Source organism: Squalius cephalus (assembly GCF_949319135.1).
Source record: "Squalius cephalus genome assembly, chromosome: 8".
Lineage (NCBI taxonomy): Eukaryota > Metazoa > Chordata > Actinopteri > Cypriniformes > Leuciscidae > Squalius > Squalius cephalus.
The window spans coordinates 36,683,735-36,972,092 of record NC_137129.1 but is presented as its reverse complement, the minus strand read 5'-3'; the positions used below and the strand labels follow the sequence as shown (position 1 = coordinate 36,972,092).

At 39.2% G+C, this 288,358-nt stretch overlaps 7 protein-coding genes, 2 long non-coding RNA genes and 1 pseudogene across 12 annotated transcripts; 3 read left to right on the top strand and 7 right to left on the bottom strand.

Annotated features, from left to right (window-relative positions):
• Positions 1–31,481: 31,481 nt before the first annotated feature.
• On the top strand, positions 31,482–82,118 carry LOC307162922 (CMP-N-acetylneuraminate-beta-galactosamide-alpha-2,3-sialyltransferase 1-like). 2 transcript variants are annotated; one of them, XM_079878676.1, is made up of 7 exons: positions 31,482–31,633; positions 78,384–78,673; positions 79,217–79,410; positions 79,995–80,174; positions 80,251–80,296; positions 80,397–80,516; positions 81,647–82,118. In XM_079878676.1, exons 2-7 carry the CDS (start codon positions 78,404–78,406, stop codon positions 81,809–81,811), a joined length of 975 nt encoding a protein of 324 aa, XP_079734802.1. In that variant the 5' UTR covers positions 31,482–31,633; positions 78,384–78,403; the 3' UTR covers positions 81,812–82,118. The 2 variants fall into 2 exon arrangements, with proteins under 2 accessions (XP_079734802.1, XP_079734801.1); XM_079878675.1 differs by lacking the exon at positions 31,482–31,633 and adding an exon at positions 77,463–77,709 and having other exon boundaries at positions 81,647–82,088.
• On the bottom strand, positions 41,615–48,643 carry LOC307163330 (CMP-N-acetylneuraminate-beta-galactosamide-alpha-2,3-sialyltransferase 2-like; the record flags this gene model as incomplete). Its single annotated transcript, XM_079879365.1, has 6 exons — positions 41,615–41,801; positions 41,906–42,031; positions 43,695–43,740; positions 44,855–45,034; positions 46,095–46,285; positions 48,611–48,643. 6 exons carry the CDS (start codon positions 48,641–48,643, stop codon positions 41,634–41,636), a joined length of 744 nt encoding a protein of 247 aa, XP_079735491.1. The 3' UTR covers positions 41,615–41,633.
• On the bottom strand, positions 68,676–75,728 carry LOC307163329 (CMP-N-acetylneuraminate-beta-galactosamide-alpha-2,3-sialyltransferase 2-like; the record flags this gene model as incomplete). Its single annotated transcript, XM_079879364.1, has 6 exons — positions 68,676–68,868; positions 68,945–69,070; positions 69,715–69,760; positions 70,862–71,041; positions 71,728–71,918; positions 75,450–75,728. The coding sequence occupies 6 exons, from the start codon at positions 75,726–75,728 to the stop codon at positions 68,701–68,703; spliced, it is 990 nt and encodes a 329-aa protein (XP_079735490.1). The 3' UTR covers positions 68,676–68,700.
• Positions 82,119–87,899: 5,781 nt separating the features above from the next.
• Positions 87,900–236,518, top strand: LOC307163328 (CMP-N-acetylneuraminate-beta-galactosamide-alpha-2,3-sialyltransferase 1-like; the record flags this gene model as incomplete). Its single annotated transcript, XM_079879363.1, has 10 exons — positions 87,900–88,105; positions 220,470–220,655; positions 220,725–220,770; positions 220,871–220,990; positions 229,926–230,189; positions 230,746–230,939; positions 231,230–231,409; positions 233,032–233,077; positions 236,054–236,173; positions 236,245–236,518. 10 exons carry the CDS (start codon positions 87,900–87,902, stop codon positions 236,407–236,409), a joined length of 1,527 nt encoding a protein of 508 aa, XP_079735489.1. The 3' UTR covers positions 236,410–236,518.
• LOC307162926 lies at positions 140,003–143,753 on the bottom strand. The gene is made up of 3 exons (XR_013821993.1): positions 143,457–143,753; positions 142,725–142,758; positions 140,003–140,978 (listed from the first exon to the last, which is right to left on the bottom strand). It is a non-coding gene; the product is annotated as an uncharacterized lncRNA (long non-coding RNA).
• On the bottom strand, positions 161,540–163,148 carry LOC307162925. Its single transcript, XR_013821992.1, has 5 exons — positions 162,979–163,148; positions 162,590–162,670; positions 162,318–162,366; positions 161,948–162,052; positions 161,540–161,597 (listed from the first exon to the last, which is right to left on the bottom strand). It is a non-coding gene; the product is annotated as an uncharacterized lncRNA (long non-coding RNA).
• Positions 182,723–199,797, bottom strand: LOC307162965 (CMP-N-acetylneuraminate-beta-galactosamide-alpha-2,3-sialyltransferase 2-like; the record flags this gene model as incomplete). Its single annotated transcript, XM_079878748.1, has 6 exons — positions 182,723–182,908; positions 187,775–187,900; positions 189,528–189,573; positions 190,878–191,057; positions 191,760–191,953; positions 199,360–199,797. The coding sequence occupies 6 exons, from the start codon at positions 199,795–199,797 to the stop codon at positions 182,741–182,743; spliced, it is 1,152 nt and encodes a 383-aa protein (XP_079734874.1). The 3' UTR covers positions 182,723–182,740.
• Positions 236,519–260,135: 23,617 nt separating the features above from the next.
• LOC307163327 (CMP-N-acetylneuraminate-beta-galactosamide-alpha-2,3-sialyltransferase 1-like) lies at positions 260,136–270,036 on the bottom strand (annotated as a pseudogene). The gene is made up of 5 exons (XR_013824073.1): positions 270,030–270,036; positions 269,588–269,721; positions 261,000–261,192; positions 260,735–260,914; positions 260,136–260,262 (listed from the first exon to the last, which is right to left on the bottom strand). The product of XR_013824073.1 is annotated as a CMP-N-acetylneuraminate-beta-galactosamide-alpha-2,3-sialyltransferase 1-like (transcript).
• On the top strand, positions 263,018–266,486 carry LOC307162924 (uncharacterized protein). The gene is made up of 7 exons (XM_079878680.1): positions 263,018–263,059; positions 263,220–263,332; positions 263,425–263,466; positions 263,662–264,902; positions 264,997–265,156; positions 265,451–265,548; positions 266,254–266,486. The coding sequence occupies exons 4-7, from the start codon at positions 264,720–264,722 to the stop codon at positions 266,320–266,322; spliced, it is 510 nt and encodes a 169-aa protein (XP_079734806.1). The 5' UTR covers positions 263,018–263,059; positions 263,220–263,332; positions 263,425–263,466; positions 263,662–264,719; the 3' UTR covers positions 266,323–266,486.
• A 1,215-nt stretch (positions 270,037–271,251) lies between the features above and the next one.
• Positions 271,252–280,335, bottom strand: LOC307162921 (CMP-N-acetylneuraminate-beta-galactosamide-alpha-2,3-sialyltransferase 1-like). 2 transcript variants are annotated; one of them, XM_079878673.1, is made up of 7 exons: positions 280,209–280,335; positions 275,690–275,999; positions 274,120–274,313; positions 273,855–274,034; positions 273,692–273,737; positions 272,918–273,037; positions 271,252–271,804 (listed from the first exon to the last, which is right to left on the bottom strand). In XM_079878673.1, the coding sequence occupies exons 2-7, from the start codon at positions 275,960–275,962 to the stop codon at positions 271,640–271,642; spliced, it is 978 nt and encodes a 325-aa protein (XP_079734799.1). In that variant the 5' UTR covers positions 275,963–275,999; positions 280,209–280,335; the 3' UTR covers positions 271,252–271,639. The 2 variants fall into 2 exon arrangements, with proteins under 2 accessions (XP_079734799.1, XP_079734800.1); XM_079878674.1 differs by lacking the exon at positions 280,209–280,335 and adding an exon at positions 278,483–278,568.
• Positions 280,336–288,358: the final 8,023 nt, after the last annotated feature.

The following is a 288,358-nucleotide window of genomic DNA, read 5'->3' as shown; positions in this document are numbered from 1 at the left end:
TTGATTGGTTTGTAAACGGACGTGCGTCTGACATCAGCGTGTTGTCAATTCGGCGGGTAACTTTGACAACAATGAATGAACACATTGTTGCAACTATATTGTTATTATAAACACATTACTACCTACAGCATCAACTATACATGAGGCTAGTTCAAATTCGCCAAATGAACGTCCTTAAAGGTCCCGTTCTTCGTGATCCCATGTTTCAAACTTTAGTTAGTGTGTAATGTTGTTGTTAGAGTATAAATAATATCTGTAAAATTATAAAGCTCAAAGTTCAATGACAAGCGAGATATTTTATTTAACAGAAGTCGCCTACAGTGAACGGCCGGATTGGACTACATCCCTCTACTTAGTTCTTTAATGACGTCAATAGAACAGTTTTTTGACTAACCTCCACCCACAGGAATACAAAAAAAAGGGGGTCGTGGTCTTGTTGCGCTCCCACGGAGAAGAGGAAGAGTTGCGTTTGTAGAGTGTGTTTGTCGCCATGTCGTCGAGACGCTGTTATTTTCATCCCGGAGTCCAATCACCTTTGTTTGGCCTTCCCAATGGGCAACGTGCGCTAAGCTGTTGTCGAATCACAACACAGGAACCGCTGGCACAATCAGAACTCGTTACGTATTTCTGAAGGAGGGACTTCATAGAACAAGGAAGTTATCAGCCCGTTTTTTTGGACAGTGAAAACAGCGGTATACAGATAAGTAAATTGTGTGAAAAATACAGTGTTTTTTTACACGCGAAACATGAACACATGTTATATTGCACACTGTAAACACAATCAAAGCTTCAAAAACACACGAAAATTGGGACCTTTAATTGTCATGCGAACATTGAATATTCCTCTCCGAAAATACTGGGAAAGTGTCTGCATTTTTTAGTAGTCTCAAATTTCGTCTGTTTGGTCCTGACCGTGGTCCGGGGGAGGTTTCACATCTGTAATTTTGATTCGGATCAAACTGAAAAGTCAGAAAATCCGGACCAAACAAGGTAGGTGTGAAAGGGCCCTTAGTGAACCAGGACATTTTTTTTTTTTTTTTTGTCCAGATCAAACGAACCAAGCAAACCAAACTACAAGTGTGAACAACCTTAGTGTGAAGAGCATTTTAATAGTCTAAAGAACATTCCACTGTAACAAGTCTTTTGTGCGATGGAAATGTTCCACGGCTGATAAAGGTTCTTCATGGAACCAGTAAAGAAACTTTATTTTTAAGAGTGAAGGTCGTTTTTTTAGAAGAAATGAAACTGATCAAAGACAAACTGAGGAAATGAAATAAAAAGTAAAGTTTGTGAAATATGACAAACAAAACAGTTTTATCTAAATAGGTCTTGATATGTTGTCCTTTAGCAGACAAACCAATTAACTTAAAGTGTTGGTAAATCAAACAACTGGTAATATGACATTTAATGCAAATGCAATTAACTGTCTTTCAGCGTGATTATTTCATCAGTGTGCGGTGAAATTCCATCGGGAAAAGGTGATCACATAGTTTGGCTCCAGGCTGAAAATATCTCATTAAACCTGTGCATCTGAAATGGAATCTGTCAAATCAATGTCATGTTATGACAGCTATAGAAAAATCATTACTGGTGATGGTCTGAACACGATAAAAACCGCACGCGTGACCACACGCTCTAGCTGAAAGACATTCAAACGCACACGTACTTATTCTTGGCTTGAAATTATGTGTTGAAGTGTTTCTTCTTTGTACGGGAAGTTTGTGTCCAAAAAAAGTAGACACAAGTGGGAGAGAATTTCTTGCAGATAGCAGTATCTCATTCTTGTTACGGTGAATAACCAGAGGATGTGATTAAAATCAGACCGCAGAGGCTCCAACAACCTGTCCATACACAAGGTTAAAGGGATCTCTACAACTGTTCCTGTCACGCACACACTCACTGCGAGTGTAGGTTGCTGAGAAGGAGTGCAGTAGATATTGATTGGTGATATGGATCATCTCTCTGCACTCCTGCGTGACTCCTGCTCTCTTTCTACCACTCAGTCTATCATAACTCAGCATGTCTCCATCAGAATGTTGCTTTCTGTCTGCCAATGACACCCTGAGCGTGCAGAGGTTATCCAAACAGAAGCCCACCTTTCGCTCGGGACCTCCCTGAATCAAGCACACTGCAAAATATTATTTTATTAATATTATTATCAATATTTTTGTCCTGTTTTCCAATACAAAAAATCTAAACATCCTTAAAACAAGACACTTTAGAAGCAAAAGTGTGTGGAAGGTTATTTATTTTTTTGAGATTATATAAGTACCATTTTAATAGAGATCTCTGATTTGGATGCTCTGTCTTCATATGTTTGCTGCAACTCAAATAGAGCACAATGCAGATAATCGACACACTGGTCGAAAAATTTTTTTTTGTTTTGTCGCGCCACGATTGATCGTGCCCGGTGTGAATAGCTCCATATATAGGGATCTATTGTTTCAATTCAAGAGCATCATCGGGTCAAATGGCCTTAAGCCTGTCAGGCACAAAGTGGGGCACCTTTCTGGAATTTCCATGATGTCCTAAAATAATTCAATGCAATTAAAAAGGAACTTTTTGTACTGTGTATCTGTATGATTATTAGGACATAAAAAATACACAGCACACACAAATATTGAGTAAAATAAACTATAAAATAAACTATTTTATTCAGTAGAATTTATTAATGAATTATTATGTAAAGCTATTCAGTAATTAATTATCTTATTTTGCCACAGTGTATTCTGGGAATTTTCTGCATATTAAATATAGAATTTGAATTTCATAATTACATAGACTTTTCATGTTTTTTTTTTTTTACCATACTGGCAAATAGTTTTCTTTCTAAGCATCAAAAAGAATTGAAGGTTTATTAAACAATTTTTTACTTGACTTTCCAATGGAGTGAAACTTATGTATAAAAAATAACAGTAGCCACATTCAAACATGCATACCCCAATATGATGGTTTAACATACTGGAGCATGTGTGCTAATCACTAAATCAATCATCTCATATTCTATATTTGAACATATTTTAAACTGTTTCGACATTGTACGGCAATATGTTTCGGAAGCATCAACTTCATCATTGCAATGATATGCAGCAAACTGAGTTTGTGCGTGTGTGTATTCTGCACACTGCGGCTTGAAGTTGCAGGTTATAAATGCCAAGGCTTCCCTCACTGACAGATCCCACACAATGACCTTTCGCCAGACTTACACAACAACTCAAGAGCCTGTTATTCCTCATGTATACACAACCACACATATACACAGAGGCGGTTTGGATGTTAGAACAGCACTCCCAGTCGCTGAAGACTTTACTGGACGTAAGCGTCAACTCTAATAGAGGTCGTGGCATCACTTTGGTGCTGGCAGAAACCTGCAAACTCCATTATTATTGAGGCCTTTCATCACGGCCATGCTGTGCAATACTGAGAGTGAAAAGGCAGAGAACACTAACCTGCTCATTTGCCCCTATGTCTTTTATATTCTCCTAGTCTCGTGTAGCCAGACCTTCAGACTGATGGCAGAAGATCTGGACTCCATAGCAACTTTCCGAAGAGGCTGCTTTCTACAGAGCTAATAGGTGGAGCTTAGGTCTAGCTCCTCCTCGCTATAGACGTCCAGAGTGGAGGATCGAATGTAATTTGGGCCTAATGAGTGGAGCTAGAATATCCAACCACACCCTAACTCTACCCACAACTCTATCCCTCCACCCCATTAGACATCCAGAGAGGTGGTGCTGGACGTCATTTGACTCTGCAGTGAGTACCACTTGGCTTTCACTGGCCAAGGACCACCCCAAGAGGACATCTGACCGACATGTAAAGAAAATAATCACAGTTTGTTTTGTTGAGCATCATGCTTAGGGGAGTGAAAATATAAAGTCGTCCCTACAATAACAGACCGGCGTGTGTATTTTAAAGAGTCGATGCAGTGAACCATTCTTTAAAAATCCAGCGTTTAGTTGATCCTGATAAGCGCTCATTGTCACAGTAGTAAACACCACGGCTTTCTTCTTCCATGAGGGGGTTTGAAGTCGCGACGGCTTTGCGGATCGTTAAAGAACGCAACGCAGAAATTCTGTAGAATTCAACCAATCCGATGACAACTTCGAAACTCCTGAAGTGTTTCCAATTATGCGTGCCATATGCATCAGACGAGAGATATCGCATGGAAATTGATGCTACAGTCGGTCAGGGCTTACATTGTGTGAGAGGAATCAAATGCCAAGCAGAGTACCTTATGAGCACCTCCCAAGCTTCCGATCATTTTTAAACATGTTGACCAGCGTAGCCAGATCATACACAACCACGTCATATATGCTAGATATATGAATATTATTATAGCCCAGTGGCTGCAACCCTACAGCGTGTGCATACACTGACACACACACACACATGTAGGCAACACTATCTAGTTGTTTTTGTTGAAGGGAATGGCTGTGCTGTTCTCTGATTTTCACCAAATCATTTGCAAAGTCTTTTATTTTCTTTCTTTTATCTATTCGAAGCTATAACAGCAACATTGAAAGCTCCAGTCTCAGTGTTAAGAATAGAATGTTCAAAAGAACAGTATTTATTTGAAATAAAAGGTACACATTTTATCAGTTGCATTCCTTGGAAATTTAACTGCAGCAACACCATGGTCATGGGTCATGGTGTTGCAACAGTAGCTCCATGTTCTACTGTTTGACCTACAGGAATGGCATATTAACAGGGATGTCAAATCCTGCTCCTGGAGGGCCACTGTCCTGCAGAGTTCAGCTGCAACCCCAGTTAAACACACCTGAACAGCTAAACAAGGTTTTACTACTAGAAACTTCCAGGCAGATGTGTTAAGGAGCTAATCTCTACACCCCTGGCATGTAAGATGCAATATTGGCCAGACTTCACAAAAACCTGACAATGCAAGTCTATGGAAGCAAAGTCTGTGAGCCTTCATCCTGATTCCTCTCCTACCGTCTCTGTACCTCCCCTCTATTCCCTCCCTCCGTTCGATGGGCATCGATTACCCAGAGCCTGACGCCCGGGTCCCATCGAGGAGTAAGCGGATACCGCTCTTTACCTCCTACAAGCTTGCATGCGCCCCTGCAGGGACAGGTCGAGGTAAATGAATAGTGTTCTCGCACGTAGTAGATATCACTAATGTATCTGTTATTGATAGAGTGAGACAACATGAGTAGCTTCGCCTTTACTTAATACAAAACATAAATCTGGCAGGACAGTGCCAAGGAGCTCAGACAGAGGGCGGGATATCTCGGGCAACGTCGCTAGATTGTAGCAGCTTTCCTTTATAAAGGTGATATAAAAACTACTTTAACATTATACAACTAAGGCTCAGAATGTTGTTAATGTACTACCTTAAAGTTAGCTGAGATTTGTGTGGTTGGACATTTGTTTATGACTTATTTTTTTGCCAAAAGGGGCATTGGGCCCTATTTTAGCATTCTAAGTGCATGGTCTAAAGCGCATGGTGCAAGTGCACTTAGGGCGTGTCCGAATCCACTTTTGCTAGTTTAATGACGTGAAAAATGGTCGGCGCACCCAGTGCATGGTCTAAAAGGGTTGTCCCAATTCTCTTAATGAGTAATGGGTGTTTTTTGGGCAATAAACCAATCAGAGTGTCATTTCCCATTCCCGTTAAAAGCCAGTTGCGAAAAAGCCATTCACTATTTACATGGCGGACTTTGATAGTGGAAAGACTGAATGCGTCTCCGGAGAGGAAACGGATCTGCTCGTGCACGAGGTAAAAGTGCGCAAGTAGACCATCTGCGGGACAAGTCGGATTCCACCATATCTTTATGTACACAATATTAATCTTTTACATTGTAATCCTTTTATTTTTAATATTTGGCATGTTTGTGTGCTGCTGGGCATCCCTGTGTGTGTAGTAAGCATGAGTGTATGCGTGTTGTGGACCCGCCTATAGGCACATATTACTAATGAGCCCTAATATTACTAATTACTAATGCAGTTTTTTTCAGTTGCCTCAAAATAGCAACGCGCCAACAATGCACCCAAACACACCTCGTTTTCAGACCAGCACACCCATGGGCGCACAAATAGGTGCAAATGCATTTGCTATTTAAACAACGTGAAAAAGACGTGAGCAGGATGTGAAAATGATAACTGCGTCGGGCTGAAATTAGCAAAAAAACACTTGTGTCGCTTGGTGCCGCATTGCACCAGGTTTATGATAGGGCCCATTGAGTGTACTTGAATGACAACAGAATATGACAAAGAATTGATTTTGTGTTCCTGTAGCTCAACCGCTAGAGCATGGGATTCATAATGCCAAGGTCATGAGCTTGATTCCCTGCACAAGGGCTGATAAAATGTACACCTTGAATGCACGATAATACACAAAATAATGACAAAATGTTCATTTATGAGTGATCTGTTCTTTTAAACACTTTCACATCTGTTATTCCATTTGAAATCTTCTAGTATCCTCTCTGTATACTTTTACAAAACACTGATCACAACGTTTGGATTAACACTTACAAAAGCCTATATGAAATTTAATTATTGCCTTAGTTTAGAGCAACCGCTCCAGTCTTTCATCCTACTAAACAAGCAGTAAACTGTACTGTATGTGTGCATATACTTTTTGATTGTTTCCTGAAGCCATGTTGATTGGCTCATATCTCACCTGTAGCGACAAGACCAGCTTTTACTGAGAATAAAGGGGGCGTCACACACACACACACACACACACACACACACACACACACACACACACACACACACACACACACACACACACACACAACTGCTCTCACTCAACGGCCAGGAAAATTACTGACCACCACAAAACGGCAATAAAATCAATCTCAAGGTTTCACTCCATTACATTTCAAATTGATCTCTCTTCAGATATTTTCTCTCTCCTCGCCTTCCCTTCCCTCCCTCTCTTTTTTCTCTTTCACATCTTGTGATACAGGATATAATGACATATAAATGGCCTCATACCAGATTGACAAATAACCAGGGGAAAGTAAAAATGATAGATTTTTACAATTGTTTTCACATTCTTCACAGTCTTCGTAATTATTTTTAAATAAATATTTTACGAATGTTTTCAATATTATTCATATAATTTAATTTTCATCTTACCTTGACAAGCTTCACACATGCTTGTTTGTAAACAAAAGTGAAAAAAAAAAAAAAAGAAACAAAAAATAGAAATGAAAAACCTGTTCCTGGGAGAGTTGCATAATTGTCCACATTTCCATATGGAAGCTATTGTTATTTCAAAATAACACCCCTCAGGGGTTGGAACATGTGAATGAGCACAGCAGGATAAGCAAGCATGTGATTACCGTCAATTTATGTGGCAGTTTTAGACTTCACAAAAATGTCTATAGTGTTTTTATCAAAGGAGACTTATTCGGTTACACATGTGGAGGCAGATGGACTGTATTATCGGAAACTCTCAACAAGATAGAAACTCAAATCCATGTTGAACGTTTCCTCTTCAATAATGCACGCGTTACCCCTCAGAGATGTCATCGGATTGTGCGCTGGTAGATATCAGGGTCATCTTTTTGCTGTCATGGTATTCTTCCTCCAACAGCGTCTGTCTGCAGTAATCAAAGACGAGAAACATTATGTGAGCGGTTTTGGCGAGCGCAGGATTCATGTCTTGTTTTGACACCACATTGCCTTGTGCTCCGCTAAGAAGAGACTGTCTTCTTCATTAGCTTGTTACATTTTTTTAAGCTGTAACTGCATTTGCAAATCACAATTTTAGCTCAAAATAACAGTTAATGAGCTCATACAAATTAACTACTAAACGATCAAATTTAAATTCAAATCAAAGTGACCACCCACTTGGTCTCTTTGGTTCCAAAAGTATTTTTCTCATTCAACTTTGAGATTAAAAAAAAAGAAAAAAAATCAATAAACAGATCTAAGCCATTAAGCAAAGCAACCAGAGATGAATCATAAAAGTACAAACACTGATCTGATGCAAAAATATGAATATGAATATCTGGGGGGGGGGAAGGGTGCAGGAAAGTTAATGTCTTTAAAGAGAGACATTTTTTGTCCGTTTTACTCGGATATACATCGCCACGCTGTATCTTAAAGAGTCTATCGATGAATGTGTGTAGAATCCAGGGAAAACTTTATTTTAAATTCAAAACCAAGAAACTCAGTAATCTAGGCAGATCAGCATTTAACTTAGACTGACTGCAAAAACACAACTATACACCATTTTACCTGAACTGATACCAGAACAAGGAGGGCAACTTTAACATTTCTGTGAGATGCTGCCAAGTAACCTCTGCTGAGATGAAGACACAAATCTCCATAATGTATGTTCTCATCATCTCAAGAAGAGTGTGAACACCTGCATCCAAACAACAAGAAGACAGCAAACAGATAAAGGGTGTGATTTACATAGCAATTAAATACAGCTGTTGGCAGTTATGTATAAGTGCAGGCCTATATGAGCATTAAATCAAAACGCATGTATTTTCACTTTGCATTTACATGTGAGACAAAGATAACAGCTGTTGTTTTATGTCATCTTTGTTAAGTGATGTTAAAAATTCTCAAGTCAAATATCACAATAAAAAAAGTCTGAGACTAATTTATTCTCCCGTGCGTATTCCACTAGCCAACTCAGACTTTAGTTGGGGATGCCAAGCCTATACTGACTGTTTTTGCAAAACTCTTGCCCACTACAGAGCTCTGTCAGTCACAATGACAGAGAAGTGACATGCTGTAATAAACATCTGCCTCTGACATTTTTCTCACATTCCCTGTATCTCATGAGCTCATCAAAATAAGAACAGCAGTACAACTGCATAAACTGTTGTAACAGGTTGAATTAAAATGCATTTCATGATGAAACTTTACCCTGAATGTGTGTGATGTCTATTTGTCCCTTCAAGGTTGCTGTAGAAAGTACGTCTTGCAAACATAGCCATCCTAAACATCAAAAAACCTTTCAAGTGATCGATTTAGAACACTCTCATCTATAGGAAGCAACTCCATTTGTGAAACACAAATATGTTAACATGTTGCTAATATAATGCACAATATTCATCAGAAATGTGCAATAATCATTTTTACACCAAACAATTATTCAACACATTTCAGTATTGAATAAAACGTTTGGGTTCAGAAGTCTCTTATGCTCGCCAAGGCTGCAATTATTTGATCAAAAGTACAGTAAAAACAGTAATATTGTAAAATATTATTAAAAATCAAAATACCTGTTTTCTATTTTAATAGCCTATATTATAAAATATAATTTATTCCTGTGATGCAAAGCTGAATTTTCAGCACCAGTCTTCAGTGTCACATTATCCTCCAGAAATCATTCTAATATGCTGATTTGCTGCTCAAAAAACATTTCATATTATCATCAGTGTTAAAAACAGTTGAGCTACTTGATATTCTTGTGGAAACCAGATAGCCTTTTCCCCAGGATTCTTTGATGAATAGAAATCTCAAAAGAATAGCATGTATTTGAAATTGAAAGCTTGTTATAAACATATTTACTGTCACTTTTCATCAATAATGCATCCTTGCTGAAAAAAGTATAAATAAAATATATTTATTTAAAATTAATATTTCTCTCATCAGCCATATTGGATTTATCTTTTACATTGCAATGCATTCTGTGATTGCCCAAATAGGCTATATTTCAGTCTATAATGCCAATGTTGGCATTTCGTTATGTTTCAGAACGAATAATTTATGTTCGTAATATGCAATAGGCCTAAGTGAGTGTAAGATTACATTACAGTTTTTGTTTTTTTTCTCAATCGCGTTGGCACATTTGGAACCATTTTAACATTCTCTGAACTGTACGCTGAATACAGTGAATGCAATTTAAACTGTTTAAATGAACATCAGAACTAAAAAATGTAGTGACTCGTGCTTGGTTATGGTGTCAATAAATTGGCCAATGACATCAAAATAAAAATGTTTTGTCAAAGTGTGATCCACGCTGGTCAAAATGTTTAAATGTCTTTTCAGCATGGTAATATTTAAATACAAATTTAATGTTTTTTTTTTTTTTGTTTTTTTTTTTTTTTTGGCGTTAAGAGTTTGGCCGTTTCAACTGTGAATCAACTCAGCAGTTTTGATCAACAAGTCATTTGCATTTAGTTATTGTGCAGATTGTAGACTCTTCTGCACACAATCAATGTGCTTAAATCAATAAGAAATTCCAATCGGATGTGAACAAGAAACTATTGTTCAGAGACCTAAACTTGTTTTGAGAAAAAAAAAAAAAAAAAAACTCTTTCGATAATTGAGCGATAGCGATTGAGCCAAAAGCGACTGTTGCAGGACAGCAGGAAAATACGTGATTACACAACCATTGCACTTGATGTTTGCTTTGCGTTTTCCGAGGAGAAGTTTCGGATAAGAAAAAAAAAAAAAAAACAGTCCCTTCTTGCCGCAGTGAATAAGGTGAAATACTCCGAGTCCACGGGCTGATGCTGCTCTCTACAGGCACTGAATGGTATTTTCTACACCCTCCCATGAGCAAACCTTCTCTGATTATACAAAATGTTAATCATCCGTTGTTGGCCTGAACTTCTGTCACTCGCTCAGGAACTACATTCTGCATTAGATCATTTAGGAGAATTACAATGAATATGCAAATAAACATTTTTAAACGATGCTTAAGTGCTTTACCTACTGTTACCACGAATAGAATTTGTAGGCTACTCTGACTGGGCTGCGTTTCCAAAAAGCATCGAACGCCTAAATTGATCATGGAGACCATTGGTGGCAGTTGTTCTACGATCAACTGCTTACGATGCTTTTGGGTGAAGCAGGCAGCATTGAAAGTTTTCGAAGTCCTCCTCAGTAGTGTTTAGTAGTGTCTCACAGGACTCATATGAGACATTAAACACACAACTGTTCTTTGGTGTCGTCGTGCTGTTCTTAAAAAAAGAAAGCGGCTGCTGCCATCTAGTGGATTTACAATGACATTGCTCTCTGTTAGTTAGTACTGGCATCAAAAAGAGACAGAAGCCAGTAAATGAGGAAAAGATTAGCCCCCAATCAATCGGAAATAAATGTATAATCATATATTACAAAAATAAATTTGACTACATTTTTCTTGAGCAGCAAATCAGCATATTAAAATGATTTCTGAAGGATCATGTGACACTCAAGACTGGTGCTGATGCTGAAAAATAAGCTTAGCATCACATGAAAAAATTACATTTTTAAACATTAAAATAAGCAAAATAGCAAAATAAACTGGTCTGATTAGGGGGTGTTTCTTACAACCAGTGGGTGGGACTTTGTTCCTTGACAGTGACATTGGCCCTGTCCCAAATTGCACACTTCCTGTGCACTTGTGGTCTTGTAGACTTACAAGGGCCTCCCTCGCACCCTTTTTCAACAGTTCTAGTGACCCTTCTGACCTCTGAAGCCCCTCTGCTCACCCCGAGTTCTCAATGAAACCACCGGCCCGAAGCTCTAAAAGTAATGAATTATTGTGATAGCTGTAAGTTGGTAATGTAGTAATTAAATAGGCTCTATGCACGATCGCTTACTCGTTTTGTCTCAGCCCGCCCATCCGGTGCTGCGTTGGAAGCCGTTTTTGCATTCGGTGGAGAAAATGGCAAATTAATCTCGCTGTTTACAAGAACTTCCAGCGGTTAACGTCAATGATGTTTACAATATTGTGAGGCAGTTAGCTGTCACACCTAAGAGTAAGAAAGAGAAGGGCTTTAAATTATACATTTCGAGCTACATCAACATGTTTGAGGGTGAGTATGAGTATGGTTTGGCATCAAAGATGCAAAAAAGCTTAAAAGTGAAATATTTGAGTGTTTACGCCCCAAAGGCACCTCCTCGCTCATGAGTGTATATGAGCGATAATTTGTCATACAAAGAAATTATGAAGATATGTAAAAACAAGAGAGAACCAATGAAATATGAATCAAACTTGAAGGGTTATTCAAATATAACAAATATTTGACCACTACTGTAGTAAATATAGGTGCATAGTGGTGTGCCATTTGGGACACAACTTTGGAATATCCACCTTATATTTGCCTCAAAAATATTTTGAAATAGCTCAGGCCTGAGTGAGTGAGTGAGTGAGTGAGTGTGTTCTGAACTTTCAGTCTGATGTTTGCTGCAGCTGGTGGCTCCCAGCGACTAAACACACACACACACACACACACACACACACACACACACACACACACCTAGAAACAGTTCACTGTACAAAGTGATTAACTGAAGGCCATATTCTGACTTAATTGTATTGTATTTATTTACCCATAGTTCTATGGCTGATTTGTAATTGTTCCTCTAAAAAACGGTTAGTTCCAGTCCTTGATTCTGTTTGGTCAATAGCATAAACTGTAAGGTCAATGCTGTGCTTTATTCATGAGAAAACCTGACTTCTTCACCCAACGTTCTATGTATCACACTACACAACACCCATAGCAACCACTCTTCTCATTGATATTGTTCATTGAAGCGTATAGAGTAAAGTATAGTGTTTTATTCACGATAAAACCTGACCGCTCACCTAACGTTCTATGTACACAACACCCCTAGCAACCACTCTCAGCAACGTAAACATAATGTTCAACCTCTAATTGATATTGTTCATTAAAGCTTAAGTAGAGTATTGTGAGAGAGATCGATAGGCGAGTGTACCTGCATTTACAGTAGATATAGCATTTTCCTTCAGGTCACTCTGTTTGAATGTCCGCTGCGAGATCTTGTCCTTTTACGGTTTTTCCATGCCCTAGTCATTTGTTTGCATCTTGTGCCGCGTTCCAGGCAACCTGTAACCCGTGTTTTTCCAACTCGTAACTGGGAGTACATCGTTCCAGGCAACCTGTAACCCGTGTTTTTCCAACCTTATACCCGTGAAAGTGCACTGGAACGGCAGTAAAACCCGTAACTTCCCACCCGTGAACTAGATCGATGTACTCCCAGTTACGAGTTGGAAAAACACCGGTTACAGGTTGCCTGGAACGCGGCAGTTTTCCGTGTTCAAAAAAAGTTTCAGTCTTTCAATATAAAAGTCTTCTCTACTGACTGACTCGCTCATAAAGATCAGTCTTTGACAGTCAGGAAAAGATATCAGAGAGTAGCAAGTTAAGCAATGAGGTTTCTTTACAAAGATAAATTAAGAAATTAGGTTTGCTATGTTATGTTATTGCGAATATTATTGTTACTTGTTCATCATTGTTTCAGTGTTTTATTCGCTGACTTTAGCTAGCTTCATTGCACGAAGAACAACATAGTGACGAAACGTGTTTGTCCGTTAAGGGCTACTGTAGTTCATGTCATCGCATTTCAATATAAGGTGACCCGCAGTGTTTGTAGATAGAAATGGCTCCTTCTAAGGAAATAAAAACATAACGGTTCATTAAGTAAGGTCTTTACACACCACTGAAAACATAGTTACGTATATGATATTGCATTTCTGTCAACAGATCCTCCTAAATATTATACAATGCACCTTTAAGTCACGGCTGAAGGGGGTTCCATTAAATTGCATTGGATATAAGGCTTGTTCGACTTCATGCACCTCTGCGCAGACCGATCGGCGGCTGACTTAAAGCAGTGCATGCCGGTTAGAAATTTTGTCCGACTTGATTCAGCGCCGACACCACGTGACTGTGACGTATGCCATCAAAGTAGGCTACCGCGCGAGAGCGATTCGAGAGTAGCCGGAGAACTCAGCCAGCGCAGCTTCTCAAGAAAGAGCGGCTGCACTGGGCTGCACGAGGGCTGATGACGACACAGTTCCACGATTGGCCGGATTCACTGCATGACAACGATCACGTGTGTTTCGTGTTTATTCGAACACCTTTAGTTCCTCTAAAGCTCTCAAATCAGTTTATTATAACAGTGAACACTCTTTTCATGTCGTTGCGATGTTATTGTGTCATGTTTATCAAATTAAAACTGATTAAAAAACGTAGACTCCACTTCATTGATAGTAGCTTATGTTGAACTTTATTCTGTTTGAACAAGACGCTGTATGAAGCAGTACATAAAGTATTGAATGAAAATGTCTCTGAAACATCTATTATTTGGCAAATATTGCATTTATTTCACTTCAGCTGTGGTAAAGTATGCAAACACCACGTGAGCGGTCACCAGGGGAACCAGAAAGTGTCCGACTTCACGTCTCCGTTTGCAGCTCCTCCCCGCCAGCACGCGGCTACTCTCGCCGATCGGTTACATCCAGCCGCAGCCGATGTCGAACACACCTTAAGTCACAGATACTCAACAGGCGGCCCGCGGGCCTCATCCGGCCCATCGGCATTAATTTTATGGCCCGCGTCATGCAAAAGATGAACGCACTTTTTTTATAATTTGAGCTCAAAAGTATACGCGAATATTAGACAGTTTGATTTTTATCTATGTATATTGCGAACGGTCGATAATCCGTTGGTAGATTAATAAAAAATAACATTCATCATCGTCATTGTGATGTGTGTGAAATGTTTAGTGAGACTTTAGCTACTTGATATCTCCGAAATGTACCATTAACTTGCTAAGCGCAACAATAGCAAAACAAACGGTAAAACTGTCAGGCAACTTGTGTGTGCGGCACGCTATGCATAGCTCGTGCATTCAGAGCTGCGCACTTTCACAGCTGATTCGGGTGACGTTAGAGCTGATCCGCGCATCTCTACTGCAATGTGTAATTGGCCGATGATCCTCATAAAAACAAAACTTATTTTCAAAGTGTCAATGGGTTATAAACAGTAGCAAAAAGCGCTCCCATTACAATTACGAGCTGTCAGCACGGCAGTGATGAGTTCGCGACACACTTGCAAAACCTCCAGTTATAACCGGCAGTTTTGTTCGGAACGGGGCACGGCTCGCATGAAAAACTGATCAAAGCTGCTTTTGAGCGAATTCTGACAAACTTAAAAGTTGCGACCCTGTATAATGTCATCTAAAGAAAACATATAATAAATAATTGAACATTTGATGTAGGCTAATTGCCTATATATATTATAGGCCTAATCAATAATTGTTAAATATTGAAAATATAAAGATAATATATGAAGAGCTCTTTTCCAAAACGCGATAAACGCCATTTTTAAAGAAAGGTTTGTGCTTTCTGTTTGAGGTCTCCGTGAAAGTTTGAAAGTCTTTTAGTGCCGCTCACGTCCGTAATGGAGAACTGTCACGTAACATTGTTTTTTCCTCATAAATGCAAACACGAAAAATAAAAGACAAAATACTTTTTTAAAAATACAAACAAAAAAAGCGTTTATAGCGTTTTGGGGGGGGGGAAATGATGGATTTATTGCGTTTTGAAAAAAAAAAAAAAAATGAACTCTGTTTGAATATGAACTCTTTTTTTTTTTTTTTTTTTGCTTAATATTAATAATTAATATTGCTAGAAAACTGTTAATCCACTTTTTGTTCCATATTTTTTATTTCCATGTTCAGTATTAGCCTACTTTAAATAGGACAAAGACTAGCAAGACTTACCTAGCAAGGTTTTTTAATACTCTGAGTATGAACTCATTAATATCGCAAGAAAATTATTATCCAAATAAAATTTTATTTTAATTTTATGTTCAGTATTACAGTATTCAGTTGGCTATTCAGTAGAAAGACTAGCAAGACTTACCTAGCAAGATAGGTAATAAACTGAATTTCTAGTAAAAACTGTAAATATTGTCATAAATAAAGTTTTACGATGCAAGTTGTAATTTGTGGCCCTTCACATTTAATATGGTTTAAATGTGGCCCCCTTGGCATCTGAACTTGAGTACCCCTGCCTTAAGTCATGGCTGAAGGAGTTGCAGAACGCCTTTCAATGCCCTTCACGAGATAGCAGCCTCTCATACCCTATAGCTGACATATAATAGCCAGAAGGTTATATAACCCAGCGTTTCCCAACCGGGGTGCCTTCTGACGAGGGCAGGGGTGCCGTGTAAAAACTCCATCAAACATTTAAAAATTGCTAAAATGTGTAAAAAATGTAAAAAAAAAAAAAAAAAAAAAAAAAAAATTACCATCAATCTCGGATCGTCGGAGGTCTCTAATAACAACAACTAATGGGCACAAATTTATAATAAAAATGCAAATCATAAGATTTCGGCGTTGAATTGGGGAGGTTGCGCTTGCGCGTGATTTTATTCCCGTGCCGCATTCCCAGTGCGTCCACATAAGCTGCCTATTTTTCATTGTTGCGCTTACGGTCAAATACACACGAAAACATTGTCACAACGTACGTCTTGCCGCGGATTCACATAAACACATCGGTTATGTCCGTGCTGCTGTCAACGGTAACGCATGCGATTAATGTTTTTCAGTTTAACGCGTTAAAAATATTTAACGCAATTAAAGCAGCATCCGTTTTTTTTTTTTTTTTTTTTTTGTCATCCTTTGGCTAGCGTTACATTATTTAAGTAAGGGATAATGTATAGAGAGGCGGTCGTTATAGCGAATAACAACCCCGACAGGCTGAACAGGACCCCGACGCGAAGCGGAATATATAACGACCGCCTCTCTATACATTATCCCGCTTATTACATGGCTACCTACAAAATAAAGAAATTATTTGACACGAATTATTGATTTAAAAAGGAGTTTATTGATTTAAAAACGAATGTATTGCTTCCGCCAAAGAAAATAGTCCGTTCCGCGTCCATAGCAACGCGCTGTTTTTCATGGCAACGGTCTGTTATACCTCGCAGCGGTCTGTTATCAAGAAATAACAGACCGCATTCTACATTAGAATTCAGCCAAGCCATGTAATAAATGCTTTTATTACATGGCTTGGCTGAATTCCAATGTAGAATGCGGTCTGTTATTTCTTTATAACAGACCGCTGCGGAGTATAACAGACCGTTGCCATGAAAAACAGCGCGTTGCTATGGACGCGGAACGGACTATTTTCTTTGGCGGAAGCAATACAATCGTTTTTAAATCAATAAACTCCTTTTTAAATCAATAATTCGTGTCAAATTATTTATTTATTTTGTAGGTAGCCATGTAATAAGCGGGATAATGTATAGAGAGGCGGTCGTTATAACGAATAACAAGCCCTTCAGGCTGTCAAGACCCCTCCGCTTCGCGTCGGGGTCTCGTTCAGCCTGTCGGGCTTGTTATTCGCTATAACAACCGCCTCTCTATACATTATCCCTTACTTAAACCATGCAAGCGAGAAAATACAAAAGAGAATGCGCTGTCTGTGATGCTGACACACACGACGCACAGAACGATGCACGCCAGAATCGACTTCTCTTTCGCGCTTTCGCTTTGAGTACCTATCCTCATGAGAGCACCTATCCTCATGAGAGCAGTCTTAAATTAGTTAAATAAAGTCTTAAATGAACGTTAACAGTTGTGAGAAAATGGGACGCGTGTGGGATCCACATGTGCAGCAGTGTCATCAGAATCAAATAAGACTTAATTCATAAAAAGAGGCCATTAAACAATTGTTTGAAATATACTGTCTTTATGTTGTTTCTACATTAATTTGGAGATTAACTGTGAAATTATGACATAAAATATATTAAAAACAAGCTATCTTGTGCAATTCTAACAAAATTATCCCAATATAAAAACACAAATACATGAGTGAGCAAACATTTAGGTGAGATTTGCAATGGTAATTGAGCAATGTTTATATATGAATAAAAGCCTTAATTAAATATGTCATCATGTAAAGTGATCTCTTCAGAAGAAATTAATGATTTCCTAGACTTTAAATGGATGGACAAAAAAACTTGTTAATATTAAAAATATCTATACGACAGTAGGCCTATACGGCAGTTCTTCCCTGTGGTATTGAAAATGTATACATTTCAAGGTATAGTCTCAAAGTAGTATCGTGATTCGTGACAACACTAGTGTAGGGTGCCACACATTTTTAAAAATGTTCACATGGTGCCTTGACTGAAAAAAGGTTGGGAAACACTGATATAACCTGATGTCAATTATGATGTAACACTCATAACCTTCAAGCAATTAAATATGTAAGCAATAACAAGAGGCTGTGCTGAATCGTGAATAAGTCACGGCTGAAGTGAAGCGTCAAAGTGTCAGTTGCGTAGCTGTCAATGGAGGGACAGATATCTTCATAAAAAAAAAATCTTCATTTGTGTTCCGAAAATGAACGAAAGTCTTACTGGTTTGGAACTACATAAGGGTAAATAATGACAGATTTTTCAAGTTTTAGTTAACTAAGCCTTTAAGGCTAAACCTCAAGTGTCATAACACCATCAAATGAAGTTCTGATAGAACTGTAGTGTAGAAGTTGTTTTGCTTAAAACTTTTAGGTTTACAAAAGCCAGTTACAATAAAATCAGCTGAGTGGGAGAGAACTACATGGTGAAGAAGAGACAATGAGAGCTACGCAAATAAATAGATAGCCCTCAGGGCCAAATTAACATAAGGGCTAGACGGGGCAGATGCCCCACGGCATGAGCAAGAAGGGGGCCCGTGATTGGCAATAATAGACCTAGATTGACTAGCACCTAAACTTTGATGACACCTGTCTGAATTGCACTTTCAGGTGGATATTGATAGTTTGTTCATCAGTAAATTGGCAAAACTGCAACCGCGGCATTCCTGTATTGCTGCACAAAAGACCTATTCACTGGCTCCACACGTCATTCATGCAAACAAAATTATCTGGTAGCTTTAGACACGCTATGAGACATGACACTCCCTTGTCTTGTTACAAAACTATAGCATGCGTGACACTACTTTGATGCTCCTCCAAAAACTTAAATAATGTGGACAGACCTGAATGGTCTTTTTTTCTTCTGAAATGTGTTGTGTAGCCTACTGAAATTGTGCAATTTCAAATAAGAAAATAAAGTGTACTTTTCAACAAGTCATGTCTAAAATGCACAGCTTCAGAGTTTAACAGAGAACTGAAGATTATATGCATGCAAAACACCACAATATAGGCTACTGAAAAAATATATATATATTTCTGCCTGTGCATTAAACATGTATCCTTGAGAATATCACAGTTAGGACTTGGACAGGATTATTTCTTCATTTCTGCATTCAGTGTCTTAAGTGCCACATGATCTTTCACAAAAAGGCCTATGCTGATCTTGTGCTCATTTCTTATTATTATCAATGTTGAACACAGTTGTGCTGCTTAATATTTTTGAGAAAACGGTAATCTTAGGATTCTATGATGAATAGAAAGTCAAAAGAACAGCATTTAAAGGAAATAGAAATATGATGTAACAATGTATGTCTTTATTGTCAATTTTGATCATTACAAAGCATCCTATTAATCTTCAGAAAAACAAACAAAATCTTGCTGAACGAACACTGTTGAACAAAGGTATATATAACAAAATATGTATATACTGTGCTTGAAGTGGAAAAAATAAAAAAAGTGTTGGCGGTACTTACGTGGAGGGGGGGGGGGGGGGGGGTGTTATGGTATGATTGAACATACAATCAAACGGTTCTACAATACCTATCAAGTCAAACCCTGAATATTGAAAACTAACCAGATTATATTCATTATTAATTTAAAATTTATTTGCATTATGTTCATCTAATGTCACATCCACAATAATACGTTTTAAGTTTTTTTAAAAATGTAAAAACATTTTCTAAAGTGTCTTCACGTTCTGTTTTCGCTGGAGGTACGTACTGGCCTACTTCGAGCACTGTGTATATCTCAATACAGGTGAATGTCAGTAAATGGTCGTGTAACTGAAACTCCTCGTCCTTCTCACCACCCTCTGTATATACTGATCAGCTCCCTTTTCTGAAGTTCTAAGATGGTCTGGGTCTCAATCCCTCCACTGTGTTGACCAGTGCGTCTGAAATTCTTGGGCATGTTTTCGAAATAGTGGTGCCAAGTGCCTTTACTGTTTGCGCCAAAGCCAAACACACTGACCTAAGCACAGAAAAACATATCAGCAGAAGTACCTGACATTAGTGTACAGCACACAGACCACAGACAGTAAGCCACACAAGCTCTGTGAATGCTAAAAGCTTTACCTCATCACAGATGTGCAGGGCGAACATCAGCACAAGGAAACCCGTGGATGGATAAGATCTTTTAGACTTAATGTGCAGCCATGTAGTGTGCACATAATGCATGAAAGCAGGGTGTATAACCATCACCTGAAAGAATGAGAGGACCGTTAGCAAAGAACAAAAAGGAACTTTGATGTTGTAGCCTTTAAGCTACTTCAGAATCTACAATGGGGTCTAAAAGTCTGACAAGATCTGGGACTCAAAACCAGATAATGAACAATTCATTTTAGGATTTAAACCGATTTTAAACAAAGAAGTTACAATAGCTATGTTTTCGTCCAAAGTTGCAAATTAACTTTAACTGACCATTCGCAAAGACCCGACCCCTTTAGTAACTGTTGCTATGTCCGACAAGCCACACGCTCTTGCACCAAACCATGTTCTCACGCAGTGAAAAATACATTGCGGAGGAGAGAGGACACTGACAACGCGCTGACAGACAGGACAGAGCAGGTTACTTTTGATATGAAACAAAGTCTCACCTTTCAAATTTGGTCATTATTTAAAGAAATTTAAACAATAAATACTGTTTTGTGGCTCTTTAATTTGTCTGACAGATCGCTGTATGCCTCAGTTAAAGCTGCTCATGAACCGATCATCTCTTCCTTCTAGTTAATTTATAGCATCAAATAAACATGAATGAACATAAGAAGGAATGTTGTTTTAACCGCAGAAAGACGTCAGTACACCGTTTTTCAAGTTCAAATCCTCCAATGTTAATCTACTAACTCTCCTGACTGCTTTGTTGGACAAAAATGCTGGATTCGGCGGATTATGATTGGTCAAATCGCATGTCAATCAAACTCCCTGCAAAGGGTGCACCTCATTCCATTTCCATTACATGCAAACAAAAGTCTCAGGTAGCTTTTTGCATAAAACATTTGCGAATAAAGCAGCGTATCCATCTCATGTGTTCAAAAGAACAAAATTGTCCCTTTGGTGCAAAATATCTAATAAATGGAAGTTGTGGCAATGTGGCTTTTTTCCCCTACATCATAAATGAGTTGTGTCTCAGAGCACGCAGTCAAAACGCAATAAACACTGTCATGTTATCTTGCGTTCGAACGCCTGGTGTTTGGGAATCCAATCATGAGAGATGCTTCTGGGAGGGAATTAAACCAAGTCATTCTGATGACAAACTTTGGCTCAGTCATTTCAGAATGAGCAAACCAACATTTAAGATGCTATGCAATGAATTTGGTCCACTGGTTAGTCCAGTTATCCCATCACATCCTCTGTTGAGGCAAAGTCACGTGAGCTTTTTGTTGTAAATCGAGGTATTTATGTGTTTCCATCATAGTTTATGTCTTCTTACAGGATAAAAATGTATCTGCTTCAATTGAGTGCATAGAATTTTTATGCGCATTTGTAGAATTTATGCATATTTTGGCTTTTCCATCCAGCATTCTTTCATGAGATATCACATATGTGCATAAAAATAGCAGTGTTGAAATAGGATTGGAGTGGCCTCCAGGAGCAGGATTGAAGACCTATGGTGACACTAAAGGGTTTCCATGGCATACATTGTGCACTTATCTCAAGCCTAAAGTAGTCTGTGTGCCATAACATTAATCTCCACAGCAGTCTCTCAGGTGGAGTTTGTAGAGACAAAGCATACAACTATAATGACTACAACTATAATATAAGTTATAATGAACTATCAATTCAAAATTCTTTATAATAACTCTTTTCTGTTGAATGGTTTATTGTTTTCGTTGGTTTATTATTAACATAAAATTTAGATACTGTGTGATCTTACTTTGTCCTTGTTGGCTTGCAGCTTGTCTATAACCTTAAATCGTGTTCTGTTGAGTAATACAGAAACAGAAAAAAGGGTCAAAACAATCCAAGAAACAATTGATGACAAAATAAAAGTACATATGTCCAGTGTTGGGGTAACTCATTACAAGTAACTTAATCAGATTACTTTTTCAAGTAACTAGTAAAATAACACATTACTTTTCAAATTAACAAAATATCATAGTTACTCTTTCAAATAAGTAACACAAGTGCCCTTGTGCTCATGTTGAGACAAATAATCGAGGTGCAGAGAGAGAGAGAGAGAGAGTGTGTGTGTGTGTGTGTGTGTGTGTAAACATGATGGTTATTGTAGTTCTAGACTGAATATGAGTGCATTTATTCATCTCACTTGCACAAAAAAAAATCAATATTCCTCAAAATGAATAAAAAAAATGCAGAATCAGAATACTATGCAAACCTCTTATAACTAAATATGTTAAATAAACATACATTTTTATGCATTTACCAATGTACTTGCTTCTGACCTTCAATAATTCAGTTAAACCATAAGCAAAAATGACTATAGATTTTTTTTTTATTGGTAAAGTAGCCTAAGTGTTAAACTTTTTTTCTCCTATTCTTCCGTTCCGTAGACTCCACTTCATTGATAGTAAACAGTTCTGCCGCCTGATATATTTGATGAATAAAAGGTTAAAAAGAACTGCATTTATTCAAAAAAAAAAAAAAAAAATTTCTAATAATATAAATCTTCTTTACTATCACTTTTTATCAATTTAACACATCCTTGCTGAATAAAAGTATTGATTTATTTCAAAAAAAGAAAGAAAAAAAATTACTGACCCCAAATTACTGACCAGTAGTGTATATTGTTGTTACAAAAGATTTCTATTTTTAAAACATTTGCTTCTTTTTTTATTTTTATTTTTTTACTTTTTATTCATCAAATTATCCTAAAAAGTATCACAGGTTATGAAAAAATATTAAGCAGCAGAACTGTTCCCAACTTTGATAATGAATCATCATATTAGAATGATTTCTAAAGGATAATGTGATAGTAATGGTCCTGAAAGTTCAGCTTTGCATCACAGAAATAAATGATAATTTAAAGTATAATGAATTGAAAACCAATTATTTTAAATTGTAATAATATATCACAATATTAATTTTTTTTCTGTATTTTTGATCAAATAAATGCAGGCTTGATGAGCAGAAGAAACTTCTTTGAAAAACATTAAAAATAGTAATGTTTCCAAACTTTTGGCCTGTAGTGTGTGTGTGTGTGTGTGTGTGTGTGTGTGTGTGTGTGTGTGTGTGTGTGTGTATATACATACTATATATATATACATAGTATACATACATAGTATATATATATACCATGAACACAATGATGGAGTGAAATGGGCTGTGATGCATGGGGCGCCAGGTAAAATCTTGCCTAGGGCAGCAAATTGGTCAGGGCCGGCCCTGTACTTAATAATGAGCATTAGACCATAAACTAACTTTTTTTTTTTTTTTTACATCATACCCTCATTGGGGGCTGAGCCCCCCTAAAATGAAAATCCTAGAATCTCCCCTGAGTTGCAGAACGCCTTTCAATGCCCTTCACGAGACAGCAGCCTCTCATACCCTATAGCTGACATATAATAGCCAGAAGGTTATATAACCCAGCGTTTCCCAACCGGGGTGCCTTCTGGCGAGGGCAGGGGTGCCGTGTAAAAACTCCATCAAACATTTAAAAATTGCTAAAATGTGTAAAAAAAAAAAAAAAAAAAAAAAAAAAAATTTACCATCAAACTCGGATCGTCGGAGGTCTCTAATAACAACAACTAATGGGCACACATTTATAATAAAAATGCAAATCATAAGATTTCGGCGTTGAATTGGGGAGGTTGCGCTTGCGCGTGATTTTATTCCCGTGCCGCATTCCCAGTGCGTCCATTAAAGATGCCTATTTTTCATTGTTGCGCTTACGGTCAAATACACACGAAAACATTGTCACAAGTTAACGTACGTCTTGCCGCGGATTCACATAAACACATCGGTTATGTCCGCACTGTAAAAAAAAATATGCCTCTCCAACATAAAAATTTCTAGTGACCCGTTGCACCTAAAATTTTTAGTTGGCCCAATTTAAGTTGCAGAAACCAACTTCTTTGTGTTGTGCTGACTACCCCTGCATGTAGACTGAGCTTGAAATAGAATGTTGTGTCAATTAAATATTTTCTGTTGACTAAACATAGCTTGTTGGGCCAACAAGCAGACTCAAATTGAAATAAAATGTTGTATTAATTAAATATTTCATGTTGGCCAAAAAGTCTATTTTTCATTAATGTTGGTCAAAAAATCTATTTTTCGTTATTTCAAATAAATTACACACTATGCTCTGATAAAGTACATTTTATGTATTTATTTAAATCCATATGAACTTGTCTGTCATGCTAATAAAATAGCATGGCATATCACTCTTAGTCAATAGCTGTACTGGAAAAACAAATATCTGCTTTACAAAATGAAACTCAGTAACTTACACTTACAGTGTTAAAATGTATTCCGTTAGTAATGTGCATATTTCACACTTTCAAAAGTGTTATTTTAACTCCAAAATGGAGGGAGTCATATATACATTTCAGGAGTGTTAAATTTGACTCAAATTGAGTTTGTATTTATGAGATGTGCTTTTTGACAAAAGGAATCTTTTCAGAAATAAAAGCAAAGCATTTAACCTATTGATAACAATGAATGCACATCAAAACAATCCAGAAAGTTAAAATGTAACCTTAGTCTGGGATCATAGTAGAATTCTGTTCATTGTAAAGTTAAAAATAAAGGCAAAATGCAAACAGTTGTTTTAACAAACTAGTTTTTATTAACAAACAAGTCCCTTTACATCATAGGTTAACTTTTAAAATAAATGAAGGCAAAATATAGACATTTCTGCCATCAGAATTATGTGAAAGCTGCTCATCAAATGGTCTGTATCTCTGTAATACTTCAAGTCCTGTACATGTCAGTGAATGTAAGTCCTGTGTCAGTGAAGTTGAAAAAATACCTTCGACTTTGCAACAGTACAGCAACAACATTCAACAGATGAAAAACAGTTGCAGGATACGAGTGGATCAGTTGTGTCCAATTGCTAACAGTAAAGTTCAGTGCATAGTTGTTTCACAGAGAAGGAAAGGCTGTGCAGATCCAACTTTCTCGAAAAATCCTGTAGTGCTGGTTCCCTAGAGTAGACAACACAAAACCAGGGGCCGTATTCACAAAGAATTTTAAGGCTAAAAGTAGCTCCTAACTGGCGAATTTAGGAGCAACTCCTAAAAATAATGGGCGTGTCACTCCTAACTTTAGGACTCCTAATTTTTTTCACTAAGAGTAATTCACGAAGCATTTTAGCCCTAAAAGTAGCACCTAAGTCTGGGACAGCTTAAAAGAAGTCGAGAGGACTCCTAACTCACTAAGACCTATTCACAAACCGCTTTTTGTGGCATTTCACGTTGCGATGTTTTGAAATGCGTATGCGGCGCTACAGGAGCTTCCAATCGCGAGGAACAATTCTGCATTGTAGGCATAACTAGGAATGCAATAACGCCACCAACAACAACCAAAACTAGGCTACTTATTGCATGTAAACTAATTGTAACGTATCATTGTGAATCAAATTAAAACGTTCTTCTCTTTGCAAACGTAGGCAGAGGCATATAGTGACAGATTAATTCAATAATGTTGCAAAGATATTGCATCAATCCATATGTTTCATTAGGCTAATAGGTTATTTGTTTTGCCTTACTCTTTATTCATTTAGGCTATTTATTCAGTTATTCATCATCTTCCGTCCTTCGCACTGCTTGTGTAGCGCACGCATTCTCAGACCTGTCACCTGTCACTCATCATCGTAGGGGAGGTGTTTGGAATCATTCCCGCGTTACAATCATCAGCCAATCAAGGTGGTCACTTCAGTCAAGCTCGTGCATGAGTAATGACGTCATCCATAGCAACGAAGACTCACTCTTAGTTTAGGAGTTGTCATTTTTCTTTACTAAGAGTAGGTCTGAAAGGCGTTGTGAATAACTTTTAAGAGAAAACTCCTAGCTAAAATCTTTTAGTGCGATTTAGGAGTACTCCTAGTGGTAAGATAAAATGCTTTGTGAATACGGCCCCAAACCATTTACAATTAATATTTGTGTTTTATAAATACAGCAAGTTTATGGTGGAAAAAGTTCAATCATCTTAGACTTTCGTGACTCAAACAATAAACTATTTTGGTTAGATTAAGACTTGAATTTACTGATTTCCAAGTAAATTAAAGACTTAATTCATCCAAAAATATAAATTCTGTCATTAATTGTTCACCCTTATGTTGTTCCAAACCAGTAAGAGCTCATCTTTGGAACACTTAATGATGATATTTTAAAATTTCTGTTCCTTCATCGACAGCCTATTCAACTATCACTTCCAAAGCCACAGAAAGGTATAAAGGAAATCATAAGTAATCATGTGACTCAAGTGGTTTAACCTAAAAAAAAATTTATGAAGCAACAAGAGTGCTTTGTTTGCACGAAAAAACAACAACAAAAACTTAACTTTATTTACAAATTATTAATCTTCGATGCACGCTCACTTAACAACATCTGCTTTCGCATCAACAACATGCACAACTCGTAATGTTCTCATGAACGCATGTTGGAAATTTATATTTTCTAAATTAAGTGGTAAATGTTTTGTTGCTGCAAACACAGCACTCGCGTAGTTTAATAAAATGTATATTAAACCACTGGAGTCGCATGGAGTACTTTAATGATGTACCTTTACACCTTTATGGGGCTTGAACGTGGTATTTGCGTAGACTGTCAATGGAGGGACAGGAAGCTCTCAGATTTCATTAAAAATATCCTCATTTGTGTTGTAAAGATGAAAGAAAGTCTTACATGTTTGGAACGAGATGAGGGTAAGTAATGACATAATTTCCATTTGTAGGTGAACTAACCCTTTAGGAATAAATTTAGACACGCACCTTAAGAAATCTCACTAAATAGTCAGCTGACGGAAGAATCTTTGTTCCCTTCTTGTAGCTTTGTGATGTTGGAGGCAGGTGATGGGCAGAGATTTCCCAATCAGTTGAGTCTAAAATTAAAAAAGCAAGACAACATCTACCTGTCAAATCATGAAAACAATTGGTTTGAAAACTAATTTTATTTAAGGAAAAGTAACTTTTGTAAAGTAATTTGACTGGACAAATTCAAAATGACTTATGAAACACAAAAAAAATCTAGTTATACCAAATAGCAACAAAGCTTTTTTTAAATGTTTATGCACATGATTATCTCAAATGTTATCTGTAAAATCTGACCCTCACCAGGTTCTAGTCTGCACAGCCTTTGAAGACCAAGCCTGGTTAGCCAACCACTTGGTGCAGCATGGAAATGCTCCTAGCAAACACAAATAGCAAATACATTTAAACATGAAAGCATATCCAAACATCAACCAAAATTGAATCTGATAAATACATTTTCATAAACATTTAATCTTAAAGAATTACTTACACATTCTAAGAAAATTTGTTTTTCAGTTAACGTTAGGTTTCAGTTAAGTTAAGTTAGGTGTGCTGGCAAACGAAAGTAAAATATGGTTTGAGGATAAATACATTATGATATTTGCACATCACAAATATTGTCATAAAACAAAATAACATTATAAAATACATATTGTAAATGAGTTAAAACACTTACTCTGTGTTTTCACCGTTAAAAGCAAACTCCGTGTCTGCACTGCGTCACGAGTCAAAGAAGATGCAGGGCCTAACGTTAGTCTGTGAGAAAGGTTTAGGCGCACACATCACATAAATATCGTTATAAAACAATATAATGGCATGAAATACATGTTGTAAATTAGGTTAAAAACACTTATTTTCGGTGTTTTCCCTGTTAACGTTACAAGCAAACCTTCTCGTCGTCAGCTCCGTATTGAGTCAAAGATGTCGCCTTTGAGAAAGGTTTCAGCTCGTTTAAGCACACAGAGCATTTAAATTTCTCTATAAATCAATATGTTATAAAATACATATTGTAAATTAGATAAAACACTTACTTTCGTCGTTTCTCTGTTTAAAAGCAACCTCACCCTGGTCTGCTCCGCATCGCGCGTCAACGAAAATGCCTTTCTGAGAACGATTTAGCCATTTACAGCACATACATATTGTAATAAAACAATATAATGTTATAAAATGCATATATAAATGCGATAAAACACTAAATATCTGCGTTTTCCCTCCTCGTATGCCTTGCATCGTGAGTCAAAGAAAATGGCGTCTGTGAAAAAAGTTTCGTCGCGCTTCTTTGCGCATGCTCAGACGATTGACGCTGTTCCCTCTTGCTCGGCCAACATAATATTTTTTGTGCAACGTTAAAAGTTCTGTGAACACAATTATTTATTTTCTCTTGATGAACATTTTGTAGTACAGTCATGGAAATCATGCAATCATTGACCAAACATATTTTTTCTTTTTTGACACAACTATTATGTTGAGCCAACATGTATTTCCTCATTTGTACAACTTTTCGCATCAATCATTTTTTACAGTGCGTGCTGCTGTCAACGGTGACGCATGCGATTAATGTTTTTCAGTTTAACGCGTTAAAAATATTTAACGCAATTAAAGCAGCATCCGGTTTTTTTTTTGTCATCCTTTGGCTAGCGTTACATTATATAAATGCTTTTAAACCATGCAAGCGAGAAAATACAAAAGAGAATGCGCTGTCTGTGATGCTGACACACACGACGCACAGAACGATGCACGCCAGAATCGACTTCTCTTTCGCGCTTTCGCTTTGAGTACCTATCCTCATGAGAGCACCTATCCTCATGAGAGCAGTCTTAAATTAGTTAAATAAAGTCTTAAATGAACGTTAACAGTTGTGAGAAAATGGGACGCGTGTGGGATCCACATGTGCAGCAGTGTCATCAGAATCAAATAAGACTTAATTCATAAAAAGAGGCCATTAAACAATTATTTGAAATATACTGTCTTTATGTTGTTTCTACATTAATTTGGAGATTAACTGTGAAATTATGACATAAAATATATTAAAAACAAGCTATCTTGTGTAATTCTAACAAAATTATCCCAATATAAAAACACAAATACACTGAGTGAGCAAACATTTAGGTGAGATTTGCAATGGTAATTGAGCAATGTTTATATATGAATAAAAGCCTTAATTAAATATGTCATCATGTAAAGTGATCTCTTCAGAAGAAATTAATGATTTCCTAGACTTTAAATGGATGGACAAAAAAAAAACTTGTTAATATTAAAAATATCTATATGACAGTAGGCCTATACGGCAGTTCTTCCCTGTGGTATTGAAAATACATTTCAAGGTATAGTCTCAAAGTAGTATCGTGATTCGTGACAACACTAGTGTAGGGTGCCACACATTTTTAAAAATGTTCACATGGTGCCTTGACTGAAAAAAGGTTGGGAAACACTGATATAACCTGATGTCAATTATGATGTAACACTCATAACCTTCAAGCAATTAAATATGTAAGCAATAACAAGAGGCTGTGCTGAATCGTGAATAAGTCACAGCTGAAGTGAAGCGTCAAAGTGTCAGTTGCGTAGCTGTCAATGGAGGGACAGATATCTTCATAAAAAAAAAAATCTTCATTTGTGTTCCGAAAATGAACGAAAGTCTTACTGGTTTGGAACTACATAAGGGTAAATAATGACAGATTTTTCAAGTTTTAGTTAACTAAGCCTTTAAGGCTAAACCTCAAGTGTCATAACACCATCAAATGAAGTTCTGATAGAACTGTAGTGTAGAAGTTGTTTTGCTTAAAACTTTTAGGTTTACAAAAGCCAGTTACAATAATATCAGCTGAGTGGGAGAGAACTACATGGTGAAGAAGAGACAATGAGAGCTACGCAAATAAATAGATAGCCCTCAGGGCCAAATTAACATAAGGGCTAGACGGGGCAGATGCCCCACGGCATGAGCAAGAAGGGGGCCCGTGATTGGCAATAGACCTAGATTGACTAGCACCTAAACTTTGATGACACCTGTCTGAATTGCACTTTCAGGTGGATATTGATAGTTTGTTCATCAGTAAATTGGCAAAACTGCAACCGCGGCATTCCTGTATTGCTGCACAAAAGACCTATTCACTGGCTCCACACGTCATTCATGCAAACAAAATTATCTGGTAGCTTTAGACACGCTATGAGACATGACACTCCCTTGTCTTGTTACAAAACTATAGCATGCGTGACACTACTTTGATGCTCCTCCAAAAACTTAAATAATGTGGACAGATCTGAATGGTCTTTTTTTCTTCTGAAATGTGTTGTGTAGCCTACTGAAATTTTGCAATTTCAAATAAGAAAATAAAGTGTACTTTTCAACAAGTCATGTCTAAAATGCACAGCTTCAGAGTTTAACAGAGAACTGAAGATTATATGCATGCAAAACACCACAATATAGGCTACTGAAAAAATATATATATTTCTGCCTGTGCATTAAACATGTATCCTTGAGAATATCACAGTTAGGACTTGGACAGGATTATTTCTTCATTTCTGCATTCAGTGTCTTAAGTGCCACATGATCTTTCACAAAAAGGCCTATGCTGATCTTGTGCTCATTTCTTATTATTATCAATGTTGAACACAGTTGTGCTGCTTAATATTTTTGAGAAAACAGTAATCTTAGGATTCTATGATGAATAGAAAGTCAAAAGAACAGCATTTAAAGGAAATAGAAATATGATGTAACAATGTATGTCTTTATTGTCAATTTTGATCATTACAAAGCATCCTATTAATCTTCAGAAAAACAAACAAAATCTTGTTGAACGAACACTTTTGAACAAAGGTATATATAACAAAATATGTATATACTGTGCTTGAAGTGGAAAAAATAAAAAAAGTGTTGGCGGTACTTACGTGGAGGGGGGGGGGGGGGGGGGGGTGTTATGGTATGATTGAACATACAATCAAACGGTTCTACAATACCTATCAAGTCAAACCCTGAATATTGAAAACTAACCAGATTATATTCATTATTAATTTAACATTTATTTGCATTATGTTCATCTAATGTCACATCCACAATAATACGTTTTAATTTTTTTTTTAAATGTAAAAACATTTTCTAAAGTGTCTTCACGTTCTGTTTTCGCTGGAGGTACGTACTGGCCTACTTCGAGCACTGTGTATATCTCAATACAGGTGAATGTCAGTAAATGGTCGTGTAACTGAAACTCCTCGTCCTTCTCACCACCCTCTGTATATACTGATCAGCTCCCTTTTCTGAAGTTCTAAGATGGTCTGGGTTTCAATCCCTCCACTGTGTTGACCAGTGCGTCTGAAATTCTTGGGCATGTTTTCGAAATAGTGGTGCCAAGTGCCTTTACTGTTTGCGCCAAAGCCAAACACACTGACCTAAGCACAGAAAAACATATCAGCAGAAGTACCTGACATTAGTGTACAGCACACAAACCACAGACAGTAAGCCACACAAGCTCTGTGAATGCTAAAAGCTTTACCTCATCACAGATGTGCAGGGCGAACATCAGCACAAGTGTACTAAAATGAGGGCCAGTCATTAATCTGTTCTAAAGTCATATGTTTACAGTCATAAATATATTTATATAGTTCGATGTATATGTGATATTTAATTCCCTGTTGCTTTGTAGTTAGGCAGTAAGTTACTCGCCTATTGTTAGGACCCGACGGTGCTAAGGACCCTGATGCTGACGCAGTTTAGTTTGAGGTACGACTACGAGCGCTATTATTACTATATGCGCAAAACGGACCTAACGCGATGGGAACGCCAGTTCATCCGCGATCGATAAAGAGCAATCACATGTGTGCGTGCATCAAAGAGTAAGTTAATCTTTCATTATACTGTGTTATTTACACTGTGAATGTGCGTAAATATGTCGTTAAAGACGTGATTAACACATACGCAGTAGCACACGTGTCTGTAAGATATTCCTATTATACAATCGCTGTATAGACATATTTCCAGTGTTAATGTCATACGAAATACAGATTGTATTCATTTGCATATTGATGTTTTATCAGTGTGTATATTTATACTGTTTTATTCTTGTTTCTCTTTTTTAGAACCACACTCAATTAAATACTGTTCAAGTTTGAAATGAGTGGTGTGTGCATCTGGCTCCTCCTAAACAGACATCACTTATTTGTTCTGATCGGACAATCTTTGGTGGTTGCCACCGGGTATTAATTAGCCCTAAGAGCTTAACAATTCTTTACAACAAGGAAATCCGTGGATGGATAAGATCTTTTAGACTTAATGTGCAGCCACGTAGTGTGCACATAATGCATGAAAGCAGTGTGTATAACCATCACCTGAAAGAATGAGAGGACCGTTAGCAAAGAACAAAAAGGAACTTTGATGTTGTAGCCTTTAAGCTACTTCAGAATCTACAATGGGGTCTAAAAGTCTGACAAGATCTGGGACTCAAAACCAGATAATGAACAATTCATTTTAGGATTTAAACCGATTTTAAACAAAGAAGTTACAATAGCTATGTTTTCGTCCAAAGTTGCAAATTAACTTTAACTGACCATTCGCAAAGACCCGCCCCCTTTAGTAACTGTTGCTATGTCCGACAAGCCACACGCTCTTGCACCAAACCATGTTCTCACGCAGTGAAAAATACATTGCGGAGGAGAGAGGACACTGACAACGCGCTGACAGACAGGACAGAGCAGGTTACTTTTGATATGAAACAAAGTCTCACCTTTCAAATTTGGTCATTATTTAAAGAAATTTAAACAATAAATACTGTTTTGTGGCTCTTTAATTTGTCTGACAGATCGCTGTATGCCTCAGTTAAAGCTGCTCATGAACCGATCATCTCTTCCTTCTAATTTATAGCATCAAATAAACATGAATGAACATAAGAAGGAATGTTGTTTTAACCGCGGAAAGACGTCAGTACACCGTTTTTCAAGTTCAAATCCTCCAATGTTAATCTACTAACTCTCCTGACTGCTTTGTTGGACAAAAATGCTGGATTCGGCGGATTATGATTGGTCAAATCGCATGTCAATCAAACTTCCCTGCAAAGGGTGCACCTCATTCCATTTCCATTCCATTACATGCAAACAAAAGTCTCAGGTAGCTTTTTGCATAAAACATTTGCGAATAAAGCAGCGTATCCATCTCATGTGTTCAAAAGAACAAAATTGTCCCTTTGGTGCAAAATATCTAATAAATGGAAGTTGTGGCAATGTGTCTTTTTTCCCCTACATCATAAATGAGTTGTGTCTCAGAGCACGCAGAGCACTGTCATGTTATCTTGCGTTCGAACGCCTGGTGTTTGGGAATCCAATCATGAGAGATGCTTCTGGGAGGGAATTAAACCAAGTCATTTCAGAATGACCAAACCAACATTTAAGATGCTATGCAATGAATTTGGTCCACTGGTTAGTCCAGTTATCCCATCACATCCTCTGTTGAGGCAAAGTCACGTGAGCTTTTTGTTGCAAATCGAGGTATTTATGTGTTTCCATCATAGTTTATGTCTTCTTACAGGATAAAAATGTATCTGCTTCAATTGAGTGCATAGAATTTTTATGCGCATTTGTAGAATTTATGCATATTTTGGCTTTTCCATCCAGCATTCTTTCATGAGATATCACATATGTGCATAAAAATAGCAGTGTTGAAATAGGATTGGAGTGGCCTCCAGGAGCAGGATTGAAGACCTATGGTGACACTAAAGGGTTTCCATGGCATACATTGTGCACTTATCTCAAGCCTAAAGTAGTCTGTGTGCCATAACATTAATCTCCACAGCAGTCTCTCAGGTGGAGTTTGTAGAGACAAAGCATACAACTATAATGACCAATTTTATCAATTCAAAATTCTTTATAATAACTCTTTTCTGTTGAATGGTTTATTGTTTTCGTTGGTTTATTATTAACATAAAATTTAGATACTGTGTGATCTTACTTTGTCCTTGTTGGCTTGCAGCTTGTCTATAACCTTAAATCGTGTTCTGTTGAGTAATACAGAAACAGAAAAAAGGGTCAAAACAATCCAAGAAACAATTGATGACAAAATAAAAGTACATATGTCCAGTGTTGGGGTAACTCATTACAAGTAACTTAATCAGATTACTTTTTCAAGTAACTAGTAAAATAACACATTACTTTTAAAATTAACAAAATATCATAGTTACTCTTTCAAATAAGTAACACAAGTGCCCTTGTGCTCATGTTGAGACAAATAATCGAGGTGCAGTGTGTGTGTGTGTGTGTGTGTGTGTGTAAACATGATGGTTATTGTAGTTCTACTGAATATGAGTGCATTTATTCATCTCACTTGCACAAAAAAAATCAATATTCCTCAAAATGAATAAAAAAAAATGCAGAATCAGAATACTATGCAAACCTCTTATAACTAAATATGTTAAATAAACATACATTTTTATGCATTTACCAATGTACTTGCTTCTGACCTTCAATAATTCAGTTAAACCATAAGCAAAAATGACTAGATTTTTTTTTTATTGGTAAAGTAGCCTAAGTGTTAAACTTTTTTTCTCCTATTCTTCCGTTCCGTAGACTCCCCTTCATTGATAGTAGCTTATGTTGAACTTTATTCTTGTTCAAACAGACACTGTATGAAGTAGTACATAAAGTATTGAATGAAAATGTCTCTGAAACATCTATTATTTGGCAAATATTGCATTTATTTCACTTCAGCTGTGGTAAAGTATGCAAACACCACGTGAGCGGTCACCACCAGGGCTGGACTGGGACAGAAAATCGGCCCTGGCATTTTGGCCCAGACTGGCCCACTACATATGATCATAAACACCACCCATCTTTGAACGCCTTTGAATATGTTTTTGTTCAACTCCTATTCAGTAAAACCACTAATGCCATGTAATGAGTGAGTATAAATGAGTGAGAGTTAACAGATGAAATAAGTACAAAATTGTCACAGGAATTTTGGTAAAACTGTGGTGGGTGGACCTCTGTCCTTCTAGAGGGGGTTTGGGGGCATGCTCCCCCTAAGAAAATTTTGTGCATTTTAATGTTGAATTCATCAATCTGGTGCAGTTTGAGGGTTCAAAATTAAAAGCTCCAACCCATATTCAGTGTGCAAATATAACAAAGAAAAAATCAAACCTCTTTTAGTAACAGTGTCTGTCTATATTACACTACTACATAATAATAGTTATAATATTAATCTCATGACAGTAGCCTAATAGCCATATATTGTAAAACAAATGCACTGAAAAATAAAGAAAACTTTCATAATTAGTTTTGTACTAATTTCTATACTTGAAAAAGATAAGCACATGATCTTTTATTTTGACGGAAACTGCATCGAGCTTTTATTTTGGCGGAAAACATGGATAAAAACGCGTCTCATTAAACTTCTAGTAAATTGCTGTAATCGTCAACTATGCAGATGTGGAAATAATCTGTAACTGGGTTATGGGTTCCTACACTCATAGCCAAAGTGTTTTGAAAGTAGTTCTGCTTACCGCGGACTCTACACTTTCTCATCTCTCTCCTGATCCTCCTCATCAGCCACTGGAGCTGATGAAGGTCCTGCTGCTGCAGAAAACATATATATCTTGACACATTTTACAGCATCTGCTTGAAGGGCCTGTATCTATTTTTCACGCTATTTCTCTGCACATTCCTTTGCGTTTCTTCTCCATCTCTCAGACTATTATTTTGACAGATACACACTTGACACTGCACGTTCGCTCAGAGCCCAGAGGGGGGAGGTGTTTAAAGATGTGATTGGGCCAGCCCAGTGTTAATCAAGAAAACAACCAATGGGCCGCTGATCTACGCGTTTCATGGGCCGGTCTGTTAGTGGAAAAAAAAAACAACGCTTACTTTTTAGCGCAATTTTCCACCGGACAAATTGCGATTGTTAACTCATGATTTCTGTTCTGTGCGTACCAATCTTGCACTTCTATCTACTCCTCAACCAGACCACCTAGAGACTTCGGGTTTTCGGCATTATGTTAAGGAAGGTCTAATCTCGGGAACGCACAAAAAAAATCCAGGAAAAGATTTACTATCTCTTAGTGTTGTGATCCCATGAGGTGAGAAAATTGCGCTAAAACACTCACTGAATTTTTATTACTTGTTTTTGACCAATGCATTACACCGGCACTAACCCAGCGCCGTCAATTAAACAAAACAAAACGAATGGGCCGCCGATGTACGAGTTGTATGGGCCGTTAAAAAAAAAAAAAGTATGAGATGTATCGGCCCAAAAGCACGTCGGCCCACCGGGCATTTGCCCGGTATGCCAGATTACCAGTCCAGCCCTGGTCACCACGGGAACCAGAAAGCGTCTCCGTTTGCAGCTCCTCCCCGCCTGCACGCGGCTACTCTCGCCGATCGGTTACATCCAGCCGGTGCCGATGTTCGGTTTCTCATCCAATACCACGTTTCGCTGCGTTCACCTTCAACCCTTATCAGTGTGATAGTTGTTTTTTATTCCTACAAAAATGAAGCGATTAACACCCATGAAAACATACTTTAGAAAACGATCATGATTTATTTTAATTTACTTTTTAAACTTTAAAACATATTATTTTGTATTTCAGCATTACATTATGCTGCCATGCACAGAAATTAAAGACACACATCATTGTCTGAAAGCACTAGATGGCCCAGAGAGAGAAACATCATGTGGAGTTATTTTGTTTTGTATTAATAAATATAGTTTTGTATTAAGTAATAATGAATCAGTAGGAGTGTACATACATATATTATAGTAGAGTAAAGGGATTTGTGATTTTCTTTTAAGTACTTGATTTATAGAAGTGGCAAATTGATAATTCATGTTGTTATTTTTAATAAATAGAAATAAATATAGAACAGATTAATCATATTGCCAATAGACAGTTACATTAATACACGTTTAGCTGGTTAGTTAAATGATTTGAAATTAAATAGATTTTCACGGGGTGACTTGATGAATAATAACCAACCATATTGTTGATTACAAAGGCTAAAAAGCTTAAAAAATAAAATAATTTATATTTCATTGTAGATGGATTTAGTTACCTAACTTTCCTGGTAGCTTTGTCTGAGAAAATGATTCATAAATCAACCTATCAGTTGACCCTATGTTTACTTTCTTCACTGACAGACAAAAATAAAAAGCCTATATCAGTCAAAGCTCAGCTTTAGGAGGGGAAAAGACAGAGCAAGAGAAAAACAAAGAGAAAAAGAGTGTGATGCTGATGAGGTGAGAAAAAACAGCTGTCCGCACATGGTTTTAAAGCTATTGTCATCCAATTTTTTTGGCCTTCAAAACATCTTAAAATGCACATATGTAGATCAGAGAAATCAAAATTTTATCGGGGGAGCATGCCCCCGAACCCCCCTAAATACCTCGCATTCGGTTCCTCAGTGATTATAATACTGTGCCATATGCATGTTACTGGATGAATTAATTAAACTACTTAATAATGAGCATTAGACCATAAACTAATTTTTTTTTTTTTTTTTACATCATACCCTCATTGGGGGCTGAGCCCCCCTATGAAAATCCTAGAATCGCCCCTGAGTTGCAGAACGCCTTTCAATGCCCTTCACGAGACAGCAGCCTCTCATACCCTATAGCTGACATATAATAGCCAGAAGGTTATATAACCCAGCGTTTCCCAACCGGGGTGCCTTCTGGCGAGGGCAGGGGTGCCGTGTAAAAACTCCATCAAACATTTAAAAATTGCTAAAATGTGTAAAAAAAAAAATTACCATCAAACTCGGATCGTCGGAGGTCTCTAATAACAACAACTAATGGGCACACATTTATAATAAAAATGCAAATCATAAGATTTCGGCGTTGAATTGGGGAGGTTGCGCTTGCGCGTGATTTTATTCCCGTGCCGCATTCCCAGTGCGTCCATTAAAGATGCCTATTTTTCATTGTTGCGCTTACGGTTAAATACACACGAAAACATTGTCACAAGTTAACGTACGTCTTGCCGCGGATTCACATAAACACATCGGTTATGTCCGTGCTGCTGTCAACGGTAACGCAATTAAAGCAGCATCCGTTTTTTTTTTTTTTTTTTTTTTTTCCATCCTTTGGCTAGCGTTACATTATATAAATGCGTTTAAACCATGCAAGCGAGAAAATACATAAGAGAATGCGCTGTCTGTGATGCTGACACACACGACGCACAGAACGATGCACGCCAGAATCGACTTCTTTCGCGCTTTCGCTTTGAGTACCTATCCTCATGAGAGCAGTCTTAAATTAGTTAAATAAAGTCTTAAATGAACGTTAACAGTTGTGAGAAAATGGGACGCGTGTGGGATCCACATGTGCAGCAGTGTCATCAGAATCAAATAAGACTTAATTCATAAAAAGAGGCCATTAAACAATTATTTGAAATATACTGTCTTTGTTGTTTCTACATTAATTTGGAGATTAACTGTGAAATTATGACATAAAATATATTAAAAACAAGCTATCTTGTGCAATTCTAACAAAATTATCCCAATATAAAAACACAAATACACTGAGTGAGCAAACATTTAGGTGAGATTTGCAATGGTAATTGAGCAATGTTTATATACAGCGGCGGTTTCTTCATTAGGGCGATCGGGCGACGCACCACCAAGTGTGAAAGGGACTTTCAATCACTATCTCATTCAACCACAGAATTACGCTAGCAGCAGTCACTCACTGTTGTTCTGCCTCTGGATATAGTCCAATCAGCGCCGAGTCACGTTCTGTGGAGTACCGCCTCTTTTTGGGCGATTTCACTCTGGCTGAGAATCGCCCAGAGTCTTCCCATAGACTTTACATTCTAAGATTTTTTTTTTCGAACTGCAGGCACTGCAATGCATTCTCTATGGGTTCCGGGAGGGCTCGCACTAACGTGCTTTCGTCATCATACGTAACCCTAACTTGTGCAGCGATTGGTGGAAACAAATGTACCTCTATTAGTATTTAGCCATAAGCTGAAGTGACATCCAATAATTTCCTCAGTGCATAACTTACATTTCACGGACATATTCTCCATCTGTAAATGTTAGAAAGTCCAGTTTGCTGTCATGAGTGGGCGAGCTTTCTGCAAGCTATACTTCCGTGAACAAGCGCCCCCGCGTGCATGTGCGCCGAACAGACGGAGCGCAATAGAATAGGAGCGCAATTATTCTGACTAAAATATACATTAGCACTAAATTATAAATATATTTAGCTAAAACATTTGTTGTTGAATATTTGTTGTTGTTGGTGAACATAAATGTGCTAGAGAATTTCAAACCTACATGTGTATTTTTATGATATTAGCTTTTTTTTTTTTTTTTTTTGTTTAGTAAATTTAACTACTTCTTTAAAAACCATTATTTTGTTTTTAGATTGTAATGTTGCAATGTTAGAATGTAATGTGATTTGACCCCTTTTTTGGATAGACTGCAGATAGACAGCAAGGTTACACTATGTTTGTTTTTATAACCTTCAATATAAACATTGTTTGTAGGACAATATCGATCAGGATATTAAATATTTAAAAAAAAAATTAAATACAGGTTTTTTTTTTTATTCAAATAGAAAAATAATAATTAAATACTCAGATTATACCATACATCGCCATTTAGCCCAAAAATTCAGATTTATTTGGCAATTGGCTATTTCCCAACCCTACCGGCTGAAGTTTTAGCTAAACTTTAGGCTAATGATAGCTACATTATTATCACTGTTAAATTGTTATTTAACAATAAGCCTACATTCAGTCCTGAATTAAAAATTCAGTTTGTTGTGCCCCTCCAAAATTTTTTAGCACCAGCCGCCACTGTTTATATATGAATAAAAGCCTTAATTAAATATGTCATCATGTAAAGTGATCTCTTCAGAAGAAATTAATGATTTCCTAGACTTTAAATGGATGGACAAAAAAAAAATTGTTAATATTAAAAATATCTATATGACAGTAGGCCTATACGGCAGTTCTTCCCTGTGGTATTGAAAATGTATACATTTCAAGGTATAGTCTCAAAGTAGTATCGTGATTCGTGACAACACTAGTGTAGGGTGCCACACATTTTTAAAAATGTTCACATGGTGCCTTGACTGAAAAAAGGTTGGGAAACACTGATATAACCTGATGTCAATTATGATGTAACACTCATAACCTTCAAGCAATTAAATATGTAAGCAATAACAAGAGGCTGTGCTGAATCGTGAATAAGTCACGGCTGAAGTGAAGCGTCAAAGTGTCAGTTGCGTAGCTGTCAATGGAGGGACAGATATCTTCATAAAAAAACAAATCTTCATTTGTGTTCCGAAAATGAACGAAAGTCTTACTGGTTTGGAACTACATAAGGGTAAATAATGACAGATTTTTCAAGTTTTAGTTAACTAAGCCTTTAAGGCTAAACCTCAAGTGTCATAACACCATCAAATGAAGTTCTGATAGAACTGTAGTGTAGAAGTTGTTTTGCTTAAAAATTTTAGGTTTACAAAAGCCAGTTACCATAATATCAGCTGAGTGGGAGAGAACTACATGGTGAAGAAGAGACAATGAGAGCTGTGCGCAAATAAATAGATAGCCCTCAGGGCCAAATTAACATAAGGGCTAGACGGGGCAGATGCCCCACGGCATGAGCAAGAAGGGGGCCCGTGATTGGCAATAATAGACCTAGATTGACTAGCACCTAAACTTTGATGACACCTGTCTGAATTGCACTTTCAGGTGGATATTGATAGTTTGTTCATCAGTAAATTGGCAAAACTGCAACCGCGGCATTCCTGTATTGCTGCACAAAAGACCTATTCACTGGCTCCACACGTCATTCATGCAAACAAAATTATCTGGTAGCTTTTGACACGCTATGACATGACACTCCCTTGTTACAAAACTATAGCATGCGTGACACTGCTTTGATGCTCCTCCAAAAACAATTAAATAATGTGGACAGACCTGAATGGTCTTTTTTTCTTCTGAAATGTATTGTGTAGCCTACTGAAATTTTGCAATTTCAAATAAGAAAATAAAGTGTACTTTTCAACAAGTCATGTCTAAAATGCACAGCTTTAGAGTTTAACAGAGAACTGAAGATTATATGCATGCAAAACACCACGATGTAGGCTACTGAAAAAAATATATATATTTCTGCCTGTGCATTAAACATGTATCCTTGAGAATATCACAGTTAGGACTTGGACAGGATTATTTCTTCATTTCTGCATTCAGTGTCTTAAGTGCCACATGATCTTTCACAAAAAGGCCTATGCTGATCTTGTGCTCATTTCTTATTATTATCAATGTTGAACACAGTTGTGCTGCTTAATATTTTTGAGAAAACGGTAATCTTAGGATTCTATGATGAATAGAAAGTCAAAAGAACAGCATTTAAAGGAAATAGAAATATGATAATGTATGTCTTTATTGTCAATTTTGATCATTACAAAGCATCCTATTAATCTTCAGAAAAACAAAACAAAATCTTGTTGAACGAACACTTTTGAACAAAGGTATATATAACAAAATATGTATATACTGTGCTTGAAGTGGAAAAAATAAAAAAAGTGTTGGCGGTACTTACGTGAAGGGGGGGGGGGGGGTGTTATGGTATGATTGAACATACAATCAAACGGTTCTACAATACCTATCAAGTCAAACCCTGAATATTGAAAACTAACCAGATTATATTCATTGTCACATCCACAATAATGTTACATCCACAATAATACGTTTTAATTTTTTTTTAAAATGTAAAAACATTTTCTAAAGTGTCTTCACATTCTGTTTTCGCTGGAGGTGCGTACCGGCCTACATCGAGCACTGTGTATATCTCAATACAGGTGAATGTCAGTAAATGGTCGTGTAACTGAAACTCCTCGTCCTTCTCACCACCCTCTGTATATACTGATCAGCTCCCTTTTCTGAAGTTCTAAGATGGTCTGGGTCTCAATCCCTCCACTGTGTTTACCAGTGCATCTGAAATTCTTGGGCATGTTTTCGAAATAGTGGTGCCAAGTGCCTTTACTGTTTGCGCCAAAGCCAAACACACTGACCTAAGCACAGAAAAACACATCAGCAGAAGTACCTGACATTAGTGTACAGCACACAAACCACAGACAGTAAGCCACACAAGCTCTGTGAATGCTAAAAGCTTTACCTCATCACAGATGTGCAGGGCGAACATCAGCACAAGGAAACCCGTGGATGGATAAGATCTTTTAGACTTAATGTGCAGCCACGTAGTGTGCACATAATGCATGAAAGCAGTGTGTATAACCATCACCTGAAAGAATGAGAGGACCGTTAGCAAAGAACAAAAAGGAACTTTGATGTTGTAGCCTTTACAAACTACTTCAGAATCTACAATGGGGTCTAAAAGTCTGACAAGATCTGGGACTCAAAACCAGATAATGAACAATTCATTTTAGGATTTAAACCGATTTTAAACAAAGAAGTTGCAATAGCTATGTTTTCGTCCAAAGTTGCAAATTAACTTTAACTGACCATTCGCAAAGACCCGCCCCCTTTAGTAACTGTTGCTATGTCCGACAAGCCACACGCTCTTGCACCAAACCATGTTCTCACGCAGTGAAAAATACATTGCGGAGGAGAGAGGACACTGACAACGCGCTGACAGACAGGACAGAGCAGGTTACTTTTGATATGAAACAAAGTCTCACCTTTCAAATTTGGTCATTATTTAAAGAAATTTAAACAATAAATACTGTTTTGTGGCTCTTTAATGTGTCTGACAGATCGCTGTATGCCTCAGTTAAAGCTGCTCATGAACCGATCATCTCTTCCTTCTAGTTAATTTATAGCATCAAATAAACATGAATGAACATAAGAAGGAATGTTGTTTTTAACCACGGAATGACGTCAGTACACACCGTTTTTCAAGTTCAAATCCTCCAATGTTAATCTACTAACTCTCCTGACTGCTTTGTTGGACAAAAATGCTGGATTCGGCGGATTATGATTGGTCAAATCGCCTGTCAATCAAACTCCCTGCAAAGGGTGCACCTCATTCCATTTCCATTCCATTACATGCAAACAAAAGTCTCAGGTAGCTTTTTGCATAAAACATTTGCGAATAAAGCAGCGTATCCATCTCATGTGTTCAAAAGAACAAAATTGTCCCTTTGGTGCAAAATATCTAATAAATGGAAGTTGCGGCAATGTGGCTTTTTTCCCCTACATCATAAATGAGTTGTGTCTCAGAGCACGCAGTCAAAACGCAATAAACACTGTCATGTTATCTTGCGTTCGAACGCCTGGTGTTTGGGAATCCAATCATGAGAGATGCTTCTGGGAGGGAATTAAACCAAGTCATTCTGATGACAAACTTTGGCTCAGTCATATGAGCAAACCAACATTTAAGATGCTATGCAATGAATTTGGTCAACTGGTTAGTCCAGTTATCCCATCACATCCTCTGTTGAGGCAAAGTCACGTGAGCTTTTTGTTGCAAATCGAGGTATTTATGTGTTTCCATCATAGTTTATGTCTTCTTACAGGATAAAAATGTATCTGCTTCAATTGAGTGCATAGAATTTTTATGCGCATTTGTAGAATTTATGCATATTTTGGCTTTTCCGTCCAGCATTCTTTCATGCGATATCACATATGTGCATAAAAATAGCAGTGTTGAAATAGGGTTGGAGTGAAACTCTGCAGGAGAGTGGCCTCCAGGAGCAGGATTGAAGACCTATGGTGACACTAAAGGGTTTCCATGGCATACATTGTGCACTTATCTCAAGCCTAAAGTAGTCTGTGTGCCATAACATTAATCTCCACAGCAATCTCTCAGGTGGAGTTTGTAGAGACAAAGCATACAACTATAATGACCAATTCAAAATTCTTTATATGAACTCTTTTCTGTTGAATGGTTTATCGTTTTCGTTGGTTTATTATTAACATAAAATTTAGATACTGTGTGATCTTACTTTGTCCTTGTTGGCTTGCAGCTTGTCTATAACCTTAAATCGTGTTCTGTTGAGTAATACAGAAACAGAAAAAAGGGTCAAAACAATCCAAGAAATAATTGATGACAAAATAAAAGTACATATGTCCAGTGTTGGGGTAACTCATTACAAGTAACTTGAGTTACACAATCAGATTACTTTTTCAAGTAACTAGTAAAATAACACATTACTTTTAAAATTAACAAAATATCATAGTTACTCTTTCAAATAAGTAACACAAGTGCCCTTGTGCTCATGTTGAGACAAATAATCGAGGTGCAGAGTGTGTGTGTGTGTGTGTGTGTGTGTGTGTGTGTGTGTGTGTAAACAGGATGGTTATTGTAGTTCTAGACTGAATATGAGTGCATTTATTCATCTCACTTGCACAAAAAAAATCAACATTCCTGAAAAAAAATGCAGAATCAGAATACTATGCAAACCTCTTATAACTAAATATGTTAAATAAACATACATTTTTATGCATTTACCAATGTACTTGCTTCTGACCTTCAATAATTCAGTTAAACCATAAGCAAAAATGACTATAGATTTTTTTTTTTATTGGTAAAGTAAGTGTTAAACTTTTTTTCTCCTATTCTTCCGTTATCCAGAACAGCAGCAGCTAAAAGGTTTGTTTGTTTGCTTTCCTCTACTGTACACACGTGAATTTGCATTTCCTTAAGCATGAGGTTTATTTCACTTTTGGTGTGAAAGGGCCTTTATATTTGCCCAAAAATATGACTTTTTTTTTTGTTCTAAAAAAAACAAGCACACCCCATGTGAAAAAAGTAACGCAAAAGTAACGTAACGCATTACTTTTCTAAAAAAAGTAACTAACGCAATTAGTTACTTTTTAAGGAAGTAACGCAATATTGTAATGCATTACTTTTCAAAGTAGCTTTCCCCAACACTCCATATGTCATTGAAGATATAAAGACTAACCAATCATCATATTTTACCTCCAAATCAAAAGATATCTGAAATTACATTTTGCTTATATAGAAAATATTTTTTGTGTGTGTGTGTGTGGTGTGTGTGTATATGTTCCCAAAAAAATGTATTTCTATAATATGTAAATTATTATATATATTTTGCAATTCAATGTGACTTTTTTTACAATATATATTTAACCATTATCTCACCGTTTAATAGTTCCATCAGTAAGAGCACTGGTGACCCACTGGATATCCAGTGTTTTGAAGGGCAACAACACCAGGTTGGTGGTGTTGTCCAGATGAATGGCACTTTCTGGGTACAAGCAGCGGTGGGTGGTCCTGGACCCAACATCTTTCTCATAACCTTCAACTGGTGCCTTATTCATTCTGATAGAGACAGAAATGATAATATTAAAGTAATATTAAAATCATAATCAAAGTGGACCTATGTCCGTTTTAAAATTCTTGATTCAGTTTTTCAGCTCACAAGCATGACGCGCAGCGCTACTCATGCTGAGAGAGAGATAAGACAGTAGTTCTACCAGAAAGACTCGGGAGAATTATTTCAATAAACCATACATTTATTGACAGCTCAGCAAGCTGATAATATACAAAGTCATTTGGCGTAGGCCCCGTCCGTAGTGCATAATCCGAGGGTATCGGATCTGCAATTCCTGCCTGAAGACGAAGGCAGGGGCGCAGCCGACCCCCCCGGGAGGTATGGACAGGACCATCCTGGTGGTGGTGGGGAGGATGGGGGTAATCGTCGCTTCAGTATCTGCGAACTCAAACATGTGTAAGTACCGAGCTTTTATACAATAAGCCTACGAATATGATTGGATAGAAGTGAAGGCAATAGGTGACATAGTAAATGAGTCTTCCCGACAGAACTTATGCTAAAGCTTTCATATCTGCACGATTAATCTTTAAAAGACTGTGATCTCCATTTAAACACCCACACAATCTGCTTCCATTTCGTGTCTATTAAACCTTTTGACAAAATCATATCGCAACATTCAAATCTGTGTTGGCGCTGCCGCTGACCCAGAGAGTTGTCATGAAACAGCAGTCATTTCCTCATATCATTATTTCTGTGATACAATAGTTAAAATTATCATAGAAGTACTGAGATAAAAGTTTAAATGTAAACAGTGATGTCTACGATATATAGCGATAGAGTAAATCAGCTTTTGATAAAAACTTGGTGCTTAAAATAACGCATTTAACTATTACATTGTTTCGCCACAAGCGACTGTTAAAAAATGAATTTGTTATTGAATCATTTATTAAAGAGAATGTAGTAGCCTACTGTATGATGCTTCTAAAATAAGTCAGAAAAATGTGATGAATTGTTGTTGTAAATATGACTCATCTTATACATCATGTAAATGTATGATTTAACTTTTTCCAATGGTCTAGTGTAAAAAAAAAAGAAAAAAGATTTTACCTCATTACAAAATCATGACTGTCTATAAGAGGACCATAGAATGATCCTATAAGGTTCCCAGAGTTCCCCACCACAGCACAGGTTCGGCAGCGAGATGGACCAGCGTCTCTGTAGTGTTCCTCTCCAGGAATGACAGAGAACAGCTGCTGAATCACTTGAGAATAACTAGCTTTGCTCTTAGACTGTAGAGACTGTGGGTGGATTAAAAACAAATCTAATGTCACAGTGATGCAGGAAAGTGCACTTCTACGATCAGCATGAAATTATAATCAAATAAAAAATCAATATAAAGAAGATTACATTTGAAAATCACTAAGAACAATTTCTATAAACTAGCACTGATTAGTTAAAAGACATTAAAACTTTACAAAATATTTATATATAAAAAAAATGCTGTTTTTGAACTTTCTGTTAATCAAAGAATCCTAAATAAAATGCATCAAGTTTCCACAAAAATATTAACCAACACAACTATTTTCATAATAATAAGAAATGTTTCTTGAGCATCAAATCAGCATATTAGAATGATTTCTAATGGATCATGTGACACTGAAGACTGAAGTAATGATTTTACATTTAAATATATTAAAATATAGAACAGTTATTTTAAATGTTATATTGTTTCACAATGTTAATGTTTTGCTGTATTTTTGATTAAATTAACAAACATTAAAAAAAATTACAGACCCCAAACACACATTATATCATTAGAAAACCCATTCTCCATTGTTCTAATTCTACAGTCAATTTTTAAAGAATTCACTCCCATTCAAGTCATCATTGTGAATATGAACAGAATTGTCCACACCTCAGAAAGTTAGATTAAAACTTCAGAAAAAGAACAGCATTGCAATTCAAAGAATTTCAAAGCAGTCACACAAGAGTATCTTTTCTTTAGACCAACACAACAACAAACTGAGTCAGAACTGGTATTTCATGTTGTTGATTAGATCCACTATGAAGGTGTTGGAGTGCTATGAAGTCAAATATGTGGGGGTTTTTTGTTATGTTTTTTTTTTTTTTTTTTAAATTATAGAATGCGAGGCCAAGAGCCATGGGAGCGGAACGAGGCCGGTGGAGCAAATGCAAGGGTACTATACGGTTATCCGGACCACATGTGATGACCTACCCCAACCCCGCCCCCAAACCTACCCGTCACTGGGGTTATGACCAACCAAGAGCGGTTGTGGTCACTGTGGTCAGGTGTGGTCCGGATAACCGAATAGTACCAAGTACACAAGTCAACAAAATAGGGTAAGATGAGCCACCCCCTGTCTCTTGGCAACTGTACACTTTTATTGTCATGTGACCATATATTTCGGAACCACCCACCACTTCTGCCAGACTGTGAAAATGAAAAGCACATGGGAAGGCACTAAGGCTTGCTACAATTGTCGGTGTTATGTGTGTTACACGGTGTTCAGTCGCAACACCGGTTTCATCACTTTAATTTTTTTTTTTTTTTTTTCATTTAAAGCGTTAAGTTTTAACGCAATTAACGCAGTATCCGTTTTTTTCTGTCACCCGTTGACTAGCGTTGTATGAACAGACTCTTTAGGCGCTTTCAATTGGGACATGTCCCTTTTTCGCAGAAGCGGTGTGGCGTAACGAAACACTCCATTTACATTTACCCTTGCAGTCTTGGTCTCAAGCAGAGTGATGGCCTCCTGATCACAACGTGAGCGTGACTTCCTGTAGAAGCCAGATCTGAGAGAAATGAGCTTTGGCTTACTGAAAAGCAATGGGATGTCTCCGAATCCACTTTGGGTCTACATTGGCTTTGCCAAGCAGACACACTTGGTTACAAAGCTCGTCTGAAGGAACCACAAGTTCCTACAATGAGGTATGTCTATCAGGTCGTAGCTAGTCAGTATGACCCACTAGGCTACATTATCCCCTTCACAACTAGAGCCAAAGTACTGATACAAAGACTGTGGGATAAAAAACGAGAGTGGGATGACCCATTGCTACCAAGTGACCTCTTGCAAGCCTGGCGTGAATGAAGGAGGGAACGGGAGACGTAACGTCGACGTGACGACGTAATTGGGATCACTTCAGGGAGCCCTATCAACTTCGAGTGTCTACAGAACGAGCCAATGAACGTTGGCGTGCGTGAATCGCGTCACGCGCCCCCGCCCTGCAGCGCGGGTATAAATAGGAAGCGGGCGCACGCACACATTGTTTTTCGCTGAGGAGCCGAGATTTGTGACGGCCATGCAGCGATGGTCAGCAACGGTGGCGACGGGACATTACGACTCCCGTTCCCTCCTTCAGGGAACGAGGGTTACATCAGTAACCGAGACGTTCCCTTTCAGTCGCTCACGTTCGACGTAACGTCGACGTGACGATGTAATTGGGATCCCATGGAAAACGCCACGGTTGCTGCCACATCCAGCGCCCTACGCAAGACTCTCAGACCCCCAACTGCTGGGGCGGAAGACCTGCGTAGAGGGAGTTCAACTGCTGTTCCATTATACCCCACACAGTGAACTCTTAATAACACTGGGAAAGCGTACCTTTCCAGGGGAAAGAACGCAGCGGAGCCACATCCTGCCCGAAGGGAGGTAACATGTGGAGAATACACATATGGACTGGCCGAAGGGGCAGTGCAACATATGGAATGTCACTGGGGTGGCTCCACCCGAAGGGGGAGACACACCGGACAGTGACGGCAGAGCAGACTCTGCCAAGGGAAGACACGGGCTCACCGCAGGGAGCTGGTCGTGGAAGAATACACATATGGGATCGCCGCAGGGATCGCACATATGGAACCCAGCCTAGCACAAGTTACACAAGCATACGAGCACTAGGCCTGGCGTCGGACGCTCCGCAACGTCCGACTGCCGAAGGGGTGCGGAGGAACTCACAGGGTTCGCCAAATGGGGAACTCGACTGGAGTAAAAAGCGCACATTTCCGTTCCTAGGAAGGGAGTGGCGCAGCAAGCCGACACTAGAGCGGGAACTTCGGTGTTACCGGCTAGTAGAAGCGAGCACACAGGAAGAAACCGGCTCAACACGTAAGCTATAAAACCTAGCGAACGTGTTAGGTGTCGCCCAGCCCGCAGATCTACAGATGTCTGTCAGCGAGGCACCGTGTGCCAGCGCCCAGGAAGAAGCGACACTCCTAGTGGAGTGGGCTTTCAACCCAGGCGGGCAGGGCACGCCTTGGGCTTCGTAAGCCAAGGCGATGGCATCCACTATTCAGTGTGCCATCCTCTGCTTGGAGACAGCCTTCCCTTTCTGCTGGCCTCCGTAACAGACGAAGAGCTGATCTGAGGTCCTGAGGCTTTGCGTTCTGTCCACGTACAGACGCAGAGCGCGAACGGGACAGAGAAAAGCCAGGGCTGGGTCTGCCTCCTCCGAAGGCAGCGCTTGCAGGTTCACTACCTGGTCCCGGAAGGGAGTGGTAGGAACCTTGGGCACGTATCCGGGCCGGGGTCTCAGGATGACGTGAAAGTTATCCGGGCCGAATTCTAGGCACGATTCGTCGACCGAAAATGCATGCAGGTCCCCTACCCTCTTGATAGAGGCCAATGCAACCAGGAGTACTGTCTTACAGGACAGGATTTTTAACTCAGCTGATTGCAGAGGCTCAAAGGGTGGCTTCAACGCATAGAGGCGCCTCGTAGAGGGGGCTCTAGCGGAAGTGATGGTGTCAACTACCGCAGGGGGTAGGTCACCTAGAACCTCCGTGTCCCGTCCAGGGACCAGACATGGAGTTTCCAGAGGTCTGGACGCGGGTGCCATAAGGTGCCCCGTCTCTGAGAGAGCAGGTCTTCTCTCAGAGGAATAGGCCAGGGAGGGGCTGTCGCGAGGAGCACTAGTTCCGGGAACCAGGTCCGGTTGGGCCAATACGGCGCAACTAACAAGACCTGCTCCTCGTCCTCCCTGACTTTGCACAAGGTCTGTGCAAGAAGGCTCACTGGGGGAAACGCATATTTGCGAAGGCCCCGGGGCCAGCTGTGTGCCAGAGCATCCGTGCCGAGGGTCCCCTCGGTCAGGGAATAGAACAACTGGCAGTGAGACGTGTCCGGGGCGGCAAACAGATCTACCTGTGCGGTCCCGAAGCGCCTGAAAATCAGCTGGACCACCTGGGGATGGAGTCGCCATTCTCCCGGTAGCACCTGCTGCCGTGAAAGCTCGTCGGCTGCACGGTTGAGCAGGCCCGGAATGTACACTGCACGAAGCGACCTCAGATGCTTCTGACTCCAGAGGAGGAGATGGCGGGCGAGTTGTGACATGCGGCGGGAGTGTAGACCACCCTGACGGTTGATGTACGCAACGGTCGCAGTGCTGTCCGTGCGGACCTGTACGTGCTTGCCTAGTAGCAGCGTATTGAAACGGCTCAGTGCAAGACATACTGCTAACAACTCGAGGCAGTTGATGTGCCAATGCAGTTGAGGCCCCGTCCACAGACCTGAAGCTGCATGCCCGTTGTACGTGGCCCCCCAGCCGGTGGTAGAGGCATCCGTGGAGACCACAGAGTGCCTGGACACTTGTTCCAGGGGAACACCTGCCCGCAGGAACGAAGGGTCGACCACAAGCTGAGAGTTTGGCGACAGTGCGGAGTCACTTGGACCCGGCACGAGCCGCTCTGCCACGCCCATCTCGGGACTCGATCGTGGAGCCAGTGTTGGAGCGGCCTCATATGAAGCAATCCGAGCGGCGTAACCGCGGCTGCAAATGCCATATGCCCCAGGAGCCTCTGAAACAGTTTCAGTGGTGCCGCTGTTCTGCGTCTGAGCGTGCTAACGCAGTTCAACACTGACTGGACACGGGCCTCGGTGAGGCACGCTGTCATGCTGATCGAGTCCAACTCCATACCGAGAAAAGAGATCCTCTGCCCGGGGGTGAGTTTGCTCTTTTCCCAGTTGACCCGAAGCCCTAGGTGGCTGAGGTGACTGAGCACCATGTCCCTGTGTTCGCACAACTGCTCTCTCGACTGGGCCAGAATAAGCCAGTCGTCGAGGTAGTTGAGGATGCGCATGGGAGCAATGGCCGCCTCCGCGACTTTCGTGAAGACGCGGGGCGACAGGGCCAGCCCGAAGGGTAAGAAAGAGGGGCTCGGGAGTGACAAGGCATGGCGGCATCGTCGACTGCCAAGCGCGCCCTCTTGGGGCCCAGAGGTTTCAGAAATTGCTCTTTTTTTGAAAATGTGGGTACCACTGACCCGCCATCTCCTGAAGAGCAACTTGCTCCACCTCCGGGCCGCCCGTCTCAGGGTCGTTTGCACCGTCGCTTGCCTCCTGGTTTGGCAGCGGCCTGGACGGGCGGGGTCGGCTTCCTACGGCTTGCTCCGCGCTGAGGCCTGGATGGTTGCTGCTGCTGCTGGGGCTTAGCGGGAGCGGAGGACGCCGCAGAAGGCCAACCTCGGCGACGAGTAGACGGAGGGTCTGCGGCCGGCGGACGGGTGGGAGCAGCAGCGGTCCGCCGGGGCAGGATGTGTCGGATGGCCTCCGTCTGCTTCTGTGCGGCCGAGAACTGTTGGGCAAAGCTCTCGACCGCGTCGCCGAACAACCCAACCTGGGAAAGAGGGGCATCCAGGAACCGATATTTATCGGTGTCCCTCATATCCGCCAGGTTGAGCCAAAGGTGGCGCTCCTGGACCACCAAGGTGGACATCGTCTGACCGACTGAACGTGCGGTTTCCTTCGTTGCCCGGAGGGCGAGGTCGGTTGCCACACGGAGCTCACAGAGGAGCTCTGGGTCAGAACCACCCTCGTTCATGTCCATGAGCGCCTGGGCCTGGTGGACCTGCAAGAGCGCCATGGCATGGAGGACGGAAGCAGCCTGTCCACAGGCCTTGTAAGCCTTCGCCGTTAGACCGGACGAAAACTTACAGGCCTTGGACGGGAGGCGTGGATTACCCCGCCAAGAGGAAGCGGACGCCGGACACAGCTGCATCGCGACGGCCCGCTCCACTGGGGGGATATCCACATACCCCTTAGCTGCCCCGCCGTCGAGGGTGGCGAGGGGGGAGGAGCCACTAGAACGGCTTCGAGCACTATACGGTGCCTTCCACGTCCGAGACAGCTCCTCATGCACTTCCGGAAAGAAAGGTACCGGGGCGGCGCACTGAGAACCAGCACGGCCCGCCCCGAGAAACCAATCGTCCAACCGAGAAGGTTCGGGACGTGGTGGAGGGTTCCACGCAAGCCCAACCTTCTCGGCGGCCCGGGAAAGCATAGCCGCCCATTCTGGATCCGTCTCGGACAACGCTACACGCCCCGAGGGGGGCAACGCAGCCGAGTCTTCATCTCCAGAGGACTGAAGCTCCCCCTCCGATGCTGCAATCGACATCTGATCGTCAGCTGGAGCCCCAAAGGAAACGGTTGGTCGTTCCAGAGAAGGACCAAGACGTTCACTAAGGAGCCCCAATGGCGACAGCACTTGTGAGGCGTGAGGGGCCCACGGAGGATGACTCGACGGGGAAGCCCTCACGGTAATCCTCATATCACCCTGGTCATGCACCGAAGTAGGTCTATTCTGCGGGGCAGAATAGACACTAGATCGGGGCATAGGCGAGGGGACTGCACCTCCCTTGAGGTAATCGAGTCTCGATCTAAGCGCTGCGATAGTCATATTCCCGCAATGGGAACATGAGCTATCCACAAAAGCTGCCTCAGCGTGTTGAATGCCCAAACACGAGAGGCAACTGCTGGCGCCAGGGAACGACGGCATCCAGAAACGCACAAGCGGAATGACATCTTGAAAAAGACGCAGGGTCACGCTTGTGTTGCTCTTTTAGTAAAAACAAAAAAGGTTGAAAAATACTCTCTCAGTGCTGAGGCACCCAGGGGTAGCCGCGGTGTGAATAAACACACAAGGAAACGCCCACCGAACCGACACACACACACACACACACACACACACACACACAGAACAATAGTGCTGTGAAAACAGCAGTTGTGAGCTGCAATGCTCGCGGCCACCGCTGATCGCGCCGTCACACCAACACTGTAGGCAGAGAGTAGATCTCTTTGTAGACAGAAGTCCCACGAAAGCTCGGCTCTGAAGTGAAAGACAATGTGTGCGTGCGCCCGCTTCCTGTTTATACCCGCGCTGCGGGGCGGGGGCGCGTGACGCAATTCACGCACGCCAACGTTCATTGGCTCGTTCTGTAGACACTCGAAGTTGATAGGGCTCCCTGAAGTGATCCCAATTACGTCGTCACGTCGACGTTACGTCGAACGTGAGCGACTGAAAGGGAACTAAGCTTGGCATCACATGAAAAAATTACATTTTTAAACATTAAAATAAGCAAGAAAGTTGATGGCCGCACACTGAATCCAGTGCAGACTGAAGAAGTCAAGCAAAACATTTTTTATTTTATGAGTTGCATCATGCAAAAAGTGCTGGTGAATTAAAAACAGGTAAACTGGTGTGATTAGGGGGCGTTTCTTACAACCAGTGGGTGGGACTTTGTTCCTTGACAGTGACATTGGCCCTGTCCCAAATTGCACACTTCCTGTGCACTTGTGGTCTTGTAGATTTACAAGGGCTTCTCTCATGCCCTTTTTCAACAGTTCTGGTGACCCTTCTGACCTCTGAAGCCCCTCTGCTCACCCCGAGTTCTCAATGAAACCATTGGCCCTATGCTCTAAAAGTAATGAATTATTGTGATAGCTGTAAGTTGGTAATGTAGTAATTAAATAGGCTCTATGCACGATCGCTTACGTGTTTTGTCTCAGCCTGCCCAGTTACATCCGGTGCTGCGTCGGAAGCCGTTTTTGCATTCGGTGGAGATAATGGCAAATTACACTCACTGTTTACAAGAACTTCCAGCAGTTAACGTCAATGATGTTTACAATATTGTGAGGCAGTTAGCTGTCACACCTAAGAGTAAGAAAGAGAAGGGCTTTAAATTATATATTTCAAGCTACATCAACAAGTTTGAGGGTGAGTAAGAGTAGGGTTTGGCATCAAAGATGCAATATTTTTTTAAATATTTGAGTGTATATGCCCCAAAGGCACCTTCCCGCTCATGAGTGTATACACCCACCCCCCAGGCACTTCCCCCCTCATGAGTGTATATGCCCCCCCCAGGCACCTCCCCACTCATGAGTGTGTACGCCCCCCAGGCACCGCCCCCCTCAAGTACCGCGAGAGCAATTCAAAAGCATAAGGAGCCGCCTGCTCTCTATTCGCTCTCGCGGTATTTTGATGTCATTCACCCATCGGTTTGTGCAGCGCCAGTTCAAGTCGAACAAGCCTTGTATATGCCCCCCCCCCCAGGCTCCTCCCTCTTTCATCAGTGTATACACCCCCCAGGCATCTCTCCCTTCATGAGTGTGTACACCCCCCCAGGCTCCTCCCCCTTTCATCAGTGTATACGCCCCCCAGGCATCTCTCCCTTCATGAGTGTATACGTCCCCCCCAGACTCCTCCCCCTTTCATGAGTGTATACGCTCCCCAGGCATCTCTCCCTTCATGAGTGTATACGCCCCCCCCAGACTCCTCCCCCTTTCATGAGTGTATACGCCCCCAGGCATCTCCCCCTTCATTAGTGTATAGGCCCCCCCTAGGCTCCTACCCCTTTCATGACTGTATAAACCCCACAGGCATCTCCCCCTTCATTAGTGTATAGCCCCCCCCCCCAGGCACCGCCCCCCTCATGAGTGTGTACACCCCCCAGGCACCTCCCCCTTCATGAGTGTGTACGCCCCCAAAGCATCTCCCCCTTCATGAGAGTGTACGCCCCCCTAGGCACCTCCCTCTTCATGAGTGTGTACGCCCCCACAGGCTCCTCCCCCTTTCATGAGTGTGTACACTCCCCAGGCATCTCCCCCTTCATGAGTGTGTACACACCCCCCAGGCACCTACCCCTTCATGAGTGTGTACGCACCCCCCAGGCACCAACCCCTTCATGAGTGTATATACCCCCCAGTCATCTCCCCCTTAATGAGTGTATATGCCCCCCAGGTACCTCTCCCTTCATGAGTGTATACGCCCCCAAGCTCCTCCCTCTTTAATGAGTGTGTATGCCCCCCAGGTACCTCCCCCTTCATGAGTGTGTACGCCCCCCAGGCATCTCCTCCTTTCATGAGTGTATACTTTCAAAAGCATTTCTCAGAAACCCCTTACTGCACCTTTAACTGAAAAAACAAAGTGTGAAATTTTGGACACTTCATGTACTCAACAGTCAAAACTTTCCTTACATTGCAGAGAGACTGGTGCTGAAAGACAAAATAACCTTATAAAATTCATACACTATATGGTTTTTATATGTGATAACGCAATGAAACATGCCAAATTGTGCAGACATAATTTTTGTCCATACATAATTTGTCATACAAAGAAATTATGAAGATATGTAAAAACAAGAAAGAACCAATGAAATATGAATCAAACTTGAAGGGTTATTCAAATATAACAAATAATTAGCCACTACTGTAGTAAATATAGGTTCATAGTGGTTTGCCTTATATTTGCCTCAAAAATATTTAGAAATAGCTCAGGGGCCTGTTCTTCGTACGTCGCTAACTCAGTTAGCTGGATTTGATTGTTGGCGATTTGGCATGATCTTGGATTGTTTGGTTCTTTGACGCTCATCCTGGACTTGCTGTCATAGCAACAGGTGTGCAAGCTTAAACCTGCTCGGGAGCAGGCTTATTTCATGTAAACAGGATTAGATCCCGGCTTCATAAGCGGAGCTGATACGGGAAGTCCAGCGCAGCGCGATAGTGCACTTTCTGAGATTATGATATATTTTTTTTCTCGTGACTCGTGAGATTGTCGTTTACATTATTAATTTGTTGGAAACGCACATTTATTTTCGACTTGTCGGAATCGGGCTTTAACTACAGCACAAACTGTCTGCATTGCCCTAAGATTATTTGCGAGTGGCTCTTTCCTTTACACTATTGGAGATGCGGAGAACTTGATGGAAAGTGCAGTCTGTCGTGTCATTCGGAGTTAACCTGACGCTTTTAGGTTTAAAAAACAGTTTTAGTTTTTTTTGTGGCATTTCCAAGCCACTTAAGACCCAATGTTGTAAAGCATTTTTTTTTAAAGCAGTTTTTTTTTTTTAGGCTATCATAATTATGACCGCCGCTAAGCTAAGAGCGAAAGCGGTCATATAGGGATTGTCAAAGTTTTTTTTTTTTTTTTTTTGTCATCTACTGAATTTTTCATCAACGATACCAGGGACACCGAAACACCGGGGAACATGAAATTTGGTGGGCATGTAGCCCCACTAGACTTTTACGGAAAAATTTCGTTTGGTCCCCGGGGGTATGTTTTTATGGTATGTTGCTCTTAAGGGCCCACATCAACCTAGCCCATAATCACTCATTTGTGATTTGTGCCCCTCCCATAAAAAATGAAAATGCAATATTATTCTGCTTTAATCGCCCCTATCTTCAGTTGAGATGTTCAGAACTGCACCATATTTCATGTGTATGATTAACTTGACATCCTCTGGGGGTATGCTAAGTTTCGTAGAATTTCATCCATGGGGGGGTATAAAATAAATTCATTTATGTGCACATTTAGTGACTGTACACTCTTTGGCCTGTAGATGGTGGTGTTGGGTTTCTGGTTTAGGATGATACTGTCACTAAGGTTGCCAACTGTCCCGAATTAGGCGGGACGTCCCGTATTTTGGGCCTAATTTATTTGTCCCGTGCGTGACCTCCCGTGTCCCGTTTTTTGACAAGCTGATAAACCACTGACTGATACAACAGCAACAGCAGCAGTGCTGACCACGACACTTGAGAATGATCACCGACACCTGTCATCATCCAATCACAGCTTTTTTTAATCACTGTTTTGAGACAAATCATTGTTTGATTTGCGAATATTCTCTGCCGTCTGGTCGCTTCCGCTTCAAGCCGGACTCGTCTCGCGCTAACGGTAATTTCCTTTCACTGTCCACGTTTTGATTTCGGCTAATCAATTTTGGCGAATGCAAACAACGTGATTATTGTTCATGAGTCTAACATCCAGCCACGCAAGAAAACATGTAATCTACCTGAGGGAATAATATGCTCAAAAAACATTTCTGATTATTATTAATGTTTTAAAGCTTTTAGAAAGTACATAGAAAGCTTTTGTAACATTATCTTAACTGTCACTTTTGATTAATGTAATGCATCCTTGCTGAATAAAAGTAGGCAAATACTTTATTTTTTTTCCCAAAAAATAATCTTACTAACCCCAAACTTTTGAACTGTAAGCCTAGTGTATAATGTTAAAAAAGCTTTCTATTTTAGATAAATGCTGTTATTTTGAACTATGGTTTGTTTGTAATGTGACTTTTTTCATGTATGACATTAAAATTATTTTTAGAATTAAATACATAAATAGGTTAAGCAATACAAATGTGTTTATGTCTGATAACCTTTTAAACACAAACTTAACTGACACTGAAATGACGTACACTGTGTGATACAGTACAAATATTTTGAGTGTCCCTCGTTTTCCTATAAATAACCACGATTGTCCCGCATTTTCCTTTTCTGAAGTTGGCAACCCTAACTGTCACACAGGGCTGGACTGGTAATCTGGCATACCGGGCAAATGCCCGGTGGGCCGACGTGCTTTTGGGCCGATACATCTCATACTTTTTTTTTTTTTTTAACGGCCCATAAAACTCGTACATCGGCGGCCCATTCGTTTTGTTTTGTTTAATTGACGGCGCTGGGTTAGTGCTGGTGTAATGCATTGGTCAAAAACAAGTAATAAAAATTCAGTGAGTGTTTTAGCGCAATTTTCTCACCTCATGGGATCACAACACTAAGAGATAGTAAATCTTTTCCTGGATTTTTTTTGTGCGTTCCCGAGATTAGACCTTCCTTAACATAATGCCGAAAACCCGAAGTCTCTAGGTGGTCTGGTTGAGGAGTAGATAGAAGTGCAAGATTGGTACGCACAGAACAGAAATCATGAGTTAACAATCGCAATTTGTCCGGTGGAAAATTGCGCTAAAAAGTAAGCGTTGTTTTTTTTTTCCACTAACAGACCGGCCCATGAAACGCGTAGATCAGCGGCCCATTGGTTGTTTTCTTGATTGACACTGGGCTGGCCCAATCACATCTTTAAACACCTCCCCCCTCTGGGCTCTGAGCGAACGTGCAGTGTCAAGTGTGTATCTGTCAAAATAATAGTCTGAGAGATGGAGAAGAAACGCAAAGGAATGTGCAGAGAAATAGCGTGAAAAATAGATACAGGCCCTTCAAGCAGATGCTGTAAAATGTGTCAAGATATATATGTTTTCTGCAGCAGCAGGACCTTCATCAGCTCCAGTGGCTGATGAGGAGGATCAGGAGAGAGATGAGAAAGTGTAGAGTCCGCGGTAAGCAGAACTACTTTCAAAACACTTTGGCTATGAGTGTAGGAACCCATAACCCAGTTACAGATTATTTCCACATCTGCATAGTTGACGATTACAGCAATTTACTAGAAGTTTAATGAGACGCGTTTTTATCCATGTTTTCCGCCAAAATAAAAGCTCCATGCAGTTTCCGTCAAAATAAAAGATCATGTGCTTATCTTTTTCAAGTATAGAAATTAGTACAAAACTAATTATGAAAGTTTTCTTTATTTTTCAGTGCATTTGTTTTACAATATATGGCTATTAGGCTACTGTCATGAGATTAATATTATAACTATTATTATGTAGTAGTGTAATATAGACAGACACTGTTACTAAAAGAGGTTTGATTTTTTCTTTGTTATATTTGCACACTGAATATGGGTTGGAGCTTTTAATTTTGAACCCTCAAACTGCACCAGATTGATGAATTCAACATTAAAATGCACAAAATTTTCTTAGGGGGAGCATGCCCCCAAACCCCCTCTAGAAGGACAGAGGTCCACCCACCACAGTTTTACCAAAATTCCTGTGACAATTTTGTACTTATTTAATCTGTTAACTCTCACTCATTTATACTCACTCATTACATGGCATTAGTGGTTTTACTGAATAGGAGTTGAACAAAAACATATTCAAAGGCGTTCAAAGATGGGTGGTGTTTATGATCATATGTAGTGGGCCAGTCTGGGCCAAAATGCCAGGGCCGATTTTCTGTCCCAGTCCAGCCCTGCTGTCACACACACACATGCAGGAATACAAACAAACGCAAGCATGCACACACACTGACATCCACACGCACAGACACACACCCATACACACACATACAAATCCACATGCACAGACACACACACACGCGCACACACATGTACGCTACGCACGCATACATACACGCACAGACACACAGACACACACACAAAAACACACACATACACACACACACACACAGACAGACATGCACATACTACTACTTTTTTTAGGTATATATATAAACACGCAATACAGCCAAATTGCTCCACGTCATTTATTTTTGTGGAAAGCCAGTGCAGGCCTGAGCGGCGGTCATATTTTGTACCGCCATGCGGTACATCTAGTTTTTTATGAAGATCATACAATCATGACCATGCCGATTACAGTATATGTCACTCAGACTTCACTAACGTGATTGGTACCATAGACTATAGGCTAGACCATAGACTGCCATCAAGGCCTCAATGAAGGGGATTATGTGAACAGAAAGGGGGTTCACAATGTAAATGTGCAGCCCAGTTACTATTGTGATTCTTAATATTCCAGATTAGTAATATTATATCAAATAAAAAAAGGCAGTTGACTAAAATCTTCCATATCACAAATGTGAAAGCAAAATGGCCAGGATCTGTGAATTTTCAGAGATTGAGGAGAAAAACTGAGCGCGCTCTTTGGCCACACTGAGCAGCCAATAGCAGCGTTGCTGATCAATGTTTCTACTATCGTAGCCTATCCCCTTTTAAACTTCGCATGAACGCGCAATTATCTCAGATAACTCAATCCAGCTATATTAATCATATCCGGCAGGTGTGTTCGAAGAACCTAATTAGCCAGATCATGATTAGCACGCCACGATGATATCATCTTGGATGTGTAATTTACGAAGAACGGGCCCCTAGTCTGAGTGGTCTACTAGATAATACTGAGTGTGAGTGAGTGTGTGTGTGTGTGTGTGTGTGTGTGTGTGTGTGTGTGTGTGTGTGTGTGTGTGTGTGTCAGGGTTGCCAACTCTCACGCATAGCCTTGCCTAATCAGTCTGTGTGCCGAGAGTACAGACTTCAACTATAGTTGCGAACGTTGTCTGACGTGCGTTATGTGGGCTAGCTAAATTGCTCAATAAAAATAGGCTCATTGTACAAATTTTGTCAAATCGGGCAAGTGGCATTTTAAAATTCCCCAAATTATGAAAGGTTGCCCAGATTGTGTTGAGTCTGCCACAGTCAAATGCGGATGCTGAGCGAACCTTTTCAGTTGGCCTAAACAAGACTGACACCAGGAACAGACTGTCACTTGATGGCACCCTGTGAGTGATGGGAAGTTCGGATCATTTTACTGACTCGCTTGTTCTACCTCGTTCATTAAAATGAACGAATCTTTTTTCGAGTCATTTCGTTCATTTAAGGGGCTTTAAATGTTATACTTTTAACAGCCAAATTCCACGAACACATCCACCTATGCAGTCTTTACCATATTCTGAATTAAGAAATCATTATAATGCAGTCAAAAATAATTTACAGGGAACATAAATAATTACTTTACCTTCCGAGTCTTTCGTTCATTTGTCACGTGACAGACGCAATGAACGTTCATGAACGGATCAAACCCTGCTTCAGATACGAGCCTCCTGCAGAGGTGGTGAAGCAGGCCAACTCTGCCACTGTGGCACAACAGGCCTAATGTGTGAAACTTGTGTGTTGTGGTTTTCTGGGGAGGTGGAGTAACTATTATGTGTCCCATTTGTTTTGAGATTTCTTATTGTTTTGATGTTGTTGTTTTACATGTTTGTTATTTAATCACCTATCTTAATTTTTTTATATCAATCGATCAATCAATCAATTAATTGTACATTCTGAAAACACTTTTCCATTCTATTAGTTTTTTTTTTGTTTTTTTTTTTCCCCATAAATCAGGGTTAATACTAAGTAAACAAGGATTGACATTTTTAAAATTAGGGTTAGGGTGCCAAAAATGTTGGCACCTGAAGTTTTACAGAGTCTCACTCCAGCCAAAGTCCCAAAGTTGGCAACCCTGGTGTGTAAACAGGTTTTCGCAGTTGTAATCAGGTTTTTGCAGTTGTAAACAGGTTTTTGCAGTTGTAAACTTTCCCGACTGGTAGCTGAAGAACTTCTGAAATTTCAGTCTGATGTTTGCTGCAGCTGGTGGCTCCCAGCGACTAAACACACACGCACACGCACACGCACACACACACACCCACCCCTTTCGTTTCGTTTTTTCATCATTGTATCATATAACAGTAACACCTAGAAACAGTTCACTGTACAAAGTGATTAACTGAAGGCCTTAATTTGTGACTAAATTGTATTGTATTTATTTACCCATAGTTCTATGGCTGATTTGAACTCAATTGTTCCTCTTTAAAAAACGATTAGTTCCAGTCCTTGATTCTGTTTGGTCAATAGCATAAACTGTAAGGTCAATAGCTGTGTTTTATTCATGAGAAAACCTGACTGCTTCACCCAACGTTCTATGTATCACACTACACAACACCCATAGCAACCACTCTTCTCACTGATATTGTTCATTGAAGCTTATTCACCTTATTCCGCCCTGCCCACTTTTAATACTTCGCGCTTCCGCATTTTGTCATCCGACTTCCGCTAAACTGACACTGCACATCCGGTAGCTATTTCAGTCGTTAAAAGATTGTTTATAGTTAGCCAAAACTTTATCAAAATGACAAATAACGTTAATACCGTAAATGTTTTAAATTGGGAGCACGCGGAGAAAACTTCGTACGACTATCACATTGTCTCATCCATCGTCATTGTTTACGTGGCCAGAGGTAACGTTAACCTATGGGAATATTTAACTACGTCCTGTCAGAAGGAGTTGATGGAGCAGCAATGAAAAATTATTTGTAAATAATAAGGAATGAGAATATTTAGGGTTAAGGATAGGAGATTCGGTAATTGGTTAAATATGAACGATTAAATAAGTTGTATAAATCAGTTGTAAGAAGTGTTTGTTGTTTTCAGGAAGCTAGAGACACCTTCTACTGACCTTCATGTAGATACATTTCACCATTTAAATTTCATAAACCAAGATGGTATTCATTTGCAAACTTGACGTGACTTATTCCTTCTAACTAGAAGACTTAATTCATTTAAGTTTTAAGGGGAATCTACAGAGCTCACATTATATTGTTTTATAATAAATGACTGACAGGTAACATCTACTCACATTGTACAGGTTTATAAAATAACTATTCATAACAGGTAACATCTGCTCACACTGTAAAGGTTTATAAAAATAACTTCATAACAGGTAACACCTGGTCACATTGTAAAGGTTTATAAAAATAACTATTCACAACAGGTAAAATCTGGTCACATTGTAAAGGTTTATAAAAAAAACTATTCATAACAGGTGACATCTGGTCACATTGTAAAGGTTTATAAAAATAACTTCATAACAGGTAACATCTGGGCACATTGTAAAGGTTTATAAAAATAACTTCATAACAGGTAACATCTGGGCACATTGTAAAGGTTTATAAAAATAACTTCATAACAGGTAACATCTGGGCACATTGTAAAGGTTTATAAAAATAACTATTCATAACAGGTAACATTTGACAAGATTCACAAGGACAAGTTTCACATTCCTTTCATAGAGGAGATCGGTAATGGTGAAGCCTGTCTGCCATTACTTCATTGACTGGACGAAGTTATTAAGTGCACGATATTGAAGAAAAATGCGATATGCAATAACTCATTAAACAATGCGATATTCGATATGCGATACGATAATGCTTAAAGTATATAAAATTTACTTAAATTAGATTTAAAATTATATTTACATATGTGTTTCACATTCTTTTTGTAACAAGAAAACATCCCTTCAACTTGTGAAAGTGAACATCAGTGTTTTACTGTATATAAATGTGGATTGTTCATTGAAGCTTATAAAGTATAGGGTTTTATTCACGATAAAACCTGACCGCTCACCCAACGTTCTATGTACACAACACCCCTAGCAACCACTCTCAGCAACGTAAACACAATGTTCAACCTCTAATTGATATTGTTCATTAAAGCTTATAGAGTAGAGCATGGTTCACCAATCTCGGTCCTGGAGGGCCACTGTCCTGCAGAGTTTAGCTCCAACCCCAATTAAACACACCTGAACCAGCTAGGTCTCACTAGGCATACTAGAAACTTTCAAACAGGTGTGTTGAAGCTGGTTGGAGCTAAACTCTGCAGGACAGCGGCCCTCCAGGACCGAGATTGGTGAACCCTGGAGTAGAGTATTGTGAGAGAGATCGAGTAGGCGAGTGTACCTGCATTTACAGTAGATATAGCATTTTCCTTCAGGTCACTCCGTTTGAATGTTCGCTGCGAGATCTTGTCCTTTTAACGGGTTTTCCATGCCCTAGTCATTTGATAGTTGCATCTTGCTTCTTCGTGTTCAAAACAAGTTTCAGTCTTTCAATATAAAAGTGTGCTCTACTGACTGACTCGCTCATAAAGACAGTCTTTGCCGCCATAATGGCGAAATAATGTAACTGTGTGGTAACCGTTTTATAAAAGCTGGTTTAAAGGTGCACTTGTTGGTTGTCTCCCTCTGTAGTTTTGGTTTTAACTTTGGGGGGTTGAAGTGTGAACTGTTTAACAGGGTCCCGGGACATTTTCGATCTCTTTATGAACTTTTTGAAGCGTCAAAGTGTCAGTTGCGTAGCTGTCAATGGAGGGACAGATATCTCTCAGATTTCATCAAAAAAAATCTTCATTTGTGTTCCGAAAATGAACGAAAGTCTTACTGGTTTAAGAACAACATAAGGGTAATTAATGACAGAATTTTCATTTTTGTGTTAACTAACCCTTTAAGACTAAACCTCAAGTGTCATAACACCATCAAATGAAGTTCTGATAGAACTGTAGTGTAGAAGTTGTTTTGCTTAAAACTTTTAGGTTTACAAAACTAAAGCCAGTTACAATAAAATCAGTTGAGTGGGAGAGAACTACATGGTGAAGAAGAGACAATGAGAGCTGTGCGCAAATAAATAGATAGACCTCAGGGCCAAATTAACATAAGGGCTAGATGGGGCAGATGCCCCACGGCATGAGCAAGGAGGGGGCCCGAGATTGGCAATAATAGACCTAGATTGACTAGCACCTAAACTTTGATGACACCTGTCTGAATTGCACTTTCAGGTGGATATTAATAGTTTGTTTATCAGTAATATCACTCCCTCCAGGAAATAAACGACACCATGGTTCTGGTTACTGATGGATTTATTGCTCTTGTTATCCTTTTCTCCGCCATCACATTCACCATCAATGAAATCCACCGTCAAACTACAGTATGACAATGTAAAAGATAAACACGTTCACATTCACTATAAAGAGGTACATACAAATACACTCGGGAAATACAAACGTAATACACATACCTCGCTGGCTGCATAACCAAGAGGGAATGAGTTCACTTGAAAATACCCGGTTCAAAAAACAAAATTGAAAAACATCTTTACTTCTTCACTCAAAACATGAGTAACTCTTTTAATCCACACACGGAGAATAACTTCTCACCAAATATGTGTTTTTCCTGTTGCACCTTGAAAAGTGTCAGAGTGCAACGCAAAATGTACTTTAGTTCCTAGTTAACATCGACACTCAATATTCATGAATGGGTTAAACAAATGTCAATGTCAATGTCAATGTCACATTTATTTATATAGCACATTTCCAAGGCCAAGGGCCTACCAAAGTACTTCACAGTAAAATACACAAAAATATTAGTCACACACTGATACATAAAAAACAATGAAATAACAAAATACTAAGAATAAAGGTACACATATAATACAACATTCATCAAGGCGGCTCCCCTGTGCCAAAAGCTACTTCAAACAAATGAGTCTTTAGCAATGATTTAAAAGTGGACAGGCTACTAGCAGTCCGCACAGCTACAGGCAGTGCGTTCCAGAGAGTGGGAGCTGCCACTGAGAAGGCTCGATCACCACTGGATCTCAGTCTAGATCTAGGAACCTCCAGGACCATCAGACTGGCTGAACGGAGGTCTCTGGAAGGCCTATGCAACCTGACAAGGTCTGTAAGGTACTCTGGGGCTAGCCCATTAATACATTTAAAAACAAATAAAATAACCTTAAAATCAATCCGATACTTTACTGGAAGCCAGTGAAGCGATGAGAGCACTGGAGTAATGTGCTCCCGCTTCTTCCTGCCACTTAAAAGGCGAGCTGCTGCATTCTGTACAAGCTGCAGACGATAGAGCTCAGACTTCCCAATGCCTGTATACAAGGAGTTACAGTAATCCAGGCGAGAGGTAATAAAAACATGAATAACTTTTTCTAGGTCAGCCTGTCTCAGATACGGTTTGACTTTAGCTATCAGTCTAAGCTGAAAAAAGCTTGCCTTAACCACAGCACTAACCTGCTTATCCAGTTTAAAAGCACTGTCGACAATCACTCCAAGATTCCTGGCATGGGATCTTAAGTGAGGTGCTAGTTGGCCAAGGGAGCTGGTAAGAACCTGAACCAACTCTGGACGACCAAACAAGACAACCTCCGTTTTATTCTCATTAAGTTTTAAAAAGTTTTGGTCCATCCATGTCTTAATATCGCTCATGCAGTTTATCACAGCCTGCAAAGATTCTTTAGCTGGAACCTTTAGCGGTAGATACACCTGCACATCATCAGCGAAGCAGTGGAAGGAGATGCCATGCTTCCTGAAAATGAATCCCAAAGGTAGCATATACAGGGTGAACAGGAGTGGACCCAGAACCGACCCCTGCGGTACCCCACAGGTCAGAGGGGCCACTGAGGAGGAAAACTGTCCCATTTGTACAGAAATTGATCTGTCTGTTAAATACGACTCAAACCACTGAAGGACAGTGCCTTTTAAGCCAACACAGTGCTCTAAGCGCCACAGAAGAATTTTATGATCAACTGTGTCGAAGGCTGCAGTCAAATCAAGCAGAATTAGAATGGCACAGTTGCCAGTATCAAGGTGTAAGAACAGATCATTAAAAACTTTTAAAAGAGCAGTCTCCGTACTGTGACGAGACCTAAAACCAGACTGAAACTGTTCATAAACATCAGCTGTTTTTAAAAATTCTTGGACCTGAATTAACACAGCTCTTTCTAAAACCTTTGAAATAAAAGGGAGCTTAGAAATAGGTCTAAAATTAGACAAAACCAGAGGGTCTAAGTTCTTCTTCTTCAGAAGAGGCTGAACTATGGCATGTTTAAAGGAGGATGGAACGCAGCCAGAACTTAGACACAAATTAATAAATTTCAAAATAAAAGAATCCACCGAACAGAAGACCTCCTTAAACAGACATGATGGAATACTATCAGTTTGACAGTTAGCAGGGCGTAAATTTGCAACTATCTCATTCAGTTCAGAGAGAGAGACCGGTTCAAAACTGTCAAAGACAGCTGTGCTTGCTAAAGGAGCTGAGGGGACCTGAGCAGACCGAGAGAGTGGGATTCTAATAGCAGAAATCTTGTCTGTAAAAAACTGCAGAAAAGCCTCACACAAGCTAGAAGAAGGCTCCATACAGACAACATCACCAGAGTTCACTAGTGAATCAAATACATTAAAAAGAACCTGAGGCTTATGAGCATTTTTTGACACAAGTGAGGAGAAATATTCAGTTTTTGCAGTTTTTACAGCCTGCTGATAATTAATAAGACTATCCTGAAGGAGTTCCCTAGAAATTTGAAGATTGTCCTTTTTCCATTTTCTCTCCGCCTGTCTACATGTGCGCCTAAGTGTACGAGTGGACTCATTCAGCCAGGGCTCCTTCTGTGGCTTTATGCGCTTTAAAATCATGGGTGCAATCGAATCTAAAATCTTAGTACAGAGAGAATCAAACATTGCTATGCATTCATCCACACTGCGGTCATTAAGATCATCCAGAGAGTATAAAAAAGAGTCTTTAAAAATATCACAAAACAACTGTGGAGTTCCAGAATTAAAAACACGAAGACGGCGCAGAGGAGCTGCGCTTAGAGAGGGAGCAGGCACAGAGATGGAGAATAGAACAGGTAAATGGTCAGATAGAAGTGTGTGGCCGATCTCAGTTATCTGTATGTCCAGCCCATATGACAGCACAAGATCCAAAATATGACCCTTTTCATGCGTGGGCTCCCGAACAGACTGCATAAGGTTAAAAGAGTCAATTACATTCATAAAGTCTTTGACCAGAGGTCTGTTCTCACAACACACATGTATATTAAAATCGCCGACAATCAAAAAAATATAACAAAACATGTTAAATAACAGAAATAATATGTATGGCAGTTATAAGTAATGTGGCAGAAATTAAACCAACCGCTGCATTCCTGTATTGCTGCACGAAAGATCTATTCAGTGGCTCCACACCTCATTCACACCTCACATGCAAACAAAAGTCTCTGGTAGCTTTTGACAGACTAGACAGTCTTGTCTTGTAACAAAACTAGCATGCGTGACACTGCTTTGATGCTCCTCCAAAAACTCAAATAATGTGGACAGACCTGAATGGTCAAGTCATTAACACTGTCTTTTTTATTCTTCTGAAATGTGTTGTGTAGCCTACTGAAATTTTGCAATTTCAAATAAGAAAATAAAGTGTACTTTTCAACAAGTCATGTCTAAAATGCACAGCTTCAGAGTTTAACAGAGAACTGAAGATTATATGCATGCAAAACACCACGATGTAGGCTACTGAAAAAAATATATATATTTCTGCCTGTGCATTAAACATGTATCCTTGAGAATATCACAGTTAGGACTTGGACAGGATTATTTCTTCATTTCTGCATTCAGTGTCTTAAGTGCCACATGATCTTTCACAAAAAGGCCTATGCTGATCTTGTGCTCATTTCTTATTATTATCAATGTTGAACACAGTTGTGCTGCTTAATATTTTTGAGGAAATGGTAATATGTATTTTTTCAGGATTCTTTGATGAATAGAAAGTCAAAAGAACAGCATTTAAAGGAAATAGAAATATGATGTAACAATGTATGTCTTTATTGTCAATTTTGATCATTACAAAGCATCCTATTAATCTTCAGAAAAACAAACAAAATCTTGCTGAACGAACACTTTTGAACAAAGGTATATATAACAAAATATGTATATACTGTGCTTGAAGTGGAAAAAATAAAAAAGTGCTGGCGGTACTTACGTGGAGGGGAGTGGAGGGGAGTGGAGGGGAGGGGAGGGGAGGGGAGGGGAGGGGAGGGGAGGGGGGGGGGGGTGTTATGGTATGATTGAACATACAATCAAACGGTTCTACAATACCTATCAAGTCAAACCCTGAATATTGATAACTAACCAGATTATATTCATTATTAATTGAAAATTTATTTGCATTATGTTCATCTAATGTCACATCCACAATAATACGTTTTAATAAAAATAAAAAAATAAATTAAAAACATTTTCTAAAGTGTCTTCACGTTCTGTTTTCGCTGGAGGTGCGTACCGGCCTACATCGAGCACTGTGTATATCTCAATACAGGTGAATGTCAGTAAATGGTCGTGTAACTGAAACTCCTCGTCCTTCTCACCACCCTCTGTATATACTGATCAGCTCCCTTTTCTGAAGTTCTAAGATGGTCTGGGTCTCAATCCCTCCACTGTGTTTACCAGTGCGTCTGAAATTCTTGGGCATGTTTTCAAAATAGTGGTGCCAAGTGCCTTTACTGTTTGCGCCAAAGCCAAACACACTGACCTAAGCACAGAAAAACACATCAGCAGAAGTACCTGACAGTAAGCCACACAAGCTCTGTGAATGCTAAAAGCTTTACCTCATCACAGATGTGCAGGGCGAACATCAGCACAAGGAAACCCGTGGATGGATAAGATCTTTTAGACTTAATGTGCAGCCACGTAGTGTGCACATAATGCATGAAAGCAGGGTGTATAACCATCACCTGAAAGAATGAGAGGACCGTTAGCAAAGAACAAAAAGGAACTTTGATGTTGTAGCCTTTACAAGCTACTTCATGAACATAAGAAGGAATGTTGTTTTAACCGCGGAAAGACGTCAGTACACCGTTTTTCAAGTTCAAATCCTCCAATGTTAATCTACTAACTCTCCTGACTGCTTTGTTGGACAAAAATGCTGGATTCGGCGGGATTCTTACAGGATAAAAATGTATCTGCTTCAATTGAGTGCATACATTGTTTATGCGCATTTGTATAATTTATGCGTATTTTGGCTTTTCCATCCAGCATTCTTTCATGCGATATCACATATGTGCATAAAAATAGCAGTGTTGAAATAGGGCTGGAGTGAAACTCTGCAGGAGAGTGGCCTCCAGGAGCAGGATTGAAGACCTATGGTGACACTAAAGGGTTTCCATGGCATACATTGTGCACTTATCTCAAGCCTAAAGTAGTCTGTGTGCCATAACATTAATCTCCACAGCAGTCTCTCAGGTGGAGTTTGTAGAGACAAAGCATACAACTATAATGACCAATTCAAAATTATTTATATGAACTCTTTTCTGTTGAATGGTTTATCATTTTCGTTGGTTTATTATTAACATAAAATTTAGATACTGTGTGATCTTACTTTGTCCTTGTTGGCTTGCAGCTTGTCTATAACCTTAAATCGTGTTCTGTTGAGTAATACAGAAACAGAAAAAAGGGTCAAAACAATCCAAGAAATAATTGATGACAAAATAAAAGTACATATGTCCAGTGTTGGGGTAACTCATTACAAGTAACTTGAGTTACACAATCAGATTACTTTTTCAAGTAACTAGTAAAATAACACATTACTTTTAAAATTAACAAAATATCATAGTTACTCTTTCAAATAAGTAACACAAGTGCCCTTGTGCTCATGTTGAGACAAATAATCGAGGTGCAGTGTGTGTGTGTGTAAACATGATGGTTATTGTAGTTCTAGACTGAATATGAGTGCATTTATTCATCTCACTTGCACAAAAAAAATCAATATTCCTGAAAAAAAATGCAGAATCAGAATACTATGTAAACCTCTTATAACTAAATATGTTAAATAAACATACATTTTTATGCATTTACCAATGTACTTGCTTCTGACCTTCAATAATTCAGTTAAACCATAAGCAAAAATGACTATAGATTTTTTTTTTTATTGGTAAAGTAGTGTTAAACTTTTTTTCTCCTATTCTTCCGTTATCCAGAACAGCAGCAGCTAAAAGGTTTGTTTGTTTGCTTTCCTCTACTGTACACGCGTGAATTTGCATTTCCTTAAGCATGAGGCTTATTTCACTTTTGGTGTGAAAGGGCCTTTATATTTGCCCAAAAATATGACTTTTTTTTTTGTTCTAAAAAAAACAAGCACACCCCATGTGAAAAAAGTAACACAAAAGTAACGTAACGCATTACTTTTCTAAAAAAGTAACTAATGCAATTAGTTACTTTTGAAGGAAGTAACGCAATATTGTAATGCATTACTTTTCAAAGTAGCTTTCCCCAACACTCCATATGTCATTGAAGATATAAAGACTAACCAATCATCATATTTTACCTCCAAATCAAAAGATATCTGAAATTACATTTTGCTTATATAGAAAATAAAAAAAAATTGTGTGTGTGTGTATATGTTCCCAAAAAAAATATTTCTATAATATTTAAATTGTAAATTATTATATATATATATGATTTTTTTTTCTTTCATTTTGCGATTCAATGTGACTTTTTTTATAATAAATATTTAACCATTATCTCACCGTTTAATAGTTCCATCAGTAAGAGCACTGGTGACCCACTGGATATCCAGTGTTTTGAAGGGCAACAACACCAGGTTGGTGGTGTTGTCCAGATGAATGGCACTTTCTGGGTACAAGCAGCGGTGGGTGGTCCTGGACCCAACATCTTTCTCATAACCTTCAACTGGTGCCTTATTCATTCTGATAGAGACAGAAATGATAATATTAAAGTAATATTAAAATCAAAGTGGACCTATGTCCGTTTTAAAATTCTTGATTCAGTTTTTCAGCTCACAAGCATGACGCGCAGCGCTACTCATGCTGAGAGAGAGATAAGACAGTAGATCTGCACGATTAATCTTTAAAAGACTGTGATCTCCATTCAAACACCCACACAATCTTCTTCCATTTCGTGTCTATTAAACCTTTTGACAAAATCATATCGCAACATTCAAATCTGTGTTGGCGCTGCCGCTGACCCAGAGAGAGTTGTCATGAAACAGCAGTCATTTCCTCATAGTATCATTATTTCTGTGATACAATAGTTAAAATTATCATAGAAGTACTGAGATAAAAGTTTAAATGTAAACAGTGATGTCTACGATATATAGCGATAGAGTAAATCAGCTTTTGATAAAAACTTGGTGCTTAAAATAACGCATTTAACTATTACATTGTTTCGCCACAAGCGACTGTTAAAAAATGAATTTGTTATTGAATCATTTATTAAAGAGAATGTAGTAGCCTACTGTATGATGCTTCTAAAATAAGTCAGAAAAATGTGATGAATTGTTTTTGTAAATATTACTCATCTTATACATCATGTAAATGTATGATTTAACTTTTTCCAATGGTCTAGTGTAAAAAAAAAAGAAAAAAGATTTTACCTCATTACAAAATCATGACTGTCTATAAGAGGACCATAGAATGATCCTATAAGGTTCCCAGAGTTCCCCACCACAGCACAGGTTCGGCAGCGAGATGGACCAGCGTCTCTGTAGTGTTCCTCTCCAGGAATGACAGAGAACAGCTGCTGAATCACTTGAGAATAACTAGCTTTGCTCTTAGACTGTAGAGACTGTGGGTGGATTAAAAACAAATCTAATGTCACAGTGATGCAGGAAAGTGCACTTCTACGATCAGCATGAAATTATAATCAAATAAAAAATCAATATAAAGAAGATTACATTTGAAAATCACTAAGAACAATTTCTATAAACTAGCACTGATTAGTTAAAAGACTTTACAAAATATTTATATAAAAAAAAAATGCTGTTTTTGAACTTTCTGTTAATCAAAGAATCCTAAATAAAATGCATCAAGTTTCCACAAAAATATTAACCAACACAACTATTTTCATAATAATAAGAAATGTTTCTTGAGCATCAAATCAGCATATTAGAATGATTTCTGAAGGATAATGTGACACTGAAGACTGAAGTAATGATTTTACATTTAAATATATTTAAATAGAGAACAGTTATTTTAAATGTTATATTGTTTCACAATGTTAATGTTTTTCTGTATTTTTGATTAAATTAACAAACATTAAAAAAAATTACAGACCCCAAACACACATTATATCATTAGAAAACCCATTCTCCATTGTTCTAATTCTACAGTCAATTTTTAAAGAATTCACTCCCATTCAAGTCATCATTGTGAATATGAACAGAATTGTCCACACCTCAGAAAGTTAGACTAAAACTTCAGAAAAAGAACAGCATTGCAATTCAAAGAATTTCAAAGCAGTCACACAAGAGTATCATTTCTTTAGACCAACACAACAACAAACTGAGTCAGAACTGGTATTTCATGTTGTTGATTAGATCCACTATGAAGGTGTTGGAGTGCTATGAGGTCAAATATGTGGGTTTTTTTTGTTATGTTTTTTTGTTTTTTTAAAGATTATAGAAGGCGAGGCCAAGAGCCGTGGGAGCGGAACAAGACCGGTGGAGCAAATGCAAGGGTACTATACGGTTATCCGGACCACATGTGATGACCTACCCCAACCCCGCCCCTAAACCTACCCGTCACTGGGGTTACGACCAACCAAGAGCGGTTGTGGTCACGTGTGGTCAGGATAACCGTATAGTACCAATGCAAGTACACAAGTCAACAAAATAGGGTAAGATGAGCCACCCCCTGTCTCTTGGCAACTGTACACTTTTTTTGTCACGTGACCATATATTTCGGAACCACCCACCACTTCTGCCAGACTGTGAAAATGAAAAGCACATGGGAAGGCACTAAAGCTTGCTACAATTGTCGGTGTTATGTGTGTTACACGGTGTTCAGTCGCAACACCGGTTTCATCACTTTCATTTTTTTTTTTCATTTAAAGCGTTAAGATTTAACGCAATTAACGCAGTATCCGTTTTTTTCTGTCACCCGTTGACTAGCTTTGTATGAACACACTCTAATGCAAATGCATTTAAACCATTCAAGCGGGACAAGACAAAAGAGACCGCGCTGTCTGTTTAAGTCCTGCCTTATGTGACACACACAAACACACACACGACCCACAGAAAGACAGAAAAACCCCCACAGAAAAAAATGTATTATGTTAATTTTGGGCTCATTTTAATTGTAATAATATGCTGTAAAAAATGCAGTGCCATTTTCAATGATCTGTGAATGTTTCATGAGCTGTATGATGTTTTTGACACATTGGAGTACATTATTTTATAGATTATGAAAAAAAAAGAAATTCTATTTATCAGCAAATAACTCAGCAGTACTTAAGATTTTTTCAAAGTGGATACATTCACTGTAAAGTTCAGACTCTAAGCTTTCAAATGACATCAACTTTGTGTTAATCAAGGCAAAAAATTTAAAAAATATGGTAATGAATATTTTCGCAGCTAGGTGGCGCCTGCTGGCGGTACACTCGGTTTTAGAGGGATTACTCAGCACTCGTTGGAGTTAATAAATGTGATAGATGCGATAGATAAAAATAATTAGATAAAAAGCTGAGATCCTAAGCTTTACAATGATATATATTTTGTGTTGTTCCATTCAGTGGTTGCTTAGTAATTAGATTGTTTTCTTTCCGAATGGGAATCAAAAAGATAAAATAAAATAAATAAATAAAAAAGCTATTCATACTTTGCAGTCACGTGACTACCATGGATACCTGGCGGGCAACCAACGGGTATTTTCAATGTAGAGTCCTGTAGTTCCAGGTCTTTCTAGTAGCTATCAAGTCTGTTAGCGAGCTAGCTGCATAACTATGGACTAGGGCTGGGCGATATATCGCATGACATTGTTAGGCGCATCTCGTCAGTAAAGCCGGTTCTTTGATTAGTAGTAAATCGCCATCACCTGCTTTCAGATGGAGCGGCATTTACAACACAGAGCCGCAATACGCCATAGCTGCGTCTAGCCTGCCGGAAACTACAAGAAGAAGACCCATCTGGCGTTTCCTGATGGATCGAGGTTGGTCCTTCTATGTGAAATCAAAGCCCGTCTACGGAAAGCCTGTTCACTCCAACGCCCTATTAAGTCCTATTGGTTGTAGTTCCAATCAGAGTTCCACTGGGGGCGCTCGCCATGAGTGCAAAATGAATGGGAGTCAATGGGGCTAGACGGCTAAATTTGTCTCCCTCACCCGATTGCCGTTGAGAAATCTCAGATTTGATTGTAGGTTTTGCAAGTTCAACATGGGTTATAGGTCGAAAGTTGAATGAACGAGTACTTATGTCCTTTCGATTTGAGTTGTTGTTGCCCATAACATGCTAGCATTTTGCTAATGAATGCTGATTGGTCAGTGAAGGACTGATTACGACCAGAGATACCGCTTGCAAAACAAAAACTCTTCTAGTACGTGTATTTACCTGTGTCAGCTGTGTTGTCGATGCACTTTCTTTTCTCTCGAGGCAGAGCGTGAAAGCACCAAAGTGACACAAGGATTGCCGTAAAGCAGTATCAGTATGACGTCATTGACATTTTAAAAGACTTTTTAAAGCAAATAAGTGACTCTAAAAAATCGAACACCCAGCAATGTGTAATTTCTTTGCATCTCCTTTCGAATACAACATTCAAATTACTAGACAAAAAATTATATCCTGAGAAAAGTGGATTTTGATGGGTATAGCGGCGCCATAGACCTCCATTCATTCTGCACTCGTCCTGTGAGCGCCCTCATATGGAACCAGATTGGAACTGCAACCAGTTCAGAAGCCGGAAGTTTACAGAGAGTGGAAGTTCTCCCCTTATTAGACATTCTCTGATAGAACCGTTGGGTGAAGCGGTCATAGCCGGGTTTTATCGTGAATAAAACACAGCCATTGACCAATCAGAATCAAGCACTGGAACTAACCGTTTTATAAATGTATATTAAGTTTATTTGATAGGGACAGAAATTGGGCAACAGCCTGGAACACTTTTTTTTTATTTTTTTTAATCCTTTGTCATAGATGCATTCTGGTCATTTAAACTGATAGGAAACATCCTGAAATTACTGTACTTTCATTGTAATTTTGCCTCATTTACCCTTATTTTGAGGAACACGCAGATAAAATATGGCTCATCTTACCCCACTCTTCCCTATATAACATTGTGATTTTTGGCCATTTTTAACACTAAGGATGGAAATTAATAGGCCTACCTGCCACCAGGCATAGATGTCGTCAAGAAGCCCGCTGTTATTGAGAGAGAGCAGTGGTGGGACATCTTGTCTGAAGCGTTTGGTAAACCACTCGTCGTCACTTGCAGCCAAACACCGCTCCATACAGGCACAGGGTTCTTCATGAAACAACTGCTCCACCAGGCTATTGTTCATCAAATGTTTGAACCGATTATTAGGAACTTTATGTATGGTCACTGTACTGATGATGGCACCCAACAGAACCACGAATAAGACCTTCATGTGTTTACAAGACGGCATTTTGAATGCAGAGGTGCTTCTATCCTCGGATGTTGTGTTTGTATAGATTGAGGTTCAGGCGATTCCTCTGGCAACTTTCAGCACCTTAATATGAGACCAGCTGCAAGAAGCTGAGCATTAAGGACAATAAAAAGAAATACTTTTCTACTTAAAAAAAGATGGGTTGTTACAACGTGTTTGGGTCAGATATGGACAAGCCCAACCATTGCTTTAAATTAAACAGTTTAGGTAAATTTAAACCAACAGTTTGTCCATATTTGACCTGAAACGCAGCATTTTTTGTTCCTCGTTTTCAAGTTATTTTTGGATATGCTGGTCTAATGTCTTTTATTTAATTTATTTATTTATTTAGCCCTACATAACAGTACTTGAATGTATTATAGCCTACACAATAATATTAATGATACGTAGCCTATTAAGCAACAAAGGTAAACAATAAAAAATTAATTCTTATGAAACATACCATTTTCAGTCGAGGCTGCATAAAGGTTTTGTGTTCAATCTAATTACAATCCTGAACATTGTATGCAACAGACATTTAAGATGGACTAAAATCTTTAATTACGGCATTTAAGAAATGAATAGAAAAATGGAATAAAAATAAAACATTTACTCACTTTCTTGCCTTTAAATAAAACTGCCCAGTTTTGAATCCAGCGGTGAATGCGTTTCTGTGGACCTATCTGAATGTGTTGGAGTGTACAATTGTGAACTGGCAGATCTGGTTAATCTTGTCACACAAACAACTGGCTAGATCAATCACTTCATAGTTCACATGAAAATTAATGACATAGTTCTAGGGTTGATATAACAGGGAGGCCTTATGAGAGTCCTTCAACCTTCTAACCAGACTTAGGGTAGCTAGGAAAATTATATATATATATATATATATATATATATATATATATATATATATATATATATATATATATATATATGATCAGGCTCTGGGCTAGAATCAGTACTCTAAGGGAGTACTCAAACCCATCCCAATGGGAGGGATTACTAAAGTGAGCCACATCTTCACCCAAATAGTAAACACACAAGTTGTGTGTGTCATCTGGTGTCAGAAACCTGAGACACGGATCCACACACTTCTTGAAGCGCTTTTTTTCACTTGCCATAATTCTTACCTTTTTCAGGTGATTGTAAATCAGACAAAACAGTCCCTGAAGACGAAAAGAGGATGACATGTTCTCTAAGCGCCCCCTGGGTTGTAGTGACTTCATAGGCTGTTGCCAGTCAAATACGCTCTATGCACGAACGCTGCTGACATATTTCCCGTAGAATCTCAGCCAGCGTCTTTACTTCCGCATAGCGCGTTCTATAGCAAAGTGTATTAGCGGAAAAACTTTCCTAAAATTAATTTTCTCAGAAACGGAGACAACGATTTTAGAAACTGATTCACTAGTCGGATTTTGCATGATATGAGAGAATACTCACCCTCAAACTTGTCGATGTAGCTCGAAATATATAATTTAAAGCCCTTCTCTTTCTTACTCGTAAGTGTGACCGCTAACTGCCTCACAATATTGTTAACCGCTGGAAGTTCTTGTAAACATCGAGTGTAATTTGCCATTTTCTCCACCTAATGCAAAAACGGCTTCCGACGCAGCACCGGATGTAACTGGGTGGGCTGAGACAAAACGCGGAAGCGATCGTGCATAGACCCTATTTGATTGCCATTGGAAAGTTTTTCAGACACCGGTTCACCTAGAGTGCGTTCCACATGAGCGTCATTGACGCAGTGTGAGTTCCCTCTCGAAAGGGAACCAGTTCCACAAGTTTAGGGACAAACATAAAATTGTCTTTGGTTTGGCAAGACAAGCTTTCAGCACTCAGATGCTCTAATGATCCAGATGACAAGAAATAAAACGTATTGCTGAGTATTGCATATATTTCCTGGCCATAATATATCTCAGACCTCAAAAATACTTTTCAAGAAATACGAGAAACCTGCCAGCCTGACCTTATCAATTAGGTAAGTTTCACCATTTATATACAGCGGAAATTTAATTGTACTCACTGTGCACTTAAATTCGATCAGTGTAATCAACTTAATGTTCTTGTCTTTGAAATGTAACGTTTATAAAATATTGTGATGGTGGACTGAGTGGACACTTCTATTGATGAAACACAGTTTGAATTTTTTTTATTTTTATTTAATATTGTTTTATGTTTTCAATATTTAACCTAAATGAAATAAGTGATAGCCTATATCCGAAACAATTTAATTAACCCTCTGATGCATTAATTAGGCTATAAAATAATGAAGTAACATTTTTTTTTTTATTCACGTCAAAACAATAGGTCCAATTATTTTCTCAAAAGGAAGTATTTTTAAATGAATGATGCGTATTTAAAATAATAATAATAATTAGTAGGCTACAACAAAAGTGGTGTCGAAGTTACACTGACCTTTTATTGCACTATATGATTTTAATTACTAATCGAAAGTCGAGTTTAAAGTGACAATTCATGCAGAAAGGACAGAAATGACCGTGAGGACCAGTTATACGTGATTTTGATTTTTACAGTGCGGTGGTTTGAACTTTACACAAATAACTGTTAAACAGTCATTTAAATCTATGGCACTATAATGTAAATAATGCATAATTTTTCTGTCTTTTTAATTACAAAACTGTTTTTGTCCAGGAACACTACGCAGGCAAAAGATGAAAGTCTTCAACAGACTGGCGCCTGGTTACATCACCTTGCCTTTAAGCTTCATGACAATATTTCTTCTGTACACTCAAAACGCCCCGATGGACGATACCACATACGCGTTTGATGATTTAATATTCGAACCTTCATGCTCCTGTAAAACTTGCGTCATGGGATTTCTGGACGATGACTGGTTCATTTATCGGTATAATCCCACCATACCAGCTCTCCTCAACAGAAAAAACAGCGTGTTACTTGGAGACACGAACAAATGGTGGAGGGTAAGACTTTAAAATATTAAAGGTGGGGTCCTATGATTCACTGTGCGCCAAGTGAAATAAATAAATATACACAAAACCTATAGTGTGTGTGTGTGTGTGTGTGTGTGTGTGTGTGTGTGTGTGTGTGTGTGTGTGTGTGTGCGCAAACAAACGTTTAGGCTGTTTGCATCTTTGTGATAGCTCAGATTCCCTCATGCATTTCATCCTGTAAAACATGATACATTATTTGATTACATTATGTATTTCTTTTCTTTAACTCCAATTGTCATGACAAGTTTTGGATTTTTAACTCAAATGTATAAGTTTAGTAAGCTTAACTTCCTGATGCCAGGATAGTATGCAGAAATCTAGAAACAACCGTCAGGCAGCCAGTTGAGGAACACCCTGTGAAAGTGAAGATAAAACCATTAGCCTACCTATCTTGATACTTGTATTGATGATCTTGATTAAACAAACCATTAGCCTACCTATCTTGATACTTATATTGATGATCTTGATTAAACAAGATTGTTGTCTTGATGCTAATTTTGAATATTTCTACAGGGCCTACAACCGTCAAAGCTCAGAGTCAACTACACAAATGTGGTGGACACATTGTTTTCTCTCTTCCCCGATGAAGATCATTATTCAGACGCTGGTCCAGATCGCTGCAGAACCTGTGCTGTGGTGGGAAACTCTGGGAACCTCCTGAGATCCAACTATGGTCAACTAATAGACAGCCATGACTTTGTCATAAGGTATTAGGCCGGCGGCACACTGGCTGCGTGGCGTTTATGTTGCGTGTCAGCTGCGTGGTGTTTTCTATGTCTTTGCACCAGAAACGTGTCTGACGCGGGCAGCGGCGCTGCTGCTGTTTATGTAAAATATGATAAGCCTCATTGATATATTCGACATATGGGGAGAGAGTTGTGGAAGGCCTATACTTCATGTTAAACATATATAGCAGCAAAGACAACGTCGGCAGTTTTGACGGCAAAATAGACCACAGAATATTTCGTTCTGTATTGACAGGTGCAATATTTGAAAATCGATAATTATCATTTTTATTATTTTAAAATTACATTTATATCTGCATTTATGTCAAAACCTAGAGACTTTCAAATATCAAAATGTAATTTATTAATATGTATTCGTGTCAAAATGACATATAAACATCTTTTCCTATTCTATTTTGCCTGGAAACGCTTCCAACATGTTGGAAGCGTACTGTTTAAAAACAGGCAACGGGTATTGAGCCTATTTTTCACGCGACACACAAGCGTGCACGCTTGTGTGTCGCGTGAAAAATAGGCTCAATACCCGTTGCCTGTTTTTCTCTCAGGATAAATAAAGGCCCGACAAAAGGTTACGAGAAGGACGTGGGGTCTAAGACCACTCACCGGATTCTGTATCCCGAGAGCGCTGTGGACTTGGATGACAACACCCATCTGGTGCTTTTTCCCTTTAAGATTCGTGACATGCAGTGGCTCATAAGCATCTTCACCACTAGACACATCACACGGTGAGTACTGTTTAATAAAACAATAAAAAAATCATGAAAGCAAAAAAAATATTATCTATATCTTTTTGTTTCTCAGCACCTACACACGAGTCAAACCTTCAATCAAAGTTAACAAGAACAAGGTAAGTGCCCATGTCATTAAATCAATGTAAATGAAACCCGTTTTTAAGCCCTATAATAAGCAGGAATGAATGTCTCATAAATGTTTTGGTTTCTGTCCAGGTGATGATCCTCCACCCTGGTTTTATAAAATACGCCTACGAGAAATGGCTGCAGAAAAATGGCAAATATCCTTCTACTGGCTTCATTACAATCGTATTTGCCCTGCATGTCTGTGATCAGGTAAAACTGTTTGCATTTTTCACATGATGCTTCAGTTTTAAACTGGCTGTGTTGATTGCTGATGATATCAGCAGAGTTTCTGTAAATAGAAAAAGAAGTTTAAAAAAAATTTGCATGTGCAAATTTAATCTTAATTTAAATGTAATCCCTCCCAAACTAAGTGCAAATAGCAATTTGAATTTTCAATAAAACAGTATGCAATAATTACTGTTTGTTTATTGTTAACATAGTATGATTATATTTGTTAAAGTCATAAATGGATGCTGCATTATTGGGACATTACTTATAATAATATTCCACTATTAAATGCCCGCTAGGCACTTTATTTGTACAATACTTTGTTCAAATATTTTCTTAATCTCTATTTAAAATAAATGCTACTCATAGGCCTAGTATGTTCCTTGATTAACATCTTTGTTGATCCTGGTCTGGAAAAACATTCCAGTGAACCAATCTGATTTGAGGGACAAGTTTACAGTTTATGTCAAGTTTAGGCTTACAACCAGGGTTAGGTGCTTCTACCTCAGTGTTATTTTTCTCTGATTTTAGGGATAAGTTTTGGGAAGGGTCATAGATTTAGGGTTAGGGATAGGGTTTGTCCTTTAGGACAGGAATATTGTTCCAGTTTCAACAAAATATGTTGATCCAGGAACATGCTTTTGCTTGGCAAAATTACGGTGAAGCCTGCACCCACCTTACTCTCCACTTCACTGATTCTGTTATCTGCTGGATTTCTTTGGTAATTCTGTCTGGCTCAATCAGATAATGGTGGCAGAGTTTGTGTAAATAGCCTCTGCCAAAAGGTGGGCTATTTGCACTTGGTGACAGTCCTTAACTTTAATGATCATTTCCTTTTTAAATAACATTAATTTTATTAACATTTTGTATTTGCATATATGCCTTTTATCCCAACCCCAAACCTCGTGCATATTTTTTCAAAAATATTACCAATTTATTTAGTGGTAAAACTTGTTAATGAGAAAAAAATACTGAATGCACTATCAAGAAATGCATGTAGAAATTTACCATTATGAAATGATATCTGAATAGCTTTTAACCCAGTGCCATATTGCCACCAGCTAGATAACCCCGAAATGGCAAAACTCCTGACAGCTCTGTCTTTTACACAGGTGAATGTCTTTGGGTTTGGAGCTACAAGTAATGGAACCTGGCATCATTACTTTGACAAATCTCACACTCACTTTAAAGGCGGCCCTCATAAAGGAGACATTGAAAACAAAACAATGCATCAACTTCAGCACAGAAACAAGATTTCAATATATAAAGGGTATTGATAAAGAAAACTGTTCTTACATTTAATGAAGGATTTCAGGATGGATTAAGTTCTGAGATTGCTACAAAAATGAATGTTAAAATGAATAAATAAATTTCAGTGTCTTTAATATAAATGTTGTCTTCCAATGGCAATGTTTTGAGAGCTGTAGAATGTCCTACACTTTTTTTCCCATTTATAATGCCTTACTGTACACATTGTAAACATATATGTTGTTGATGCACTAATATATAAGACATCTGGAATGTTAAAGTTTGTGGATCACTATCTTGTATTATAAAAAATAAATAAATAAAATTAAAAGGTTGAGACTTTGCATGCATGCATTTTGCAGAAGAACATTGTTTTGTTTGTGCTTAGGCTTTGCATAAGGGCGGATGAATCCGGTTTTCCTACTGCTCATAAAACATTCCCTACTAGGCTTAAGAGATATAACAGATGGAAAGGATCTCAAGGTGACTAGCTGAAGATGTGTAGCTTTACCCATTAATAGACACGGTACTTACTTGAGAATAAATTCCAGCACAGCGCTACAAATAACCCTTCACAATAGATAATGCTTTAAAATGAATTCTGTTAGAGTGAGTCCACTGAGGATGAGTTGTGTAGAATCCAAGTGTAGTTTTATTAAAGCAGGCTAAAAGTGAATGAATACAACATAAACAGAACAAAACAATGACCTGAACAAACTTGAAACTTGGCTTGAGCGTAAACTTGACACAGCATAAACTCATGGAGCCGCAGTTACACAAACAAAAGGCTCGTTTGAGATCAATCAATCAATGCATTTATAAAGCACAATTAAAACAACAGTGGTTGACCATTCTGCTGAATAATATAATTTAAAAGAAAACTAAAAGGCATAAAACAATATGTAAATTAGACACAAACACACAATTGATGTTTAGACAAAATCTGCAATGAACTTTGCATGCTGGTTAAAAACGTGTCCGAGTGTGGTCTGACTGACTGACTGACTGACTGACTGACTTTATTGTCTCTCGCGACAGCGAGGTGGCCATGTCGGATAGTCAAGAGCAGTTGCTCTCCACCGACTGCGCTGATCAAAAGCACGATGGAAAACGATTTGCTGACGACATTATTCACAAATAATTTATACACATAAAAAAACATGATATCAGAGTTTTAAAATCAAAACATTTTAAAAGAGAACAATAGGCTACAGTTGCATTAAGCTGTGTCGTCAGCAAGTTGTTTCCAAGAAGAGGTTCTTGACGGCCTTAACAAATAATGTTTTATAACAAAGTTCGGGAGGAACACGTTCAAATGATCTATCAGTTCATCACGTCATTCCAACCAGCAAAAAGTAATCAACATGTCTACCCAATCAACATGAGTGGAGGCCTATATGCCAAATATCTGATTATTTGTAAGTGTGAACTTGTGAAATGTTAAGTGTTGCACCTTTTCTTCAATTAAGAAAATAAAAAAAAATTAAAAAGATAAAAAGTTATTATAATGTCATGATTATGAAACTGCCTTATATGCAATTGTGTCAGTTAATTTTAACCTATAGGCCTAACAATAATAGATAATAGAATGAATGAGTTGAGAGAGATTTTTGAGAAAAATTAACATGTATCTGATATATATCCAAAATGAATCCATATTGAATCGAATCGCAAGATAATGAATCGGAATAGAATAAAATCATGAAAAACCAGCCCTAATAAAAAACACAGTAGTCATGGTAAACTTTGTAACATGTTTTCAGTAAACCTAATGAAATGTTTAGACAATCTCAGTCAGTACACTTCTTGTGATGCATTGTTTTAATAACCACAATTTTCAGGATCCACTTTTCTGAATTAGGGTTGGGCTGCAATAAAAACAGATTTACACAGGCATATAAATGTGTAAAAATAGCTGTTTTGAAACAGCAATGCAAGGGAAATGACTCAGGAGCAAAGGTCAGTTCAGAAGAACTTTAGGTGGGGTTCTCTCCAGCCACCCTGGGCTTAGAAACAGCAGATGCGAAGATTCAACGGGACTCTCCTGTCAGCAGGTATGTTTGAATCGCGTTTGTGTTCCTTTCAAACAAATAAAACCATGCACATAATCGCGCCTTGACCAAACAATACATACTTGTTCCTTTATTGTTGTGGTAAAAGCGGATGAAGTGTATCTGTCACCACCTGTCTTTGATTTGTCTCAAACTGATACGTACATTTGGTGCAGTAACGAGCGGCTGCGTTATTTTGGACTCAAACCTTTAACTAGGACTAATAGCAGTGTCGAGAGTACAATTACTTTAATAACACGTTATAAAACGGTTATATTACACGATCATTAAAATATTAAATTGTCATTAAACAATAAATTAATTTATTACACAAATGAGTGTCATTCTGTGATATTGTCTGGATGCATATAGGACAAATGCTTATTATAAAGCAGATTGGTGAATCTGTAGTTATAGCTCAGCTATTTAAAGGAATGACAACCGTATTCCACAACTTAAAACAGTGGTGATTGGCAAGTTGGCCTAAGAGCACAGTTATGATTGCTTAATGTTTTGTGTCTTGTTGGGCTTTTATCTTTTACCATGTGTCACGTTTCAGTTTGTGTGTGGACTTTTTTTTTTTCAGTTTCTTTGTTCATTTGTTCTGTTTCCCGCCACTCTTTTGTTTCTATGGTTACTGTCAATATGAGTTAATTTGTCCCAGCTGTGTCTGATTAATTATCTCGTTTATGTTTGCTATTTAAGATGCACCCTTGCTTTCAGTCTTTGTCTGATTTCCGTTGTGTTAATGTGTGTTTTCCCCGCCTGTCAGCTTGTTCCAGAGTGGTCACAATGGAAGTGAATCAATCAATCAATCAATCAATCAAAACTAACTTTAGCTGGACAATAACTTTATCCTAGAGCTGTTGTAAAGCATAAACAATCTGTTACGGTAATTTCCTATTATCACTGTAAAGCTGCTTTGAAACATTCCCTATTGTTAAAAGCGCTATATAAATGAAAGTGACTTGACTTGACTCCAGAGAGTTATTATTAAAGTTTGCATCTTTGATCGGAGTCTTGTCTATTCCTGAGAGAACCACAGTATGACAATATGCAGGACTTGCAAAATTCGTTTACTATAGTGTATTTTATTGTATTAAATTGTGTACTACAGTCAGGCTACCAATTTTGCAAGGTAAAAGATAAAAGCCCAAAGTAGCCAGACGTTCCGGGGCTCCAGTAGGGCTACCAAAATGCATCACAAAATCATTCCCATTAATTGCGGGTGCTCTCATTTCACAGGAAAACGAAACGAACGTGCGTCACTCTTTTCTTTTAGTTTTCAATAACAACGTCTACTTTGGCCCTGTCCCAAATGGCACCCTAAACGCTCGCGATCTTCCTCTGAGTCCGCACTTTCGTGACGTAATGCCGCTTTGACTGTCAGGAAGAAGTCTGCTGTAGAGCTCACATCAGTGCAGGTTCGGCAAAAGTGCTCATTGAGGGCGCATATCGACCCCAAAGGGGGCACTCACAAGCACCCTTCTGAAATCTGAAATGACTAAATGGGACATATGTTCTCATGGACTTAAAGGACACACGCATGCGTCAGCCATTTTAAGTCCACAAGACAGAAAGTGCATGTGAAGGCTGGATCCCAAATGGCACACTTCATGTGGACTTGCGGTCTCGTGGCCTTAAATTGTGCGTGCTCGCCAGGTGTACGAGTCCGTAGGGTGTCCTATCCGGCATTTCAGCGCTCAGAAGTGTGCTCGCGAGCGCCGCCTTTGTGCCCTCGATGCGGACTTCGGCGAAGCCCGCACTTTCGCTCCCTCCACACGAGTTGCCTACCCAAGAATCATTGCGACCGCCCAATCAGATAACTGAGGAGTTTTGTGGCTGTTTGTCTTTCGGTGGAATGATGTCATCAAACCTGTCCCAAAATACACTCGCGTTCCCTCAAGGCCAGCGCCCCTTAGGTCTGCACTTTCTGATGTCACCAAGTGTGAACTCGAAGGAGGTCCACAAGGCCGGAGTGTGCCATTTGGGATCCAGCCATTGTGTGGCATTTGGGACAGGGCCTATCTCTTCAGGGAAACCCAATCAAGGAAAGCATATGCCTGGAGCACTTCCTACTAGTGGTCATTATGTAAAACACAATGGAAAAAAATCCTTAGATGTTGCTTAATAACTTAACACCTTTAACTAAAAACATACACTATAGCTTAGCAGATTTTTTTCTGATAAAAGTGTTTTCCAACATAATGATGGAAATATTAATGCGTTTAAAGCATAATTTTTCGTCAGGCACTAATTTGCAGACACTCAAGCTAAGCAGTTGCATGGTCCACTTAAGCAGCAATGGAGGGAAATCTTACAATTTCAAAAAAGAGGATTAAAAACAGAACACAAAGGAAGGAAAGAAAGAAAAGTACCATATGTGGGAGCATTTTACTCAAATAGTTAACCAGGATCAATCAAGTGTGATATGTAAAGTGTTGCATATGACAATAAATTATCAAAGCCTATATCCAGCCTTTGCTTTTGCTGAGCGTATTTAATGTTGCAGTGAGGGGGAACAGTAAGTAACAGTAAGATTGTGTTTAGGTTATTAAGGAAATGTAATTTTGAAGAACTTTGTGTGGTGTGGGTCGGGTGCTGATATCAAGCCTAAATGAGAGAAAATCATATGTTCAGGTTTTTAACAGCGGATTCAGGTGACGTTAATCTGCACATCTTTAGTTGCGTTTACTTCTCTTCTTCTGTCTGCATCCACCTCTTGGGGAAAGACAATTGGTGCTGCTGCCACTCCTTGTAATTTTACTTAATTTACTGTTGCTTAGTGATCGAGGCTGCATCCGAAATCGCATACTCTCTTTGAGTAGGTACTTATTTTGAAGAAGTAATTATTTCACAGCCCCTAAAAAGTTAGGGGCTTTAAACGCAAGATTTTGAAGTGTGCATAGTAAAGTGTCCATCGTATGCACACTTCAAAATCTTGCCGGAAGAAGGTCATCCAGGTATTTTTTGCCTACTCTTTTATGAGTACTGTAAATTCGGACACACTTCATTTGTCACATACTGTTTTCTGTACAGTATGGAAGTATGCGATTTCGGATGCAGCCTGAGATTGCATGGGCAGTGGAGAAAATCGCTGACACTTTTTTTTTTTTTTATTAATGCTTTCAACTCCTATCCAATTTTCTACATAAAAAAAAAGGTTGTTGTTTTTTTCGGGTTAGGGTTAATTCAATTAATTGCAGGGCTATGCCATGCAACCCACAAAAATAACTCTTTTTTTTTTTCATCAGGAGAGTAGAGGAGCAAAGATGGGCATGTTATTGCATTATACTGTAGGTGGTCCTATATGACGGCTGTCATATGTGTGAACATAATCTGCATGCTCCTGGTGTTCCAAACCCCCGTGGATGAGTTCTCTACAGGCATATGTGCATGTAAAAACTGTGTCAGAGAGCAGACTCACAGTGCTTGGTTCAATGAACTCTATGATCTCTCTATTCAACCACTGCTCACCCGGGAAAATTACGTGCTCAGTGAAGATATCTTCAAGTATTGGAAGGTATTGATCTTACATTTCTTTAAGCCTTGCGCAGTGATGAATTAAATAACTGTAAAATGACATTGAATCTTTTCCAAAAGCTGGCGGGATGCTATGTAGGCAGCATTTTAAGACAGCACAGTTGTGCTCACTACAAAGTTGTTCCAAAACATGGGCAGCATGATTATGTTCCCTTCTGATAATTTTTTTTGCTCACATTATTGCATAAGATGTCCCAGAATGCATTATGATGAGCTCAATGAAAGAAATCAATGCAAGATGATGGATTAATCCGTTTTGTTAGTCATTAAGTTTACTGTTTACCCCATATTTGCGTGTGCTATGCATTTTATTCTTACTATCTATTACTATAGTATCATGTCATTCCCTTGGCAACATGTTCACTGCAAATTCTATTGAATTAATTTAAGTAAAGTTATCATGCTCTTCAGCTCACTAGGTTTTGGAACAGAAGGTCAGTGCAAGTGTGTCAACATTTGTTGATTACTAGTTTATCTTTGAACCTCAAAATACTAAAACCTCTTACATTGAAGTCTATTTTGCATGACGTTTCAGGGCCTTCAGAAAGATATGATCAAAAGGAACTACACAGTAGTGGTGGAGAAGATGTTTTCTCTCTTCCCAGATAAAACACAATACTTAGATGCTAGTCCAAAACGCTGCAGGACTTGTGCTGTGGTAGGAAACTCAGGGAACCTTAAAGGATCCGGTTATGGACATCTCATAGATCATCATGACTTTGTCATTAGGTAAAAAATGATATATAACCTAATTTGTTTGACTGTTTTTGTGAGACTCCTCACCTCTTGATTTCCAAGACATGATCAAAACTGTGTATTTGTTCGGTGTCACTTTTAACCATAAACTTTGTAAGCTTTGCAGTCTGCTGTCGTTCTTTGCCCAGTAAAGCTTCTCTTCATAAGCTAAAAAAACAACAACCACCATTTAAATGCATTTAAATTTGGTTGACGATGTCATTTTGTTTTTACATGATGATCTTTCACATGTTTCTTGACCCAGTCATGCTTTGTTAAGCCAGGATAAATAAGGGCCCAACAAAAGGTTATGAGAAGGATGTGGGTTTTAAGGCCACTCACCGGATTATCTATCCTGAGAGCGCTGTAGACGTGGACAAATCAACTTACCTGGTGCTTTCCCCATTCAAGATTCTGGATATGGAGTGGCTCATCAGTGCCTTCACCACTAAGAACATCACAAGGTGAGAAACAGATAATTGAGCAATGTTTCTCAATCTCAAATGGCTGATACACTCTTACAAATAAAGGTTCTGCCAGAAAGACTCGGGAGAATTAATGCTGTAGCATAGACATTTATTAATGAGCTCAGCAAGCAATCAAATTCTTTGGCGGAGGCCCCGTTCATGACTCGAATTCCAGGGGTATTGAATCAGCGACTGCTGACTGAAGATGAAGGCAGGGGCGCCGCTCACCCCCCGAGGCGATGAAGGGGGCCATCTGGTGGTGGTGGGGTGGATGGAAGGGAGGGCGTCTTGAAGACTTCAGGTTGGAGAGGAGAGCCCATTTAGTGATGTTGGGGATGGTGAAGGTGGACACCTGGGTGGTCGTGATGGGGGGGATGGAGGAGAAGATCCGTCTTAGTGGTGGTGGGGAGGAAGGTGGTGGCTGGAGCAACAGCATCTGCGGACTCAGATATGAGTAAGTGCTGCCCTTTTATGCTACAGCAAGAAAATGAATGGGTGGCAATTAGTGACGTAAATGATTGAGTCTCCCTGGCAGAACTTGCACTATGCTTTATTTCTTTGTTGGAATCTATGGTTCCATTAAGAACATTCATGGAAACTTTCTATTTCACAAAAGGTTCTTAATAGTGGAAAATGGTTTACCAGATTATTAAAATGAAAATTAAAGATTATTAAAATAAAAAAAAATAAAAATGTAAGAACTGTTTACTGAAAGGTTCTTTTAGGAACTCAAAATGGTTATTTATCATTGCTGCGAAGAAAGAGAAAAAAAACCTTTTGGAAGCTTTATTTTTAGGAGAGTAACTGAGTTCTACTTGTATTGATACCCCAAAAGTGAAGTACGACATGTTCTTGGATCTACAACCTTGCTGGTCCTGGAACAACATTTATGTCAACCAATCATAATTTGGCTTTGGGTTGAGTTTGGGACTTGACTGACATTTAATCGATCTTTTGTTTCCCACGGATGGTAGCTGTAGTTAAAATTGGTGTGTGTAATTTATGCACCACCATCATCTTTAGCATTCCCATTCATCTCTTTGGCAGTGGCTTGACTGGTGTGGGAACCCATGGAATGCTAACATATAGCTTTCTTCAGGTATTGTAAACCTCCTTAATTTGAACAATGGCAGTTTTTAGGCCTTGCTTGAAAACCTTGTCATTATTTTTGCTATTGTAATGCTGCTATTGGTGCAGAAATTACAAATTCAGAGTTAGAGTTGGGGATAAGGTTAGACCTATCTAACCTAACCTTCATTTGCATGTATTGAAGACCAATGATATGGTTAAAAAGGAGGTTTCTATGCACAAAGTCACATCCATTAAGGGTCAAACACTGGAGGGTTTGCTATCTTACAAATAATTGGGGACAATCATTGATTTGAAGTTGAGTTTTGAAGCCAACTGTGAAGCTGTGTGTAAAAAGGGGCATCAACGTTTGTTCCCTTACGAGAACGTTCTCTCGTACTGCGTTGCAATCGCTGTGGGAAAACTCCTTTTCTCGAGAATATTGAAGCCTTTATTTTAAAACGCATTGCTGCAGCACAGGCGAGAGCACCAGGCTCGCACGAGCGAGCTGATAGGCTGTGCTGTGGGCAACTGCACGAACCAATGGCGGATCGGCAGAGGCGCGCAAACCAATCAGGGCGCTTGGCACACTGCCAGTTTCAAGCGCGCGGAACTGCACGTGACCGTAGAATATAAATATAGAGAATAATCCGCCATTTGACAGATTTAATCTCCTTCAGCTCTCGACTCACCTCGTCGCTGATCTTCTCCGGATAAAGAAGCCGCTCGTCGTCGAACAGCCGTCCAGCGGAACAGCTTCGCATCCCGGCATCTGCCAGCTGAGCGTTTCCCTGTGGAATCTGACGAGTATCCTTTTTCTCTCTCTTTCTAAAAGAGCAAAATCGCGTTGTTGCAAATGCCGCTCTCTATCTGCGAATCCTGCGGGGTTCCCCTGCATGTGTCTGACAGACACACACAGTGTGCTGCCTGTCTCGGCCCTGAGCACGCCGAGTCAGCGCTCACTAAAGGCGGCTGCCTTCTCTGCGACGGGATGCCTGTTTCTACTCTCTGCTCGAGACTCGCGCTCGCTTCGTCGGTGAGTGATTCTGCCCATCTTCCATCTTCGGCGCCCCGCGAGCCCCGTAGGAAGAAGCGGCGTGATCAGAGGCGTCCTGAACGCGGTGAGTTTAGCGAATGCACGCCGGGCCTTTCTCCACGTGCTTCGCCCACGCCCTCTTCTCCAGTTCTGTTCTCTCAGAGCGACCAACGCCCCTCGTCTGAAGCGGCGGGACTCGTCTCTTTTGGCGGATCTGCTGAAGATATGGACGACGCAGTTTCTGTGGCGGCATCTGAGAGTGAGGATTGGTGAGTGATTGGCTCCGCGGACCCCGCCCCCCCCTCTCAGTTAGATCCTTCTGACACTCGAGCGAACATCGACGCCGAACTCTTCCGTGTCATGTCTCGCGCTGTCAACGAGTTGGGACTCGACTGGCTTTCCCCAGCCGAGCCTGCCAGAAGCCGCCTCGACGAGTGGTACCTGCCGGGGCGCCAACAGGCCCCTCGTCAGCGCGCCGCTCCATTTCTGCCTGAGGTCCACGAGGAGCTCACTAAAAGCTGGCGCGCGCCCTTTTCAGCGCGAACGCGCTCATTGGCTTCTTCAACGCTCTCCACTGTTGACGGCGCTGACGAAAAAGGTTATGTGTGTCTCCCCCCACTGGAGGAAGCGGTCGCTGCACACTTATGCCCTCCCACTGCAGGAAGTTGGAGGTCTAAGACTGTGCACCCATCCAAGCCGGGCAGAACCACTTCGGCCATTTCCAGCCGCGCTTATGCTGCCGCCGGTCAAGCCGCCTCTGCTCTTCACGCCATGGCGACCCTTCAAGTGTTTCAGGCGAAGCTCCTCCGCTCCATGGACGAGTCAGGCCCTGACCCAGACACTTTTAAGGACCTCAGAAGTGCGACGGATTTGGCGCTACGGGCCACAAAGACCACCGCTCAAGCCCTGGGCCGCAACATGGCCAGCCCGGTTGTTTTAGAGCGCCACCTGTGGCTGACTTTGACTGAAATCAGGGACGCAGACAAGACCGCCGTCCTCGATTCTCCAGTCACAGCATCTGGTCTCTTCGGCCCATCTGTCAGCGGCTTCGCAGAACGCTTCACTGAGGCTCAGAAAGCTTCCAGCGCTATGAAGCATTTTCTACCAAAACGCTCCAGTTCGGTCCAACGGCGCCCCAAGAGCACGCCGCGACCTGAGAGGGTAGCTTCACAGGTCCTCCAGCCCCGCCCAGTGGCTGAGACCAGCCAGCGCCTGAAGCATGCAAAGCGGTTCCCGTTCCCTAAGCGCCAGGGCCCGCGGCCGAAGCTCACGCTCGATCACGAGCCCAAGAAGCCGTCCTAACCGGCATAAAGAGGGGTCATTGTCCCGCCGCGGCCGGACCAGCCCCGAAGATCGCTCGAGTGCTACTCTCAGCCCCCTCTTCAGTTCAGGCGGTTGGAGCAGTTTTAAATGCAGTACATGGGCCTGTCACCTGTCACGCACCCCTGCACACAAACGCTGTTTTAACAGCGACCCACAAAAAGCACAAATCGAGCAAAATTTCTCCCTCACATACATGTCAGTTCGAACCCCCAACTCCGGGCGTTCCAGATATGATAATGCCTCTGGCTCTGCGGGCTCTAGCTTGGCAAGCTATCCCCGGAGTTTCAGAATGGGTAATGAACATCATAAAGCGCGGTTACTCGCTTCAGTTCGCCCGCAGACCACCGCGTTTTCGCGCGGTTATACAAACCACGGTAAGGAGCACACTGAGTCATGTCCTCCGCACCGAAGTGTTAAGTCTGCTGGCCAAAGGGGCCATCGAGAAGATCCCCCCCTTCTCAGAGCGAGTCAGGTTTTTACAGCCGTTACTTTCTTGTTCCAAAGAAAGACGGCGGCCTGAGACCCATTTTAGATCTCAGACATCTGAACAAGGCTCTCATGTCACGGCCGTTCAGAATGCTCACGACCAGACACATCCTGGCACAAATTCGCCCAGGCGACTGGTTTTTCTCAATAGATCTAAAAGACGCTTACTTTCACATTCAAGTGAACCCCCACCACAGGCCATTCTTGAGATTCGCCTTCGAGGGGCAGACATACCAGTACACAGTCCTACCATTTGGACTGGCACTGGCACCTCGTACATTCACAAAGTGCATGGATGCAGCTCTCTCCCCCCTGAGACAGCGGGGCATGCGCATCCTGAACTACCTCGACGACTGGCTCATACTGACTCAGTCAGAGGCGGAGTCACATACTCACAGAGCCTGGCTCCTCAGACATCTGGAATGTCTAGGGCTCAGGGTCAATTTTGCCAAGAGTATTCTGTTGCCCAGCCAATGTATCACGTTCCTGGGAACAGTTCTCGACTCCGTACTTATGAGAGCATGGCCCACACCGGCCCGTGCTCTAACGATTCAGCAGCTCGCAGCATCGTTCACAGAGGGCTCTTATGTACCCCTCAGAACGTTTCAGAGGATCCTTGGCCTGATGGCCTCTGCATCATCAGTACTCCAACTCGGCCTACTGCGTATGCGTCCTCTTCAGCTGTGGCTAGCACCTCTGGTGCCACCCCACGCCTGGCACTCAGGCCACTTGATTATCAAGGTGGACCAGCGCTGTGTTCAAGCCCTGGCCCCTTGGAAAGACGCCAGCTGGTACCAGCAGGGCGTAAGCATGGGGGTGGTCTCAGAGAGGAGGGTGATTTCAACAGACGCTTCCAACTCGGGTTGGGGAGCTCTGTACGAGGGCAGGCCTGCCTCCGGCCTCTGGTCGAGCTCGGAGAAACGCCTACACATCAACTGCCTCGAAATGAGAGCAGTTTTTCTAGCCCTAAAAACCTTCCTCCCACACCTGGCTGGACACCACGTGCTGGTCCGAACGGACAATATGTCGGTGGTCTCTTACATAAATCGCCAGGGCGGCCTCAGGTCCCGCAACCTGTTTGCCATAGCCACGCAGCTCCTACTATGGGCTCACACCAACCTGCGCTCGCTCAGGGCAGCTCACGTGCCAGGCACGTTGAACACAGGAGCAGACATGCTCTCTCGGGGCAGAGTTCCCCCAGAGGAATGGTCTCTCCACCCTCAGACAGTTCTCCTGCTTTGGGAGGTCTTCGGGAAGGCAGAAGTAGATCTTTTTGCCTCAGAAGACAACTGTCACTGCCCAATCTTCTTTTTAAAGAACAGGGATGCGTTGGCCCACGACTGGCCCAACCTTCCTCTCTATGCGTTTCCTCCGGTCTCGATGCTCCCTCAGGTCATCGAACGGATCAGGAACACCAAAAGCGCGGTTCTCTTGGTGGCTCCTCTCTGGCGGACCCAGATTTGGTTCCCAGAGTTGATGCAACTGTCTGTAACAGACCCGTGGCCAATTCCACTGAGGTGCGACCTTCTGGCTCAGGCCAACAGGACAATCTGGCATCCCCGTCCCGACTTGTGGGCCCTACATGTATGGCCACTCAACGGGTACCCCAGGATCTCCCAGAGGGTGTCCTGAACACTATTATGGAGGCTAGAGCTCCGTCTACTAGACGCCTCTATCACCTTAAATGGTCAGTGTTCTCCAGCTGGTGTTTAGCTCGAAACCTCGACCCACACACTTGTGAAGTGCCAAAGGTGCTTTCTTTTCTGCAAGAGATGTTGGATGCGGGTCGCTCCCCCTCCACTCTCAAAGTGTACGTGGCAGCCATTGCTGCTTTTCACGTATTGGAAGCCGGAGCCTCCTTAGGTAAAAGCGACCTTATAGTTCATTTCCTTAAGGGCGCCAGAAGGCTTAACCCGCCTCGGCCACCGTCTGTACCGGCCTGGGACCTTTCTCTGGTCCTGCGGGCTCTTAGGGGACCTCCCTTTGAACCACTTCAGTCAGCAGATCTCAAGCCCCTCTCTCTGAAAACCGCCCTGCGATCCGCCACGAGTTCTTTCTGTTTAGACCCTGGCTCTGCGGACCCAGTCTGACTTTAGACCTGAACACGTGAGTGTTCCTATCCAGGACAATTGTGTGGCAGCCGGTTGGTCCGCTCCGTCCACATTTGTGAGTTTTTACAACTTAAATGACTCTGCTTTGCAGACACAAGTTTTTTCCATCTAGACCCTGGCTCTGTGGACCCAGACTAGTTTTGAAATTGGACACACGGCTGTCACTTTGAATTGTGGTTAAGTTAATCTGGCCCTCGGCCCAGATCTTAATTATTGGATAATCTCTGGGCCCGATGTTCGGTCTCGTTTATCCTGGCTATTCTGTAACTTCCCGGAACTTCTGGTGATTCAGAGCGGCCAAAAGATTAATAGCACGGCGTTTTAAATAGCGTTCCCACAGCGTTTGCAACGCAGTACGAGAGAACGTTCTCGTAAGGGAACGTACTTGGTTACTTACGTAACCTCGGTTCCCTTAGAGATAAGGGAACGAGTACTGCGTTGCCTTGCCGTGCTATTTCTCTTATGTCAGGTGTTTTTCGCTTCAGTCGATTATACCTGTCAAATGGCAGATTATTCTCTATATTTATATTCTACGGTCACGTGCAGTTTCGCGCGCTTGACACTGGCAGTGTGCCAAGCGCCCTGATTGGTTCGCGCGCCTCTGCCGATCCGCCATTGGTTCGTGCAGTTGCCCACAGCACAGCCTATCAGCTCGCTCGTGCGAGCCTGGTGCTCTCGCCTGTGCTGCAGCAATGCGTTTTAAAATAAAGGCTTCAATATTCTCGAGAAAAGGAGTTTTCCCACAGCGTTTGCAACGCAGTACTCGTTCCCTTATCTCTAAGGGAACCAAGGTTACGTAAGTAACCAAGTACGTTCTTTTAAAGGAAACTTCAAAATGACAAAACACTGTTGATTCTGTTTTATCGTACTTTTATCAAATCAATTTGGTCAATTTGTCTTTTGGTGTCCTGGTACGGGAATTTATCTTTAAAGAGCTGGACCTCTATTAACCAAATTGTAAAATGGTCAATAGAGCTGGTAAGTCCCGCCCCTTCCGCAAAACCCCGCTGGACCTCAAAGTTGAAAAACCGTCAATGCAAGTGAATGGGAGAAAATAATTATTTTCTGGTCCCGTTTGAATTGTGCCATGAATGTGAACATATGTTGTCTGTGAATTTTTTATATAACTTTTCGTGTAAAGAATGATACAATTTAGCGGGTAGAAGTTTGATACGGTTAGACTTTGTGTGAGAGCACTTTGTAGACTACAACTCTCGACGCGTTTGAAACGTCAACACCACTAGCACACGGACTAGCTCACGGATCCCGCTAAACATGGCTGTGTCTTTGGTGCACTTCACCGCCTTCTTTCAGGGAGAGGACAAAATCGTTGAAGTTGGTGAAAACCACGGGTAAGTCAACTTTATGGGGTGACGTCACATAGGCGACATGTAGTCTTTCTCGTTATGTCTTTTCCACAACTGCTAGCCGAAGAATCATACCTTATACTGTCAAACTCGTAACATGAAAAGTTATATAAAAAATTCACAGACAACATATGTTCACATTCATGGCACAATTCAAACGGGACCAGAAAATAATTATTTTCTCCCATTCACTTGCATTGACGGTTTTTCAACTTTGAGGTCCAGCGGGGTTTTGCGGAAGGGGCGGGACTTACCAGCTCTATAGGTTGCAATAGGTTGACTGGGGAGCTGCTACTTAACCTGCATGCTTCACTGTATGCCAGGCAGGTACAGCGAACGGGTGTTTAAATTTTAAGTGACAGGCATCATCCCCTGTATTGTGAGTTCCAGCACCTTCCATCTAATTGACGGTTTAGAGTACCACAGTGTACAACAAAACTGTATAAGAACAGCTTTGTCCCTTTAGTGATTAATGAATAGTATAAGATGAAGTAATGGGTTTATTATAATGTTTTAGTGCTTAGTGTTGTTTTTATAGTGTTGTCTATTGTATTGTCTATGATGAGAAACAGCCTGAACTTGTTCTTAGACCTTGTTGCTCAGACTCACTGAAACCTGATTTACCTATGGGTATAATATAAAGGAATCTGGACGTGAATATATGTTTATTTGATATGTTGTACCAGGACAGCAAAAGATAACCAACAAATTCATCATGTTTTAATGGTACCTTATTATTACTTGTATGTCATTTTGCCCTTTTTTCTTGTCTTTAGAACTTACATAAAAGTCAGGCCGAGCATAAATGCCAACAGACATAAGGTGAGTGATGTTTTGACATTTTTAACATAGCTCAGATTATTGTGTCGTTCATGCGACATTTGGTTCAATGTAGAATCTGAACTGCATTGTTTTGTCATCTGGATAAAGGAGACCATAGGGGAGACTGACTTAACATACCAACTTGAGGCACGTTAAAGAATTTTTGGAATTTAGGGGAGTGAAGCTTATTTGTTTCAGGTTTTCACAAAACTGGTTTAGACTAGGGTTGTCAGTTTACACAATTGACAAGGGTCCGCATGGGGCTACATTATTCTCAACTATTGATCTTCAAAGTGTGTACTATTAGGTCATGTTACACCCTGACATCAGACACTTACCTGCTTTCATCACACATGAGGGATTTTTCCGTTTCTGTTAGTCCCGCATGGGTTGGCCTTGTCGCCATCAGCGTTTCAAAAAATAATGCGCATTATCTTAGATGATTTACTGAACGTATTAAATTACTTGGATGACATTATTATATGGGGATACACTGCTGAGGAGCTAGAACGCTTGCCGAAAGCCGTTCTGCAACGTCTGCAGGATACAGGACTTCAAATTAATGCAGCAAAATGTCACTTCAAACAAACCAGCTTACAATTCCTGGGTCACAAATTCACAGCGCAGGGTATCAAGCCTGACAAGCAACAGCTGTCTGCACTTCTACAGGCCCTGGCTTCAACGGATGCTGTAAAGTTGCGCGCTTTCCTCGGCTTGCTGTCTTGGTACAGTAAATTTATTCAGAATTTCACCTCTGTGGTTGAACCATTACGTGCCTGTTTCCGGAAGGATGCAGAGTTCTTCTGGTTGGAAGAAGCAAATATCAGCTTTTCTGAAGTCAAACAGTTATTAGTTGATAGTCCTGTTTTGGCCCTTTCTAACCCTGATCTGCCTACACTCATCTCAACTGACGCATCTGATTATGGCCTCGGGGCCGTTTTCTCATGCATACACCCTGATAACTCTGAACGCACCGTGGCTTTCGCATCAAGAACTCTCACTCCGGCCAAACGCAAATATTTGATGGTAGAAAAGGAAGCCCTCGCATGCGTTTGGGCTGTCGAGAAATGGAGGACATCCTTCAAAGTTTAAGGCAAAAACAAAAGTGCTGCATGGGGTATAAAATCTCGGTGCTCTTTGGTTGTGGGATAGTATATCTCTGAAGACAAGAATTCCAAGGCACTCGAATGTCAGTGAAAAAAGTTAAAAAGCCTTTATTTCATTCTTGGCTTGCTTTAAAAATAAAAGATGGAGGACATCCTTGTGGGGTTGGACGTTCAAATTGCATACAGACCATCAGGCATTAACCACTCTACTCACCACTAAAGATGGAGACTGCGCAGGAATGCATATTGCGCACTGGGCTGCACACTTGCTGTTTCAATTACGAAGTGATCTACCGACCAGGCTGTCACAACTTGTGTAAGTTGCACGCACAGATACAGCGAGGCTATACCTGTGTCATTACGTCATTGGTTAGTGATGCTCGTGCATGAGCGACAACAGGGCATCATGCGCACAAAGCAGCGACTACGCGACCTATACTGTGACACCACGTGCTATAAATGAGTCGTTCACACGCTTTATCTCATCATGTCAGCTGTGTCAGGCTTCAGACAAAACCGCTAAAATACATTCTGCCCCACTTCAGCCTTTGCCCTTTCCGGCTGAGTCATGGAGAAAATTAGCAATGGATATATTGGGCCCATTCAAGTCGGCTACCTGGGATTGCCACTATGCCCTTACTCTAATGGGCTACCATAATAAATGGCCTGAAGTTGCATTCGTGTCCAGAGTGCATAGTTATGGATAACGGACCTCAATTTACAGCTGCGGAATTCTCGGCCTTTCTTGAAGCGAGGGACATCGTGGGACATGCTCTGTTGGCAGCTGGGTGGTATACAGGGACATCACTCATGTGCGCACGCCGGTATACCACCCAGCTGCCAACAGAACAATTGAGCGCTTTCATAGAGTGTTCAGGACTTGCATTCAGTCTGCAATAATTCAGTCAAAACCATGGAAAATGACTGTCACAGAATTTATCCACATCTATAGAGCATTATATATGTGGAATATCCTCATTCCAGTACTGGCATAACTCCTTTTAAATCGCCTTGATGTCAAGTGGATCTACCAGAGCCGATGTGGCTGATTGGCTTATGCAGCCACCTCAGGAGCAGGTCAATTTACCCAGTTCTTGGCCTCAGCATGTGAGGTACTCTTCAAGATGGTAATTTGTGCATTGAAAGACAAAAGACAACTGTTTGAATTTGAAGCCTGCTGTTATATTGGATATTTCTTGAATTCTATTCTTAGTAGTGCCTTCGGAGTAAATAAAGAAATTGATTTTGGATATCTGAGTAACAGATATATGTGTTCTAATGGGAATTTCTAAGGAGAAGTGGTCTTGAGTAAAAGATGAATTTGTTATATTGTTTTGACACTGGGTGACAGGGGGGTAAGAAGGGAAGTGTAAGTGAAGTGTTCGGTAGAATAGACTACATTGTGTGCTGTTGCATAAGACGATTAAAAGTATCGTACTATGTCGTACTGCTCTGTTTCTAATTTCATCTGCACAAGACACAACAGTTTACTCATTTTGAGCCTGGTTTTAAAATATAAGTAAGAGAAAAACACTGTTAATGAGAAGACGAGCATATAGGACTGCTGCAGGTTAGTGGATAAATATATTTAGCCTATTTATTATTCAGAATGCACTGTTGGAAAGAAAATATATTTATAGGAATATTTCAGCAGGGTCAAGATAATTAATACAGAGATCATTATTCATTGTTTTAATCAATTGGCATCCATAAAACGTAGTGATAATCTGCATTCTCATGTATGCAGGTGCTCTGAACGCTCTAACCGGAAACTCCCGATATGTACTAAGTAGAACGCAGAAGTAGTTTTGCAAGTAGTCTATTGAATGAGCAGTGTGAAACATGAATAAAGATAACCCAGGATTCCGTTTACCCGGGGTTTAGAATGAACTATTTCAAGTGTGAAAAGGCCTAAAAGTGATTAGCGTGTGTTGTTCTCGTAGGTGATGATTCTACATCCTGCTTTCATTAAGTATGTCCATGAGACATGGTTGCTGAAAAGGGGCAAATATCCATCCACTGGCTTCCTCGCTATTGTATTTGCCCTGAACATCTGTGACCAGGTCATTTTTATTATTTTAATTTTTATACATTTTATTATTGTATGGAAATTTTAGCCTTCTTTTTTGTACAGGTTTCTACATTTGGGTTTGGTGCTGACCAATATGGAAACTGGTATCACTACTTTGAGAAAACCTCACATAATGTCCGTACCGGCGCACATAGTGGCAGCTTTGAGTTTGACACCATGATGCAACTGTACTTGGAAAACAAAATTCAGGTGTTCAGAGGGAAATAACAAGAGGTGAACAAATTTGTCATGCAAAGCTGGTTTTGCAAATATGCAAAATGCAATACTGTGTGTTATACCTCACTGTCATACCACCTCAAATTCACTGCTTAGCCAACCTTTGAATGTTTAGTCACCGTGTTTAATCCTTTTGTGAAGGTGCACGGTTAACACATTTTGTTTTTGATGGATCTTCATGAATGTACATCTTAACAATGTGCCAAAGTTGTGATTAATATGTTTATGCCAAATTATGTTTTATGGTTATAGCTTGTGCTGTATATATATATATTGTAAGTAAATGAAAGTAGAGAAGTCAAGATGTTAAGAACAATCTGCATTTTTAATATTTGATAGGAATTGTTACATTTGTCCTTTTTTTTTGTTTTTTTTTTTTACTTTAAAAAAACTTTTGTTGGAAATGATTTCAAATTATACACTATAAATATACATTTAAACTTTTTATTTCTGTTTTTGTTTTTAGCAATTCAATGATTTGAAAGAAATCCTTTCTTCCTTTCTTCCTTTCAAATCGTGACAATGTAGCATAAAGAGGTCAACCTGAAAACATTCAAAACAGGTTTTTCTGAAGGGTGTGGAAGTATATGAAACCACTCTTCAAACAGACAGCAGCTTGTTGACAGGGAATTAAGTATAAGTACCGTTCAAAAGTTTGGGGTCAGTAAGATTTTTAATGTTTTTAAAAGAAGTATCTTCTGCTCACCAAGGCTGCATTTATTTGATTAAAAATACAAACAAAAACAGTAATATTGTGAAATATTATTCCAATTTAAATCAGCTGTTTTCTATGTGAATATACAGTAAAGTGTAATTTATTCCTGTGATCAAAGCTGAATTTTCAGCATCATTACTCCAGTCTTCAGTGTCACATGATCCTTCACAAATCACTCTAATATGATGATTTGATGCTCAAGAAACATTCATTATTATTATCAATGTTGAAAACAGTTGTGTACAATTTTTTTTTTCAAAATTCTTTGATGAATAGAAAGTTCAAAAGAACAGCATGCATCTGAAATCTAAAGCTTTTGTAACATTAAACACTACCGTTCAAAAGTTTGGGGTCAGTAAGAATTTTAATTTTATTTTTTGGGGAAAGAAATAAATTAAATCAATACTTTTATTCATCAAGGATGAGTTAAACTGATCAAAAGTTACAGTAAAGACATTTATAATGTTAGAAAATATTCTATTTTAAATAAATGCTATATTCTTTTGAACTTTCTATTCATCAAAATGTACACAACTGCATCAAATCATCATATTAGAATGATTTCTGAAGGATCATGTGACACTGAAGACTGGAGTAATGATGCTGAAAATTAAGCTTTGATCACAGGAATAAATTACAGTTTAAAATATATTCAAATAGAAAACAGTAATTTTAAATTGTCATAATATTTCACAATATTACTGTTTTTTATTATTGTTTTTTATCAAATAAATGCAGCCTTGGTGAGCAGAAGATACTTCTTTTAAAAACAATAAAAATCTTACTGACCCCAAACTTTTGAACGGTAGTTGTAAGAAAGGTCACGCAGATGACTGTATAGTCGTGTATGCGCACCTCTGACGCATATTGAAGTGCTCTAACGCACCCTTGAGCGCACGTAATGAGTAGCGCTCTGCTTCTGCGCAGATTCACGGACGATTCTGAAGCAGATGTGTGACAGGACGACGCGGCTGAGATTATTCCCCGTTTGGAGAGTGTTTAGATAATATTGTGTGCGTCACTGCTGAATAGTAAGTGTTTTTGTCTTCATCTGCTATTTAGTGATTAAGATAATCGTGTTTGTGTGTTATATTTTGATATTTATCACTAATGTCTGACTGACGCGATGCTAGTTATGGTACTAATTACCTCGTTTATTGTCATTACTCTCCATGTATATTTACGTTATGCATTCAGTGCAGATATTATTAATCTATATTGTGGATTATATTGTTTTATACTTTGAATCCTTTCAGTAGTTATTTTCAATAAAATCTGTTACATGTTTTATTGTTACTCACGTTTCTGTACACGTGACACCACCTAGCGGCGGTTCGTATGCATCTGACTGTTAATGGTAATTGCATCAGTTACTGTTTTAGTATTGAATGTATGGATAGTTAATTCATATGCTGTTATTCATATGTTATTTGTTTCCATTTAGAACCACACATACACTCATCTAAATGCATAATGGAAGACTGTATGCCCATGTCTACTGCAACAGTTTATTAAACACCATTCATTCAGATCTTGGTCTGGTTTATGTGTTCTGACCGACACCCGAGAGTGATTACCACACTAAAGTAGTTCCAGCAATAGTATAAAATACAGTCCTTATAAGTCTCCCCAACAAATGGTCCTTCGAGCCGGATATGTGGTAATTTCTCTCTAGAAGATGGATGATAGATTTTCAACCAGACCTAAGCGTCAGACTTATCCGCCACGCCATTATGACGAGTATGAGATGGGGTACGTGCTGCCACCACGACATCCATCTGAATTAAGAATCAGTAGACATGGGCAAGAAGAGGAGTTATATTCGTATGAGGAGGGAGCCGCCAAGATGACACCCTCTCCTTTCAGCGACCATCAGACACAGAGGGATGCTGGCTATACAAAAGAAGACCCATATGCTGAATTGAGACAGCGTACTTACAGACCTGGTCCTGAGAGTCAGCTAGCTGAACAGTACCCAAAAAGAGCACATCCTGAAAGGAGTAGAGAATCAGCTCCACATGTCTGGTCTACGACACTGCAAAATCTGTCTCCAGCCTCCCAAGCAGACCCTTTACATAGCAGTGAAGAGCAGTTTAGTGCCACCTTAGCAGAAATCCGACAGACTAGATCGGAGCTGAAGTTACTCGCCGAGACGGTGCGCAGTCTTCAGCAGACCCCTCAACTAGCTATAACACACTCTCATTCCAGTACATCGGACCCACTTATGCCTGCTCAATTCCCTACCTCCCCCCTAGACCACAGATATGTGTCTCCTCCTTGTGCAGAGCTCGACAGGGATGAAGTCAGCGAATGCGACGAAGTAGACTGGCCTGACCCTCCCCCCTGGCCAGAGCCAGAGGAGCCACGGCCTGTTGGCGATGCTCCCATCATGGGCATTCTGGAGAAGATGATGAGAGAACTGCAAGTATTAAAGCAAGCTGTCAACCATCCAAGTAGACCTCTTGCAGTTCCATCAGCGAATCTTCCTGTCATAGATTCCAGACCTTCAGATCCTCAGACAAGTAGAATGCATCTGGGCCGTTCAAGTCAACGACAAAGCCTTCATCCTCAGCCACCTCTCAGAGCCGGTCCAGCTTATGAGTCAGAGCAGTACGAGAGTAACCTTCAAGGTGAGCATGCAGCAATCTCCCAGCCGTATCTGCAGAGGAGGGCTCAGCCAAGAACCCCACTTGATCTTCGGCACCAGACTGTCCCACTCTCTGAGCCGACATACCGAGGTCCAATGCCAACGATCCCCCATTTCAGTCACAGAGACCCCAGCGAGTTTGCTAGATTGAAGATAGCTTTGGAGAATTTACTACCCCCAGATGGGACAGAGCTGTTTAAATACCAAATCCTAGTGGATCACTTGAAGCTGGAAGAGGCAAGGCTGATAGCAGATTCGTATCTGAACTCCCCCACACCTTACAGCAATACCATGGCTGCTCTTAACCAGAAGTTCGGCCAACCCCATCAGATGGCATTGAACAAAATAGCCAGTGTTATGGACTCGCCTGATATTCGACGCGGTGATCAAGCTGCCTTTGAGAAGTTCGCCCTACAGATCCAGGCACTTGTGGGTATGCTTAAATCCCTTGGCTCCCAAGGAGAGATAGAGCTACAGTGTGGATCTCACGTAGCTCGCCTGTTGAGTAAGTTACCGCCAGAGATGAGAGCTGAATTCCGGCGCAGCAAGGTCCATCATCCAGGAATAACCTATACCCTGACTGACCTTTCTGAGTGGCTGCAATATGAGTCCTGGTGTCAGGAATATGATGGTTCGTCGCAGGTGAAGATCTCCAAGGAGAGACAAGGGCCTAGACAGGAACATCGCCAGAAGAAGTGGACCACCACCGTCTTGCATGGAGCCAGAGAGGCGACGGAGAGAGAAATTTCACCAATGCCTGCAAATATCTCTGCCAAGAACAGAATTAAGTCTTACTGCCCATTCTGTAACAACTCAGATCACTTCTTGAGCCAATGCACAGAGGTTGTAAAACTGACAAAGAACCAATTATCAGAGTGGATCCGTACAAATAAAAGGTGCTGGCGATGCGCTAGAAACCACCAAGCTGCGCAGTGCAACCTGCGGAAACCCTGCAGCATTTGTCAAGGTAAACACTTACCAGTACTGCACGAAGTTAATTCCATGTCACCTAAGACTGTGATCAAGACAACCAAAGAGGAGAGCTGTCTGGTGAATACACCTTCGGACGTGCTGTATGTGGACAGACCAGTAGATGGCAGTCGTGTGCTATTAAAGGTTATTAAAGTATTACTCCACCATGGCAAGCACACTCTGAGCACATATGCCATCCTGGACGATGGCTCAGAACGGACTATGCTCCTACCGGCTGCAGCACGCCACCTGGGCCTCCGAGGGGAGCCAGAAGACCTTGCTCTGCGGACTATACGTCATGACATTCAAATCCTTCACGGGTCCATGGTGTCATTCCGTATTTCACCTGCCGAAAAGCCTCAGCACAGCTTCCTCATCACTGGTGCCTTCACCGCAGAACAACTGGGTCTTGCACTTCACTCTTACCCCATGGACAAATTGCAGAAGAAGTACAAGCACCTTGTTGGCCTTCCAATACAGTCATTCGAGCAGGTGCAGCCCTTGCTGCTCATTGGAGCTGACCATCCTCACTTAATTACACCAATCAAGCCAGTAAGGTTAGGACCCCCTGGAGGACCTGCAGCTCTTAAGACACGTTTAGGATGGACATTGCAGGGTCCCACTAGACTTGTCGAGCAGTCCATTCACCCGCAGCAGTGTTTGTTGACCTCCACCATTCCCCAAATGGCAGAGCTCTTCAGGAACGTCGAGAAACTGTGGCAAGTTGACGTACTTCCCTTCAGGAACGAAAAGGAGGTCACCAGGTCTCAACAAGACCAACATGCTGTTAACATGCTTGAATCGAAGACTACCCGAGTTGAGGTGGACGGAGTCTTACGTTATGCCACCCCTCTGCTTAGGCGTAAAGATATGCCGCAGTTCCAAGCCTCAAAGGAAATGGTAATCCCCAGCCTCCGGAACACTGAACGGTGCCTCGCTAAACACCCAGATCGAGCCAAGGCGTACAGTGCTGAAATTCAGAAACTGACCCAGGCAGGAACTGTCAAGAAGTTGAGTTCCCATGAATTGACACAGTCAGGGGAATCATGGTATATCCCACATCACATGGTGACCCACAACAATAAGAACCGAATCGTGTTCAATTGTTCTTATCAGTACCGAGGTCTGAACCTAAATGAGTGGCTGTTACCTGGTCCCACCTTAGGACCTTCACTTTTAGGAGTGCTGTTGCGGTTCCGGGAACACACCGTAGCCATAAGTGGTGATGTGAAAGCCATGTTCCACCAGGTCCGCCTGCTCCCTGAAGATCGTCCCCTTCTGAGATTTGTCTGGCGTGACATGGAGGTAGACCGAAGTCCATCAGTGTTTGAGTGGCAAGTCTTGCCCTTCGGTACCACGTGTAGCCCGTGCTGTGCCACTTATGCCATGCAGCACCACGTTATCAGTCATAGCCAGCCAGAGGATGATGTGAGGTTTTCTATTGAGAGATGCTTTTACGTCGATAATTGTCTGCAAAGCCTCCCCTCCCCTGACCAAGCCCGAACACTGGTAGATAAGCTAAGGGAGCTTTTAGCCTCTGGTGGATTTGAACTCCGCCAATGGGCCAGCAATAAGCCAGAGGTCATCAGCCATCTACCTAAAGAAGCCCGATCAGACAGTCTAGAACTTTGGTTTGCTCACGACCGAACAGATAATCCTGAATCCGCTCTGGGTCTCAGCTGGCATTGTTCCACAGACACACTGAGGTACAAACATCGACCAGTCAATTATGATGCTCCTACCATGCGGAACATCTACAAGGTTTTAGCCAGTCAGTATGACCCCCTCGGGTTTATTTTGCCGTATACCACTCGTGCTAAAATACTAGTGAGACAGCTTTGGGATAAACAAAGGGACTGGGACGATCCCCTACTGCCTCATGATTTGCTGCAAGCTTGGAGAGACTGGGAGGGAGAGTTACAAGTCCTGCCAAGAATCTCCTTTCCCCGAGCATATGTACCTCCTGCCATGGATGAGAGAAACATCACTCATGAGATACATGTGTTTTGCGATGCTTCGGAGCAAGCATATGGAGCTGTCGCTTACCTGAGGGCAGTAGACAGTCAAAATCAGCCTCATCTCTCCTTTATTGTGGCCCGTTCAAGGATTGCACCTAAACGACTGCATTCAATGCCCAGATTGGAGCTTTGTGCTGCCCTCACAGGAGCCCAACTCAGTAGGTTGATGGAGCAAGAACTTACCCTGCCAATAAGCCAGATTACCCTCTGGACCGATTCAACTACGGTCTTATCCTGGTTACAGTCTGAGTCGTGCCGGTTTAAGGTATTTGTTGGCACCCGAGTGGCGGAAATACAGGAGCTCACCGATCGACATTCATGGCGATATGTTGACTCTGTGAATAATCCTGCGGATGATCTCACTAGAGGTAAGAAGCTAGAGGAGCTGATTAAGCCTAACCGTTGGAGCCATGGACCACCATTTCTCCTCCAAAGCCCAGATAAATGGCCAACCCTGCCAGCAACAGTAGTTGAAGAGTGCCATTCAGAAATTCGCAAGTCTGTATTCTGTGGAGTCGCGACCATACCTGATGAAGAGCAGCACATACCCAATGTGCATCAGTACACCACTTGGAAGGAACTTTTAGAGGCCACAGTACAGACGCTTCACGGGGCGGCAGGTCAGAGTGGGAACCCTAATGCTGACAACTACCGTACAGCTGAGATTCTTATCCTGAGAGGGGCACAACTGGATAGCTTTGCAGAGGAGTTCAGACTACTGCGAAATGGGAAACCAGTCCAACGAAGTAGCCGTTTACTTTCTCTGTCTCCAGAGCTGGACGAAACAGATGGTCTCATTAAGGTCGGGGGCAGATTGCGCCAGTCTGAAGACTTAGACCTGGCTGCTATGCATCCTATCATCTTGGATCATTGCCATCCCACCACTAAGCTTCTGATTCAAGACTATGATACCCGGCTTTGCCACCCTGGCCCTGAGAGAGTGTTTGCAGAGATCCGTCGTAAGTTTTGGATCTTACGAGGTCGAGAGGCAGTTCGACGGTATCAACATGCTTGCACAGAGTGTCGTAGATGGAAAGCAAGCCCTCAAGTTCCTAAGATGTCAGACCTACCTGTAGCACGCCTACGCCTGTATAAGCCAGCATTCTACTCGACAGGCATGGACTGCTTTGGGCCCTTTATAGTGAAGGTGGGTAGGAGAACTGAGAAGAGGTGGGGAATTATCTTCAAGTGCCTTACATCAAGGTGTGTACATCTAGAGATCCTTACCAATCTGGATACTGACTCCTTCTTGATGGCCTTGAGGAGGTTCATCGCCAGGCGAGGGACACCAGCCGAGTTGTTCTCTGACCAGGGAACAAACTTCCGTGGAGGAGAAAGAGAGATGCGGGAGGCCCTTGCAGAATTATCCCCAGAACTCAGACTCCAGCTTGCCAAACACAAGATAAAGTTTCACTTTAACCCACCTGGTGCACCCCACTTCGGCGGAGCGTGGGAGAGGGAAATCCGCTCAGTGAAAACTGCACTGTACCGAGTGGTAGGCAGTCAAGCTGTTACAGAGGAAGTGTTACATACTGTTCTCCTGGAAGTGGAAGGCATGTTGAATGCTAAACCATTGGGATATGTGTCCTCCGACCCTAAGGACCTTGATCCGGTGACACCCAATGTTCTGCTGATGGGGCGGCGGGACGGGTCCCTGCCCCAAGTTGTCTATCCTAAATCTGAGCTTCTGAGCAGACGCCGCTGGAGACATGCCCAAATTCTGGCTGACCAGTTTTGGTCTAGTTTCATTAAGAACTATCTCCCGAACCTGCAAACCCGCCAGAAATGGAATGCCAACCCTACGGAAATGACCCTAGGATCAGTGGTACTGATGATGGACCCTCAACTGCCCAGAGCATGTTGGCCGGTTGGTCTTGTCACCAAAGTTTATCCAAGTGCAGATGGACACATAAGGACAGTGGATGTAAGGATAAACAACAGAACTTACACTAGACCTGTAGCCAGATTGATAGTTCTACCAGAGGTTCCAGATGAAGATGATAACTAAGCCCTTATGCCTGTTCCCGGATACTGGACTGATCACCTATTCCGAAACAAATGTGCTGCACACATTTGGGGGCGGCTGTAAGAAAGGTCACGCAGATGACTGTATAGTCGTGTATGCGCACCTCTGACGCATATTGAAGTGCTCTAACGCACCCTTGAGCGCACGCAATGAGTAGCGCTCTGCTTCTGCGCAGATTCACGGACGATTCTGAAGCAGATGTGTGACAGGACGACGCGGCTGAGATTATTCCCCGTTTGGAGAGTGTTTAGATAATATTGTGTGCGTCACTGCTGAATAGTAAGTGTTTTTGTCTTCATCTGCTATTTAGTGATTAAGATAATCGTGTTTGTGTGTTATATTTTGATATTTATCACTAATGTCTGACTGACGCGATGCTAGTTATGGTACTAATTACCTCGTTTATTGTCATTACTCTCCATGTATATTTACGTTATGCATTCAGTGCAGATATTATTAATCTATATTGTGGATTATATTGTTTTATACTTTGAATCCTTTCAGTAGTTATTTTCAATAAAATCTGTTACATGTTTTATTGTTACTCACGTTTCTGTACACGTGACACCACCTAGCGGCGGTTCGTATGCATCTGACTGTTAATGGTAATTGCATCAGTTACTGTTTTAGTATTGAATGTATGGATAGTTAATTCATATGCTGTTATTCATATGTTATTTGTTTCCATTTAGAACCACACATACACTCATCTAAATGCATAATGGAAGACTGTATGCCCATGTCTACTGCAACAGTTTATTAAACACCATTCATTCAGATCTTGGTCTGGTTTATGTGTTCTGACCGACACCCGAGAGTGATTACCACACTAAAGTAGTTCCAGCAATAGTATAAAATACAGTCCTTATAAGTCTCCCCAACAGTAGTGTATGTGTAACAGGTACACTGAAAAACAATTATTTGTTGAAATGAATCTTTTTTTTTATCGTAAGTGGTTGCAATCAATTGATTTTATCTACATTTAAACAAATGCATTAAGTTGAACTTAATCAATTTTATTTAGTCACCTTAGTATAAAAAATGAGTAATTCCACTCCTATTTATGTTACTTACTTAAATTATTGATTTTTTATTTATTTATTTTGAGTGTTCAAAATTATCCAGCTTAATCTACTAGTTAAACATATACAGCAGTATTTAATTGACAGTATGAGAGGTTGTTAAACATCTTTCAAATACACACAGAAATGACTTTGTTTTAATCTTATCTTATTATGACTGCATGTTTAATAACAGTTGTTAAATGTTAACTCACATTGTACAATTGGCCACACAAATATCCAGGATATCAACATTGCCCTAATGTGGTAGGCCACAGTACATTTGTTTGTGAATCCTTAAAACAAGTGCTAAAACTGCACTAATGTTAAAGACACAAGTGCTGAGTTTCATAACATCGCACATTCATATAAGAAAAAAAAAAAATTATAATTCACAGGTGGGATTAGGCCACAGTATTTGTTTGTGAATCCCTAATACAAAAGTGTTAAAACTGCACTAATGTGAAAAACATGTTAATAACATTGCACGTAATATATATATATATATATATATATATAGTAACAGGCAACAGTACATTTGTTTGTGAATCATTAAAATATTCATGCTAAAAACGAAGTGTTTACATTTCATGCAACAAATTGCAATTTGAATGGTCGTTTCAATGGTATGAGTTTTTGAATGTTACTTATGAACTAAATATAGAGGTCTTCAAAGGAAAATAAAGTGCAAGGTACAGGCCGTGACATCTTAACAAATTTCATGATAAACCTGAACATCCATGCCTGCTGCAAAATTACAGCATTAAGGGGGTCGGCACACCGGACGAGAAGCGCAACGCCGCATCGCGACTAGGACAACTCGAGGTATCGCACACACCGGACGCACACTTTCTCATGGCCAGCAATATTGTTATATTTATGGCCATTATGGAATTAAGATAATGTCTGTACTGTGTTATGATTGTACTGTACTATTAAATACAATCGTTACTAAGTCTGCAAAACACTTTACCTCAGAGCGATCGTTAACTGAATGAATTGAGAATATCACCTGAAAGCCATAACATCAGCAATTTTCATTCAAGCAGCTGATTTCTGTAAATGAATGTAAAACTAAATGCCTATACTGCAGCACAGAATTAAGTCAGTATACATTAACGACGATTTGAGACAAATACATGTAAATGTAATATATAACTAGCCTATGTAATATTGGCGCGGCAGGATTTCGAACAAGGTCCTGAGCCGTTACTGGGCGCCGCCGGTGTGTGTACACTCATAGAGATTAATATGTGTTTGATCTCCTCAAGAATCATTTCTCCGTCAACAACAACTCCAATATCGTCATAGTCTCCAAGAACTCCTCCTTTCTTTTTTTCCATGCTGATGTTGTCAGGTCAGTCAAGAAGTCATCTCTTTGACTGTCCTACATATTTAAATAAAAAGAAACTGTTATTAGACATTATTTTTTGATTCATAACTGTTTGTCAAGTCTATACAATCAACAGTATTTTTAAATTAACTTTTTACACAACAGACAACTGATGGACTCATACACAACTATTAAAAAGGGCGCAAACATTAACTGATGCCCAAGAAGGAAAGTTGATTCATCAAGAGCCATTTTTTTTTTTAAATAATATATTTCATTTAGTGCTGCACATCAGAAGCTACAGATACTTTAATGTTTCAGAGAAAACCAAAGTACAATTTACCCTGATCTTAATGCATCGTGTTGCCTTCTTGAACATTGGTGAACGTTTAAACCTTTGTAAGAGCTGTTTATGAGTATGTCAGTGTGAAAAGATTGATCTCAGAATCAGACTCACTCCTTGAAAGTGTTCAAATATATAGAGAATATGCTGGAAAAGCAAGAGCTGAAGAAGAAACAGTGGGCAGTTTAACTGATAAGATATTTCACGAGTTCACACTTACTCATAGAGGGGTTAAAGTTTAATGAGTATTTGGCGTGCTGTCTGGGGGAGGGCTCCAAGCTCAGAGTTCAGAATTCATTTTTAACCTGAAAAGTTTAAATCCATGCAACCACTTTTTAAAGGTTGATCAAACTAATTATTTTAAGTTAGAACAAACTAACAAAACTAATATGTATAGGTTAAAGTAAATTAATTATTTTAGGTTGGAACAAACTAATTATTTTAATTTAAAACAAATGCTTTTAATACATTTTTATCAATGACTACTCAGAAAACTTTCCTGCACATTTATATTTATTGTTCAATAATCTGACAACATTGAACATCTGTTTCAAATGTATGAAGATTAACAGTCTGCTTCACACAAAAATACTTTGAGCCCACAAATTTGTTACAAATTAACCAAATCATCACTTGATGACATCACATTAGTAGTAATATAAAATTAGGAAGGTTTGTCCTGACAGAACACATTGCACCATAAAACATTCTAAAATACAATTAAATGTTATGACAGTATTGTATACCCGTTTCAAATGTATATGATGATGAACAGTCTCTTTCAGCTGAACACCAGAGACAAATCCTGGAACTGCTCCTCAGACGGTGAACAGTGGAACTCCTAAGAAATGACAGAGTTTCTGATACAGAGCTGTAAGCTCTACATTTAAATACAACTAATTTATATGTAATAGCTCAAACAAAACTCTGAGCCCACAAAGTTGGTGGCTTCAAGTATCAGTCACTTGACTGAATCACTAGTTTGAAACATTGAACTAGGAAAAGTTTTCTGACAGGAAACATTATCCAAATGATTTTCTTCAATGACTTGTGTGAATCTCTCCAGTTCTCAATATAGCAAGTTACTGGCCCTCTCCATTGGTCTGAAAATCTAAACTCTTTCATACAAATCTGTGCATACGCTGAAAACACTGCAATCAGTCTCTCCAGTTGTCCATAACACTTGGCCTACTTTGGCCTTTGAGGCTGGTAGCCATGCATCGTACTTGAGCAGCCACATTTGTAAATGCTGTAGTGAAAATGCAGCCTTGTAAGTGCAACCTCTTATAAAAAGGATCCAAAGTCTTGGCTGTAAAAACACCATAAAATTTAACCACAAATGGAAAATAAAATCAAGCAAGTCTGTGCAACTTCTGTTGCTCTGCCTACTCTGTGCTGTACAGCTGGGTGGTCAGTCTAGTGACTTTTGGGGTCATCTTTTTTCCATCAAGCTCCATCAGGACCTTTTGCACAAATTCAAAGGTGAACTGCAGCCTTTTCGGATATTTTAGGTTATAAGTGTGTATGAGCCCAAAGACCATGGAAAAAGCAGTTGAAACCAAGGGCAACTCGTTCAGGACCTCTGTTCCTTCGATGACAATTTCAATGTCTTTGGGTGGATGGAGAGGATCCTCTTTCCCAGTGATAAAGATCGCCATGGTTGTCTGCTCCAGTTCTTCAACCTCATTTTCCTGCATAAAAAAGAAAGAGAAAATAAGTACTTTATAGTTTCAGAAATCTCCCGATTTCATGTTAGATCATAATGTGCCAAGCTCTTATACACTCTAAACTTTCAAAACTTGAATAGGAGCAAATCAAACGAATCAAATATTTATTACAAGGGGTGTTACTAGATTAAAAGGTTAGAAGCTGTCTGGTTAGAAGCTGTCTCATGATTCACGCAATTCACATTTTTTCACATGCTGTCACGTGACATCAAATTATCTCACAGTAAATAAAACAAATGTATAACTGATAACGTGCACTCGCAGAGTGAATCAACTCTGCCCAGCTGATGCAACACCAGCGTACGCTATGATCTAAAAACTGGAATGCTAGCTCCGTTTGAGACTGTGAGCTGCAGTTTATCAGAGGCTGAAAACTGGCATTGCAATATTTTTCTATTCTGCGATATATATTGCGATATGAAAAAATACAGGAAAAGGAATTCAACTGCTCTATTTGAAAATAATTTAGCATCCTAAAATGATTGGGGTGATTTTGTAGGGGAAAATGCATAGAAAATAAAATTAAACAAAGCTGGAGAATTATTTTTAGTCTGAAAAATGTTTTGAGTGCAAACCAGCCATTCTTGAGCCTGATTGTCTCATCAGCAACAAACTGTGTGTATCTAAGAACTTATCATGACATTGTAAATACAACTTACCACAAGCAATGATACCTGGCAGGAGCTTCCAAATAAGTTGCACAGCAGGAACACAACTGATTGGTGGCTGCTTCCCTGAAGTTGAAAGAGAAAACATGATTAAGTTTTAGCTGTTAGCCATCAAAATGTGTTAACTACTAACATCATGCACAAATTAAGAATACCCAACATTTAACATAAATAGATATATACTTTATTTTATGATTTTAGGAAAGCTGGCTAACATTTTGGTATATTTCTACCACATGTAAACGCTGTTAACAGTGTAGCAAACTAATATTACCAGCTAGAAATAGCTGGGCCTTGTAATATTATGGCTGATAAATACTGAACACAAGATAATTAGGAGTGTAAATAAAAGATCACATATGACCTTATGCTATTGACAGCAGAAGTAACCATCAGTCAAGTTTGCAGCTTGAACCTGGAGATTAACTACCACATTTCAAGTGTCAAAAAAAAAAAAAAAAAAAAAAACCCTAGCATTATTTACCCCCTTCATGACAAACTAGCTAGCATGTCATGGTTGGAACTAATTGATGCTCAATGTCATTTAGTTTCATATGATACTGATATCTTCACTAGCTAGCTTTAAAACAGAGCTCTTAAAAGACAGTAATCTCGGCAAATAAACATTTTGTAGGCTCTTCGCGCCACTGTTAACTATTAAAAACACTCAGCAGAACAAATGCATTTGAATTCACAAACATAATATTAGCTGTAACGTTAACTAACTTACACGTGGTAACTTAAGCTAACGTCAATGCCCCCACAAAATGTATTTAGAAATGATAGTTTGCATTTATTAGCCAGTTATAGCATTACTCACCCACGACCAGAGGGCGGCTAATGTAACCTAATGTTAACGTTATAGACCTTATGCGCCAGAGAAACGAGGGCTCCGCCATCTTTAGAATATTGTCTTTGAACTTCCGTTTTTGCAGTCGCTCTGTATATTTCTATGGCATTGCTGTCCAGGAGTAATTCATTTTTCTCTATTCAAGGAGGAAATGATTCGTGTCTTCGACCATTCAGCCCATGGGGAGGAAGCCTCAAGTTTGCTCTGGACTCTTCGCCAGGGAAGACATTCCGCCGCGGACTTTGCAATCGAGTTTCGCACCCTGTCCACAACTTGCGGCTGGAACGAACCTGCGCTTGTGGCTCGATTCCTGGAGGGACTCAACTCTGAGCTCAAGAACGAGATCTTCGCTCGTGAGGTACCGACTCGTCTTGACCCCTTAATTTACCTGGCTATCCATGTGGAGAAGTGCTTCGATTTGCGTCGACGATAATTTCCAACCGTCTCTGCATGTACTGTGCATCGGCTGATCACTTCGTCTCTGTGTGTCCAGTAAAAGCCAGAGCTTGTCAGTAGGCGGAGGGTTACTGGCGAGCGCTACTTCCTTGGTCTCTCCATCTAAGTCCTGCACCACTCTTCCTGTTTTTCTCTGCTGGCCCGACTCTTCAGTCTCCTGCACGGCCTTGATAGATTCGGGGGCGGAGAAAATTTCGTCAATGAAGCATGGGCCCTTGAGCAAGGTATTCCCCTCATAGACTTAAAAGACTCCACCCCTCTTTTCGCCCTAGATGGCAGTTCCCTTCCTGGGATACAGAAGAAGACAGTTCCCCTGTCTCTCACTGTTTCGGGGAACCATAGAGAGACTATTTCTTTTTAATATTTCATTCCCCCTTCTCACCAGTGGTTTTAGGACACCCCTGGTTAGTTCAACATAACCCCCAGATCAAATGTTTCCTCTGTCCCTGTTTTTCAGGAGGAGCCAGGTGATTTGTCAGGAGTTCCTGAGGAGTATCACGATTTGCGAGAGGTCTTCAGCCATTCCCGGGCCAATTCTCTTCCCCCTCATCGGCAATACGATTGCAGTATAGACCTTCTTTCGGGCACCACGCCCCCGCGGGGAAGGCTATATTCCTTGTCTGCCCCTGAACGCGAAGCACTCGAAAATTATCTCTCCGATTCCCTTAACGCCAGTACTATTGTTCCCTCTTCGTCTCCCGCCGGTGCGGGATTCTTCTTTGTTAAGAAGAAGGACGGCTCTTTGCGTCCCTGCATAGACTATCGTGGGTTGAATGACATCACTGTTAAGAATCACTACCCATTGCCACTGATGTCATCAGCCTTCGAAGTCTTGCAGGGAGCAAAGATCTTCACTAAGCTCGATCTCTGCAATGCCTATCATCTCGTTTGTATTAAGGAGGGGGACAAGTTGGTACTTTGAATATCGGTTCCTTCCGTTCGGTCTTGTCAACATCCCCGCCGTCTTTCAAGCCCTCGTTAATGACGTACTTCAGGACATGCTCAATGTCTTTGTTTTCGTTTATCTAGACGACATATTGATTTTCTCACCCTCTCTCCAGGTTCATGTCCAGCACGTCCGTCATGTTCTGCAGCGGTTACTGGAGAATTGTCTCTATGTTAAGGCGGAGAAGTGTTCCTTTCACACGCCCTCGGTTACATTCCTTGGTTCGGTCATTTCGGCGGAGGGGATAAGTATGGATCCTGCTAAGGTCCAGGCTGTTATCAATTGGCCCGTTCCTGATTCTCGCGTCGCGCTCCAATGGTTCCTCGGCTTTGCCAACTTTTACCGTTGCTTTATACGCAATTTTAGTCAAGTAGCCACTCCTCTTACCGCCCTGACCTCAGTCAAGTCCAGTTTTTCATGGTCTGAACCTGCCCAGAGAGCGTTTGGCTATCTTAAGACCCTTTTCACCATAGCGCCGATTCTTTTAACCCCTGACGTTGCTAGACAATTTATAGTCGAGGTTGACGCTTCTGAGGTGGGGGTCGGGGCTGTCCTTTCCCAGCGTTCCGCCACTGATGGAAAGGTACACCCCTGTGCGTTTTTCTCTCATTGTCTCACCCCCACTGAACGTAACTATGATGTTGGTAATTGCGAATTGCTCGCCATTCGTTTAGCTTTAGGTGAATGGCATCAATGGTTAGAGGGAGCCCCTGTTCCTTTCATTGTTTGGACGGATCATAGAAATTTGGAATATATCCGTACCGCCAAGAGATTGAACACACGTTAAGGCCACTGGGCACTGTTTTTTACATTTTTACATTTTACTATCTCTTACCGCCCCGGGGCCAAGAATGTTAAACCTGACGTGCTCTCTCGCCTTTCCGACCCCTCAGCCGCCACCTCAACCCAGGAGGAGATTTTTTCCCCTGGCCGTGTTGTGGGCGCAACGGTCTGGGGAATCGAGAAGCTGGTTAAGCGCTCTCTCTCACGCATCACCGCTCCTCGCAACTGCCCTAAGGACCTCCTCTTTGTTCCTGTTTCAGCGCGCTTAGCTGTCCTCCAGTGGGGACATTCTTCTAAATTGGTTGGCCCATCCCGGCGTGCGGGGCACACTCACTTCGATCCGTCAACGTTTCTGGTGGCCCACCCTTGAACGCGACACGCAACGTTTTATCGCCTCCTGCATCATTTGCGCTCAGACTAAGGCTGGCAATTCACCCCCTGCTGGTTTGCTTCGATCCTTGCCCGTTCCCACTCGCCCGTGGTCCCATATTGCCCTCGATTTTATCACCGGACTTCCCACTTCAGCAGGTAACACTGTCATCCTTACCGTCGTTGACCGTTTTTCTAAATCCGCACATTTCATTCCGCTCGCTAAACTCCCTTCCGCCAAAGAGACCGCCCAAGTCATAGTCGATCATGTTTTTAAACTTCACGGTCTCCCCTCCGATATCGTCTCGGATAGGGGACCGCAGTTCGCCTCGCAGTTTTGGAAGGAATTCTGCCGTTTGATCGGGGCTTCTGCTAGCCTTTCCTCTAGTTTTCACCCACAGACAAACGGTCAGGCCGAACGGGCCAATCAAATTGTCGGTCGCATCCTCCGCAGTCTCGCCCATTGCAATCCTGCATCCTGGTCCGAGCAACTCTCCTGGGCAGAAAATGCACACAATTCTCTCCCATCTTCTGCCACAGGTCTTTCGCCTTTTCACTGCTGCCTGGGTTACCAACCACCTTTGTTCTTGTCCCAGGACTCAGAATCTAATGTCCCGTCGGTGCAGGCGTTCATCAGGCGTTTATCAGCCGTTGCAAGCGTACATGGAGGAGGGTGAGATCAGCTCTATATGACGGTCTAGAAAACGCATGAGCATCGCTGCCAACAGCGTTAAGAGTCCATGCTACATTTGCGGGCAAAAGGTGTGGCTTTCCACTTCAAATTTACCTCTCAAGTCTGAGTCTCGTAAACTGGCTCCTCGTTTCATCGGTCCGTTCCGAATCATCAAAGTCATTAATCCTGTCGCCGTCAGACTTCAGCTTCCCCCTAATCTTCGTCGTGTCCATCCGGTCTTCCATGTCTCCTGTATCAAACCGGTCGTTCGCGCGCCCTCTCGTCCCGCGTGCCCCCCCCCCCCCGTTCTTGTCCAGGGATCACCGGTTTACAGGGTCAATAAGTTGTTAGACATGCGCCGTCGTGGTCGAGGACACCAGTTTTTAGTCGACTGGGAGGGGTATGGTCCTGAGGAGAGAAGCGCTCATTGGGGAGGGGGGGGGGGGGGCACTGTCATGATCTTGGCATCTTTCTCTTTTCTCTGTCTCCCCCTTTTGGTCACACACGCACACACCCACTCACCGCTCTTTACGCACACACTCATTCCATGCGCTCATTCATCCCTCTCAGCTGTTCCCACTCTATCCCTGTAATCGCGCTAATTTTTCCTACACCTGTTCTCCCTTTCTTTCTAATTGTGTTTGCTTCTTCTAGTCCTTCTTCTGTTCTTTACTGTTTTACCTGTGGACAGCTTCCTGATTTCATTAAAGACTGTATATTGCTGCATATCCTATTGGGTCCTCTCTCTCACATACCTGATATCATCATGGGCTTGGTCAAGTGGAATACCTATTGAAGATATCTGTGCGGCGGCCGGCTGGGCCTCGCCGTCCACATTTATGAGATTTTATGACTTTTTGAATGCCCGCTTTGCAAGCGAGGGTTCTTTCAGTATAAGTGTAAAACACATCCCCCTAAGCCATAGGGCTCGACACATGTCTGGTTATGGCCAATTGAACTAAGGTTCTTATATATATTTCCTATATGAAGCTCGTCAAGGGACTGGCTTATATTAGGATTTATACTTTACTCTTCTATGAGTCTCAGGCATCTGCCTTGGGCTACAGTATAGAGCAAAGTTAAGCACGCATGGCATTTTGAAGGGGGTTCCCATAGCGTAAGCTAGACTTACGCAATATGAGAGACGTCTCGAAAGGGAACATCTCGGTTACTAACGTAACCTCGATTCCCTGAGATGAGGGAACGAGTATTGCGTAACCCGCCGTGCTACTGTGCTGTGATCAGGGGACCGCTTCAGTCGATTAAACCTGGGTTTCCTGGGTGAGATATGGGCAATTTATAGTCATAAGTCGCACCCATTTTGGCGGGCTCTGACGTGCCAGGGCGGGAAGTGCCCTGATTGGTTCACAAGTCTGAGCCGCCTCGCCATAGGTTCATGCAGTTGCCGCAGCACAGCCAATGACCGCGCTGGACGCTCATCTGTGTCTGCTGTGCAGCTGCACTGCGTTTTAAAAATTTGGCTTCAATATTCTCGAGAAAAGGAGTTTTTCCCATAGCGTAAGCTAGACTTGCGCAATACTTGTTCCCTTATCTCAGGGAACCGAGGTTATGTTAGTAACCGAGACGATTTCAATACACAATTAATCAGTCACATCGGTTTCTACAGGGCTCGCAATCGGCTATCATCCGCTTCAAAATCAATCAATCGTCACTCTAAAACGGCCCAAATAAGATTAATATAAGGATTACAACATCATACAAATTATTTATGTACATTAAGCAAGGATTAATGTTATATTTAAAATAATGACCTTTTTTTAAATTGCGTAAACACATTGCATTAAACAAAAAACACAAAATAATTTTCTTTTTAGAACCACCATATGACCCCCTTTAAATTATTATAGGTAAATTATTTATGGAAGTCTTTTGTGTGTGTTTGTGTGTGTGTGTGTGTGTGTGTGTGTGTGTGTGTGTGTGTGTGTGTGTGTGTGTGTGTGTGTGTGTTGTGGTGTTATGTGTTTGTTCTTGTCGATTGTATGGTTTACTGCTGGCTGTGAAACAAATTTCCCCTTGGGGATAATAAAGTTAACTTAACCTAACCTAAGATAGAAATGGTATGAGACTTGAAAAACCAGTCTGCGGATAGATGCAAAGGTGTTTTCGTTGAGATAATAACTCCAGTGGCGTCTGGATCTCTGCCATTTTTATGAGTAGTGCTATGAGTTCTTTTCAATCTCATCCCATTCACACAGTCACTGGCACATGAATGTCACGACGGGATAAATACAAAAAGGTGCGAGGACTCAAGAGAAATTATATTTATTTATAAAAGAAAAACAAATACAAAACAAAACCCACGAGGGGGGGGGGGGGGGGGGGGGGGCATAACCAGAAAATACAAAATCAAAAACTGAACAAGAACTTACTGGGGAATCACAGGGAACAGGAAACTTTAGACAACGAACCGACACAGACTGCAAACAAGAGGGGACTTATAAAGGGAACTAATCAAGAGGGAACAGGTGGAAGAACTCAAACAATAATCAGATAACAAGGGGGAGGGATCAGACAATGACATGACCACATGGCCCAAAATAACAAAACACCCATGTGCAACACAAGACAGGACAGGCATGTGACACTACCCCCTCCCTACGGAGCGGCTACCAGACGCTCCATCAGACCAGGGCGGGACGGGAGGGACAGACCAGGGCGGGACGGGAGGAACAGACCAGGGCGGAGACTTTCCCTCGGGCGGCCAGGGCGGAGTCTCTCCCTCGGGCGGCCAGAGCGGAGCAGACTGTCCATCGGGCGGCCAGGGCGGAGACTTTCCCTCAGGCGGCCAGGACGGAGACGACCCCTCGGGCAACCAGGGCGGAGACGACCCCTCGGGCGGCCATGGCACAGGAACAGACACCACCGGCTCAAGAACTGGAACAGACACCACCGGCTCAGGAACTGGAACAGACACCATCGGCTCAGGAACAGGAACAGACACCGGAACTGGAACAGACACCACAGACACCACCGGCTCAGGAACTGGAACAGACACCACCGGCTGAGGAACTGGAACAGACACCACCGGCTCAGGAACAGGAACAGACACCACCGGCTCGGCGGTGGCCATCTTGTCCGAAGACACAGGCTCGGCAGACGTGACGTGAACAGTCTCTGTGGCGGCCATCTTGTCCGAAGACACAGGCTCGGCAGACGTGACGTGAACAGGCTAGGCGTCGGCCATCTTGTCTGAAGACACAGGCTCAGCAGACGTGACGTGAACAGTCTCTGTGGTGGCCATCTTGTCCGAAGACACAGGCCCGGCAGACGTGACGTGAACAGTCTCTGTGGTGGCCATCTTGTCCGAAGACACAGGCCCGGCAGACGTGACGTGAACAGTCTCTGGCTGGGCAGACGTGACGGATCGCTGGGGTGGTGCAGGCAGTGCGAGCAGCTCGGGCAGGGCCAGTAGAGCATGACGCCTGGGCGGCGCGGGCAGAGCAAGACACCTGGGTGGGCGCGGGCAGAGCAAGAGTCCTCATTTGGTCGGTTCGTTCTGTCACGACGGGATAAATACAAAAAGGTGTGAGGACTCAAGTGCAGAGAAATGATATTTATTTATAAAAGAAAAACAAATACAAAACAAAACCCACAAGTGGGGGGGGGGGGGACATAACCAGAAAATACAAAATCAAAAACTGAACAAGAACTTACTGGGGAATCACAGGGAACAGGAAACATTAGACAACGAACCGACACAGACTGCAAACAAGAGGGGACTTATAAAGGGAACTAATCAAGAGGGAACAGCTCTTGTTGGTAGAACTCAAACAATAATCAGATAACAAGGGGGAGGGATCAGACAATGACATGACCACATGGCCCAAAATAACAAAACACCCATGTGCAACACAAGACAGGACAGGCATGTGACAATGAAGAGTGCGCAAAGCAACATATTTTAGCAATTTTGTGAAAGTAAATGGCACATAACAGACATATTACCAGCATAATTTAATCATCGTTTTCAAATATCTCCGTTTAATATCTCCGTTTTCACAGTCCACAATGTGAAAACAGCATTTTCAAATTGTATCCACTTTGGAGAGCGTTTTCAAAAAGCTTTTTTTTCGTTAAAGCTACACTGTGTAGGATTTTCTCCCATCTAGCGGTGAAATTGTTTATGACTACCAACTGAATATTACTTTCTAGTCCCTCCCATTCCGAGGGTGTTTTAACTCCTACGTTGGCCGTATTATTTCAAATCTGCCGGCAGTCGCGAGTAATCTCCCCCTCGCATTCGTCACGGTGCCACTGAGTGTAAAAACGTGAAAGGCGAAGCTTGAATTTGCAGGTATGTCCCTCTTTGGCACATGTATTTTCACATGTTATATTCACATTTTCAGCGTGATTGTTTTCCCCCAAACCAGTTCAGTGGAAACTCCACCCTGCAGAGATTGTTAAGATTTTATTGGGCATGTCAATCAGCCACTTCCAAGTGAACTTGGAGATAAATGGCAGTGGAATGAAGTGGTTGGAACTAGTTTTGGTCACCATGGTGGTAGAGGGATTCAATATGAGGTGAGATGTGAGATCTTGACCTGAATCTCACAAACATGAAGGATTTTTTTTTTCTTTTTTTTTTTACCATTCAGCAATTCTTATTGCATTTTGTTTTCATAGATAACTTCCAAAGCCCTGATAAAGTTTCAATTATATTATAAATGTGTAAGGATTGTTTTATGTAATTTTACATAAAGGCCAAAATAAAATAAATTACGTTCCAACTGCAATTACATTACAATCTCTAAAGTATCATGCCCTATCAAGTTAGCCTCTCACTTGCCCCAGGTTGCTCCAGACGAAAAGGTGATTGAGCTATTTTCACCCTGTCATCACTAGAGCCCTGTTCATAGCAAACAATGAATGTTTTTCAGCATCATTTACTGTGTAGAGCTTTATAGGTTCAGTTACTTTGTCTAAAACCACAGTCCATTAACACGTGTTAACACGTTTTGTAAATGTAGCCTACACCCTAGGTTGAAATTAATCTACCATAAGAGTCTGCTTAGGCTCTTGTCTACATATATTTAATGTTGCAGTTATCCTTTAAAATCACTTGCTGGATGGCAGTTACAACACTGTAAAAATGATATGATCAATAAGTTATGACAACATATGTTTTTACATTTCTTTAATTTGTCAAAATAAGTTCATCAAGATTCAACTATTTTTTTAAGGGATAGTTGGTATTTACCCTTATATTGTTACAAACCTGTATAACTTACTTTCTTCTGTTGAACACAAAAGAAGATTTTTTAAAGAATGTTGGTAACCAGACGGTTGACGACACCCATTGACTTCCGTAGTATTTTTTGGCCGGCTGAACTATCCTTTTAAGTCAGTTTAATGTAATTTAAGTTGAACACAACACAAGGGACATATTTCAGTAGCCGAACCCTTTTCACATTTTAACTGACAGTGACGTTTAAGTTTTATATTTCACCAAGAAAGAAACCTTGACATCATGCTAAGTTAAATACTGACGAGGACAATCTACAGTGACAGTCGAAGTAACCTGAGATGGATCTTCGGGGGATGTGTCACGCAGGGCCGGTTCTAGACATTAGAAGGCCCTAGGTAAAATTCATGTTGGAGGCCCCCCACCCATAAAAAACACTTGAAACAAATATGATTCCTAACCTTTTTATTTATACAACATTTAATTTTAAATTTAGTATATTTTTACTTACTACTATTTTTAATGTTTTTGAAAGAAGTCTCTTATGCTCATCAAGCCTGGATTTATTTGATCAAAAATACAGAAAAATAATATAGTGAAATATTATTAAAATTTAAAATAATGGTTTTCTATTTTACTATACTTTAAAATATATTTCTGTGATGCAAAGCTGAATTTAGTGTCACGTGATCCTTCAGAAAACTTTATAATATTCTGATTTATTATCAAATGTTAGAAATGGTGCTTAATATTTATTTTATAACCTGTGATACTTTTTTCAGGATTTTTTGATTATTAAAAAGTTGTTTTAAAAAAGTCTTCACTATCACTTTTTATATATTTAACACACCCTTGCTGAATATTCCTGTTTTTTTCTGTATTTTTGATCAAATAAATTCAGGCTTGATAGAGCATAATAAGAAACTTCTTTCAAAAACATTAAAAATAGTAATGGGTCCAGACTTTTTACCGGTAATGTACATATTATTCAAACTTTATTCTCTTTTTTGTTTAATGAAGATGTTATTGTTGTTGTTGTTATTTTGCTGTTTTATTCACAGTTCCAGAATACCACTTCAGTAGATGAACATAATAGTGCTTTTATCATTTTTTTCATAGATGCGGTTTGGGCAGGATTTTTCCCTCCCATTTAATCAATATTGACTGCAGTTAGACATATTGTCACATTAATATGATATTATGTATTGCATTGTTACCTTAAGTATGATATACACAAATCAAGTGGAAGAGAAAGACACGATCGCTACTGAGCAGGTAAAAAAAATTCTAAACTGATATTATTGGCGTAAGTAGGCTATGATGTCAGGGTATAATCTAATAATTAGCAGAATTTAGAAGATAGACCCATAGATATGAGATCCTTTATTTTAAACATTTAAAAATGTTATAGTGTGTTGGCTTTTTAACTTTGAATACGCACGTCTTGTCTTTTACTTTTGTAGCTTTTTTACTAGTCAGCTCCCGACGCGATGTTATTCATTGTACGCGCAAATTCAAAGCGTCGCGTCTGGGCACGTAAATGACGCTCGCGCTTTTTTAAACTCGTAATAAAGCGGTGAATGATTTTTCCAGAAATGACGCTGATCTACACTACAAGTTTATATTTAGAATACATTGCAATCACTCCAAAATAGATGACGACAACTCACACACCTGCATTATGAGCTGTGCTTCTTTGCGTGCCTATTTAGGCTTTTGCTTCGCAGCACCTGATGGATGCGTTCGTTACACTTTCAGAACCGCCACCCGCTTTGAAACGGAAAAATTAATTGGTTTAACTGCAGATGGTGACAATTCAACAATATACAATGAACAATGAGGCTAGTATTTCTGCCCGTCTTGACTGGTGGACTATATAGGGGATGTTACGGTTATGGAAGCCCCTCTTCAAAGCCCTAGACCCTAGGCAATAGCCTGCTCTGCTAGCGCCGGCCCTGTCACGGATATCTAAACCTGCAGCATTTGAACATGGGTTAGTGACAAAAACAACCTACATTTAAACTATGTAATCAAACCTGTGGACTCACTATATTGTTTCTGGAGGCATTCTAATTCACTCCTGAAGCCACGTTATGATGTAGGGGAGAACGGGGTAATGTGAGACATCGGGTAATGTGAGACACCCCCTGTATCTAGGCAATGGAACACAATTTTGGTCATTTGAACATTATGTTTTCAAGCCCCTCTCATTTACCCTTGGCCATGAAGGAGAGGACCTCATGGTGCTGTAGTAAGCATGTTTTTTTCACAAAAATATTTTTTTTGCATGTAAAAGTACATTTTCTTGCTGTCAACTTAATCAACTGTTGTGCCAAAGCAAATTGATTCAGGTAGAAAAACTTATATCATACATGTTGATGAACTACCAACATATAAAACCATGTGATGATGCTAGCTGAAGATAAGCCTGAATTGCTAAGAGAGATCGTTTTTTCCTAAAATGTGGCGGTGGGGTAAAGTGAGACAAATGCTTTGGGGTAAAGTGAGACATGAGGCACAAGTTAAGTTTAGTCTTAAACATATTTTAACGTAATATTACATGACATGTTTTATTTTTAATGTCATAAACATTGTAGAAAAGCCATCAAAAAGAGAAGGGGGAAGCAAAATCAGTAGCCTGGGGTGCAGTAGCTGAGGCAAAGAGGAACCTTGTCCTAATGGAGCATTTGTCCCCTTCTCGACAAAACCCCCAAGGTTCGTTTTAGGACCGAGGTCGCTCCGACAAGAGCTCCGCACTCTCCCTGGGAGCTTGCTAGGGAGTAAAGTCAGCATGGGAATCTCGTCCATCTGCAACCTCACAGACACTGTCCGTTTTTGTTTTCGGAGGAGGACCTTCCTTTTTCTCCAGGGGTGTCTCAAGCCCCTGGAGTCGCTTCGCCGTTTACCAAGACCGACCATTCGACAAGCATACGTTTTACCTATGGATCAACCGAGAAGCCCCGGACGGTTCGGGATCAACCGAGAAGCCCCGGATGGTGAACCGCGATGCGCAGGCTCCCTACACAAGGGTCTCGCTCCACTCGGGCCTGGGCTCGAGACGACACGGCCACTCATAGGGTCCGTGAGGAACCATCTGCGGGAGGCATCTGGATCTAGGCTGGGAAGGGTACTTTCAAAGTGGGAGGAGGCGCAGGGCGAAGTTCGGCTCTTAAGGCGTGCCAGGGGGGCCCCAACTAACCCCCCCCCCCACCGCCTTTGCAGACATCCGTTTCAGACAGGCTATCTGAGTCTCCCGAGGTCTCGTATCGACGCGCAAATCAGGGAGGAGCAAGCTCCCACTCGAGCGGGCAGGGGCCGTCCCCAGGGACGTCCGAAGCTCCAATCGACCGGGCACCCCGACTTAACGGCCCGAAGGAGAGGGTGCGCTCCTCTGGGCCCCAGGTAACCCTGAGGCGCCTGTTTTCCATTACCTTGTCCGATAAGAGTGTCATCTCCCTCCTCTACAACACCCCGAGCGTCCGTGTTTGGACCGGCGTGCTTTAGCAGGAGCGCCAGCAGGTGTACAGATCTGACTTTGACCGGAGATGACCCACCCTCCCTGGGGCTGGCCCGGGAGGTCTGTGAGCATATAAGATATTTTTGGACATTTTTACGAGGAGGAATATCCTCCAGTGTGTCTTTCACCCCTAGCTCACCCAGGACGGTGCACGTTCACCGGTATGCACGCCCTGGCACCGAGGGACTGGGTGTCCAAACCAGACCCTATTTACTGGAAGTCTCGCCCGCACAAAGTGCACTTTCTCTGGGCTGGGCCAGGCGGTTTCCCCACCCGATCTGACCACCACGGTTCTCTGGTCCGTGTTCCTTGTCCAAGTGGAGCATTGTCCCTCCTCCACAAAGACCCAAAGGTCTGTTTTAGGACCGACTTTGCTCCAGACAGAGCTCCAGCGGTGGCGGACAAATCTGAATCTGGCCCAGGACAGGCCACCCTCCTTGGGCTGGGCAGGGAAGGTCTGAATGCATTGACCTTCCAAATGTGTCACAATATTTTGGACATAGTTCTTTTTTTTTTTAGGAGGAATTTCCTCCAGCGTGCCATTCACCCTTATCACGCCAAGGGCGTTGCACCTTCACTTAGATGCGCACCGGTGGGTCATCAAAAAAATGTGCTTAATTGACCAATCCCCATGATTCTGTTACTAGTCCGACATTAGTTCTGGAATGTGTGGTTGCCAAGCTAGCTGTCAAGATTCTTACTTTTACAACATTCACTCTCCCCTACAGGGTTCAAAATACACGTAAGGAAGACAGATGGTAATCACAACAACACAGAAACACACACGCACAGATCCTTTATGTTCAAATACCATTATGACAGCACAAAAAGATTCTTTAAAAGCAGCCTGTCAAAAAGATGATATATGTACATAGACGCTTTAGACCAGTGGTTCTCAACCTTTTTTGGGTCAGCGCCCCCTATCCATTATACAGGTCCCTTACCGCCATTATATTAAAAAACATTTTGGCAGTTAGTTTTTTTTTTTCTTTATCCATTTGAAAATCTTGTTAAATATGCTATTATAAACTCGTAGGGGCAACAAATGATCTTCAGACTCTCTCCCATGCCACTCAAAGGTGAGATGTGAGATCTTGCCCTGAATCTCACAAACATATTTTTTTTTACAGAAATTCATTCATCTCATGATACATGACAAAGGCTGTGAGTAAATCGTGGTGACAGCTGGTCAGCAGGTAAATCTTTACACATTTAAGCAGTGACTCAAGAAAGACAAATATTTAAAATCAGATAAAAGTGAGGACATTTGACAAATGCTGAGACAAGAATGTGCCAAATATACGAGATAACATCTGTGACTTATTATAGCTTCCGCATTACTTTGACTTTATTGACCGCCATATTGGCAGTGAATAGGCCATAACACCTTAAACCAGAAATAAGCCAAGAAAGAAAAAGCCAATCTATGAACAATCTTCTGTCTTTATGGGGGCATTTTATGCTTGAGGAGTTTCCCAAGTGTTCATAACAGTTGGATTACTGAACAATTACAAACACAATAATACAGACACAGGCACAATAAATGTCGTTTACTTCAGTTACTTCAGTTAACATCATCTGCAATGAATTTTTAATTTACATTTTTTACATTTGTTTCACTCTACCAAAACATTTCTAAAATTAAGGCTCACCAAAGCAGTAACATCAAAAAAGTGAATCCTGAAATTTGTCTTGATTTGCCATTGCCATTTTGTTTTTGTCAGTCATTAAAACGAGAAAAACAGCTACATTTAAGCAATGTAATCAAACCTGTGGACTCACTATATTGTTTCTGGAGGCATTCTAACTCACTCCTGAAGCCACGTTATGATGCAGGGTTCAAAATACAAGAAAGACAGATGGTAGCCTAATCACAACAACACAGAAACACACACGTCACAGATCCTTTATGTTCAAATGCCATTATGACAGCACAAAAAGATTCTTTAAAAGCAGCCTGTCAAAACGACGATATACTGTACATAGACGCTTTAGACCAGTGGTTCTCAACCTTTTTTGGGCCAGCGCCCCCTATCCATTATCCAGGTCCCTTACCGCCATTAGCCTATATTTAAAAACATTTTGGCGTTTTTTTTTTTTGCAAAATCTTGTTAAATGTGCTATTATAAACTCGTAGGGGCAATGAATGAACTTCCGATTCTCTCCCATGCCACTCAAAGGGGATATAAGATGGGCTGTCACTGGACAGTAAAAAAGACAGTTGACTACGGTCATTAAAGCGGTAATGTTTGCACTTAGGTTTTATTACGCATTTAGGAGAGTATTGCAATAAGCTTCTTATATTAACCTTACTTTCGAAAAAAATAAATACAATCATGATTTTTCATGAAAAATTATGTTAGAATTGTAGGCCTAAAATAGCCTACCTTGTATCAGCTTGTTTTCAGCAATGGGCTAAAATTAATACAATTACAATTAATTTGGTTTGTCATGATTAATTTGTGTTCATAATCAGTAAAAACAAAACTAAATAAATAAATAAATAATCTTCTATCAAGAATACACACATATGAACAGTTAAATTATTATTATTATTTTTAACTATCTTGGAACTATCCAAGCAGCGTTTTGCGCTCATGTGACGGCGGAATTAATACATTACCAAAATGTGATTACAGAATATATTTAGATTATCCATTAAATTGTCATTTTCTCCTTACAGTCTTGCGAGTCAACAATAATGCCTGACCAGTAAATTACTTTGGTGAACAAAGAAAGCATTTTGACATTATGCATTGGCATTAGTTAACGCCTAAAAATGTGGCGGATTGTTGTCAGCGCGAAACACATTTTTGAGCACGTGAATGCTGATTCTTGTCAGTTCTGGATTCTAGTCAGTGCTTGAGCGCTGGTCTATGACTGGAAAAATAATAGAGTCGTTGCAAAAGAAACGATACATCGCTTACATGTCGCATTAAACCGGCAGATTTTAGAAAGTTAGGCAATTATTTTGCAAGTAATTACGTTTAATCTTGTCTTGCCTGGATCTTTGGTTTGGTGTCAACTCGTGAACGGAATAATTTTGCTTCCAAGGCCCCCGTTGTTCTCTGAACGCCCCCGCATCGACTTGACGTTGATGCATATGTGGCAGTCATGGTAATGCACATACAGTGTAATATGATGCTTAGAAAGACCATGCAACACTATGGCAAACACAATAAAACCCACTCTGCATGAACAGACAAAACAATGACATTTCCATGGACATAAATCTGATGCCATTATGTCCAGGTTTAAAAAAAAAAAAAAAAAAAAAAAAAAAAATATATATATATATATATATATATATATATAGTAACCAAACTTTTAAATACACCAAAATTGCTCCAGTGTGAATAAATAGCCTTTAAATATTTACATGCAAAAACAGAAAAATAATTTATAAGTTGTATAATATTAAGTTAGAATATGTATGTGACAATTTATGTGAAACTCCTCAAGATAAGATTATTGTTTTCCAGTTGATGTTTCATGTGAAATAAAAATCAGCATCAAAAATAGAAGAAAAAAAAAAGTGAAAATTCAACAATAGCCTACTTCACAGAAATGCATAATTTCACAGAATCGTAAGGGACATACACATAAAACCATTCTGTTCAGTAAATACATTCATTGCTCAATATTAATTTACCTTCTGATGTAATATATTGTATGTAGGCTAATGACCTGGGACCTCATGTATCAATCTTGCGTACGTGTAATGGGTAGAGAAAATGACCACATATATGAGTTTAATTAAAAAAAAAACCTTCTCCTGTTTTGTTACTTTTTTAAAAAAAAAGCCGTTACACTGTTTCAGTTGGGTTGCCGTGGAGACGGTAGCTCAAGCGCTCAGAAATAAACATCCAGCGCTTGAGAAAGACATAATTTTTGTATCTCCACTTCTTTCCAACCCACAGGTATGTTTTAAACCTTTTCAATCTCTGTCAAAAGTTATCGAAAGAGTATATAACCAGTACGGTTGTTTAGGTGATGTGTGTTGTCATGTTCCGTGTAGAAAGATATTATGCTGTGTTTATACTGTATGTATTGGCTTGCCGCTTTCGCTGGTTGAACTGTCACCGTTAATGAAGGTTCCGTTCTCTTGTCTTTTTGTACTGACTGTAAACAGTAGTGTCAAGTGAACATCGGTATGTTTAAAGTATATGGTGTAATGTCTACATATTTGAATGTGCTAAAGCAATTGTTTCAAGATATAATATAATATATGGTGTCATTTGTTGATGTATATTTGATATATTATAACGTTACAGTAAGACTTGTATCTATTTCACAATATGTTATTAATGGGTTTTGTATTTTATCTGATATATACCAATGCTTTTCATATTGGTTTGTTTATTGTATTCAGTATTATAGACCATTTCTATGTTATATGGTCCATGTAATGGCTGAAGTTACGGTTTATGACCTCGTAGTATTATTGAGATATTTAATCCAAAAGAGAAAGAGAAATAAACATCCAGCGCTTGAGAAAGACATAATTTTTGTATCTCCACTTCTTTCCAACCCACAGTGCTATCCAGCCTGTGGTTTTGTACCTGCCCAGATTCCCCTAGGTCTGAGGCCGGTAACAATTGGGGGCTCGTCCGCAGGATCCGTTGAGTTAAAAGCGAGGTGAGCAGTCATTGCAACGGTGAGACCAGGGGTTCAAGCTTCAGGGAAGGCTGCTAAGTTGAGCGTCATCCACAGAGCAACAGTCACCGGTGAGACGTCACGATGACTACAGTAGCCCCACGGCGAATGTTGATCTTCCAGATCATCAAACAGCTTCCAGCGATGAGTTTAAGCCAACTGCAGTTGGTTGCCAGGTCAATTGAAGATGGCAGTGAAAGCACTGAGGGCCTCAGTGAACCAGAGCTCTATGACTTCATCATCGACTACATCAGGAGCGAGAGGTTGAAGGCGATGGAAGATGAAGGCATGGCTCAACTCCTCTCCCTCCAGGATCTGCTGCAGGAACTGACATCGACCGACTCCGGGTCTGGTGAGGTCTGTGTTTCCAATGTTCACATGGACGGCACACTGACGCCTACACATCAACTCTTACCTCCCTCCACAAGAGATATCCACACACCATCCATGGACTTGCACACACACACGTCACTCATGGACAGAGACATTCATGTACCTGTTACTACGGGGAGGCAAGCCCAGCCGAGCGTCACTGGCACCCGTGATGCCCACCATGGTAGGACAAGCCTGTCCTCAACTGTAACAGACCAGGTAGTAAGACTGTCTGATGTTACTGCTCTGCTTCCACGTAGAGAGTGTAAAATACACGGTGGTCAGGTATCTGACATGGGTTCTGACATATCCTTTAATGGTCTTTGTAAGCAGATTGATGCTGCTTTACAAGAGGGGTTTAGCGAGGCTGAAACTATTAGAGCTGTACTTAAGATAACTAAGCCAGGTACATTCAGGGAAATGCTCACTAACCATGATGATTTAACAGTGAAGGGGTTAAAAAGGTTTCTCCGCTCTCACATCAGGGATAAAAGTGTAACCGAGCTCTTTCAAGAGCTCAGTAATGCTAGACAGCATGACAGAGAGAGTCCACAGCAGTTTCTCTACAGGCTTATGGGGTTAAAGCAGAGAGTCATTTTTGAGTCACAGCAACCTGGCGTAGAGTTCAGTTATGACAGAAGGCTTGTACAGGGTACTTTTCTACACACACTCTACCAAGGTCTAAATGAGAGAAACACTTATGTTAGACATGACATCAAACCTTTCCTTTCTGACATGCAGGCTAGCGATGACTTTCTGTTAGAACAGATGACCAAGTCCCTGACTGAGGAAGAGGGGAGGTTAAAACGCCTGGGTGCTGTAGCTAAGTATAGACCGGTGACTGTAAGCAGTGCCCGATATGACCATGACGGACAGACTGATGCAATCAAACCGAGTTCAGTTGACGCTGAGTTACAGGCTAACCGTGACGCTATCAGAGAGCTGACTGCCCAAGTGTCCTCACTGACAAGGCACATGACACTTGTTGAAAAGTCTGCAGAACGTGTACAGTCTGGTTGCCCTAGCACATCTGTTAGTCTTCCACGGACACTGTCAGCTGACAAAAAGGGTAGATGCCACGACTGCGTAGTGAAAGGAACCATGAGCTGTCCCCATTGTTTTGTCTGTGGCCAGGCAGGACACCGAGCTATTGGCTGTTTACAGAGGAAGTCGTCGGGAAACGGGAGGAAGTCGCTGGAGCAGGGCAGCCAGTGACTGTGAACAGCATTCAGCCCACTGTTAAGATCAAACCGCTACCCATACCATGCCAAGCAGGTCCAAAAAAACGCATCGCCCAGCTCATAGGAAAACGTTGTACCGTCTCTTGCAACATCAATGGTGTGCCAATTGAAATGCTTTTAGACTCAGGGGCTCAGGTGACGATGGTCAGCAAAACCTGGATAGACAGAGCAGCACCCCATGTCAAAATCCAACCACTTCAATCCCTCTTTGCCGATCAGCCTCTTGAAGTATCAGCAGCAAATGGTACACAAGTTCCCCTTGATGGATGGGCAGAGGTTGACCTGCAAATTTGTAGTGAGCGCCATGGGTCAGTGACAATTGGAGTGCCCCTACTGGTCAGTCAGACTTGTCAGTGTCCCCTGTTAGGGAGTAACATCATAGCTGAGATCATCAAAGAGCATGACAACACTGTGAATGTGACTGCTATTCTGACCGACGCTTTAAGTGTCCCTGAGAACACAGTTGAGGCTTTGGTCTCTGCCCTTCAGATAACTACCACTGTCGAGACAGCCCTGTGTACTGTACACACAGGCAAGAAAGGTGTCACTATCCCTGCTGGTAGAGTCTATGAAGTCAGGTGCCGGGTTAGGGGGTTGCCAGGGAATTGTACAGTACTGTTCCAGCCTCTTATAGAAAACACCTGCCCTGAGGGCCTTGAACTGTTTCCTGCATTAGTTGACATTCCTTGTGGACCCTCAAAATGCATTAAAATTCCTATACAAAATGCAACCCGACATGCCATTTATTTAACCCCAAGAATCACTCTCGGCACTCTTGAGGAAGTGGCTCATGTTAAACCTGTCCCGAGTCTTGAGCACATGCCGAATGACGTTGTCCAAACCTTTTCAGCTCAATTAAGTACAGATCCAACGGCTTACATGAACAACGAGCAGGACAGACAGATCAGGTCTAAAGCTAAAGACAAGTGGCACCCTCCTGTTGACGTATCACATCTAGCTGAGGATGAACAGAGGTTAGTTAAGGAAATGTTGTTCGAGCAGTCTGAGGTGTTTGCCAAAGACGATGCTGACATTGGTTGTATTCCTGACCTCCAACTTAGAGTCAATCTTACAGATGAAACACCTGTCCAAAAGTCTTACAATTCCATCCCAAAGCCCTTGTATAAAGAGGTAAAAGACTATGTTCAGAACTTGCTTGACCGTGGTTGGATCAGAAAATCCACCTCATCATACTCTTCTCCTGTGGTCTGTGTGAGAAAAAAGGACAAAAGCCTACGTCTCTGTGTTGACTTCCGGGGGCTGAACAGCAAAACCATCCAGGACCGCCACCCCCTTCCACGCATCCAGGACCTGCTTGACAATTTAGGAGGCAACTCATGGTTTTCCATACTTGACCAGGGCAGTGCTTACCACCAAGGCTTTGTTGAAGAGAGCTGCCGGCACCTGACAGCTTTTAGCACACCCTGGGGGTTTTACGAGTGGATACGCCTCCCATTTGGCCTCACCAACGCTCCGGCAGCATTCCAACGCTGCATGGAGGGAGTGCTGGCCGGTCTAAGAGATGAATGCTGTTCTCCTTACCTGGATGATGTGCTCTGCTTTTCCAAGACTTTCCAGGGCCATGTTGAGGACATAAGACAAGTTCTGTGTCGCTTAAGGGAACATGGTGTGAAGCTGCGCCCGAAAAAATGTGAGCTGTTCAAACGCCAAGTGAGATATGTTGGACGCCTGGTCACAAGTGAGGGTGTTCAGGTAGATCCCAAAGACCTAGAAGCTGTGTTGCAGATGAAGGAGAGAGAGCCAAAGAACGTTGGAGAGGTCCGAGCTCTACTTGGTTTCCTGGGCTACTATCGCTCTTTCATCCAGGACTTTTCCAGAATAGCCCGGCCACTGTTTAAGCTTCAAGAACATCCTGCCTTGTCCAACAAGAGCCCGGTTGCAACCAAGTCCACCCAAAAAGGCCAGAGCAGTGGTCAGTTACCATCCCGGACACCAGTTCAGTGGTCCCCCGAACACAGTGCTGTTGTGTCCCGCCTTGTGGACATGCTGATCAAACCCCCCATCTTGGCCTACCCCGACTTCGATTTGCCATTCATCCTACACACTGATGCATCCAATGAAGGGTTGGGGGCGGTGCTCTACCAGGAACAGAACAGCAAACTCCGGGTTATTGCTTATGGGTCCAGGTCACTCACGCCTGCTGAAAAGAATTACCACCTCCATTCCAGTAAGCTTGAGTTTCTCGCTCTGAAGTGGGCCATATGCGATAAATTCCGTGATTATCTGTATTACGCAACAACATTCACTGTATATACAGATAACAATCCCCTCACCTACGTCCTGAGCACAGCCAAGTTGAACGCTGTTGGACATCGCTGGGTTGGTGAATTAGCCGACTTCCACTTCAACATCAAGTACAGGCCAGGCAAGGTGAATGTGGATGCAGATACCCTGTCCAGGTTTCCAGTGAAACTCCAAGACAACCTGAAGGAGTACACCGAGACAATGCCACCTGAGGTTGTATCTGCCATCTGGCAGGGGAATAAAGCTCAGAGAGATGAGGATGTGTCCTGGGCTGCCGCCCTTCAGATCTCTGCCTTTGATGACGACTCTCCCCCGATGAGTGCGCCCATGTTCACCCCAGAAGACATCAGAGCCGCCCAGAAAGGAGATGAGCCCATTTCCGAGGTGATTCGGTTGAAAGGGAGCGGATGGAATCCGAGAGACAAAGACTGGAGTCCAATCCAACCAGGAACACGACGACTTATACATGAGTGGAACAGGCTCAAACTGGATAATGGTATTCTGTACAGGCATGCAGGACAAAATCAACAACTGGTCCTCCCCAAAGTACTCAAGTCAACCGTGCTCAAACACCTGCACGATGACATGGGACATGTTGGCGCTGATAAAGTCACCCACCTCGCAAGGCAACGGTTCTACTGGCCTTTTATGCAGCGCGACATCGAAGACTATGTCATCCGTCAATGCCCATGCATCAAACAAAAACGACCTGCTGTCCATGAGAAAGCACCAATGGGCTCAATCACAACTAGCGCACCTTTTGAACTGCTCTCTGTTGATTACCTTCACCTTGATCCCAGTAAAGGAGGCTACGAGTACATCCTTGTGGTAGTAGATCACTTCACCCGTTTTGCTCAGGCCTATGCAACTCGAAACAAGTCTGGCAAAACAGCGGCCGAAAAGATCTTCTACGACTTCATTCCACGCTTCGGGTACCCTCAAAAGCTCCACCATGACCAGGGTCGGGAATTCGAGAACACCCTGTTCCAGAGACTTCAGCAGCTGGCAGGAATATCTCACTCCCGAACTACTCCTTACCATCCACAGGGGAATCCTGTTGAACGCCTGAACAGGACACTCCTCCAGATGCTCAGAACACTCCATGAGGAAAAGAAGGCAGAGTGGAAAGACCATCTCCCCAGCATAGTACATGCCTACAACTGCACGAAGCATGAGTCTACAGGCTACTCACCATTCTTCCTCCTCTTTGGAAGACATCCACTGCTGCCCATTGACCTTATATTCAATCTCGACTCAGATCGGCTGGTACAGACACGGCAGGAGTATGCACAGACCTGGGCTTCCCGGATGCAGGATGCATACCGGATTGCCTCTGAGAACAGCAAGAAGTCTTCTGAGAAAGGGAAAAGGCACTACGACCGAGGTGCCAGAGGAGCCTTGCTGCAACCAGGTGATCGTGTGCTTGTCAAGAACCTGTCGGAGAGAGGTGGCCCAGGCAAACTTCGATCTTACTGGGAAAAGAAGATCCACCGTGTCATAGAGAGGCTGGGAGATGGACCTGTATATCGAATCCAAGCTGAAACAGGTGACCAGACTCTCCGGGTGCTCCACCGCAACCTCCTCTTGCCTGTCAGTGACTTGCCAGTCAACCATGAGGAACGTGACACTGGTGTGGAGCGAAAGCCCCAAGGACAGAGACGTCATATGCCAACCAGAGAAGCAACTAAGTCTGATGTTGGCACCTCAGATGATGAGGGGGAGTGCTCCTACAACCTTAGACCCTTGCCTGTGTATGAGAGGAGGGCTGTCAGATACCACCCACATCAACCCGAGCTACACAGTGAGCTAAGGGTTGGGGCTCCCGAATATCAACCGTTGAGCCGTGCACCTGAGTCTGAGAATGTATGGCAGCCAGGACCAGCTGACCCTTTGGTGACAGCAGAGCCAATGCCGGTAGCAAGAGGGGTAGATCCGTCCCCTGCTGTGGAAGGACCGGATCAACACAGGGATGATGCTATGGAGAGTGAAAGCCCTCAGGATCCTGAGATAGATGCTGTGCCTGTTCCTCAGCCAGTAAGAGAGGTAGATCAGCAACTGCGGAGGTCCACTCGACCAGTCAAATCCAGAAACATCTTCATGTATGACCAGCCAGGAGAACCTTCCTACCAGCCCTGGAGAATGGGAACTAATGCCATGTACTGTACCCCTTCTTCCATGCTGACCTACCCAGTGTTTCATGAGAGATGCTACTATCCTCCCCCTGCTGTATGGACATACAGTAGAACTGACATGGACCAGGACATGAAAGACATTGATATCGACATACAATCTTACCTTCATACTACTTATCTGTGATTGACATACTGCAGGCTTACTTCCTGTTCAGACTGATGACTCCTGAAGACCATACTTACCTGAGGTCCTGACCGATAGTTTGAGAGTACCACTGTAGCCAGTAGTTCAGTTTAGTACTGGATGTCGGGAGACATCTCTTAAAGTAGGGGAGAGTGTAATGGGTAGAGAAAATGACCACATATATGAGTTTAATTAAAAAAAAAACCTTCTCCTGTTTTGTTACTTTTTTTAAAAAAAAGCCGTTACACTGTTTCAGTTGGGTTGCCGTGGAGACGGTAGCTCAAGCGCTCAGAAATAAATATCCAGCGCTTGAGAAAGACATAATTTTTGTATCTCCACTTCTTTCCAACCCACAGGTATGTTTTAAACCTTTTCAATCTCTGTCAAAAGTTATCGAAAGAGTATATAACCAGTACGGTTGTTTAGGTGATGTGTGTTGTCATGTTCCGTGTAGAAAGATATTATGCTGTGTTTATACTGTATGTATTGGCTTGCCGCTTTCGCTGGTTGAACTGTCACCGTTAATGAAGGTTCCGTTCTCTTGTCTTTTTGTACTGACTGTAAACAGTAGTGTCAAGTGAACATCGGTATGTTTAAAGTATATGGTGTAATGTCTACATATTTGAATGTGCTAAAGCAATTGTTTCAAGATATAATATAATATATGGTGTCATTTGTTGATGTATATTTGATATATTATAACGTTACAGTAAGACTTGTATCTATTTCACAATATGTTATTAATGGGTTTTGTATTTTATCTGATATATACCAATGCTTTTCATATTGGTTTGTTTATTGTATTCAGTATTATAGACCATTTCTATGTTATATGGTCCATGTAATGGCTGAAGTTACGGTTTATGATCTCGTAGTATTATTGAGATATTTAATCCAAAAGAGAAAGAGAAATAAACATCCAGCGCTTGAGAAAGACATAATTTTTGTATCTCCACTTCTTTCCAACCCACAGTGCTATCCAGCCTGTGGTTTTGTACCTGCCCAGATTCCCCTAGGTCTGAGGCCGGTAACATACGCACAAAAACTTTGCGTACGCCAGCTTTCACGCTCACGGTCGGATGTACTAACAGTGAAATTAACGCGAGAATGTGCGTTCCTCCACGCCAATTTCATGTCTGGCGTACGTACATTTCTCATTGTTTTTGTCCGTTGGCGAGTCTTACAGGCAATGAAGTGAAGTTGCAAACATTACATAACGAATTGTTCTACAAGTCTATCGCACCACCAACCGTGGGAAGCATTACTATTAATTTGCTATTTATAAAATAATTGTCATATATTGTCACACGAGCCTTATGGGAATATTCTTCTATAAATTTTGCAATTAATAAGAACATATAAAAGCATATGCAAACTGATACAACCCTTAGTCTATGGCAATGACAGCTTTGGTTTAATGTCCACCTTTATATCAGACCATTTCTTTTTAAGGTAATTTAGGGTAGACGGTGTACAGTTGAGACATGTGTACAGTTGAGACACCTTAAATAACTTGCGTTCGCAGCAAGCCAAGTTGTGATTTTTGCTGTGCACGTGCGTATTAGTGTCCTCTTTGATCGTGGGAAATTTGAACAACGGACGCATTTCCGATCCGAAGATATCGGGATTTTTTTTTTTTTTTTTCTAAGATATGACGTTCACTTCACCATGCACTCTCCACAATGAATAGCTTATTATCTTTATGTGACTGTTAAACGTAACTGGTATCACCACAAACGTTATTCTGTGCCCTAAAAACTGGCATATTTCATGGTAGGCTATTGTGTCATGCAAGGTAAATGCAAAATCTAGAGAAATGTGCGAGGTGGCCAGCGGGGGACAGTTGAGACACACGTGTATCAACTGTACCCCCGATAGAGTTATATTAGGAAACACACTGTTTAGTTGTTCAGTGTTAACAGTTTAAACGCCGTAATAGCCAGCATAGGACACAAATGAAAATAAAATGTGATATTTGTGATATTTAAACTGTGTATTATTAATAAATATTGCTACATATCTTGTTCCTGCTTTATACATTTTAACCAGTGCTAATTTAAATAAAATGAATGAGTAGCCTATAAATGGATGAATAAACAAAAATGTTGCCCAATTGTTATTTTCTTTATTTGTCTTTATTTTTTAATATTTTCAATGAATGGTTAGTTACCTTCACATCATTATAAATTGGTGTCTCAACTTTTCAGTGTCTATTTTTGTATGAAAAATCAAAACGCAAAAAAGTTTCTCAACTGTACTCAGTCTACTCTACACTGTAAAAAAAAAACCTGTAAAAAAACGGTATTATTCCGGCAGCTGGGGCGCCAGAAAATTACCGTAAAATAACGGCAAAAAACAATCGCGTTAAAATACAGTAATTTTCCATAATTAAATAACAGATTATATCTTTAATATTACATTAAATCTTATGTAATTATTGGGATTTTTAATGTTTTAAAAAGTCATATACACCTTTAAAACAATTAAATACTGTAAATTTAAGGTTTTATAAAATTATTTTATATAATAATGCTGTCTATCTACAGTAATTTTCTTTTAATATAGTTTTTATGTGTAAAATAACAATGAAATTATGTATAAAAAATGCACACAAGTACATAAATTCAAATACAAATGTTTGTAAATTTACAGTTTTATTTTTTATTTGTACAGATCCAATTTCACAACATCTCTAATTAAGTTCTTAATAATAGCAAATGTACAGCCAATTTCTTTTAAATTAACTAAATGTATGAGTACAAATTACCTGCATATTTACAGTATTAGTAATTGAACAAACACTAAACATCAAGATAAGTGATTGATAGGAAATAGAAGCTTAGTATATAATTTAGAACATGTAAAAATATCCACAATAAAAAGCAATTACCGTATACCTTTACAGTATAACTTATTTTAACATTTACAATTACATTTTATCCAAAGTGACTAACCAATTAAGATAATAATTAAAGATAATAAAAAGCAACAAGTGCAGTGACAAGTCCCAGTTAGTCTAGCACAGTACACATAGAAAGGTGTTTTTTGTTGTTGTTGTTTTTTACAAAGATTTAGTATTATTGGGTGAAGTGTTTATGAAAAAGATGGATCTTTAGCAGTTTCTTGAAAATGTGTTGCGTTGCGCCGGTCATTCCACCAGCAGGAAACAGTCCAGGTAAATGTCAGTGAAAGTGGTTTTGTGTCTCTTTGGGATGATGGCACCACAAGGTGCCGTTCACTTGCAGAACACATGCTTCTGGAGACACACAGATCTGAAGCAGTGAGTTTAGGCATAGGGCTACCTTTAAAGACAACTCTTGCTGCAGCATCTGGATCAGTTGCAGAGGTTTGACTGACACTGGAAGAGCTGCCAGGAGAGCATTACAATAGCCCAGTCTGGATAGAACAAGAGAGTTGTGTAGCTTCGATAGGAAGGGCCTGATCCTCCTAATGATAAGGCAAATCAGCAGGATCACAGCAAGTATGTTTTGGCTGAAAGCTGAACCATAAGCAGTTCTGTCTTGGCAAGGTTGAGTTGAAGGTGAAGGTCATTCATCCAGCAAGAATTTTCCATCAGGTAGGCTGAGATGCGAGCAGCAACCGTCAGATCATCTAGCTGGATTAAAAGATATGTGTCATTAAGATAGTAGTGATAGGAAAAGTCATGTTTCTAAATGACAGAGCCCCACTAAGCAAAATGATGTCCGAAAGACGTCTTTTCAATGTCTTTGTTACAAAAATCGAAGGTTGAAATGCCGTCCACTGAGGAGCCAGAATGAAAGTTATGACGTCTTTTTTTGACGTGTTCTGCACGTCCGATATAGACGTTCATCGAACCTTCGTACAAGGTTAAAACTAGTTCAGATGTGGCCATTGTGGACATATTTCAACATCATTTATGGTCTCATTTAGACATAATTACTTTGATTATTGCTGTCAGATGATCTTAGTGAGAATTAACAGAGGTTTAGATGTTGATATTCGTTTAATTTGAAGTGTCACCATTGTGGCGATCCGTGTTTGCTTTAGTTGGGCTCTTGGTCCCCGTTCCTTTTACTTTAACTTTTCTTTGGCTGCTGTAACAGTGTGTTTGTGTAACACAATTGTTGTGGCAGAGAAAGCCTAGAAAAAGTTTGAGTTTTATCAGTTCAATGTTGATGATGACATAATTATCACAAAAATGGGCCTTTAATATTGTGTTTAAAGTTTTGTGTTTATATTTGCCATTAATAACCAACAACCTTTTGGAACTGCATTATTGGTGCCAAAAACATTAAAATGATCACTTATTTGAAGGTGTATAAAAAGCATGTGCACATGATGTTTTGAGCAAGAGTATCATACAGTCACACACAGACATCAAGATTGTGCATATGATTTCCAACAATGGTGACAATTAAAAAAAAAGCTTCATGCTGCAATGCATGATGGGTAGCTTTCATAGTACAAAACTCATCCTTAATTCCCAAGCTTTTTTTGGTTGTCACCGTTATTGTGATTCATATCCAAAATCTTGATGTCTGTGTGTGACTGTATGATACTCTTGCTCAAAACATAATGTGCACATGCTTTTTATACACCTTCAAATAAATACACCTTCACCAATAATGCAGTTCCAAAAGGTCGGTGGTTATTAATGGCAAATATAAACACAAAACTTTAAACACAATATTAAAGGCCCATTTTGTGATAATTATGTCATCATCAACATTGAACTGATAAAACTCAAACTTTTTCTAGGCTTTCTCTGCCACAACAATTGTGTTACACAAACACACTGTTACAGCAGCCAAAGAAAAGTTAAAGTAAAAGGAACGGGGACCAAGAGCCCAACTAAAGCAAACACGGATCGCCACAATGGTGACACTTCAAATTAAACGAATATCAACATCTAAACCTCTGTTAATTCTCACTAAGATCATAAGACAGCAATAGTCAAAGTAATTATGTCTAAATGAGACCATAAATGATGTTGAAATATGTCCACAATGGCCACATTTTAACTAGTTTTAACCTTGTACGAAGGTTCGATGAACGTCTATATCGGACGTGCAGAACACGTCAAAAAAAGACGTCATAACTTTCATTCTGGCTCCTCAGTGGACGGCATTTCAACGTCTGATTTTTGTAACAAAGACATTGAAAAGAAGTCTTTCGGACATCATTTTGCTTAGTGGGTAGTTAAAAAAAAATTAAAAAAAGAAAGAAAGATGGGTGGAATCTAACACAATTGTAATCTTGCTGTAGCAAATCCAAACCTTGTGCATACTTTTAGTGCAATCATATGGAATCAGAAGACTGTTATGAACATATGGAATCAGAACCGTTATGATTTTTATGTTTTAATGAATTCTTCCCATACCTTGTTTGCCATGATCATCTGCTTTCCACGTGACCTGAAATCACACACACACACACACACACACACACACACACACACACACAAGTTATTTTAAAACTCAGTATTAGATTTACACATGTCAGAATATGTTCCATTGGGACAATGCAAAAACTCAAATGACTATGATCTTGAAGCTGAGCTGGAAAGGCTAACAGTAATATTTTGAGCTGCCATGTGATTTTAGCTAAGTTACATTTATAGAAAGTAATGTTAAATGAATATGATTTACTGTGACCTAGCTGCACACCTAGTAGGCCTATTTTTAGTAAAACTGTGGCTATTACAATGGTAAAAAATCAGCTAAAAACGTGTTTACTACAATTTTATTATAATAAAATAAAGTATGTTTTTTAAGAGAAAAGTTTTCAGCTTCCAGACAGTGTTTCAAAATATCCCGCCATTTATTGGTTTAATGTTACTGACTATCATAACGAAGATTTTATACACAATTATGGACTTTAATATGAATAACAAGTCTACTAAAGATTGTTTTAGGTCTTTAAGTTAACAAGTAGAGATGTGGGTTGGGTTTAAGTGATCTTTCTTAACACAGATCGATAATTAAAATTTTGCCCTGACCCAGTTATAACTGAACATCATTTAAGAATGCTAACGTTAGCATGGAAACTGTCTAACCACTTAACACAAATGTAATATAAAATATCGTACACACATGTAGTATGAGACTCTTACCTCAGCCGTTGATCGATCGGTCGGGATGAGGTCCGCTGTGACGACGAACCAGGCTCACTGAAAAAGGGCGCGTTATTTCTGGACTGACACCCAGACTACAAACAACTAATATGTGTTCAGCGCTCCTGCTCACGGCTGGCTGCTTCTGTCGAATACGATTATAGCTTTGAACCACTGTGATCACAATCCACGACTACTTCACGAGCGTAGACTGAAACTTCAAATCTCCCGCTTGCCCTTGACACAGATCGACGACAGAGACAGATGTAGCTAACTGTTGTGGGCGGGACTAGCAGCAACGAAACGTAATGGCGGATAATTTGAATCTGCGCGCGCGCGCGCGGGCACACACACACACACACACACACACACACATATACATACATACAAACGCACACAAAGCCACGCAGATTTGGAAAAACGATTCATAAAAGACATAAAATATAGGCCTAAATGAAATTTTCGGGCAAATAGCCTACAAATGATGATCAAAATTGAACATCTATTTGCAAGACAAAATTAAAAGACTAAATAATTAAATAGGCCTGCCTAATGTGTGTACAAATCTTAAAACTCACTTTAATCCCCACATGCTTAATAATCTTTAAGGAAAACATGTTTAGTGACTGCTAATTTCTGCAGTTATATCTTATTTTCTTTGTTTTCTAATTCCACAGAAATAATCTGTAAAATATTACTTAATTTTGTATGTAAAATTACACATAACCCTATAAAATTACAGAGAATTTCCTTTAAAAAAAACGTAAAATTAATGTAAAACCAAAATAAAAGCAATTACCTGTAAATTTAATAGTGGACCTTTAAATTACAACAAATATCTGTAAAATAACAGGTATTCACTGTATAATGACAAAACGACAAAATTCTGTTAAAAAATACAGACCGTTTCCTGTAAATTTACAGTTTTTTTTTACAGTGTACAGTGTGACTTTCAGATCCCACCGCATTGACGACATCAGCCAAACTCTCTCACTCATATTTTTTTCATTTTGTTATTAATTCTGGAGGACAAACTTCCAAATAAAACATTTTTTTTCCGTTTCTACCTCCGATAGTAGCACCTCCAATTCACTTTCTGTAAAGTTTCGTTTCTTGTCACCATTTTCTTACTGCTTTATTTTGCCAAAGTGGACTCATTACCATATTTAAATTTATTTAATTAAGGGAGGAGACTGGGTGGGGCGTTGTGCTCGTGCATGTGCGCTCAATTTTACGTTAACTGGGATGTACAAAGAGAATATGCGTGGTATCCTTCGTACGCAGAGATTCATACATCTGGGTTTTTTTGTGCGTACGCACATTTACAGCTTTGTCCGTACGCAATGTTTTAGTATGAATTCAACGCAAGTCTTTGTACATGAGGCCCCAGGGGCCTCATTTATAAACGTTGCGTACGCACAAAAGAAGGCGTACGCCGCTCTCTACGCAATAATTGGTATTTATAAAAAGCAAACTTGACGGGAAAATGTGCGGTCCTTCACGCAAGCTCTCACCCAGGCGTACGCACAAAAACGGGTGAAATGAGAAATGGCGACACCGTCGGCAGATGGAAGAAACACGTGAAAGTGTGTGAAACTGTAGACCGTTGTGTAAAAGAAATGGCAATACTGCCTCTCATAAATAGCCTAACATGAAGACTTCACAAAGCAAGTCTTATTAACAGCCTACACGAACAGCCGTTTGATCGATTTGCAGTGTAAAACAAACAAAATCCAACGAAAATTACAACAGAAATGCAAATGAACACATATTTGCGAAAAGAAAAGTGAAATATGTTCTGCAATAATATTGGCATGTTATGCAATTCATCCTTATGAATAATATGGTAAACAGAACGAAATAATGTACAAAACTGATATTCTCGTCAATGTGTCCGTCTGGCGGAGCAGATAGATGCAAGATAGACAGATAGATAGATAATTAGGGAGATATATAGATAGATAAATAGATGTATTAATTGTCCACTGGGGAAAGTTATTTTCATAGTAAAAATTTCTTCATCAGCTACGGAATGGTATTCATGCAAAGCCTATATGCCTTTAGTTTGTTTTATTTTGATAAAATAATGTATGACGTAGGCTATGTCTCAACCATTCAGAAAGCTGCAAGAAATTACATTTGCGCTGAACTATTTCCCATTTCCACGTAGATTAGCCTATAACCGACATCAGTAGCCTAGCTTGTCACACTCTGGCGATGGAGCGCTATAAACGCTTTTTTGCCTCGACTTTGATGTCCGACCATTTCTTTTTTATTTCGGCCACGGTCCGAGATTGTGAGGCTACAGCATTTACGGCGTCTGCAACCTTTTGCCACTCAAGTGCCTTTTTGGCATTAGTAATGCCCACACTGTGCCCTTCAAACAACATTTTTCTCCTCTTTTCCACCTCGCCAACGATAACTTCTACTTCACATTGAGTGAAGTTATGTTTTTTGATTTCCTCTCTGTGTTTGCCATGATTTCGCAATCGATGAATATTAATTTGTGGGCGTTTCACGGACTATTTATGGGCAACTATGGGCGTGACATGAAGCCGCAAAAGCTGCGCTACATTTAGAATTGATTGTGATTTATTAAGGGAAAACTGCGTAGGATGTGCGTGCGCACGGTTTTATAAATCCGAATATTTCTGTGCGTACGCACGTCCTATGTTTCATCCGTATGCCACTTATGACGCAAATCCTACGCAAAGTTTTATAAATGAGACCCCTGATCAATATCAGTCCTTTTGTTATTTTGTTTGATAAAGTGTTTAATGCGTATGCAAGAAGATTTATCATTTAATTATTTCTGTGTTGTTCAGATGTGCCTGGTAATTTAACAGTTGAGTTGTGTTTTCTTTAAAATGTTTTAAGGATGGTTCATTAAGTAAGAGAAGCTCACTAACCAATCTGTTAATGTTAGAGATTTAGTGATTCATAAAGTATCCTGTTGAACTATGTGAAATCCCGCGAGAGACGAGAATGGGAAAAACAGGAAGCGGGGAGAGAAAGAAAAAAACGAAACTGAGCACAAGAGTGAGCACTTGCATATCCAAAAAATGATAGAGAAATGTAAAAGAATCTCTGGTCTACTGGGCTAATCTTAAAGGGCATCAGGAGGGTCACATAGGACTGAATTCTTTAACAAACTGTCAAGAGAGAGGAAACATAAAAATTGAAAGTTTTGGATGGATCATTAAAGAAAAGGCGAGTGAAGTTGAGGTAGATCAACTAGTTGTGTGTCCTACAGTTTCCTACCCTGCAGTTCCTTTGTGGATCCTTGAGGTGCCTTCAGTTGATTTTGGCCTCTTGGAGGCAAAGGAGAAAATAGAAGAATTTAATAAATCTTATGTTGAAAGGTATTTACAGGAGACATATGGGGATAGATCTATTATATTTACAGACGCATCAAAAAGAGAAGACAAGCAAATGGGGGCAGCATTTGTCATCCCAAAACTAAAAATAGGTGTAATGAAAAGGCTAAATAACAATTTAGCTGTTTATACAGCAGAGCTGACTGCTATTTTTCTGGCTCTCGTATGGAGCGAGAGTAATAGGCTTAGGCCAAGAAATATAGTTATAGTCTCAGATTCAACTTCAGCATTGTGTAGTATTAAGAACCTACAGTCTCAGACAAGGCAGGATATTGTACTAGACATAGCTCAATTAATAAACAATCTGCAGAAGTCAGGAATCAGTGTCACACTTTTGTGGGTACCAGCTCACATTGGAGTTACAGGGAATGAGTTGGCAGATCAGTATGCTAAGAAAGCTACAGAGCGATCTAGTATTGATAATGGAAATTAAATACAGTAAGGCTGAAATTAAGAGTATTGTTAAGGATAAACTGAGAGGAAAGTGGCAGAAGTTGTGGGACAGTGAACCAACTGGTAGACACTTTTACATTATTCAAAAGAATGTGGGAGGGTGCAGAAACGTACATAGGAATACTCAGGAAGAAGATGTGATCTAGGATGAGGCTAGGCCATACAGGTTTGAACAGTACCTTGTTTTTAATGAAAAAACATGCTGATGGCACGTGTAGTGATTGCAATACTCAAGAAACTATAGAGCATGTGATAGAATCCTGTAATAAGTACCAGTATGAGAGGCAGAAGTTACTTAGGTGTCTTGAAGCTGAACATATACCCTTAAGGATTAGAGGGTTATTACAGAGACAGTCTGAAGAAACATGCTACAGCTATCGGTTCCTTTTCCTAAGAGAAACGGGTCTACTAAGGAGAATATAATTGCTTTATAATTTTTTTTTTATTATTATTATTATAGAGAGTAAGTAGTCCAGATCCACACTCCTTTTCAGAAGGTGGCGGTAATGCACACCATTCGTTGTTTGCCAACCGCCAATTAAACAGAAGAAGAAGAAGAACAAGAACAAGAGTGAGCACGAGGGCTAGTCTGCTATTTAGCACAGAGTTTGTGGGCTTAACGCTTTAAGTTGGACTATAATTTGTTTTATCAGAAAGCTCGCTCTTTGGGTAAGAGTTCGTGACTGAGGGAAAGTGAAATACCACCGGAGGTGTGTGTTTTTGGACTGTGACGCGAGCTCAGACCTGTTAGTAGTGATGGCCAAATGAAGCGTTTCGAAGCATTATTGCTTTCTGATACAATTGTGTCGAAAATGGTTCATTACTCGAAGCTTCATTCAGATAGAAATTGCAGCACCATCTCCTGGTGAAGTAAATGTAATGCAACAAAGCTGACAACCATAAAATGCAAGTAACGCCCCGTTTATTACGTGTTCACCATAGACTGTAAAAAAATATGGACGTAGTATCCGTGACGTCACCCGTAGGTTTCTGAAGACCGTTTTTGAAGCCTAAAGTGGGTGGAGTCGGCCGTCGCCATCTTGGCCTCGCGTCACCTCGCGTCACTCGCGGATAACAGAAAATGGGCAAAGAGGCGGGGCGTGAGTGGAGCTCAGGAGCCTGTGTCTATCTGAAATCACCACCTAGCTCGACGTGATCGAGTTAGCTCATAAACGGTCGGTTAGCTCATGCTGCGTTCTATTATTGTCAACGAACCGACTCGGACCTCGGATATGACGTCACTTCTACACTTCAAGCATTCTGGTATGTTTTGTGCGTCCGAGTCGGAGAAAAACATGGACGCCACTCGGAAAGCTGTTGGATGGTAGCACTGGTCGAGTACCAGGCGCTCCAAAATGAGTATGTGCTTATAAGTTTACCTTCTGTTAGCAACGCTAGCCACGTTAGTAACACCCGTTTGAAACGAGGCTTCATTAAATATTGCACTCACAACAAGACCGATTCCCATACCCACAGGCAGTGATACGGACGCAGTAAGGTATTGCAGTAATACGACGAGTGATTAAAATTTAAACAACGTCATTTAAACAACCAAAGCGGTACAAAAACAATGAAAACAAGTAACACAGGGCGCAGCCATCTTGGATTCCGTATCGGAATTCTTGCTCGGGGTCCTCACGGTTGTCCAAACTTCCGAGCGGCAAAATCCGAGGAAAGGGGGCGTGTTGGTGCATGTTGCTAGGCAACGTCTGTCTTCCTAGTCGGAACTCCGACACGGATAAATAATAGAACGCAGCATCAGGCTGGTGAGGTAATGCTATAATGTTATGCTGCTTACAGTACCAAGTCGCGACTGCACAGGGCCTCGCGCTATAGTGACAGTTGATGATGTAAAGCCAATTAAAAGTTCCTATTTTTGCCCTTCGAAATATTATAATAGTTAAAAGACATGGCTACAAGTGAGACTGTGTATCGTGATTCTGTACTATTCTGCTAGTTGAAAATGTATTATGCAGTAACTTAAGTTAATATTACTCTTGAGTGTGTGTGTGTGTGTGTGTGTGTGTGTGACAGTGATTTGTGCATACATGTCACACTGTACATGTCAGTCACTTTTTTTTATAGTCTTTGGTCCGTCAGCGCGGCATCGCTCGTCAAGTTCGTAGAGAGCTTATTCAGTAGCCTACATTTTAAATTCTGATTTTGGCCGCCTCTCAAATGGGTTAAATCATAGATATACTGCCTATGAAGATCAAGTAAATGCGATAGAAAATCCGCGCTCATTCAAGGATGTGCATTTTTTGCATGGACGGAGAAAGCGCCGACGTCTGCATGATTTCATCTGACGGTACATAAACATATTATAATCTATCTGTTCCGGCAGGGCAGAACGAACGAGCCTTTATTGACGTTTTTAAATCTGAAAACCCCAAAAACCAACGAAATTGTCAGACATCCATTAGTGCATGTTCACAGAGGAAAACAACTGAAATACAGCGCTGGTTGTTCTCTCGAACGATACTCGACGACAACGACGGAATCCTAAGCCGTGGGCGAAGTAGTGGGTGTATTAAATTGTATGAAATAATCCCGAAAAAAAGCACAAACACTGCAGAGATGGCAAGTTCAGCAGCAACATTTGCTGAGGTGAAGTGACTGCTAACAGCAGACAAACGGCTAGCATTGACATCAGCGGCAATCCACCTGTCACTCAAGTGGCCACGCCACACCCTTAATTATGCAGAACTTTAAATATTAATCAACTAAACGGATGAGTTATAAAAAAAATCACCCCCCTCACAGTTGTCATGAAGGGCAAACTTAGCTGTATAGACCAAAGCCACATACAGACACCAGGCTGTAAACACGTTTTTTTCTGCTGTAAAATTAGCCATTTTAACATGGGGGAGATACAGATTTGACTCCCTTCTGACAACAGCCTCAAGCGGCTAGTCAATGAATTGCAGTTTAACTGACTTCCGTGTTGGTTTCAAGAGAGAGACGGGGAGGTTGCCGCTTGGTGTTCACCGAGGCGATCAAAGCTGAAACAGTGTTAGTGCTACTCATTTATGTAGGTGAATTTTACAGATAGCCTACTGATGAATTTCATGTGTTCACCTTGATAATAAAACATTAAGCATGATGTGTGTGTGTGTGTGTAATTATTTCTTTAGACAAGGACAGAAGATCAGACCAGCTTAAAAAAAAGTTGGAAACCATCACAGAAATTCTAATGGGTTTATATTAAAATAGGAACCATTGGCTTTTACCATTTAAACCACTACATAATTCTTTTTTGTAACTGTGTGTTTGGGACATATTCCATTAGGATTTAATGCCCCCACCAATACAACCCAACACATATCATAGACCCACAGAGACCACTATAATTCCCATTACAACCAATAAAATTCCCATGAAAACCATTAAATCCAATAGAATTTCTGTAATGGTTTCTATGTTTTTTTTTTTACCTTCACTTTTATAAAAAATACAGCCGCTAGGTTTCAAACCTGTCAACACTGGATTGGGCTGTCAAAGCAGTCAGGTGGTTCACTACAGGAGTGAACCAGTAGGTGTGTTGGACATCTGCTGCGGCTGGATGTAACCGATCGGCGAGAGTAGCCGCGTGCAGGAGCTGCAAACGGAGACGTGAAGTCGGACACTTTCTGGTTCCCGTAGTGACCGCTCACGTGGTGTTTGCATACTTTACCACAGCTGAAGTGAAATAAATGCAATATTTGCCAAATAATCCACAGATGTTTCAGAGACATTTTCATTCAATACTTTATGTAGCCTACTGCTTCACACAGCGTCTGTTTGAACAAGAATAAAGTTCAACATAAGCTACTATCAATGAAGTGGAGTCTACGTTTTTTAATCAGTTTTATTTTGATAAACATGACACAATATAACATTGCAACTACATGACAAGAGTGTTTACTGTTATAAAAAACTGATTTGTGCGCTTTAGAGGAACTAAAGGTGTTTGCATGAACACGCAACACATGTGATCGTTGTCATGCAATGGATCTGGCCAATTGTGGAACAGCTGTGTCGTCATCAGAGCTCCTGCAGCCGCTCTTGAGAAGCTGCGCTGGCTGAGTTCTCCGGCTACTCTCGAATCGCTCTCGCGGTACTTTGATGGCATACGTCACAGTCACGTGGCGTCGGCGCTGGATCAAGTCGGACAAAATTTCTAACCGGCATGCACTGCTTAAGTCAGCCGCCGATCGGTCTGCGCAGAGCTGCATGAAGTCGAACAAGCCTAGTGTGTTTGCTTCAGAAGTCATTTTCACATGACTAGTGACGTAATGATACAAGCTCCAAAGCAGTGGTTCATTGCAAGGACCGTTCGAGTTCGAAGCAAGCTTCGGAGCGTCAGTGTCAGACGTAACATCACTACCTGTTAGCCTATCTGGCTAAATTAGCTCGTGGTTTTGCGGTACTGTGACACGGTCGTGAGAGTGTTTACATATTGTTTGCCTGCTGGACGAGAGGAGACAATATCGAGAAGAGGTTCGCTGGCTGACGCAGTTGTTTTCTTCATTGGGTATGACGAGTGGATAGTGCCACGGATAACTTACCGAAGTCGACTATGGAACGCCGTTGGGGACAATACCTATTATATGCAACGCGTGAAATTTGGACGCATTAACACGCACAGTTTGTACGCGTAAATACGAAGTATATGTTCGGGTGTCGCGTCAGACCGCACAACAGCCAATAGCGTTGCTCTATTTAGGATTTCATTTGCATTTGTGATGCGATGGCACGTTGCTGTATACATATATAAACATCAGACGACATTTCTTTCCGTGAGGGATGATGTGCTGTTAGGTAAGCAAATACCTATGCAAACGTCACACGTAACATTTGTTCGTGAATGAGATCGTAATTTTACGTTGGCATGTACATAGGCAAGCGTAAAACTTTAGAGTCAATGATGCATTTATACGTTGGTTGTGATGTCAGTGCTGTGTCAGTGCTGTGTCATGCTGTGGCATCTCATCTGAATGCAGTTTTTTTGTCTCCGGTAACGTGGAAAAGTGGATTGCTCTCTACGATGGCTCTTAGAATTTTTTTATTAAACTGTCAAAGAACTTTTACAGACTGCGTTCAGTTGGCATCCTCTTATAACAGGCTATATACACATGTATAACATATGTTAACATGTATACAACATACAACACTGGATACGGCCATAGCCAGGGTGTCAATAATTATACATAATAGTGCCAATAAATGCCATAAATCATTCAACTTTAATAAATACAATGAATAATAAAGTTAGCAAAGGCTAAATAAATACTAAATACTGTGGCTATTGTTTTTTTCAAAATGACTAATGACTAAATGAGTAATCTCCGAGTGGGCCAGCATCAATCTGGTATGAGAGACTCTGGGATGCTCCTTGAAGTCGGGATGTCAGTTTGACTGGAAATAATTAATACACATATACTGTATGTGTACTGTATATGTCAGATAAAAATAATCTAATAACAACAATATATTGTAACAATCACAAATTTAACAATTATATTATAACAATAAGGCAAATACAAAAGCAGAAAACAAAGCACCAGTAGCCTATGACAATTTACAAATCTTTTTTCAACATTTAAACACAGACACAATCATACAACACATAAACATTACAGAATCACTACAGCAGGCGGACCACGTAAACTGTGGGGCAGCCAGTCCAAGTCCAAGTGTAAATAGCAACAGTTGTGGATTCAGTAGACATTTAGATGCTATTTACTTATAAATAGTGACAGATAAAGTTACTATTTGCTCATCAGTATTGTTGTGCATTAAACATCCTGCAATATAACTGACATTAGATCATTAGATTTATAAAACAATATTTAAATCATGGCAACTTATTGAGATATTAAAGACCTAGAGCTACCCCTAACCTTACCCTAAATGTAACTTTTATGAATTAAAATGAATTTTAAGTCAAATAATTTTTATTGAAATGCGTTTAATAACTGTAAAGTTATTAAAAAAAAGCGCTGTCAGTGGGAATAGAACCCCGGTCTCCCTTTACACGTTACGCCACAGAAACCGCTGACTAAAGAGGTGACTTTTTCCACATATAGGGTAGACTGGCCTAGTGTAATTAGTTCTGCCAACAAGTAGGCTATTTGCAGTGGTCCAAATAGACACCTCGAATGTATTAACCAGAGGGGAAATATGGTCGTTGGATCACAGAGACCACTCACTTTACCTACAGGACAAATTCCTATGTTACAAAATAATATAATGTTAATTCATGCAGTTATTGAATGTATTTAATCATTGACTCTAAATTATCACCAGTTTAACTAAAACAGAAAAATTTGTATGTCGCACATCAAATAAGACTCAGAAATATTTCACGTTCAAAAATGTCATGTTTACACGACGAAAACGTTCGTCTAGAAACACGTAACAAAAAATACACGGCCAAAAATGTTGCGTTAAGGCGATACAAACGATCGTGTCTTTAAATAACATGACAAAAAACTTCGCGTTTAGACGTACAAAACGTTCGCGTTTACACGGACCAAAAAGACGCGTACAAACTGTGCGTGTTAATGCGTCCAAATTTCACGCGTTGCATATAATAGGTATTGTCCCCAACGGCGTTCCATAGTCGACAGTCGTGTACTTTTACGTGACAGAAGGGGTACGCCGCACCACAGACGCGTGAAACCAACGCGTGACTCCAACGTCGCATCACAGCACGTCGCACCACTGACGCGTGACTCCAACGTCTCACCACAGCACGTCGCATCACAGACGCGTGACACCAACGTCTCACCACAGCATGACTCCATGTCGCATCACAATAAAATAATATCTATTTTCCCCCCTAGCTTTTCTTATCTTTCCTTTGTTATCTTTCTAATCAATCATTCTTTTCTTGTATTCTGATGACATGGAAAATATCATTGATACAAATTTTGTATTGTATACAAAGTTGTGTATGTCATTAATGTCATCTCTGAATGGTTTACGAACATAGTTTTTTTTTTTTTTTATAATTCACTCACTTTCTAGTGGATATGAGGACTATGCAAATTATACACCATCAAAGTCACAACTTTTTGCACAATTATTAACAACAACTTTAAAGTTGAACAGATAAATTCATTAATTGTAATCTATAAACATAATATTCTGGAATGTGTCATTCTTAGTTTTTACTTTTGAAGGTGGTAATAATTTTAATTTACACAGTCGACCATAATGGGCGAATACACACTATGAAACACGATATTGTTTACAGGAGAAGGTGACAAGAAAGTATTTTAATAGCCTATTATTTTCAAGAAATCAACAATGAAAAAATATAAGATAGGGAAATAGTCGTTTAGTCACAAAATGCAAAACAATGTAGGTTCATGGTCAAATGTTCAAGACTAGGGCTGTCGACTATTTATTTAGGCTATATATTTTTTGGTCATAAAGATAGATCTGAAGTGAACAATAGCCTTTACTTAAATACATAATTACAAATGAGGCAATATAATTGGTTCAAATAAAGTAGGGTATTAAAAGTAATTAATTATTTTATTTTATTTAACAACACTATTAAAATACATGAAGAAATATATAAACAATGAACATATGTATGTACAAATGCCAACAGAGGGCGCAAGAGGATAACTGACGATAATTGTTACACATCAAGAGCAGTACTACGGTGACGCATAGCTGCTGCCACATACATATTATTTTTTCCCCTCAATTATTGTAATAACGAGATCTTATGTCGTTTTAACGTCATCTTTTCTCGTAATAACGTGATCTTATGTCGTTAAAACGACATATTTTTCTCGTTTTCTCGTTTTTTGCCTTTATAATCCACATAAGACAGCCTATCGCGCCTTTTTCACACTTCTACGTTCAAAAAGCTTATGCAAATAGTAACAGCCCCCAATCAGGCAAAATGAATCAATGAGGCCCTTTTTTAAAATATATTTTATATAGGCCTATAAGTTTTTTTTATATAATATATTATATATAGCCTAAGATTTATTTTTGTTAATAGGCTATATCTTCATTACCTAGAGATAATTAAACAAAAAGTAGTCAAAACACATCTAACAGATAGCCTAAGTTGTTTATTTTTTACAACATTGTGTTCTTATTTTGTTTAATTAACGAAATGTCAATCTTCATCTTTATAACAGAAGATACAATACAAAAATCTTCAAGATACAGCCATATACAATCTTCACATGTATAACGGATTGTCACCATAAACAATCCTTTGTGTGGTGGAATAAGCAATGTTACCGGTATAATTTAAACTTTATTTTATTATTTTATTTGTTCATTAACTAATTATGCTAACTCAACTAATTTAATGTAAAGAGCTGGATAAAATTACTAATTAAATAATGTCAAATATTAAATGTAGGCTATTGATTAGAGTTGCCATAGACTAAAGGATTTTTCTAGACTAGTAGTAATTTATTTAAGCAATTAGGACTAATCGCACGTTTATATTCAATCCTGGGTGTATATATGGCTATTCCGCGCTCAAGCGCATAAAACTTGCCACAAAGCACCGGCAAAAGTAGGCTAATGAATGCGCCTTTCATACGGGCAGGATCACATAATCAGATGGTAGCCTACCGTATTTGCTTTCGATTTGATTTTTTTCGTTGGTGGACATTTTTATTTTATTTATAAACTTTATATAGATAGTTATATTTCTCATGTCTGTGAGGCTAACTGTTTTTTGGTTCATTTTTGAGACGCGCTCCAATTCACAGAGATCATGAAAGCGCGTTCGTTTTCTTTTATTTTACAAAAGCACAACGTTTTCTTGTTGTTGAGAGTTTACACAAATAAAGTTGCGACTGATGTTTTATTCTTTTCTGTATGACCAGAAATGGAGTATTTAAGTTGTTTCCACTGTTGATGGGAAAATGCGAGTGATGGCACCGGCGCGTCCATGTGTGCCATGCAGTGCGCGCTCCACACTCCGCACAAACACTCGGATATGCGCTTAATAATAGCGAACATTTATCTAGGTTAACGTTAGAGCGAGCGGCCATGCCAGACTGATAAGTCCTTCATGTTTAACAAATTAAATTCTGTTGCATTTTATTGCGCCAGTTTGAAAAGGGCGGCTGAAACACTCTACAGATAAACGCCCAACGCTGTTTTTTTTTCTTTAAACAAATTCGTTTAGTCTTTAAAATAAATATTGTTTGTGGGCTAATTAATGCCACAATAATTTGTTTATTTTATTGGCTACTTTTATTTTTCATTTTTGTTTTGCATTGAATACCATTTAAAGGATTTGCTGTGCACCGCAATGCCATCCTCCCATAGAAAGCCACGTTAAGAGCCACCTTTATTTTCTTTATAATAAAGGGTTTCTATCGGAAAACGCTTAACGTATAATTAAATGCATTGCGTTCATATTCTGGGCTCATCTGCTTTTCTGTAGGATAGTATGGTTTATTAATAAGGTGTGTACAGCATTTGATCTTTATCACTGAAGTATTAAGCCACATTAAGCTTTTTCTTTATTATAAGGGTTTTCTATGAGAGGAAAATGCTTAGCCTAATATGCAATTAAACCTATTTTTTTACAGTCTATGAATTAAACACAATGTTCGTATTCTGGGCTCATCTGTTATTAATAAGGTGTGTACAGAATTTTATCTTTTAAAGGGGTCATGAACTGGATTGTTTTATTATTTTATAATGTTGCCTGGGGTGCCCTTATAATGTTAGTATGATTTTTACATAAAAAATTGTCATAATTTATAAATAAAAGCCATTTTTCCAAGCCTGATTTCTGCCTCAGATTTGAACACTCCGTTTTAAGGGGCGTGTCTGCTGTGAGACTGCAGTGCAAACGCCCACTGCTGTGATTGGCTGACATGCTTGCAATGAAATAGCTAGTATTACAGGAACTCTCTCGAAAACTTGTACTACGTTTTTACTAATACAGCTATCGAGATTAACACATCGTGAAAAGTATCGTTTAAAGCATTATATTTAAATCTATTCCATCACATGAAAGGTTGCAGCATGAGCACTGAGCAGATGACAGACAGTCTGTTGATCGCGTGAATAAAGATCTTATCATTGCAACGCAATTTTTGCACTCTCACAAATGCTTACACCAAATCACAATGCCAACACGATGTGAGTACACAGTAAGAGCTTCGTTGTGTAGTGTAACAGTGTCATTATTTCATCACGAGTTTGGTAAGTGTCCAGAAAAGCTCTCGCGGCTCGCGCTGTGCTGTTTGATTGACAGCTTGGGCGAAAGGGATCGTTCTTTGATCGCTTTCTGTAGGCTATATAATTTAATAACAGTTTAAAAAAAGATTATTTTCATAATACTACGAGAAATTATGTGAAGTTGATCGTTTAGTCGCTGATGCATAAACAGTATTGAACGATTATAAGAGAAATATCTGAACTTGAATAATTACACCGAAATCACTGATCGCAGATCAGGCATTAGAATACACATGGTTACTTACATGTTGCTGGCAGATCCGTGTCGGGAAATTGTGATTGACTGATTTAATAAAGTTTAACCATGCTGGAATCCGAAGGAAGCTTATGCAGACTGTCTTCTTCCACAAACAGGCACTGCACAATATTTAGTAAACAGCATGTTTATTGCTTGGAAGTAGCTCGATCCGGTAGCAATCATCATGTCGTCCTATGTTATTTAGCATGTTTGGGCGAATCGGTGGGCGGGGCTAAAGAGGCCGTGTTGAAGTAGGCGTTGATCTTCTTTTGTGGAGGCGGTGTTTTATCCTCTTTGACGTCATTGTTCCCCACTTTGAAAAACGAGTCGTTTGCTGAGCCTGATGTCTATAAAAGCTTTTATTGGACTAACAAGGAAGTTTTCAGTTCTGAAACTTACAGGATATTATTATAGTATGATGATCTCTTATATGTCAAAAGCTCAAGGAAACTTTGATTTCTCAGTTCATCACCCCTTTAACATGAATGTCCGTTGGGGGCTGCTATTTCTTCAGCTATTTGAACGTATGATTAAGACATGATTGGCTATCAATTTTATGTGGATAAAGGCATATTTTGTACATGACTACACACGTTCTTATAAGGCCAAGAAAATATGTCGTTTTAATGAAATAAGATCTCGTTATTACGAGAAAAATATGTCGTTAAAACGACATAAGATCTCGTTATTACGACAATTGAGTGGAAAAAAATATGTGGCAGCAATGCGTCACCGTAGTTTTTCATAAACTTCGATTTAAGAATAAAGAATTTTCCAAGCAAAATGATTAAGTTGACTATATATTGTACAGAGAAATTTGAGTCAGAAAAGTAAAAGAAGATATCAAAATTAGATAAATGTAGGCTATGTTTGAGCCAAGTTGTCCATTAATGAAACATTGTAGGCTATCATTCCACAGAGAAGAGCTATGTGAGCAATTATAGAATAAATAGTCTAACGTTTCCGTTTCCATAAAGCAAAAGCTGCATTTTTCGTCTACGGTAGGCTATAAATTTAGAGATAATCTTGTTACAGGGGTAATAATGGTAAATAATTTTAAATTATATTTATTTTACTTTGTTTGTAATTAAAAATGTATGTGGGTTACTCCATGCTCTATTCCAATTAATATTTTCATACAAGGGGGACCATTGTATCTGGAGGCAGGGATAGATTTTGCAAATACATTTTTTTATTACTTTGTTGTTAACTTTTCTGTCTAGAAAAGATAGACCATTTATTGAAACACTGCTGTAGAAAGACCAACAAGTTAGAGCCTGTTTATGGAATATTCGCTTCTTTTTTTATTAAATCCATTCAATTGGGTGATGACAAATTTAAAATTAAGAGGCTTTAATATTAAACAAAAATTCACTTTAAAGAAAAGCTTCCTACAAAACAAAAATCATGTCTCCCGATATAGCCTACACTGTTAAAAAAAGTTCCGTTAAAAAACGGAAAAAGTGCTGGTAATTAATTACCAGCACTTTTTCCGTTATTGTACGGGCACTTCCGTAAACCTTAAAACGGATATTTCCGTAGATTTACCTGAGTTTTTCTGCACCATTGACGGACACTTCCGTCAAACCTAAAATGGAAAATTCCGTATTTTCCGTAAATTACCAGGACATTTTCCGTTAAATTACAGACAGTCCCTTCACCTCTAAAACAGAAAATTCTATATATTAACAGTACATTTTCTGTACTATTCACGGATAATCCTTATACAGAAATTTCTATTTTTATAGAATTTTATGGCATATCTTTTGGTAGCAAATAATTCAAGAACAATATATACAAATTGAACGTGGTTTATTTTTGTAAACATTTTCATGTAAACATTATTAAATGCATTCAATGGGTAAAGATATATATATATATGCAAAGCACCATTAAAAAGTGCTAGTGTTGTGGAATACATTTTTAGACAAACAAACAAGGGAAAAAACATCAGCAGGTACGTGCACAATATTGGTGTTGCACCAAATAGCTCACAAAATTCTTTTAAAAAAAATCAAACTGAAAGATTCAAAACATTTTCAAAAGCAAAACAATACAAATGCAGAAACAAACAAACAAAACCAAATGGAATACAAAGACAGGGCTGCTGCTTTTTACATTAAAAATAGCTTTAGACTTACAGTTAGAGGGAAATGTTACAGTGTTGATGCCATTTTTCTGTAAGAGAACACAATATTCCTTAAAGGGTTAGTTCACCCAAAAATGTAAATTCTGTCAGTAATTACTCACCCTCATGTTGTTCCAACCCCGTAAGACTTTAGTTCATCTTCGTAACACAAATTAAGATATTTTTTATTAAATCTGAGAACTGTCTCACTCCTCCATAGGCTTCTAAGATATTGAAACTTGCCGGCATACAAAGTTAGTAAAGACAATGTTTAAAATAGTCCAAGTGACTACAGTGGCTAAATCATAAGTTTATCAAGCGACGAGAATACTTTTTCTGCACAAAAACCCCCCTAAAATAACGACTTTATTCAACTATTCATGTTCTTCATGTGGGCCTCTGAGAGTTCACGTAGTGTAAACAGCGCAGCGCTTCTGGATTGTACATCAGCACGTAGACTCACTATTGGCCAGCATCACACGCATGACCAACGTCGGCCAATAGTGAGTCTACGTTCTGACGTACAACCCAGAAGCGCTGCGCTGTTTACACTACGTGAACTCTCAGAGGCCCACATGAAGAACATGAATAGTTGAATAAAGTCGTTATTTTAGGGGGTTTTTTTGTGCAGAAAAAGTATTCTCATGTTACTTTAATGATGTCTTTACTACCTTTCTGGAGCTTGAAAGTGGTAGTTGCTTAAGCTGTCAACAGAAGAAGAGAAAGCTCTCAGATTTCATTAAAAAGATCTTCATTTTTGTTCTGAAGATGAACAGAAGTCTTGCAGGAGTAATTAATGACATTATTTTAATTTTGGGGTGAACAACTTGTGTGAAAAACTTTCCTCCTTCGGTACGTTCAGTTAAAGGAGAACTCCGGTCAATTTTAACATTGAGCTCATTTTTTTGTACATTTGGAGTGCTGTCAATACAGAGAACAACGACAAAAATCGGTGTTGCCTACACCGAGTTATTCTATTTTTAAAATTTGCACCCTGTTGACTTCAATGGGGCAAGTACTAAACCTGCTTTTAGCCTCTTAACATCCTTGATGTGTCATTACAAGTGCACAGGTCATGTGAGTGATTCCTTCAGAGTGAACACGGGTGAATCTGACTGCAGTAGATGTGAAAGATATGTATAAAAATGATGTTATTTAAGCCAGCGCAAATACCGGTTTACATCCTGTTTTTTGGTTGAAGTCCAAAGTAGTCGATTGTCGAGTTCACGCGCATAGGTTTAGTTACCTATGATCACGCGCGTGAACTCGGCAATCGACTACTTTGGACTTCAACCAAAAAACAGGATGTAAACAGGTATTTGCGCTGGCTTAAATAACATCATTTTTATACAGGAATCACTCACATTTTCTGTGCACTTCTAATGACACATCAAGGATGTTAAGAGGCTAAAAGCAGGTTTAAATATTGCCCCATTGAAGTCAACAGGGTGCAAATTTTAAAAATAGAATAACTCGGTGTAGGCAACACCGATTTTTGTCGTTGTTCTCTGTATTGACAGCACTCCAAATGTACAAAAAAATGAGCTCAATGTTAAAATTGACCGGAGTTCTCCTTTAAATGTCCATTTTGAGATTTGACAAAAGCTTAAACTTTACATGGATTTTCGAAGTTGTTCATACAGGAACTTCAGAAGTCTTTGAGGAATGTGTGGACGTTTGGTTTCCTTCATCTCAGCGTTTTCGACCTTCGTTCAGGATTTCTGCACAGGAAATGGATATATGAAGAAAAAAATGGATATGTTTTTAGCTACACAAGAAATTAAACGAAGTAAACTGAACTACAAAGTATAATGCAGACCAGGTTGAGGTTGAAAAACAATTGTACAGTGTTTTACGTTCGTTAAATTATCAACTGCCATCCCTAATTCTTTCAAATTCAAACACTGTATAAAACGCTAAGACTTCTGTTTCCAGTGGACTCCAATTGCATGTTATGTTAGCTTGTCTGCTCAACTATACCTTATAATATGTTTCATTATTTTCAACTACATAAACAGTAACACAACAGCATGCTAGAGATAAATAATTAAATTAAAAATGTGTTGCTTACCTTTATATGAACTCCAGGATAAGTGCCATGTAGCTCACTGCCTCAGTGGGGTAGGAGATGTGGTCAATAACTTCTTGAATGACAGCAATCTTGAATGCCCATCATCTTAAACAAATAAGTTATTACAAAATGAAAAACATCACACAATCACTTCAGAAAACCGCTCCAAAAATAGTTTAAATATTCCCTATACAATTTTTTCTTCTACTGACCATATAAGCATACAAATCTTTGAAGGGGGTGTTCAGCAACCAACTTTTTCTATAAAAATTTAAATTTAGACTTTAAATTGAAATGTGTTTTGCCAATATTGAACACTCATAATGATTAATAAAAAAATAAAAAAATGCTAATAAAACAAAATACAAACCCATAAGGATGGTGGTGGTGCTTGGGATGCACAGTACAGCAGTAAAGTCCTGTCAATAGATGAGAAAAAAACAGAAACACTATGAAACAAAGTAACAAACTAATGAGGAGGGAGCTGGTAAAGAATGACTAACGTGACAGGCAGAAGTATAAATAATAGCAGTCATGTTAAATAATATTTCAAGGTTATTATTTGGTCTTTAAAGTCAAGCATGTCGTCTAAAACAAAATCAAGACAATAAAAAGTCTAACGTAAACATAACTTTAAGTTACCTCATTTGGCAGAAAAGGTGGAGGTGCTTTCCTTGATCCAGCTGAACTGCATCTTCACATACAGTCTCTCTTCACGTTGTACTGTATCATCATGCAACAACAGAAACACAAACAAACTAATGACTAACGTTACAGGCAGAAGTAGGTAATAATAGCAGTTATATACACATATTATATGACTTTAAACCCAAAATAATGACATTGAAAGATTAATTTACACTTAACACGACTGCTATTATAGGTGATAATAGCAGTCGTGTTAAGTGTAAATTAATCTTTCAATGTCATTATTTGGGGTTTAAAGTCATATAATATGTGTCCGTGTGTCGTCTAAAACAAGACAACAAAAAGTCTAACGTAGCCTAAACATAACATTAACATTAACTTACCTCATCTGGCAGAAAAGGTGGTTTGTTTTCCTTGATCCAGCTGTAACGTTACTGCATCTTCACGTATCATGATGTATCTTCAAGTTCATGCCTTTTAAATCAACTAACGTTAAGTCTTGAATGGCTTTTCCTTTTCTTGACGTTTCCTCTGGTAACGTTAGCTTTTGTATGAAGGCATTCAACTGCTTCAAAAACATAAGTTAACTTACTACACGTCTTTATCATAACTGGTTAACGGATGCACGCCGCACGAAAAAAACCGCAGCACCGACAAATAAAAGTCAATAAACCAATTACAACGAGGACACTATAACATACAATAAGGGAACTTCCACGAGTGTGAACTAAATCTTTCAATGTGTGACGATATGCATAAAATGATAAACGCGACGGCTCCGACATTCATTTGCCTAACAAGCCAGATTTCAACTAAATAACATTACGTAAACAGCTTATTTGACATATAGTTAAATATAATTTTCGGTTTTTACCACAGAAGTATCAGAATGGCTTCCACACATCCGAAATCCGACTTTATAAAGAAACTTTGGCTGCTATCATCTGCGTGTGTAATGGCGCTTTGCATCTCAAACTTTTCGCGCCGATCAGGTTATGGTTCCCACAATGCAACTCGTAATTCAAAATACGGGTAAAAGACCTGTAAAAGACAAATACGGAAAATTCCTTCAAAATAATATGGTACATTGGACCGTTTTTTTACGGATTTTTTTTACAGTGTATTGCAAATCCAATCTTACTCATGCTATTCACTTTTCGTTATCAACATGGGAAAAATAACATTATATTGGGACGACGTGTGTATCAGGCGTCTTATTAGGCGACGTACTGAGGGACGACGTGTGTATCAGGCGTCTTATTAGGCGACGTACTGAGGGACGACGTGTGTATCAGGCGTCTTATTAGGCGACGTGCCTGGTTCAGACGTTATGATTTTTTATACATTTCTCACGTACGCCGTCGCCACGTCGCCGTAAGGTATACGTTACTACTGTGCTGTGACGCCGCCGTGACGTCGCCGCCGGTCTGTCGTCTGACGTCTCTATCAATCCCATTCAAAAATAGACACGGACTGACGGCGACGGAAGGGTAGACTGCTCCTTCGCCTTCTTCAGGGTAGACTTAGAAAAGGCATGATCCACTCGCCATACACGCAAAGTAAAAAAAATCCTTACACAGCTACGTCGCCGCCACGTCACCGCGCACTTTGAGCGCAGCTCCAACACGTGGCCGTGACGTCTAACGTCTCATATCTTACGTCTGACGCCTGATTACTATGGGATTTTGGCCAGACGACTGGCGAGCGTATACACGTTAGTTCACCTCTCAGTTTGCTTCGCGATCGCCAAAAAGTGCACAAATCACACCTCATATTCCGATCGGCTCTTTATTATGACTTTGCTACATGCACTCGTCTCAATGAACGTGACGTCTGCGTCTGCCGAACGTGACGTCTGCGTCTGCCGAACGTCTCGTCTGCGTCTGCCACATCACTGGTTCGTGTGCCGAACGTGACGTCTGCGTCTGCCATATTCTGCTGCAAGGGCGGTTTCCAGCACATTCCACACACTCATTCTTTATTATTTTTTCCCACTGATCTTCAGTTGTATTTTATTAGCAATTAAGTGATTTTACCTTGCTTATGTATAGCTTTTATTCCAAATAGTAAATATGAATTTACACAAATGTTCATGTTAAAATATTTGTTTGCCATTGTTTCTTGTCAACATATCCACAGATAGCCTACTTATCAAGAAATCATAAAAAGCATGTATGTAGCCTACTATTCACCACTAGGAGTCTCTTGACCAACACAAAATAACGTAGTTGTAAACATTTGGGCTGATTTAACTAACATAAATAATATTTGTAATTTGTAATATTTTTAATGTTTAATTTTAGAGTTGTAATATTTAGTTTTAGAGTTTCACCGAAGTTTGATTGACAGGCGGTCAGACAGTTATCATCAGAATTATACTTAAAAACAGTTAAGAGGAAGGTGAACACAGTTTATTATTATTATGCTATTATTATTATTATTATCTAGCCTAAATGTATTTGCTTGTGCATAAAAACATTTAGATTTGTATCAACAGGTACATAAATATTTTGGCACAATATAGTCATACAAGCCGGAAGAGAATTAACATAGAGCCTATAGTTTCTCTTTCAATTCTCCCATGATTTTTAACATCACACTTAAACAACATATCCTGATATTCATTCATGCTGTAACTATAAGAGATAATCGATCAGTTCACGTCCTGCTTGGACAGTAAAGAGTCACAAAACGGTGTGTCTATTTATTATTTGAATTTCTTAAACATTTTCAAAACTGTAAAAGGTTAGGTTATATAAAAATAAAACATTCATAAATTATTTCATGATAAATATTAGCCTACTGAACTCTAATTTATAGTTAGGTATAAACGCAAATAATAATAATAATTCATTATTAATATCAGGCTAGTCTAGGCTACATATTTAGAAGACGCTTTCATCCTAAATGGGAACAAAGCAATTCGTCAAATTTCAGTCATAAATTAATATAAGATTATCACATAGCCTATGAACACAAGATTTTGACGCAAATCCAAGTGTTTGTGCGAAGTGTGGAGCGCGCTTGCTGCATGCCACGGAGGCGCGGGCGCGAACACTTTGCTATCAACAGTGGGAACAACTTAAAATAGCCTGTAATAGCTGTAAACTCACAATAACAAGAAAACATTGTGCTTTTGTAAAATAAAATAAAACAATCAGCCGCATGATCTCCGTGAACTGGAGCGCGTCTCAAAAATGAACTGAAACAGTGTATAGGCCCTACTGCCTCACAGTCAGACTTGAGGAATATACTGTACATAGCTTGAAATGGCTACTTTTAAATGAACAAGTTCAAATCGAAAGTGTCTGATTATGTAATCCGTAAAGGTTAATTTCTGTAAGGCGCATCCGCAGCGGAGATTGAGATATGTTTGCAGACACGGATTTAAAAAAAAAAAAAAAAAAAAAAAAAAAAAACACGTTAAACAATTAAAATGCCTCTTTATTTTTTCAGACACATTTATTATAATTAGCCTACTTTTGCTGGTGCTTTGCAGCAAGATTTATGCGTGCGCTTGAGCTAGGCTATACCATGCATGCACCCAGTATTTAATTAATATAAACGTGCGATTAGTCGATTGCTTAAATAAATTACTACTAGTTGACTACAAAAATCTTTAGTCTATATGGCAACTCTAATCAATACATTTATTTGACATTTTTTACTTATTATTTATTGGATAGTAATCATCCAGTTATTTACATTACATTAGTTGAGTTAACATAGCCTAATTTGTAAATGAACGAAAAAAAGAGATTAAATTAATATGCTAACCATGTATTTGTAGCATTGCTTGTTCTTACACGATAAAGACTGTTTTAAAGGTGACAATCCTTTATACGTGAAGATTATACTGTATCTTGAAGATTGTTGTATTGTATCTTCTGTTATAAAGATGAAGATTGACATTTCGTTAGTTAAAAATAATAAGCACATAATAAAAATAAAAAATAAAAAGTTCTATTATGCGTTTTGACTACTTTTTGTATTTTGTATACCCTAATTTGATCCCTAGGTAATGAAGATATATAACTTTTTTAAAGGGCCTCGTTTTTCCTGGACCCGCTACAATTGAGAATCACTTTAAGCATGCACGCTAAGACAATTTGAAGTATTCCACTTAATACACAATATACAATAATTAACAACGTACCGCTTGCTGTTCTAGTGAGGACGGGCCGAAAAAAATATTCCTCCAATTTATACCCACCCCACCACATACACCACAATTTTCTCTCTACACAACTTTAATAGTTGGGAATGCATTGCTGTACTATTTACTACATCTCACAATCAATAGTATATTGTTTATACAATTGTTATTTCCCTGTCGACTGGTGATATAACGGATTGCACTTTATGGACTTTTTATTGCACTTATATTGTAAGATTCTCTGATGTTATTTCGTTGTTATTTATAACAATGACAAAAAAATAAAGAAAAAATAAAGAACAAACAATATTTACAAGACACTTTTATCGAAAAAAGGAACAAAGCAATTCGTCATATGTCAGTCATAATACAGGTTAGACAATAATAATACAGGGTTTTATTTGATTATCACAAATAAACAAGATTTTGACGCATATCCAATGGTTTGTGCGGAGTGGAGCGCGCACTGCGTGGCACGGAGGCGCGGGAGCGAACACTTGTATTTTCCTATCAACAGTGGAAACAACTTAAAATGCTCATAATTTATGGTCATATAGAAAATAATAATACATAATTTGCAACTACTTTTATTTGAGTAAACTCACAATAACAAGAAAACGTTTTGATTTCGTAAAATAAAAGAAAACAATCAGGCGCGCTTTCATGATCTCCGTGAACTGGAGCGCATCTCATAAATGAACTGAAACAAAATAAAGCTTGAAATGTCCAATTTTAAACGAACAAATTTGAATCTAAAGCAAATACTGTTTATCTAAAGGCGCATCCGCTTTACAGCGGAGATGGAGATATGTTTGCAGCCGACACTATACTAGTTTATTAATAAAAACAATTAAAATGCCTCGTTATTTTTTCAGACACATTTATTATCATTAGCCTATAAACCACCTATAAAGCAGCTCTCTGTATGGTTCCAGAGATGGCTCTTCTCATTCAGCACTGTGGGAAAATAATTTGGCCTTAGAAAACCAGTAAAATCTAAAAAAAAAAAAATCCATATTAATTTGTGAATATTTTAAATGTTTAATAAAGGGGCAAAACGTCATAAACAAAAAGTCAAATAATAGTTTACAAACTATTTAAAAAAAAAAGTTTACAGTCGTTTTTTTTTCACCACAGGTGACTTATATATAAAAAATAGTAGCCTATTTTTCAATTATATTCTTCTATTTAAATGATCTACAGCACAGGTGTCAAACTCAGTTCCTGGAGGGCCACAGCCTTACACAGTTTTGTTCCAACCCTGCTTCAACACACACACACCTGCAGTTTTCAAATAAGCCTGAAGGACTTGATTAGCTGATCAGGTGTGTTTAATTAGGTTGAAGCTATGCTGTAGCCTAGGCCTTTTAAAACTATAAAAAATGAAAAACACAATAACAACCCTAACAATAAGCTATAAAAATGCAATAGCCTATTTGTTTCTTCATATTTCCATCTTTGTGGGGGCATTTGTATGGGATCAAATTCCCGCCAAATATATAGCGGTCACGTATAAAAAAATAATAAGCGTGAATCAAAAATTTAAAAACACATGTAAAAATATATTGCACAAACTGAAAAAAAGAATGCAAAATGATCAGAATAGCAAACAACGTGGTCACGGATGAAAATATAATAAGCGTGAATAAAGAAATAACAAGCATGAATAAAAACTTTAAACACATTAAAAGTTATTTTGCACAAAACTTAAACTTATGGTCATGCTTTGTTAAAAAGTATGGTTTTATTACTGTGTACTTTGTGCTTTCTTGCATTTTCTGCTCATATTTTACTCTTTTGTACGCTTGTGATGTTTTTCTCTTCGCTCTTCTTTCTATGTTCTGCGCTTGCTCTTCCAAATGTTGCAGTTCGAGTTTCATGTAAATTAGGGCGGGCTTAAGCGTCACCATTGGTCCACTAGTTCTAGATTGACAGATACTCCTCTAGCCAATCAATCGAAGAGGGGAGTTGACGTCACACTAATGCGACTCGTGGTACAAGCTGTTTATGTTTGTACAATTTCTTCAATTCCATTATAATATACTAAAATGTTATTTTTCTAATAATTTTATATACTGTTCAATTTCTTATTTGTGCTTTGATATGTGCATTTATTAAATTAATTATTTTCGCTTGGCATACCAGCGTGATTGCGTCACCGCCATAGACTGTAAAAAAATAGGTCACCGCACACTTCAGTGGGTGGTAGGGTGACCACCCGTCCCGCGTATCGCGTGCGCGCACAGCGTTTGAAGCCCAATTCACGCGTCCCGCAAATTGAGACCGTGTCACGCATAATCTATGCTTGCTCAAAAAAAATGTGGTCGCTCTATATCCTCGACCTCGAGCCCCAAGCAGACAAACGAACATTACTTGACATTTCAGCACGCTATTGTTGCCACACAAACCCCTCAGTTGAACTGCTGACTAGGTTGTTGTCAACTTTTTCGTTGTTGTCATGACAGCGCACGCACGCGCATACCAGACACACTGGGAAGGAAGGAACTTTTAGATGCGCGCTTTCCAATTCGAAAAATTCGAGAAAGAGACTGAGTCTGAGAGGCAACGCCATCATCAATTAAAAAGAGAAGGTGTGGGTACAAGAAAGAATGGGGAAATTAATATTTGTGGCTGAAAGGTGTTGAGGGGGATACCGAGAGGGCTTTATGTGACCTTTGCAAAACGATGTCAATCGTATTTTTTTTTTTTTTTTTTTTTTTTACTGTTCCTGTGGTGTTGAGCAACTACAATTCCTGTTAATCCTATAACTTTTTTATTATAATGTATTTAAAGCAAATAAATTGTAATGAAAAATAAATAAAATTAAATAGTAAATCTTTTTTTTTTTTTACTTTTTTTTTTTTAAATAGTAAATCTTAAGTGGAAGTACATCTGTCAATTCATTGAATGTTCAAAATATTATGAGTCTTTATTTAGAAAAAAAATACACATTGGCTGGCCTATTCATGAGCATACATCAGCAATTACACGTTTAGGAGAATAGGGCATTATTAATATACCATGTAAGGTGGGTGCTAGAAATGAGTAAACCACTATCAGTGAGTCTGCCAGTGGGGCACCGCTGCGCCAGGCAGTGTCCCACATTGTCCCTCAGAAACATACCCCTTGTCCCCCCTTGGGCTTATTAGCAGGTGGTCACCCTAGTGGGTGGTGCGCGCCCGTGAAGCACTTCATTCTGAGTAAATATAACAACAAAGAAGCACTGCTGCACTCTCTTTTATTTCATTTTTACATTTTTATTTCATTTTTATTTTTACAAGAGTGCTACACTTACAAGGGAAGACGGCAGTTCAATTTAACTTTACAAAGACTTTCAAGCAGTAAAGCTATCTGAACTCTGGACATAAATAATTAAATTCATTTTTTTTTAGATACATGAGAATGTTAATGTGCACACTGGTAATTGGTGTTAAACAATAGGTATTACTTGGCTCATGATGTCAATATGTTAAGGCTGCTGTAAGCGAAACATCCTGCAATTATGAAACACTACAATTCGTCGCAAAAACTAAGTTAAAAACGGCCATTGTCTGAAGACTTTAGGACTTTGACCTGTCGCCGCTACGCATTGCCTACCTTTTTTTTATTAACCTCGCCAAATTTGACAAGATTATTGAAAATGATTGTGTTACAGAGAAGATATAGAGAAACCAGTTGAATTTAATACAGTGATTTACAAACTTACTGTGTTTACTTACATAGCTACATAATTGCATATTACTTTAGAATTAATGTTTTAAATATAGCTTAAAATTTGAATACAGCAACATCTCCATCAGCGATAGGTAACGTTGTTTCTAGAGTGCCGCTGTCCTGCAGAGTTTAGCGTCAACTCCGATTAAAAACCTCACCTGTCTTAAATATCCTAAAGACGATGATTAGCTGGTTCAGGTGTGTTTGATTAGGGTTGAAGGAGCTAAACTCTGCACCCAGGACCGACATTACACATTGTTATTGATTAAATATGAAAGTAAAACGGCCAGTAGGTGGTGGCTGCTCGGAGAAGATCGACGCTCGCGGTGCCAGGTCAAGTGCATTAGAGGTGAATGATGGATCATCAGACAGGCATAACTGTAACAGGTCGTTGTTAGGATGACGAATTTAACTATACCATATTGCCAGGTATACGTATACCGGCAACAGTTTGAGTTGCAGGCACACATGCAGTTTAAAGGTGTCCTGTTGATGGTCGTCTTCCCCTGTATAACACAGACTGTAAAAAATAGCTGTATAACAAGTAAGCATCAGTAGCCACGAGTCGCATTGGTGTGACGTCAATCCCCTCTTCGACTGATTGGCTAGAGGAGTATCTGTCAATCTAGAACTAGTGGACCAATGGTGACGCTTAAGCCCGCCCTAATTTACATGAAACTCGAACTGCAACATTTGGAAGAGCAAGCGCAGAACATAGAAAGAAGAGCGAAGAGAAAAACATCACAAGCGTACAAAAGAGTAAAATATGAGCAGAAAATGCAAGAAAGCACAAAGTACACAGTAATAAAACCATACTTTTTAACAAAGCATGACCATAAGTTTAAGTTTTGTGCAAAATAACTTTTAATGTGTTTAAAGTTTTTATTCATGCTTGTTATTTCTTTATTCACGCTTATTATATTTTGATCCGTGACCATGTTGTTTGCTATTCTGATCATTTTGATCAGTTTGTGCAATATATTTTTACATGTGTTTTTAAATTTTTGATTCACGCTTATTATTTTTTTATACGCGACCGCTATATATTTGGCGGGAATTTGATCCCATACATTTGGCCCTCAAAATGTGGGTTAAACAACACACACACACGTACACACACACACACACACACACACACACACACACACACATAAAATCCTATATATAAATCACAGACGCAGACGTCACGTTATAAGACAGACGCAAGTGTCACGTTCATTGAGACGAGTGCATGTTGCACAGTCATATTAAAGAACCGATCGCAACCGCTGGCACACTGCACTGAGCCGTGTTGAGTAGAGTGTTAAATACGTGTTAGAGAAAAAAATAATTAATAACTTCACTGCCACACGTGAATGACGCGTGACGTCTGACTCAACACTTCACTGCCACGCGTGATTTACGTGACGTCAGCGTGACGTCTGCGTCACGTCTGCGTCTTAAAATGAATGGAATAAATAGCAGAAAGAAAAAAAAATAAGACGTTGAGTGAGACGTTCATTGAGACGTTTGCATGTTGCAAAGTCATATAAAAGAACCGATCGGAACGCCATATTAAAATTCGAACACATAACGTTACACACCGGCGGCGCCATCCGGCGTCTGTCCGCGGCACCCAGCAACGGCTCAGGACCGTGTTCAAAATCGCGTCCGGTGTGCGATAACGTACCTCGAGTTGTCCTAGATGTTGTCGTGATAGCCGCGGCTACATGCCAACCACAGAATTACCACGGCTAACGCTAGTCTCAGTAGCAACGTATTTTTTTTATTTATTTTTTTTAGCAAATGGTGCTAGCAACAGGGATATGGACACAGAAAAGTTTACATTACATCAACAGTGAAAATACTCTCTTACCTTGAATATAGATGAAGTTGCACCGATGAAGCACAGGCCAAAACGGATCGAGGGCGAAGCAAGGTTATTTCAAACGTCGACTGTTGTGAGAAAATTCCAGAACAACTGCGGGCGGGCGGGCGAGAGAGAGAGAGAGAAAGCCAACCCAGAACATGGGTTACTCTTTGAAAAATAACCCAGAAACCCAAACAACCCATGAATTGGGTCAAAATATTAGCCCTATAACCCAGAAAATGGTTACTCTCTGAAAAAATAACCCATAATTTTAACCCAACACAAATAACCCAGAAAATGGGTTGAAGAAATAACCCAGGAGTTTTTAGAGTGTAGTTGGTGTGTTTCGGATCGCCCAAGAAGGGGCTTCCCGTGTCCAAACAAACCATCCCCAGCTAACATGAGTCCAGCGGGCCAGTGGCGGACCACCGGTGGCAAAGTTGGCGGCCCACCGGCGGACGCCGCTGGCGGATCACTGGCGTTTTGCTCATCGTTATTCTAGCGGACCTCCAGCGGCCGCCGCCGCTTTCCCGACGGTGGTCCGCTATCGTGCCGCTGGTTTATAATAAGTGTTATCTGGCGGACCACGGTCGGTCCACGGTTTATAATAATCAGTTACTCATGCTAACCAAAATGCCCTTACACTATAATTGATAAAAAAAAAAAAAAGCAATGTACACCAGTCTCAATAGCAGTTGCAAATTTGTTTTTATTAAATTAATTTTCAGTGAACAGATGAAATGGATACATTTGCATAACATTTACCAGATTATTTTATCCAATGTGACTATTAGTCAAGTACATTGTAGGATAATTTGTACCCTTATAAAAATGAACCATGGTTTTACCACAGCATTTGCAGTAAAACCATAGTTGCTAACAAAATGAACCATGGTTTCACAACAAAAAGGTTTAAAAACATATGGTTATAGTCATGATTACCATAATTTTACTGCAATTATTACAGCAATATTATTGCTGAATATTATATTGCTGTAATAATTGCAGTAAAATTATGGTAATCATGACTATAACCATATGTATATTACTACTTGAACCATGATTTAAAAAAAAATAAAAAATAATAACATGGTTGGTACAGTTGTACCATAGTAAAACCATATAGTGCTTTTCACAATACAAATCGTTCCATAGCAGCAGCAAAAAATGCATGTTCAAGGTTATACAATCGCAAAATATCCTTTAATCAGCCAGAGGCGACTGCTACTCACTGGAGAGAATCTTCTGGCAACAAAGTAATGTCCATAAGATAATACAAATAATGAGTTTAAAGTCCTAATTGCTATCCTTCAACATTTTTAAAGGGTAAGTTTGCAGATTTTCAACCCGCTATTCTTACAATGTTGGTAATATGTTAGAACAATGTTTCTCTGAGTTACGTGTACTGAGATATTCCTGTTTATTTGTCAGCAAAACTGTCATGCAAACCTTCCCCGGTTTCACAGAAAAGGCTTAAGATAGTCCAAGACTAAAATGCATGTTTGAACTGTCTTAACTGGAAGCAACTTGCACTCACATATCTTAAAATATTTCAGTGCCATTGTTTTGGTTCAAGATGCACACCAGTAATGTTTTTTTTTTCCTTCTTTTTTTTTCTAAAGTACATTTTAAAAAGCTACTTAAATATCCTAATTTCACTAAGGCCTAATCCTGGCTTAATCTAAGGCCTGTGTGTGAAACCGGGCCAATGCCTTATAAGGATAATATCTGGCAGTTTTGTGTCCATCTATAGTTGCCATCATCTGAAGTCTTTGTGAGTGTTGGTGTCATTAGAAGTCTTCACAAGTGAGGCTGGATCCACACTGGAGCTGCTGTAATCTCTAGTGAACTTGCTGGGCATCCTGAGATAGAAACAGGGAAGCAACAGGAGCAAGATTAGCATAGCTGCTGTACATATTATTTCAGGCAAAAGATGATCATGTGCACTTTTTACTATTTCATCACATTAGTGCAAGATTATGAGATGTGTAAATTGAATGCTTGGCTCCAGAGATGTGTCTTTAATCTAGATTTAAATTAGGATCATGTTTCTGGGCCCCAAACATTATCAGGAAGGTTATTCTAGAGTTATTCCCTTACATTCAATTGAATTAATAGGAAATCATCTGATTTTAATGAGAAAACATGACCTAACAAGTCATCATTTTTATATTTGAATACTATACATTCTCACAATGCAAACGTCCTAAACATTTCTGAGTATTATCAATGTTGAAAACAATTGTGCTGCTTAATATTTCTGTGAAAACCAGTGTAACAGTTTAATCCATTTTCTTTTTTCTCTCTCCAGGATTAAATGTTAAATAGACCGAACATATATAAATGGTAGTTTACACTACTAAACTCAAAAGTTTGGGTTCAATAGAATTTTTTTTTTTTTTTTTTTTTTTTTTAAGAAATTCATATTTTATTCAGCAAGGATGCATTTAATTGAGAGTAAAGATTTCTGTTTCAAATAAATTCTTTTTTTTTTTTTCTATTCATCAAATAATCCTGAAAATGAAAAATATGAAGCAGCACAACTGATTTCAACAATGATAATAATCATTAATGTTTCATCAAATCATCATATTAGAATGAATTCTGAAGGATAATGTGATGCTTCTCCATAGAAAACCGTTATTTAAATGTTTTAATATTATTTCACATTATTATTGTTTTTACTGTATTTTTAATTAAATAAATGCAGTCTTGGTGAGTATAAGATACTTCTTACAAAACAAATATATATTTTTACCAACAACATTAGAGTATGTTTGAAGTTTTAGTTTAGTTCCTTTATTGTCCACAAGTGTACATTTTTCTTTAGCTTGGTTTTACTTACTAGTCATCTGGTTGATAGCGCCTTAGAGATGATGATCAGCTCAACTCTGCTACGGTTCAGGACATCAGCATGGAAGGATCTAGGAACACAACAAACCATTTGTCACAGAGCCTACAATATTATTATACAATGACAGGTTTTATTAAAAGGAAAGAAGCTACAGCAGAGGTGAAATGCAGAAAAGAGAAAGAATATACAGAAAATGATTTCTTAATTAGTGTAGAGGCCAAAGTACAATTCATAGTAATGTGAATAAGAGTTAATGTTAAAAAGGTAAATAATTTCATTTAGAAGTTCATGTAATGGTTAAAATGTTAAATAATACTTAAAAGGTTAAAAGCATACTAGAATTCATGTTCTTATAGGATTTAGTACATATGGTAAAATAGTGTAATGCCTCTTTAAGAACCGGCCAAACTCCGGCTACATTACGTTGATTCTCATTATGTGATTCAGATGTTGAGAGCTGTGGAAGCGAACGGTTTTCTTACCTGCTAACTGCTAACTTCTAGCTACTTTCATTAGCAACTAAAATAAGTGTATTAGTCAGCTTACATTCTTTTTTGTAAATCGGAAAAACTAGCCGACTTTCGGCTACTAGCCTTATCATGCGCTGTGCTCATGGCTGGTGAGTGCTAAGTGGATTGCTAACGGTCTCAACGAGTTCGTCGTTGCTGCTGCATGACTGTTGCAAGTGGAACCTGTAAAAAAACCTGTCTCTTCATGAGAGCCTTTGAGCACCGCATAGAAAGTAAGACTGAAAACAGCAAAGATCGGCTTTACTATCTAGAACAGCACACATATGGACAGCCTAATGACTTAGTGCGCAGCTGTTTTCATATGGATCCAGATCAGGGATACCCTGAAGCCAAGAGACTTCTAAAGGAACGCTTTGGTGATTAATACAAGATATCCGTGGCATATCTAGACAAGGCTTTAAACTGGCCTGCCATTAAAGCAGATGACACCAAGGCACTTGAAGCATATGCCCTCTTTTTGACAAACTGCAATAATGCAATGTCAGATCTGCAGTACTTAGAAGAGATGGAAAATGCTGCTAACATGCGCACGATCATCTCAAAGCTCCCCCACAGGCTGAGAGAGAGATTCAGGAGTGTCGCCATAGACATTCAGAAAAAGCAAGATCGGCGGACAAAGTTCAAAGACGTAGTGTCATTTGTCAACACACAGGCTGAAATGGCAGCACACCCTGTGTTTGGTGAAATCTCAGGACAAACAAAGCGTCAGACTGAAAGGTCAAGTGGAAAGAAAAATATCACAACACTAGCCACTGAAGTAAAAGAACAAAAAGCTGAGAAAGATGCTGCTGGTGCCGGAAACAAGAAAGCTCAGGAGAAGGGAACAAACACGGACAAAGCCTTCATGAAACCTTGTATCTTCTGTCTGGGAGATCATACCATGGAACAGTGCAAGAAACTCCAAAGAAAGTTGCACAAAGAAAAGCTTGAATTCCTTAAGAGCAAAGGACTTGGTTTCAGTTGTCTTATAGGAGGACACATGAGTAATGCCTGTGAAGAAAAGAAGAGCTGTCAGATATGTTCAGCGACACACCCTATGCTCTTACACATAAAGCAGAAATTTAAAGACTTACCAAAGGAAGAGGCTTCACAGGAGAAGCAAAAAGAGGAGTCTCCAAAGAAAGAGCAAACCGTTGTCAGTGGATTCGTGGATGCAGGGGAAGCATGCTCTCAGACTGGGGTCGGGGGTACAGGTAGTGTCCTTGCCATCGTTCCTGTGAGAGTAAAGGCAAAGAAAGGCAACAAGGTGTTGACTTGTTATGCATTCATGGATCCAGGGAGTAACGCCTCCTTCTGCACTAACAAGCTGGCGAACGACCTTAACCTGCAAGGAAAAAATGTGAACATCCTACTCACTACTATGGGAGACCAAAAGACAGTCTCATGCAAAGCTGTATCAGACCTAGAAGTGAGTAGCCTAGAAGGTGATGACTTTATCGAGCTTACAGGTGTTTTGTAATGCATTGAGAAGGTGTGCCTAGGACAACAAGAACATGTTTGGTGCAGCAGTAGTGGATACAGTCTTAAATCATTTTTATCTAGATGATTGTTTGAGATCAGTTGCCACTGAACAAGAAGCAGTCAGACTACTCCAAGACTTGAAGGCCATCTGTCAAACAGAAGGTTTTAGACTGACAAAATGGACGACGAACAATCGAAATGTGTTGTTAAAAATTTGAGGACCGGGCAACAGAAGTCAAAGATCTCGATCTTGACCAGGATTCACTCGCCATAAAGAGAGCTTTGGGAGTACAGTGGTGTATCCGGTCAGATCAGTTCAAGTTCCACGTGCACATAGAGCAGAAGCCTCTCACCAGGAGAGGAATCCTGTCTACGATGAGTTCAGTCTACGACCCACTGGGAATGTTGTCGCCAGTCATACTGCCTGCTAGAAACATCCTGCAAGAATTGTGTAGACTAAGAACAGGCTGGGATGACAATGTGCCAGAACATTTTGCACAACAATGGACAGAGTGGACTGAAGAACTTCAACAGCTCACTGACTTTAAGGTGGATCGGTGCTTTAAACCACCTGAGTTTGGGAAAACAGTGCAAGCTCGGCTGCATCACTTTTGTGACGCGTGCGAAACAGGCTATGGTACTGTTACTTACTTAGTCCAGAAGAACAGTAGCAACCAAATATGCTGCTCATTTGTCTTGGGAAAGTCAAGGGTTGCCCCTCTCAAACCCCCAACTATCCCGCGGATGGAGCTGATGGCGGCTGCCTTAGCTGTGAAGGTGGATGTCATGCTGAAGAAAGAACTACACTGCCACTGTCAGATTCCAGGTTTTGGACGGACAGTACTGCCGTACTCAAGTACTTAGCAAATGAGAACATCAGATTTAAGACATTTGTGGTGAACAGGATTGCCATAATTTTGCAAGCATTAAAAGTGCAGCAATGGAGCTACATCAACACTCAGTTGAATCCTGCTGATTGCGCCTCCAGGGGACAAAAGGTGAGTGTCTTCATGAAGAACGAAGTTTGGATTGCAGGGCCTGCCTTCCTCAGTAAACCTGCAAGGGAATGGCCAGACAAACATGATCACCTAGAAGAGCTCACAGCTGAAGATCCTGAGGTCAAGAAAGGCATACTTGTCAATGCTACAACAGCAGAAGAAAGCACTGATGCAATGCAACAACTAATTCAATACTATTCTTCATGGATACACCTCAAGAAGGCTGTGAAGGCTCACACAACTCAAGGGAACCCTGGTAAACCTGTCAAGGAAGAGAAAGGAGATGGAATGTACAGTGATCAACAACGGGTGAACAGGGAGATGTTGAGCTACAAAAAGAGTCTCAAACAGACTTACCTGACCATGAACAATCTGCGACAAGCTGAGACGGATATCATCAGCCATTGTCAGCAAAGTAGGTTTCAGGAAGAGATATCTGCTCTTCGGAGAAAGGACTCCATCAAGAAGAGTAGTCGAATCTTCAGACTGAATCCACAACTTGAAGAGGGAATCCTTCGTGTTGGAGGGAGGCTCAATCGAGCATCCATGCCAGCCAAAGCCAAGCACCCGATGATCCTGCCTAAGTACCATTGTGTGGCTGATCTGATTCTCCAGGATTCGCATGAGCGGCTGGGACACAGTGGACATAATCATGTCTTGTCTCATGTACGTCAAAAGTACTGGATTATCGATGCTCCCTCGTCAATCAGAAGAATGCTGTCACGGTGTACTATCTGTCGAAGACAACATGGTGCATCAGGCACACAAATGATGGCGGACTTACCAAGAAACAGAGTTGTACCAGACAAGCCAGCCTTCACCAGAACTGGAGTGGATCTATTTGGGCCATTCAACATTAAACGTGGAAGATCATCTGTAAAAAGATATGGGGTGATATTTACTTGCCTTGCTTGTCGTGCGGTCCACATAGAAATGGCAACATCATTGGAAACAGACTCCTTTATTCAAGCTCTGCGTCGCTTCATTGCGAGAAGAGGTCAGGTGAAGGAGATGAGATCTGATAATGGGACCAACTTTGTTGGAGCTGATCATGAGCTCAGAAAGGCAATAAAGGAGTGGAATACTTCACAAATCGAGAACAGCTTGCTCCAACGTGACATCAGACGGTTATTCAATCCACCATCCGGATCCCACCATGGAGGGGTGTGGGAGAGAATCATCCGGTCCATCAGGAAAATCATGGGTGCTACACTGAGAGAACAAAACTTGGATGAGGAAGGTCTTCAGACGTTCTTCTGTGAATGTGAAGCCATTCTGAATAGTAGGCCTATTACCATGCCTTCCAATGATATTAATGATCTGGAAGCTCTTACCCCACAGCACTTACTCCTGCTCAAGACTAACCCCAACTTACCACCAGGACTCTTCCACAAGGATGATATTAATGCACGTAAAAGATGAAGGGAAGTCCAGTATAGACTTTATGTAGCCCTGCTCCTTTACTGCTGCTTCTGTGTAGATGAGAGAATCAAAGTGTGTGTGCGTTGTGCTCACGTTTCATTGATTACGGCCAAGCATGCGCCCTTAAAATAGCATATGAATAACATGCGCAACGCGCCACTGACTTTAAACTATTTTTTTTCGGTCAGTGGCTGAATTGTTTTCTAAACCTGCAAAATAGCATGAGGGAACGTTTGCGCCGGAACACGCCTCCTCTTTGCGCTGAACCGCCCCGGGGAGCGCAAGTTCATTCCCTAATTTACCGACGTGCGTCTGTGGAGGGAAAAGATGAAATGAGGGAATGAGGGAAATGAAACATGCGTCGGTGTTCAAAGTCAGTTGCGCTGGGTGCAAGATAGGGCCCATTGTGTTGTGTTCAAAACCCTATAACACTTGTGGTGTTCCCGGTCAAAAATGACCGGCCTACAAAAAATAGCTTATAAATCACTTGTTATGCTATATTATCACCAAATTTTGGATTCAATCTTTTGTCAACTTGTTCTCTTGCAGTTAGGACTGGTTTTATATTTCTATTTGCATCTGATTAATGGTAGGTCTCATTTATCTGAGAGTAGGCATTTATGAATAATTTTGGAAATATTAAGTAAAATATGAACATGTGCATTATGTTCATGTACACATATGTGCATGTGTGCTTGCAAACATCGAGCCCTTGGACCTGTGCATGTGTCGATACATGCATACACACACTACCCAAATGCATACAGACGCTACCCAAACACACACACACATTAAAACACACAAACTATTTTGAGTATTACACACATTCTTTTTCACAGAGAGAAACTTGATCCTACCCTGACCTGCATCTAATATTAATTCATCCGTCTGACATTCATAGACACACAAAACAAATCAAACTTCCTTGTGAAACATTAAAGTAGAATAGTTTGATATAACAGTGCAAATGTTTTCATATTTTATTTAATATTTCCAAAATTATTCATAAATGCCTTCTCTCAGATAAATGAGGCCTACGATTAATCAGATGCAAATAGAAATATAAAACCAGTCCTAATTGCAAGAGAACAAGTTGACAAAAGATTGAATCCAAAATTGGGTGATAATATAGCATAACAAGTGATTTATAAGCTATTTTTGTAGGCCAGTCATTTTTGACCAGGAACACCACAAGTGTAGTAAAAAAGAACAAAAATTGCATTTGCGCGTGAGTGTGCGCTACGAGAACAGGATACCGGCTGACAGGACAAGACAGTCCGTTTTTCTGAGGTGAAAAACTTTATTTCAGCGTACACTTATGTCACTGACTGGTAGTTCCTATTGTGCTGGGTTTTCTGAAGTAACGTTAGTCATGATTCGCCTCTCATAATGCTCTAAACCTGATGTCAATTATGATGTAACACTCATAACCTTCAAGCAATTAAATATGTAAGCAATAACAAGAGGCTGTGCTGAATCGTGAATAAGTCACGGCTGAAGTGAAGCGTCAAAGTGTCAGTTGCGTAGCTGTCAATGGAGGGACAGATATCTTCATAAAAAAAAATCTTCATTTGTGTTCCGAAAATGAACGAAAGTCTTACTGGTTTGGAACGACATAAGGGTAATTAATGACAGATTTTTCAAGTTTTAGTTAACTAAGCCTTTAAGGCTAAACCTCAAGTGTCATAACACCATCAAATGAAGTTCTGATAGAACTGTAGTGTAGAAGTTGTTTTGCTTAAAACTTTTAGGTTTACAAAAGCCAGTTACAATAATATCAGCTGAGTGGGAGAGAACTACATGGTGAAGAAGAGACAATGAGAGCTGTGCGCAAATAAATAGATAGCCCTCAGGGCCAAATTAACATAAGGGCTAGACGGGGCAGATGCCCCACGGCATGAGCAAGAAGGGGGCCCGTGATTGGCAATAATAGACCTAGATTGACTAGCACCTAAACTTTGATGACACCTGTCTGAATTGCACTTTCAGGTGGATATTGATAGTTTGTTCATCAGTAAAGTGGCAAAACTGCAACCGCGGCATTCCTGTATTGCTGCACAAAAGACCTATTCACTGGCTCCACACCTCATTCCATGCATGCAAACAAAATTCTCTGGTAGCTTTTGACATGCTATGACATGACACTCCCTTGTCTTGTTACAAAACTATAGAATTCGTGACACTGCTTGATGCTCCTCCAAAAACAATTAAATAATGTGGACAGATCTGAATGGTCTTTTTTTCTTCTGAAATGTATTGTGTAGCCTACTGAAATTTTGCAATTTCAAATAAGAAAATAAAGTGTACTTTTCAACCATGTCTAAAATGCACAGCTTCAGAGTTTAACAGAGAACTGAAGATTATATGCATGCAAAACACCACGATGTAGGCTACTGAAAAAAAATAAAAATAATTCTGCCTGTGCAGTGTGCATTAAACATGTATCCTTGAGAATATCACAGTTAGGACTTGGACAGGATTATTTCTTCATTTCTGCATTCAGTGTCTTAAGTGCCACATGATCTTTCACAAAAAGGCCTATGCTGATCTTGTGCTCATTTCTTATTATTATCAATGTTGAACACAGTTGTGCTGCTTAATATTTTTGAGAAAACAGTAATCTTAGGATTCTATGATGAATAGAAAGTCAAAAGAACAGCATTTAAAGGAAATAGAAATATGATGTAACAATGTATGTCTTTATTGTCAATTTTGATCATTACAAAGCATCCTATTAATCTTCAGAAAAAACAAACAAAATCTTGCTGAACGAACACTTTTGAACAAAGGTATATATAACAAAATATGTATATACTGTGCTTGAAGTGGAAAAAATAAAAAAAGTGTTGGCGGTACTTACGTGAAGGGGGGGGGGGGGGGGGGGTGTTATGGTATGATTGAACATACAATCAAACGGTTCTACAATACCTATCAAGTCAAACCCTGAATACTGATAACTAACCAGATTATATTCATTATTAATTTACAATTTATTTGCATTCCGTTCGTCTAATGTCACATCCACAATAATACGTTTTAATAAAAAATAAAATAAAATAAAAAAATTAAAAAAAAATTTTCTAAAGTGTATTTTCACTGTGTATATCTCAATACAGGTGAATGTCAGTAAATGGTCGTGTAACTGAAACTCCTCGTCCTTCTCACCACCCTCTGTATATACTGATCAGCTCCCTTTTCTGAAGTTCTAAGATGGTCTGGGTCTCAATCCCTCCACTGTGTTGACCAGTGCGTCTGAAATTCTTGGGCATGTTTTCGAAATAGTGGTGCCAAGTGCCTTTACTGTTTGCGCCAAAGCCAAACACACTGACCTAAGCACAGAAAAACACATCAGCAGAAGTACCTGACAGTAAGCCACACAAGCTCTGTGAATGCTAAAAGCTTTCCCTTGTGAAAAAAAGTGCACTTAAGTGTACTTTTATAAAGTGTACTTATTACATAAATAATATACTTTAAATATATACACTTAAGTGTGAATTAAATGCCATCTTTTCGGCGCACTTAATGCACATTAAGTGTAATTAATTTCAAATATATCATATATTAACTTGAAATAAAATGTAATAAGTTGCCATTAAGAGTGATTTTTTGGAACAACTTAATTGGTACTTTATTACAACTTTATATATACTTTCATAATTGCTTCTAGTGTTTTTAAAATATACTTAAAGTGCACTACAAAATGTAATGACACGCAATTAATGTGATTTAAAATATACTTTAATGTCAGTTAACAATTCACTTAAGTGTGAATTAAATGCAATGTTTTCGACACACTGAATGCACATTAATTGCAATTAATTTCAAATATATCACATATTAAGTTGAAATAAAATGTAATAAGTTGCCATTAAGAGTGATTTTTGGAACAACTTAATTTGTACTTTATTACAACTTTATATCTACTTTCATAATTGCTTCTAGTGTTTTTAAAATATACTTAAAGTGCACTACACAATATAATGACACGCAATTAGTGTGATTTAAAATATACTTTAATGTCAGTTAACAATACACTTAAGTGTGAATTAAATGCAATGTTACAATCAACAAAACTAAATGTAAAACCCTCTAAATTTACTGACAAAATAATCTCTAAAAGAAGTACATAAAAACCTTTCTGTTGATGCACAAGAAAACCCCAAGAAACACTATGCATAAACACAAACAGTTTTGGAAAGAGACCTTTGGGTAATGCTTTACAAAAATATACTAGTTACCTACTTCAGTTAACATGAACTAAGAATGAATAATACTTTAAGCATTTATTAGTCTAAGTAAGATAATATTAGTCTTGGTTATATCATGTTGGCTATAAAATAAACTAATATTAACAAATGAGACCTAATTAAAAGTTACAGAACCTTGTTATTTAGCTCTTAAAGGGATGTTCAGCAGAAGAAAGAAATTCATACAGGTTTGAAACAACATGAGGGTGAGTATATGATGACAGAATTTTCATTTTAAAGTGGAGTATCCCTTTAAACCTTTACCAGCACCAACATTAAACAGGACCAAATGCTTGCATTACAGTGAATCTAAGTTTGTCTAAAAAAAAAAACACTAAAAAAAAAAAAAAAAAACACTGAAGAACTCCAAAAGCACAAAAATCAAAATGATTTGTCACCCAATTTTTTAAGTTGTTGGAAAGTGCTGTTTATGTCAATGTCCCAGATGCTCTCCAGAGTATATGTGAATGGAAATGTTTCAAAGATGCAGGAAAGTCAGAAAAAAATGCCTTGAGGAAAAAAACAAAAAAACAGAAAATTTGTTTATAATACAGATCCAGTCCATTATTATATTTGGCTCAATTGAATGAAAGAGATAGATATACAGTTGCACTTCAAAGTTGAAATACACCTTGCAGTATCTGCAAAATGTTAACAATTTTATCAATAATAGGGATCACAAAAATGTACGTTTTATCTTTATTTAGTACTACCCTGATGAAGCAGTTTATTCTGCAAGGTGTATGTAAACTTTTGACTGTTAACTGTTGATAAATTGTGTGATGTGATTGATTACCTCAGTCATCAGGGCCACATCGTAGTAGAAAGCTGGGCAAGGTTCCTTCTATTTTCCACAAACACCAGGATTCCACTGACTACGCCATCTTTACTGACACTGGGCTTAAAGTGATTAAAAATAGAGAACCTTTTTATTGCTACTTTACAGCGAATTAAGCATAACTTTATCAATTACACAAAGATACAGTATATGACCCATGCAAACCCAGGACCAATGCAAATTAAGAAAGGTATTCTTACATTTTAAGCTTGCCCCACATAGCTATCTTCATGAAGGATGTTCCTGTTCCTGTATTTACCACAGTTGACACAGCAATGCTGCAAGCCTTCTTCCTTTGGTTTGTTACCTATAAAATATATGATGATTATAGGGCAGGTGTAAATGCACAGGTGGGAATTTATTACTTGCACATGCAAAAGATTCAAAGCATTTAAAAGCTATAGGGATAACGTTAGTTAGTGACTTGAAAGTAGTGTTTTAGCTTGATCAGGATGTGCTGTCATGATAAATCTTGTAACATCACCTCATCAATACAGGTCTGTGATTCCACACCGCTTGCACTGTATCTCCAATAACAAATATGAACTGATCCTGCAAAATGAATGTTTAAATCCAGGTAAACACAAAAATATTACATATTCCAAAACAAATAGTAATTGAACAACTCTTTAAATACAAAATGAAATTGAACACATTACAAGCATTTTTTCTAGAGGTGGGTAACGTTAATATATTAAATATTTATGGTGGTTATAAGATTGATTATTTGTATTAAATGTAGGCTATATAAACGTCTTCGAGTGTTACAATATTGGATCAGCATTCAGCAAATGTTTAGTAGCTTGTTTAAAATAATTTAAAAAGTCGGTTTGGTTTAAAAAAAAAATCAGCAACCAAATTCCTCGAACACGACCACACACGCCTTCCTCACATTACAATGTAAGACATTATTAGAATGCAATCATATATAAATTATTGAAAACATGATTAATTCACCTCCCGAGTGTATTGAGTTTATAATATCTGCGATTAAAATGCACTCAGCAACTGACATGTTACGGTGAAAAAATAATTAACTAAAGAAAGCATCAATATATACTTACTTGATTGATTATTTGCAGCATAACGTCTCATCTGCAAACAAACATCCAAACGTGGTGCTCCTTTTGTTCTCTTGTTTGGCTAGCTTCAGTATCATCACGCATCGCAAAACATAGCGCATTTTTCAAACTCTAGTGAAGTAGAGCGTCATAATGACGTAGTATTTCTCGCGCATGCGCATTAAACAACATATTCATATATCATGCATGGTTATCCCCTGGTTTCACAGACAGGGCTTAAGACTAGTCCTAGACTAAAATGTAAGTCTGAGCTGTTTCCACTGAAATAAACTTGCACTGACTGATCTTAAAAATATATCAGTGCCTTTTTAGTTTTAAGATGCACATCGGTAATGTTTTTTTCTAAGCATGTTTATAAAAATTACTTAAATGTCCTAATTGATCTATGGTCTAATCCTGGCTTAGTCTAAGCCCTGTCTGTGAAACCGGGCCTAAATGTTATTTCAGCTTTTCTGTTTAAGTTAAAGTTGTTCTAACTCATTGTGTTGTTAAACTCTGTAAGTTCACAAAACTTTACTCATTAACCTAACTAAAAGTCAATCTTTTTTTTCAATGTAGTCTAGTGTGATTAAAATTAAATGTATTTTAACTGAATTTAAATGCAAATTCATTTTGTTTACATTTGTTTAACTTTTGCTCGCAATTAATACAATTTTAAATGTGTGTTTAATTGACTTAGAACAACATAATGATATTGAAAACTTGTATTATGTTCACAGATGTAAAGTAGCTACAACACATTACTATTAGACTCCTCTCATATATTACATTTTATTTTCAAATATTATGTAGAAAGCTGACACTAGTTGAGTTCATAGAGCAAGGGCTGGTGATAAAAATGTCAACAATAAGTTGTACTGGATTATATTGTATAAGCAGATGTATTGGAAAAATACATTTCAACTGCATAATGCACACAGTATATATTATAGACAAAACACATTTAAAATACATTAACCAATTAATTTTGGACAACACACTTGAGTTGGAATTAAAATCAATTATTTTCCATGTTTTCCATTAAAACTGTTATTTTATATATTAGTCAATACATCAAAATAAATTCCCTTTAATAACTTATAACTTTAACTTTAATAAATTTAAAACACTATAAATCATAATTATTTAAAATGTATGTTTAAGCAAAACTTAGTAGACATTGCAAAGTGCATTTTTTAAAACATGCACTTAAGTGTGTTTATAAATATTGTCATGAAAGTGTTCTTTCTTTAAGTTAAGCTTAATTAGACATTATTACAAAGTGCATTTTTAAAAAGTGTACTTAAGTGTGTTAATAAATATTGTGATGAAAGTGTACTTACTTTACATTAAACTTAATTAGATATTATTACAAAGTGCATTTGTAAAAAGTGCACTTAAGTGTGTTTATAAATATTGTGATGAAAGTGTACTTTCTTTAAGTTAAGCTTAATTAGACATTATTACAAAGTGCATTTTTAAAAATGCACTTAAGTGTGTTTATAAATATTGTGATGAAAGAGTACTTACTTTAAGTTAAACTTAATTAGATATTATTACAAAGTGCATTTGTAAAAAGTGCACTTAAGTGTTTATAAATATTATGATAAAAGTGTACTTTCTTTAAGTAAAACTTAATTAGACATTATTACAAAGTGCATTTGTAAAAATTGTACTTAAGTGTGTTTATAAATATTGTGATGAAAGTGTACTTTCTTTAAGTTAAGCTTAATTAGACATTATTACAAAGTGCATTTTTTTAAATGCACTTAAGTGTGTTTATAAATATTGTGATGTTAGTGTACTTACTTTAAGTTAAACTTAATTAGATATTATTACAAAGTGCATTTGTAAAAAGTGCACTTAAGTGTGTTAATAAATATTGTCATTAAAGTGTATTCCCTTTAAGTACACTTAAGTGGTCTTTAATTTTAATTTTATTATATTATCTGCAAGTGCACTTTTCAAAAAGTATACTTTGATTATTTTAAGCACACAAAAAGTACGCTTTCAATACAATTAAGCACACTTCTTTTTCACAAGGGTTACCTCATCACAGATGTGCAGGGCGAACATCAGCACAAGGAAACCCGTGGATGGATAAGATCTTTTAGACGTAATGTGCAGCCACGTACTGTGCACATAATGCATGAAAGCAGGGTGTATAACCATCACCTGAAAGAATGAGACGACCATTAGCAAAGAACAAAAAGGAACTTTGATGTTGAAGCCTTTACAAGCTACTTCAGAATCTACAATGGGGTCTAAAAGTCTGACAAGATCTTGGACTCAAAACCAGATAATGAACCATTCACTTTAGGATTTAAACCGATTTTAGACAAAGAAGTTACAATAGCTATGTTTGCGTCCAAAGTTGCAAATTAACTTTAACTGACCATTCACAAAGACCCGCCCCCTTTAGTAACTGTTGCTATGTCCGACAAGCCACGCGCTCTTGCGCCACACCATGTTCTCACGCAGTGAAAAATACATTGCGGAGGAGAGAGGACACTGACAACGCGCTGACAGACAGGACAGAGCAGGTTACTTTTGATATGAAACAAAGTCTCACCTTTCAAATTTGGTCATTATTTAAAGAAATTTAAACAATAAATACTGTTTTGTGGCTCTTTAATTTGTCTGACAGATCGCTGTATGCCTCAGTTAAAGCTGCTCATGAACCGATCATCTCTTCCTTCTAGTTAATTTATAGCATCAAATAAACATGAATGAACATAAGGAATGTTGTTTTAACCACGGAAAGACGTCAGTACACCGTTTTTCAAGTTCAAATCCTCCAATGTTAATCTACTAACTCTCCTGACTGCTTTGTTGGACAAAAATGCTGGATTATGATTGGTCAAATCGCCTGTCAATCAAACTCCCTGCAAAGGGTGCACCTCATTCCATTTCCATTACATTACATGCAAACAAAAGTCTCAGGTAGCTTTTTGCATAAAACATTTGCGAATAAAGCAGTGTATCCATCTCATGTGTTCAAAAGAACAAAATTGTCCCTTTGGTGCAAAATATCTAATAAATGGAAGTTGGCAATGTGGCTTTTTTCCCCTACATCATAAATGAGTTGTGTCTCAGAGCACGCAGTCAAAACGCAATAAACACTGTCATGTTATCTTGCGTTCGAACGCCTGGTGTTTGGGAATCCAATCATGAGAGATGCTTCTGGGAGGGAATTAAACCAAGTCATTTCAGAATGACCAAACCAACATTTAAGATGCTATGCAATGAATTTGGTCCACTGGTTAGTCCAGTTATCCCATCACATCCTCTGTTGAGGCAAAGTCACGTGAGCTTTTTGTTGCAAATCGAGGTATTTATGTGTTTCCATCATAGTTTATGTCTTCTTACAGGATAAAAATGTATCTGCTTCAATTGAGTGCATACATTTTTTTATGCGCATTTGTAGAATTTATGCATATTGTGGCTTTTCCATCCAGCATTCTTTCATGAGATATCACATATGTGCATAAAAATAGCAGTGTTGAAATAGGGTTGGAGTGAAACTCTGCAGGAGAGTGGCCTCCAGAAGCAGGATTGAAGACCTAGGTGACACTAAAGGGTTTCCATGGCATACATTGTGCACTTATCTCAAGTAGTCTGTGTGCCATAACATTAATCTCCACAGCAGTCTCTCGGGTGGAGTTTGTAGAGACAAAGCATACAACTATAATGACCAATTTTATCAATTCAAAATTCTTTATATGAACTCTTTTCTGTTGAATGGTTTATCGTTTTCGTTGGTTTATTATTAACATAAAATTTAGATACTGTGTGATCTTACTTTGTCCTTGTTGGCTTGCAGCTTGTCTATAACCTTAAATCGTGTTCTGTTGAGTAATACAGAAACAGAAAAAAGGGTCAAAACAATCCAAGAAATAATTGATGACAAAATAAAAGTACATATGTTGGGGTAACTCATTACAAGTAACTTGAGTTACACAATCAGATTACTTTTTCAAGTAACTAGTAAAATAACACATTACTTTTAAAATTAACAAAATATCATAGTTACTCTTTCAAATAAGTAACACAAGTGCCCTTGTGCTCATGTTGAGACAAATAATCGAGGTGCAGTGTGTGTGTGTGTGTGTGTGTGTGTGTGTGTGTGTGTAAACATGATGGTTATTGTAGTTCTAGACTGAATATGAGTGCATTTATTCATCTCACTTGCACAAAAAATTCAATATTCCTCAAAATGAATAAAAAAAAAAAAGCAGAATCAGAATACTATGCAAACCTCTTATAACTAAATATGTTAAATAAAACATACATTTTTGTGCATTTAATCTCTTTTATTGACCAATGTACTTGCTTCTGACCTTCAATAATTCAGTTAAAACATAAGCAAAAATGACTATAGATTTTTAAAAAATGTTATTGGTAAAGCAAGCGTTAAACTTTTTTTCTCCTTTTCTTCTGTTATCCAGAACTGTAGAAGCTAAAAGGTTTGTTTGTTTGCTTTCCTCTACTGTACATGCATGCATTTCCCTAAGCATGAGGCTTATTTCACTGTTGGTGTGAAAGGGCCTTTATATTTGCCCAAAAATATTACTTTTTTTTTTTTTTTTTTTTTTAAAACAAGCACACCCCATGTGGAAAAAAAGTAACACAAAAGTAACGTAAAGCATTACTTTTCTAAAAAAAGTAACTAACGCAATTAGTTACTTTTTAAGGAAGTAACGCAATATTTTAATGCATTACTTTTCAAAGTAGCTTTCCCCAACACTGCATAATGTGCAAATGTCATTCAAGACATAAAGACTAACCAATCATCATATTTCACCTCCAAATCAAAAGACACTTGGAATTACATTTTTCTTATATAGAAAATTAAGCTTTAGGATATTGTGTGTGTGTGTGTGTGTGTGTGTGTGTGTGTGTGTGTGTGTGTGTGTGTGTGTGTGTGTGTGTGTGTGTGTGTGTGTGTGTGTGTGTGTGTGTGTGTGTGTGTGTGTGTGTCCTCAAAAAATCGCATTACCGTAGTACAAAAAATGTATTGCTATAACATTTAAATTGTAAATTATTTACACATTAGGGTATAGACCGATTTGTTGTACTGCATTTATGCTGATGATAATATATACTTTATAAATATATATAATATATAATTATGACTTAACCATTATCTCACCGTTTAATAGTTCCATCAGTAAGAGCACTGGTGACCCACTGGATATCCAGTGTTTTGAAGGGCAACAACACCAGGTTGGTGGTGTTGTCCAGATGAACGGCACTTTCTGGGTACAAGCAGCGGTGGGTGGTCCTGGACCCAACATCTTTCTCATAACCTTCAACTGGTCCCTTATTCATTCTGAGGGAGACAGAAATATAATATTAAAGTAATATTAAAATCATAATCAAAGTGGACCTATGTCCATTTTAAAATTCTTGATTCAGTTTTTCAGCTCACAAGCATGACGCGCAGCGCTACTCATGCTGAGAGAGAGATAAGACAGTAGATCTGCACAATTAATCTTTAAAAGACTGTGATCTCCATTCAAACACCCACACAATCTTCTTCCATTTCGTGTCTATTAAACCTTTTGACAAAATCATATCGCAACATTCAAATCTGTGTTGGCGCTGCCGCTGACCCAGAGAGAGTTGTCATGAAACAGCAGTCATTTCCTCATAGTATCATTATTTCTGTGATACAATAGTTAAAATTATCATAGAAGTACTGAGATAAAAGTTTAAATGTAAACAGTGATGTCTACGATATATAGCGATAGAGTAAATCAGCTTTTGATAAAAACTTGGTGCTTAAAATAACGCATTTAACGATTACATTGTTTCACCACAAGCGACTGTTAAAAAATGAATTTGTTATTGAATCATTTATTAAAGAGAATGTAGTAGCCTACTGTATGATGCTTCTAAAATAAGTCAGAAAAATGTGATGAATTGTTTTTGTAAATATGACTCATCTTATACATCATGTAAGTGTATGATTGAACTTTTTCCAATGGTCTAGTGTAAAAAAAAAAGAAAAAAGAAAAGAAAAAGATTTTACCTCATCACAAAATCATGACTGTCTATAAGAGGACCATAGAATGATCCTATAAGGTTCCCAGAGTTCCCCACCACAGCACAGGTTCGGCAGCGAGATGGACCAGCGTCTCTGTAGTGTTCCTCTCCAGGAATGACAGAGAACAGCTGCTGAATCACTTGAGAATAACTAGCTTTGCTCTTAGTAGACTGTAGAGACTGTGGGTGGATTAAAAACAAATCTAATGTCACAGTGACACAGGAAAGTGCACTTCTACTATATATAAAAAATCAATATAAAGAAGATTACATTTGAAAATCACTAAGAACAATCTCTCTATAAATTACAGAAACGTCTGTCTGTCTGTGTGTGTGTGTGTGTCTGTCTGTCTGTCTGTCTGTCTGTCTGTGTGTCTGTTAACCACATATCTCTCGAACCGTTAGTCCGATGGATTTCAAACTTGACAGGTGTCTCGCTACGGTCACGAGTAAGTGCAGTGCCAAGTTTGACGTTGTTTGGATGAGAAATGCTAAAGATATCGTTAAATATATCATTTTTATAAGGTTGTGGTTTAAAAATAAACATTCTGACACTAGAGAGTTGTATCGGTCAAAGAAGCCCCAAGAAGGTTGTGGTTTAAAAATAAACATTCTGACAATCTGTCAGCTACACTGTTTACTTCTGAATATTATAGTTTGGTTCCAAAACGTGATAAATCCATTTTGATTAATTGGAGTAAAAATGTGTTTTCTTTACCAAGAAACCAACAATTACTAAAAACACACACAAAAACTGATTTTGCACGGGCACTTTGCACTGCTCCCTGAATCAACACGCTTATTCATTTGTGGATGTTGGATGTTAACTGAATCTATATGTCAGCTATGCTGTTTCTGAATATTATATTTCATTCTGGTGCGCTTAACGTTATTGCTACTGTGTAATAGTAGCCTATGCTATTCACCAACTAAACATATCCTATTCAATGCGTTCACAGTCTCTTTCACGGGCATCATTTGTAGTGGCCTATACACAAACTGTTTACTCAAGCGCAGCGTTTTCTCGGAGTTCACTGTGTGCTCTCTACCATGCACAAAAAAAAATGTCACTGAACTTTTGCTGTGTAATTGTAACAATGAGCACTCAAACACACCAAACCAACAATTACTAAAAACACACACAAAAACTGATTTTGCACGGGCATTTTTTGCACTAGTTTATATAAACTAGCACTGATTAGTTAAAAGACATTAAAACTTTACAAAATATTTATATTAAAAAAAAATGCTGTTTTTGAACTTTCTGTTAATCAAAAAATCCTAAATAAAATGTATCAAGTTTCCACAAAAATATTAACCAACACAACTATTTTCATAATAATAAGAAATGTTTCTTGAGCATCAAATCAGCATATTAGAATGATTTCTGAAGGATCATGTGACACTGAAGACTGAAGTAATGATTTTACATTTAAATATATTAAAATAGAGAACAGTTATTTTAAATGTTAATATTGTTTCACAATGTTAATGTTTTTCTGTATTTTTGATTAAATTAACAAACATTAAAAAAAATTACAGACCCCAAACACACATTATATCATTAGAAAACCCATTCTCCATTGTTCTAATTCTACAGTAAATTTTTAAAGAATTCACTCCCATTCAAGTCATCATTGTGAATATGAACAGAATTGTCCACACCTCAGAAAGTTAGATTAAAACTTCAGAAAAAGAACAGCATTGCAATTCAAAGAATTTCAAAGCAGTCACACAAGAGTATCATTTCTTTAGACCAACACAACAACAAACTGAGTCAGAACTGGTATTTCATGTTGTTGATTAGATCCACTATGAAGGTGTTGGAGTGCTATGAGGTCAAATATGTGGGTTTTTTTTGTTATGTTTTTTTGTTTTTTTAAAGATTATAGAAGGCGAGGCCAAGAGCCGTGGGAGCGGAACAAGACCGGTGGAGCAAATGCAAGGGTACTATACGGTTATCCGGACCACATGTGATGACCTACCCCAACCCCGCCCCTAAACATACCCGTCACTGGGGTTACGACCAACCAAGAGCGGCTGTGGTCACGTGTGGTCAGGTGTGGTCCGGATAACCGTATAGTACCAATGCAAGTACACAAGTCAACAAAATAGGGTAAGATGAGCCACCCCCTGTCTCTTGGCAACTGTACACTTTTATTGTCATGTGACCATATATTTCGGAACCACCCACCACTTCTGCCAGACTGTGAAAATGAAAAGCACATGGGAAGGCACTAGGCTTGCTACAATTGTCGGTGTTATGGGTGTTACACGGTGTTCAGTCGCAACACCGGTTTCATCACTTTCATTTTTTTCATTTTTTTTCATTTCATTTTTTCATTTAAAGCGTTAAGATTTAACGCAATTAATGCAGTATCCGTTTTTTTCTGTCACCCGTTGACTAGCGTTGTATGAACACACTCTAATGCAAATGCATTTAAACCATTCAAACGGGACAAGACAAAAGAGACCGCGCTGTCTGTTTAAGTCCTGCCTTATGTGACACACACAAACACACACACGACCCACAGAAAGACAGAAAAAAAAAACACAAAAAAATAGATTAATTAATAGAATAGAATAGAATATATTATATTTAATAGAATAATGTTAATTTTGGGCTCATTTTTATTGTAATAATATGCTGTAAAAAATGCAGTGCCATTTTCAATGATCTGTGAATGTTTCATGAGCTGTATGATGTTTTTGACACATTGGAGTACATTATTTTATAGATTATGAAAAAAAGAAATTCTATTTATCAGCAAATAACTCAGCAGTACTTACGATTTTTTCAAAGTGGATACATTCACTGTAAAGTTCAGACTCTAAGCTTTCAAGTGACATCAACTTTGTGTTAATCAAGGCAAAATTTTTGAAAAATATGGTAATGAATATTTTCGCAGCTAGGTGGCGCCTGCTGGCGGTACACTCGGTTTTAGAGGGATTACTCAGCACTAGTTAGGAGTTAATAAATGTGATAGATGCGATAGATAAAAATAATTAGATGCATTAAAAAGCCGAGATCCTAAGCTTTACAATGATATATATTTTGTTGTTCCATTCAATGGTTGCTTAGTAATTAGATTGTTTTCTTTCCGAATGGGAATCAAAAAGATAAAATAAAATAAATAAATAAAAAAGCTATTCATACTTTGCAGTCACGTACCATGGATACCTGGCGGGCAACAAACGGGTATTTTCAATGTAGAGTCCTGTAGTTCCAGGTCTTTCTAGTAGCTATCAAGTCTGTTAGTGAGCTAGCTGCATAACTATGGACTAGGGCTGGGCGATATATCGCATGACATTGTTAGGCGCATCTCGTCAGTAAAGCTGGTTCTTTGATTAGTAGTAAATCGCCATCACCTGCTTTCAGATGGAGCGGCATTTACAACACAGAGCCGTAGTTAACTGACAAGCTGAGCCATATCGCATTAATTATCGCGGACGTATCGCCTGCGATAATTAATGCGATATGGCTCAGCTTGTCAGTTAACTACCTGGCAAGATCCTTGATTAGTTTACTGGGTTTCGTTGCTGGAGAACGACGTTCTTGCCCGTCAGCCAGTACTTGTGACGTCACGTGCAAAGTATGAATAGGCAGCCTACAGGCGGTTACAGGACATTACACACATTTATATATTTTTTAAAGTCACTAGATGGCGCTCTTTTCACTTGAATATATATATATATATTTTTTTTTAGGCCTGCACTCTATTTTGATGTGAAATGTTGCATTTATTGAAAAAAATAAAAATAATAAAAATAAAATAAAAATATATATATTAATTCTAATGGAAAAAATAGCTCATCAAATTATATAATTAATGCAAAGTATCATAAAAATCTTTAAAAATTCTAAATAATAATAAAAAAATATTATTGAACAAAAATATATTTCATTGGTTTTCCTGGGGGGAAAAAAAGTACAATTTTAAGGCTTTGTTCGTTTTTGCACGAAAGGAATTTATTGTAGGTGTTGCAAGTTCAACATGGGTTATAGGTCGAAAGTTGAATGAACGAGTACTTATTTCTTTTCGATTTCTTACAGGTTGAGTTGTTGTTGCCCATAACACGCTAGCATTCTGCTAATGACGTCAGCATTCTGACGTCATTGACATTTTAAAAGACTTTTTAAAGCAAATAAGTGACTATAAGTGAAATAAAAAATATATATATAATTAATATATCATAGAGTTGTCTGTTGTGGTGGTGATTAGATGAGATATGTGGTGACGTCACAGTCGTACTGCATTGTGGGACATATAGGTGCCTGAAGTGTACATTTGAAGTAGACTCGCTCCCTCGGTCAAAATCGAGGGAACGAGGGTCTGTCCATATAAACTTCCCTCGTCCACTTCACGAAGTGGAACGCACTTCAAAATGGCGGCAGGGATTCCCCCAAGGGGAAGTGCTTAGGGAAGTTCGCAAGTGCGTGTCTAAAAGTGGACTGGAATGCAGCACTGATGGATCGAGGTTGGTCCAGAGAATGTCTAATATGAAGAGAATTGGCACTCTCTGGTTACTTCCGGTTTCTGGACTGCTGCAGTAACACGTCTCTGTCCATGCGGGGGCGCTCGCAGGCGAGTGCAGAATGAATGGAGGTCTATGGCACTATACCCATCAAAATCCACTTTTCTCAGGATATAATTTTTTTTCTAGTAATTTGAATGTTGTATTCGAAAGGAGATGCAAAGAAATTACACATTGCTGGGTGTTAGATTTTTTAGAGTCACTTATTTCCTTTAAAAAGTCTTTTAAAGTGTCAATGACGTCATACACATCAAACGACCAGAGATACTGCTGTATGGCAATCCTTCAGTCGCTTTAGTGCTTTCGCGCTCTGCACTTTCATTTCTCTCGAGGCATCGACAACACAGCTGACACAGGTAAACACACGTGCTAGACGAGTTTTTGTTTAGTTTGTTTCTGGTCCCGCTTCGGATGCCACGATGCCATCAAGCGGTATCTCTGGTCGTAATCAGTCCTTCACTGACCAATCAGCATTCATTAGCAAAATGCTAGCGTGTCATGGGCAACAACAACTCAACCTGTAAGAAATCGAAAGGACATAAGTACTCGTTCATTCAACTTTCGACCTATAACCCATGTTGAACTTGCAACACCTACAATAAATTCTGAGATTTCTCAACGGCAATCGGGTGAAAGAGACGAATTTAGCCATCTAGCCCCATAGACTTCCATTCATTCTGCACTCGCCCGCGATCACCTCCAGTGGAATTCTAATGGAACTGCAACCAAGATCGATACAATGGGGCTAATAGGAAGTGCCAAGGCTCTCCGTAGACGGGCTCTGGTTGGTCCTTATCATAGACTGTAAAAAAATATGGACGTAGTGTCCGTGACGTCACCCGTAGGTTTCTGAAGAGCATTTTTGAAGCCTAAAGTGGGCGGAGTCGGCCGTTGCCATCTTGGCCTCGCGTCACCTTGCGTCACTCTTGGATAACAGAAAATGGGCAAAGAGGCGGGGCGTGTGTGGAGCTGGAGGAGCCTGGCACGCTCGCGGCTCACCGCTCGACGTGATCGAGTTAGCTCAGGCTTGGAGGTAATGCTATATGCTACTGAAAGTACCAAGTCTGCGACTGCACAGGGCCTCGCGCTAAAGTGACAGTTGATGATGTAAAGCCAATTAGAAGTTCCTGTTTTTGCCCTTTGAAATATTATTAAAAGACATGGCTACAAGTGAGACTGTGTATCGTGATTCTGTACTATTCTGCTAGTTGAAAATGTATTATGCAGTAACTATTACTCTGAGAGAGTGTGTGTGACAGTGATTTATGTGCATACATGTCAGTCACTCTTTTTTTATAGTCTATGGTCCGTCAGCGCGGCATCGCTCGTCAAGTTCGTAGAGAGCTTATTCAGTCCATTTTAAATTCGGATCTTGGCCGCCTCTCAAATGGGTTAAACCATAGATATATTACCTATGAAGTTCAAGTAAATGCGCTAGAAATCCGCGCTTATTCAACGATGTGCATTTATTGCATGGACGGAGAAAGCACCGACACCTGCAGGATTTCATCTGATGGTACATAAGCATATTATAATCAATCTGTTCCGTGAGAGCAGAACGAACGAGCCTTTATTGACGTTTTTAAATCTGAAAACTCCAAAAACCAACGGCAATATATCAGTCTTATATCCATCAATTATATCCTGAGAAAAGTGGATTTTGATTGGTATAGCGCCATAGACCTCCATTCATTCTGCACTCGTCCTGTGAGCGCCCTCATATGGAACCAGAGTGGAACTGCAACCAGTTCAGAAGCCGGAAGTTTACAGAGAGTGGAAGTTCTCCCCTTATTAGACATTCTCTGATAGAACCGTTGGGTGAAGCGGTCATAGCCGGGTCTTATCTTGAATAAAACACATCCATTGACCAATCAGAATCAAGGACTGGAACTAACCGTTTTATAAATGTATATTAAGGGTGTATTTACACCTGCCTTGTTTGGTTCGATTGAATCGAACTCAAGTTCGTTTCCCCCCTTGGTGCGGATCTTTTGGGCAGGTGTGAATACAGCAATCGCACTCGGGTGCGGACCAAACAACCGAACCGAGACCCAGCTGAAGAGGTGGTCTCGGTACGGTTCCAAACGAACTCTGGTAGGGGAGAGTGGGGTAAAGTGAGACAATTTTTACATTTGTTCCCCTCTAAGTGAGCTAAAATGATATATCAGTCAAATTTACACATTTCCCATTAATTCAGGATGTTTCCTAGCAATGGAAATTATTAGAATGTATTCAGGATAAAGGGCAGTGAAAATATGATTGTTTTTAAAAAAGTGGTAGGGGTAAACTGAGACAGACCAGAGAAATCAAAGGGGTAAAGTGAACCAGCTGGGGGTAAACTGATCCACTTACTTTTTCCACTCTGAAACTTCCATAACAACACATGTTGTAAAAGTAAGAATCTTGACAGCTAGCTTGACAACCACACATTCCAAAACTAATGACGGACTAGTAACAGAATCATGGAGATTGGTCAATTAAGCACATTTTTTGATGACCCACCGGTGCGCATCCAAGTGAAGGTGCAACGCCCTTGGCGTGCTAAGGGTGAATAGCACACTGGAGGAAATTCCTCCTAAAAAAAAAAGAACTATGTCCAAAATATTATGATACATTTGGAAGCTCAATGCAGTCAGACCTCCCCTGGCCAGCCGAAGGAGGATGGCCCATCCTGGGCCAGATTCGGATTTGTCCGCCACTGCTGGAGTTCCGTCTGGAGCAAAGTCGGTCCTAAAACAGACCTTTCGGTCTTTGTGGAGATGGGACAATGCTCCGCTTGGACAAGGAACACGGACCAGAGAACCGTGGTGGTCAGACCGGGTGGGGAAACCGCCTGACCCAGCCCAGAGAAAGAGCATTTTGAGTGGGCGAGACTTCCAGTAAATAGGGTCTGGTTTGGACACCCAGTCCCTCGGTGCCAGGGCGTGCATACCGGTGAACATGCACCATCCTGGGTGAGCTAGGGGTGAAAGACACACTGGAGGATATTCCTCCTCATAAAAATGTCCAAAAATATATTGTATTTGAAGAAGAGCTTCATGCTCGCAGACCTCCCGGGCCACACCTGCTGGCGCTCCTGCTGAAGCAACGACGGTCCAAACACGGACGCTTGGGTTAGTTGGGGCCCCCCGGCACGCCTTAAGAGCCGAACTTCGCCCTGCGCCTCCCCCCGCTTTGAAAGCACCCTTCCCGGTTACGGCCTCGAACCAGATGCCTCCCGCCCCTGCCCCCTGCTGTGTCGTCTCGAGCCCAGGCCCGGGTGGAGCGAGACCCGTGTGTAGGGAGCCTGCGCATCGCGGTTCACCCTCCGGGGCTTCTCGGTTGAACCCGAGGTAAAACGTATGCTTGTCGAACGGTCGGTCTGGGTAAACGGCGAAGCGACTCCAGGGGCTCGAGACACCCCTGGAGAAAAAGCGGTGGAGGAAGGTCCTCCTCCGAAAACAAAAACGGACAGTGTCCGTGAGGTTGCAGATGGACGAGATTCCCATGCTGACTTTACTTCCCAGCAGGCTCCCAGGGAGAGTGCGGAGCTCCTGTCGGAGTGACCTCGGTCCTAAAACGAACCTTGGGGGTTTTGTCGAGGAGGGGACAAACGCTCCATTCGGACAAGGTGAGAGGGAGAAGGTGCTGCACCTCTTTGCCTCAGCTACTGCACCCCAAGCTACTGATTTTACTTCCCCCTTCTTTTTGATGGCTTTTCTACAATGTTTATGATATTAAAATATGTTTAAGACTAAACTTAACTTGTGCCTCATGTCTCACTTTACCCCACCGCCACATTTTAGAAAAAAAAACGATCTCTCTTAGCAATTCAGGCTTATCTTCAGCTAGCATCATCACATGGTTTTATATGTTGGTAGTTCATCAACATGTATGATATAAGTTTTTCTACCTGAATCAATTTGCTTTGGCACAACAGTTGATTAAGTTGACAGCAAGAAAATTTACTTTTACATGCAAAAAAAAATATTTTTGTGAAAAAAACATGCTTACTACAGCATCATGAGGTCCTCTCCTTCATGGGCAAGGGGAAATGAGAGGGGCTTGAAAACATAATGGTCAAATGACCAAAATTGTGTTCCGTTGCCTAGATATAGGGGGTGTCTCACATTACCCGATGTCTCACATTACCCCGTTCTCCCCTACGGTTCGTTTATTGTGTGAACATGAACCGACCCAACTGCAGAAAACTGGGTCTTTTTATTTGACTGCTCTTATGAGGATACTTAACAAAACGGACATTTTGGCATAATGGTGTGTGTTATTGTTCGTTCAAGCGCGAAAGAGAATTCGATTCCGGCGCGAGGTCTGTGCACGCTATACTGTTGCGCGTCTTTCTGCACGTCGTGTGTGCATCAGGACATTAACAGACAGAGCGTTCTCTTTTGTCTTACCACGCTTAAATGGTTTAAAAGCATGTTCTCTCCGCCGGAACTGTCTTGCAGCACATCGTCGTCTTCTCAAAATCCTAATTACAACATCATATAGATGACATTGTGTCATATGATGCTCATTAGTTTCTTCATATTGCGTTTGTAGAGAATAACACCAAATCAGTAAAAGAACAAATATTGCATTACGAAATATCTTCATGTTGAGCCTGTTTTTGCACTTCCTGCTTTTCCCTACTTGAGAATTCCTGTCCAATGAATGGATGACCTTAGCACATGTGTGGTTTTGTTTACAAATTTTGGTTCACTTGCAAAAAGAGCAGTGTGAAAGCGAACTGTACCAAACAAAAAAAATCAACATTGTATTTGGTCCGGACCAAAGCAAGTGAACTATCGGGCTTTCTTGGTGTGAATACACTTGATAGGGACAGAAATTGGGCAACAGCCTGGAACACTTTTTTTTTATATTTGTTTAATCCTTTGTCATAGATGCATTCTGGTAATTTAAACTGATAGAAAACATCCTGAAATTACTGTACTTTCATTGTAATTTTGCCTCATTTACCCTTATTTTGAGGAACACGCAGATAAAATATGGCTCATCTTAACCCACTCTTCCCTATATAACATTGTGATTTTTGGCCATTTTTAACATTTTAAGGATGGAAATTAATAGGTCTACCTGCCACCAGGCATAGATGTCGTCAGGAAGCCCGCTGTTATTGAGAGAGAGCAATGGTGGGACATCTTGTCTGAAGCGTTTGGTAAACCACTCGTCGTCACTTGCAGCCAAACACCGCTCCATACAGGCACAGGGTTCTTCGTGAAACAACTGCTCCACCAGGCTATTGTTCATCAAATGTTTGAACGGATTATAAGGAACTTTATGTATGGTCACTGTACTGATGATGGCACCCAACAGAACCACGAATAAGACCTTCATGTGTTTACAAGACGGCATTTTGAATGCAGAGGTGCTTCTATCCTCGGATGTTGTGTTTGTAGATTGAGGTTCAGGCGATTCCTCTGGCAACTTTCAGCACCTTAATATGAGACCAGCTGCAAAAAGCTGAGCATTAAGGACAATAAAAAGAAATACTTTTCTACTAAAAAAAAAAGATGGGTTGTTCCAACGTGTTTGGGTCAGATCACTGTAAAAAATGAATCATGAGTCTTGTAATTTTCATTAAAAAAATTGAGGTGATCATTAAAAATATTATGTATATTTTATTAAGGAAATTGTGGTTAGGGTTTTATTGAAAATATTGAGAAAATTTCACTAATAACACCAAAAGATGCATTTTCCTATTTTTTTTAAGGAAACATACACAATTTTAAGGCTTGAATTGAGGAACTGATAAACCTCATAAAATTAAGGAAAAGGGGCTACCTATTTATTTTAAGAGAATTAGCTCATTTATGCGGTTTTATTTAGAGACACCATTGTTTGTTCCCAGCATGCTTTGCACATGGCTGGAAATGGAGAGTAAATCTTGAAATTAAGTGTTATTTCATGTGTTTTTGAGTAAAGGGAAACATCTGTTAATGTTTAATGTTCAGGTATGTTTGACTTTTGAAAGAGTTTCTATTATGTTAAAGTTTTGATCATTACCATTGTGCAGAAGAGTAGGGCTTATGGTTAGGTTGTGAATAACTGCATTTTACAATATTCTGAAGCATATTGTTACATGTAGAAATAACTCTGCTAATAATAGTGCAGTAACAAGTTTGATACTGTGCTGTTCTAGCAGTATACGGTATTTTTATAAAACAATATATCGCTAAGTTAAATATAAACAGATGATATCCATTCACTTGACTTCACACAATTTTAAGAATTAAAAAATACTTCAAATTAAAAAGCACATTTTCACAAAAAAAATGTGTGTCATAGACTAAATAAATTAGGGCGTTTTACATGATTTATTCAGGTAGATTCCATGAATGAAATCAAGCTTTAACTACTCAAAAATATTATGTGTGTAATATTGTTACCATAATTTTTTTAAGTAAATAGCAGTAACATTTTTTACAGTGTATGGACAAACCCAACCATTGCTTTAAATTAAACAGTTTAGGTAAATTTAAACCAACAGTTTGTCCATATTTGACCTGAAACGCAGCATTTTTTGTTCCTCGTTTTCAAGTTATTTTTGGATATGCTGGTCTAATGTCTTTTATTTAATTTATTTATTTATTTAGCCCTACATAACAGTACTTGAATGTATTATAGCCTACACTATTAATGATACATAGCCTATTAAGCAACAAAGGTAAACAATAAAAAATTAATTCTTATGAAACATACCATTTTCAGTCGAGGCTGCATAAAGGTTTTGTGTTCAATCTAATTACAATCCTGAACATTGTATGCAACAGACATTTAAGATGGACTAAAATCTTTAATTACGGCATTTAAGAAATGAATAGAAAAATGGAATAAAAATAAAACATTTACTCACTTTCTTGCCTTTAAATAAAACTGCCCAGTTTTGAATCCAGCGTTGAATGCGTCTCTGTGGACCTATCTGAATGTGTAGGAGTGTACAATTGTGAACTGGCAGATCTGGTTAATCTTGTCACACAAACAACTGGCTAGATCAATCACTTCATAGTTCACATGAAAATGAATGACATAGCTCTAGGGCTGATATAACAGGGAGGCCTTATGAGAGTCCTTCAACCTTCTAACCAGACTTAGGGTAGCTAGGAAAATTATATATATATATATATATATATATATATATATATATATATGTATATATATATATATATATATGGGTGTTTCTGCAACTAAGGGCACTTTTCACTATCCCAATTTAAAAAAAAATTACCTCTATGTATTTCAATTTTAACCATCACAATCTGTAATACATATAAAAATGTACACAAAATAGAATGTAGTCGTTAAGATTTTAATCTGGAACATGTTTATTTTTTACATTTTTCTGGTCATCTTCTTAAAAACTGTCCTTACCGCAACGTTACAACAACGTTCATTTTATATATTTTTCTTTAGTAATTTCTGTAATAAATTTAATATATTAAAATAGCTTTTTCAAATTTAATGCAGTTTTGTAAATACTGATATAAAAAAATTATATAAAAATAGGGAATTTCATGTTTTTTTTCTATGCCTTGTAAAATATTTTCAGTAGCCTTAGATGTCAATTGTTTCCATACACACAAAAGATAACATAATTAACTTTTTATGACAGATGTTGCAATTTCAGTGTGTTAATCATCTCAACTTAAGTGTAAAAATATTTTTTTGCAAATGAAAATGTGAAAAAAATGAAAATAGAGCAGTGCTGCGGTAATGACATCTTGTGTCGGTAAGGACAAAACAATTTTTTTTTATGTAAAAAATGGCATGTTTATATATATACTAATATATATATACTAATATATACTTTAGTACTAATAATATACTGAATATTTGTAATTTAATATACAGTAAACCTTGAATTTGTCTCTACCGCAACACAAGGTCTTTACCGCAACACCTAAATTTGCTGCGGTAAAGACATGTTGCGGAAATGACATTTTTGCTAATATTTTAGCTAATTGGCAGCTAGCAAGGCCTACCACATTAGTTTTGACTCTTATCATCTTAATATACATGAATTCAACAGTAATATACATTTATTTTTAAAATGTAGTTAAAAAATACACAATTATTAAGCTGAATGGTAAGGACGCACAATAAATACTAGAGCAGAAAAGATTATGTTTACCTTATTTTTTTGGTATCTTGTGAGTGAGGTAGTGTGGTGGCCCAGTCTGTCAGCAATGTGCTCAAGTGATAATTTCTGTTTCCATAGAAACTAGACTTGTTTGTGTTGGATAAAATTTCATAATAAAAGCTTTTTTTCATTGTTGCGGTAAGGACTCAAAAGTGTGGGACAGGCACATTTAGTTAAAAAAATCATAAAAATGATCAGTAAATAATACAAAGAATTTTAAGATGCTGTAAATGAATCTGTATATTAAACAATTCCATTTGAAATAATGCCATATTGTAAAATAATGAGGTAATTTTAAGTATCTCAACATTGAAACCACGGGTGTGGGACATGAGTAAAAATGGTGTTTGGACCTATAAATGCATCATAATTTTACATTAAATCATATTATTTATTCATTATTTTTTATGTCAAGGTGTGTATTGACACTACGTTTATATTTATGAAACATCAAATGACAAATTTTAACATAAATCTAAAATTTCATTCCTGGGACTTAAAAGTGCCCGTATTGCAGAAACACCCATTGGCCTATATATCACCCTCAAACTTGTCGATGTAGCTCGAAATATATCATTTAAAGCCCTTCTCTTTCTTACTCTTAAGTGTGACAGCTAACTGCCTCACAATATTGTTAACCGCTGGAAGTTATTGTAAACATCGAGTGTAATTTGCCATTTTCTCCACCTAATGCAAAAACGGCTTCCGACGCAGCACCGGATGTAACTGGGTGGGCTGAGACAAAACGTGGAAGCGATCGTGCATAGAGCCTATTTGATTGCCATTGGAAAGTTTTTCAGACACTGGTTCACCTGGAGTGCGTTCCACATGAGCGTCATTGACGCAGTGCGAGTTCCCTCCACAAGTTTAGGGACAAGCATAAAATTGTCTTTGGTTTGGCAAGACAAGCTTTCAGCACTCAGATGCTCTAATGATCCAGATGACAAGAAATAAAATGTATTGCTGAGTATTGCATATATTTCCTGGCCATATCTCAGACCTCAAAAATAGCCTACTTTTCAAGAAATACGAGAAACCTGCCAGCCTGACGTTATCAATTAGGTAAGTTTCACCATTTATATACAGCGGAAATTTAATTGTCTTATGTACTCAGTGTGCATTTAAATTCGATCAGTGTAATCAACTTAATGTTCTTGTCTTTGAAATGTAACGTTTATAAAATATTGTGATGGTGGACTGAGTGGACACTTCTATTGGTGAAACACAGATTTAATTTTTTTATTTTTGTTTAATATTGTTTTATGTTTTCAATATTTAACCTAAATGAAATAAGTGATAGCCTATATACCTGAAACAATTTAATTAACCCTCTGATGCATTAATTAGGCTATAAAATAATGAAGTAACATTTTTTTTTTATTCACGTCAAAACAATATAGGTCCAATTATTTTCTCAAAAGGATGTATTTTTAAATGAATGATGCGTATTAAAAAAAAAATTAATACAACAAAAGGGGTGTCGAAGTTACACTGACCTTTTATTGCACTATATGATTTTAATTACTAATCGAAAGTCGAGTTTAAAGTGACAATTCATGCAGAAAGGACAGAAATGACCGTGAGGACCAGTTATACATGATTTTGATTTTTACAGTGCGGTGGTTTGAACTTTACACAAATAACTGTTAAACAGTCATTTAAAGCTATGGCACTATAATGTAAATCATGCATAATTTTTCTGTCTTTTTAATTACAAAACTGTTTTTTGTCCAGGAACACTACGCAGGCAAAAGATGAAAGTCTTCAACAGACTGGCGCCTGGTTACATCACCTTGCCTTTAAGCTTCATGACAATATTTCTTCTGTAGCCTACACTCAAAACGCCCCGATGGACGATACCACATACGCGTTTGATGATTTAATATTCGAACCTTCATGCTCCTGTAAAACTTGCGTCATGGGATTTCTGGACGATGACTGGTTCATTTATCGGTATAATCCCACCATACCAGCTCTCCTCAACAGAAAAAACAGCGTGTTACTTGGAGACACGAACAAATGGTAGAGGGTAAGACTTTAAAATATTAAAGGTGGGGTCCTATGATTCACTGTACGCCAAGTGAAATAAATATACAGAAAACCTATAGTGTGTGTGTGTGTGTGTGTGTGTGTGCGGGCGCAAACAAACATTTACGCTATTTGCATCTTTGTGATAGCTCAGATTCCCTCATGCATTTCATCCTGTAAAACATGATAGCCCCATTCAGTTATTAATTTATTCTCTTTAACTCCAATTGTCATGACAAGTTTTGGATTTTGAACTCAAGTGTATAAGTTTTCAAAAAGTAATCCATTGTCTTGACTATTTATGAGTTGAAACAAAGGTTGTCTTCCAATTGAGTTTACTCCTGTTTTTTTTTTTATTTTTTTTTTTTATGGCAGCAGGTTTCTAAAGTTCAACCAACTGAATATTTTACAATGGCAGTTTTCGATTTATGAGTAGTTATTTTCATTTGACATATTCTGTGCCAGAATAATTACTGCTTATCTTAGGCTATAGCCTGCTACATCCTGATAACAACATGTATCAGGAATAGTTATAGTTTTAGTAAGCTTAACTTCCTGATGTAGCCTATGTTGTTATCAGGATAGTATGCAGAAATCTAGAAACAACAGTCAGGCAGCCAGTTGAGGAACACCCTGTGAAAGTGAAGATAAAACCATTAGCCTATACCTATCTTGATACTTATATTGATGATCTTGATTAAACAAGATTGTTGTCTTGATGCTAATTTTGAATATTTCTACAGGGTCTACAACCGTCATAGCTCAGAGTCAACTACACAAATGTGGTGGACACATTGTTTTCTCTCTTCCCCGATGAACAGGCCCGGCTGCAGAATGAAATGACTGAGGGGGCATGTGAAATTATTAAGGGGGCTTAACTTTATACCATCAATGAAACAATACACACTGATAACTTGCTTAGTAAAAAAAGATAAGCCAGCGTAATTTATTATGCATATATTAACCTTTTCACGCTTAATTTTTATATTCTAACTGACTCTGAGTTTTTTCAAGGCGACTGTTATTTTAGAATTTAGAACGTTCCCCCTTAATGTTTCCATGGCAACGCGTCATATTTGTCACGTGACACACCGCGGATATATCGCTTTTATTTCCTTTTCCCTTTTTTATTCAAAATACTCACAAACTTGCTTACCATGTCATCAACTATCTGATATTCCGATTCTCAAAAATGTGTATGTGAGTGTGTTTGGTCATTTAAAAACCTTTATAAATAATCTTGATCTTGACCTATAACGTGAGATGGCTGTGTCTTTGCGCCGCAGTTCTGAGAATCCTGTGAGTCATCAATTTCTCCCGAAATACATGCAAGCAAGTGGAATAGAAGAATAGAGTAAACTACTTTATAGTTACTTCCACTGTGTTTGTCTGATATGATATGAATAACACACATGTGACACGTCGGCAAATTATATTTGAATAGATTGTTATTGCTGCTTCCACAGACATCAGTGTGTATTTTACAAACTCCAAATGTATTGTTTTACTAGTGCTTAATGTGTATTTAAATGTCTGAAACCTAAAATAAACATTGTGAGGTTGAAAACACTGCATAGTTGTGATATATGACAGCGCTGAGCGCGTCCGACTCTGGCTCAGCGCCAGCCAACGCGCGAAAGCACAGTTTGAATCTGGCAGTTATGTCACGTAACCGAACATTCTAAATCCCATATGTGGGACCGTACTCTCAGGGGCACTGAAATAAAAAAATCCCATATATGGGACTGTACCGCTCAAAAGGTTAAACATTTCATTTGTAACCATAAATACAAAAATGAAACTGAGGGGGCACAAATCAGATCTGAGGGGGCAATGCCCCCTTTTGCCCCCTCGTGGCGCCGGGCCTGCCGGCGACACACTGGCTGCGTGGCGTGAACGTGGCGTTTCTGTTGCGTGTCAGCTGCGTGGCGTTTTCTATGTCTTTGCACCAGAAACGTGTCTGACGCGGGCAGCGGCGCTGCTGCTGTTTAGGTAAAATATGATAAGCCTCATTGGTCGGTGATATATATGGGGAGAGAGTTGTGGAAGGCCTATACTTGATGTTAAACATAAATATATAGCAGCAAAGACAACCTCGGTAGTAGGGGAGAGCGGGGCACAACCTAACGCTTTTTGACTTTCTCAGTTTGTGCAAATTTATTTTTTCCCCACATTAATTTCCCACATGTCTAGTACAATTATGTGTTTTTGTTTTATTAATACAGTATATACTTTTTTCTTGATATAGCCCGAAAGAATGGAAGTGAAATGTGACAACATGCCCCATAGGTGGGGTACATTGTAACATGTGTGGGGCACATTGTAACATATATGGCAGCTTAAAATGTTATCTGATCTAATAAAAAAAATATACAAAACAAACTAAAATATTTTCTAAATAAATAAAATACAATTAAAATTTGTTTCATATAAAATAATGGCAATTTTTAATAATTAAATAGAAACTCATTTTTGAGTTTTGACTGCGAACACATGAAAACACAGCTATTCAACACAGTTCAAAACAAATAAATAATTAGTAATTTCTGGACATTGACACTCAGTCTTTATTCACCTTTTTCTCACGTTTTCTCAATAAAATTAATACAAGTATAGAATATAATAGCATATTTCTAATAGGGGCACATTGTAACGCAGTGTTACAACATGCCCCCGCCTGCACAACTGGGATTTAAACCCTGCTAGTGTCTTGTGCTAGTTAGCGAAGCATTAAAGAACTATCTCAACTGTTAAATAACATAGTGGAGAACGAGGCTGAATCCAGCTTCTTATTCGCAGCTTCTTATTGACGCTATCCGTTCCACCTTAAATGACGCGAACTTCCGCGTTTGATGGCTTCTTATTGACGCTCAACTTAGGGACCGTGCGGTTTTTCTCTTTCGCGTTTTTTAACGGAATTGTGTTACTTTTGTGTCTATTTTCAGAATAAAAGTAGAATAAAAAATGTTTAAATGCAAATAACACTGATATATCAGCGAAAATGGACTGTCAAAATATAAAGGCACATACGGTATTCTTTAATTATTTTACATGCAGCTCAATTTAGGGACCATGTGGTTTTTCTCTTATTTACACTTTTTAGGGACCCTGTTTATTGTAGGCCTATCTATTTTCCGAAAAGAATAATACACTATTTTGAAAGGTAAATAACAAATAATAATAACATAAAATGATTGTAAAAAAATATAATGAGGCCTATACATCAATCTTTAATTAGGCTACTGCAAATAACAATTTGAATGTATTTAAAAATAAATATATTGAATACTTTTTATTTTTTATTTTTTTATTATTATTACAAATTAAAATTTCACAATAACCAGAGATTATGCTCCAGCTTGGATCCAGACCCTTATGAGGACTTCAGACACATTTGAAGAGATGAAACCTACTCCTGCAAGGACTCCAGAACATCAAACATGGATGATTATAAATAAATAAATGATCATTTTATCATTGCTTTAAAATGCACATTAATTTAGCTTAAAATGCATGAGTTTGTAAATACTAATTTGTTCTATCTTATAACTGTACTTTATATCTCATAAAATCCTACTGTGGTTTTGTAACAGAAATCTGCATTTTCTATAAAGCTGCTTTGAATTATGTATTGTGAAAAGTCTTATACAAATGAATGTATGTATAAATTAAATTGAACTGACTTGAAAGAGCCATTGCATTGTTACTCTACATTTTAAAGTTATGGACCCATCTGACAACAATGCACTTTACACGTCCAATAATCCGCCTAATGTATTTGCTGCCCATTTCGCGGCGCTGTTTCTCAGCTGCCTCAGAGGGTGCGTTAAATTGGACATTATCCCATTATAGTAGTGCTACTACTCTAACGAAATCCAAATTTTAAGCACTTTTTACTGTGGAATAATTTTTTTATGAAGCTTTAAACTTGGTACCGTACACAATGTACAATAATCCGCCTAATGTATTTTCTGCCTATTTCGCGGCGCGTTTTCTCAGCTGCCTCAGAGGGTGCGTTAATTTGGACATTATCCCATTATAGTAGAGCTACTCCTCTAACGAAATCCAAATTTTAAGCACTTTTTACTGTGGAATTATTTTTTTATGAAGCTTTAAACTTCACACAATGTCCAATAATCCGCCTAATGTATTTTCTGCCCATTTCGCGGCGCTGTTTCTCAGCTGCCTCAGAGGGTGCGTTCAATTGGACATCATCCCATTATAGTAGACCTACTCCTCTAACGAAATCCAAATGTTCAGCAGTTTTTACTGTGGAATTATTTTTCTATGAAGCTTTAAACTTGGTACTTTACACAATGTCCAATAATCCGCCTAATGTATTTTCTGCCCATTTCGCGGCGCCGTTTCTCAGCTACCTCAGAGGGTGCGTTAAATTGGACATTATCCCATTATAGTAGAGCTACTCCCCTAACGAAATCCAAATTTTAAGCACTTTTTACTGTGGAATTATTTTTTTATGAATTTTTAAACTTGCCACTTTACACAATGTCCAATAATCCGCCTAATGTATTTGCTGCCCATTTCGCGGCGCTGTTTCTCAGCTGCCTCAGAGGGTGCGTTCAATTGGACATCATCCCATTATAGTAGACCTACTCCTCTAACGAAATCCAAATGTTCAGCAGTTTTTACTGTGGAATTATTTTTTATGAAGCTTTAAACTTCACACAATGTCCAATAATCCGCCTAATGTATTTTCTGCCCATTTCGCGGCGCTGTTTCTCAGCTGCCTCAGAGGGTGCGTTCAATTGGACATTATCCCATTATAGTAGAGCTACTCCTCTAACGAAATCCAAATTTTAAGCACTTTTTACTGTGGAATTATTTTTTTATGAATTTTTAAACTTGCCACTTTACACAATGTCCAATAATCCGCCTAATGCATTTGCTGCCCATTTCGCGGCGCTTTTTCTCAGCTGCCTCAGAGGGTGCGTTCAATTGCACATCATCCCATTATAGAAGACCTACTCCACTAACGAAATCCAAATTTTCAGCAGTTTTTACTGTGGAATTATTTTTTATGAAGCTTTAAACTTCACACAATGTCCAATAATCCGCCTAATGTATTTTCTGCCCATTTCGCGGCGCTGTTTCTCAGCTGCCTCAGAGGGTGCGTTCAATTGGACATTATCCCATTATAGTAGAGCTACTCCTCTAACGAAATCCAAATTTTAAGCACTTTTTACTGTGGAATTATTTTTTTATGAAGCTTTAAACTTGGTACTTTACACAATGCACAATAATCCGCCTAATGTATTTTCTGCCCATTTCGCGGCGCTGTTTCTCAGCTGCCTCAGAGGGTGCGTTCAATTGGACATTATCCCATTATAGTAGAGCTACTCCTCTAACGAAATCCAATTTACTGTGGAATTTTTTTTATTTTTTTTTGAAGCTTTAAACTTGGTACTTTACACAATGTCCAATAATCCGCCTAATGTATTTTCTGCCCATTTCGCGGCGCTGTTTCTCAGCTGCCTCAGAGGGTGCGTTCAATTGGACATCATCCCATTATAGTAGACCTACTCCTCTAACGAAATCCAAATGTTCAGCAGTTTTTACTGTGGAATTATTTTTCTATGAAGCTTTAAACTTGGTACTTTACACAATGTCCAATAATTCGCCTAATGTATTTTCTGCCCATTTCGCGGCGCTGTTTCTCAGCTACCTCATAGGGTGCGTTAAATTGGACATCATCCCATTATAGTAGAGCTACTCCCCTAACGAAATCCAAATTTTAAGCACTTTTTACTGTGGAATTATTTTTTTATGAATTTTTAAACTTGCCACTTTACACGTCCAATAATCCGCCTAATGTATTTGCTGCCCATTTCGCGGCGCTGTTTCTCAGCTGCCTCAGAGGGTGCGTTCAATTGGACATTATCCCGTTATAGTAGAGCTACTCCTCTAACGAAATCCAAATTTTCAGCAGTTTTTACTGTGGAATTATTTTTTTATGAAGCTTTAAACTTGGTACTTTACACAATGTCCAATAATCCGCCTAATGTATTTTCTGCCCATTTCGCGGCGCTGTTTCTCAGCTGCCTCAGAGGGTGCATTAAATTGGACATTATCCCATTATAGTAGAGCTACTCCCCTAACGAAATCCAAATTTTCAGCAGTTTTTACTGTGGAATTATTTTTTTATGAAGCTTTGAAACTTGGTACTTTACACAATGTCCAATAATCCGCCTAATGTATTTTCTGCCCATTTCGCGGCGCTGTTTCTCGGCCGCCTCAGAGGGTGCGTTAAAGTGGACATTATCACATTATAGTAGAGCTACACCTCTAACGAAATCCAAATTTTGAGCAGTTTTTACTGTGGAATTATTATTTTATGAAGCTTTGAACTTGACACATTACACAATGCACAAAGAGCCGTATTGCGCCTTAGGCCCATTTGGTGGCGCTGTTTCTCTGCCGCCTCAGAGGGTGCGTTAAAGTGGACATTATGACATTAGTAGAGCTACACCTCTAACGAAATCCAAATTTTGAGCAGTTTTTTACTGTGGAATTATTGTTTTATGAAGCTTTGAACTTGACACATTACACAATGCACAAAGAGCCGTATTGCACCTTAGGCCCATTTGGCGGCGCTGTTTCTCGGCCGCCTCAGAGGGTGCGTTAAAGTGGACATTATCCCGTTATAGGACTGCTGTTCCTCTAATGAAATCCAAATTTCGAGCAGTTTTTACTGTGGAATTATTGTTTTATGAAGCTTTGAACTTGACACATTACACAATGCACAAAGCCGTATTGCGCCTTAGGCCCATTTGGTGGCGCTGTTTCTCGGCCGACTCAGAGGGTGCGTTAAGGTGGACATTTTCACATTATAGTAGAGCTACACCTCTAACGAAATCCAAATTTTGAGCAGTTTTTACTGTGGAATTATTATTTTATAAAGCTTTACACATTACACAATGCACAAAGAGCCGCATTGCGCCTTAGGCCCATTTCGCGGCGCTGTTTCTCACCCGCCTCAGAGGACATAACACAATGCACAGAGGCGTATTTGTGCATTGTGTAATGTGTCATGTTAATTGATTGACTGGTTAATGAGTATGCTCCCAATTATTGTGTTTGTCATGTGTCCATGCCATGTGATGTTCTATTTATGCTGCACCTGTACCAATAAATGATTGATTGTGTGTTCTCACTGCAACCTGTGTAAAGCATGTTTTCTCTGTCTTTAGCCAGTATCTAGTCAAGCTCTGTTTAACATGTCAAGGTCAAAAATTCATACAAAAAGAATTCTACAGTAAAAACTGCTTAAAATGTGGATTTCGTTAGTAGCTCTACCATAATGGGATAATGTCCAATTTAACGCACCCTCTGAGGCAGGCGAGAAACAGCGCCGCGAATTGGGCGGAAAATGCAATAGGCGGATTATTGTGCATTGTTTAATGTGTCAAATTCAAAGCTTCATAAAACAATAATTCCACAGTAAAAACTGCTCAAAATTTGGACATCATTAGAGGAACAGCTGTCCTATTACGGGATAATGTCCACTTTAACGCACCCTCTGAGGCGGATGAGAAACAGCGCCGCGAAATGGGCGGAAAATGCAATGGGGGATTATTGTACATTGTGTAATGTCAAGTTCAAAGCTTCATAAAACAATAATTCCACAGTAAAAACTGCTCAAAATTTGGATTTCATTAGAGGAACAACTATCCTATAACGGGATAATGTCCAATTTAACGCACCCTCTGAGGCGGCCGAGAAACAGCGCCGCGAAATGGGCCTCAGGTGCAATACGGCTCTTTGTGCATTGTGTAATGTGTCAAGTTCAAAGCTTCATAAAACAATAATTCCACAGTAAAAACTGCTCAAAATTTGGATTTCATTAGAGGAACAGCTGTCCTAAAACGGGATAATGTCCACTTTAACGTACCCTCTGAGGCAAGCGAGAAAGAGCGCCGCGAATTGGGCGGAAAATGCAATAGGCGGATTATTGTGCATTGTTTAATGAATCAAATTCAAAGTTTCATAAAACAATAATTCCACAGTAAAAACTGCTCAAAATTTGGATTTTATTAGAGGAACAGCTGTCCTATAAAGGGATAATGTCCACTTTAACGTACCCTCTGAGGCAGGCGAGAAACAGCGCCGCGAATTGGGCGGAAAATGCAATAGGCGGATTATTGTGCATTGTTTAATGTATCAAATTCAAAGTTTCATAAAACAATAATTCCACAGTAAAAACTGCTCAAAATTTGGATTTCATTAGAGGAACAGCTGTCCTATAACGATATAATGTTCAATTTAACGCACCCTCTGAAGTTGCCGAGAAAAGGCGCCGCCAAATGGGCCTAAGGCGCAATACGGCTCTTTGTGCATTGTGTAATGTCAAGTTCATAAATTCATAAAAAAAGAATTCTACAGTAAAAACTGCTTAAAATTTGGATTATATTAGAGTTGTAGCTCTACTATAATGGGATAATGTCCAATTTAACGCACCCTCTGAGGCAGCTGAGAAACAGCGCCGCGAAATGGGCAGAAAATGCATTAGGCGGCTCATTGTGCACTGTGTAATGTGCCAAGTTTAAAGCTTCATAAAAAAATAATTCCACAGTAAAAAGTGCTTAAATTTTGTATTTCGTTAGAGTAGTAGCTCTACTATAATGGGATCATGTCCAATTTAACGCACCCTCTGAGGCGGCTGAGAAACAGCACCGCGAAATGGGCAGAAATACATTAGACGGCTCATTGTGTAAAGTGCCAAGTTTAAAGCTTCTTAAAAAATAATTCCACAGTAAAAAGTGCTTAAAATTTGGATTTCGTTAGAGTAGTAGCTCTATTATAATGGGATAATGTCCGATTTAACGCACACTCTGAGGCGGGTGAGAAACAGCGCCGCGAAATGGGTGGAAAATGCAATAGGGGGATTATTGTACATTGTGTAATGTCAAGTTCAAAGCTTCATAAAACAATAATTCCACAGTAAAAACTGCTCAAAATTTGGATTTCATTAGAGGAACATCTATCCTATTACGGGATAATGTCCAATTTAACGCACCCTCTTAGGCGGCTGAGAAACAGCACCCCGAAATGGGCCTTAGGTGCAATACGGCTCTTTGTGCATTGTTTAATGTATCAAATTCAAAGCTTCATAAAACAATAATTCCACAGTAAAAACTGCTCAAAATTTGGATTTCGTTAGAGTAGTAGCTCTATTATAATGGGATAATGTCCAATTTAACGCACCCTCTGAGGCGGGTGAGAAACAGTCCCGCGAAATGGGCGGAAATTGCAATAGGCGGATTATTGTACATTGTGTAAAGTGCCAAGTTTAAAAATTCATACAAAAAAAAAAATCTACAGTAAAAACTGCTTAAAATTTGGATTTCGTTAGAGGAGTAGCTCTATAATGGGATAATGTCCAATTTAACGCACCCTCTGAGGCAGCTGAGAAACAGCGCCGCGAAATGGGCAGAAAATACATTAGGCGGATTATTGTACATTGTGTAAAGTTTAAAGCTTCATAAAAAAATTATTCCACAGTTAAAAGTGCTTAAAATTTGGATTTCGTTAGGGGAGTAGCTCTACTATAATGGGATAATGTCCAATTTAACGCACCCTCTGAGACAGCTGAGAAACAGCGCCGCGAAATGGGCAGAAAATACATTAGGCGGATTATTGGACATTGTGTGAAGTTTAAAGCTTCATAAAAAAATTATTCCAAAGTAAAAAGTGCTTAAAATTTGGATTTCGTTAGGGGAGTAGCTCTACTATAATGGGATAATGTCCAATTTAACGCACCCTCTGAGGCAGCTGAGAAACAGCGCCGCGAAATAGGCAGAAAATACATTAGGCGGATTATTGGACATTGTGTAAAGTACCAAGTTTCAAAGCTTCATAAAAAAATAATTCCACAGTAAAAACTGCTGAAAATTTGGATTTCGTTAGAGGAGTAGGTCTAATATAATGGGATGATGTCCAATTGAACGCACCCTCTGAGGCAGCTGAGAAACAGCGCCACGAAATGGGCAGAAAATACATTAGGCGGATTATTGGACGTGTAAAGTACCAAGTTTAAAGCTTAAAAAAAAAATAAAAAAATTCCACAGTAAAAACTGCTGAAAATTTGGATTTCGTTAGAGGAGTAGCTCTACTATAATGGGATAATGTCCAATAGAACGCACCCTCTGAGGCAGATGAGAAACAGCGCCGCGAAATGGGCAGAAAATACATTAGGCGGATTATTGTACATTGTGTAAAGTTTAAAGCTTCATAAAAAAATTATTCCACAATTAAAAGTGCTTAAAATTTGGATTTCGTTAGGGGAGTAGCTCTTCTATAATGGGATAATGTCCAATTTAACGCACCCTCTGAGGCAGCTGAGAAACAGCACCGCGAAATGGGCAGAAAATACATTAGGCGGATTATTGGACATTGTGTAAAGTACCAAGTTTAAAGCTTCATAAAAAAAATAATTCCACAGTAAAAACTGCTGAAAATTTGGATTTCGTTAGAGGAGTAGCTCTACTATAATGGGATGATGTCCATTTGAAAGCACCCTCTGAGGCATCTGAGAAACAGCGCCACGAAATGGGCAGAAAATACATTAGGCGGATTATTGGACGTGTAAAGTACCAAGTTTAAAGCTTCAAAAAAAAAAAAAATTCCACAGTAAAAACTGCTGAAAATTTGGATTTCGTTAGAGGAGTAGCTCTACTATAATGGGATAATGTCCAATTGAACGCACCCTCTGAGGCAGCTGAGAAACAGCGCCGCGAAATGGGCAGAAAATACATTAGGCGGATTATTGTACATTGTGTAAAGTTTAAAGCTTCATAAAAAAATAATTCCACAGTAAAAAGTGCTTAACATTTGGATTTCGTTAGGGGAGTAGCTCTACTATAATGGGATAATGTCCAATTTAACGCACCCTCTGAGGCAGCTGAGAAACAGCGCCGCGAAATGGGCAGAAAATACATTAGGCGGATTATTGTGCATTGTGTAAAGTACCAACTTTAAAGCTTCATAAAAAAATAATTCCACAGTAAAAAGTGCTTAAAATTTGGATTTCGTTAGAGGAGTAGCTCTACTATAATGGGATAATGTCCAATAGAACGCACCCTCTGAGGCAGCTGAGAAACAGCGCCGCGAAATGGGCAGAAAATACATTAGGCGGATTATTGGACATTGTGTGAAGTTTAAAGCTTCATAAAAAAATAATTCCACAGTAAAAAGTGCTTAAAATTTGGATTTCGTTAGGGGAGTAGCTCTACTATAATGGGATAATGTCCAATTTAACGCACCCTCTGAGGCAGCTGAGAAACAGCGCCGCGAAATGGGCAGAAAATACATTAGGCGGATTATTGGACATTGTGTAAAGTACCAAGTTTAAAGCTTCATAGAAAAATAATTCCACAGTAAAAACTGCTGAAAATTTGGATTTCGTTAGAGGAGTAGGTCTACTATAATGGGATGATGTCCAATTAAACGCACCCTCTGAGGCAGCTGAGAAACAGCGCCGCGAAATGGGCAGAATATACATTAGGCGGATTATTGGACATTGTAAAGTACCAAGTTTAAAGCTTAAAAAATAAAAAATAACAAAAAAAAATTCCACAGTAAAAACTGCTGAAAATTTGGATTTCGTTAGAGGAGTAGCTCTACTATAATGGGATAATGTCCAAATTAACGCACCCTCTGAGGCAGCTGAGAAAACGCGCCGCGAAATAGGCAGAAAATACATTAGGCGGATTATTGTACATTGTGTATGGTACCAAGTTTAAAGCTTCATAGAAAAATAATTCCACAGTAAAAACTGCTGAAAATTTGGATTTCGTTAGAGGAGTAGGTCTACTATAATGGGATGATGTCCAATTGAACGCACCCTCTGAGGCAGCTGAGAAACAGCGCCGCGAAATGGGCAGAATATACATTAGGCGGATTATTGGACGTAAAGTACCAAGTTTAAAGCTAAAAAAAAAAAAAATAACAAAAAAAAATTCCACAGTAAAAACTGCTGAAAATTTGGATTTCGTTAGAGGAGTAGCTCTACTATAATGGGATAATGTCCAAATTAACGCACCCTCTGAGGCAGCTGAGAAAACGCGCCGCGAAATAGGCAGAAAATACATTAGGCGGATTATTGTACATTGTGTACGGTACCAAGTTTAAAGCTTCATAAAAAAATTATTCCACAGTAAAAAGTGCTTAAAATTTGGATTTCGTTAGAGTAGTAGCTCTACTATAATGGGATAATGTCCAATTTAACGCACCCTCTGAGGCAGCTGAGAAACAGCGCCGCGAAATGGGCAGCAAATACATTAGGCGGATTATTGGACGTGTAAAGTGCATTGTTGTCAGATTGGGTCCATAACTTTAAAATGTACAGTAACAATGCAATGGCTCTTTCAAGTCAGTTCAATTTAATTTATACATACATTCATTTGTATAAGACTTTTCACAATACATAATTCAAAGCAGCTTTATAGAAAATGCAGATTTCTGTTACAAAACCACAGTAGGATTTTATGAGATATAAAGTACAGTTATAAGATAGAACAAATTAGTATTTACAAACTCATGCATTTTAAGCTAAATTAATGTGCATTTTAAAGAAATGATAAAATGATCATTTATTTATTTATAATCATCCATGTTTGATGTTCTGGAGTCCTTGCAGGAGTAGGTTTCATCTCTTATGTGTCTGAAGTCCTCATAAGGGTCTGGATCCAAGCTGGAGCATAATCTCTGGTTATTGTAAAATTGTAATTTGTAATAATAAAAAAAAAAAAAAAAAAAAAAAAAGTATTCAATATATTTATTTTTAAATACATTCAAATTATGTTATTTGCAGTAGCCTAATTAAAGATTGATGTATAGGCCTCATTATATTTTTTTACAATCATTTTATGTTATTATTATTTGTTATTTACCTTTCAAAATAGTGTATTATTCTTTTCGGAAAATAGATAGGCCTACAATAAACAGGGTCCCTAAAAAGTGTAAATAAGAGAAAAACCACATGGTCCCTAAATTGAGCTGATGACATGTACAATAATTAAAGAATACCGTATGTGCCTTTATATTTTTACAGTCCATTTTCGCTTATACATCAGTGTTATTTGCATTTAAACATTTTTTATTCTACTTTTATTCTGAAAATAGACACAAAAGTAACACAATTCCGTTAAAAAACGCGAAAGAGAAAAACCGCACGGTCCCTAAGTTGAGCGTCAATAAGAAGCCATCAAACGCGGAAGTTCGCGTCATTTAAGGTGGAACGGATAGCGTCAATAAGAAGCTGCGAATAAGAAGCTGGATTCAGCCTCGTTATTGGAGATTAAAATAATATCAGATTTGTCTTATTTTAAATAAACACAAAAAATAGAGATGAAAAATTAACTTAAGTAAGAATTTTTTTTTATATATATAGTGTTGATATGGCAACTAGTAAATAAACAAAGTTCCATCATCCAAGCATGTGCGGAAGTATTTAAAACAAGCGTGTTACAACTAACCCCGCGTTAGGTTGTGCCCCGCGCTCCCCTATTGACGGCAAAATAGGTCACAGAATATTTCGTTCTGTATTGACAGGTGCAATATTTGAAAATCGATAATTATCATCGTATTCTTTCATGCATTTATACAACCTAGAGACTTTCATAAATCAAAATGTAATTTATTAATATGTATTCGTGTCAAAATGACATATAAACATATTTTCCTATTCTATTTTGCCTGGAAACGCTTCCAACACGCGTGTCGCGTGAAAAAATAGGCGTCGGTTCTATTTCTAGCATGAACGCGTTTGCAAGCTCTAACCTGTTAACATAGGAGCCGAAATAAAAACAGACACGCCACGCAGCCAGTGTCCGGCCTTAGAAGAACAGATTATTGCACAGAATAAATCTGATAAATGTTCTCTATACAGCAGTGGTTCTCAACACTGTTCGTGGTATATCTTTAGCAATAATCTTCTTTTGGTAGCCTCTCAATACCCGTTGCCTGTTTTTCTCTCAGGATAAACAAAGGCCCGACAAAAGGTTACGAGAAGGACGTGGGGTCTAAGACCACTCACCGGATTCTGTATCCCGAGAGCGCTGTGGACTTGGATGACAACACCCATCTGGTGCTTTTTCCCTTTAAGATTCGTGACATGCAGTGGCTCATAAGCATCTTCACCACTATAGACACATCACACGGTGAGTACTGTTTAATAAAACAATAAAAAAATCATGCAAGCAAAAAAATTATCTATATCTTTTTGTTTCTCAGCACCTACACACGAGTCAAATCTTCAATAAAAGTTAACAAGAACAAGGTAAGTGCCCATGTCATTAAATCAATGTAAATTAAACTCATTTTTAAGCCCTATAATAAGCAGGAATGAATGTCTCATAAATGTTTTGGTTTCTGTCCAGGTGATGATCCTCCACCCTGGTTTTATAAAATACGCCTATGAGAAATGGCTGCAGAAAAATGGCAAATATCCTTCTACTGGCTTCATTACAATAGTATTTGCCCTGCATGTCTGTGATCAGGTAAAACTGTTTGCATTTTTCACATGATGCTTCAGTTTTAAACTGGCTGTGTTGATTGCTGATGATATCAGCAGAGTTTCTGTAAATAGAAAAAGAAGTTTAAAAATAATTTGCATGTGCAAATTTAATCTTAATTTAAATGTAATCCCTCCCAAACTAAGTGCAAATAGCAATTTGAATTTTCAATAAAACAGTATGCAATAATTACTGTTTGTTTATTGTTAACATAGTATGATTATATTTGTTAAAGTCATAAATGAATGCTGCATTATTGGGACATTACTTATAATAATATTCCACTATTAAATGCCCGCTAGGCACTTTATTTCAACTGTTCAAATATTTTCTTAATCTCTATTTAAAATAAATGCTACTCATAGGCCTAGTATGTTCCTTGATTAACATCTTTGTTGATCCTGGTCTGGAAAAACATTCCAGTGAACCAATCTGATTTGAGGGACAAGTTTACAGTTTATGTCAAGTTTAGGCTTACAACCATGGTTAGGTGCTTCTCAGTGTTATTTTCCTCTGATTTTAGGGATAAGTTATGGGAAGGGTCATAGATTTAGGGGTAGGGATAGGGTTTGTCCTTTCGGACAGGAATATTGTTCCAGTTTCAACAAAATATGTTGATCCAGGAACATGCCTTGCTTGGCAAAATCACGGTGAAGCCTGCACCCACCTTACTCTCCACTTCACTGATTCTGTTATCTGCTGGATTTCTTTGGTAATTCTGTCTGGCTCAATCAGATAATGGTGGCAGAGTTTGTGTAAATAGCCTCTCCCAAAAAGGTGGACTATTTGCACTTGGTGACAGTCCTTAACTTTAATTATCATTTCCTTTTTAAATAACATTAATTTTATTAACATTTTGTATTTGCATATGCCTTTTATCCCAACCCCAAACCACGTGCATATTTTTTCAAAAATATTACCAATTTATTTAGTGGTAAAACTTGTTAATGAGAAAAAAAAATACTGAATGCACTATCAAGAAATGCACGTAGAAATTTACCGTTATGAAATGATACCTGAATAGCTTTTAACCCAGTGCCATATTGCCACCAGCTAGATAACCCCGAAATGGTAAAACTCCTGACCACTCTGTCTTTTACACAGGTGAATGTCTTTGGGTTTGGAGCTACAAGTAATGGAACCTGGCATCATTACTTTGACAAATCTCACACTCACTTTAAAGGCGGCCCTCATAAAGGAGACATTGAAAACAAAACAATGCATCAACTTCAGCACAGAAACAAGATTTCAATATATAAAGGGTATTGATAAAGAAAACTGTTCTTACATTTAATGAAGGATTTCAGGATGGATTAAGTTCTGAGATTGCTACAAAAATGAATGTTAAAATGAATAAATAAATTTCAGTGTCTTTAATATAAATGTTGTCTTCCAATGGCAATGTTTTGAGAGCTGTAGAATGTCCTACACTTTTTTTCCCATTTATAATCCCTTACTGTACACATTGTAAACATATATGTTGTTGATGTACTAATATATAAGACATATGGAATGTTAAAGTTTGTGGATCACTATCTTGTATTATAAAAAATAAATAAATAAAATTAAAAGGTTGAGACTTTGCATGCATGCATTTTGCAGAAGAACATTGTTTTGTTTGTGCTTAGGCTTTGCATAAGGGCGGATGAATCCGGTTTTCCTACTGCTCATAAAACATTCCCTACTAGGCTTAAGAGATATAACAGATGGAAAGGATCTCAAGGTGACTAGCTGAAGATGTGTAGCTTTACCCATTAATAGACACTGTACTTACTTAAGAATAAATTCCAGCACAGCGCTACAAATAACCCTTCACAATATAATGCTTTAAAATGAATTCTGTTAGAGTGAGTCCACTGAGGATGAGTTGTGTAGAATCCAAGTGCAGTTTTATTAAAGCAGGCTAAAAGTGAATGAATACAACATAAACAGAACAAAACAATGACCTGAACAAACTTGAAACTTGGCTTGAGCGTAAACTTGACACAGCATAAACTCATGAAGCTGCAGTTACACAAACAAAAGGCTCGTTTGAGATCAATCAATCAATGCATTTATAAAGCACAATTAAAACAACAGTGGTTGACCATTCTGCTGAATAATATCCTCCTGGGACCCAAGAATAGACTTTTGTCCACTGTAGTGGACATTATATTTTAGTGAATTTCTCTGACATCATACATGTCACATGACACAACCTGGGTGTCCTGTAAAGAGCACATTCAGGACTTTTCAGAGATACCAAATGTTTGGAGGTTTCACCATGAAAACAACTTCTCCTTGGTCTTTAAAAATGTCTGACATTAATTTAGTGATCAAATGTAGCATTCTTATGGAAATATGATAATATATTGTAATTATAATTTAAATTGGACTACTTTTCAAATTGTATTTCATAAAACAACATCTCAGGAAAATGTTAAGGGGTTTCAAATAAAAAAAAAATATTTTCTGTTACAGAACAGGGCATTGATTTCATACATGTCCACTGTAGAGGACATCAGGACTTAAATCATGTTTATCAGGCATTTTGTGAGACACAACAAGTGAATATGGAAATAAATTATACATCAATATTCCTATGAAATATTAGATATTATTATTAAAATGTTGACAATTATTACTCCAATTATTACACTTCTTTTTTCATTAAATGTTGCTCCAAGAACACATTAAGGTGCAAATTAGATACAGTTTATATATACATTGCATTGAATGGGAATATTAATTTATGGACATTTTACCCACATATTGCATAAAGTAAAATGGTGTACCAATTCATTCCGTTATTTCTTTCATAACATAGTTGAGAATAATCTTTATACAAATTTTGGTTGAAAAAATCCTGAAACCCCCAAATTTATTGGTGATTGAAAAAAAAAATCCCATTGTTTTTGCCTATACATATAATTTCATGTCATTTTATTTTTTAAACAACTTAGTCCTGGCGTCCACTACAGAGGACATAGCATAACTTATGAATAAAATATTATTTTGCAAAAATGTTTTTTTACCATTTGTTTATTGTGCTCTAAACAGTGTGATGACATGGAAAACAACTAAATTCAAAAAACTTTTTTTTTCTGGGTCCCAGGAGGATATAATTTAAAGGGATACTCCACTTTTTTTGGAAATAGGCTCATTTTACAACTTTTTACAACGGTAAAACTCAACTGTTTAACTCTGGAGGAGTTGTAAAATGAGCCTATTTCCAAAAAAAAGTGGAGTATCCCTTTAAAAGAAAACTAAAAGGCGTAAAACAATATGTATATTAGACACAAACACACAATTGATGTTAGACAAAATCTGCAATGAACTTTGCATGCTGGTTAAAAACGTGTCCGCGTGTGGTCTGACTGACTGACTGACTGACTTTATTGTCAAATAACTCTCGCGACAGCGTGGTGGCCATGTCGGATATTGCAGTCAAGAGCAGTTGCTCTCCACCGACAGCGCTGATCAAAAGCACGATGGAAAACGATTTGCTGACGACATTATTCACAAATAATTTATACACATAGGTTCTTGACGGCCTTAGCAAATAATGTTTTATAACAAAGTTCGGGAGGAACACGTTCAAATGATCTATCAGTTCATCACGTCATTCCAACCAGCAAAAAGTAATCAACATGTCTACCCAATCAACATGAGTGGAGGCCTATATGCCAAATATCTGATTATTTGTAAGTGTTGCACCTTTTCTTCAATTAAGAAAATAAAAAATGTAAAAAGATAAAAAGTTATTTATAATATCATGATTATGAAACTGCCTTATATGCAATTGTGTCAGTTAATTTTAACCTATAGGCCTAATAATAATAGATAATAGAATGAATGAGTTGAGAGAGATTTTTGAGAAAAATGAACATGTATCTGATATAGGCCTATCCAAAATGAATCTATATTGAATCGAATCGCAAGATAATGAATCGGAATAGAATAAAATCATGAAAAACCAGCCCTAATAAAAAACACAGTAGTCATGGTAAACTTTGTAACATGTTTTCAATAAACCTAATGAAATGTTTTGACATTCTCAGTCAGTACACTTCTTGTGATGCATTGTTTTAATAACCACAATTTTCAGGATCCACTTTTCTGAATTAGGGTTGTGCTGCAATAAAAACATATTTACACAGGCATATAAACGTGTAAAAATAGCTGCTTTGAAACAGCAATGCAAGGGAAATGACTCAGGAGCAAAGGTCAGTTCAGAAGAACTTTAGGTGGGGTTCTCTCCAGCCACCCTGGGCTTAGAAACAGCAGATGCGACAATTCAACGGGACTCTCCTGTCAGCAGGTATGTTTGAATCGCGTTTGTGTTCCTTTCAAACAAATAAAACCATGCACATAATCGCGCCTTGTTTGACCAAACAAGACATACTTGTTCCTTTATTGTTGTGGTAAAAGCAGATGAAGTGTATCTGTCACCACCTGTCTTTGATTTGTCTCAAACTGATCCGTACATTTGGTGCAGTAACGAGCGGCTGCGTTATTTTGGACTCAAACCCTTAACTAGGACTAATAGCAGTGTCGAGAGTACAATTACTTTAATAACACGGTTATAAAAACGGTTATATTACACGATCATTAAAATATTAAATTGTCATTAAACAATAAATTAATTTATTACACAAATGAGTGTCATTCTGTGATATTGTCTGGATGCATATAGGACATATGCTTATTATAAAGCAGATTGGTGAATCTGTAGTTATAGCTCAGCTATTTAAAGGAATGACAACCGTATTCCACAACTTAAACAGTGGTGATTGGCAAGTTGGCCTAAGAGCACAGTTATGATTGCTTAATGTTTTGTCTTGTTGGGCTTTTATCTTTTACCATATGTCACGTTTCAGTTTTTGTGTGGACTTTTTTTTTCAGTTTCTGTGTTCATTTGTTCTGTTTCCGTGTTCATTTGTTCTGTTTCCCGCCACTCTTTTGTTTCTATGGTTACTGTCAATATGAGTTAATTTGTCCCAGCTGTGTCTGATTAATTATCTCGTTTATGTTTGCTATTTAAGATGCACCCTTGCTTTCAGTCTTTGTCTGATTTCCGTTGTGTTAATGTGTATTTTCCCCGCCTGTCAGCTTGTTCCAGAGTGGTCGCAATGGAAGTGAATCAATCAATCAATCAATCAATCAATCAATCAATCAATCAAAACTAACTTTAGCTGGACAATAACTTTATCCTAGAGCTGTTGTAAAGCATAAACAATCTGTTACGGTAATTTCCTATTATCACTGTAAAGCTGCTTTGAAACATTCCCTATTGTTAAAAGCGCTATATAAATGAAGGTGACTTGACTTGACTCCAGAGAGTTATTATTAAAGTTTGCATCTTTGATCGGATTCTTTTCTATTCCTAAGAGAACCACAGTATGACAATATGCAGGACTTGCAAAATTAATTTACTATAGTGTATTTTATTGTATTAAATTGTGTACTGGCTACCAATTTTGCAAGGTAAAAGATAAAAGCCCAAAGTAGCCAGATGTTACGGGGCTCCAGCAGGGCTACCAAAATGCATCACAAAATCATTCCCATTAATTGCGGTTGGATCTCTCATTTCACGGTAAAACTCTCATTTCACGGTAAAACGAAACGAACGTGCGTCACTCTTTTCTTTTAGTTTTCAATAACAACGTCTACTTTGGCCCTGTCCCAAATGGCACCCTAAACGCTTGCGATCTTCCTCTGAGTCCGCACTTTCGTGACGTAATGCCGCTTTGACTGTCGGGAAGAAGTCTGCTGTAGAGCTCACATCAGTGTAGGTTCGGCAAAAGTGCGCATTGAGGGCGCATATCAACCCCAAAGGGGGCACTCACGAGCACCCTTCTGAAATCTGAAATAACTAAATGGGACATATGTTCTCATGGACTTAAAGGACACATGCATGCGTCAGCCATTGTAAGTCCACAAGACAGAAAGTGCATGTGAAGGCTGGATCCCAAATGGCACACTTCATGTGGACTTGCGGTCTCGTGGCCTTAAATTGTGCGTGCTCGCCAGGTGTACGAGTCCGTAGGGTGTCCTATCCGGCATTTCAGCGCTCAGAAGTGTGCTCGCGAGCGCCGCCTTTGTGCCCTCAATGCGGATTTCGGTGAAGCCCGCACTTTCGCACCCTCCACACGAGTTGTCTACCCAAGAATAATTGCGACCGCCCAATCAGATAACTGAGGAGTTTTGTGGCTGTTCGTCTTTCGGTGGAATGATGTCATCAAACCTGTCCCAAAATACACTCGCGTTCCCTCAAGGCCAGCGCCCCTTAGGTCTGCACTTTCTGATGTCACCAAGTGTGAACTCGAAGGAGGTCCACAAGGCCGGAGTGTGCCATTTGGGATCCAGCCATTGTGTGGCATTTGGGACAGGGCCTATCTCTTCAGGGAAACCCAATCAAGGAAAGCATATGCCTGGAGCACCTCCTACTAGTGGTCATTATGTAAAACACAATGGAAAAAAATCCTTAGATGTTGCTTAATAACTTAACAGCTTTAACTAAAAACATACACTATAGCTTAGCAGATTTTTTTCTGATAAAAGTGTTTTCCAACATAATGATGGAAATATTAATGCGTTTAAAGCATAATTTTTCGTCAGGCACTAATTTGCAGACTCTCAAGCTACGCAGTTGCGGGGTCCACTTGTTTAAAGCCCATGTTGCAGGTTAACCACCACTGTCGATTAATGGGTAAATCACTCAAGATATGTATATCATTTTTAAAATATCTCAAAAATGGTCTTAAAGACCAGTTTTTTACGTTTTTGGTATTAACGTTTTTTTTCCGCAATTCGGTGATGACGTCACGTTGGGGAGAAGTGGAGGAAAGGTAGCCTCAGCCTAGTATTATGGTGCGTTCAAGCCATCTTGTATAGATCGTATTTACGAGTTGAACGCACTTGAACGCCACCACAATGTCGTAAATACTTAATAATTAAATGCATGGTCCGAGGAGAATGAGTGGAGAGTTGGTGAAGTGTCCTGGTGAGTTGCTAGTCGTTATTGAGCAGCAGTGCACAATAACGACACATATATATATATATATATTTACTGTCTTTGAATAGCACCGAGTGAAAAATCAACATTTTCTTTATATCTAAGCAGTGATCATGACGTTAGTTCAGATAAGTACCGGTAACCTTTGTCATAGTGTCGTAGTACTGGTAAACTTTGTCTTTGTCATCTAGAAATAGAAGGCATCATGCTAGCTATATGGGCGTTTCTAAGCGTTTATCTCTTCCTCCGGTGAAAATGTTGTTGCAAACGTAGCCGCCGCGTGTCTGTCGCTGTGTTTGGCAGGTGCTTGTGTGGGCGCCGGCAGTGCCGTCCCATGGAAACTGCGTTGGAAAGCTTGTGCTGTAGGGAAGTGAGTGCGTTTTGGTCGCTGGTCGAGGAGCTCACCCCGCGACCAGATGTGACGTGCCTCACTCAGCATCCAGAGTTTTTACACCAGCACAAACACAGTAGTTCACCATTGTCAATCTACCTACTATATATTTCTATATATTTATCTATCTAGCTGTTAGCTAGTATCTATGCTAACGTTATGCTATCTGTCTGTCTGCCTATCTCTCTCTATACTAGTCTATCTATCTATCTGTCTGTCTTCCTGTCTATCTATATATCTAGTCTATATATCTATCTATATCTATGCATTTATCTATTTATCTATAATCTGCGCTATCTGAATACTCTCGTCTGCTACTCGTCTCTCTAGTCACTCTCAATGCTCTCAAGGCAGGCTTTGGTAAATTCTCTCCCCAACGTGATGTAATGCAATGCATTGTGGGGGAAAGGAGAGTCGTTGCAAACCGCTGTAAGATAGTACCTACTTTTTCGTATTATATTCCGTTTTGTGATACCCAACAACATAAAATACAATGGATAACAGTTTAAGCAGCAATGGAGGGAAATCTTACAATTTCAAAAAAAGAGGATTAAAAACAGAACACAAAGGAAGGAAAGAAAGAAAAGTACCATATGTGGGAGCATTTTACTCAAATAGTTAACCAGGATCAATCAAGTGTGATATGTAAAGTGTTGCATATGACAATAAATTATCAAAGCATATCCAGCCTTTGCTTTTGCTGAGCGTATTTAATGTTGCAGTGAGGGGAAACAGTGACGATGTAAGATTGTGTTTAGGTTATTAAGGAAATGTAATTTTGCCAAAGAAGAACTTGTGTGGTGTGGGTCGGGTGCTGATATCAAGCCTAAATCAGAGAAAGTCATATGTTCAGGTTTTTAACAGCGGATTCAGGTGACGTTAATCTGCACATCTTTAGTTGCGTTTACTTCTCTTCTTCTGTCTGCATCCACCTCTTGGGGAAAGACAGTTGGTGCTGCTGCCACTCCTTGTAATTTTACTTAATTTACTGTTGCTTAGTGATCGAGGCTGCATCCGAAATCGCATACTCTCTTTGAGTAGGTACTTATTTTGAAGAAGTAATTATTTCACAGCCCCTAAAAAGTTAGGGGCTTTAAACGCAAGATTTTGAAGTGTGCATAGTAAAGTGTCCATCGTAGGCACACTTCAAAATCTTGCCGGAAGAAGGTCATCCAGGTATTTTTTGCCTACTCTTTTATGAGTACTGTAAATTCGGACACACTTCATTTGTCACATACTGTTTTCTGCCTACTGTACAGTATGGAAGTATGCGATTTCGGATGCAGCCTGAGATTGCATGGGCAGTGGAGAAAATCGCTGACACTTTTTTTTTATTATTAATGCTTTCAACTCCTATCCAATTTTCTACATAAAAAAAAGGTTGTTGTTTTTTTCGGGTTAGGGTTAATTCAATTATTTTCAGGGCACCAAAATATGAAGAGAGCCTGCCCAAAGGCCCACCAGGGATTTTGATATTTTGCAAGCCCTGCTATGCCATGCAACCCACAAAAATAACTCTTTTTTTTCATCAGGAGAGTAGAGGAGCAAAGATGGGCATGTTATTGCATTATAGGTGGTCCTATATGACGGCTGTCATATGTGTGAACATAATCTGCATGCTCCTGGTGTTCCAAACCCCCGTGGATGAGTTCTCTACAGGCATATGTGCATGTAAAAACTGTGTCAGAGAGCAGACTCACAGTGCTTGGTTCAATGAACTCTATGATCTCTCTATTCAACCACTGCTCACCCGGGAAAATTACGTGCTCAGTGAAGATATCTTCAAGTATTGGAAGGTATTGATCTTACATTTCTTTAAGCCTTGCACAGTGATGAATTAAATAACTGTAAAATGACATTGAATCTTTTCCAAAAGCTGGCGGGATGCTATGTAGGCAGCATTTTAAGACAGCACAGTTGTGCTCACAACAAAGTTGTTCCAAAACATGGGCAGCATGATTATGTTCCCTTCTGATAAATTTTTTTGCTCACATTATTGCATAAGATGTCCCAGAATGCATTATGATGAGCTCAATGAAAGAAATCAATGCAAGATGATGGATTAATCCGTTTTGTTAGTCATTAAGTTTACTGTTTACCCCATATTTGCGTGTGCTATGCATTTTATTCTTATTATCTATTACTATAGTATCATGTCATTCCCTTGGCAACATGTTCACTGCAAATTCTATTGAATTAATTTAAGTAAAGTTTATCATGCTCTTCAGCTCACTAGGTTTTGGAACAGAAGGTCAGTGCAAGTGTGTCAACATTTGTTGATTACTAGTTTATCTTTGAACCTCAAAATACTAAAACCTCTTACATTGAAGTCTATTTTGCATGACGTTTCAGGGCCTTCAGAAAGATATGATCAAAAGGAACTACACAGTAGTGGTGGAGAAGATGTTTTCTCTCTTCCCAGATAAAACACAATACTTAGATGCTAGTCCAAAACGCTGCAGGACTTGTGCTGTGGTAGGAAACTCAGGGAACCTTAAAGGATCCAGTTATGGACATCTCATAGATCATCATGACTTTGTCATTAGGTAAAAAATGATATATAACCTAATTTGTTTGACTGTTTTCGTGAGACTCCTCACCTCTTGATTTCCAAAACATGATCAAAACTGTGTATTTGTTCGGTGTCACTTTTAGCCATAAACTTTGTAAGCTTTGCAGTCTGCTGTCGTTCTTTGCCCAGTAAAGCTTCTCTTCATAAGCTAAAAAAAAAACAAACACCATTTAAATGCATTTAAATTTGGTTGACGATGTCATTTTGTTTTTACATGATGATCTTTCACATGTTTCTTGACTCAGTCATGCTTTGTTAAGCCAGGATAAATAAGGGCCCAACAAAAGGTTATGAGAAGGATGTGGGTTTTAAGGCCACTCACCGGATTATCTATCCTGAGAGCGCTGTAGACGTGGACAAATCAACTTACCTGGTGCTTTCCCCATTCAAGATTCTGGATATGGAGTGGCTCATCAGTGCCTTCACCACTAAGAACATCACAAGGTGAGAAACAGATAATTGAGCAATGTTTCTCAATCTCAAATGGCTGATACACTCTTACAAATAAAGGTTCTTTGTTGGAATCTATGGTTCCATTAAGAACATTCATGGAACTTTCTATTTCACAAAAGGTTCTTAATAGTGGAAAATGGTTTACCAGATTATTAAAATGAAAATTAAAGATTATTAAAATAATTAAAAAAAAAATGTAAGAACTGTTTACCGAAAGGTTCTTTTAGGAACTCAAAATGGTTATTTATCATTGCTGCGAAGAAAGAGAAAAAAACCTTTTGGAAGCTTTATTTTTAGGAGAGTAACTGAGTTCTACTTGTATTGATACCCCAAAAGTGAAGTACGACATGTTCTTGGATCTACAACCTTGCTGGTCCTGGAACAACATTTATGTCAACCAATCATAATTTGGCTTTGGGTTGAGTTTGGGACTTGACTGACATTTAATCGATCTTTTGTTTCCCACGGATGGTAGCTGTAGTTAAAATTGGTGTGTGTAATTTATGCACCACCATCATCTTTAGCATTCCCATTCATCTCTTTGGCAGTTGCTTGACTGGTGTGGGAACCCATGGAATGCTAACATATAGCTTTCTTCAGGTATTGTAAACCTCCTTAATTTGAACAATGGCAGTTTTTAGGCCTTGCTTGAAAACCTTGTCATTATTTTTGCTATTGTAATGCTGCTATTGGTGCAGAAATTACAAATTCAGAGTTAGAGTTGGGGATAAGGTTAGAACTATCTAACCTAACCTTCATTTGCATGTATTGAAGACCAAGGATATGGTTAAAAAGAAGGTTTCTATGCACAAAGTCACATCCATTAAGGGTCAAACACTGGAGGGTGTGCTATCTTACAAATAATTGGGGACAATCATTGATTTGAAGTTGAGTTTTGAAGCCAACTGTGAAGATGTGTGTAAAAAGGGGCATCAACGTTTGTTCTTTTAAAGGAAACTTCAAAATGACAAAACACTGTTGATTCTGTTTTATCGTACTTTTATCAAATCAATTTGGTCAATTTGTCTTTTGGTGTCCTGGTACGGGAATTTATCTTTAAAGAGCTGGACCTCTATTAACCAAATTGTAAAATGGTCAATAGGTTGCAATAGGTTGACTGGGGAGCTGCCACTTAACCTGCATGCTTCACTGTATGCCAGGCAGGTACAGCGAACGGGTGTTTAAATTTTAAGTGACAGGCATCATCCCCTGTATTGTGAGTTCCAGCACCTTCCATCTAATTGACGGTTTAGAGTACCACAGTGTACAACAAAACTGTATAAGAACAGCTTTGTCCCTTTAGTGATTAATGAATAGTATAAGATGAAGTAATGGGTTTATTATAATGTTTTAGTGCTTAGTGTTGTTTTTATAGTGTTGTCTATTGTATTGTCTATGATGAGAAACAGCCTGAACTTGTTCTTAGACCTTGTTGCTCAGGCTCACTGAAACCTGATTTACCTATGGGTATAATATAAAGGAATATGGACGTGAATATATGTTTATTTGATATGTTGTACCAGGACAGCAAAAGATAACCAACAAATTCATCATGTTTTAATGGTACCTTATTATTACTTGTATGTCATTTTGCCCTTTTTTCTTGTCTTTAGAACTTACATAAAAGTCAGGCCGAGCATAAATGCCAACAGACATAAGGTGAGTGATGTTTTGACATTTTTAACATAGCTCAGATTATTGTGTCGTTCATGCGACATTTGGTTCAATGTAGAATCTGAACTGCATTGTTTTGTCATCTGGATAGAGGAGACCATAGGGGAGACTGACTTAACATACCAACTTGAGGCACGTTAAAGAATTTTTGGAATTTAGGGGAGCGAAGCTTATTTGTTTCAGGTTTTCACAAAACTGGTTTAGACTAGGGTTGTCAGTTTACACAATTGACAAGGGTCCGCATGGGGCTACATTATTCTCAACTATTGATCTTCAAAGTGTGTACTATTAGGTCATGTTACACCCTGACATCAGACACTTACCTGCTTTCATCACACATGAGGGATTTTTCCGTTTCTGTTAGTCCCGCATGGGTTGGCCTTGTCGCCATCAGCGTTTCAAAAGATGATGCGCATTATCTTAGATGATTTACTGAACGTGTTAAATTACTTGGATGACATTATTATATGGGGATGCACTGCTGAGGAGCTAGAACACTTGCCGAAAGCCGTTCTGCAACGTCTGCAGGATACAGGACTTCAAATTAATGCAGCAAAATGTCACTTCAAACAAACCAGCTTACAATTCCTGGGTCACAAATTCACAGCGCAGGGTATCAAGCCTGACAAGCAACAGCTGTCTGCACTTCTACAGGCCCTGGCTTCAACGGATGCTGTAAAGTTGCGCGCTTTCCTCGGCTTGCTGTCTTGGTAGCCTACAGTAAATTTATTCAGAATTTCACCTCTGTGGTTGAACCATTACGTGCCTGTTTCCGGAAGGATGCAGAGTTCTTCTGGTTGGAAGAAGCAAATATCAGCTTTTCTGAAGTCAAACAGTTATTAGTTGATAGTCCTGTTTTGGCCCTTTCTAACCCTGATCTGCCTACACTCATCTCAACTGACGCATCTGATTATGGCCTCGGGGCCGTTTTCTCATGCATACACCCTGATAACTCTGAACGCACCGTGGCTTTCGCATCAAGAACTCTCACTCCGGCCAAACGCAAATATTTGATGGTAGAAAAGGAAGCCCTCGCATGTGTTTGGGCTGTCGAGAAATGGAGGACATCCTTCAAAGTTTAAGGCAAAAACAAAAGTGCTGCATGGGGTATAAAATCTCGGTGCTCTTTGGTTGTGGGATAGTATATCTCTGAAGACAAGAATTCCAAGGCACTCGAATGTCAGTGAAAAAAGTTAAAAAGCCTTTATTTCATTCTTGGCTTGCTTTAAAAATAAAAGATGGAGGACATCCTTGTGGGGTTGGACGTTCAAATTGCATACAGACCATCAGGCATTAACCACTCTACTCACCACTAAAGATGGAGACTGCGCAGGAATGCATATTGCGCACTGGGCTGCATACTTGCTGTTTCAATTACGAAGTGATCTACCGACCAGGCTGTCACAACTTGTGTAAGTTGCACGCACAGATACAGCGAGGCTATACCTGTGTCATTACGTCATTGGTTAGTGATGCTCGTGCATGAGCGACAACAGGGCATCATGCGCACAAAGCAGCGACTACGCGACTTATACTGGCGGCCGTGGATAAATGAGTCGTTCACACGCTTTATCTCATCATGTCAGCTGTGTCAGGCTTCAGACAAAACCGCTAAAATACATTCTGCCCCACTTCAGCCTTTGCCCTTTCCGGCTGAGTCATGGAGAAAATTAGCAATGGATATATTGGGCCCATTCAAGTCGGCTACCTGGGATTGCCACTATGCCCTTACTCTAATGGGCTACCATAATAAATGGCCTGAAGTTGCATTCGTGTCCATGGATAACGGACCTCAATTTACAGCTGCGGAATTCTCGGCCTTTCTTGAAGCGAGGGACATCGTGGGACATGCTCTGTTGGCAGCTGGGTGGTATACCGGGACATCACTCATGTGCGCACGCCGGTATACCACCCAGCTGCCAACAGAACAATTGAGCGCTTCCATAGAGTGTTCAAGACTTGCATTCAGTCTGCAATAATTCAGTCAAAACCATGGAAAATGACTGTCACAGAATTTATCCACATCTATAGAGCAACTCCTCATTCCAGTACTGGCATAACTCCTTTTGAATCGCCTTGATGTCAAGTGGATCTACCAGAGCCGATGTGGCTGATTGGCTTATGCAGCCACCTCAGGAGCAGGTCAATTTACCCAGTTCTTGGCCTCAGCATGTGAGGTACTCTTCAAGATGGTTAAAAGAATTTGTGCATTGAAAGACAAAAGACAACTGTTTGAATTTGAAGCCTGCTGTTATATTGGATATTTCTTGAATTCTATTCTTAGTAGTGCCTTCGGAGTAAATAAAGAAATTGATTTTGGATATCTGAGTAACAGATATATGTGTTCTAATGGGAATTTCTAAGGAGAAGTGGTCTTGAGTAAAAGATGAATTTGTTATATTGTTTTGACACTGGGTGACAGGGGGGTAAGAAGGGAAGTGTAAGTGAAGTGTTCGGTAGAGTAGCCTATATTGTTGTGCTGTTGCATAATACGATTAAAAGTATCGTACTATGTCGTACTGCTCTGTTTCTAATTTCATCTGCACAAGACACAACAGTTCACTCATTTTGAGCCTGGTTTTAAAATTTAAGTAGAGAAAAACACTGTTAATGAGAAGACGAGCATATAGGACTGCTGCAGGTTAGTGGATAAATATATTTAGCCTATTTATTATTCAGAATGCACTGTTGGAGATCATTATGCATTGTTTTAATCAATTGGCATCCATAAAACGTAGTGATAATCTGCATTCTCATGTATGTAGGTGCTCTGAACGCTCTAACCGGAAACTCCCGATATGTACTAAGTAGAACGCAGAAGTAGTTGTGCAAGTAGTCTATTGAATGATCAGTGTGAAACGTGAATAAAGATAACCCAGGATTCCGTTTACCCGGGGTTTAGAATGAACTATTTCAAGTGTGAAAAGGCCTAAAAGTGATTAGCGTGTGTTGTTCTCGTAGGTGATGATTCTACATCCTGCTTTCATTAAGTATGTCCATGAGACATGGTTGCTGAAAAGGGGCAAATATCCATCCACTGGCTTCCTCGCTATTGTATTTGCCCTGCACATCTGTGACCAGGTAATTTTTTTTATTTTAATTTGAATACATTTTATTATTGTATGGAAATTTTAGCCTTCTTTTTTGTACAGGTTTCTACATTTGGGTTTGGTGCTGACCAATATGGAAACTGGTATCACTACTTTGAGAGAACCTCACATAACGTCCGTACCGGCGCACATAGTGGCAGCTTTGAGTTTGACACCATGATGCAACTGTACTTGGAAAACAAAATTCAGGTGTTCAGAGGGAAATAACAAGATGTGAACAAATTTGTCATGCAAAGCTGGTTTTGCAAATATGCAAAATGCAATACTGTGTGTTTAAAGCACATACCTCACTGTCATACCACCTCAAATTCACTGCTAGGCATCCTTTGAATGTTTAGTCACGGTGTTTAGTCCTTTTGTGAAGGTGCACGGTTAAAGGGTTAGTTAACCCAAAAATGAAAATTCTGTCAGTAATTACTCACCCTCATGTTGTTCCAACCGCGTAAGACCTTCGTTCATCTTCGGAACACAAATTAAGATATTTTTGATGAAATCTGAGCCAAGTCTGAATCCTCCATAGGCTGCTATGTGACCGAAACTTGCTGGCCCAGAAATGTTATTAAAGAGATCGTTAATATAGTCCAAGTGACTCCAGTGGCTCAATCTTAAGTATATCAAGCGACGAGAATACTTTTTGTGCGCAAAAACAAACAAAAATAACGACTTTATTCCACTATTCATTTCCTTCTCTCTGGACCTCTAGTTGATTCGCGTAGTGTTTTTGCGCAGCGCGTCTGTGTACACGTCACCACGTAGGCTCACTATTGGCCGACGCCGGTCATGTGTGTGATACGTGATGACATGTACACAGACGCGCAGCGCAAAAACACTACGAGGCCCAGAGAGAAGGAAATGAAAAGTGGAATAAAGTCGTTATTTTTGTTTGTTTTTGCGCACAAAAAGTATTCTCGTCGCTTGATATACTTAAGATTGAGCCACTGGAGTCACTTGGACTATATTAACGATCTCTTTAATAACATTTCTGGGCCAGCAAGTTTCGGTCACATAGCAGCCTATGGAGGATTCAGACTTGGCTCAGATTTCATCAAAAATATCTTAATTTGTGTTCCGAAGATGAACGAAGGTCTTACGCGGTTGGAACAACATGAGGGTGAGTAATTACTGACAGAATTTTCATTTTTGGGTGAACTAACCCTTTAACACATTTTGTTTTTGATGGATCTTCATGAATGTACATTTTAACAATGTGCCAAAGTTGTGATTAATATGTTTATGCCAAATTATGTTTTATGGTTATAGCTTGTGCTGTATATATATTGTAAGTAAATGAAAGTAGAGAAGTCAAGATGTTAAGAACAATCTGCATTTTTAATATTTGATAGGAATTGTTACATTTGTCCTTTTTTTTTTTTTTTTTTTACTTTTAAAAAACTTTTGTTGGAAATGATTTCAAATTATACACTATAAATATACATTTAAACTTTTTATTTATGTTTTTGTTTTTAGCAATTCAATGATTTGAAAGAAATCCTTGCGTGACAATGTAGCATACCAAAGAGGTCAACCTGAAAACATTCAAAACAGGTTTTTCTGAAGGGTGTGTAAGTATATGAAACCACTCTTCAAACAGACAGCAGCTTGTTGACAGGGAATTAAGTATAAGTACCGTTCAAAAGTTTGGGGTCAGTAAGATTTTTTATGTTTTTAAAAGAAGTATCTTCTGCTCACCAAGGCTGCATTTATTTGATTAAAAATACAAACAAAAACAGTAATATTGTGAAATATTATTCCAATTTAAATCAGCTGTTTTCTATGTGAATATACAGTAAAGTGTCATTTATTCCTGTGATCAAAGCTGAATTTTCAGCATCATTACTCCAGTCTTCAGTGTCACATGATCCTTCAGAAATCATTCTATTATAATGATTTGATGCTCAAGAAACATTCATTATTATTATCAATGTTGAAAACAGTTGTGTACATTTTTTTTTTTTTTTTTTTTTTTCAAAATTCTTTGATGAATAGAAAGTTCAAAAGAACAGCATTTATCTGAAATCTAAAGCTTTTGTAACATTAAACACTACCGTTCAAAAGTTTGGGGTCAGTAAGAATTTTAATTTTATTTTTTGGGGAAAGAAATAAATTAAATCAATACTTTTATTCATCAAGGATGAGTTAAACTGATCAAAAGTTACAGTAAAGACATTTATAATGTTAGAAAATATTCTATTTTAAATAAATGCTATATTCTTTTGAACTTTCTATTCATCAAAGAATTTTGAAAAAAAAATTGTACACAACTGCATCAAATCATCATATTAGAATGATTTCTGAAGGATCATGTGACACTGAAGACTGGAGTAATGATGCTGAAAATTAAGCTTTGATCACAGGAATAAATTACAGTTTAAAATATATTCAAATAGAAAACAGTCATTTTAAATTGTCAATATATTTCACAATATTACTGTTTTTTTATTATTGTTTTTTATCAAATAAATGCAGCCTTGGTGAGCAGAAGATACTTCTTTTAAAAACAATAAAAATCTTACTGACCCAAACTTTTGAACGGTAGTGTATGTGTAACAGGTACACTGAAAAACAATTATTTGTTGAAATGAATACAATTTTTTATCGTAAGTGGTTGCAATCAATTGATTTTATCTACATTTAAACAAATGCATTAAGTTGAACTTAATCAATTTTATTTAGTCACATTAGTATAAAAAATAGTAATTCCACTCCTATTTATGTTACTTGCTTAAATTATTGATTTTTTATTTATTTATTTTGAGTGTTCAAAATTATCCAGCTTAATCTACTAGTTAAACATATACAGCAGTATTTAATTGACAGTATGAGAGGTTGTTAAACATCTTTCAAATACACACAGAAATGACTTTGTTTTAATCTTATCTTATCTTATCTTATGACTGCATGTTTAATAACAGTTGTTAAATGTTAACTCACATTGTACAATTGGCCACACAAATATCCAGGATATCAACATTGCCCTAATGTGGTAGGCCACAGTACATTTTATATATATATATATATATATATATATATATATATATATATATATATATATATATATATATATATATAGTTACAGGCAACAGTACATTTGTTTGTGAATCATTAAAATATTCATGCTAAAAACGAAGTGTTTACATTTCATGCAACAAATTGCAATTTGAATGGTCGTTTCAATGGTATGAGTTTTTGAATGTTACTTATGAACTAAATATAGAGGTCTTCAAAGGAAAATAAAGTGCAAGGTACAGGCCGTGACATCTTAACAAATTTCATGATAAACCTGAACATCCATGCCTGCTGCAAAATTACAGCATTAAGGGGGTCGCACACCGGACGAGAAGCGCAACGCCGCATCGCGACTAGGACAACTCGAGGTATCGCACACCGGACGCACACTTTCTCATGGCCAGCAATATTGTTATGTTTATGGTCATTATGGAATTAAGATAATGTCTACTGTGTTATGATTGTACTGTACTATTAAATACAGTCGTTACTAAGTCTGCAAAACACTTTACCTCAGAGCGATCGTTAACTGAATGAATTGAGAATATCACCTGAAAATCCGATAACATCAGCAATTTTCATTCAACCAACTGATTTCTGTAAATGAATGTAAAACTAAATGTAGCCTATACTGCAGCACAGAATTAAGTCAGTAGCCTAACGACGATTTCAGACAAATAGCCTACATGTAGGCTACTAAATCAGTGGCGGCTGCTGGTCTTTTTTTCTGCCCAACGTTCCTTTTCAAGAAAATGCTCTGTGACCCTGTCGTACAACTTGGCGTCTTTTCCAGTGACTTGACCAGTGTCCTCTCAATGGCCGGCAGAGTTAGGCATAAATGTATAAATGTAATAATAATATAATAAAGGTATAAATAATAATAATAATATATATATATATTTAATTATTTTAATATTTTTTTTAATTATTACTAATAATATTATAACAAATATAATAAGTAATAATATAATAAAGGTATAAATGTATAATTGTGTGAAATGTATTATGAAAATTGGCTAGCAATTTTGGCAAGCAAATACCAAGAAATAGGTAGCAGCAGTTTGTCTTCGACTATCACTTGAAAAATCCGCGATGGGGCTGAGCTTCAGCGGCAGCGACTTTTTATTGTATGAAATCGCTGTCAATCAAAAGGAGATGCAGCCTTTGAACAGACCCTCCAATCATCACGCAGAAGCCCGGAGTCCAGGCCAGCCCACTCCCCATTCACCCCCAGAGACGCTGAGCGTCCGTGGTCGGGACATAATCGCAGCATTTATCCAATGACCGTCTATAGTTTCGAGGCGCTGAAAAAAACAGTTCGAAGCAGCCCCATTGAAGTCAATGGACGCTGTGCTTCAACAGGGAAATGCACTGTGACGCTACGGGAATGCATGAGAAGGAAATCGAGTCAGCCGACCTACTATATATGTAACTGATTCTGAACGAACTCGTCTTTGAGATTAACGTTTTCTAATGCATTTTAGTCAATAAAATGTTAACACAATAGTACATATTTGACCATTAATTTTTTGACATTATAGGGGAAGCCGAGCTTCCCTTTCAGTCTTAAAGAAATCCCCACTGATGTAAATGTAATATAAAACTATGTAATATTGTCTCTCTGTGGCGCGGCAGGATTTCGAACAAGGTCCTGAGCTGTTACTGGGCGCCGCCGGTGTGTGTACACTCATAGAGAATAATGTGTTTGATCTCCTCAAGAATCATTTCTCCGTCAACAACAACTCCAATATCGTCATAGTCTCCAAGAACTCCTCTTTTCTTTTTTCCATGCTGATGTTGTCAGGTCAGTCAAGAAGTCATCTCTTTGACTGTCCTACATATTTAAATAAAAAGAAACTGTTATTAGACATTATTTTTTTATTCATAACTGTTTGTCAAGTCTATACAATGAACAGTATTTTTAAATTAACTTTTTACACAACAGACAACTGATGGACTCATACACAACTATTAAAAAGGGCGCAAACATTAAATGATGCCCAAGAAGGAAAGTTGATTCATCAAGAGCCATTTTTTTATTTTTATTTAAATAATATGTTTCATTTAGTGCTGCACATCAGAAGCTACAGAATATACTTTGTTTCAGAGAAAACCAAAGTACAATTTACCCTGATCTTAATTGTGTTGCCTTCTTGAACATTGGTGAACGTTTAAACCTTTGTAAGAGCTGTTTATGAGTATGTCAGTGTGAAAAGATTGATCTCAGAATCAGACTCACTCCTTGAAAGTGTTCAAATATAAAGAGAATATGCTGGAAAAGCAAGAGCTGAAGAAGAAACAGTGGGCAGTTTAACTGATAAGATATTTCACGAGTTCACACTTACTCATAGAGGGGTTAAAGTTTAATGAGTATTTGGCGTGCTGTCTGGGGGAGGGCTCCAAGCTCAGAGTTCAGAATTCATTTTTAACCTGAAAAGTTTAAATCCATGCAACCACTTTTTAAAGGTTGATCAAACTAATTATTTTAAGTTAGAACAAACTAACAAAACTAATATGTATAGGTTAAAGTAAATTAATTATTTTAGGTTGGAACAAACTAATTATTTTAAGTTAAAACAAATGCTTTTAATACATTTTTATCAATGACTACTCAGAAAACTTTCCTTTAGAACACATTTATATTTATTGTTCAATAATCTGACAACACTGAACATCTGTTTCAAATGTATGAAGATTAACAGTCTGCTTCACACAAAAATACTTTGAGCCCACAAATTTGTTACAAATTAACCAAATCATCACTTGATGACATCACATTAGTAGTAATATAAAATTAGGAAGGTTTGTCCTGACAGAACACATTGCACCATAAAACATTCTAAAATACAATTAAATGTTATGACAGTATTGTATACCCGTTTCAAATGTATATGATGATGAACAGTCTCTTTCAGCTGAACACCAGAGACAAATCCTGGAACTGCTCCTCAGACAGTGAGCAGTGGAACTCCTAAGAAATGACAGAGTTTCTGATACAGAGCTGTAAGCTCTACATTTAAATACAACTAATTTATATGTAATAGCTCAAACAAAACTCTGAGCCCACAAAGTTGGTGGCTTCAAGTATCAGTCACTTGACTGAATCACTAGTTTGAAACATTGAACTAGGAAAAGTTTTCTGACAGGAAACATTATCCAAATGATTTTCTTTAATGACTTGTGTGAATCTCTCCAGTTCTCAATATAGCAAGTTCCTGGCCCTCTCCATTGGTCTGAAAATCTAAACTCTTTCATACAAATCTGTGCATATGCTGAAAACACTGCAATCAGTCTCTCCAGTTGTCCATAACACTTGGCCTACTTTGGCCTTTGAGGCTGGTAGCCATGTAAATGCTGCAGTGAAAATGCAGCCTTGTAAGTGCAACCTCTTATAAAAAGGATCCAAAGTCTTGGCTGTAAAAACACCATAAAATTTAACCACAAATGGAAAATAAAATCAAGCAAGTCTGTGCAACTTCTGTTGCTCTGCCTACTCTGTGCTGTACAGCTGGGTGGTCAGTCTAGTGACTTTTGGGGTCATCTTTTTTCCATCAAGCTCCATCAGGACCTTTTGCACAAATTCAAAGGTGAACTGCAGCCTTTTCGGATATTTTAGGTTATAAGTGTGTATGAGTCCAAAGACCATGGCAAAAGTGGTTGAAACCGAGGGCAACTCATTCAGGACCTCTGTTCCTTCAATGACAATTTTAATGTCTTTGGGTGGATGGAGAGGATCCTCTTTCCCAGTGATAAAGACCGCCATGGTTGTCTGCTCCAGTTCTTCAACCTTTTTTTCCTGCATAAAAAAGAAAGAGAAAATAAGTAGTTTCAGAAATCTCCCGATTTCATGTTAGATCATAATGTGCCAAGCTCTTATACACTCTAAACTTTCAAAACTTGAATAGGAGCAAATCAAACGAATCAAATATTTATTACAAGGGGTGTTACTAGATTAAAAGTGACGAGATTTGTCTGGTTAGAAGCTGTCTCATGATTCACGCAATTCACATTTTATCACATGCTGTCACGTGACATCAAATTATCTCACAGTAAATAAAACAAATGTATAACTGATAACGTGCACTCACAGAGTGAATCAACTCTGCCCAGCTGATGCAACACCAGCGTACGCTATGATCTAAAAACTGGAATGCTAGCTCAGTTTGAGACTGTGAGCTGCAGTTTATCAGAGGCTGAAAAACTGGCATTGCAATATTTTTCTATTCTGCGATATATATTGCGATATGAAAAAATACAGGAACAGGAATTCAACTGCTCTATTTGAAAATAATTTAGCATCCTAAAATGATTGGGGTGATTTTGTAGGGGAAAATGCATAGAAAATAAAATTAAACAATAAAGCTGGAGAATTATTTTTAGTCTGAAAATTTTTTTGAGTGCAAACCAGCCATTCTTGAGCCTGATTGTCTCATCAGCAACAAACTGTGTGTATCTAAGAACTTATCATGACATTGTAAATACAACTTACCACAAGCAATGATACCTGGCAGGAGCTTCCAAATAAGTTGCACAGCAGGAACACAACTGATTGGTGGCTGCTTCCCTGAAGTTGAAAGAGAAAACATGATTAAGTTTTAGCTGTTAGCCATCAAAATGTGTTAACTACTAACATCATGCACAAATTAAGAATACCCAACATTTAACATAAATAGATATATACTTTATTTTATGATTTTAGGAAAGCTGGCTAACATTTTGGTATATTTCTACCACATGTAAACGCTGTTAACAGTGTAGCAAACTAATATTACCAGCTAGAAATAGCTGGGCCTTGTAATATTATGGCTGATAAATACTGAACACAAGATAATTAGGAGTGTAAATAAAAGATCACATATGACCTTATGCTATTGACAGCAGAAGTAACCATCAGTCAAGTTTGCAGCTTGAACCTGGAGATTAACTACCACATTTCAAATGTCAAAAAAAAAGAAAAAAAAAAAGCCTAGCATTATTTACCCCCTTCATGACAAACTAGCTAGCATGTCATGGTTGGAACTAATTGATGCTCAATGTCATTTAGTTTCATATGATACTGATATCTTCACTAGCTAGCTTTAAAACAGAGCTCTTAAAAGACAGTAATCTCGGCAAATAAACATTTTGTAGGCTCTTCGCGCCACTGTTAACTATTAAAAACACTCAGCAGAACAAATGCATTTGAATTCACAAACATAATATTAGCTGTAACGTTAACTAACTTACACGTGGTAACTTTAGCTAACGTCAATGCCCCCACAAAATGCATTTAGAAATGATAGTTTGCATTTATTAGCCAGTTATAGCATTACTCACCCACGACCAGAGGGCGGCTAATGTAACCTAATGTTAACGTTATAGACCTTATGCGCCAGAGAAACGAGGGCTCCGCCATCTTTAGAATATTGTCTTTGAACTTCCGTTTTTGCAGTCGCTCTGTATATTTCTATGGCATTGCTGTCCAGGAGTAATTAATTTTTCTCTATTCAAGGAGGAAATGATTCGTGTCTTCGACCATTCAGCCCATGGGGAGGAAGCCTCAAGTTTGCTCTCGACTCTTCGCCAGGGAAGACATTCCGCCGCGGACTTTGCAATCGAGTTTCGCACCCTGTCCACAACTTGCGGCTGGAACGAACCTGCGCTTGTGGCTCGATTCCTGGAGGGACTCAACTCTGAGCTCAAGGACGAGATCTTCCCTCGTGAGGTACCGACTCGTCTCGACCCCTTAATTGACCTGGCTATCCATGTGGAGAAGTGCTTCGATTTGCGTCAACGATAATTTCCAACCATCTCTGCATGTACTGTGCATCGGCTGATCACTTCGTCTCTGTGTGTCCAGTAAAAGCCAGAGCTTGTCAGTAGGCGGAGGGTTACTGGCGAGCACTACTTCCTTGGTCTCTCCATCTAAGTCCTGCACCACTCTTCCTGTTTTTCTCTGCTGGCCCGACTCTTCAGTCTCCTGCACGGCCTTGATAGATTCGGGGGCGGAGGGAAATTTCGTCAATGAAGCATGGGCCCTTGAGCAAGGAATTCCCCTCATAGACTTAAAAGACTCCACCCCTCTTTTCGCCCTAGATGGCAGTTCCCTTCCTGGGATACAGAAGAAGACAGTTCCCCTGTCTCTCACTGTTTCGTGGAACCATAGAGAGACTATTTCTTTTTAATATTTCATTCCCCCTTCTCACCAGTGGTTTTAGGACACCCCTGGTTAGTTCAACATAACCCCCAGATCAAATGTTTCCTCTGTCCCTGTTTTTCAGGAGGAGCCAGGTGATTTGTCAGGAGTTCCTGAGGAGTATCACGATTTGCGAGAGGTCTTCAGCCATTCCCGGGCCACTTCTCTTCCCCCTCATCGGCAATACGATTGCAGTATAGACCTTCTTCCGGGCACCACGCCCCCGCGGGGAAGGCTATATTCCTTGTCTGCCCCTGAACGCGAAGCACTCGAAAATTATCTCTCCGATTCCCTTAACGCCAGTACTATTGTTCCCTCTTCGTCTCCCGCCGGTGCGGGATTCTTTTTTGTTAAGAAGAAGGATGGCTCTTTGCGTCCCTGCATAGACTATCGTGGGTTGAATGACATCACTGTTAAGAATCACTACCCATTGCCACTGATGTCATCAGCCTTCGAAGTCTTGCAGGGAGCAAAGATCTTCACTAAGCTCGATCTCTGCAATGCCTATCATCTCGTTTGTATTAAGGAGGGGGACAAGTTGGTACTTTGAATATCGGTTCCTTCCGTTCGTCCAGTCAAGTCCAGTTTTTCATGGTCTGAACCCGCCCAGAGAGCGTTTGGCTATCTTAAGACCCTTTTCACCATAGCGCCGATTCTTTTAACCCCTGACGTTGCTAGACAATTTATAGTCGAGGTCGACGCTTCTGAGGTGGGGGTCGGGGCTGTCCTTTCCCAGCGTTCCGCCACTGATGGAAAGGTACACCCCTGTGCGTTTTTCTCTCATTGTCTCACCCCCACTGAACGTAACTATGATATTGGTAATTGCGAATTGCTCGCCATTCGTTTAGCTTTAGGTGAATGGCATCAATGGTTAGAGGGAGCCCCTGTTCCTTTCATTGTTTGGACGGATCATAGAAATTTGGAATATATCCGTACCGCCAAGAGATTGAACACACGTCAAGGCCACTGGGCACTGTTTTTTACATTTTTACATTTTACTATCTCTTACCGCCCCGGGGCCAAGAATGTTAAACCTGACGTGCTCTCTCGCCTTTTCGACCCCTCAGCCGCCACCTCAACCCAGGAGGAGATTTTTTCCCCTGGCCGTGTTGTGGGCGCAACGGTCTGGGGAATTGAGAAGCTGGTTAAGCGCTCTCTCTCACGCATCACCGCTCCTCGCAACTGCCCTAAGGACCTCCTCTTTGTTCCTGTTTCAGCGCGCTTAGCTGTCCTCCAGTGGGGACATTCTTCTAAATTGGTTGGCCCATCCCCGCGTGCGGGGCACACTCACTTCTATCCGTCAACGTTTCTGGTGGCCCACCCTTGAACGCGACACGCAACGTTTTATCGCCTCCTGCATCATTTGCGCTCAGACTAAGGCTGGCAATTCACCCCCTGCTGGTTTGCTTCGATCCTTGCCCGTTCCCACTCGCCCGTGGTCCCATATTGCCCTCGATTTTATCACCGGACTTCCCACTTCGGCAGGTAACACTGTCATCCTTACCGTCGTTGACCGTTTTTCTAAATCCGCACATTTCATTCCGCTCGCTAAACTACCTTCCGCCAAAGAGACCGCCCAAGTCATAGTCGATCATGTTTTTAAACTTCACGGTCTCCCCTCCGATATCGTCTCGGATAGGGGACCGCAGTTCGCCTTGCAGTTTTGGAAGGAATTCTGCCGTTTGATCGGGGCTTCTGCTAGCCTTTCCTCTAGTTTTCACCCACAGACAAACGGTCAGGCCGAACGGGCCAATCAAATTGTCGGTCGCATCCTCCGCAGTCTCGCCCATTGCAATCCTGCATCCTGGTCCGAGCAACTCTCCTGGGCAGAAAATGCACACAATTCTCTCCCATCTTCTGCCACAGGTCTTTCGCCTTTTCACTGCTGCCTGGGTTACCAACCACCTTTGTTCTTGTCCCAGGACTCAGAATCTAATGTCCCGTCGGTGCAGGCGTTCATCAGGCGTTCATCAGCCGTTGCAAGCGTACATGGAGGAGGGTGAGATCAGCTCTCTATGACGGTCTAGAAAACGCATGAGCATCGCTGCCAACAGGCACTGCGTTAAGAGTCCATGCTACATTTGCGGGCAAAAGGTGTGGCTTTCCACTTCAAATTTACCTCTCAAGTCTGAGTCTCGTAAACTAGCTCCTTGTATCATCGGTCCGTTCCGAATCATCAAAGTCATTAATCCTGTCGCCGTCAGACTTCAGCTTCCCCCTAATCTTCGTCGTGTCCATCCGGTCTTCCATGTCTCCTGTATCAAACCGGTCGTTCGCGCGCCCTCTCGTCCCGCGTACCCCCCCCCCCCCCCCCGTTCTTGTCCAGGGATCACCGGTTTACAGGGTCCATAAGTTGTTAGACATGCGCCGTCGTGGTCGAGGACACCAGTTTTTAGTGGACTGGGAGGGGTATGGTCCTGAGGAGAGAAGCCTCCCGGGACGTCCTGGACCCCTCGCTCATCAAAGATTTCCTCCATTGTCGCCAGTCCCCTCCCGCTGGAGCGTCAGGAGGCACTCATTGGGGGGGGGGGGGCACTGTCATGATCTTGGCATATTTCTCTTTTCTCTGTCTCCCCCTTTTGGTCACACACGCACACACCCACTCACCGCTCTTTACGCACACACTCATTCCATGCGCTCATTCATCCCTCTCAGCTGTTCCCACTCTATCCCTGTAATCGCGCTAATTTTTCCTACACCTGTTCTCCCTTTCTTTCTAATTGTGTTTCCTTCTTCTAGTCCTTCTTCTGTTCTTTACTGTTTTACCTGTGGACAGCTTCCTGATTTCATTAAAGACTTAATATTGCTGCATATCCTATTGGGTCCTCTCTCTCACATACCTGACATCATCATGGGCTTGGTCAAGTGGAATACCTATTGAAGATATCTGTGCGGCGGCCGGCTGGGCCTCGCCGTCCACATTTATGAGATTTTATGACTTTTTGAATGCCCGCTTTGCAAGCGAGGGTTCTTTCGGTATAAGTGTAAAACACATCCCCCTAAGCCATAGGGCTCGACACATGTCTGGTTATGGCCAATTGAACTAAGGTTCTTATATATATTTCCTATATGAAGCTCGTCAAGGGACTGGCTTATATTAGGATTTATACTTTACTCTTCTATGAGTCTCAGGCATCTGCCTTGGGCTACAGTATGGAGCAAAGTTAAGCACGCATAGCATTTTGAAGGGGGTTCCCATAGCGTAAGCTAGACTTACGCAATATGAGAGACCTCTCAAAAGGGAACATCTCGGTTACTAACGTAACCTCGATTCCCTGAGATGAGGGAACGAGTATTGCGTAACCCGCCGTGCTACTGTGCTGTGATCAGGGGACCGCTTCAGTCGATTAAACCTGGGTTTCCTGGGTGAGATATGGGCAATTTATAGTCATAAGTCGCACCCATTTTGGCGGGCTCTGACGTGCCAGGGCAGGAAGTGCCCTGATTGGTTCACAAGTCTGAGCCGCCTCGCCATAGGTTCATGCAGTTGCCGCAGCACAGCCAATGACCGCGCTGGACGCTCATCTGTGTCTGCTGTGCAGCTGCACTGCGTTTTAAAAATTTGGCTTCAATATTCTCGAGAAAAGGAGTTTTTCCCATAGCGTAAGCTAGACTTGCGCAATACTTGTTCCCTTATCTCAGGGAACCGAGGTTATGTTAGTAACCGAGACGATTTCAATACACAATTAATCAGTCACATCGGTTTCTACAGGGCTCGCAATCGGCTATCATCCGCTTCAAAATCAATCAATCGTCACTCTAAAACGGCCCAAGTAAGATTAATATAAGGATTACAACATCATACAAATTATTTATGTACATTAAGCAAGGATTAATGTTATATTTAAAATAATGACCTTTTTTTAAATTGCGTAAACACATTGCATTAAACAAAAAACACAAAATAATTTTTTCTTTTTAGAACCACCATATGACCCCCTTTAAATTATTATAGGTAAATTACTTATGGAAGTCTTTTGTGTGTGTGTGTGTGTGTGTGTGTGTGTGTGTGTGTGTGTGTGTGTGTGTTGTGGTGTTATGTGTTTGATCTTGTTGATTGTATGTTTTACTGCTGGCTGTGAAACAAATTTCCCCTTGGGGATAATAAAGTTAACTTAACCTAACCTAAGATAGAAATGGTATGAGACTTGAAAAACCAGTCTGCGGATAGATGCAAAGGTGTTTGCGTTGAGATAATAACTCCAGTGGCGTCTGGATCTCTGCCATTTTTATGAGTAGTGCTATGAGTTCTTTACAATCTCATCCCATTCACACAGTCACTGGCACATGAATGTCACGATGGGATAAATACAAAAAGGTGCGAGGACTCAAGTGCAGAGAAATGATATTTATTTATAAAAGAAAAACAAATACAAAACAAAACCCACGAGGGGGGGGAAACATAACCAGAAAATACAAAATCAAAAAAATGGTATGAGACTTGAAAAACCAGTCTGCGGATAGATGCAAAGGTGTTTGCGTTGAGATAATAACTCCAGTGGCGTCTGGATCTCTGCCATTTTTATGAGTAGTGCTATGAGTTCTTTACAATCTCATCCCATTCACACAGTCACTGGCACATGAATGTCACGATGGGATAAATACAAAAAGGTGCGAGGACTCAAGTGCAGAGAAATGATATTTATTTATAAAAGAAAAACAAATACAAAACAAAACCCACGAGGGGGGGGAAACATAACCAGAAAATACAAAATCAAAAACTAAACAAGAACTTACTGGGGAATCACAGGGAGCAGGAAACATTAGACAACGAACCGACACAGATTGCAAACAAGAGGGGACTTATAAAGGGAACTAATCAAGAGGGAACAGGTGGAAGAACTCAAACTATAATCAGATAACAAGGGGGTGGGATCAGACAATGACATGACCACATGGCCCAAAATAACAAAACACCCATGTGCAACACAAGACAGGACAGGCATGTGACACTACCCCCTCCCTACGGAGCGGCTACCAGACGCTCCATCAGACCAGGGCGGGACGGGAGGGACAGACCAGGGCGGGACGGGAGGAACAGACCAGGGCGGAGACTTTCCCTCGGGCGGCCAGGGCGGAGTCTCTCCCTCGGGCGGCCAGAGCGGAGCAGACTGTCCATCGGACGGCCAGGGCGGAGACTTTCCCTCGGGCGGCCAGGACGGAGACTTTCCCTCGGGCGACCAGGGCGGAGACGACCCCTCGGGCGGCCAGGGCGGAGACGACCCCTCGGGCGGCCATGGCACAGGAACAGACACCACCGGCTCAAGAACTGGAACAGACACCACCGGCTCAGGAACTGGAACAGACACCACCGGCTCAGGAACTGGAACAGACACCACCGGCTGAGGAACTGGAACAGACACCACCGGCTCAGGAACAGGAACAGACACCACCGGCTCAGGAACTGGAACAGACACCACCGGCTCAGGAACTGGAACAGACACCACCGGCTGAGGAACTGGAACAGACACCACCGGCTGAGGAACTGGAACAGACACCGGAACTGGAACAGACACCACAGACACCACCGGCTCAGGAACTGGAACAGACACCACCGGCTCAGGAACAGGAACAGACACCACCGGCTCAAGAACTGGAACAGACACCACCGGCTCAGGAACTGGAACAGACACCACCGGCTCAGGAACTGGAACAGACACCACCGGCTGAGGAACTGGAACAGACACCGGAACTGGAACAGACACCACAGACACCACCGGCTCAGGAACTGGAACAGACACCACCGGCTCAGGAACAGGAACAGACACCACCGGCTCGGCGGCGGCCATCTTGTCCAAAGACACAGGCTCGGCAGACATGACGTGAACAGTCTCTGTGGCGGCCATCTTGTCCGAAGACACAGGCCCGGCAGACGTGACGTGAACAGTCTCTGGCTGGGCCAGTAGAGCATGACGCCTGGGCGGCGCGGGCAGAGCAAGATGCCTGGGCGGCATGGGCAGAGCAAGACGCCTGGGCGGCGCGGGCAGAGCTAGACGCCTGGGCGGTGCATCAGGGACGGCAGTCACCTCCGGGATGGTCTCCGTGTTAGGAGCCACCGGACTCGGGACCACCGGAACAGGGACCACCGGAACTGGGGCCACCGGAACTGGGGCCACCGGAACTGGGGCCACCAGAACAGTTACGGAGGGAGCATTTCTCCTCCTCCTGTGTCTTGGAGCCACCGGATTTGGGATCACCGGACTCGGGACCACCGGACTCGGAACCACAGGAACTGGGACCACCGGAACTGGGACCACCGGCACTGGGACCACCGGCACGGCAATTCTCTCCCGATGACGAATAAGACCCTCCACCATCGCCTCAAAACTGACCCGATCAAATGCTGATCGGATCAGCCAGTCCATCGGTTCGTCAAGCGCATGATTGAATAAGTCCTTACGAGCCTCCTCACCAAGATTCAGTCCCTCAGCTGCACTACAGAACACGTGACTGAATTCTCTCACCCCCGTCCCCTGCTGACGGAGGGAGACTAGCTCCTGAAATCGGAGAATCCGCTCCCAGTGCAGACAGGGGACTGGTTGCGCCCCCTTTCTCCGCTGAGTCCTCATTTGGTCGGTTCGTTCTGTCACGACGGGATAAATACAAAAAGGTGCGAGGACTCAAGTGCAGAGAAATGATATTTATTTATAAAAGAAAAACAAATACAAAACAAAACCCACGAGGGGGGAAGGAACAGGGGGGGGGGGGGGGGAACATAACCAGAAAATACAAAATCAAAAACTGAACAAGAACTTACTGGGGAATCACAGGGAACAGGAAACATTAGACAACGAACCGACACAGACTGCAAACAAGAGGGGACTTATAAAGGGAACTAATCAAGAGGGAACAGCTCTTGTTGGTAGAACTCAAACAATAATCAGATAACAAGGGGGAGGGATCAGACAATGACATGACCACATGGCCCAAAATAACAAAACACCCATGTGCAACACAAGACAGGACAGGCATGTGACAATGAAGAGTGTGCAAAGCAACATATTTTAGCAATTTTGTGAAAGTAAATGGCACATAACAGACATTACCAGCATAATTTAATCATCGTTTTCAAATATCTCCGTTTAATATCTCCGTTTTCACAATGTGAAAACAGCATTTTCAAATGTATCCACTTTGGAGAGCGTTTTCAAAAAGCTTTTTTTTCGTTAAAGCTACACTGTGTAGGATTTTCTCCCATCTAGCGGTGAAATTGTTTATGACTACCAACTGAATATTACTTTCTAGTCCCTCCCATTCCGAGGGTGTTTTAACTCCTATGTTGGCCGTATTATTTCAAATCTGCCGGCAGTTGCGAGTAATCTCCCCCTCGCATTCGTCACGGTGCCACTGAGTGTAAAAACGTGAAAGGCGAAGCTTGAATTTGCAGGTATGTCCCTCTTTGGCACATGTATTTTCACATGTTATATTCACATTTTCAGGGTGATTGTTTTCCCCCAAACCAGTTCAGTGGAAACTCCACCCTGCAGAGATTGTTAAGATTTTATTGGGCATGTCAATCAGCCACTTCCAAGTGAACTTGGAGATAAATGGCATAGTGGAATGAAGTGGTTGGAACTAGTTTTGGTCACCATGGTGGTAGAGGGATTCAATATGAGGTGAGATGTGAGATCTTGACCTGAATCTCACAAACATGAAGGATTTTTTTTTTCTTTTTTTTTTTACCATTCAGCAATTCTTATTGCATTTTGTTTTCATAGATAACTTCCAAAGCCCTGATAAAGTTTCAATTATACTAGTGCAAAATGCCCGTGCAAAATTAGTTTTTGTGTGTGTTTTTAGTAATTGTTGGTTTGGTGCCCGTGAAAGAGACTGTGAACGCATTGAATTCAGGGAGCAGGCTAGGTTACTACAAATGATGGCTGTGAATAAACTATAATATTCAGAAGTAAACAGTGTAGCTCACTGAGTGTTTATGTATACCACCATCTTCTAAGTGCTAGTGCAAAATGCCCGTGCAAAATTAGTTTTTGATTGTGTTTTTAGTAATTGTTGGTTTGGTGTGTTTGAGTGCTCATAGTTACAATTACACAGCAAAAGTTCAGTGACATTTTTATTTGTGCATGGTAGAAAGCACACAGTGAACTCCGAGAAAACGCTGCGCTTGAGGAAACAGTTTGTGAATAGGCAACTACAAATGATGCCCGTGTAAGAGACTGTGAACGCACTGAATAGGATATGTTTAGTAGTTGGTGAATAGCATAGGCTACTATTACACAGTAGCGACAACGTTAAGCGCACCAGAATGAAATATAATATTCAGAAGTAAACAGCATAGCTGACTTACAGATTCAGTTAACATCCACAAATGAATAAGCGCCTCGATTCAGGGAGCAGTGCAAAGTGCCCGTGCAAAATCAGTTTTTGTGTGTGTTTTTAGTAATTGTTGGTTTCTTGGTAAAGAAAACACATTTTTACTCAAATTAATCAAAATGGATTTATCACGTTTTGGAACCAAACTATAATATTCAGAAGTAAACAGTGTAGCTGACAGATTGTCAGAATGTTTATTTTTAAACCACAACCTTCTTGGGGCTTCTTTGACCGATACAACTCTCTAGTGTCAGAATGTTTATTTTTAAACCACAACCTTATAAAAATGATATATTTAACGATATCTTTAGCATTTCTCATCCAAACAACGTCAAACTTGGCACTGCACTTACTCGTGCCCGTAGCGAGACACCTGTCAAGTTTGAAATCCATCGGACCAACGGTTCGAGAGATATGTGGTTAACACACACACAGACAGACAGACAGACAGACAGACGGACATACAGACAGACAGACGTTTCTGTAATTTATAGATAGATTATAAATGTGTAAGGATTGTTTTATGTAATTTTACATAAAGGCCAAAATAAAATAAATTACGTTCCAACTGCAATTACATTACAATCTCTAAAGTATCATGCCCTATCAAGTTAGCCTCTCACTTGCCCCAGGTTGCTCCAGACGAAAAGGTGATTGAGCTATTTTCACCCTGTCATCACTAGAGCCCTGTTCATAGCAAACAATGAAAGTTTTTCAGCATAATTTACCATGTATAGCTTTATAGGTTCAGTTACTTTGTCTAAAACCACAGTCCATTAACACGTGTTAACACGTTTTGTAAATGTAGCCTACACCCTAGGTTGAAATTAATCTACCATAAGAGTCTGCTTAGGGTCTTGTCTACATATCTTTAGTGTTGCAGTTTTCCTTTAAAATCACTTGCTGGATGGCAGTTACAACACTGCAAAAATGATATGATCAATAAGTTATGACAACATATGTTTTTACATTTCTTTAATTTGTCAAAATAAGTTCATCAAGATTCAACTATTTTTTTAAGGGATAGTTGGTATTTACCCTTATATTGTTACAAACCTGTATAACTTTCTTTCTTCTGTTGAACACAAAAGAAGATTTTTTAAAGAATGTTGGTAACCAGACGGTTGACGACACCCATTGACTTCCGTAGTATTTTTTGGGCGGCTGAACTATCCTTTTAAGTCAGTTTAATGTAATTTAAGTTGAACACAACACAAGGGACATGTTTCAGTAGCCGAACCCTTTTCACATTTTAACTGACAGTGATGTTTAAGTTTTATATTTCACCAAGAAAGAAACCTTGACATCATGCTAAGTTAAATACTGACGACGACAATCTACAGTGACAGTCGAAGTAACCTGAGATGGATCTTTGGGGGATGTGTCATGCAGGGCCGGTTCTAGACATTAGAAGGCCCTAGGTAAAATTCATGTTGGAGGCCCCCCACCCCCAATAAAAAACACTTGAAACAAATATGATTCCTAACCTTTTTATTTATACAACATTTAATTTTAAATTTAGTAGCCTATATTTTTACTTACTACTATTTTTAATGTTTTTGAAAGAAGTCTCTTATGCTCATCAAGCCTGGATTTATTTGATCAAAAATACAGAAAAATAATATAGTGAAATATTATTAAAATTTAAAATAATGGTTTTCTATTTTACTATACTTTAAATTATATTTCTGTGATGCAAAGCTGAATTTAGTGTCATGTGATCCTTCAGAAAACTTTATAATATTCTGATTTATTATCAAATGTTAGAAATGGTGCTTAATATTTATTTTATAACCTGTGATACTTTTTTTTCAGGATTTTTTGATTATTAAAAAGTTGTTTTAAAAAAGTCTTCACTATCACTTTTTATATATTTAACACACCCTTGCTGAATATTCCTGTTTTTTTCTGTATTTTTGATCAAATAAATTCAGGCTTGATAGAGCATAATAAGAAACTTCTTTCAAAAACATTAAAAATAGTAATGGGTCCAGACTTTTTACCGGTAATGTACATATTATTCAAACTTTATTCTCTTTTGTTTAATGAAGATGTTATTGTTGTTGTTGTTATTTTGCTGTTTTATTCACAGTTCCAGAATACCACTTCCAGATGAACATAAGTGCTTTTATCATTTTTTTCATAGCTGCGGTTTGGGCAGGATTTTTCCCTCCCATTTAATCAATATTGACTGCAGTAAGATATTGTCACATTAATATGATATTATGTATTGCATTGTTACCTTAAGTATGATATACACAAATCAAGTGGAAGAGAAAGACACGATCGCTACTGAGCAGGTAAAAAAAATTCTAAACTGATATTATTGGCGTAAGTAGGCTATGATGTGGGTATAATCTAATCATTAGCAGAATTTAGAAGATAGACCCATAGATATGAGATCCTTTATTTGAAACATTAAAAAATGTTATAGTGTGTTGGCTTTTTAACTTTGAATACGCACGTCTTGTCTTTTACTTTTGTAGCTTTTTTACTAGTCAGCTCCCGACGCGATGTCATTCATTGTACGCGCAAATTCAAAGCGTCGCGTCTGGGCACGTAAATGACGCTCGCGCTTTTTTAAACTCGTAATAAAGCGGTGAATGATTTTTCCAGAAATGACGCTGATCTACACTACAAGTTTATATTTAGAATACATTGCAATCACTCCAAAATAGATGTCGACAACTCACACACCTGCATTATGAGCTGTGCTTCTTTGCGTGCCTATTTAGGCTTTTGCTTCGCAGCACCTGATGGATGCGTTCGTTACACTTTCAGAACCGCCACCCGCTTTGAAACGGAAACATTAATTGGTTTAACTGCAGATGAGAGACAATTCAACAATAGGCTATACAATGAACAATGAGGCTAGTATTTCTGCCCGTCTTGACTGGTGGACTATATAGCCTATATAGGGGATGTTACGGTTATGGAGGCCCCTCTTCAAAGCCCTAGGCAATCGCCTGCTCTGCTAGCGCCGGCCCTGTCACGGATATCTAAACCTGCAGCATTTGAACATGGGTTAGTGACAAAAACAACCTACATTTAAACTATGTAATCAAACCTGTGGACTCACTATATTGTTTCTGGAGGCATTCTAACTCACTCCTGAAGCCACGTTATGATGTACAGGGTTCAAAATACACGTAAGGAAGACAGATGGTAATCACAACAACACAGAAACACACACGCACAGATCCTTTATGTTCAAATACTATTATGACAGCACAAAAAGATTCTTTAAAAGCAGCCTGTCAAAACGATGATATATGTACATAGACGCTTTAGACCAGTGGTTCTCAACCTTTTTTGGGTCAGCGCCCCCTATCCATTATCCAGGTCCCTTACCGCCATTATATTAAAAAACATTTTGGTAGTTTTTTTTTTTTTTCTTTATCCATTTGAAAATCTTGTTAAATATGCTATTATAAACTCGTAGGGGCAACAAATGATCTTCAGACTCTCTCCCATGCCACTCAAAGGTGAGATGTGAGATCTTGCCCTGAATCTCACAAACATAAAAGTTGTTGTTTTTTTAACAGAAATTCATTCATCTCATGATACATGACAAAGGCTGTGAGTAAATCGTGGTGACAACTGGTCAGCAGGTAAATCTTCACACATTTAAGCAGTGACTCAAGAAAGACAAATATTTAAAATCAGATAAAAGTGAGGACATTTGACAAATGCTGAGACAAGAATGCGCCAAATAGCCTACGAGATAACATCTGTGACTTATTATAGCTTCCGCATTACTTTGACTTTATTGACCGCCATATTGGCAGTGAATAGGCCATAACACCTTTAACCAGAAATAAGACAAGAAAGAAAAAGCCAATCTATGAACAATCTTCTGTCTTTATGGGGGCATTTTATGCTTGATGAGTTTCCCAAGTGTTCATATTAACAGTTGGATTACTGAACAATTACAAACACAAACACAATAATACAGACACAGGCACAATAAATGTCGTTTACTTCAGTTAACACCATCTGCTATGAATTTTTAATTTACATTTTTTACATTTGTTTTACTCTACCAAAACATTTCTAAAATTAAGGCTCACCAAAGCAGTCACATCAATGATATTATAAAAAGTGATTCCTGAAATTTGTCTTGATTTGCCATTGCCATTTTGTTTTTGTCAGTCATTAAACTGAGAAAAACAGCTACATTTAAGCAATGTAATCAAACCTGTGGACTCACTATATTGTTTCTGGAGGCATTCTAACTCACTCCTGAAGCCACGTTATGATGTACAGGGTTCAAAATACAAGAAAGACAGATGGTAATCACAACAACACAGAAACACACACGTCACAGATCCTTTATGTTCAAATGCCATTATGACAGCACAAAAAGACTCTTTAAAAGCAGCCTGTCAAAACGACGATATACTGTACATAGACGCTTTAGACCAGTGGTTCTCAACCTTTTTTGGGCCAGCGCCCCCTATCCATTATCCAGGTCCCTTACCTCCATTATATTTAAAAAAATTTTGGCAGGTTTTTTTTTTTTTTGGAAAATCTTGTTAAATGTGCTATTATAAACTCGTAGGGGCAATGAATGAACTTCCGATTCTCTCCCATGCCACTCAAAGTGGATATAAGATGGGCTGTCACTGGACAGTAAAAAAGACAGTAGAGAGTAGACTATAGGCCTACGGTCATTAAAGCGGTAATGTTTGCACTTAGGTTTTATTACTCATTTAGGAGAGTATTGCAATAAGCTTCTTATATTAACCTTACTTTCGAAAAAAATAAATACAATCATGATTTTTCATGAAAAATTATGTTAGAATTGTAGGCCTAAAATACCTTGGTATCAGCTTGTTTTCAGCAATGGTAGGCTATAATTAATACAATTACAATTAATTTGGTTTGTCATGATTAATTTGTGTTCATAATCAGTAAAAACAAAACTAACTAAATAAATAAATAAATAATCTTCTATCAAGAATACACACATATGAACAGTTAAATTATTATTGTATTATTATGTTTAACTATCTTGGAACTACCCAAGCAGCGTTTTGCGCTCAGATGTGACGGCGGAATTAATGCATTACCAAAATGTGATTACAGAATATATTAATAACATCCCGAGTCTCTTCCTCCTCCTCCTCCTCCTCTTCAGATAATTGTCATTTTCTCCTTAGTCTTGCGAGTTAACAATAATGCCTGACCAGTAAATTACTTTGGTGAACAAAGAAAGCATTTTGACATTATGCATTGGCATTAGTTAACGCCTAAAAATGTGGCGGATTGTTGTCAGCGCGAAACACATTTTTGAGCACGTGAATGCTGATTCTTGTCAGCTCTGGATTCTAGTCAGTGCTTGAGCGCTGGTCTATGACTGGAAAAATAATAGAGTCGTTGCAAAAGAAACGATACATCGCTTACATGTCGCATTAAACCGGCAGATTTTAGCAAAGTTAGGCAATTATTTTGCAAGTAATTACGTTTAATCTTGTCTTGCCTGGATCTTTGGTTTGGTGTAAACTCGTGAACGGAATAATTTTGCTTTCAAGGCCCCCGTTGTTCTCTGAACGCCCCCGCATCAACTTGACGTTGATGCATATGTGGCAGTCATGGTAATGCACATACAGTGTAATATGATGCTTAAAAGACCATGCAACACTATGGCAAACACAATAAAACCCACTCTGCATGAACAGACAAAACAATGACATTTACATGGACATAAATCTGATGCCATTATGTCCAGGTTTTTTTATATATATATAGCCAAGCCTATATATATATATATATATATATATATATATATATATATAGTAACCAAACTTTTAAATACACTAAAATTGCTCCAGTGTGAATAAACAGCCTTTAAATATTTACATGCAAAAACAGAAAAACAATTTATAAGTTGTATAATATTAATTTAGAATATGTATGTGACAATTTATGTGAAACTCCTCTAGGTAAGATTATTGTTTTCCAATTGATGTTTCATGTGAAATAAAAATCAGCATCAAAAATGGAAGAAAAAAAAAGTGAAAATTCAACAATACTTCACAGAAATGCATAATTTCACAGAATCATAAGGGACATACACATAAAACCATTCTGTTCAGTAAATACATTCATTGCTCAATATTAATATATTTATTTACCTTCTGATGTAATATATTGTATTATTTTTATATATCTAATTGTTCCACTTTCTCTGTTAACAAGGACAACATGCTCTTGGCAGGCCATTGGAAATAAGAAAATTGTTCTTAATTGATTTGCCTGGTTAAATACAGGTACATAAATTATAAATAAATATTCATAAATAATTCTGTTTTGAAAATGCAGGCTTTTTAAAAAGGTTTCATTAAAAGCAACCAAGGATGTAATACTGTGAACAAAATGTCATAATTACCACCCTTTATGCATAGAAATCTTGTTTATAAGCAGAAGCTCATTTATGGTTTTATTTTTAAACTCTCCTCTATGAATGCCTCTGAAGCGAGTCAAGATGCCGTCAAAATAGTGATGCCAGTGTCCGTCACTTTTTGCTCCAAACCGAAAGCATTGACCTGTGTGAGAGATTGATATGGGACATAGGACATGAAATAGGACATCAGTGTTTGCAATGCACCAAAAGTTAAAAATTAAATGAGTGTGTGCATGGCTTGCTTGTAGAGTAAATATATGGCTGATAAGCAAACAGTCGGTAACATCCAGCTCCGTGCAAATAATTAGTTAAAATTTAGCCTCTTTTTACTATCTGCAAATCAAACCTAAATGAAAGTTAAAATGAAACCAGCAATGACGGCACACCTGTATGAAACGCTCGTGGTTTTTTATTAATGGTCTGTTGCATATTGTAGCCTATACTTAACCTGCACTTGATCATTTATAATATGCACTACAAGTACACAACCATTCAAAAAGTCTCACTAAGTGCTAAAGAAAAAGATTCATTACATTAAGATTATATAAAATGTGGAAGATGTGTGTCTGAAGGCTTTTTAATAATTCTGTGAGCGTGTGAGGAAACAACTGTACCTCGTGATGTGTCTGGTGGTGAAGACACTGATGAGCCAGCGCATGTCTTCAATCTTAAAGGGCAGAAGCACCAGATGGGTGGAGTTATCCACGTCTACAGCGCTCTCAGGATACAGAATTCGATGAGTGGTCTTAGATCCCACATCCTTCTCAAATCCTTTTGTAGGACCCTTATTTATCCTGAGGTAAGAGCATGAAGATGCATTTTTAACAGTCATCTTTGGTTGTATGCATCGTTGAGACTTCAAAAGAGAAAATAACATACCTTATGACAAAGTCATGGCTGTTTATAGTTGACCATAGTGGGATGCCAGGAGGTTCCCAGAGTTTCCCACCACAGCACAGGTTCTGCAACGATCTGGACCAGCGTCCGAGTAGTGTTCCTCATCGGGGAAGAGAGAAAACAATGTGTCCACCACATCTGTGTAGTTAGCTTTAGAGGATTCAGACTGTAGACCCTATATGAATGGTAAAACACATGATCGGATTTAAAGGGCACCTATTATGCCCCTTTTCACAAGATGTAAAATAAGTCTCTGATGTCCCCAGTGTATATGTGAAGTTTTAGCTCAAAATAGCCAACAGATCATTTTTTACAGTATGTTTAAATTGTCACTTTTTGAGGCTCAGAAAAATGCACCGTTTTAGTGTGTATTCCTTTAAATGCAAATGAGTTGCTGCTGCCAGCCCAATTGGTGGTCTGTACTGCCACCATGTGTTCAACAATCAGAACTTCAGCTACTGGGAAATCCTTGTGCTGGAATCTCTGAACTGCTGAAAGAGTTGAGATATTTTATTAAAAGTATCGGAGAAGAGATGTCTCTTTAAAATGGGTTGAAGAATAGCTGCCTGCTACTTTTTAGGAGTTTGGGTTTCCTAAGGTCTCTACAGAGCATATGTAGGCTATAGGGCAGTTTATTATTTATTGAAAATCGTTGGTGGAACATTGTAAGATGCAAATAAAAGCTGATAAAAAAATAAAAGATATGATGAAAGTTGTTGTTCACTTGTGGCATGCAGTTTAAATAAATAATTTATGATAAAGATATTAATCTTAACCACTTTCACAAGCCTTTAAAATTATTTTAACGCTTTTTAAACTATTCAAATGGACAGTCCCGAGACTTTTCTGTTGCCTGGTGTAATTTTATAGAAAAATAGCCTACAGAGCCTATTGCTTGAACACTAATATGAACATTGGGGAATGCATGCAAGATGAGGCAAGCCTAGTAACTGTTTTACATAAATGTTCAGCGACCGACAGTATAGCCTATGAATGTCACAGACTAATTGACTCTTTATGAAATTTTGCCGTTTTGAATTGAAAATATGCGGTCATGATTCATGTAGGCTAAGCGACTAGGCGAGCATGGCATACGAATGAAAAGTGAATATGTGCACATTTTAAAATAAAATATTATTTGCAAATAGTTTCGTTTACCTTTTTTATATTTATTCCCTTATTTTTAATAGGCTATTTAATTCCGTTATAATGTAATAATCCCTTGGGTTCACAGACCATGGCTTAAACTCAGAAATGCATGTTTGAGCTGTTTTAACTAAAAGCAACTTGCACTGATAAGTTGCACTGATCTTAAAATATGTCAGTGCCATTGTTTTGTCTCAAGATCCCCATCAGTAATGTTTATATATATATACTACAGAGCCGTTGAATGCTTGAATCTGATTGGTTGACGAACGTTCTAAGGTGTGCATTATTTTCAGGGGGTGTCAGTATGTACTGTACTTTGGAAAATACAGTGGTCATTAAATGTTTTTCATGAATTTCAGGATGAGTATTGTTACTGGCCCGCGTACAACCCGACAGCCAGAGCACGAAGAGGGGAACAACCTGATCCTGATACTTGGATTTCCAGGAAAGTCAAGGTGTTTAGTGGTGTTACAGGTACAGTTGTATTAATATCTTGTCCTGTTTTTGTAAAAAAATTTGAAAGCTGCTAAGAAAGCAAAATACATTGCATCATGTAGAATACTTGTGAAATGTTTCAACTAATCCTATATTGTTTGTACTTTCCCTAATGTTCACATTTCTTTGTAGATGACTTTAACCAGGCACTTCGGTGGTTGAGAATGGCCGAAACAATGTCAAACGTGGAAAGTGCCGAGGATGGAGCTGTGCTCTCAAAAAGGACATCAAAAAGGCCAGCAAAATTTGCTTACAGCAGCGATGAGGGTATTTACATTTTCATGTAGTTATTTATTACATGCTGTATCCCTGACTGGTTTGTTGACTGGAGTTTATTATATGCTTTTTGGATGAAGACTCTGCGGAACAGGTCCTCCATACTAATAAGAAATCCAGAGGTATGATATTAAATAATTGTTCAATATTTCTCAAGCATGCCATGCTTCACAAGACTGTCCACTATAAGAAAATCGCTAGCATGACATTTTTGTAAATCATTTGACAGGGTCCTGTAAATGAATGATTAACCAAAGTATCTTGGTAATATGTATCATCTAGATTTGTCCCATGGACCACCAGAGGTGCCATGCCACTTACACGGAAATCTTCTGCAGGACCAACACACCCTCCACCTCCCATCTGCATCTTTCCGCAGACAAACACTATGAACAGTAAGTTAACAATTGCTGCATAAGCTTTGTCAAGTTGTGTGGATCTATATTAAAATATACCTTATGTTGACATTTTTTATTTATTTACACAGACCTTGATCCAGTTAGTCCTATTCAGCCTGAGATGTCTGATGGTATGATTATATTTTTATTGTTGGTTTAATGACTTTGAAAATATTGTTTATTTGTAAGTGTTACAGTTATCAACATGGTGACACACAAGAAATGTAGCCTGGTGATTTGAACTTTGGTAGTTCTTGTTTTATAACGTGCTGAACCTAAGTGTTGAGTTTAATCGCTTGCATTTTGTATTGCATATGTGCACACAGAAACTGCCAGCTGCTCCTCAAGTGTGTCAGACTCTATCTCTGCCTTAACCCAAACGGTTACAGTAATGCAAGGTATGTTAATTTTTATTGTGGGTAAATTTCAGTCATGTAATAACTGCAATGTGTTATCTTTGCACTTTGTACATTTCTGACCTTCATTTTAATGTCTTTGAAACATTTTGTGTTTCTAAAACAGAGACACTTAAAGGGGGGGTGAAATGCTATTTCATGCATACTGAGTTTTTTACACTGGTAAAGAGTTGGATTCCCATGCTAAACATGGACAAAGTTTCAAAAACTAAGTTGTACGTTTGAAGGAGTATTTTTGTTCCAAAAATACTCCTTCCGGGTTGTCACAAGTTTCGGAAAGTTTTTTTCGAGTATGGCTCTGTCTTACGTAAGATAGGGCGGAATTTCCTTATATGGGTCCTAAGGGCACTTCTCCGGTAAGATCGCGGCCGCGCGCGCACTCGTAGACCAGAGCAAGAGAGTGAAAGCAGTTCGCCATCAAAGCGCCCTGCCCGGCTTTTGGGAAGTCAATGTCACCAAAGAAGTGTGTTTTTGGTTGCCAGGGCAAGACAACCCTGCACAGATTCCCAAAGAACCCAGCGCTAAGGGACCCGTGGATGGAGTTTGTTTTTCTGAGCATAAACGGAGTTGTGTAAGACTGTTGTTCCCTGCATTTCGACGATGATTGTTTTATAAACAAAGCCCATATCGACGGATTTGCAGATCGTCTAATGCTTAAGGATCGAGCAGTCACAATGATAAAGGTTCGCGGTCGTGCGTTGGAACCGGACGGTGAGTAAAACTGTTTGTTGAACAAATGTCTCTGTGTGTTGTCACTAGCTTGGCGCGTTAGCACAGCTAAGCTTCGCCCACAGGGCCCGCCCCCAGCCGCTCAGTTTTTTCCGGAAAGACTCGGTACAGCCTATCTTTCTGTTAAAAATTTAATAAAACAAAAGACTTTTTGGAGATATGAAGGATGCAATATTACTCTATAGGTACTCAAGATTAACAGGAGATTGAGTGAAAATGAGCATTTCACCCCCCCTTTAATGTTGACCCGCCAGGATGTGATGGCAAAAAACATCCAGGAGATCCTCCTCCGGTTAAACCAGACTGGAGGAGCCAGCCAGGGTCCAAAGACCCCAATAGAAATCGATGTGGCCCAGTCTTTGGAAGAACTTGCTGTCTTGGAGGCAAAATTGAAAGAGCTTCCGGACTACAAGAAGAGATTGGTGGGTAATGGTTTGAACATAAAGCTATGTTTTATGTAGAGCTGAATATTTACTGCATTACTGATTTTTAATTTTCTGTATTACCTCTGTGTAGACACACCATCTCAGTCTGATTGGTGGAGCCAACCCGGGAGAAGCTACAAGGCGTATCATGAGGGCTGTAGCTTCTAGCAGTGTCTGGAAGAAATACAGCCTTCATGGGAAGAAGGGGAAAAATACGTTGCTGCATACAGCAGTGTACCAGGTTATCAAACGTGAGTTTAATATAAGTGTTACTTTTGTTTTATTACTTTTGGTAATAATTGTGTGGATGTTCCACAGCACAAAAAATGCATTTATGCTTGTCTAAACAGTTTCTGCTTTACAATTGGTTCATGTTTCAAAATATAGCTTGCTGTTTTCAAATCTAAAAGACAATATCAATATTAAATGCCCTTCTGCTTCATTTAATTTATATTTCAAATAAGTCCACCACTTGTTTTGTAAAAAATATTGTAATTACACTAGAAATTTACAAAACATTTCTATTTTTTTATTCTACACAACAGGGGCTATCATGCTGAGTCGGTCCGGACTACAGGACAAAGCTGTGGAGGAACTCGTCACAAATGTTTTTAAACATGCACCAGCCCACAGTAAACTACAGGTACAAATATATCTTGTGAGCATTTCACTTAAAAGACTGTGGCAATCGACTATTACTTGTAGGGATGGGCCGATACCACTTTATGGAATAAGTAGCAATACTTAGTATTTCATTTTTTGTACTTGCCGATACATACAGTGTACCGATACAAGTACTTTTAATAACTGTGCCAAATGTCACTCATCAAGCTCAAATTTGATCTCCTTAGACGTTGATCAACCAATTTCAACCAATTCAAATCTAGAAAGATAAATGCTCCAACATTCAAAAGAACATCATTAATATTGCAGATCAACAATGTGTAATTTATATATTTATTATAGTCTCCTTCCCTAACTAGAAAGACAGAAACACGTTTGTGAAAAGCCAATGTATGGGCTGTATGTTTGTGTTTGCATTTGTACTCTACATTGCAGACAGTTTTTTGTAAAATGAGGATGTCTGAAGTTAATTTCTCCGAAGAGAACTATACGCAAGAGAACTATACGCAACTATACGTTGCGCAGCATAACGCTCTTAAATGTGGTGGAAGTATCGTCGTATCGGGCCTGTTTTCACAAGTACGAGTACTTAAGCCCAGTATCGGCCAATCCCTAGTTACTTGGTATAGTTACTCTTACAAAATGGTTAACACTTACTTCCTTGGTTGACATTAAATCTTGAAGGTCTGTTCACTGAATTTATTTATTTAAATTGTTTGTCTAGGTGCAGTCAGTCCCAGAAGTGGCGGTCCCACAAGAGATCAATAACCAGCAATTCAGTGACACAGATTAAGATTCAGATGAAGACCTTTTTAAAGTGTTTTACATAGTGACGTTTATTTTTTTCATTTTTTGCTTTAATGTATAGTTGTGTTAATTTTTTCCCCCCGTTTTGTTATTAAAGTGTCTGTTAAATTCTGTTAAATAAAATCTGCAAAAACACTTTTCAGTTCTTTCAATTATTCTACAGTGTTTTTTTTAACATGTTTACATTAGTGAATGTTTAAACATGTTTTTACCAATTGTTTGAGTAAAATGTCAAGATTTGAACAGTAATGCTAGTTGAAACAAACTTAAATTCTGAAGTTCTGAACAAGAACCACAATTATAGATGTTGCTGTGACAGTAGTGGCAGGTAAATGCTAGTATAAATGGATGTCAATAAATCCACTGCAGAATGAATATATATATGAATATATGAAAAACTGTCAAAAGTCATCAAATGACCAATCGGCGACCTTAATTAAATAACGTTGTCGCAACGTACTGGCTACGTCACAGCAACGTCATCCAAAAGACGAATCGGCGACCAAAATTAAATGACGTTTACCTAACGTACTGGAGACGTTGTCACGACGTCGGTTGGCGACGCCGTAGCGACCTCTTTTGGTGTTTCACTTTGACGGTTGTGGCGACGTCATATGCTAACGTAAGCGTGACTAAAAATGACCAGCACGTGACGTCGTCACAACGTCATATTGTTTGCTGGGTGGATAGTCCTGCAGCACGGATTTTTATTGCAGATAATATAACAAATAAATAATTATTGATAGGCCTTACTTGTTAAAAGGCTTTTTTTTTTTTTTTTTGGCTAGTCTACTGTCATCTGTCAATAAAAAAAAAAAAAAAAAGAATGAACGAATTAATTAAAACGAATTGAATTAATAAATAAATAATAATATTGACGCACATGCTTTTCTGTCTCATTATTGCAACATCTCTCTCTAATAACTGCATAAAGCCGAGCTGAGGCCGGTTATGTAATTTGATGACTGATCATGCCCAAACGCGTGTTCAGCGCGTTCAGTCTGTGTTCAAAGTTGGTGTTTAAAATATGCAGCGATGAAAACAGTCAGAGAATGTGTCAGCTAGTCGTGTGTCCCCAGCATTAGTCTGCTATCAGTGGCTCAAACCTCCGTTACTAACTCTAAAATGACGTTTTGGAATTAGCAACGGAGGCATTGGATTAGATGCGTAAGAAATTAGTCCTACATACAAGAGTGTTTTAATGACAAAAACTTTACAAACGTCTTGAAATACATAATCTGAACAATGTTTCGAGGTGTGGTAGCTGTAGTATAAGCGGAATAATTGACGACAGGCCGTTGAATTATTAGAAAAATAATGCACACCTGAGGTGTAACTCCGCTTCGTGTCGTGACCGCATTACCACCTCGGGTGTGCATTATTTTTCTAATAATTTAACGGCCTGTCATCAATTATTCCTTACGTATACTACAGGGCCGTTGAAAGCTTGAATCTGATTGGTTGACGAACGTACTAAGGTGTGCATTATTCTCAGGGAAACGCACAGCTAAAGTAGTTCCAGGCAGGTCTTGACCGCATTACAGTTCCATATCACTTCGCGTAGTCAACTGTAATAACGGAAAGTACTGATAAGCACTGATAAGTTGCACTGATCTTAAAATATGTCAGTGCCATTGTTTTGTCTCAAGATCCCCATCAGTAATGTTTATATATATATATACACACACACACACTCACCTAAAGGATTATTAGGAACACCTGTTCAATTTCTCATTAATGCAATTATCTAATCAACCAATCACATGGCAGTTGCTTCGATGCATTTAGGGGTGTGGTCCTGGTCAAGACAATCTCCTGAACTCCAAACTGAATGTCAGAATGGGAAAGAAAGGTGATTTAAGCAATTTTGAGCGTGGCATGATTGTTGGTGCCAGACGGGCCGGTCTGAGTATTTCACAATCTGCTCAGTTACTGGGATTTTCACGCACAACCATTTCTAGGGTTTACAAAGAATGGTGTGAAAAGGGAAAAACATCCAGTATGCGGCAGTCCTGTGGGTGAAAATGCCTTGTTGATGCTAGAGGTCAGAGGAGAATGGGCCGACTGATTCAAGCTGATAGAAGAGCAACTTTGACTGAAATAGCCACTCGTTACAACCGAGGTATGCAGCAAAGCATTTGTGAAGCCACAACACGCACAACCTTGAGGCGGATGGGCTACAACAGCAGAAGACCCCACCGGGTACCACTCATCTCCACTGTAAATAGGAAAAAGAGGCTACAATTTGCACGAGCTCACCAAAATTGGACAGTTGAAGACTGGAAAAATGTTGCCTGGTCTGATGAGTCTCGATTTCTGTTGAGACATTCAGATGGTAGAGTCAGAATTTGGCGTAAACAGAATGAGAACATGGATCCATCATGCCTTGTTACCACTGTGCAGGCTGGTGGTGGTGGTGTAATGCTGTGGGGGATGTTTTCTTGGCACACTTTAGGCCCCTTAGTGCCAATTGGGCATCGTTTAAATGCCACGGCCTACCTGAGCATTGTTTCTGACCATGTCCATCCCTTTATGACCACCATGTACCCATCCTCTGATGGCTAATTCCAGCAGGATAATGCACCATGTCACAAAGTTTCAAATTGGTTTCTTGACAATGAGTTCACTGTACTAAAATGGCCCCCACAGTCACCAGATCTCAACCCAATAGATCAGGGTTCACCAATCTCGGTCCTGGAGGGCCGCTGTCCTGCAGAGTTTAGCTCCAACCCCAATTAAACACACCTGAACCAGCTAATCAAGGTCTCACTAGCCATACTAGAAACTTTCAAACAGGTGTGTTGGAGCTGGTTGGAGCTAAACTCTGCAGGACAGCGGCCCTTCCAGGACCGAGATTGGTGAACCCTGCAATAGAGCATCTTTGGGATGTGGTGGAACGGGAGCTTTGTGCCCTAGATGCATCCCACAAATCTCCATCAACTGCAAGATACTATCCTATCAATATGGGCCAACATTTCTAAAGAATGCTTTCAGCACCTTGTTGAATCAATGCCACATAGAATTAAGGCAGTTCTGAAGGCGAAAGGGGGTCAAACACAGTATTAGTATGGTGTTCCTAATAATCCTTTAGGTGAGTGTATATATAGCCTATATATATATCTAGCCTATAAAAGCTATAGTTTAAATATCCTAATTTAACTAAGGCCTAATCTTGACTTAATCTAATCTGTGAAACCAGGCCAATAACCCAGTGCCTTTTATTTTCAGACATCCAGAAAGAAGTCACGTACCTTCCACCATCGGTAGACGTCTGTCTGTAACACACTGTTTCTCCTGTTCAGCAGAGGTGGAACTGTGGGGTTGAACCGCAAGAAGAACCAGTCATCATCGTTCAGATCCGTGACACAATTATCCAACCACAGACCTCATTTGGTGGAATCAACTGATGTTTTGAGGAAATTATAAATCACCGCGTTTTGGAAGAACATAAAAAGAAATAAGATGCTAAAAGAGTGTGCTTGCGTGCGACTGTCAGTGGAAGTTGCAATAGCCTACGATAACAGGACACCACAGGAGAGAATATTCTCCATAATTTAATCTAATATACATCTATAGGCTATATAGCTTACATACACACTTTTGTATGACTTTCCCTAAAACAAAGTCTTAACTTTCAAACAGACCTTTGTGTCAGAATGTGAGAACCGGCCAAAAGGTCCTCATTTTACTCACTTGTCATCACTAGACTGGTTCTCACAAAGATAACTATACAAGTAGCCTACACAGAGACAGAGACAGAGAGAGAGAGAGAGAGAGAGAGAGAGAGAGAGAGAGAGAGAGAGAGAGAGAGAGAGAGAGAGAGAGAGAGAGAGAGAGAGAGAGAGAGAGAGAGAGAGAGAGAGAGAGAGAGAGAGAGAGAGAGAGAGAGAGAGAGAGAGAGAGAGAGAGAGAGAGAGAGAGAGAGAGAGAGAGAGAGAGAGAAATAAACTGAATACCCATTGTATTAGCCTACATTTAATATGGGAAAACGTCATTATAGTAGGCCATACAAACTGAAGAGTCATTTTTTAGTGTGTAACAAAGATAGAAACTAATATGAATTAAAAGAAATGTTAAAGTACCTGATATTTGAAACAAACCAGAAAAAAAACAAAAAAACAATAGCAGTAAACCTGAAGAATGGGTGCCAGATGTGTGAATCCAGTGGTAGATGATCATGTTAAACATTAGGGATGAATCTAAGGAGGAGGGGTTTCTCTTCTACACCTCCTGATCATACATCACTGTTTGAATTCACTTATCTCTGATATAACATACAATACAGGAATTTGGGTTGATCCAATTTTGGCATCACTATAGATTAATATTAAAGAGTTCATTGAGGTAACAACAACAGAGTATTTGACATTTATATGCCACCAAAAGCTTTTTGATTCATACAGGGTTTCCAGAGTCATGTAAAACCTTAAAACCCGGATTTATAATGGAACTGAACCCCCATTGACTTTCATAGTGGGAAATAAATACTATGGAAGTCAGTGGGGTCCATCAACTGTTTGGTTACAGACATTCTTCAAAATATCTTCTGTGTATTTTTAGGTGAACTATACCTATCAGGTTATGCTGAAACTAAAACCATAGAGCCACCTTTATTTATTTTTTAGCTTATCTATTTTATATTTGTTTTAGCAAAGACTGCAGTCCTTACATACATGCTTTAATGTACTCGGTAAATAAATGTGTAAATAAATGCCTAAAGAGTTACCAAGTGCTTGAACTTTAGAAAAAACCCCCCCCTATCCTGTCTACTGCCAATTATCCTAAAAAAATAATAAAATAAGGCAAAACAGCCTGATAAAACAGCCCGATAAAACGTGTGTACCGTCAGAAGAAAAAAGGAAAATTGCAAATGTAAAAACAGAAAAAAGTAAACAGAAACAGAAAAATCATCATCAACAAGGAAAAAAAAATGAACTTTTATTTAATAATACTTTACAGAAATGCATAACTTTACAGAATTGTAAGGGACATACACATAAAACCATTCTGTTTAGTAAATGCATTCATTACCTGATATATTAATATATTTATTTACCTTCTGATGTAATATACTGTATTATTTTTTATTTCTCTCTAATTGTTCCACTTTCTGTTAACAAGGACAACATGCTCTTGGCAGGCCATTGGAAATAAGAAACTTGTTCTTAATTTATTTGCCTGGTTAAATACAGGTACATAAATAAATATTCATAAATAAATCTATTTTGAAAATGCAGGCTTTTTGAAAAGATTTAATTAAAAGCCTTAACCAAAGATGTAATACTGAGAAAAAAATGTCATAATTACCACCCTTTATGCATAGAAATCTTGTTTATCAGCAGAAGCTCATTTATGGTTTTATTTTCAAAGTCTCCAACATGAACGCCTCTGCTGAAGTGAGTCAAGATGCCATCAAAATAGTGATGCCAGTGTCCGTCACTTTTCGCTCCAAACCCGAAAGCATTGACCTGTGTGAGAGATTGAAAAAATAGGACATCATTGTTTGCAATGCACCAAAAGTTAAAAATTAAATGAGTGTTTGCATGGCTTGCTTGTACAGTAAGTGCATGGCTGATTAGCAAACAGTCGCTAACCGTAACATCCAGCTTCGTGGAAATTCACACCCTTAACACTTGCTTATCTCACTGATGACAATGAAGAGCAAATAAAATGTGACCTCTTTTTACTATCTGCAAATCAAACCTTAATTTGCATATAGTAAAGTTGAAACCAACAACATTTACAGCACACCTGTACAAAACGCTCATGGTTTTCATTGACGGTGTGTTGCATATTGCAAACTAAACTTTCACTTGATCATTTATAATATGCACCACAAGTACAAAACCATATTCAGCAAGGATGCATTAAATTGATCAAAAGTCAGTAAAAACATTTATAATGTTACAAAAAATGTAAAGTTCTTTTGGACTTTTAATTCATGAAAGAATCCTGACAAAGTTTCCACAAAAATATAAAAGCTCAGCTGAACTGTTTTCAACACTGAAAATATGAAATTTCTTGAGCAGCAAATCATCATCTTAGAATGATTTCTGAAGGATCATGTGACACTGGAGACTGGAGTAATGATGCTGATCAATACATTAGATTTTAAAACATTAAAATAGAAAACAATTATTTTAAATTCTATGAATATTTCACATACTGTATTTTTTACCAAATAACTTCAGCCTTGATGAGCAAAAGAGACTTCTTTCTAAAACATGAAAAATCTTAGTTTTAGTACTTCAGGATTATTGGGTCTTTGGATCAGAGGCTCAGAGCCCTTTATTGTGCACTGTTTACAATGCATCTAAGTGTGTGTCAGCATCTACATAAAATGGATAATTAAATAATGAATGAATGCCATGAGTTAAAGACAGCGGCTGTTGTTGGCATCATGGATTTCAGATTAGCCTGCCTCAAAATGACATGTAAAACCAAAAAGATGTTGGTCCTTTTACATGTCAATCAAATGGTATCTTGCAAAGTGCACTAGACTAGACGTCATGCCGATAGTAAAAAGTCTGGCTCTGTGAGACAAGCATTGAAGGAATTGAAATAAGAGACAAATCTTTTACCTGATCACAGATGTGCAGGGCGAATATCAATGTAATGAAGCCAGTAGAAGGATATTTGCCATGTTTCTGCAGCCAGCTCTCATAAACGTATTTCATGAATACAGGATGGATGATCATCACCTTAAAAAACAACCAAAATAATTACTCTTAAAAATAAAAATTCTTTATATGCATTGATGTTTCCATAAAGAACCTTTCATTTGCACAAAAGTTTCTTCATAGTGGAGAGCTGTTCCTTAAAAATGTGTTTCACACTAAAGGCCCACTCACACCAAGGATGATAACTATAACAATAAAGATATCGTTCGAAATATAAAAGAATAGCAGACTCCAGACCACAACTATAACCGTACAGAGAAACAATATCGTTGGAATCACTTTCAGGACAATTTTTTCTTGCTGATAACCAAAAAAACATCAGAATCCATCCTGCTTTAAAGAGTTCAAGCACTTAAAGCTGCAGGAGACAAAATTACAGCGCATGCTTAATAACTGAAAAATATTGTCTGCTGGTGTGGATGCTATTCCAGGTATCGTTATAGTTATCTTTATAGTTATCGTTCTTGGTGCTAATGGGCCTTGAGAAAAAAAAAAAAAGACCAATGGCTTTTCTGTGGCATCGCTGTGAAAACCCCCTTTTGGAACCTTTATTTGTACACTTCAGGTGATTCTGACTAAATCATGCATATTTTAATGGCATTTGTTCAGAAAAACTATACAGATCAATACGTGAAAATCAAATGTAATATAATGATTGATAGATATGATTCTTACCTTGTCTCTGTCTGCATTTACTGAAGGTCTCACTCTAATATAAGTGCTGAGGAAAACAAAGATTCATTACATTAAGATAATTGCCATAAAATGTGTTAGGTGTGTGTCTGTCTGTCTGAAGGCTTTTTAATAATTCTGTGAGCGTGTGAGGAAACAACTGTACCGCGTGATGTGTCTGGTGGTGAAGACACTGATGAGCCAGCGCATGTCTTCAATCTTAAAGGGCAGAAGCACCAGATGGGTGGAGTTATCCACGTCTACAGCGCTCTCAGGATACAGAATTCGATGAGTGGTCTTAGATCCCACATCCTTCTCAAAACCTTTTGTAGGACCCTTATTTATCCTGAGGTAAGAGCATGAAGATGCATTTTTAACAGTCATCTTTGGTTGTATGCATCGTTGAGACTTCAAAAGAGAAAATAACATACCTTATGACAAAGTCATGGCTGTCTATTAGTTGACCATAGTGGGATGCCAGGAGGTTCCCAGAGTTCCCCACCACAGCACAGGTTCTGCAACGATCTGGACCAGCGTCCGAGTAGTGTTCCTCATCGGGGAAGAGAGAAAACAATGTGTCCACCACATCTGTGTAGTTAGCTTTAGAGGATTCAGACTGTAGACCCTATATGAATGGTAAAACACATGATCGGGTTTAAGAGCTTTCAGAATAGGAAGCTTTCACTGGGAAGACTCATTTTAAAGGGGTCATGACATGGATTTTTGGACAAAGCATTATGAAATCATTTACCATTTTTAATATGTTACTTTCTATATTAACGAAAGATGGTGCTCAGATGTAACAACGCTGAAGATGTGCCCTCCTAATTTAGAGATATACAGGCGTTTATAAACGAAACATTTCTACTCGTCGCAGGAGTTTTCCTCTTTCATTCTCGTGAATGTTTACATGCCTCCAGACGCATGTGAGCATGGCGCTGCAACTGCTGGCTGAAAAGCAAAACTCCCCACTGCCAAAATACAGACAGCACGTTACATGTCCCACCAGAGACAATAATACACTGGACCACTGTTAAGGCTCCGATAAACTCACAGCGAAGTTCGTTTTCGTTCTTCGTTTAGGGATAAAATGAAGTTCGAAGTACGTGACCAAACGATACTGTTATTGAACATCTGAAGCCATCCCCACTGCTGAGAGCTGTGTTAAGATGAATAGGCCTAAGTAAATGTGTGCTGCAGGCACACCTATTACATAATCGTCATGGACCAATGGCAGTGCGAAGGCGTTTGGCAGGCAAGCTGTTTCGAAATCCCAAAACAAACACCTAGCCAACTTCGTTTCGACCAGATTTTGTTCGAAGTTACGTCACATCAGTTTGTATTTTGGTTTTTCAATTTAGCTTGAAGTGTATTGGGGCCTTTACACCACAATAAAGGACGCATATCACTCTGTCCCACGTGCAGCTTTGGATCTCTCTGATCACTGTAGTTCATCTTATACCGACCTACAGGCAGAAACTGAAATCAGCTAAACCTGTAATTAGGACTGTGCACATCCATGGTTTGCACGTGTGTGTGTGTCCCTACTCACTACTTGGATGGGTTAAATGCAGAAGACAAATTCCGAGTATGGGTTACCATACTTGGCCTTCCTGTCATGAGAATACATGCATTCCTACTAGGACATTATTATCATTCAGTAATGATAAACCATGGTTTATCAGACCAGAACACTGGAGCACTGTGAAATCTCAAGCCGTCCCCATTGGTGGTCCCTATTGTTTACCATATGGAGAAAAAAAAAATACTATTGAAGTCAAACTAGAAACTGTTTGGTTACACAAATTCTTCAAAATCTTCTTTTATGTTCAACAGAAGAGAGAAACTCACACAGGTTTGAAACAACTTGAAGATGAATAATTCATTTCATTTTATGAACAGGGAATTTTTGTTTTGGTAAATGAAATTATTAACCGTGATCAAATCAACCCCAGTCTCTCCCACCCTTAGTTTTCAGACACCCAGAAAGAAGTCACTTACCTTCCACCATCGGTAGACGTCTGTCTGTAACACACTGTTTCTCCTGTTCAGCAGAGTTGGAACTGTGGGGTTGAACCGCAAGAAGAACCAGTCATCATCGTTCAGATCCGTGACACAATTATCACAAGCGCACAGACCTCCTTTGGTGGAATCAGCTGATGTTTTGAGGAAATTATAAATCACCGCGTTTTGGAAGAACATAAAAAGAAATAAGATGCTAAAAGTGAAGAGCCCTGTGATGTACGGATATCTCCATTTAGTGAAGGTAACCATATTTTCAGCTGGTTGAAGAGGGTTTAAAATCCTACAGCTGAGAAGAGAAAAAATACATTAGTGTGCAATTTATTATTAGGCACTCAAAGAATCCTTAAAAATGCACTGACAAAATGGCACAATGTAGGCTACTTTATTAAAGTGATGGAATTTTCCGTATTTATTTTTCACAGGTGTTTTACCTGTATTTTGAATAGCCTACCTGGGAGAAAATCACCAGTAGCCTAGCCTAGGCTATCCTACATTTTCCGTTTTTTTTTTTTTTTTTTACAGTGTGCATTAATAAATGTTACATTTATCATTATCCTCATCGCATATGATTTTCCATCTTCATTGTGTTTGATAGGTCAAAAACCATAAAGGTGACTAACTGTAGGCTACTGGAAAACAAGAAATGCCAGCGGTGGGAAAAAAATACAATGTTGAGTTCCGTATTACGGTATATCCATTAGGCGCTTTTTGTCCAGTATTTTGGACCTACACATTATTTACTGCAATTTAAACCAACTTTGCAAGCATTTAAATTAGGTAAACAAAGCGCGAAAGATGGCTGTGTTAAGTGGAGCTGTGTGCGTGACTGTTATTGGTAACATGATAGCCTACTCAGGGGAAAAGCACAGGCTAGGGAGAGAATATTCTCTGTAGTGTAATCTAATACATATTTCATATTTAATTTTCAAGACATTCATTGATATAATATAGTTTTTTCCAACCCTGTTCCTGCAGATACACAACAGTACACACATTTTGGATGTCCCTCTTATCTGACCCATTTATTTCTGGTCTTGGAGCCTAAACTAATGAGATGATGAATTGAATCAGGTGTGTTTGATTAGGAAGAGTTTGAAAATGTGTAGTGTTGGTGTGCCTCCAGGAACAGGGTTGGGAAACACTGATATAATGCAATCCCCAGCCCTTTGCCATACACTTAACCATCAGATATATAGCACACGTACATCACGGAGATGTCTATTTGATGTGCATGTTTACATCCGGAAGACATATTTTTAAGAGTGTTTGCTCATCTGCAATACGTCTATAGGACGTTTCCTGTCAGATGTCAAATAGATGTTTAGAAGATGTCTTTAAGATGTAATGATTTAGAATGATATAGAATGTATGTTAAACTGACATCTTCTAAACGTCTATTTGACATCTGACAGGAAATGCAAACACTCTGGGTATATAACAAACTGCTATCTGGGTATATAACAAACATATCTTATGCGGTGTATGCACATAAAATGATGATGTAATTTTTTAATTATCATATAACAGTTATGGATCTCAACTACTTAAGAGAATGGCATTGACTGAGAGGCCGAGTTTTTTGGGCAGATGCCGTGATGACCAACTTCCCGGCGGCAAAAGAGTTTGACTTGAGAAATGCAATTGGGGAGCATTTCAAACGAGCACCAGGGAGAGCAGGGGGTGGGGGGTATAGAAATAAAACCAATTAATCATTTATTCACTGTTGAGAGTTAAGAGAATAAATAACCCAAAATTTACAGTTATGCAAGTTATACCTAGCTATACTTGTTTAAAATATTTTATTTTGACATTCTTTATATTTTCATTATCTTAAGTTAATTTCCAATATTTTTTATTATAATCTTTTATTATAATACATTTTTTTATTGTATTTATAATATTTTATTTTCATAATTGTAATTGTATAATTAATAAGTGTCATAATTGTATATTTTTTCATTTGTTACTATCTTAAGTTGTTCATTTTTATATTGTTCTTAATAAAAGTTTTATATTTATTTATTTATTGGATGCATTGTCATGTATGTTTGTTATATTTGAGTAAACATAAGTTGTATTTTTTTCTCTATTACATGTAGTAATTCATTTGCTGTCTATTTGATGACTAGTCTATTCTTGGGCTACGTTTAGACGTCTATTAAATTTTCACTGACAGCCCAAAATTATGCTATTCACCAACTAAACATATCCTATTCAATGCGTTCACAGTCTCTTTCACGGGCATCATTTGTAGTTGCATATTCACAAACTGTTTGCTCAAGCATAGCGTTTTCTCGGAGTTCACTGTGTGCTTTCTACCATGCACAAATAAAAATGTCACTGAACTTTTGCTGTGTAATTGTAACAATGAGCATTCAAACACACCAAACCAACAATTACTAAAAACACACACAAAAACTCTGTTTTGCACGGGCATTTTGCACTAGTTTACCTTAAATCTATCTTTAACATAATTCTAACCTTATCCCTAAAACAAACACTTAACCCTCAAACAGCCCTTTAATGGTGTGTCAGAAAGCGAGGACCAGCCAAAAGGTCCTCATTTTACTCACTTTATCACTTCACTCAAACTTAGTCCTCAAAAAGATAACTACAAGTACACACACACAGAAATAAACTTAAAAAACTGTATTACATTAAATATGGGAAAACTGCATTCTAGTATTCAAACTGAAGAGTCATTTTCTAGTGTGACAAAGACAGAAAATAATATTATTATTTTTTTTAAATAGTGTTAAGTTAACGTACCTGATGTTTGTAAAAACACTTTTTTAAACACAATCTGGAACAATAGCAGTAAACCTGAAGAATGGGTGCCACATGTGTGAATCTAGTGGTAGATGATCAGGTTAAAAGGGATGAATCTTAAGGAGGAGGGGTTTCTCTTCTACACCTCCTGATCATACAACACTGTTTGCATTCACTTATCTCTGATATTAAATACATAGCTTTCATATGCAGAAGCCATTGACATTTCTATAGCAAATAAAATGTGTCTAGTATACTCAGCCATATATCTATAAGAGCTGATTATAAAATGAACATGTATTGAGCACATGAGAGTGATATGACATGCCAGGGTTAGTCTCAACACGGAGTAGAGGTGGAAATATCCAAATGCCTCACTTCTGATGTCAATACGTTCAAGTGATTACATCATGACTCAACAAAAACCTTTAACGTTCTGACAGTTACCCATTATGGCAAAATCATAAATTAATGAAACAGTAAGGCCTTAAATCTGTATATTATCAGTTGTTATTCAAAACTTTTTAACTATCTAAAATCAATTATAATCTGGGGTGGATCTAAAAAATTATTCAAGTATGGTGGCAAAGAGGTATGATATTATGGAAGTTTGCCACGGAATAAAACAATTTAAAATATAATTGTGACTTTCTCACAATTCTGACTTTTTTTCCTCACAATTGCACATCACAAGTTTTTTTTGTTTTGTTTTTCAGCAATTAAGATATAGATTTCGCAAGTTTATAAACCTTTGACAAACCATGGCTTTACAAAGGGGAAATGATTGTGGTGAAATTGTTTGCAGACATTTAAAACCCGAGGTTACAAAATAACCTTCAGACACACCTTCAGCTCACAAATTAAATTACAATCTTTTTATTTCATCCTCCTTATGAATCACATTATTTTCTCTAAAGATTTCCCTGAAACATACGTTGTCCCTGCGTCATATTACTGAAGTTTCCATTAAAAAAAAAAAAAAAAAAAAAAAAAGCTATTAGAGTTTGTATTTTAACTTAAATCAAGTATTATTTTACAGAACACACAGAATGTCTTACAGTAGCAAATGTTTTGGAAAGGAATTTATCTATAGTTTTCCTCTTTGTACATTGCATATCATTACATTTAACTTGTGATTTAAAACAATAATTTCTTCATAACGAGTCCAAGTTTTTTGTGTGTTGTTAACACTTGTTTCAATAATTACTGTGATGTAAAATCAATCTTGTTGGAAGGTCTGAGTAAAAAAAGACAAGAACAACCATTGATTCAAATTCCATTAAATGTCACATTATGACAAAAAAGGCACTTAACAGAGGAAAAAAGTTTCTGACCATCTAAACCTTTTCAAGTGGTCAAGGACTAGCTGGTTAGCAGGCCCTGAATAAAGTCAGATGTTATTCAGTCTGTTTTTGCAAGCAACATTGCAATATTTCATTAATAGTAAATGTTTTATAGTGCCCAATTTGTTTTTGAAGGGTCCTTAAAAGCATTAATTGCCATGAAACTGAACCAGCTGAGCAAGCGTCACTGATAAAGCGTCACCATTAGCATGGTGGAAATGATCAACGTAGACTGACCATGTAGCTTATATTATTAAACATAATCTACGCCTATTGTCTGGCAGCTGATATGCAGAGGATCTTTAAGAAGTAATTTAGACATTTTCTGGCTATTTACGTGCTTTACAGAAGTCTTTGTGAATGTGTGCTGTTATTGTGCTGACCTGATTCTGGATCAGAGCATTTGCGTGAGGTGTTTGGTCAGGTCTCATCTCTCCCAAATATCAATCAATCAAATCAATTTAGTAATGATTGCTAGCAGCTGTTGATGTGGAAGTTGTGTATAAAGGGTTTGAGACAGGCTGTGTTTGAAATAGCCATATATGCACTCATTCACTATTCTTATATGTTACTCAACTAATATAGTCCATTTGAAGGAGTGTTCGTGCATTAACCGACAGGGGCGGGTGTTGTGAGGTTTTCGCGTGTAGCCGTCATAGGCAGCCGTGCACGAGCGCAAAACCTCACAACACCCGCCCCTGTCGGTGATTGGTTGGAACACTATTTATTTTGGTTTTGAGTGTTGGTGAGCGCAGTTGTTTTTGTGTGCACTGCAGATTTCAAGCAATACAATAGTGTTTTGGTGGTAAAATAAATATATGTTTGTTACTTTAACAAAAAAAAATTTGCCCATTTTTTTTTTGAGTGTGTAACTGTCAGTGATGGTGAATGTTTAGATGATCACTTACATGACACATCATGACCAGTTCGTTTCTGGTTCTACTACAATATTTAGTTCTTATTGGCATTGGCATCTTATTGTTGGCATCAGTCTCTCATTGACAAGAACAAAGACAATCAGAATCATTCCTGAATGCTGTGACTTATTATTTTAGTGACCATCTCTTCCTGGAGAAGAACAATCCCTCCACTGTTTTCTGGTCACAAACCAGATTCCACACCTGTGAATAACACAGACAATACGATCTCTTTATTATATATCACTGAATGAGCGCTTTGTGTCCAGGATATGGATATGCCACCCTCGCCAACATCATCATCTGCCTGATGGCCATGTTTGGGATTGTGGTGCTGCTGTTTTCCAGGTGTACGCAGGTTTTCCAGATGTGCATCCAGTTCTGCATCAGCCTGGCCGGGATCCCTCACGGGAGACGCTCTCCTGCATCTGCTTCCCTCGGTAGGCGGACTCACATGTGTCTGAATAGGATGGGCTTCGTTCGTTGTTCTCATTGCTTTGTGCCTGTAGTTTTTAGGTCTTCATGCACATAAAGATGGACACGGTCACGAGGAGGAGAACCTCGACTATGTTTACAAACTCCTGGTGGTCGTCGGCGGCATCTATGTCTTCTATCTGATGGAAGCCATATTCTGCATCATCACTCGACACGGTCGTCATCATGATGGAGTGAGTGACTGAGTCTGCAGCCTTAGAAGAAAAGGCTCTATACAGAACCTTAAAGGGTTCTTTCAGGCGCTTCATGTATAGAATCTTTTAGTGGTTCCAATCACTTTGATGATTTTTAGTTTAAATAATTTAATGAATTAAACCGCACATAAACATACTGTACTTCATCACTAGAAAAAAATGAAATGACCCATTAAACATGAAAGTTTTATGCAATTATTTCACCTTATATAGAAGCTATTTGCCATAAAGGGTTCTATAAAATTGAGTCTAGAACTCTTGGATTCTATATAGAACCCCAGTGAGTATTTTTGTCTAAGTGACGCCAAAATGAATGGGAGTCAATGGAATGCTAACAGCAGGTGATGGCTTGTTAGCCAATAGCGGCCCCCGGGGGAGTTATGGTTTTCGAGCGCTGGATTGACCCCCTGGCGCTGATGCGGGCTCCGCAGCAGACTTCTTCCCAATAGTCAAAGCGGCATTACGTCACGAAAGTGCGGACTCAGAGGAAGACCGCTAGTGCTTAGGGTTCCATTTGAGACAGGGCCGACTGGATTGTTCACCACACCGGACTCCATTCATACTACCCGTATTCATACTATAGACCTTATGTAGCCCCGCCCCTTTTCAGGGGATTCTGCAAGTTTATTAATGAACGGCTTGTTTTAAAATATTCCCGGTCGACTGACATTTGTTAAGACATCTGCTTTAAACATTACAGTCCTCATGATAACTTTCGTTAACTTTACATTAAGTAAATCCACTTCAAAAGCTAATTACACCTGAACAGCAATGCCATAGAAATATACAGAGCGACCGCAAAAACGGAAGTTAAAAGACAAATTTCTAAAGATGGCGGCGCCCTCGTTTCTCTGGCGCATAAGGTCTATAGAACATACTTTTTTAACGGTCGCGAAGTACGTTCTAATTTAAATGTAGTACCTACTCACATAGTACCGCATACTTCCGTACTACTTAGTATGGGAAAAAGAGTAGGTGAGCGAAAAGGTATGTACGAATATAAAAGAGTAGGCGAGAATTACCTGGGTGACGTACTGATTATCGCGAGATTCGGACTTAAGTGCGTTCGAATATGCCTACTTTCCTACTATATAGTAGGTGAAAACAGTATGTGAAGGAAGCAGTATGTTCGAAACATCAGTATTCATAAAAGAGTAGGCGAGAAGTCATAGACAGTAAAAGAAATGGACACAGCGACCCCATTGGATTCAACGGAGACAAAGTGAAGCCAATTAGAAAATCTTACTTCCTGGGGGTCCAGCGTACTGCGCAGACTCAAACTGAGCTCGACGACGTAGATGTGACGTGAGCAAACCGTCTGTCTTCTAGTAGCTGTGCCAAGATCAATCTGAATCATTACCTTCCGAAACTCGCAGAGACGGAGAGCGTGAGTAGGAGCTGTCCATGATCTTGGAGCAGGAGAAACTTTTTGTAGGTGTTCTGATTAATTACTTTGTCATTTTGCCTCGACGTCCTCCCGATTGCCCGCGAGCTTCTCCTCCTGTCCATACGGTAATTCTCTACTGTGCGACAGAGAGTCGCGTGGCTGTGACGCAATCGTTAGCCTACTTTTACAAAAACTGCTTCTACAGGGCCATAACGTAAGATACAAGGTAATGGAGCATTTTATACATTGTCGTGTTTCTTTAGAAATAAATAATGGACAAATGGAGTCTTTAAACGCCTCAGATGTGAAGTTATTCGCTGTCAAAGTGACGCCAAAATGAATGGGAGTCAATGGGATGCTAACTGCAGGTGGGGTTCCGTTAGCCAATGGCGGCGTCCGGGGGTACTTCAAAATAATACAAATCCCTGCACCGTTGCGAGAAGTTCCCTAATGGCTTATTGCTTCCGCCCAGATTTTTGAGTGCTCAACCGATGGATACTTTTCTATCCCAGGAGGCCACGCGAGAGGTTACGTCATAAAAAAGAAGAAGAAGAAAAAGAAGAAGAAGAAGAAGAAGAAGAAGAAGAAGAAGAAGAAGAAGAAGAAGAAGAAGGATACATCATACTCGAACATGACGGAAAGGATGGCGGACGAGAGTGTTTTCAAATGTGAGTATTACAAATCAAATGATCGCATGTGTTGAACTACTGTACAGTAAACTGTTGTATTGTTGAAGGTGTAAAGATGCTATAAATTTGTGATTTTGCTGTAAATCACATTTTATTATGTATAGCTAACAGAGGAGCTCCAGTAAGGACACATAGGGTAAACGTACCTATTAAGGCCCTTTCACACCGGATGCGTAACGAAAAAGCGAAACGAAAAAGCGAATAGTTCGTGTGCGAATAGTTCGCATCAAAACCATTCACATCAGCCGCGACGCGAATTTGCGACGTCTGTGACGTTCAGAGAGCTTCAACATTCCAAAACTTTCGCGCGAATCGCGCCGACAGCTGAGAAAACATGGACACTTCATCATCATCATCATCATCATCCAGTCATAGTCATAGCATCCAGTGAAGACGAGCTTTTCATTTTATTTAAAAGACAGAAAAGAAGGTTTTGGGTGCACCCAATCTTACAGAACAGAGAGTCTGAAGGGGAGTATGCTTATGTGCACAGTTTTGTTTTGTTTTTTGCGTCTTCAACAGTGCGTTTTGTAATGTAACTACACATTACATGTAACACACGAAGTAAGTAAGTTAAAAATCATTCGACTAGAAACTGTAGATATCACACAAAGAATGTATAGTATAGCCTACTAAAAGCAGCCCTAAATAGTCTCACTGCATTTTGTTACGTGTTCAAAGTAAACACGGTCTCTGTCTCTATCTTTGACGATATAGTGTTAGCTTTCTATCCCAAATGTAGTTTGGTCTGCTAGTCTACACAGCACAGGACTATACAACGACTAAAACTATCACACAACACACTCACAGTCGTGATAACCGGTTGGTTGGCAATGCTACGCCACACATTGTCTTTCAAATCATTGTTCTTGTAGTATGTGATTGGCTGAAGCCTATTCTGTCGCCGCAAAAGTAAAAAAAAATCGACATCGAAGCGAAAAAAATAAAAGTCGTTTTTTCGCCTCAGCACATTCGCGTTCGGTGTGGAAGCGCTCATTACACAAACAGCTGATCAAAAAATAAACCCATCGCGCGAATTATTCGTGCGTCAAAATCGCGTCCAGTGTGAAAGGGCCTTTAAGCTCACCAAAATCTACATTGAGACATTTTTAGTGCACAAGATATTGGTTTTAGTACAAGAAGTTATTTTAAAATAAAATATTAATCTCTCACACTATAATATTTCATTTTATTTTAAATGACAAAAGTATTTCAATTAAGATGTACATCATTAAATATAAAAAGTCTGGCTGTGCTTAATGGGTACGTTTTGTACCCTTTAAGCACACCCCTGTTCCCAATAAGCTCACAACAAGTTTTATTAAAAATTCTTGTTTATTTTAAACAACCTTTTTAAGGAATAATTGAAAAAAGTTTTATTTGAAGGTACAGAGTCAATCACAAAAAAACAGAACACTAAAATCAAGCAACAAGGCATTCAATTTGATCAGGTAGCCTATCCTATTCATAGTGACGTGTCATTCAAACTCATTGCAACATCTAGACTAGTCCACGTTCAGCTATGTAACCCATATTGAAAAATCAAATAACAAAACAAACCAATGTGCTCCTTAAAGGGATACTCCACTTTTTTTTGGAAATAGGCTCATTTTACAACTCCCCCAGAGTTAAACAGTTGAGTTTTACCATTTTCGAATCCATTCAGCCGATCTCTGGGTCTGGCGGTCCCACTTTTATTATATGATATTTTTCCTATTTAAAACTTGACTCTTCTGTAGTTACATCGTGTACTAAGACCGACGGAAAATGTAAAGTTGCAATTTTCTAGGCTGATATGGATAGGAACTATACTCTCAAAATCGCACCTTTTCATTTTCCGTCGGTCTTAGTACACGATGTAACTACAGAAGAGTCAAGTTTTAAATAGGAAAAATATCGAAACTCTTTGGTCATTTTTTTGAGAGAGATGCTAATGGTCTTGTCCGGTTCAATTCATTATGCTAAGCTATGCTAAAAGTGGTACCGCCAGACCCAGAGATCGGCTGAATGGATTCAAAAAACGGTAAAACTCAACTGTTTAACTCTGGGGGAGTTGTAAAATGAGCTTATTTCCAAAAAAAGTGGAGTATCCCTTTAACTCTCTGGGTCAGAGCTTTCCTGTCTACTCCAAACTTCTTGGACAGATACGACAGGTTTCTGATGGCTCCTTCTTTGTATGACATGCCTCTTTCATCTTTGGGCATACACTATAGTTTCGTCTAGCTTTTGTCATCTTAAGACTGTGAAAATAAGTTTAATAATAATTTTTTTGAAGATTAACATATACATATAATAAACATATAATATTTAAATTCTGATTATTAAGTATTTACATAGACGTTTAATGTGGGTGAGCTTAAAGGGAGCACACACTGTGCTTAATTGGAGCAAAAACAATTTTTAATTAATAAATATTAAATTTAAATTTAAAGGAAAATATTTAGCTAAATTAATAATCTAGGTAATGTATTAAGTTTATACCAATTTTAATATGAACAACTATTATTGACAATATCTATGAAATTATGATTTTTCTAAGTGATGTCACACTGAAGCTGTGTGATTGTCATAGTAGTGCACCCTTTAAGCTCACCTAACAATAATATGAATTCTTTAAAAATTACAGCAGTTTAAAACCACAGACTATCAATAAAATGTAAAAGTATAATATTATGGATTTAAAAGTAGAGCCCGACCGATATGGATTTTTGGGCGCCGATGCCGATACCGATAAAAAAAAGCCAGATACCGATATATCGGCCGATATTATTTATGTGTATATTATAATACAGTAGCAATATTATTTATGTGTATTATAGTACAGTAAGTTTGGACACACTTTACAATTGGTGTGTACAAACTTTTGATGGGTACTAGAGCCCAACCGATAAAGGATTTTGAAGGCCGATACCGGTACAAATATTTGTTGGTTTTAAAATCCGATATTCCGATATATCGGACGATATTTTTTATTTTTTTTCAGAAACGCGCAACAAAACATTAACAAATTTCCCTAACATTAGTTATTTGTAGTTATTTATGAGTTTTAACTAAAATAATATGATAATGCATTTTAAAAAGAAACTTGTTTCTTTTATTGTCACAACAGAACAGAGGAACATCAAAATATATTAAAGTTCTGATAAATAAAATGTATAAAAATACAAACTTAAGATTTTTTTTTAAGACTAAACGTTTAGTCCTTTGAACAAAAACAACAATTTCACATTCAAATTGACAACAAATTCAAATTGTCATAATTTACTCTCTCAAGTTGTTTTTTTCTTCTGTTGAAAATAAGTTATTTGGATGAATGTGGGTAACCAAACAGTTGATGTACCCCAGTGACTTCCATAGTATATTTTTCTCCTTTGGAAGTCAATGGGGACCAGCTACTGTTTGGTTACCCACATTCTTCAAACTATTAATATTAGAAAAATATTAGAAGGAAATTAATACAGTTGGAACAACATTAGAGTGCCTGTAAATAATGAGATCATTTTTATTATTGGGTGAACTATCCCTTTAAGGACAAGCGGCAATGTGTTTACAATTGCTACTGTCTCTTTAAGAGCTGAGCACGACACGTCTAATGTACACGCATTTGACAAGCAGATTTTCTCTCAATTTTGCCTTCACTTTAGACAACCGACTTTGTTTATGTAAATCTTGTGTGTATTTAACAGTATTAGCACAATAATACTCGAAAGATAACTTAGTCCAGTATCCAGGCGCTGGTAGAAAGGTTTTTAGTGCATGTGAGCTTCATGTACGCGCTGAGAAACGCACACGTTAGAACAGCGCATCAGCATTTAAAATTAAATGTTTAACCGACAAAGCATTAAAGCACATGCACATTATGAACTTTTGTGAACTGCAGTGTTAACATTTTATGTGAATATAGCCTACGTCGCGTTGTTCCGCTTCACTCTCGGCTTATTTAACCGCAGCAAAACTGGACATGAGTCACGAATTTTGTCATCCTTATTTGAGTTAAGAGAACTGATAGGGATGTTCTTTTAATTGTTATTCAAGCAATGTATGTCTCGTGACTCGTGAGTCGTTACCAACTCACCATGAACACACTTCACCGATGATGATCTCACTCGCGGTTCTCTCTGCCCGACTCTGGCTGGATCAGCAGGTTGCAGAATGTGTGGCGCGTTATACACGAGTGTTGCCAACAGGGACGGTGTAGAGTGCCCTCTGGTGGACAAACTATACAACGCCAACACTCATAACATGGTTGAAGGGTGTTTCGTCCGTTTTTATTTTATTTTTGAAATATTCATTTATCGGCCGTTATAAATGCCGATACCGATAGTTTTGAAAATGCCTAATATCGGCCGATATATCGGTCGGGCTCTAAAAGTACAAGCCATTAATGCCTGTGAAGTAATATATTAGTGTAGCACACAATCTTATACAGCTAGTAAGCTAGCTATGTTCGTAGCATCTGGGCTATGTTGCTAAAACTATCTTTTAGATCTAACTGTAATTATTTCCCACATCCAGGTTCCAGGTTATAATATGCAAAAGTCTAAACATTAATCTCTTAATTTTGCAATAAGAAGATGTACTTCTTCAAAATAAAGGCTTAAACATATAAAAAATGCACATTTGAGGGGCTCCTCTTCTGGTGAAAGTTTTCAGACAGCTTTCAAAATAGCCGCCAGACAGTGTGAACACATGGACACACATATCTCAGTGTGCAATGGTCTGATTGGTTTAAAATTACAGGAGGTATATAGTAACAAACACATCAATTGGTTAATACATCAAATAGGATAATACATTGCTGTTTCTTTTTATAATCTGAGCTCCAAGATGGTAGTGTGCTTAATGGGTACT

Coding starts and splice junctions, on each gene's coding strand:
- LOC307162922 (XM_079878676.1), top strand. CDS start 78,404: ATGAAAGTCTTCAACAGACTGGCGCCTGGTTACATCACCTTGCCTTTA. Junction 79,411..79,994: donor AGCCATGACTTTGTCATAAG/GTATTAGGCCGG, acceptor TTTTTCTCTCAG/GATAAATAAAGGCCCGACAA. Junction 80,175..80,250: donor ACCACTAGACACATCACACG/GTGAGTACTGTT, acceptor TTTGTTTCTCAG/CACCTACACACGAGTCAAAC.
- LOC307162924 (XM_079878680.1), top strand. CDS start 264,720: ATGTTGACCCGCCAGGATGTGATGGCAAAAAACATCCAGGAGATCCTC. Junction 264,903..264,996: donor CGGACTACAAGAAGAGATTG/GTGGGTAATGGT, acceptor ACCTCTGTGTAG/ACACACCATCTCAGTCTGAT. Junction 265,549..266,253: donor CAGCCCACAGTAAACTACAG/GTACAAATATAT, acceptor TTGTTTGTCTAG/GTGCAGTCAGTCCCAGAAGT.
- LOC307162921 (XM_079878673.1), bottom strand. CDS start 275,962: ATGGTTACCTTCACTAAATGGAGATATCCGTACATCACAGGGCTCTTC. Junction 274,314..275,689: donor ACGTCTACCGATGGTGGAAG/GTAAGTGACTTC, acceptor CCATTCATATAG/GGTCTACAGTCTGAATCCTC. Junction 274,035..274,119: donor AGCCATGACTTTGTCATAAG/GTATGTTATTTT, acceptor CTCTTACCTCAG/GATAAATAAGGGTCCTACAA.